Raw genomic sequence first — 288,358 nt, 5'->3', positions numbered from 1 at the left:
CAATTAATAATTTCCACAATGTTTTTATAATCAAGTAATCTATTGTTTCAGGAAAAATGTTCTTGAATCATTTTTATATTTTCTAACTTGCCTAATTACTAACTTGCCTAATTATGACTCAATCATCATGTCTTGAGTTGTCACTATTTACCTCAAAGAGTATCAAATACAATCAGCAAAATATATCTCATTAAGACTAATTTTCATTCATTATGGATTGCAACTAATGAGAAATCTTCATTGATGGGATATTTGGCTATTCTCAATGAAGTCTTGAATGACCACAGTCATGCTTGTGTAGAGAAAATAGATGCCAGGGAATAAACTTAACCACTATCTTATAAGCTATCTCTATGCTCCAATTATGTTTTGTCCATGACAATATGTACTCCTACAACTAAAATTTGAAAGGACAATACAAGATTAATTGACAAAATGGAATCTTGATGTCTTATAACTGAAATTTGAGTTGTGCTTCTCTTTTCACTTTATTTGACATCAAAACAACAATTATAGTTTTCTTTGTATATTTATATTTCAATTATTCTCAATGTGTTATGCTTTCTTTTCATTTTAAACCATCCAATTGAATTCCATTTATAGTTTGAACATTTATTGCATCATTGTCATATAAATGCTACTGTAATTCAAATAGATTTAAAGTTTTGAGAATAGAACCCTATATACAATTTTTTGTGAATGATAACCAAAATAGATTGATTTCATAACAAAAATGTGCATCCACACAGATGCCACAACTATAAATGATACACTGATATCAATATACACTGATATCAATTGGCACTTGTATGAAAAATGATTACAAATAGCCATTTACAAACATTTGTAAGATGTGTCAAATATCTACCCCTTGTATAATATTTCTTATATTTTTGAGCTTTGCATGTCTAACTTGGTCATGTAACCTCTAGGATCATTTCAAATGACTCCTCTCTCAAGATGATCTAAAGCTAAACACATATTATATTTTTAGAAATATCATCTATAATATGGTTATATAAAAAAAATTAGACTCCAATGTCCCATGGTATTTTGTACATAGAACATTTGCCCACCAAATTTACAGGTTGGTCATGTATCATTGATCTTCACTGCTGCAAAAAAGAACTAATAATCTTCTTAGAAGTAAAAGGACCTCATTGGACAAGCAACAAATTTTTTTTAATAATTTGGCTACCCATTGCAATTCTCACAAATTTTTCCAATGGATAGACATCACTCTCACAAAAAAACTATCACATATCCGTTGTACTTGTGATGACTTATTCTAATGGATAATCATCGCTCCTACAACATAGCTGTCACATACCTATTGCACTTATGATGGAAGACTAAAATCTTAAGCCGTCATAATTGAAATAGTGTACTATCACAATTGGGATGATGTAAAGATGAAGTCTTTCCCTTGCCTTCTTCCAAGTTATAAAAATTTTATCCATCACACTTGTGACAGATGCCCTTGCCTTCGCAATTTGTGATAGCAAAAGTCTGAGAGGAGCCAATTCATGGTACTGTCACTTGGGCGATGGGTAGCCGTCACAATTGTGATGGGTACCATCACAATTTGGGACCAAATGTAGTACTATGAGGTCTTGAGGCATGTGGTCCTTCCTGACTTGTAGTAGACATTTCTACATTAGTTTCCTTGACTGGTTCCTCTTTCTCTTGCTTCTCCCATTCTTGTTCCTTGACTTTTGAGGTCTTTTTCTGTTCAACAATGGGAGCATCAGGTGTGGTGGCATGGATGGGGGATATGTTGCCTTGTGGGATTGACACATCTAAACTTTCTTCATCAATTTAATCATCCTTAATAGTCAATGTTTCTACTTCTTTCTCTTGTTCAACTCCTTTTGTAGTTAACCCAAAAATACTCTTCCCTAACAACTCATTTTGTTGTACATCAGCCTCAATCTTATTTTTTATAATCATGAATGTTCTAAATTTAGGAATGAATTAGTTCCTATGCTTCTCCAAAAATGTTGTATTTTATTTATTTGATAAATCAAGCATGATCTTGGTGATTGTGCCTTCTCTTATCTGTTTCTCTACTTATGATGCATGTTTCCATCTTCTATCTAGTCTAATATAAAAATCACTTGGAATATTCTTTTTCAATTTAATAGGAGCTATTTTATTTTTAGCCATCATATTTATCATGGCCTCCTCTACCTTATCTTTTTCAACATTGCTCAACGTATTATATTTCACAAATTTGAAACTTGATAACCCTGCAGAGCTTCTGATGTTGATACATACCTCATCAATATTTATTGGCTTTGGAGGTACAATGACTTGATGATGTACATGTTCATTAGACTCAGTCCTATTTGCATCCTCCTCATTATGTATTTCATCTTTACTAGCCTTCTCCTCTTTGTCTGGCCTTTAGTGTCTAAAATTTTCCCTTTTTTTGCACTAGTACCGCTAGGTCTAGTGATTTTAACCATCCCTTTCTTCATTGGTGGCTTGAAACTTACCATTTCTACTGCCCTAGGTCTTAGTATTTTTAGTATAGGAGGAGAGAGGGGCTTAGGTGTTGTCTTCTTCATAACCTTTGTCACCTTTAGCTTTGTGATTTTCACTATTTTAGCCTTCTTTACTGGTGGGGTGACTAGTGCTAGGGATTTAGCCTTTTTCAATGTAATTTCTTCCTCTTCCTCATCATCATTTTCATTTCCTTCATCCTCTCCAAGACCTTGAGTAAACATCAAAGGTTCTTTTCCTTTGCCTTGTTTTCCTAGTTTATCTTCTAGGTCTTCAATCATATTATTTCTCTTCTTATCTAATAGAATCAATCTTGATATCAACTATGATTCTAGCCTTTGCTTCTTCATACTTCCAAAAGGGCTCTCCCTTAGCATCAATTCCTTCCTTAAGTAGGGAAGCAATTCTTGCACTCACATTATCACCTTCAATTTCATAATCAAAAGGTTTAATCCATGCTTTCCTAGACTTAACTGCATGTACAAATGTATTATCTGTGTCTACTAGAAAACATACATCATTGTAATGATTCATCACTAATGATGTTGGTGTAATACCCCTCATTTTCTATCATTTTAGATTTGGTTATTAAATTTCTATATGACTCTTCTATAGATGTGTTAGCCTTTATTTGATATTTTAAATGTAATACTTTGATATGTTGAGTAATTGATTATGTTAGGTTGTACAATTTCCTACTTGTAGTGATGATGTTTTAACCTCTCTTAGTTAGTTAATGAAATTACCTTTATAATGATGACATATGCAATGTCTTAGAAATATGTTTATTATGTCCTCACAATGATGAGATATTCATGTTATAATATGATGTTATTTATATTTACTATTTACTATTATACTTACCCCATACTTGTTAGAATTACAATAAGAAAGGTAAACTTCTAGGGGGGTGAATCAATGCTTGAAACTTTGACCCATACAATATTCACCACAATCCATCTCACATATTCAATAATTAAATTAAAATACCATGTAAAGCATGTACATCCAAAACATGTAAACAACTAAACATTCACACATATGACACAAGATATGATTTCCTAGAAACCCTCCAATGAGAAGGTAAAATTGAGGTGGGGATGAAACCCATAAATCTTCACTATTGAAGTAATAAAGTTTATCCAAAGGTTACAATATTTGATCATGAACCATGATATATCCTATGAAAGGTTTGCCCTGTTAAGGCTTACAAAGACTGTTAGGTCTTACCCTATTAAAGGATTTCAACACCCTTTTAGAAGCATGCCTTGTTAAAGGACTTCAACTCACAATTAAGTAAGAACCTTGTTAGAGGATTTCAATACAGCCTATTAGGACTACTATGTTAAGAGATTTAACTAATTCACCTGTTAGAATGTCTCGACATTGACCATGCAATTAGCACTTTGTTGCTTGATGACAGATCACCTCTAAATTGATGTATACTTGATCCTTCTTGATCAGATGTCTCTATGTTGTTCACTATTTCCTTCCTTTGTTCTCCTTTAACTGATTCTACAATGCAATTTTAGATCATAATACCTTGATCACCATGAATGTCCTGGTTTGCACATGCAAAACTCTCCTCGATCATTCATACATTCCCTTTCACTCTCATAAAAAGTTTAGGGTTTTGTCCTCCTTAAGAAGACCTAGGTGACTTAGGGTTAGGTGTGAATCAATGGCTATGATTCACCCATTTTACTACTTAAACCTTCCTTTCACTTAATTGAATGCATGTAATGCATAGAGATTCCAATTTAAGTTTTTTCCTTCACCAAAATATCATAAGTCAATCTGTAAGTTGGCTAAAAAATGGTTTACATAGTAGTTTGTGCCAATACAAACAACTATGACAAAAATGTGTTGCTTGATAATTGAAGTCCCTTATGCTCAGCATATACTAATTTCAATATTGATACTCAACATTTGAATGAGTCAGTATGCACTACTTGCTTGGCTCCTAAATCATTCGGCACATGAGTGACTCAACACTCACTATTAACTTGGCATGCTCTAACTTATGCATGTTGTGCTCAACATATGCTACTTATTCGACATGAACTAAGTAAATGACTTAATTTTAACGAAACTCACTTGTCAAGACCAATTTGAGATCAACAATCATCCCCTTTGACATGAATGTCAAAAACACTTGGTCATGCATTAATGCTTCTTATTCTTACAAGCATAACATTAACTCTGGTTCAACTTCTATACAAAATTTCAAAATATCAAAATTTTGCAACATCTTATACCTTAAAATATTATAACTCCCCCTAAGTTGTTTTATCTATTCTATTCTATATTCTACAACCAAAATGTTTCCTTTTGAGTAGATTCACCTCAACTGATACTCTTTCACTTATTTTTCAATTGATGTTCTTACTCCCCCTTTTCTCTTGCTCTCCCATGCTTTCTCCCACATGCTCTTATTCTCTCATGCTCACTCCCCCTTTTGATACTAATGTCAATGGGTTAGAATTTCCAACTCGGTAGCGAGGTGTACTAGGCCATCTAATGTAGAAAGATTGGGATCTTTCTTCATAAGAGTTTTTTCATAGCCTAACTCCTTGTGTAGAATCTCCATGTGAGTAGTCAATGTAGTCTAGATACTTATTAGTTTGGCCCTTATGTTGGCTTCATCTGCAGATAGTGTTGTTGACTCTGGGTTTACAACAGGGTCCTGAAGTGTTTCTCACTTTGAGTTGGAGTCATGGGAAATTTTTCACTTGATGAGCTCATTTGACTCACCAAGCTTAGGATGTGATTCCTTGTCTCTTGTGTGAAGAGTGTGGGATTACACAGTTTGGTCTACAAAGAGAAAATGTTCTCTAGTACCTTCTTCACACTTTCTATCTTAGTTGCCAATGCAACTTGTGTAAGTGCTATCTCACTAGATATCTTCTCATTCACTTTGTGTTGAAACTTCTTTTTAGACCATTCTAATAATTTTGCATTAGTTTCAAGGTATGCATCACTTACCTTTTCCACTATGTTAGTCAATTGTTCAAGAATTGGCTTGGTTTCATCTGGAGTAGGTAGATTGAATGCATCTAAGAAGATGTCTTTGATATCAAGAAAAGCTTTCTTCTGCCTATGCTCCCTTTTGAGTAGTTCTCGATGTTTCTTTCTTGCTAGGGCTTCTTGAAGTATACCCATCTAATCAATTATTATTGTTGCAATTTCTTCATCTAGGCTAATATCTCCATATGTTATTAACTCTTCTGCCTTTGATGAACTAGGACTCAACATTGAGAATTGCAAAGGTGTTGCATTTGTGCTTAGCCTTTGAAGAGTTTGAATGGAAGGAGTTCCAAATACTGGTAGTGTTACCAATGCTTGAATTTATTCTATCTCCTTTGGCTTGCTTATCATATGTGGCTCTTCAGGCTTATCCTTTTCTTCCTTGTTGACTTTAGTTATACTTGGATCTTGTGCTATAGGTGCAAGTACATCTACTTGACTTGTTTGACTCTGTGTCTCCACCTTATCTTCTCTAATTGTCTCAACCTTTTCTGGTGTAACTTTTGGTACATTTTTTTGAAGGTTTTAGACTAGTGACTTGAGGGGTGATTGTAGGTGGTTCTTGTGTTTTCACCTCCTCCCTTGTAGTTCTAGTCACTAATTTTTGAAGTTCATCTATACTCGCTAATATAGGGTTGTCACATAATTTGGCCTGTAGTGTAGATTGGTCAAGTATATTTTTCAAGTCTTCCTTTGTTAAGGGATTGATGTTATGAGTAGTAGAATCAGAAACATCCTTGACTGTAATAGTTTTAGTATTTACACTTATTATCTATGGAGGGTTGACACTCGATATTTGTGTAAATTCTATACTCTATTCTTGTTGCTTCTCTACCTCAACCGTTGCCTGATCATCTATGTGCATAGCAATGTCTTCCTCAATTGTGCCTTCTTCATTTTCATTGTCTCCATCATCTTTAACCTCAATGGGTTCTTGTTCACCTTCTTTCATTGTGGCTAGTCCATATGTGATCTTCCACATCTGTTTGGACTTTTATACAATATCCTCAATGTTGTTTTGCAGTATGCTAAATGCCCTATATTTAGGAACAAATATAACAACATATTTCTTTATGGCTTTAGCTATCTATGCCTTGCTAAGTTCTAGCATAACTTGAGCAAGGGATGTCTCCCTAATTTTCCTTTCTAAGTTAAAGCAATAATGCCATTTTTGCTCAATTCTTTCATATAAAATTTTAGGCATGGAGTTGGAAATCTCTAGAGGGGATTTCTTAAAATTGGCCATCATGGCATATATTGCCTCCTCCACTTGATTCTTTTCAACTTTTCCAAGATTTTCAAAATCAGTGTGAGAAAACTTGATAAATCTGCATTATTTCTAACATTCTCACATAAGTTGTCTAGATCTAAAGATGGATTATGACTCGCCACTTGGAATTGGCTATTGTCATTAGATTTAGTTCTTTCCTCATTAGTGTTAGACTGAGAAATATATTTTTTCCTTGGTCTTTTTTGTGCTCCACCTTCCTACTCTATAGGCTAGGCTTTCTCTTTAGCCTTTTGTGCAATGAAACATGTATTGGCCCTTGTGGTAGGTGCTGTTGGTTTGGGCTGGCTTGGTTTAGCAACCTTCTTAGGTCTTGTCATTGCCTATGCCTTAGGCTTTCTCTTCTTCTAATCAGTAGGAATAGGTGCTTCCTTGGCTTCTTCTTCCTCAACACCTTTTGAAGTTTCTATTTCTTCCTCTTGCTAATCCTTACCTTGTCCTTATGTCAATGCAAGTTAGATTTCTTCATCTTCTTGCTCGACACCTTTACCAAATTTTGCTTTTAGTTTCTTTACTAGTTTATCCTTCTTTTTGATGACAGAGGCAATCTTCAAATCCATAGTAATCTTTGATTTGGCCAACTCAGAGTTACCAAAAGCTTTGGCATCTTTGTCTACTTCTTCTACAAGTAATGTTGTTGCTGCGACAAAGGCTTCATCAACATTAATTTCATAACCTAATGGCCTTAGCCATCTCACTCTAGGAATTGGTTCCTAAAAAAATGTGTGATCAACATCAATTATGAAAAAAACTCTTTCCACTAATGATACTGGAATCTTTAATCTCTTCTTCATGGATTTTTTGAAATCCACAATGTAACTAGTCATTACTGACTCAAAATTTTCAACTAACTATCCAATGAACTCTCCTATTTGAATTGCAACAGATCTATTTGTCTTCCATGCAATAGTACCAAATGTAGGAAATATGTTCTGAATATAAAATAAGATACATATCAAAATAGATCTAAATTTACACTGAGCACTCTTTGTTTCCTTATTGCTCCTAGGTTTTCAATCAATTGTTGTAGTTGCAGCTTGGCAAGATCATATGTATGATCCTTCTTCACAATCTTGTAACCCATATCTACTGTAATGGAAGGTACATTTTTTAATTTACTTGATTGATAAAATTTATGTGCAATTACTCTTACTACAAAATCTATCAGAGGATCTATGATGGTGTCTATGGTCATTCCTCTCTTGTTCCACACAGCTCTCGTATTCTTTTCAATGACTTCTTTGGACTCACTCCTCATAGTCTTTGGCAGATCTAGGGTTGGATACCCTATCACCCTATGGGTTATTCTCTTTGTGAATTTGATTGGCCCATTATTTTACCACACTGAACTATCATGAATTCTACTCAAAACAATCCTAATCTATTCAATTTTGAAAATGTTAGAGAAATCTAGGGCACAAGTTAACTCTTTTTTTCTACAATCTTGAATTCTTCCCTTAAAACACCATTTTCACATAGTTTTCCATATGCTTCTCTGATTTCCATGTCACCAATACTACCAATCTTATAATTATAACACTTTCTGACATCTTGAATCATTAAAAATTTTGGTATTATCATAGATAATGCACCAGAGGGATCTTGTTTTTATGCTATGTCTGGAATAACCTTGAAAATAGGTTGTTTTACCTTGTTTCTAACCAACTAAACATTTAAAAATTCTTTTCCCTCTCCACCTTTTACTTTCAAAGAACTAAATGCCATTTTACAAATCTAGGGTTTACGAAATTTAAAACAACGTAGCTCAATAGATGATAAATACCTTGTAAATCCTGACAAAATGATGTCGAATAGATACTCAAATCTCCTGCAAACACTTCAGATGAAATTTCTAGATTACTTCTTGCTCTTCTTTCTCTCTCTCAAATTTGAATGATGTTAAATGAGTAGAAATCAATCAAATACTCCTTTAAAATGTTGCAATTAATGCTAAGTGCTTACACAACTGTTAGCTTAGCATCAACTAATTTTTGGCTCACTCGACATCCACTCATCTTTTCATTCATTTGGAAACTATTACGAGCTTGATATTAACTAGCCAATCTGTTAGCTTGACATTCACTAGAATTTCACTTGGTAACCATAGGAAACATTTCATGCTTAGCAGTAACATGAAAGTTTGACAAAAATTAAAGATTTTCTTTGATTCCTAATAACACTTTGCATCTTTATTCATTCTTATGTAATCCTTTTAGAACTAAATCCTTTTGGAACTGATGTCAGATATAAATTTTAAATATCAGTCCTACATACCTCTTGATTGCTTAGTTTGATGAATTGTGATCACCTAAACCATTGGGTGAAGTGATCCCTTCTCCAATATTCAATGTGTTGCAATCCTCCTTTCTCTTCCATGTATTGTTCATTTCATTTCTAACATTTTCAATAACTGCCTTGCCTTTGCCTTTATTGAACTCACAACTTGGTGCCTTTAACCTTATTGGACAATATCGACTAATGTGACCAATCTTCAAACAACTAAAACATGTGGTTTGACTCAACTACCTTTTGTAGTCACTTCTAAAGTGTGTTCTAATATAGTTCTCAAGAATATGTCCATAATCTTGACAGTAATGACAACTATACCTTGTATTGTAGTCCCAATTATAAAATTTGCCATTGTTCTTTGCCTTTGCTTATTTATTTGATGACCATATTGGGTTGGGTCTGCACTCAAAAGCTCTATGTCCATATTTCTAATAGTTGTAACAATATCCTTCAAATCTTTGAGTGTGCATGGACTTGGTTCTACATTCATGTGCCTGATGGCCTTGTTTGTTACATTAATGATAGTAAACCATGCTCTTCTACTTATTATTTTGATTTACAATCTTGCTCCTGCACAAATTAGCAATATGTCCTTTCTTACCACAGTTATGACAAGTAGGATTGGAATTTTTACCTTTTTTACTCTTTTCTTCAGCACTTTTAGATGATTCTCCTTCTTCAATACTTGTGTATCCCAATCCAGATGTATCATTGTTAGATCTAGGGGATCTCATCAATTGTTCAAAGTACTTAATAACTTCATTTGGTTTATTGAAACTTTCAAAAAATTCCTTTTTCCTTTTTAGGTCATTGCTCAACTGCTCATTTTGCAGCTTCAGTGTTGTTATCTCAATGTCCTTGGCATTCAATTCATGGGTTGCATTCATCATTTGACCCAAAGTTTCCAATTGAATGTTAGCAATCTTGGTTAGCTCTAATGATTTCTCTTCCATTCTAGTGGTCAAAACTCTTTTGTCATCTTCGATCATGAATTTTTCTTCGATAGTTTTTTTTTTTTTTTTTTTTCTGTTCAGTCACTTCACATAGTAATATGGCTTGAGATTCTTGTTCTCTCTTGAGATTTTTGATTTCTTCAACTTGGATTCTATTCTTTTCCATTAGATCTACAACTATTGCATCAAATTCATTAGAGTTTCCATTTGCAAATACCTTAGTAGTGTCTATCTCTTTATATTGTGTGTCATTCTCTTGAATAGCAATTTCCTTCCTTCTCTTTAAATATTTCTTTAAACCTTCTCTTGCTTCATTCAACTGATGTAGAATAAGATGTATTTCAATCAGCTTGTTCTCAATAAACTTTCCCAACTTGTAGACTTCCATTTTCAAGATCTTTTCTCAAAGTTGCAAATATTCTCTTTGAAAGAACTAGGCTATGATACCAATTGTTGGAATTACAATAGGAAAGGTAAACTTTAAAGAGGCGAGGGTGGTGTGGGGGTGAATCAGTGCTTCAAAATTTGACCCATAAAATATTCACCACACATCCACCTCACATATTCAATAAGTAAACCGAAATACCATGTAAATCATGTACATCCAAAACATGTAAACAACTAAGACTTCACACATATGCCACAAGATATGATTACCCATAGACCCTCCAATGAGAAGGTAAGAGTGGGGTGGGGATGACACCCACAAATCTTCACTACTACATTAATAAAGTGTATCCAATGAAGGTTACAATGTTTGATCATGAACCATGATCTACCTTATGAAAGTTTTGCCCTATTAAAGCCTTACAAAGACTGTTAGGTCTTACTCTGTTAAAGGATTTCAACACCCTATTAAAAGTGTGCCTTGTTAAAGGACTTCAACTCACAATTAAGTAAGCACCTTGTTAGAGGATTTCAATACAACCTATTAGGACTACTATGTTAAGAGATTTAACTGATTCACCTATTAGAATGTCTCAGCATTGATCTTGCCATTAGCACTTTGCTACTTGCTGACAAATCACCTCTAAAATGATGTATACTTGATCCTTCTTGATCAAATGTCTCTATGTTGTTTTCTATTTCCTTCCTCTATTCTTCTTTAACTAATTCTACAATGCAATTTCAGATCATAATACCTTGGTCACCATGAATGTCTTGGTTTGTGCATGCAAAAATCTCCTTGATCGTTCATACATTCATTTTCACTCTCATAGAAAGTTTAGGATTTTGTCCTCCTTAAGAAGACCTAGGTGACTTAGGGTGAGGTGTGAATTAATGGCTGTGATTCACCCATTTTGTCACTTAAACCTTCCTTTTACTTGATTGGATGCATGTACTACATAGAGATTCTAACTTAAGATTTTTCCTTATCATCAAAATATCATAATTCAATCTGTAAGTCAGCTCCAAAATGGTTTACATAGTAGTTTGTGCCAATACAAACAACTATGACAAAACTGTGTTGCTCAGAAATTGAAGTCCCTGATGCTCGACATATACTGATTTTAATACTGATACTCAACATGCACTACTTTCTCAACTCCTGAATCACTTGGCATATGAGTGACTCAGCACTCACTATTAACTCGACATGCTCTAACTTGTGCATGTTGTGCTTGACATATGCTACTTATTCGGCATGAACTAAGTAAATGAATTAAGTATATAGACACTCACTTGTCAAAACCAATCTGAGATCACAATACTTGCATGTGTATGGTGTGTGTGTGTGTGTGTCTATTTTACATTTATGTTTGATGTGTCTAATATGGTTGAGGGAGGGAGACCTAGTCACTTGCTAGTCAGGATCTATACGATGTACCACTCCCTGCCATTTTCTATTTAGCTTAGATATATATGCACATGTACATGCTCATATTTTATATAGATTTGTAGGTACCAGACATCGACTCCCCTAAATTTCCAGGATGAGCATGCCCTATCACAACAACTCAATGGTAAGAATAGGGAGATAATGTTCAGGTCCAATCCTAGCCATAGCCTAATTACTTGTCTTGAGAAGGACATGTAGTTGATTTTCCACCCTTTTTAAACCCATGACTTTATGTTTGTCTGTGTTGTTTACTTTTGAATTTTGGTCAAGTTTGGTAATGTTACTTTTATGTGGATTTGGCTATGTGATTTATTTGTTAAATAGTTTAATTATAATATTTGGGTTAATCATATATTATTGAGAATTAATAAATATAATTTGATTAAAAAGAAAATAGTAAAATTTGAGAATATTTAATTAATTAAAAAACTAACTAAATATGTGCTTTAATTTCAAAAAACTTAATTTGGAAGCCTAATTTTAAATTTTGGTTAAAGATAAATTAAAATATGATGCTTTAGTTTAAAAGTCTAATTTAAGAAGTTGCATTAAAAAGAGAATTAAAATATTAAAAAATTAAAGATTCATATTGCTTTATTATGACTATTTAATTAATAATAATTAAATTAGATTTGCTTTTAATAACGAGCTTTAATTATTATTATTAATTTAAATAATAAACTACACATTAAATAATGCTTGCACTCATTAATAAAGTGGAGGAAAAGAAAAGAAAATAATATTTTAATTAATAATTTCTTTAAAGTGTGCATGAAAAGATTAAATAATTGAACTAATTATTATTTATTAAAGTTAGTGGCTTTTTGGAGAACAAAAATCCTAGTTAGGGTTATGGTTCTTTATAAGGGGGTTGGTAGTTCATTTGAGAGACACATAGGTTTTGGGGAGCAAAATTTGGAATTGGATCAAAAGAATTATTGAAAGGTTTAGAGGGTTTGGATTTTCATGCATTTACAAATTGTCTCAGATTTTAGTTGTGATTTTGAGGTAGGCTTCAAAAATCTATTGTAGAATTTTATTGAAAGATTTGTCTACTTTGTGTATTTCTGGGTGCTTGCATAATACTTATTAATTTATTGTATTAATTTTTGGATAAAGAATTATGTCATAGATTTTGAAAAGAAAAATTTATTGATGGAATTAAATCATATGGCCGAAAACTATGTATTTTCTTATATTCTATTTATAGTCTTATGATGTTTATTTTTGTGATGATTTTCTTTGTGGGTTGTTTAGTTAGCCAAGTTAAGATGTGCACCAGAGGTGTTTTTGAGATTTCTTTTATGATTATTTGACTAGATGTCATGATGTATTTTATGATTCAAATTGAGATTTATCTTATAAGATTTATTTTGATGAGCATTTATGAGAACTTGAGTTTTGAGAACCAAGATTATTTTTAGGTAATCTGTTAAGGAACTGAATTCGATCAATATTACTTTTTTGGTATGATACACAATTGTGGCTTGTGTGTTTTGGGAAGGTAGTCTATGTGCATGTCTATGGGAGTGGCTTGTAATGTGGGCTAGGGTCCAAAGTGGCTGCTAGGGTAACTCATTGTAAGTTGTGTAATAAGTGATAACATAGTAATTTAAAATATTAAGACACACATTAAAAAGATAAGGTAGAGATTCTACCTCACCCATGCCTTGAGTGTTCGTATAGGCTAAGGATGAGAATGGGATGATACCTAATGAGAGTTATGACTAGTTTTCCTCATCTTCATGAAAGGGTATTTTGGTTCCACATGTGTCACATTGAGGGTCTGAGATCAAGAGTGACTAATCCAGGGTAACTCAATGCTTGAGGGTTCAAGGTCTAGTGAGGGACTAGTCCAGGGTAACTCAAGTAGTTTGACCATGTGATGACACTCCCTAGTATGTAGATTGAGTCTCCTTCATGGTTTTTTCTTTATATTTGCCTCTGGTGATGTATTTATTGGTGGTGTACTTGTTGGATATTACTTTTAATAGTGTATTTATTGTAAGTTATTACTTATTGATTGGATGCCATTTATTGTTGACAATTGACTTTTATTGCTGAGTGTCAACTTTTTATTATTGGATGTTCTTATTGTTGGCCATTAAATTTTATTGGTGATGGTTGTTATTAGTTGACTATTGTTCTTGGACATGTGGCCTTTGACTTAAGGTGGATACCTTTCATTGACTTTATCTTTATTTGATACTGTATTATATTTGGTATCTGGATCTTGACTTGGTGTGTAATGTTGGTATTAGATTGAGTGTCTTTTCAATTTTAATTATCTCTTCTTCTTTAGTAGTTTGTGTACCCTTGAGGTAGACTTGGCTATTAGGATTCCTTGTGTATGATTGTTTAATAATTCGATTATTTGTGTGTGGATCATACATTATCTCTCTTGCATGGTGGGAGTGGGAGCCTGATTAGGTGACCACACAATTGAGAGGTAGTGCCTTCTTACCATTTGGGTCCCTTAAATTTGTAGATGTTGGATGCTTGTTGGTGCAGCTGTATCCTTTATAATTCTTATTCTTATCTCATTAAATTCTATTTAGTTGATGTATATATGTTATTATGTATCATGTATCTATTCTCGCATACCCTACAACATGTACCAGTGGATGTTATTCATTTGATGTTTTATCATTGTATTAATTGCTTTTATGAATTTTCTTATGAGATGATGTATCTTTTATTTCCTTATAATTCATAAACATGTACTGAAGACTTAAACTAATTATTATAAAATTCTTAAATGTGACTCAACCTAAAGGAACCCTTGAGGAATGAGATCTGTATTGTAATTGCATTTGTGTAAATATTGTGTTCATGTATATTGCTCCCATATTGTTACTTTGATTTTTTTTAAACTTAAAAAAAAATAGTTTAGTAAACTTTGTAACATATTAGGTTTATTTCTTTTGGGTTCCCGAGCTGGGTGTTATAGATGGGATCCTCATTCTTTTTCTCATATTTTGTTTGAATTCCTTGAAGTACTTATCCATAAAACTTTCAAAATTTTCTCCCAACTACATTATGTACTCACTATGATGTTTTGTGACTAGTTTTCCTTGCCCCCGAACAATATTTCCAATAGCAAGAAAATAATTCTGAACATAGAAGAAAATGCACATAATGAATGATCCAAACTTACACATAGAATTCTTCATCTTCTTGATTCATGTCAAGTTCTCTACCAATTATGACCTCTATAACTTTTCAAGATCATATTCATGATCTTTCATCACAATATTCTACGCTTGGTCAACTACCATGTATAAGGCATGCTATTTAGTCTATGTGACTAATAAAATTGTTGAGAGATGACTCTCATTGCAAACTTAATCACTAGATTTGTGGTGATTGAAATAGACAATCCTCATCCTTTCCACTTGGCTTTTGTGTTAGCCTCAATTTATTCTCTACTTAGGAAACACATAGTCTTCTTCTTATCCATAATTGTATATCTAATTGCATTATGAATCACTAGATAATGTCTAGCATGTCTAGTATGTGTAGTGATTCATTATGAATCAACTAATGCTAAGTGTTGCAAGATGTCCTAGGTGATTTCATCAATTCTTAAAAGTATTTTAATGCTTCATTGGGATTGTTCATCCTTTCCACAAGTTTTTTCTTAGGTCTTAACTCATTTCTTAGTAGGTCAGTCTGTAATCTTAAATATTCTATCTCCATGTCTTTTCTATTCAATTCCTAATTTTCAAGCATTAGTTGATTCATCATGTCTAGCTGAGTGTTTGTAATAATTTTTACATCAAATGATCTTTCTTCAAGTCTAGTGACCATTTTTCTATTTTCTTCCACATCTAAAACTTTGTCTTCTTCAGCTTTCTTCTTCTATTCAATCACTTCACATAGCCTTATTGACTGGGTTTCATGTTCTCTCTTCAATCCTCTGACTTCTTCATTCAGGTTACTATTCTTCTCCACTAGATCTACAATGGCTACTTCATTCTCATTAGAATTTCCAATGTCGAACAACCCTTGGGTATAAAATTCTTCATAAAGTGTGTCATTTTTTTGAATGACCATATCATTTCTCTTTCTAAGAGATTTCCCCAATTCCTCTCTTGCTACTTCAAGTTGCTATAGTATGAGATGGATGTAAATCACTTGATTTTCAATAACCTTTCCCAACTTGGAAGCCTCCATCTCCAAGATCTGAACTCACAAGCTATTAGACTTCCTCTAAGAGAACTAATGCTCTAATACCAATTTTTGGAAATTTAATTGGGAAATTAAGATACTGCGGGGGGGGGGGTGGGTGGGTGAATTAGGATCTATAAAAAAATTATCCTTCAAAACAAATTTACTACATTCACCATATTTACCTTCTCTTATCTAGTTTATGCATAATATAATTTGTAAAATCAAATGGTGTAATAAATAGATCTATCTATTAATCACATCCATGAAATGTAAACACATGATACAAAAGATTTTGGTTATCAAGAAACCCCCCAAGATGAAGGTAAAATTGGGGTGGAGATGACACCCACAAATATTCACTACTGTACTAACAAAGTTAACCTAAATTAGCGTTACAAGCTTGATCACTTCTAATGATCTACTCTGTGAGGGTTCTACCTTGCTAAAGACATTTAAGACTGTTAGGTCTTACCCTATTAAAGGATTTTATACTTAAAATGAAGTAAGGAATTTGTTAGGATATTTAAAAAGGTATGTTAAAATGACTATGTTAAGATATTTTCCTTGATTCAATCTGTTAAAACTATCTTAGTACCAAATCATTTGGTTTGTACTTTAATTGCTAATTATAGATCTCCTTCTTTCAATCTTTGATCTGATCTCCAATATGATATAGCTTTTCTTAGTCCTTCACTATTTCATAAGGTCACTTAACTCTATTCTTCAAAAAAATTTCATGCATGCAACATCCAAAACTTAACTTCTTTATTTCCTTCACACACTTCACAGTCTCTTTTGTGACAGATCCTATTTAAAGACTTTTATGGAGTCTTCTAAACACTTCACTTTTTTCTTCTTCATTTTATCATTTTTTCTTTCCTCATAAGGATCAGTGATCCACATCAAAGTGCATAACAACCTCTATAAAAAACTCTATGATCATTAAATGTCATGTCCATGTCAGCTTGAAATGGTTTACCTCAAAGTTGGTAACATTCTAGAATTTTATGTTCTCTCTATGTTACTCGACACTCACTATTTTTGATGCTCCATCATAACTATTATTCATTCTATTGCTCAACCTTAATTATACTCAAAACTTTCTATATAACTTGATATCTATGTGCTCTGTCTACTTGACATTCACTAGACTCAGCTTGTACTGAAAATATTTGGTGACTGAAGACTTTCTTGGCTCCTATAGAGCTTGACATATACATGATTATTTATAAGTGCTTACATGACTCAATCTATGTAGATTAGCTTGGTCACAATGATGACTATTTGAATTTTCCTTATATATGACTAAGTTTTTGATGCTAATATACAACAAAACTTAGAGATTGTCATGTCCCCTTTTCAAATAATTAAAAATAATAATCTTTTCTAAGGCAGGCAGACCCAAAAAGGTGAAGTTTCAGAAAAAGGGGATAATATTTGGAACCTAATGGAATAATAAATGAAAATGATTATTAAAATATGTTTTATTAACCCCTCTTAGATGTGATTTAAGGTTATGCCCTCTTTTAAGGAGTTTGGAGGCATTTTGGGCTCATTCCAGAACTTGATTTTTGCTCATTTCTTTGTTGTTCTTCAGAGGCTGCCAAACCTGTGGAGAAGGAGACCCAAGAATGGGAGTTTGTAAGTTTTTAGGAAGGATAAGGATGGGAGTTTGAAGTCATTCCATGTGCATGCTCATACAGAGTTTTCCTTTGTGCTGAACATTGCAAATTTGTGAGTTTTCGAGTGTGTTTTTTGTATGAGTTTGGTGTTTTCAATTGAGTATTTCATATCAGTTTGGGTTGCTGCTGTATATCAAACTTTTGAATGTTAAAATAGAGCTGAATATATGTATTTGAATATGATTATACTTCTATGATAGATTATTAAGTTTTTGTGGTGATTCTGGGCTATTTTGTGCTATTTTCAGGAGCCCGATGAGCATTGTTTTTGTCCTCCGTTTGGGAGCTATTGTGTGCATGTTATATAGATTTAGAAATATAATTTTATAGGATATTATTCTGCTCAATTTTTTGTAAAAATTACCACTTCAGATTTATTAATAATAGGTGAAGCTATGAAGCTTTTGGCACTATTTTCGGCATACCCGATTTGGGGTTTCTTGAGAAATTTGGTGGATCTTTGTGATATTAGTTGTTTGATTTTGAAAATATGATTAGAGGTGTTAAATATCATTTAAAATAAGTAAAGGGAAATTTAAATTGTATCATAGCCATGATCTTACCAGCCTGAGGGTTTGTAGAAGTTTGCATGTCAGTTTTGACAACTACCCAGATCTTGCATGTCATAATTTATGGTTGCATGTTGCTTCTAATTAGCTGCATGTCAAAATTTATGGTGCATGCTACTTCTAATCATTCACATGTTAGTTCTTGGTGAATTTGGTGGTTGCATGTTGCTTCTAATCAGCTGCATGTCAAAATCTATGGTTGCATGCTACTTCTAATCATTTGCATGTTAGTTCTTGGTGTTTGAAGAAGTTATAACCTATTGGGGTTACATATACTTTATCTAGAATGGACAGGTATAGTACAGAGTCTCAGAGGACACGATCTTGGACAATTTATATCCAAAGTCAGAACAGTAGAAAGGATGGTTATTTAGACATTCGAGATAAACTTAGGAAAATAAGCCATGACATGTTTGAACAGTTGGTTGAGCACCACCGTATGATGAAAGACATGTTGTCTGACCTAGCTAAGGTGGATAAGTTGACCAGATTTCTATTTGGAAGATTTTCTCACAGGGCAGGTGATACAATTACCAAGAACTTGCATGAGGAGTTTGAGAAACTAGCTTATAGCCAAGCAGAGGTCTCAAATTCTACTCTGCCATAGGAGGTAGTGAGAAATGATATTACACAGATTGATAGTAATGGTCAACTTGATACTCAAATTGAGACAATTGTATACATGTCGTTAAAGGGTGATATCATAGGTATTCAGGATGGTATAGTTACAACAGGTAGTGACTATAGCGTAGTGGGTTCATATGATGATTATGACGATGTTGTTGTGCATGATGGTGAGATACCTAGTAGAGATGAGCAGACATTGAGCATTCATGAATTTGCTGAGAAAAATTACCAAGCACAGTTAGATGCTTCGTCACATGAGGTTGAGGCTGGTAGTACTTCACACGATTTGTCCAGCTAGCTGAAAGTGAACAAAGATAGTATTGTGACTTCATTATCTCATCATGATAGGTATGTGGAGTTAGTTGGTATTGGTCATATTACTCAAGTGAGGATTTTGCTTGAGTTACCAGCTGATTCTAGTTTATAGATATGGACTCGAGATTGTTATATTGGCATTTGGGATTCAGTTGACTGGATATCTTTAACACATTTTGGTAGCAGTGTTTGTTTGGGTGCTATCATGGATTTGATTAGCAGATTGCATGGTGTTGTCTTTTCTTGTGCTAGCAGCTTGTCTAATGTTGGTATTAGTTTTTATACACCGGTGTTGGGCTTTGTTCATATATCCAGTTGACCATACTTGCTGGAATGTGTTGATGATCTTTCATATTTGGTAGTGTGTACAGATGAGTCCTAGGCTCATATTGGCATTGATGACATCCAGGAGGATGCAGTGGGAAGTTTTGAAGACTTAGTTTCCTTGGGTACAAAGGAGTTGGACAGCAGTGCTATAGTTTTTGATACTCCATTTTTTGATATGAGCTTTAGAGTTGATTTACAGGATATGGATGGTAATAATATAGAGACTAGTAACTTTGAGGATACTACTTTAGATAGTGCATCAGAGGAGGTTTGTAGGAGACAGTCAAGCCAGTACCATCATGTGTCTAATCAATTGAGAGTTAGTGAGCAAGACATTGCTATCGCTTGCCAACATTTCGATGCTGCTCGTCAATTGTTAGAAGTTTATGGATGGGGTTCTCCTACTAGTGATGAGCAGGGAGGCAGTTATCTTTCCTTGATAGAGTTCCACTCTTTATGGGAGGCTATCCAAATTCTGAGACAGGATTATATGCAGTTGGTAGCCGACAGAGATTATCTTATGGATTGGGGCAGTACAACATATGATGCATTGTTGGCCAAGGAAGATGAGGTGAGTGAGCTTACTGAGCAGCTTGAGGTGACTTTTGAGATTCTTGAGAGCACACATTTGGCTTTCAAGGAGTCACAATTTCATTTGGCTAAGGTGACCATGGAGTTAGAGCAACTATAGTCTTTACTAGATTCTGTACAGTCACAAGCTGTGGTGTCTGATGATCCAAGGATGTCCATGGTCGAGATTGTCAAAGATAGTGGAGATGGGGATGCATCCATCCTTGATACTAACATTGGCATATCAGGTTCATCCCCACTAGAGTCACGTTCAATTGAGTTGGGTGCTATAGTAGATTGTTGTGGTACACCTGACATGGTGGTGACCTCTAGCACTAACGACATGAAGACTAGAGATGTTGTATCAAAGACCATGTGTGATGTTGGTGAGCTGATAGTTGGCATGGGTCCTGCTAGTAATACTACTCCCTTGGTGATTTCTTTAGAGGTAGTAGTCGATTCTGACTTGGTTAGTGATCAATTGCAGTTAGTTACATCTAGATTGCAGTTTGAGCCACTGACTGAGATTGGCGCATTCTATCAGCATTACATTGTGAGGTATGCTCATCAATTTACCTTTGATGACCATGTTGATGAGATGATGATACAGAGATGTACTTTGGTTCCTAGTGCTTATCATCAGTTATGAGATAGTTTAATGCCTCAGGATGAGAGTTGTGATGGGCATGACATGGTGATAGGTTCTATAGTTGACAACTTGATAATACATGACTTAGAGTAGGAGTTTCAGAGTGATGCTTCAACGGATGTTGTTATTGATTCTACTCCTTTGGCTATGATATCTCCTGACTTAGCTGGTGATCAGTCACAGTGGGTTGTATCACTTGTTCATGGTGAGCTATTGACTGAGGTTGGTTTTTTTTATCAACATTATATTTCAAGGTATGTACATTAGTTAGCATTTGATCCTTGTGTTGTGGAGTTGATGGCAGGAAAATTTGGCTTGGGTTCCAATTCTTGCTGTTTATCTTGTGATGGCTTTTCACCATTAGGGGTGCATGGTAATTATGGTTACGAGATAGTGGTCAGTGATCTATAGATTTGTGTTGGCTGTAAGAATTGTATAGTGTGTGGATTATCCATACTTGGTACAGTTTCATTCGGGAGCATTCACCATTGTTGCAGAGTTGGATTGTACATTCTGTATAGGCCAGTGGAATGCATTGATGGTATTTACTATGTTGGTAGTCCACTTTACTTGGGTTTTGATGTTCTAAGAGTTTGTGTCTCATGGGTTTCTGACTATGGAAGTTGTGACTTTGGAGTTTGGTTGAGCAGTAATTGTCAGTTTGATTATAGATTCCTCTTGGTTATATTGCAGAGGATATTGCAGGAGCCTGTGTTAATTGACAATAGTATAGTTCATGACTACATTTGGGATCCAGGTGGATTGATTGGTTTATTGTTCAGCCATTGCTTGAGGACAAGCAATATTTGGAAGGGGAGGACTTGTCATGTCCCCTTTTCAAATAATTAAAAATAATAATCTTTTCTAAGGCAGATAGGCCCAAAAAGGTGAAGTTTCAAAAAAATGGGATAATATTTGGAAGCTAATGGAATAATAAATGAAAATTATTATTAAAATATTTTATATTAACCCCTCTTGGATGTGAGTTAGGGTTATGCCCTCTTTTAAGGAGTTTGGAGGCATTTTGGACTCATTCCAGAACTTGATTTTTGCTCTTTTCTTTGTTGTTCTTCAGAGGCTACCAAATCTGTGGAGAAGGAGACCCAAGAATGGGAGTTTGCAAGTTTCTAGGAAGGTTAAGGATGGTATTTTGAATCCATTCCATGTGCATGCTCATACAGAGTTTGCCTTTGTGCTGAACAGTGCAGATTTGTGGGTTTTCGGGTGTGTTTTTTGTATGACTTTGGTGTTTTCAGTTGAGTATTTCATATCAGTTTGGGTTGCTGCTGTATATCAGACTTTTGAATGTTAAAATAGAGCTGAATATATGTATTTAAATATTATTATACTTCTATGATAGATTATTAAGTTTTTGTGGTGATTCTGAGCTATTTTGTGCTATTTTCAGGAGCTCGATGAGCATTATTTTTGTCCTCCGTTTGGGAGCTATTGTGTGCATGTTATACAGATCTAGAAATATAATTTTATAGGCTGTTATGCTGCTCAAATTTTTGTAAAAATTACCACTTCAGATTTATTAGTGAAGCTGTGAAGCTTTTGGCCCTATTTTCGGCATACCCGATTTGGAGTTTCTTGAGAAATTTGGTAGATCTTTGTGATATTAGTTGTTTTATTTTGAAAATCTGATTAGAGGCATGAAATATCATTTAAAATCAGTAAAGGGAAATTTTAGAGATATTCACACACACACACACACACACACACACACACACACACACACATATGTATACATATATATGGATCTATGTATATATACATATATATATATACACATATATATACATATACACACACACACATATACATATATATGTATATGTATGTATATATATGACTAAGTGTTTGATGCTAATAGACAACAAAAGTTAGAGATATTAACATGTATATGTATACATATATATGAACCTATGTATATATACATATATATACACACACACACACACACACACAAATACACACACACAAACACACACACACACACACACACACACACACACACACACACACACATATCTATACACACATATATATACACACATATGTATATATATATGTATATATATACCTTTTATGATCTCATGTATATATATATTTGTTGTGTAGGAGATGTATTTGCAGTGACTGTTGAGCTTAGAAATGTAGAAGCCATAAGTTACTATTTAGTGTGTTAATTACAGAGTTGATGAAGTTACTTGAGCCTAAAGCAAGTGATAAAATGTTGTTCCCCATATATTTGCACATGCTTTAGATAAATAGAAATTGTTCATTTTGTTGAATTTATACATATTAAATCTTTTAACAAAATTTTAATTTAGACATGTTTCATTTATTATATATTTTTAAAACTTGTGAACTATAGGTTCAATTGTTTTAGAGGGAACATATTTCGAGAAAATCAAAATAATTCAACATGGGATTTACTTTGTTGATTACCAACTAGACCATAAGGTGTTTCGATATAACCACCTAATATTTGCTAAGTAAGAGATATTTTCCACAAGTCAAATTGTGATCTTGCTATTAGGATTCAACTATGTAGTTTTTTTTTTAGTCAAACAAATTGACCCATGTTTGATTAGCATTATCTCTCATGAGAATGAATGGAGCACTTAGCACTCATTGGATCTAGTTGATTCTCACAGAGGTGAAGCACCAAGGCTTTTTGGGAGGTCATTTCCACCTTCCTTTGTCTCCATCTAGTTAAATATCAACATGGACATTGTAAGTGGAGACTAGATAGTGAGGATCACAAGAGAATATTACATGTTCTCCATGAGAGATCTGAACCACTTAAGTTGGTCTAAATATTATATTACATACATAGTTCATGTTTTAGGACCTAATTGATATCTCTATATTACATGGATTATATTTTGTTGATATAATTAAACATATTCAATGGAATATAATTTTTTTATTTATTAATAAGACCTAGATTATAATTTGATTATACTTTAATTAAACTAGAATGACTTTCATATTTGATATAGCATTGACTAGTTTGACAGTTTTAATATATAGTTATATGTATGCTTTGGTGTATTCTTTTATGTATGTTGTGATGTATTATTTGATGGTTCAATGGGGGGAGACAAATAGTGTTAAGAAGTGGGGAGCGATAGAGTTCTAAGGGGTGGGCATGTCTTAAGGGGTTTGGTGAGAGAGTCTTAATTTGTCTTAAATGTGTGTGTGTGTGTGTGTGTGAGAGAGAGAGAGAGAGAGAGAGAGAGAGAGAGAGAGAGAGAGAGAGAGAGAGAGAGAGAGAGAGAGAGAGAGAGAGAGAGAGAGAGTCTTTTGAAAAGGCTTGGCATCATGTCATATCAGCTCAACGCCAAAATAGTACTTCTTGAAATGTAGAGTTCTATTCACAAAAATGATACATCCTAAATAAATAAATAGTCATATTTTTATGTTTGATATTGTAGACTTTGAGCTACTTGTTATAAATAAATAGTCATAGAGAGAGAGAGAGAGAGAGAGAGAGAGAGAGAGAGAGAGAGAGAGAGAGAGAGAGAGAGAGAGAGAGAGAGAGAGAGGACAAGTCTTAAGGAGTTTGGTTCAAGAGAGTCTTAAGTAGTAGAGAGAGAATTAAATTTTTCTAAGGTTTAATTTTTTTAACATTTTCTAATAATTTTCAAAAAATTTCAAAGATTTTAAATTTTTCTAAATTTTCCTAAGGTTTAATTTTTTTGTAAGGATTTAACTTTTTGTGAATTCATCGAAGGTTTAAATTTTTTCTAGATAAACATAATTTAAAAATAAGAAATAACATTACTATCATTTCCTACTCATTTTCTAATAGTTTCTAGCATTTTCAAACACTTCCTAATATTTTCTAGCATTTTGTAACATTTACTAACATTTTTTTACCATTTTCTAATATTTATTAACATTTTCTAACTTTAATATAGTTTTGTAAAATTAAAAATAACTAGAAACAAAAAATAAATAACTAACTAGAAGCGAATAACTAACTAAAATAATTCATAAACATATAATATTTACAATCAAAAAAATGAAAAATGCATGTACCTGGAATATAGGATGGTCGAAGGAGGTTGAAAAATGGTCCAAAGACTCTGATGTTTCTCTATGTTGTCATGGGGTTCACTCCAACACGGGGGGTCTACAAGCACAATCACAGTGAAATGAGAAAATGACCTCTCTGGCATAAGTTTAAAGGAAATCTAGCACATGGGTCCTTCATGCGAATAAGATCTTCACAAGAAGGACCCTACATGGGGTACTTCATACAAAGGCCTCCCTTTACACAAAGTACCTTGCATGGGGAACTTCATGTAGAAGGGTTTACCCTCTTTGTACGAACACCTCAAAAAATAGATTTCAGTGCAAATATGAAATTTTTTCATCCCCCAAAGTGGGACACACTTTTGTGGGATCACTCATGACAATAATCTTGACTCCAAGATCTACAAAAGGGTATTTTTATTTTTTTAAAGAAAGTTGAGTTTTGATGGAGAAATTGGTTGTAGAAGTGAGAAGTTTAGCAATTCTACGAATTTTGTTTATTTGGTTGCTACATAGGATGCTACATAGGTAGGTTTAGTCGAAAGCTCTTGTATAAATATGCACCAATTCTTCATTGATATAACACATTTCACTTATTTACTCAATACGCTTGTTTGATTGAACCCATTTTGGCTGAAACCAATCTTCCACATTGAAGCCATGTAGAACCACGTGTGTGCCATGTAAGTTCAATCGAATAATGTATGACCAAAAGTACCTTCAGTCAGAACCCATCAATTGTGTGTGACATGTAAGTTCGATTGAACAATGTCTGACCAAAAGTACCTTTAGACTTAACCCATCAATTGCCCTCTACTATGACACAACTTTGTGCATTTAACCCACCAAATTCACAAATGTGGACTAACAAATAAACACAACTATGAAACCCCATGTCTTTAATATCACAAGGATTTGTCAACCACCAAAGCTAACTAGATACACTATTCCTTACCTAAGGCAATGTGGTATTTTCATCCAAGAATAACCCTACAATTGAAATTCAAATGGAGACAAAATAGTTCACAACCTAATAATAAGTAGAGAAATTTATCTAAATACAACTCAATATTTTAAATTGACACTACTATTACCGCCTAGTTGAATAAATCTTGATGAATGTCACATTTCAATCCAAACTTAATAGTACCATAGAAGCACTAAATTAAACATAAGAAAAACTAGAGAAATGACTACCTTGTATTTAACCACCCTTTATGATATACTAAATTCACTAGCCCCACCTATGATCCCATAAGAATGCAATCATGACTGAGTAGTTGATTAAACCAAATGAGCATGTTATAAAATTTATTGGTACTCTCAATTAACCATTTAACATCTTAACAATTACTACCCAATCTTAAACTAATAGCTAACAACCAAAAGAAAACAATATCATCAATTTTTATTCATAATTGTTTATAATACTAACACTCAATTATATGTATATTTTAACCACTATACAAAACTACATAACAAATAAAGGTTTATTAACAAGTGAAAGAGATTTAATTATCGCTATTATCATGTTGAATATATGTCTATAATCACTTCCTAAAAAAATATAGTCACTAAATACAACATGATTCTTGACTAGATGAATTTTATGTAAATATAAAACATATTATATTTCCTAGCTAACAAAAAGTAATTCCTAATATAAAATTTAAGTTAAACCTAAGCATACATTAACAATATATTAACCAAAATTTATCTCAATAAACTTAATATATTTAAAAAACTCAATAATAGTGATCGATACTTAACTAAATAAAATATGATTTTAGATTAATAATAAAAAATTATTTCCTATCACCAGATAATATTCTATCTACTACTATTAGGTTGGACTAAAATTTGTTTTTAAACCATATGCAATTACCTCTATACTATCAAGTAAAACAACCTAAATTTAAATTTCTATATTACTATTTCATAACCTACAAGCAAGGATAACAAAAATAATACTTATAAATAAATGAAAACTTAAATTCATACCATAGATAACATACTAGACAACATAGGAAAGAGCCTACAACACAACGGTAACATGTGAGCCTCTTATTTAGAAGATCTTAGATAGTTTAATGGTTGACTTCTATTCAAATAACAATGAAATTAGAGATTCTTATTAATTGGCATATGTTAGAGGAATTGACAAACACAAGTGTTTTCTTATCTCCCCCTTTGGCTATGGCTCCCCCCTGCCAAGTTTGTATTCCATCTCAGAGTCTTCCTTTCATTGAAAGTAAATGGTCAGCTCCCAAAAATATGGATTTGGTTCTCTTAGATGATCCATTGGATAAAGTCCTCAAGGAATCCAATGATATGTCAAACAACTCTAATTATAGGGTAGATTTTGGGGGAGAATTAGAAACAACTCTTTAAGGGTCTGTTCGAATCTCTAAGATTCTGAATGAGCATCCCACTTCCCCTATTCCTTTAGATGATCAAATTATGAATGTTATAGAGGATGACATGATTTGCAATAGGATTGTCAAAGAAATTGTAGTTGAAGCTAATGTCAATTAGTATGTTATTAAGGATTCTAGCCTTCTAAATGCTCTTAACAATCAATCTTTGTTGGGGATTTCCATGAACATTGAGGGCATATCCCAACCAATTTGTGGCAAGATTCCCAATAGAAAAGGAAGAAAATCATTAGTCAAACTCTGCCTATTAGATGTGGCTGCTGGGAATCAACATAAAATCATTGGATTACTAAATGTAGGGAAGGGGAAGTTCCTTCCCAAGGATTAATGAAACTTACCTTGTGGAATGTTAGGGGTCTAAATTCCCCTAACAAACTATACCTCTTAAAGTTTATTCTTTCAAACTTTGAATCAAAAAACATCTTTATCCCAAAGACTAAACTAGGTAAGGAAGATTGTGATAAGCTTAGGAAAAGGTTATATCTTTAAAAATTATAAATGTTTTCCTCATTAGGGGCTTTTGGGGGGTTAGTTGTGCTATGGGACTTGATAAGAATTGATTTCTCTTTAGTTTCCTCTTTGCCTAACTGGATGAGTGGCAAAGTTAGATTTCTTAAAAGTTTTCTTAATTTTTTTCTAATTAATGTGTATGGCTCAATACCCACACCATACAATAAGGTTGTGTGGGATAGTATTGGAGACCATCTTTAGAGTCATCCCTTAGATAAATTCTTTATTGATGGTAATCTTAATATAAGTTTATGCCCAAAAGAGAAGTTTGGGGCCAACAAGACCATCTCTCAACAAATGTTAGATTTTAGACAATGGTTCTCAGACAATGACTTAGTAGACATCCCCTCATCTAATGGTTTAATTACCTAGAATAATAAGAGATTGGGTTTTAATTATATAGAAACAAAACAAGATAGGTTTATTTGCAAAGGGGATATTTGAAGTCTTAACCACACGTTTTATTCTACTATTCTTCCTACAATAGGCTCAAACCATTTTCTAATAAAACTAGAAATTCAGGAGGCTATTAAACCATTTAGGAATCCTTTTAAAGTGGAAAAGATGTGGTTTTTAGATCCTACCTTTTTAGACAAGCTATAATCTTGGTGGAAAGAACAATTAGTTAAAGAATATAAAATGTTATACATTTTGTGTCTAAACTCAAAACCCTTAAAGATAAAATACATAAGTGGAGCAAATCACACTATAAATTTTTTTTTGACGAAAAAATTAACATCGAATAGGATATTGTTGAGTTCAATAATGAGGTTATCAAAGAGGGAATGAATAGTAAAATTTATCTTAAAGAAAAAGATCCAATGGCTAAACTTGAAGATATATTAGAAAAAAAGAACTCTTTTGGAAATAGAAGTCTAGAGAAACATGACTTTTAGAGGGTGACCAAACCATGAGTTTCTTCCACAAGATCTCTATAAATAGAAGAAATATAAACATAATTGTTGGTGTAAATAAGTGTTTACTATTTAGAATTTACTTACGTTTACTTAGGTTAATGCATTTTCATAATAGTTTTCATTAGACACCTAGGAGTTTGCATATTCATATGAGTTGTCATGTAGACAACACAATAGTTTGCACTTCAATTGAGCATGTTATCTCACACCTCTCTTTATGAGATACACCTTTATATTCTTATCCTCTCATTGTTACACATACATTCATGCACAATGGAGGATAATCCACTCTTTGTGGACATGTGCTTAGTTGTTTCTTATCTCTTTACATGACTCCTATTCATCTTGATTGCCTTTATATACAAGGCACTTCTATGATGTATTCATCCAATTATCTAATTAATCCATTTTCATTTGATCATATCTTGTCTCTCTTGTGCTATCTCTTGAGCTTTTGGATCTTGGCATTTCATTCTTTCCTTAGAGAATTCTTACATGGTATGAAAGATTGAGGCAGATTCTTAAATGGTATCAGAGCTATACCAAATTATTACATGGTATCAAAGCCAAAGGAGCCTTCATTGCATATCCATTGGATATATCTATATATATATATATATATATATATATATAGGTCAAGATTGGAGCTTGCTAGTGCAAATCAAATGTTGGCATCACATTCAAAATGTCAAAAAACCCCCAAAATTGACTTTTGTTTCATCAAAATTGAACATCTGAGCAAAAATTAAGAGTCATTTGATTTTTGGAGGTGTGACGATGGTGATTCAGGAAAAATAATTACATTTTCAAAAAATGTTATCTCTCTCATATGGACTCCTTTTTTTGAGAAATTATTTTTATTTTGGGGTATAATTTCATGATCTACACATTGCTGCAGGTTGTTTGTGATCTTTTTTCTTGATTTTTTTGAACATCACAAATCCCAATTTTTGCAACTTCAAAAGCTTCATTTGGGCTCATATGAACACATATTTAGGTGCTATTTTTTTTTTAAAGTGCATTTTTTTTTGTCTACTTTCCAGATTTGGTATCCGTTTGGAGTAATTTTGAGTGGACATAGTACTTTCAACATTTTATCATTTTTGGCCTATTTTGGTACTTATAATTAATTAGATCCTTGAGAGATATTGTGTCTTATCTTGTTGAGTCATATATAGCTTCATATTTTCTACTGTAACCATCAAAATTAGAAGTCCATTTTGGTTCATTTTGACAAGTGGCAATTGTCCACTCACTAAGTATAAAGTGCCGAAATCATCCATTTTGGGGGGTTCTTTGATTGAATTATTTGGGGGGGGGGGGGTGTGTTTTGAGTGTTTTTGCTTCTCTTTCTCTCGTGTTGTTTCATTTTTCTTCATGGGTTCTCCTAGATTTCTAGTTTAAACTCCACATAATTATGCTACATGGAAAATTAGAGCATGGAGTAAAATGAAAAAAAAAGGTTTAATTGATTACATTGATGGAACCATGGTTGCACCATATAATCTTGATAAACTAAATGAATGGAATCATAACAATAAGGTTTCTATTGATACTTTGAGGAAGTATGTACATGAAGATCTTATCTTTCATATCGATAATTTTAAAATAGTAGAGAAAGCATGAGATATGTTTGGTAGCTTGTATGCAAAAGTAGACAAAGCTAGGGGTTTTGAACTTAATAAAAATCCCATGTCATTAGATTCTAAAGAGTTTGACACAATTCAAGACTATATCACCAAGGCACTTGAGCTAAGGTCAATGGTTAAGGATTGAGAGGATGAAAAATTGATCCATAATTTGATGAGAAAAATTCCTCCAGAGTATGCATCATTTGTTTCAAGCTTCAACACTCATAATTTGACCTTAGGTTCTTCCTACACCATGCTTTCATTTGATTCCTTCACAGAGATGTTGATGGTAGAAGAATAAAACTTGATGAGAATGAGGATTCTCAAGTCTTTAAAGTCCAAAGAATTGGTGCCTAGTAAAGGGAATCAAGGAGAATGATCTAATAAGAAGCAAAAATCATGGCAAAAAAATTCACAACAAGAGAAAGAACACTCAACCTCCTAACCACAAGATAAATCCAACAATAAGGGAAAATCATCCAAGAAGGAGTTGCTTACTTGTGCATAGTGCAAGAAGAATGGACATGAAGAACATCATTGTTATAAGAAGGAGATAGATGAACTCAAGAATCTTCTTAACAAGAATCAAATTGGTCTACCATCAAGAATGAATACTTCATCCTCTTCTTCACATTCTGATTTCAATAAAGGAAAGGACCACATGGGAAAAGGTCAAGCCTTAGTAGCTACTTTGAGTCAAGATTTAGGGAGATGGTTTCTAGATTTAGGGGCTTCTCATCATATGGCATCTTCACAATCTATGTTTTCATCATTTGATCCTTGTCATACTCCACCTATGTTGATAGGAAATCATACTTACATGAATGTTATTGGGAAAGGCACTATTGAAAAAGGGGAGGGATACTTCAAAGATGGGTTGTGCATACCTCACCAAAGTCATAATCTTCTTTTCATCTATCAACTCACTCATGGAGATAGAAGAAGGACTATAGAATTCACACTTGATTTAGTTTTTATCAAAGACTTGGAGACTAGAAAAATCATTACTATAGGGGTGGTTGATCATACATCTCAGCTATACTACTTCTCATACTTTTCTCATGCCGATGACAATGATTTCTCAGTAGATTCTTGGATAGATTTTGATCACACTTCTAGTGTTGACTTAGACTTTGAGGACTTTGGCTACTTTAACTTGGGTGTTCTCACATATGATCAAGTTCTTAAGCCATCCATTGCTTCTACTCCCATTGGGATGACATATACTATTGTTTATGATGATTTTTGTGTTCATATAGCTATGGATTCAGGTGATTCAGTGCAACATGACATTCATTGTCTTTGAGACTCAGTTCCATGGGATGACTATTTGACATACATTTCTAGTTTGTTTGTGGAGTCCTACATTGCAGTTTTGGGAGACACTATTGATGACATTCATATTCTCTTTGGTGAGGATGATCCTCCTTCAGTTGTTGCGAGGGAACACTCTGACCCTCATCTTAATTCTCTATTTGATCATTCTTTCAAGGTTGAAATTATGGTGGATACTTTGATACAACAATTGGAGAAGGTCACTTTCTCTTTAGAGGAGACTCTTGAGTCTTTGATTCATGTTCTGCATTCATCCTCAATTGATCTCAATTTTTATTTTTTAGTAGAGTGGCATAGTACATATGATTTAGAGGAGACACTTTTTAGATTGACATGGGGACACTTGAGAAGGTTTTAGAGATTCCATACATTTTGAGATTTCTTCCTACAAGTGGGTGAGGCTTCATCGATACACCTTTAGTTTTGTTTCTTCCTAAGGGAAGGAAAGTTGTTCTATGCTCATGGTGCAATTTCTTCATTGATCCTAGAGCATCTACCATAGGTGTACATTCTACATTGAGGGGGGGCTGCTTGGTTTTTCTTCCACTTCTTCTCTCTTATGGGGGGGATCTTTTCCTCACATGAAGTCTTCTCTCTCATTTTCTCTTATTGTACTTATCTCTCTTTTTGGAGGGGGCTTTTTCCCATGTGGTTTCCCATCTTTCTCCACTTTATGAGAGATTTCATTGCATCTATATTTTGCACTTGTAATTTATACATGGGTACCTAATATGGCCTAGTATTCGGGACCCATGTTGCATTATTATCTAGCTTTTGTGAGCTTAAATACATTCTCCTGAGTTGCACTTAAGGGGGGGGGGGGTTTTGGTGTAAATACAAATTTACTAGTTACACTTTACTTAAGTTTAGTTAGGTTAATGAATTTTCATATTAGTTGTCATTAGACACTTAGGAGTTTGCATATTCATATGAGTTGTCATGTAGACAGCACAATAGTCTGCACTTTAATTGAGCACATGTTGTCTCACACTTCTCTTTATGACATACACCTTTATATTCTTATCCTCTCATTGTTGCACGTAGATTCATGCACAATGGAGGATAATCCACTCTTGGTGGACATGTGCTTAGTTGTTTCTCATCTCTTTGCATGATTGATAGTCATCTTGATTTCATTTATATACAAGGTACTTCTCTGATGTATTCATCCAATTATCTGATCATTCCATTCTCATTTGATCATATCTTGTCTCTCTTGTGTTATCTCTTATCATTTCATTATTGCCTTAGGAAAATTATTACATGGTATGCAAGCTTGAGGTAGATTCTTACATGGTATCAGAGCTATACCAAATAATTAAAATTAAAAATGAACTAGGTTCTCTTGTTAATAATCCCAAATATTTGGCAAGAGAGTTTATGTCCTTTTCAAACATCATAAATAATAATGAATCTTCTAATATGCTTATAACCCAACATCAAATGTTAAAAGAAATTCCAAAATTAATTTTTGATCAAGATACCTAAGCACTAAATGCCAAATTCATAATAAAAGAAATCAAATCAACACTTTTCCAATTTATACCAGACAAAGCTCCTAGACCTAATGGATTCCATGCCTTCTTCTTTCAAAAATATTGGAATTTCCTTGGTTACTATCTTTGGGAAGCAATATAATTCTCTAGGAACTTAGGTAATATTTTGATTGAGATCAATAATACATTTTTAGCTTTAATATTGAAAAAGACTAATTACGTTGAAATGGGTGACTTCAAACCTATAGCACTTTGTATCACTATTTATAAAATATTATCCAAATCACTGGCAAATAGAATGAAATTGTTATTGCCAAAAATTATCTCTGAAGAACAAACAAGTTTTCTTTGTAACATTCAATTTTTGATGTGATTATTATTATTCAAGAGCTAATTCATTCTGCCCAATCCAATAAAGATCCATGTATGCTAATGAAATTGTATATCTAAAAACCGTATGATAAACTTGACTAGAGATTTTTATGTAAATGTCTTGAAGCCTTTGGTTTCTCATGCCAATGGATAAATTTTATTTTTAATGTATTGTGACTCCCAAGATCTCTATTCTAATAAGCATGACCCTTGAAGGTTTCTTTAGAATATCTTAAGGTGTAAGACAAGGGGACCCTATTTCTCCTTTCCTTTTCATTACTATGGTAGAAGTGTTTGGGAGATCTATCCACACAACTCTCAATGATGGAGATATTATAGGAGTTGATTTTACAATTTTTTTCCCAATATATCTCATCAAAAATTTGTTGATAATACCTTCCTTCCTGAGACAAGTTTAGAAAAGGAAGCTCTAAAATTTAAAGCAATAATAGATTTATATCTCCAAACTTGTGGCTAGAAAGTAAACACCTCAAAATTGGAATTTTTTTTCTTGAATACTCCTCCCTTGCTAGAAGAAATTATTTATGATATTATGGGGTATCATAAAAGTTAATTTCCCTTGTAAATATTTGGGTATAAACCTAGATAAAGGCACTAGGACATGAACACTCTAGGACATTGTATTATCCAAATTCAATAAAAAATGGAATGTTGAAAAGGGAAACGGCTAACGAAAGAAGGTAGAACTACAATGATTAATTTTGTCATTTCTTCTATCCCAATATATCAAATGTCTTGTCTTCCTTTAACACTAGATATTCAAAATAAGTTACACGATAAATTAAGAAATTTCTTTTGGAATGGTGTATTAGATAAGAAAAAGCTTGCCTTGATTAAATGGGAAATATTTGCAAACCCAAGAAAGAAAGTGATCTAGGTATCAAAGATTTAGGGTAAAAAAAATATGGCCATAGGTGATAAATTAGTCTGGATAATGTTCCATAAATCCCATAGGAAATGGGGAAAAATACTCTTCAACAAATACTTTAGTGTAGTAGACTTCATTCTTCTTTTTAGAGTTAAATACCCTCCTAGACGTTCAAGATTCTAGAATTTTATGATGTATTATATATTTATAATTAGTGATAAGTTAACTGGGAACATAGGTAATGGGAAAAAAAGCCTCTATTTTGGGAAGACTCATGGAATGTGTTGTTGGTTCTAGATAATATTAAGACCCTAGCAAGAATCAAGGAAATAATAAAACAACATTTGGGGGGAAAAGATATGTGATTATAGTTAATTAGATTATGAAACTTTGGCACTAAATGTTCTTTGAAATCCTTGGAAGGTCTCCCCTTTTTGGATTCCAAGAAAGAGGTATTTGGACAAATTCTCTTGTTTCGTACTATAGAATTCAAGTAAAAACTAGATAAACATATTTGGGGAGGATCTAAAAATGGTCTTTTTAGTGTTAAGGAAGATTATAATGCTATAATTGAATCCAAACTATAGCATAAGTTAGACATTCCTCTTAAACTATGTTGGGACCAATCTTACCTACCTAAAGCATTTATATTTTTATGGGCTTCCCTTTAGAAGAGAATCTTGATGACATAATGATTTAAAAAGATTGGGCTTGAAGGTTGATCAAGATGTTCTCTCTATTAATACAATGAAGAAAAAGTGAATCACATCCTTCTAATTTGTCCTTATGCACCAAAGTGTTGGTCTTGGCTTTGCCAAAAACTAAGCTAGTCATCTCCCTTGCCTAATGATCTTCCCAAACATCTACCTTCTTTGCCTACCAATATTGGTTTTGATTGATATAAAATCCTATGGATAGTTTCTACCTCAATTATTTTTTGGGAAGTTTAGAAAGAAAGAAACAAGATAATATTCCAAAATGCTAAATTATTTAAAGCTCAACTATTTGGAACAAAATAGAAGATAACATTGTTGGAATTGTTAATAACAAACTCCTTAATTTTCACCATGACGAGGGAACCTTTTAATTTTGGTATGCTCAAATGAGAAAGAATTGGTCAAAGATCATTATTCATCATTTCTTTGGTAAAAGAAACATAGATAAAACCAACTTAAGACTAAACTATAGATGGGAGCCCCCTCTAATGGGTTGGTGTAAGCTAAACTTTGTGGAAGCCTTAAGAGGTAATCTAGATATTGCGGGGCTAGGATATAATTAGGTCAAATTTTGGAGACATTCTAGTAAAGTTGGCCAAACCACTTGATAAGATTTCCAATAATATGGCTAAATTAGAAGCTTTGATAGCTAGTCTTATATTGGGTATTTAATTAGAAATTGAAAACTTAACCATCGAAGGTGATTACCAATTAGTGATCAATGCATTAAGTGTAGTTTGTACTTCAAACTAAAAGTTGGAAGCCAAATTATAATTTTCATTAATAATTTTAATTAAAAAATTAAAAAAGGTTAAATTTGACCATATTTTTAGGGAGTGCAATTGAGAAGCCAAATCTTTAGCCAATTTAGGGGTTTATGGATTACATAACAAAAGTATTCCTCTAGCTTCTTAATCCTTCATGCTTGTGCACAATGTCCTATCTCTTTTAAGTCTAACTAGTCATAGAATCATGTTCCCTCTTAGCTTCAACATTATTATAAGTAAATTATTTTGGTGGCTTCCCATCTTTGGGCTCATTATTTCTTTTCCTAGGTAGCATTGGTTTTTAGGTGGCAAAGAAAGATTCAAAGAGATGTAGAGTCTGAGGGTAAGAATAAGGTTGCTAGTTAAGCTAGGTCTATATCAATTAATGAGCTATAAATATTAGTATGTGATGCTTTAGTAATTGCCTATATTTTTTTTCCCTTAATCTTACATTTTGTGACATACTTCCTACTTTATGATGTAATATAAAAGACATATGTTATCTACACATGTATCCCAAATCTTAGTAGGTGTTAATATAAACTCAACTTTACTAGTTTCTTTCACTAAAATGGTGTTTCATTTATCATGTATTTCAGATTTGGGTTAGTCATAATATTTTCTTATAATACAAAAATTACATGAAAAATCAAAGCTTAATTTGGTAGCAATGGTAGATTGAATTTCATTTCTCAAAAAAGAAGTAAATTAATATTTTTCTAGTCTTTATAGTTAAGGAAGAATGAGTCAATAGTGATATCCCATCAATGTTTATTGCAATGGAGAATCTTTCTGAGGTAGATAAATTTAGCATTGGAATCCTTTATAGGCAACTCTTCAAGCTAGATTACTTAGGGGACCTAGAAAAGATCATATCTAATATCAAAGATGATTTGACGATTCCTAGACCATGCCAGTATGATACTCCCTTGATTGGTGACCAACCTTCCCTAAGTTATTTGATTCTTAGGATGATGGACTCAAAGATGCTGATCAATTATCTTCCAACCATTAAATGAAACATGTATTTCTTATTTTACTTCCTGCATGTTAGATCCCAAGTCCTACTACACTAAATATATAGATTTATAATTGAAGATAAGGTTGGGGCATGGGAGACAAAATCAATGATTTGATGAATTAAACATTACATATTAAGGCTTCATTCTTAGGCTAAAAGTGTTAAATAGTCAAAGTTTACTTATCTTTTAAAGCTTAATTTCTTCCTTAGTGTGTGATGTTTAAGGGTGGCCATATGCCTTTGGATTCATGAAGTAGTGAGAAAACATCTAATTGTCAAATTGGATCAAGAAGCTCATATTTACATGTTATGCAGAGATCATTGCTACTTAAAAGCATTTAATAGAAATAGGATTAATTTAATTTCTCACCTTCACATTGTACACTTGTTAGGATTGTCTTTAATCATTTAAATCCTAGTTAGAATTGAAGTTGTAATTTGGGGATTTATAATTGGGATATGCTAAAAGAAGTTAACCAGGAAATGTTCACATTACAGAACCTTACCTTAGACTAATAGATACACAATTAGAAAACTAAGATTCTTTTTGTTAACAAGAGGCATGCAGGAATGCTTGAATCCATCTCTTACAATTCACTTCCCCTTAATAAAGTTGGTGGGATGTTTATAAATCAATCTTTTGAGGCTTTCAAAATAAGATTATTGCAAAACTACTATGATAACTAATTAAAGATATTTAGCAGACAAACGAAGGAATGCTATTAGCCTGGGTAAGTTATAATGTTATTAGCCTGGGAATGTTATATTGTTATTAGAAGAAATACAATGCAGATTCAAGATGGAACCTTAAAAAGTTATTTTGTGCTATGGTACAACATAAAGAAGTAGGTGAAATAAATCATGTATAGATACTTATAAGACACTAATTAGGCCAATAATAATTGCAAATAGCAGAGTAAAACTTTAAGTTTTTGCTAGCATTAAGTTAACTTTTAAGTAGTATTGTCCTACATGTTCTGGTTTAAATGAGACTTAGGAATTATCGATAATATAAATATAAATGATGAATTGGTAAAATTAAATATACTAACCTTGTATGTTAAAGATATTGAGAATTTATAAAGAACATAAATCTAAAGGTATATAACTAAATCTAAAACATGTAAACAATAAGTGCAAAAATCATAAGAAGATATTCATACACAACAACACCAAGTTTGTTAACTAGGAAATATCCTGGTGGGGATGGTACCCACAAAATGATGTACTAATAGATAAGTTCCTTGTAAGAGGATGGACCTTATTAGGAGTCAATGGACTACATTGAATACATATCAATCCATGTTAGGAGACTTTGAATCCCGGTGAGGAGATTCCAACTTTGTTAGCAGTTGTTGCAATCCCATTAGGAGTTGTAGAAGGTAGAAGGATGCACTACCCAAATAGCTTCAGGGGTAAGACCACTGAACTCACTATCCAAATAGTTTTCGTACTATCACTTTCAAAATAATACCAATATCCAATTATCCAATAACACTTACTACTAGATATAGTCAACTTTCTTGCTCATTGTGCCTCAACTACATCATACACCTCTTTGATTAAAATGTATTCAATAAGGTTCACTAGATCTTACATCCAAGTTCACATACTCACATTACAATCATAAACACATTTTTTACTTCCACATTTTACCACAAGAAAAATATCTTTCCTTTATACCAAGTCCTAGAAAAAATAATTGAGTCAGCCTTGAGCCTTTCCCAATTTACAATTATAACAAAGGACCATATTAAGATATTACTTTACACACTACATTACACTTTTTGTCAACTACATAATTACAACCAAATTTTCAGCTCATAGTCTTCTCAAATATTCACATGTGTCACCTCTGACTTGGCACACTTAACCATGTCATCTTGAACATGTATTCTTCCACTATCTAATTGTTGTTAACCTAATTCCATATGTACCAAGAGATATGCTCAATTTACCAGTAACTATTTCATATGATCTTTGTCTGCACACTATCTTCTATAAATATCAAATACTTGTCATATGTCTTTGAATTTTTACATGTGCACTAAACCACATCATCAAAACACTCTTTGAAACACATCCTTAACTGAGCAACATCACATCTATAATCCTTAAAATGCACGACCTCAATCTCTATCTTCCTCTCTATTACCTTCACATAATTACCAGTATGTTGACATCAATGAAAAATACTGCCATTAATGCATCACACAGTCATTCTAACAATCTCTCAAATGCTCCAAAAATGCTAGAATACTCCCCCATAGCAATATCATTAGAATTCATGCTAACAATCTCCCCATTTGGCATTGAGGGAAACATAGATGAAAAACATCTAAGTTCCATAATACCAAATACATCTCTCTTGCAATTTTTTTGTAGTCATCTTCTTTTTCAAATCCTCTTCATCAATCAAATCTTCTCCTGCATCAAACTTAATCAATGTTTTGCTCTTCATTCTCCTCATTGACATCAATTAATCTCTCCCTAGACATACATAAGATGTTTTTCATGTACTATTCTCTTCCCCATTGACATCAATGAAAAATATATCACTATGTCAATTCTATTGCATAATATCTTCAATAAGCTCAAGTATACAAAGAAATTGTTAAATATTAGATACCAAGAGTCCTCAATAACTCAACTCAAACAAAGATACTCCCCCATAGAGGAAGAATCTAGCATCTAGTCTAGATAATGAAATAATACTCTGCTACCACCAGACTGATGCAATCTCTACATCAACTACTTAGAAGTAGGTAGGGGCATAATCCCAAGCATACCTATCAAGTACTCAAAAGAATCCTTATCCAAAGGTTTTGTAAATATGGCTACCATTTGTTCCTTTGTGCTAACATACTCTAGTGTAATCTCCTTTTCTGCAACTTTTTCTCTCAAAACATGATACTTAATAGATATGTGCTTTGTCTTTGAATGTAACACATGACTCTTAGACATACTAACTGTACTTGTGTTATCACAACATATGATAATAGGTTCTATAAAATCAACTCTAATATCCTTCAACATTTCTTTCATCCACATAATTTGATTACAATTATTTGCTACTATGACATATTCTGCTTATTCTATACTCTAAGAAATACAATCCTATTTCTTGCTTAGACAAGAAACCAACCTTCCTCTTATGAAAAATCCTCCACCACTTGTACCTTTTTTTTCATCCATACTTGTTGTCCAATCTGTTGGAAATATAGATGGAGTAACTGAGAGGGGGTGGGGGTGGTGAATCAGTTACCACAATAAAAAATCCATAGATCCCTTAGATGTCTTATAAAACTAGTTACTGCTATCACTCGGTAGCCACACAAAAAAATGTTGTAACTTGGTAGATGTACTATAACTTATTACTGATCTTTAAGCATTCATAAAGATTTAACATACATGCATAAAAGAAATAACACGAACACAAGAGACATGAGATCTAACATGGAAACACAATATGGGAAAAACCACCAAGTAACTAGCTACTGATTTTCACTCTTCTAAAGTGAGCCTTGTTAGGAGCCAACCCTATTAAAGGTCACAAAACACATTATTAGGTTCAACCTTGTTAAAGGATTTAATCACCCTACTAGGAGTGGCCTTGCTAGAGAACTTTAAAACAATTCAATAGAACTATCCACCTTGTTAGAGGATTTACACAATGGTTGTAAAACCAACTCTGATAAGAGATTTGAAAATCACTGCTACAATGGTAAGAAAGTAATAATGAATTGACCTGAATGAGATGCAACTGACTTTTTTGATATAGATCATTGTTCTACTTCACTAGATCCTCTATGATTGAATAAATATTTACTGCTCCTCAAGGATATCTGATCCTTCTTCAAAATTTGCTCACACCTTCTTCTTCATAATCAGTATACTTGCATGCTTGCTCATTCACACTTTAGAATTCACAACTTGACCTTTTATTTATACCTTACAAATTTTCAAGTTGGCTAATTTACAAGTTACAATTTCCAATAATCATTACATCAGTAAACTACAATCATTACATAAAACAATTAAACTTTATATCCCAAAACAATGAAATCCTTCATTGGCTGACCCTGCTCAGTTAACACTGCTCCAGAAATGACTTCCATTGTTAACCAACTGAAGCTCGGTGAATAGTGCAAACTTTGCAAGAGACTAAGTGAACTCGATAAACACTAACTTTCCTTTATTGACCTTGTGAGCTCAGTAGAAACTGACTTCTACCATAGAAACCTTCGACACCTGAGTGAGCTCGATAGAAATTTTAGGAATGCTTGGTAGACTCTGTAATTTGCTTTGCTGACCAACTGAGCTCAGTAGACTTTGTCTGATAACTAATATGACATTTTTGTAACATCAAAGACAACACACAATTGAACAATTGTATCCAACACAATCCACATTAGTATATGTACATAATTTAAAGTTAGTTGATCTGTCATAATGTTGGTGTTTGAAAATGCTGGAGGGTTTTCAATTATCTCATTGAGAGAGTGACACATCTAGGGGCAGCTAACTCCCATTTTCAACATGCCATTTTTGACAACAGGCCAACTCTAAGGCATGACCCTTCTTCTACTTCAAGCTATGCTAAACCTAGGTGGGTAGACCTGAGATTCAATTGATACCGTACCAGTGCAAAACATATCCTTGAATCTATTAAGAAGATAAAACCCCTTATATCTCCTAGTAACTCATGAAATGACACAGATATGCAATAGCTAAATGCAAATCTAGAATATTCACAAGCTGAGTGAGGGTATAACATTTAGGTCCTTTAACATAAAATGTAAAGATGATTTTGATTTTGATTTTATGTGGATGGGGGAAAGCGGATGAAAACCATGCATGGACAACAACTTAATGACCCTGTATTTGATCAGTGCCTGATCCATTGGGAAAATTCATGAACCTCTCTCATGCATTTTGATATTTGATACTTATTCATATATTCAGATATATGATCTATCCATTAACCTTGCTAATAGACATCAATGTTCATTTTAAATCTCATTCTTACTTGATATCCTTCTTAATAAATCTGCAACCTTGTTGAATCTCTGAAGCATTTACACAATTCCTTGAATCATCAGCAACAATGAAACAACATACAGTCTTAAGGGACTCCAAAAATGACCTAGGCTCTTTGTTCAAAGATCATAAAACATCACAGATCAACTAAGAATGGAGACAAGATTTAAACTGAAACTAAACCCTTGCTATTCTTTATATTTATTTCTTTGAAATAATACATGAAAATGCATGAAATTAATTCACAAATCACCTAATAAACTAGACTGTACAATAACATATGCTATCATACAAGAGAGAAAATGGTGGGAATGAGAAGCTGATGGGATGGGAAGGGGGTATCACAGCCAAAGCATAGCTTCATGGTTTGGAACTAGCACATCCCAGATCTTCCATCCAGAATTCATCAATTCCAGGGCTAATTCTGCTAAGTGTTTCCATTCAGAGAAACTTTCCAAAATTTCAACCCCTATAATGGAAGAACAATAGAAAGATATAGACAAAGGTGAATTCTTGGATCTAATATGCAACTGACATCTTTCCACTTGAAATTCCCTCTCTTAGCAACTGAACAACCTCTTTCTTCCCTCCTCAACTGGTGAATCAAATCTTCAATCAGTTATGGCTCCAAAAGCATCAAATATCTGAAACTATGATTGAACAAACAACTGATTTGATTCTTGATTTTTACTCATGGTGAAAATGAAAATCAGTTTAAAATTTGACTTCTAAAAGCCAAGAAAATCTTCTACACCTGATTTTCTTCATATTTAGACCTCACTAGGCCTTCAAAACTGCCCTGCAACCACCTTTGATACTTTACGATCAAATCTGTTCACTGCATTGAGAATGCCCCAGATTTCACAAAACTGCTTACAGACTGAACCGACGAAGACCTGTGCATAATCTGACTCATATCTGGACAATTTGGATTCTCCCAGTTCCAACAGTATATTGCACTGCCCATTTTTGATAAAAATTGCCCCTGATATGGTCATTTGAAAAATAGGCCTCCAGACTGAACTTTGGCATTTAAAAAAATGAAAAATTTAAACTTTTACATAGTGATAACTATATAAAATTCGAAAATATTTCAAATTCTAATTCTATGCGTTTATATTCTCTGAATTTTCATTTCAAATTTATTTTTACTTTATCCTTCTTATCTCTCCAATTTGAGGATGCCACATGGCACAATCTGATTGGCTGAGACCTTTTAAAGCCCCTTTTTTAATTAATTAATTAATACATTAACTAATTCATTAAAATTCATTATTCATCTCCCGAAGCATCAGAGGCATGCAAATTTTCCTTTATGCTCTTACAGGATGAATCTCCTTTATGCCTTTACGACCTCAACATAAGCCCAAGACCCTTTCTCATCTCTATTTCTGCCTTTATGTTGCCTTTGAAGCATAACACCGAGAAGCTTTTCAAACTTGCCTTACATTCTCACGATCTAGACCTTTACACTCAAACAGTGAAGTTTCCTTATCATGTAGCCTCGGAGCCTCTTCACATTTTCATTTACATGCATATGCTCAAAGCTTCCTATTACATTCTTACGAGCTTGAACATAAGCCTAGAACCCCTTTTCATCTCTATTCCCACCTTTACGTTGCCTTTGAAATGTAAGAGCAGAGTCTTTTGAAATTTGCCTCATTGTCCTTTACATTCTTACGCCTGAGCATATCATCGTGAGCCTTTGAAATTTGATTTACGCTTATGCGGGCAGTTTCTTCCGTAGCATCAAAACCTCTAGAAATTCCTTCTCCACTCTTACATGTGAATGTAGGCCTGTAGACCCTCAGATTTTGCCTTCTGCTCATACACTTGGGCATGACATCGTAACCTTCATATATTTCCCTCCCGACCTCACACCGCTCATAGCACAATAGAGCTTTTCGAACCTCTCTGGTCATACGCTGGCCTCTTTGGATGTAAGAGCGGATAGTCACCTTTACCCTCCTTACGCTTATGTGCTTGGGTGAGTTTTCAACGGGTCAAAATGTGTTGACTCTGCTGGCCGGATGGGCCCCTCTACATGGCTCAGCTTTAAAAGCTATCTGTCTCTTTAGACACGATTAACACTGTGTGCAATGCTATTTAAAAGAATATAAATCCTCTCATCTCCCCAATTTCGGACAAACTATGTTTCAAATGCTCGGCTCTTGTTCATGGAAAGTAAATAATCCGTCTCGTACCACTGTATGGCTATCCAGGAGATGGGTGTTCTGTAGTCTAAGTTGCATCTTGAAACATGTATGTGATCTAAATATATTAGTGTTCAGGTAGCCTTCAAGTCCATTTCTAGCATCTCTACTTGTGATTGGAATGCATCAGATGGTTATCATTCCTGGAGGCTAGGTCCCTGTGATCACATCATAGACTACTAAATGTTTTGGACAGGATGGTCGACCTTGTAACCATGTTATTAAGCATTATTTGTCTTTGTGCTTTGTCTTCCAACACCGCCTCTTCTTTCGTAGCGTGAATTGCTCTATTTTATGGTAGTTTGGCATCTAGTGTTGACTCTCTTTTTATGCTGTAAATTCTCGAAATTGTGGCTTCAAGTGTCTATTGGCTTTGATGGCAAATTTCTCCTTTGTTTGCAAGCTACCTGTTAACTGCACCTGCTCATCACAATACTTTGCCAAATGGCTCAGAACAACAATTTATCATCATGGAAGACATTGATGCACTAAATGGAAGGTGTTAGAAGCATTAAACACCTCTTAGGTCTCATAGGTACAGTTGGGTACATTTGAATTTATAGGGCTTGATTTCTCAAATTTTAAATGGATGCTCAAAATGAGAAAGCAATTTTGAGCTCCAACACATACCATAACCCAAAATCAAGTGTACCCTTCAAATAATTGCAAATTAGTTTTACTGTCGTATAATGTGACTCTTTAGGATTAGCTTGAAATATTATAGCAATACAAATTGCATTAGCCAAAATAAGGTCTTGTGTGTATTTGGTATTGCAAACCTCCAATCAGAGACATGTACTTCTTTTGTTCAATAGTAGGTGTCTCATCTTTGCTAGATAACTTGTGACCAATTACCATGGGTGTGCCAACATGTTTACAACTTTCTAAACCAAATATTTTCAAAAAATCTTTCAAATACTTAGTTAGTGATAAGAAAATATTATCATTATTCTACACCATCTAAAATCCCAAGAAATACTTCATCTCACTAATCATGCTCATCTCAAATTCCTTCTTCATTTCACCAAAAAATTATTCTTCGCTTGCATCATCATTTCCTCCAAAGATTATGTCATCCAAAAATACTTCAAAAATTAGCAAACCATTCTCAATTTCCTTCAAATACAGATTGATGTCTGCAATGCCTTTAGAAAATACCAATTTTTTCAAATATCTATCTAATCTCACATACCAGGCTCTAGGTGATTGTTTCAGTTCATACAATGCTTTCTTCAACTTACAAACTATATCACCTTCTTTTGTCAAAGGAAAAGCTTTAGGTTGTTCAATGTATACTTTTTCTTCAAGTTCTCCATTCAGAAATGCTAACTTGACATCCATCTAATACACTTTGAATTTCTTGTTAGCTACATATGCCAACACCATTCTTACTACTTCTATTCTAGTAACACGTGCAAATATTTCTTCATAATCAATACCTTCTCTCTGCAAATATCCCTTACATACTAGTCTTTTTTTTTTTTTCACAACCTCACCTTGTTCACTCATCTTTTTTTTCAAAACCCACTTAGTTCCTATAACATTCTTGTCTTTAGGTCTAAGAACCAATTCCCATGTGTCATTTTTCTCAATATGATCTAATTCTTGCTTTAATCCAAAAGTCATATTTACTAGATTCATCAAGACTTTAAGGTTCCACTTGTGAAATAAAACATAATTATTCAAGTACCTTTTTCCTTGTCATCACTCCTTTGTCTTTGCTACCAATAATTTGATCAACAAGGTGATTTTTTATTAGGTTCTTATTAGGCACCACTATCTCAATTTTGACTTTAGCTCTAGGTTCACTCATTGGTTCTTCTCTTTGTTCCAAAAATTATATGTCATTATGCAAATCATTATCAATTCATAGAAAAAATCAACATTCTCTTGGTTAGCCTTTGGATTAGTCTCTTCATCAAAATTATAATCAAGCATTCTTTCCTGAACTCTAAATTTATCATCCACTCTAACATTTGCACTCTCGATAATAGTCTTATTTCTTCAATTAAAAAATCTATATGCTTTTCTTTTTAGTGAATAACCAAAAAAAATATCTTCATAACTCCTTGAATCAAACTTGCCATTATCATATTCTCTCTTAATGTAACACTTACTTCCAAATATTTTGCAATACTTAACTGCGGGTGCATGTCCAAACCAAAGTTCATGGGGTGTCTTACTAGTACCTTGTTTGATTTGTACTATGTTCATTGTGTATACTTCTATGTTCACTTCTTCTCTCCAAAATAGCTTCACAACAATATTCTCAAACATCATAGCTCTTGCTGCCTCTATCACATATTTTTTTCTCTTGTTTGCTATACCATTCCACTTAGGTGCCTTAGGAGCTGAAAGATGTCTTCTAATTCTATTTACTTCACAAAAATTATTAAACTCATTTGAAGTAAAATCTCCACCTCTATTCAATCTCAAACATTTAATATTCAATCCAATTTCATTTTTAAATCTATTCTTAAACACTTTAAACTTCACAAATGCTTCATATTTCTCTCTAAGAAATGCTACCCACATCATTCCAGTGAAATCATCAACAAGAATCATGTAATACCTTTCACCATAGAATTCTCTAGTCTTTGTAGGACCATTCAAATTTGTGTTTACTATCTCAAACTTCATATATGTAGTAAAATTATTGCTTGGAAAAAACCATTTTCATCTCCTTTTCCATAACACATTCCTTGCAAATCATGTTAGTAGGATTCACAATTTTTGACAAATCTCTAACAGCAAGTGTAGTACTCACTTTCACAATGTTATCAAAATTTATGTGACAAAACCTCTTATGTCATAACCAACTATCATCAACTTTAGCAACCAAGCATGTAATCTCAATAGGAATCAACTAAAATACATTACTTCTTGATCTTGTACCAATACTAATCAAGTTACCATCTTTATCCTTGATAATGCATGTTTTCTCTGTGAATTGTAATTGATATCCCTTATCCACTAGCTATCAAACACTCAAAAGATTATGTTTCAATCCATCAACAAAGTAAACATCATCAGTGTTAGTATTTCCATCTAGAGTAATAGATCCTATTCCTTTTATATAACAAGTTTCATTATTTCCAACTCTAACAATTCCTCCATCACAATTGTTTAATTCAACAAATTTGTTCATATCTCTTGTCATATGATGTGAACAACCATTGTTTATGATCCAATCAGATTTCTTCCTTTCAACTTGTGACACCAATGTCATTTCTTCTCTAACTTCTTCTTTTTTAGTACTTTCTTCCTTAATTGCAGCAAATCCTATTTCATCACTCTCATTATCACTTTCACTCAAAAATCTTTCCATATTAGCTTCTAACTCTTCATCATTTGCATAAAGACATTCTCTAGGCCTCCTAGGCTTAAAGTTATTTTTATGTTCCTTTACTCTCTTAGGGAACTTAGAAGCATAATGAACATATTCATTGAAAGTCCAAATTTTAAATATTTTATTACCTTTAGGTTCTCTTCTCACAAGTAGGGAAATTCCTTCATCAATCTTCTTTTAATTGACAAAGAGGATTTGAAAAAGAAGATGGCTACACCACAATTGTAACAAAGATGTATTTGGTATTATGGAACTTAGATTTTTTTCATCTATATTTCTATCAATGCCAAAGGGGGATATTGTTAGCATGAATGTTGATGTTATTCCTATGAGGGAGTATCCTAGCATTGATGGAGCATTTGGGAGATTGTTAGAATGACTGTGTGTTGCATTCATGCAAAAAATTACTCCAATATTGACACAATATATGTTGAAAACAATTATTCAATTGTATATTTTCATTGATGTTACACAAATGTTAAACTCTAACTGAGCACTGCTAGTAGTAACCGAGCTTAGAAGACTCTAGAATCAGCCAAGCAGAAGTTTTGAAGAAGCCAAGTTTAGTGATCAAGTGCAAACTGAGCTAGGTTGGTTATTGAAGGATTCAAGTGTTAATTGAGTTAGGTTACTTACCAAAGGGGTTCAGTATAAGCCAAGCTAGGTCAATTACCAAGGAAATCAGTGGTAATTGACTGACCTAGTTTCAGTATTAGTTGAGCTATAACAAAACAATTTTATTTATGTAAGTTGACTTAGTGGATGTTAATTGTTTATTTGTACAGGTATTCAAGCTGACTTGACATTGGGTTTCATATATATGAACGGTCAAGTTGTGGATTGAAATATGGAACTTATGGAAGAAGATAAGATGAGAACAAAGAAGGATATTTGATTAAGAGCAGAACATACAAAGAACTACAAAGAATATTTTGATCAGGGAGGATCCAAAGGATAAACTAGAACAATGATCTGAATCTAAAAATTAGTTTCTTCATTAATCAGGTCAATCATTGTTACTCTCTAAAAATTGTAGCAGTGAATAAATCTCTTAATAGAGTTGACTTAATAGTCATTTTTTAAATCCTCTAACAAGGTGGCATTTCTAGATTGAAGTGTCTTAAGACCTCTGCCCAAACCACTCCCAACAAGATGATTCAGATCCTTTAACAGGGTTACACCTAACAGTTTGTTTTGTAACCTTTAACAAGGTTCGCTCCTAATAGGGATCACTTTAGAAGAGTGAAAAGTTGTAACTAGTTGCATTGATGATTTTCCCAAATTGGGTTTCCATGTTAAATCTTGGTGTCTCATGTGTTCATGTTATTTTCTTAGTGCTTTATCTTTCTGTAACTAAGTTACAAAAGGTTAATACACATTAATATCTCAAGATTTCTTTGTTAATCGAGTTATAGTGGATATCTAGTTCTAATTGAGCTTTGCAAGGATTTTAGTTAATAATAAGTTTGTATTGACATCTAAGGGTTTTGGAATTATTTTAGTGGTAACTAATTCACCCCTCCCCTCTTAGTTACTCCTCTTATATTTACAACAATTGGTGTCAGAGTTGTTGGTGCTTGTAGAAAAGGTTTCAAGAACCTAAGTTAAAAATCAATATGTATTACAGAAGAGAGATTCCTAAGTTGAATAGAGACAACTTGAAAGAATGACAAGAACTCATGAAGCTGCATTTGGGAACCATTGGAGATACATACCTAAGCTTCTTGGAGAACCAATATGTGACACCTCCTGATACTTTGACTGTGGATCAGATGGTAGATAAAAAGAATCACAACACAATGATGATTGACATTTCTTCTTCTCTTAATTATTTTGAATTTGATGAAGTCTAAGATTTTCCTACTACTCATGAAATGTGGAACAAGTTGCAAAACATCTATGGAGGAGATGAAAATTTGATGACAGCCAAAATAGAAAGTCTAAGAGGCCAATTTGATCAGATGAGAATGAAATAAGATGAAAACATTTCCAAATACAGTGAAAGAATCGAAGCAAGTGTGAGTGCAATCAGAGCTGTAGGAGGAACAATCAATGATGTGACAATAGTTTAAAAGGCATTAAGAAGTCCTTTTCCTATTTATACAATTAGAGTTTTAGCTATTCAAGAGATGGGATGTGATCCCAAAAATGATATAACTTTGGATGCACTAGTGGGAAGGTTAACAACTTTTGAGTTGGATAACTTTAATAACTATCTTCCTAGATCTCATAACATAGAATCAACATTCAAAGCCAAACTAAATCTTGGTAGAAAGGGAGGAAACTCAAAAGGAAAATAGTTTGACAGTGAAAGAGAAAAATAATCAGATGATGACCTTGTAGCTATTGAAGCTCTACTTGCAAGAAGGTTACAAAAGGAAAAGGAAAAATTCCACTGATTTGTTTCTTTTGTGAACAAGTTGGTCACATTGTTGCAAGGTGTCCAAATAAGGAAAGTAAAGATGACATGAAATTCAACAAGTTAAAAGCAAAGAAAGATTTCAAAAGCTACAAAGACTACAAAGAAAAAGGTAAGAAATAGTGTTATATTGCTAAATATTCTAACAATGATGATGAAGATGAAATGATATATATTGCTATTAAAGATGAGTCAGATGATGATGACAATGAAAAGATGGCACTTATTTCTCATGTTAGCAAGAATGACACATGTATAATAGATAGTGGTTGTTCTCATCATATGATTGGTGATAAAACTGAGTTTGAACACTTAGAGCATTATGATGGTGGAAGTGTTAAATTTGGAAATAATGAACCATGCTATGTAAAGGGAAAAGGATGCATTGCATTGACTGATGGACTTAAATGTGATAATGCTTACTAGGTTGAAGGACTAAGGCACACTCTTCTAAGTGTGGCACAATTTAATAACATTAGATACAAGGTAGAATTCATAAATGAGAAGGCCAGGCTTTTGGATGGTAAAGGAAACCTAGTTGGAATTGGCAATCAGAAAAAGGTAATCTACTCTATCTAGATCTCGTTAAAAGTTCATATTTTTTGGTACAAGTAGAGGAAAGTTGGCTATGGCATAAAAGAATGTGTCATGTAAAATTTGACAATTTGGTTACTATAAGTAAGAATAAAATAGTAATAGGTATTCCCAATGCAAAGAAACCTGAAATGGCCATATGTAGACAATGTTAGATTGGAAAAATGAGTAAAACTAGCTTTGAAAGTAAGAATTACAATACTAAAGAAGTTTTGGAACTAGTTCATACAGATCTTTGTGGACCAATAGGCATAGAAAGCTATAGTGGAGATAAATATTTCATTTTTTTTGTTGATGATTATTCTAGGATGATGAAAATAATGTACATGAAGGACAAATCTAAAGATTTTCAATAGTTCAAGTGGTATCTAGCTAGAGTTGAAAAAGAAATAGGGAAGAATTTAAAATGTCTAAGGTCAGATAGAGGACGAGAATTCATCTCTAATGAATTCAATGAATTCTACAATGAAAGAGGAATCAAAAGACAAGTATATGTACCTGGTACACCTCAACAAAATGGATTAGTAGAAAGAAGGAATAGATCAATCATGGATCATGCAAGAACATTTATGACAAAAAAAAATGTTGCATCCAAATAATGGAAAGAAGAAATTAGTACAACAGTTCATACCTTGAACCGAGTTCAACTGAAGAAAGGTATAGATCATACACCTTATGAATTATGGTATGGCTATAAACCTGATGTATTTTATTTCAAAGTATTTGGAAGCAAATGTTATATCTTGAAAGAGACAAGGAAAGGAAAATTTGATGCAAAAAGTGATGAAGGCATATTTCTAGGCTATTCCAAAAAGAGAAAAGCATATAAATGTTTGAATCTTGCTACTCACAAAGTTGTAGAAAGTGTACATTTAAAAATTGATGAGTTTGCAGAAAAGAGTAAAGAACAAAGCAATAAGGAACCTGAAGAATACACAAATTTTGGTTACTTTGAGCTTGATACTTTACCAAAGGTGCAAAAAAATGTGATTGGGAAACAACATATAGCATCACTCTAGTAGTCAACACCACCCAAGTCACCTAAGTCTGTAGTTCAACCCGAGTTGTAACCAAAGAAACCTGAGTTGGAGATAGTTCAAATTGAGTCCCAAAAAGAGGAATATGAGTCACAGACTGTGGAAACTGAGTCTTAGAAAAGGGAAACATAGAAAATTTTAGAGTTTCACATAACCTTTGAGCATGGTGAACCAAGTGAAACAAGTCCAGAATCTAGAAGAAAGGAACTTGTACTTGCTAGATATGTTAGAAGGCATCATGCACCTGAACAAATAATTGGAGATAAAAAAAAAGGCACAATGACAAGGAACAAACTAAAAGGTACATGTCTTCTTACTAAATTTGAACCTAGAATTGTTAAAGATGCATTAAATAATGAAAGTTGGATAGAGGCAATGAATGAAGAGATTGAGAAAATAAAAAAGAACAATACCCAGTTTTTCCTAGACCCAAGCACAAAAATGTAATTGGACCAAAGTGGGTATTTAGAAACAAATTGAATGAAAATAGAAAAGTATCAAGGAATAAGGAAAGGTTAGTGTGCAAATGATATGCTCAAGAAGAAGGTATAGACTATGGAGAAATACTTTCTCCTATTGCTAGACTTGAATGGATCTGAACACTGCTTGCATATGCTGCATTCAAAGGATTCAAAGTGCATCAAATAGATGTAAAATCAGCTTTCTTGAATGTAATTCTAGAAGAAGAATTTTACATTGATCAGCTTGAAGGTTTCATTTATCCAAATAAAAGAGACATGGTTTGTAAGTTACAAAAAACTTTGTATGGTCTGAAACAAGCTCTTAGAGCATGGTATGAGAGGCTAGATGGATATCTGGTAAAGTTTGGTTTTTAGAGAACCAATGATAAAAATAGTCTATATATTAAAGAAGGACCGAAACATAAGATATTATTAGTAGAAATATTTGTGGATGATATATTACTCACAGGTCATGATGACTTATGTAAATCATTCTTTGAAGAAATGAGGAAATAATTTGAAATGTCAATGTTTGGAGAGATAGAATTCTTTGTTGGTTTATGAGCTCATCAAATGAATGATGCCATTTACTTTACTCAGTCAAAATATATCAAGGAGATATTGAAGACCTTTGGAATGGAAGATTCCAAACTAGTTGGAACACCTATATCTAATGGACACAAACTATCCAAGAATGATGATTCAAAAGAGGTAAATTAGACTACCTACAAATCTATGATTGGGAAAAATTTAGTATGTTGTTCACACAAGACCTAATATTGCATTGGTAGTTGGTATAGTTGTAAGGTTCTTTACAAATACTAGAGAAAGTCATATGATGGCAGTCAAAAGAATTAATGTGATATCTAAAAGATACTCAAGACTATGGTCTATGGTACAAGAAAGGAGGAAACCTTGAGTTTTATTGATGTAGATTGGGATGGAAGCATTGATGAGAGAAAAAAGAACTTGTGGAGGAGAATTATTTCTTGGAAAGAGGCTAGTGTCATGGACTAGTAAGAAGTAGAATTGCATCTCTCAGTCTACAATAGAGGTAGAATATGTTGTTACAATAGTTAATTGTTCCAACAAAGTCTAGATCAAGTAATTGTTGTCAGGAATAAAGGAAGAAATCAAGGACCCAGTGGTTATCTACTGTATTAACACAAGTGCAATCAACATATCCAAAAATCTAGTGATGCACTCTAAGACAAAACACATTGCAATCAAGTATCATTTTCTGAGAGAATTAGTTCAAGATGAAGAGGTTAGATTGGAATATGTGAACACAAAGGAGCAAGTTACTAATATATTTACGAAACCATTACCTAAGGATGCATTCTTGTATCTCAAAGGAAAGCTAGGGGTCATTCCCCTATCTAATGCTCACTAGAGTACAAATTAGTGATGCATCAACCAAATTACATTGAAGATCTATCAAGTTGATGCAAAGAAGGCAGAGCTCATTGCATATGAATCAGTACATAAGGTACATTATAGACTTATTCTATCAAGTATTTCACATTTGATGTCAAAGTGGGAGAGATTGAATATGTCATGTTCATATCAAAAGAATTGAGGGAGAACTTGATCAGATGGAGTTTGAAGTTAAGATGAAAAAGGGAGAATCTCAGAGGGAGTTCTCATGGATAGAGAATTAGAATGAAACAAGGGATATTATAAAATATTATAAATCATTTTGATTTCTCTAAGTTTCATTTTCTTATTACATTTTGGGTTGCCATCAATGCCAAAGAAGGAGATTGTTGAAAAAAATTATTCAATTGTATATTGCCATTGATGTTACAAAAATGTTAAGCTCTAACGGAGCACTGCTAGTAGTAACCAAGCTCAGAAGAATCTAGTATCAGCCGATCAGAAGTTCAAAAGAAGCCAAGTTTAGTGATCAAATGAAAACCAAACTAGGTCACTAATTGAATGATTTAGGTGTTAGTTGAGTCCGGTCGGTTACCAAAGGGGTTCAGTGTAAGTGGAGTCGGGTTAGTTACCAAGGAACTTAGTGGTAACCGAGTGACCTAGTTTCAATATTAGTCAACCTACAACAAAATAATTTTTATTATTATTCTGTTTATGTAAGATGACTTAGTGGATGTTAATTGTTTATTTGTAAAGGTATTCAAGATGAATTGACATTGGGTTTCATATATATGAAAGATCAAGTTGTGGATTGAAATATGAAAGTTATGGGAGAAGATAAGATGCGAATAAAGAAGGATATTTGATTAAGAGTAGAACATGCAAAGAGCTACAAAGAATATTTATATTAGGGAGGATCCATAGAATAAACCAGAACAACGATCTGAATTCTAAAAATTAGTTTCTTCATTAATCAGGTCAATCATTGTTATTCTCTAACAATTGTTGCAGTGAAGAAATCTCTTAATAGAGTTGACTTAACAATCATTTTGTAAATCCTCTAACAAGGTGGCATTTCTAGATTGAAGTGTCTTAAGACCTCTAACTAGGCTACTCCTAACAAGGTGATTCAAATCCTTCAATAGGGTTACACTAATAGTGTATTTTGTAACCTTTAATAGGGTTGGCTCCTAACAGGGATCACTTCAGAAGAGTGAAAAGTTGTAACTAGTTGCATTGATGGTTTTTTCAAATTGGTTTTTCATGTTAAATCTTGGTGTTTGATGTGTTCATGTTATTTTCTTACTACTTTATCTTTCTGCAACTAAGTTACTAAAGGTTAATATACATTAATATCTCAAGATTGCTTTGTTAACCGAGTTACAATGGATATCTAGTTCTAACCAAGCTTTGCAAGGATTTGAGTTAATAAGAAGTTTGTATTGAAATCTAAGGGTTTTGAAATTGTTTTAGTGGTAATTGATTCACCCCTCCCCTCTTAGTTACTTCTCTTATATTTCCAACATTACTCTAGTAACAAGATAAATGAAAATAGAAGTTGGATAATGAATTTCTTTGAGATAGTACATAAGAACAAGCAGTAAAAATAATCCTTCCATCTGGTGCGTCTAGAAGTGTGATAGTGTAATATTCCATCTAGAAGTGCAACAATGTTAGCCTTTAAACAATGATAGGCCTCTTTAAAAAAAATTCAACATGTTTTAGATTATAATGAATGGAACTATTTGAATAATTCAAATACCATAAGGGATTGCTATGAGTTCGTGTATATTAAAAATGGGTATGAGTATCTTGGGAAGTGCAACATTTTTTGGATATGTATTATTGATTTCTAATATCTTTTCTTCTTAGTCTTAGTTAGATAAAGAAAAAACATTCATATATCCTTCTAGCTATCATTCTTGATGTTTGGTCAGTATTTTGTATAAAAAAAATTTGTGCAGCTTCTCAAATCATTTCAGCAAAGAGGATGGATTTTCAAACCTAGATTGTCTCTAGGCAATGCAAGACTAATTTATTATCATGATACTCCAGATTGCAAGGATATGGATTTATCTGTAAATGTGTGAATCCACCACGCTATTTAGTGTTAAGATAAATGATAAGATTATATTAATTTTTGGGATAAATTGAGGGTTTCTTACTCCATTGTCCTCAATCGATGCCTGTATCAAATAATTGTACCTATTAAATTGTTTTATTTATTGAAGTTCATAAAGGCTTCAACCATTTATTGATAAAAAATAAAAAAATAATTAACCTTCTCTTTGACCCATTACCTATTGTGAGGTCCCACCTTGACCCATCATAACATTGATGATACATTTGTATTTTGATACTTTATGGTTCGAGTTTTTGATACACTTTGGATTGATTTGAGAGTGACTCCCATTACCAATGCTATGTGATGATTTACATTATGTTAATTTTACTTATGATGTAATTAGGACCTAGATTATATGATTTGATGATTATAGATATATTGATGGGGTCAAGCCAAATAACAGAATGGACACAACAAGAAAGGGAAAATATAGACTCCAAAACATGCCCTATGGGCTTACAATAGCATGAAACTGGAGATAATTTCTTCTCCTAGTACCTTCTCTCAAACTCCACTCTGAACTACTTTTTACAATGCCATAAATGTTCTTAAATAGACCCCAAAGGATTAAGGATTAGGAATACATTCTAGAAAGTGCTAGTTGGCATCCACTGACCAAATAGAAGGCTCCATAAGTCGCATTAGAAGTCAGCGTAAAATTAGAAGAATCTAGAACCGGTAACCAAACTTTTGGGAGGCATAACTTTTGAACCATAGCTCCGATCGACGAACTGTTTACATTTTCGAAAAGCTCTTGAAGTGCTCTATAGCCCTATGGACCAGCTTTGCTCATCCCCCATTTTTCATGCCATGAACCTAACTTTGAAACATTCTTAGGAGGTCTCTAGAAATTGAAAAATTGCGATAACTTTCAAACCGTGTAGCCTTTTGACCTGATTCTCTTTCTAGAATATTCTAAATTACAATTTTAATCATCCCTCCAATTTACACCTTCCAAATCACCATAATTATGGCTCAATTTCATAGTCCTATTTTTTTGGCATTTACATGTATCCCAAGGTGCTTAAAAACTCTAACCCAGAACACTAATAGTGGAACTATGAGAGTTGGAACTTTTATTTGACCCAAATGGGTATCCAGAAATGAAAACACATGAAACATAAACTAAGTCTAAGTACATTTTTTGGGTGACACAAGATTGCCTTTATACCTCTGGATGCTTTTGCATCATATATGTATTTAGATGTTTATTTTGATGATGATAGTTGAATCATGATTAAATTCAGAATTTTAAATGAATGTTGTTTTAAAGTTAAGAATAGATATTGATGAGTATATCATGATAGAATTTTGCAAGTACTATGTATGAACATTATTGTACAAATGGAAATGTTATTTGAATTCAAATTATGCATGTTAAATATTGTATTTAAACTTTGTAATGTTGAATTGCCATATGTATGTGATTTTTCCTTGGACTATTGATGCTTGAGTTTAGTGTGTAGGGAAGAAACCATGGTACCAATTAGAGAATAAGGGCCAAACTGATGTGCAAAATGTGAAAGCTAAGGTTTACTCTATTGAAGAGATTGAAACCTCAAGGTGAGATATTTTATTTGGAAACATAATTCAGATGTATGTTAATTAAATCATTTTGTGATTTAGACATGCCACTTGTAAATGTTAAATGTATTTTAAATAGTGTCACTTGACACTTGTAATGTCCATGTGGTAGTGACATGTCTTTTAGGCTTAGCAAGAGTTACCTAGCCTAAGGTAGACCTATTAGAGTACTTAAGTAACCCACTCACTTGGAAAGACCTAAATGTGGTCCTGTCATTATGAAAACCCTAGATAAAGTTTAGTTGGACTTTCAAGGGTTTAAAAGTGACCCTAGGGTTCCATTTAAGTCAAAATAAACTAATAATGCAGGGGTAGTAGAAGTTAAGGGTTAGATTTTTCTATGGGAAGGTCTAGATCACATTTATGGTCCTCCAAAAGGGCCAATTTTCAAAAGTGGCAAAAATGGAGAAGGCCACATTCACTTGACTTTTTCCACACTCATAGTTAAATTAACCTTAATGAGAGGGGAAAAGAAGGAAGGCCAAGGACTAGTAGTCAACTCACATTTATTGCTAGTGGGTGGGTAGGAATTGGGAGACCTTTTTAGTGGGCTTGGTGAGACTTAGTGGGTGTTCACCCATTCTCTAATTTAAGAGACACTTAGGGTTTTGGAGTTTGAAAAAGATAAGGAGAAATAAAGGAAAAAGGGCTCTTCTAAAACCTCATTTGTCATTAGTGTTGCAGCAAGGTTGGTGCTCTTTCCATGGAGGAAGAATTATTGAATTTTGTAGTTAGTTATTGTTATTGTAAAAGGAATATGTTGGATTGTATGCATCCTTGTTATGTACATTATTGTTAACGTTTTTTATGTGATGTGTATGAGGATTTTTGTATTGGATTTATTGCTATATTTTTTGATTTCATGTTGTTCATGGGTGTACAAGGCATTACTCACCCTTGGGAGGGAAGTAGTGGCCTTGGGTGAAGGGTTAGTTGGGCTTGCCATTGTGATTGAGAGCCTCTTCTCTTAGAGAAGAGAGGAATTTCATGGAGTATGGGCTCCATGAAGCCATTATTGTTATTCTTGCATTTGGAGGTGATAAGGAGAAAATTTTGTGGAGGAAAAATGTGTTATTGTAGTCTTGGAAAGACATAAAATTTCATGGTTGGTTAATGGTAAATGTGTTGGTAAATAGATTGTTCTTTTTGATTTAACTTTTAGATGCCCAAATTTATGAACAATATCTAGTTACAATAGTTGGAAAGTTGCTTCTGAAAGAACTAACTTTCCTCTAAATTATTAGGTATAGCTCCCTATTGCAGATTTGCAATGAATTATGTTTGTTCCTAAATCTAAAGCAGGGTATGTTCTTAACCTGAGAATAGAAGAGGTAAACTAAGCCAAACCTATACAAGATTTCAACTCAAGAAATAAATAATTATAGAAGATTAATTAAGTTTATGAACTCACACATCTTATGAACTCATAAGACTTAACAATTCAATAGTGCACACTAACTAATACTAAACCGATCTAGCAGAAAACTAATTATAGAGAAAGAAAGATTAACTTGAAGGAAAAAACCTAAGGGATCCCTCTTGAACCTACGATGACAATACTTATCATGTTCAGTTTGCTATCTCAAAATAGGGGAATGAAGCTCCATTTTTCCTTGTTTTAATTTAGATAAAAGAGAGAACTTACAATTAACATTCAATAGAGTGGAACAAAAAATAATTGACATAAAATACCATTCAATTGGCTCTGCAACATCAAGTATCTCACACCAAAAATTAGCTAACCTTTTATTCCAATACATATAGGATTCTAAGATGATCGTTACAAAGGAAGTTTAATCGATTCATCTCCTCAAAAATGACAAATGGCAAGGAGCCAATTTGTCCATTACAATGATTACATCAAAATATGAAAGAGGCAAAACATGAATCACTTCACTTTCTTTTCCTTTTTTGCTTTTTTCCTAGAAGCCTTAGCAACAACAATAATTGGAATTAATTCTTCATGCCTATGAACATGTACATAAGTATATCTTAAGAGCCATTTAGAATGTTCTCTTGCCAAATCCTTGATAACACTCAAATGGTCTGGTATTTCCTCCATGGCCATGTGTATGCATCCAACAAGTTTTTGGAGTTTGAAAACTCTGTTTTGATGACTTGAAGATATCTCTATTAGACTATTTATGAAGTTGGATAAATTTTTCGGCATGAAAGTTACTCCAATGATTCCCTTTCCTTTCCCACTAGTCTACGAGTCTATATGCAAACCTCTCAAGAGCTCATAATCTCTATCTTGATTCTTCTTCATTTTAGCTTTAGTTTCCTTAAGCCCTTTCTCTCTAGCCATGATCATTTCAGATTTGAATTGCATGCTCTAAAGCCACTCAAACAAAGGCTCATTTGGATAATCATCTTCAATAGAGAGATACAATCTTCACTCTTAGTTTTCTCCACAACTAAGGTGGCTCTATTTTTTGTAATGTTATCCTTCTCTATTTCCAGCCTCAATATAGCATTGCCAATTTGCCCTATAATGGAGAATCCCTCAAACTTGAGTTTCTCGTTCCACTCTCTATTGATCAACCCAAAGTGTTTTTCTTCTTGACGTTGAGAGATGAGTGCTTGAACATCTACAAAAATAGGATCACTAGTAATAGGCATTCCATAGATGATCACCAATGGGGTGACCAAATGCCTGATGAAACCATTTAGTTCTTGTATTTTTGCCTTCATCCTAATCTTTGACAATTTAAGGCTTTCTAATTGTCTTTCAATCACATCATTTGTTGACTTCCATAAGCCAACCTTGGTATCATGTCTGGCTTCCCCAAGATCCATCGAATGCAAAGTAAAATCATCAGTAGACATATCCTCAATTCTTCCCTCTTTGGTAGGATTTTCTATTTCTATTGTTAGATGCCCTACTTTAGGGTCTTGTCTAAGGATAGACAAGGTCTTCTGCTTCTTAATCTTACTCAATGGTGATCCAGAGCAGACAATAAGAGATAAGGTATCCTTGTTGGAGGCACCTTCATCTTTCCTTTTTCTCTTCCTCTCTAGAGTATCCTCCAACTAGGAATCTATGCTTATCACTTTGGAGGTTGTCCTGAGGGAGTCTATACTAAAAATCTTCCTTTTAACCAAAGTTATTGTTTTTGCGGTTGAAGAGAAAGGATTCTTTGGAGTTTATGAAACAAGCTTTGAAGAATCTTGGGCTTTCTCTACCTTTGAGGTCTTCTTTGTTGCCTCGTCTAACTTAGTAGACTCACTATCACTACTTCCTCCATCTCCTAAATCCACTACCTACACTTGAGGGATACTTGATAGGAGAAGTGCAACACTTATGAATGGAACTGGACTGTTATGAGGTGAGAGGGCTTAGATGACTACACCATATTTTGGTTCTTCTGCTTTCTTCTTCTCAGCTTTGGATGGAGTTCCAATCACTAGGAGGGAGCCGTCCTAACAATTCTTAGCCAAGGGGATACTTTTGTCATAAGGCTGGTCACCTGCATCTGATGGTTGGGTTGGTCCTTGAGTGATAGCCAGAGTTACACTTGATGTGCCACTTTGAGAGGAGGAAGTCACTATAGCTATTGGAGAAGCTTGAGCGTGTGTGCTTTTACTTTGACTACTTTTGGCTATGGTCCATTCGACCCATTTCTTATTCCTTTTCATAATTAGGGCCATCATGATATCTAATTCCTCTCCTACATCTTCATAAGGTTCATAGCTAATATGAGTGCTTCTTAGCTTTGTCAGATAGGTGTTACTATACATATTCTATCCATCATCCTCTACTCCCTCAACATCAATATTAACTTTATACATCTTCACTTGATCCATTATAAGCCTGGAAAAGGCATGGTCACGACTCTCAAACTCATCCTTGTAATCAGCCTAGTAGTCTTCAATGGTGGTGATGTGTTTGATCACACTTCCAATCTACAACACCTCCCTTTCATACCCATTCAGATCAAACATAGGCCTCAAGACTTCATACATCTCCAACTTATATTTCATTTCAAACACCTTTAGCATGTTCTTTGCATCAGAATAAGACTCACAACTAAAAGCTCCCACCTTCATAGGAAACTCATACCCTTTCTTCTTCAAACTCTCGCTTAGCACGTTCACTTGGATTGGTTGCCGCACGATCTCGATCAACACGATCATATCACTAGGATATCTCGATAGCTTCAAGGGGAAACCATCAAAAGCTAAAAGATGCAAATATGAAAAGGATGAAAACTGGATGAAATAACTCTCGAATTGACTAATGGCCACCATAGCTTCAGGATTGAATCTCCTCTTTGGACATCCTTGGAGTTCCCTACAAATTCTTATGGTGAATGCATCATTAACTCTTATATACTCTTCATAACTATTTTCCAATTGTAAACATGGGTAGAACTCATAAGACTTCACATTATCAGGAAAATTTTCCACCCTTGGGAGGCCAGGCCATAATTGTATAGAGGCTAACATGTAAATGAGAAAGGAAGACATATAGAACATGTTGTAGAATTTTGCAGTGCGAAGAGAATTTGAAAAAATGTCGCTTACCTCGTGAGCCCAATAAATATATTGGGTATCAAAGCAGATGACTTGCACCAAAAAGAAATATTGCTCAACAAAGTTTAAAGCTTCTACCTCACCTTTCAATCTGTGTAAGAGGACCAAGATGTCAACAATCTTAGGCTTCAGATTAGTATAAAAAAGAGTCTTAGGGACCTTACTCTTGGTGCTTAATGGTTTTTGGAACCATGATTACATGATCTCCTTTCTCCAAATCATCCTCTTCGTGGAGAACTCAAAAATGGCTCCTCCAAATGTCAAATCTAAAAATTTCTCCCATTTTGGAACTTGAAAGCAATTCACCATAGTTTTCCTATTAATGGAGATCAACACCGTGTCATCTGGAAATACAATTTTTCTGGTGTCCATCTTTCATAGATTAATTTTGGAGCATGGACTGCAACCGGAAAAGTAGCTACCTTGACTAGCCCACATCCTTGGAGCTTCTCAGTAATGGGATGGATCAGCTCTGAGATCACTCTCCTTTGAAAATCCTTCATGTCGTAAAAATAGAGAGAAGTATCTGTGAAATTTTTTAGTGAAGACTTAATTCCATTCAACCCTTCGAAACCCACAAATTTAGTTGCCATTCTGTTTGAAAATGAATTTTGAATCCAGAACAAGAAAAAGGATAGAAAATGCATAGATACTGGCTTTTTGAAAAAGTTATGCAAATTATCAAAATAATAGTTCAAGAAAGAGTGGTAGTTTGTGTAACTATTCATGTTTCCATCTATATAGTAGTTTCAATTCATCCATTGATCTTCAGAATTTTTGCCACATGAATGAATTGAAGGAGAGATTGTTGAAACAATAAATGCATGGTTTTAACAGATATCTCAATGTCTTTTCATTGTTTTGTTGGCCCAACTATAACTTCCTATCTATTCATTTTTACTTTCCCATTTTCCTTCAAGTTTCAGAAAGTTAACATTAGAGTAATCAAGGGAAAATATTCGCTGAGCTAAATTCTATTCATTAACTTTTTTCTGCAGTGGTCAAATTATTTCTATTATCATCTTGATATTTTTTGTGCACAAATTGTGGGTCCAATATGTTCGCTTTGTCACTAAGGCTAACTTCTACACATCTTTCCATAGCGACATAGTGTGAAGTGTTGATTTTTTAAGATCTAACGATGCTTGCAAAATTGACCCACCTCTGTCACTATCAGAGAATCTATCCAATCATAGTACGCCAATTTGGAACCCACTTACCTTGTGTGGCTCACAAGCTAAATTTGGCCCCATAGGACACGTGTTGATCCATCACCATGTTGCTATGAATAATGATTGAGCAACTCTACATAGCGAGATAGCGATGAATGTAGATTCATCTTGATCTGACGATGACTAATTTCCCTTTGCATCGTGGGTTTGCCTTTATGTTATGTACCTCATGGCATATATGTGGTAGTACTTTATTGTCTGATGTCAGACTATTTTGCCTAATGGCACCTCATGACTAGACTTTGTTGGTGCTTCGTGAGAAATGGTGGCCCACCAAACATGTGCCTTCATGTTGTTATGTCACATGAATTAACTATCAAGAATCTTTGCATAGTGACATAACGACCTCCATAGATCTTCTTTGATCTGACGGTCAACGAGATGCATTAAAATTTTGTTTGAATGAGGCCCAATATGACAGGTAAGCATCTAACTTTTCAACAAGCCAATAACATAGGTTCTCTCATTCAATTGACTTTTCAACTTGGTCTTTGATGTTCCTCTACTATATTTGCTTTGTATATGCTCATGATTTCTCCATTTTACCTTCATTATTTCTTTAATGGAACACTTGATCATAGAATTAGGTTTTCTCAGTGAGTTGTAAAAATATTTTCATGAGGGGTGACCACAAATCTTTGTCTTTCACATGATTTGAAAACCTGCCGAGGAGAAGACAGTTTGCATTTTTCTGCCAAATTCGATTATGGAAGCTGTGACAAATCTTTAACCATTTCAGAGGCAAGTAATTGTAAAGTGAACGTGAATTTTCCAAAGGGTACATCATTATTTCCTTACTTTGACCTGTATGATTCATTTGATGCTCTTTATGGGAAATCATCTTCATGGGTTGAAAACCCGCCGAGGAGAAGATGAATTCCAAAATTTTGCAAGCTTCTATTTTATTGAGAAAATGATAGACTGCAAGCAGATATAAGTTTATAACTGATCTTTGTATGAGCAATGCGAATCTCCATCAAATTAGGCACTAAGTTATCTGCAAAAATCCCTCCTTCAAAAGGAGAACCACCTGTCTATGAAATGTGGAGAAGGGGAAAATGAAAAATCCGATGAAGACTCTTTCCACCTAAGAGAGCTTAGACCTAGACTCAAACACAAGAAGGAAATCTCTAAGACACAAGTAATCACTTTTACTACTTGGGTAGAGGATGAAAAGTGGGGCAACAATATGTATGGAAATATCCTCTTTGAAAGGCCCACCTCCACCCTCTACTATGGGTCTATAGGTGACCCATTTGTAAAACCATGATTGAAGGAGTTCATTTTTTTTTTTTGAGATTGCATTGTGAGTATTGTTTGTGTGTATCCCATTTAGCCTTGGTTTTCCAAGCTCGGGGGTGGTCTCATAGAGACCTAGGTTGGGAGGTGAGAACTCCATGGTTATGCTTTATTTTGTAGCATATTTTGAAGACCAAATTCATGTTGGAAAAGATTTGGAAAGGATCTCCAAGTTGGTTTCATTGTGGAAGGAAAGGGATTGTGTTGTAGGTAGTTGTCATGTTGTATTGGAGTTTCCTTCATCTTCTTTGCATTACATTATTTTGTGATATTGTGAAGAAAGAAAGAATTTTAATTCATTGTGGAATGTATTATTGTTGTAAGAAAATGTATATTCAATCAAAGAAAAATTGTATTTTATTCATTATAAAACTAGAGTTGAATTGTATTGAATTCATGTTGAAATCCTTGTGAACGAATAACTTCATTTCTTGTTATACTTTCATTGTAATGGTTTCAAAGAATTGGGGAAAGATGAACATTTGAAGTGATTGTAAAGTTTGATTTAGAATGGTATGTAAATGTATTTTATGCATTCCTTAGAATATCAATAAGAATAGATGGCCTTTGCAAATCCATTCATTGTTACACTGAAAACTATAGAGTAGAAAGTTGATTTCTATTAAACTCAATACTATTTTCATTTTCTCTTATATAAAAAATGCTCATGAGATCCTATTGGGGTTATTAGGAAAATCAAGTAAATTAGACACCAAGTAGTTGAATGAATAAATCAACAAAAAAACACTATTACCCATTAGAAATACTTCATGATGAGCAAAGCAATCCAAAAAGAAGTCCAAAGAGAAAAAATTAAAAAAGAGACCTACATGTCTCTAGAAAATGCATGGAAGGAAATTTAATTCCCCCATATAAATGAGCATTGAATAAAACATTATTATTTTTCCTTTCCCTATATGCAATGCAATAAATAGATTAATTAACTAATTTTAGGGGACCCTTTAAGAAAACCCACTCCACTTGTGCATAGGACAAAACATCTTATTAAAAAAATGTATTTAAAATTTGGGTCCTTGCTCCCTAGAAATCTGCATGCCTGCAAAAGGACCAAGTGGTTGTCCTAGAAAAAATATATTTATAAAATAATTGCATAAAAAAATGTATTAAAGGAGGGGGTTGTAACCCTCCTATGAACCCCACCAAGTTCAAGACAGGCCTGCATACACAACCCTATACCAAATTGTGCAGAATGGGTTTGTGTAAGCAGACACGACCTGCCCTTGGGAGGCACTGCCCCCTTGCTCTCATTTATGTGAGTGGGGGGTAAAAAGATAAGTAGATTTTTCAATTTTTTTTTGTTTAATTAATTTTTAAATTAGTTTTAAATTAATATACATATATTATATAATGTGTATATATATATATATATATAATAATTAATATATGTATTATATAATATATATTGTGTAATAAATATATTATTAATTATATAATACTAGTATATATAATTAAAAGATATATGTTTATGTTAATAAAAGGGTATATTATTTAAAATGTTAAATCTCTTTTTTAATTTTTAATTTAAATTAATAAAAATATAATTTAGTATCATTGTATATTTAAAATATGAGTTTATTTTTTTAAAAATATAATTAGTTTTAAAATATTCATTTAGGGGTATTTAGACTAAAATTATTAAAATGTTTAATGGGGAAGCTACAACCTTACAGATATTGGTATATTAGAATAGAATAACATTAATGGCCAAATATTGAATCTATTAAATTATAGTCTTTGAAGCTATGTCATGTTAAATTTAACTATGGTTAGTTTGACAATGAAGAAAGAAATCAATAAATTATAAGTATAAGATTTAGTGATGGTCGTTGTTAATTGGAAATCTAGCTTCTTATCAGGGGAAACAATAAGACTCATTGCCTTGAAATTTTATTTAACAATGAATTATTATGGTAAAGTTGTTAAGAGTTAAAAATAGGTAAATTTAAGTAATATTTAATAAATGATCTTATAATGTTTTAAGCTAAATGTTTTAAACAATCTTGATGAGTTAATTGTCTGATTAAAGTATTAATATAAAGTAAGAATTAAATATCTTTTCATAAAGACCTTTCAAGTGAACGAGCAAGCATTGTAACACGAACTTGGTTATGAACTTAAACAAGTATTAACTAGACCAATAGGAGTAACCTATATGAGATTTTTTTATCTGAACAATAACACAAAATATTTTCTAAGTATGCAAGTTAGTGAGATCCAGATTTTGTCCAAATCAAGATTTGACTTCAAACCTGGTAAACTGTAATGTGAACTTAATATGAACAAGATAAACTCATACGTTCAACTTGTGCTACTGTAGACATTCAATGTGATTATTATCATAGTTGCAATGTAGTGCCTGCCCCTAGTTCGCATTTTGCTAACATTGTTGAACTCTTTTACGGCTAGTTTTATGTTGATGGTTAGCAGTATTGTCTTGAGATTACTAGATATTGTGCTATGGATTCAGTTTATTATGTGATGAGATCACTTAGACTTTATATTTCATGTAAACATGATGATCATTACATTTCTTTCAGTTATTGATGCTTATTAGCTAAATGGTTTAATATCATATGTGTTTTATTATGGATACTTACCCCATACTTGCATGTGTATGGTGTGCGTGTTTACTTTGCGTGTTTGCTTTTGTATGGCGTGTCTGATGTGGTTAAGGAAGGGAGTCGTAGTCACCTGCTAGTCGGGATCTACACGATGCACCACTTCCTGCCATTGCCTGTTTAGCTTAGTATATATTGTGCTTGTACATGCATGGTTTTTATGCAGGTTGCAAGTACCGGGTATCAACTTCCCTGAATTTGTCGGGATGAGCGTACCCTATCACACTATCTCAATGATAAGAGAGGGGAGATAAATTCTCAAGTCCAAATCCCAACCCTTTACGCCATTTGTTCTAATTGGAAAATTAGGACAAGTATCTGAGTTGAGTACCCTCCGAATACATTGGATAACGCAATTCATGATTTAAACCTTTGGTTTGATTTTGTATGTATTTTGGCTATGATGGATTTTCATATTTTTACCTTATGAGTCTTTGATGTATTTTCTATTAATTAAGCCTAATTAAAAGATTTAATTAATGGTTTAATTTAATGGAAAATTAATATGATATTTTAATATTTATTTTATTTAATTAATTGGGACATTAATTAAATAAAATAATTAAATGTGAAAATAAAAGTTAAAAGTTTAAATTTGGAATGTGGCAATATTTATTTTAATAATAATATATTTGGAGTTCATTTTTAAATAAATGACTAAATAATATTATTATTAAAGCTAATAAATATTTTAGCAATTAAGTTTTGGAAAATGAAATTTAAAAGTGGAAAATATATTTTAAATTAATAAAAGATTATAGATTTCATGTGATTAAAATATAAATATATTAAGATTGCAAAGTGGAATTATAAAAGTTAGTGCATGAGATTTAATAAATAAATTAATTAAATTGGGAAGAGTAAATTAAATATTATATTAATTAATTTGCATTATTTTATTATTTGCTCACATAGGAGTTGGCAAATTCTCGAGAGTTGTCATGTAGACAACACTGGAGTTTGCACTCTAAGAATGCACTAGTTGTCTACACTTAGAAGTTAGCATTTTTTATTTGAGCACATGGTGTCTACAACCTTAAGACTTATCTAGAAGGTTGGAGAAGGCTCATGCTTGGTTGTCATACTTATCTTCTAGTTGTCTCTAGAGACACTCTAGATGCATCTTAGAGGCCTTTAAATTGAGGCTCTCCTAGCGTGTTGGGACAAGTCTTATGGAAGCTACAAGCTACAAGCTCATATTCTTCTTCACGCTCATATATTTTCAATATGCTTCTATGCTCCTTCTAGCACATCTAGTCACTTGGAGGATTCGGTTGGCTCGGATCTTGGAGGATTTGCGAATGATGAAGAAGGAAGGGGATTTTCCATGGACTTCTGAGGCATGGCGGATTAGCATTAGTGTCTAGGTGCACTCGTGATAATCACATATTCTCTTTGCACCATTTCTCTTCTTGTCTTCAGCATGTTTGTTATATGTGTCCGATTATATTCCATGAATGAATTTGCAATTTGAATCGGAATCTAGATATGTATTTATTTAGAAGAAAACATTAGAAAACCCTAGATCCAGTTAAGGAGACATTAGATCTAACGGGTTTGGGTTCGAATTAGAATTAAATTGAGAATGATGATTTCAAATTTATAATTAGACTTATTGGATGGACTAATAGTCATGTTTAGGAAACAATTATTTAAAAAGAAAAATTCTCGTTTAGAAAAGCCTCTTAATTCTATATATATATATATATTCTCTTTTGTAAATCTGTATATATATATAAGTTTATATATATATATATATATATATATAAACTATATATAAGTTTATATATATATATATATATATAAAAGTTTATATATATATATATATATACATGCATATTCTTATATACATATATATATACATATATATATACATATATATATACATATATATATACATATATATATATATATATATATATACATATATATATATGTATATATTTGTGTAAGTCAAGATGAGAAACTTTATTTATCAAACCCGAATCGCATGTTTTATCGCATAGTAGAAAACGTTATTGCAAACGTTTCATTAAACAAAAATTATATATAAGTGGGAGGGACTCCAACGTACCCCCTGGCGGCGTACCTGCAGAGTTGCAGAGTACCCGCATGTTCGCAGGGTACCTGCGACCCGCAGGTCGCATGGCCTTTCCTTGAGTATGGTTGGGCAAGAGTTTTAAAAAGTGTGCAACCATTAACACTTCCACTGACGATATGTCAGGTCGCACGGATATTAATAACAAATCGTGCACGATGTTGCACACCACTGTGACATGACACGACACTTTTATAAAATGCCGACATGATTCATTGCGCAGTAATGAGGATTTCAGATTTTGAAATTCAATTTAATAATATTATATGTATATATATGTGTGTATGAAATATACATATGCATATATATGTATATATAATATTGTAATTCGACTTTGTAATTATTATGAAGTATTGGATATTAATCGTTATATATATATATATATATATATATATATATATATATATATATATATATATATATATATAATATTAGCAAGATTTTGTTTATGTTGATAATCGAGTTATTGAAATTTCAATAGAGCAATATAGTTAGAATTTATAACTACTTAATTAGTCTAAAAAGACTAATAAGAATGTTTTAAAAGAATTAATGGGGATTTTCATAGGAATGATTGTAGATAGAACTGATGGAAGAGATATATTAAATAATTATGAGATGGTAATTTATGTTATGATTGACAATAGTTGTGTAATGATGATGATTAAGAGACTTTAAAGGATAATGGATCTAATTGACAAAGGTAATAGACATTGTTATAACATTTAATAATCTTGCTATGATTGGAATTGTTATGGATATACCTTAATAGTGTTAAGAGTTAGTCAAATATAACTAAAGAAGTTATGTAAAGATTCTCTATATCGATTAATAATAGTTTTGACGAGTTTATTATTTATTAATGTTTGTTGGGTCTAACAAACTATTAATGAATAATAAATAGTTTAAATACATATCAAATAATTCGATTAGATTTAATCTAGTGGAGATTATTTAATGATTAAAGTTTTGAAGTATAATTGATTTTAATCAATTAATGAGTTGTCAATATAATTATATGCGATAGAGTTTTAACTTGAAATAATTATCATGACGAATGTAGTCATTATGGATAAGATTTCCAAAATAACTTGTTAATATTATTATTATTAAAATATTATTATTTGTGTATTGGATTGAAGTTGAATTTTTACGTACAAACTATTGTTAGTCAACTGATATTCTCTGGGTTGATAATTTGGTTGTGAAATTATTAATTAAATCAATTAACTAGAGCTAATTGAATTTAATTAATAATTAAGTTATGTAATGGAGATATAATTGATATAAATCTTGTAGCGAGATTGTAAATTATCCATATTGATGTTGATAAGTCTTATTCGAATGATTTGAATTGTGACTTTAGATATTATATGGTTGTCAACGATGATAACGATTAAATTAAAAGAAACAAACTTTAGTAGTACTTAATTAAGTTTCTAGGTCATGGATTGTGCACTTATGAGAATTGATTGATTTAATTGATCATTTTAAATTAAGTTATAATTCTTCTTATTCGAAGGATGATAATTGGTTCTCTTATAATTTAACGATTAATGATCCTTGATTTATGTGAAAAGCTGAAGTAACGATAAGAAGAGTTGATCAATTTGAATATGGATCTTAGTTAAATAAAGAGAACAATTTAATTAAAGGTCAATGACGAACAATTTAATGAGTAAATGTTTATCCTTAAGTTATTCTTAGGATAATGCTATCGGGAAACAATTGGGTTGACTTGTAGGTCAAATGATGAAACTTAGACATTTGAAGTATACTTGAAAATGGAAACTGAAACTTCTACACATGAAAATGGAAAATGAAACTCTACACATTATTCAAATATGAGATAATAGCAAAACCAAAACATGTGTCTGCATCGTGTATTCTATATGCTTCTTGTTTTGGGTTTTTGGGTTAACTAGTGTTGACCAGTCCTAGGTTGTTACCAGAGGCTCGAGGGTTATGAGATGTGATGGCATGTTGATATTTTTGGTCTCAATCTTTATAAGCCCAACCATGGTTATGTGATCGTATGCTCTATGAAATGTTTGTTATTGTTCATCAGTCTTCATGTGTGAAGCTGAGATGTATGTGTATGAGACACTTGAGCTAACCATATTTTTGGTCATCGATTAGTTATCCTTGGATTTTTTTCTAGTCGCCATGATGGGACTGAAATGTGGATTTATTTCTTGATGATGTCATGTTGTGACATGTTTGACTCAACCATTTTGGAGTCTTCGATCAGTATGATTTTGAGATATTATTGGTTGCTTGTTGAGAACCAATGGATGAGATGATATATTTTGGTTATTGAGGACCAATGGATACTTATGATTATCAGTGATGCCTTCAGTTGCCAATAGAGAACTGTTGTGGTCATGATTTTCTATGGATGTTGCTCATGGAGATTTGATGCTTTTATGCATATTTGATAATTTTATCATGGATATTTGATGATTCTTATTATGGATATTTGATGATTCTTATTGTGGATATTTGATGATTCTTTTTATGGATTATCTTTTGGATTTTCTTTACAGTCGCTTGTACAAGACTGTGGTGATTTATGATTCCATGAGCATTAGGGTAGGTAATCTACTTGTAGTGTCGGGAAGTGGCTTGCAATGGGGGCCAGGGCCCTAAGAGGCTGCCAGGATAACTCATTGTAAGTTTGGTTAATAAGTGATAACATTTACACACTAAATGGGGATTAAATGAACCTAAAAAGATAATTGTTTTGGTTCTCGCCCATGCCTTGAGCGCTTGTACAGGCTAGGATGGGAGTAGTGAGACGCATGGTTGCGACCATTGCATTCCATAGTATGCCTCATTAGTATGAGAGGATACTAGTGGCTGCATGAGATCTGTATGGACCCGTGGAGTTTAGCTAACTGCCAGGGTAACTTGTACAAGATAAATGCGATGACACTTTCCTGCTTGCAGAGTAGGTTTCCTACATGTCATTGTGTGCCTCTGGGAATTAGATGTCTGTTTTGTGATTGGAACCTTTGAGTTAGTATACTTTTAGGATTCCTGGACTTGTAGAGATTTATGCTTTGTGTTATTGATATCCTGTTTGGGACTTGAGATTATCTCCTCAGCACGGTGGGAGTGGACCACTTAGGTACCACGCGGTCGGGTGGTAGTATTTTTATCACTCTTATCATTTGAGATCCGTCTGAGACACCGTGGCTAGAGCATTCTTGGTTGGTATATATCTTCATTGTGTTCTTGGATCATTATGCTAGATGATATACCTTATGATGGATGTATTTACTGGTATGTTCTTATGTTGATGATTTACATATGTTAGTTGATGACATATTATGCTTTGCTTTGCATGCTAGTAGGATGTTTTAGGAGTGACATTCCTACTATGATAATACCGATGATCTCTTCGGTGCTTTGGAATGTTACGCACGGAGGGATGGCTAGGATCCACGATGGTCTAATGATGCTATTTACGGTTGGGAGGAACCATGCACTTAGTTAGTTATGTTTGCGATATATGGTTATCTTTTATGATGGATGTTTATATCTTTATGATGATGATGTATCATGTATGGTTATGGTCTCATTTGTGTTATTGCATCATGGAATAAAAATTGGATGATGATGTACTTTATTTACATGAATGTTTATTCTTTTAAGCTTTTCATATCTTGTAACATGTACAGTGGATGATTGAGCAATCTAAAATGTACACTTGTATATTGTTTAAGTACATTGGATGCATCATTGTTATTTCATTGTTAAGGATGTAATGTTAGATGAATAAGCTATGATTAGAAGTAATTCACCGTTAAGGGATCTTTAAAGAATGTAATCTGTTATGTTATTTTCAGATGAATTGTTACTATTGCTTCCGCAAGTGTTATGAATGGTTTATATTTCATGTTTAAAAAAAAAAAAAATTGTTTGGTAAACTTAGTGAAATTCTTTGGATCCCTTGGCGGGGCATTACATGCAACCTAATTAAGGTTATATGATTAGTTGACTTAGTTTTTGCCCAAGTGTTGGGCAAAAACCTTATATATATGTTGGTATATGTTGGTATGTTTTTGCCCAAGTGTTGGGCATGACACCTATAAAAAAAACATATCGAATAACATTAAACATAATTAACAAATATAAAAATATATACATGTGGCTATTTCTTATGTATGCACCATTTCACAAGCTTTGCCTAATAAATAAAATGATGCAATCATTTCCACCACTCAGCACAAGTAATGTACTCAATTCAAACTAAAGAAATAATGAAATATGTAACAACAAGAGAGTTACAAACCAATTATATTCAACTTACTCTTTCATATAAGTAATTTCTATAATTTTGTAATTCCCAATTCAAAACACCACTCAACTACATTCATACATAAAAATAAGAAACAAATGATATAGGAATATACTTTATAACTGAAACTTCCTATGCATGTACACATTTTAATGTAGAGATCATTGCTCATTAAGCTAAGAGGCTTTCTAAAGTGGTATCATTCTTCAATGTCAAAATAGCTTTTTTGAAAAAATTAGACAACCATTTGCATGACTTGTGTTGTGAAGTGGAAGATAGAATTAAAAAAGTTACAAATATGATGAAAAGTTAGTAGTGGATGAGTTACATAATGCCATATATGTTTCATTTTCTTTCTTGAGCAAGAAAATCAGTTATAAACCAAAAATCAATTTGTGAATACAATACAAAAAGTGGCTCATTGGGCGACACTTTTCTTGATCCATCGATGCAATGCTAGGGGTTTTTGATCTTTGAGAACAGCTTGCGAGTAGGTGAAGCGAACACTTTCCTTGATTATGCAGACGACAATTGCAATTGATTCTCTTTATGAAGGTATTGATTTCTATTCTACAATTAGTAGGGTGAGATTTGAAGAATTGAACATGGATGAATTTGAAGCCAAGGCTTCTTTCTTGATAGAGGCCTGATCCTTGGTACATTGAAGAAGTCAAATAATCTTCTTGCTCAATTTTTTTGTTTGTTCTTATTTCAGTGATCCGATCATGGCTAATTTTGTCAAGATGAAGCTTTGCTTCCCCAGTTGAGAGGAAAAAAAGTATAAATCTTCATTGCTCTCATGTTGAAATATATTTAGTAAGTATACGAGTAAAATTTTGTATCCTTCTTCTAGAAGAAGTTTTGGTAAAAATATATACAAAAGTTGTATGTTTTTTCTCTATACTTGATACTGTGCTATGTATTCAGTAGGTTTCTACAGTCTCTAAAAAGATTAAAATTCTTGAAATTTCTAGATATTTTTAAGAGCTTATGGTTCATTCTTTTGACTTGTAAAAATTAAACAACTTGGGTATCTAAATCAAACCCAGTTCAATTGATATCAATTTCAAAAAATTCATTTTAAATAAACACAAACATAATTTGAGACATCTGTTGCAAACACAAACAAACATAACTAGATTGAAAAGTAGTTCAATTTAATATACATTTTATCGTTGGTGTAAAACTAACACAACTAATTGAAGAACGAATCTCTAATTATATAAAGTTAAAGATGATCAATATAATTAAACTTTGATAAAGTAATTAAACAATGAAGCAAAGGTTATAACAATTTTTTTTTGAAATTAGAACAGATTTTAAAAATTAGACCAAAAAGTTAGATATTACATAAACAATAAGGTTGAATTTTATAAATTTGGACAAATCTTATAAATACAGTCAAAACCTAAAAACCTAAAATTTAAAGAAGGTTTAGAAGTAATGTCAAACTTATAAAGTCAAGAGAAAGCTCTGAAAAAAAGTTAGAGTTAAAAAATATAATCAAGTTTTATAAATAAATTCAAAACACATACACATAGTCGAATTTCAAAAGGAGTGAGTGAGTGAGTGAGTGAGTGTGTGTGTGTGTCTATGTGTGTGTGTGTGTGTGTGTGTGTGTGTGTGTGTGTGAGAGAGAGAGAGAGAGAGAGAGAGAGAGAGAGAGAGAGAGAGAGAGAGAGAGAGAGAGAGAGAGAGAGAGATAGAGAGAATCTTTTGAAAAGGCTTGGCATCATGTCATATCGGGTCAATGCCAAAATAATACTTCTTGAAATGTGGAGTTCTATTCACAAAAAATGAGACATCATAAATAAATAAATAAATAGTCATATTTTTATGTTTGATATTGCAGACTTTGAGCTACTTGTCACAACTTAGATTAGCATAGGATGCTCAACAAAGGAAATAGCTAGCAGATTTTGTGCTTCTCTATTTTCTACATTTGTGCATGTAAGGTGAAATCCACGTTAGATGCTTTGAGTTGCACATGTGTTTCATTCTTGTTATCGAAATCTCATAGGGAGTCATGAAAAGACTTTGAGCTTTTGTGAACTCCCAAGTTACTAGAAGTTGTTGGTATATTGAAGTTTTTTCTCACATCTAATCTTTTATTTATTGGGATTATTATTGCCCCAACTCATACTTTGTAAGTAAATTACATTGTGAATTTAGGATTGTGTTGTGAATGTGATGCAAAGCTCTCTGTGGTTACCTCCAAGGAATCCTAGTTCAACTCAAGGGCTTTAAAATAGGTTGGTACACCCTGAAGGAACTAAGAACATCTTAAAGGCTTCAACAAAGAGCCCTATCATTTTAGACAACAAGATCAGCACACTTTTGAACAAGTTCATTTCTTTTAACCTTCTACACAAGGTTCACATAACCCCAACTCTGATTTCAAAAATATTCACTGTTTACTAATTTTCACTATACAGTTAACAACCATACGTGTAAGGTAGTCACAAATTCTATTAACCCAAGTGTCCCTTCATCCTTGATGTTTTGAGACACCCTCACCTTCTTCATAAGACTCTATTCAACCTCTATTTACTCTATCCACACATACCATAGTCCCTTCATCCATCAAACACAACTTTGAAAATAAATAGACCAAAATTTCCCTGCTCGTTGCCCTCTTCTATAGACCCATACACAATAGTTCATAACTTTTGAACCATACATTATTTCCTCAATCCAACCATTTATTTGGGGAAAAATTTGTCCCCCGATAACATATCAAAAGATGAGCCAAATCCAACTGTGGAATGTTGAGATATTACCCCCATAACAACACTAAGAATTCTATGACAAAAAACTTTCTCTGTGACTATCACAAACCTCCTTTTCACACTTAATCCTTCTCCCAATGGTGTATGTTCCTTCTTGAAATGACCAAAATAGGTTTATATACAATGTCTACCATCATCCCTGTCAATGAGGAGATTTATTGTATGCTATAAGTAAAGAAACTACAATTTCAAGCCTTTGGATGCCCTACCCAAGGGTTTTGACAGTTTTACTTCAAACTTGAATATCTTTGTCGTTTCTCAACCAAATTAAATGACTCAAAAGCCAAAAAGAAGGTAAATCAATATAATAATATTCATTGATTAATAATATCTCCAATGAATTCAATTCTTATTAGAAACACATTTCTAACACACTGTAACAATGAAAAATGATACAAATTATAGAGAGAAACATTGTTTTATTGCTTCTTATTGTTCATACGCTATACCTCTTGTTTGTATTCGACCAATATGCCTTAAATAAACTCTCCAAGAGTTATAAACTAACCAAATCCCCTAATAACCAAATTCAACTCCCTTTGAACCCATTGATGACAATTTATTGTCATGTTTTAATTGTAATTTAAGTTGCCAAGTTGATAACTTGTTGTCAACTTTGGAAACATTACATTGTTTGCCCATTATTTGATCTAAACAACATCTAAAGGCCCAAATAAGACATTTTCCTCCCTAAATAGTCCTAGAAACCTTATAATCTTTTACATTCCCATGATTAGCCTTCTAGGCCATATTTTGTCTATAATGCAACTTTTACAAATTTTCTTCATTAATGCATTCTATCATATCTAAGGATACTAATGACCCATTTTACATCTTTTTATGACTTTTAGGTCTCTTAAAACCTCATGATATAAAAAATATCCTTTGTACTCCATCCTATGATTTTTATTCACCAGGATCTCCTTGCCATGTCATGGTGCTCCTGCACCATAAGGTAACATCTATTTTGAAATAAGAGAATATGGTGAATTAAAAAATTTATTTTAGCTTAATGTAAATAAAAGTAGTTAAGTATTTTGTTGATTGAAGTAACAATAATTTCTCCAAATTCCCACTCTGTTTGAGCTAAGCCAAATCCTTGAAATATGTCTAAAGATATTTCTTATAAAAAAATTCAATCAACCTATCCAAAAACTCCTGATGAGAGGTGATGCAATTATGCTATATCCCATGATACCATGATTCATGTGCTACACCCACCAAGTGTAAAATGGCATATTTTACTTCATCTTCCTCTACCATAGGTTGAAGATTAAGGAAAGTGTCTAGCTTGTGAATCCAAGATTGAGCTATAACCTTCACACTGTAATCAAACATGGGTGATGTGAGTTTGATGGTGGCATGCTCAAGGTCTTAATTTTGATCTCTTGGTGGTTGATATTGTCTTTTCCTATAATGATCTATCCTCCTTAAACACTATCATCTTCTAATTCATCCCTCAGAAAGGTAGGGTGTATAGGCCTGGGTGGGAGCCCTTTGTGCTATACTTTCATCTTCATTTGTACTTGGTTTTGTCTTTCCCGTGGGTTCATTTTTTGTATCATTTTAGTAAGTGTGTGCAGAGCCTTAAGAACCTATTTTTGTCCTTTTGTCATGTGTTTAAAATCTCTTGTGCTTCTCTTTCTTTATTGTTTCCCCCATTTCTTCCTTTGTTTCTTAGTGGTTCTCCTCCTCCCCTATCACCCATTCCTTCTAATGGCATGTCCTCAAACTTATTTTCCTCTCGATTTACTCTCCTATGAGTGTAGTAGATATGATGACCTTAGCATTGTGACTGCATATGAATCTTCAACCCTCTAAGATGGAAAGATCAAATATATGATACCACTATACTATCCCTTGCTAATTTTGATTTCAAATTTTTGATTTTTGGACTTGAGAATTATATTAAACACTTTGCACATAAAGGGATATCTCATCGATGTAATTTTTGATTCCTTCTAAAGTGCTAAACTTCAATCAGTATCAATATTTATGCTTGCAAATAATTTCAAAATATCTAAACAATGAAGTAGGATGAAGATGTAAATGTTTTTGTATTTTTCTAGTGCATATGTATTGAATAAACATGAGAAAATGTTCATTTACAACAGTATGTAATTAGGGCAAACACTTTTCATGCAAACTAATATGAAGGACAATATTAAAGCTGAATGCAATCGTGTTTCTCCTTACCACTAAACTCCAAATGATTGATTAGAAATAATGAGCAATGACCATGAAATATCCCAAACGAATATTTACTCTGTTGCTACTATGATGTTTAATTATATAAATTATATGTTCCTATAGATTTGTTTTGATTTTATAGAGCTAGAGAGAAGTTGCAAAAGAATGTTGTTTCTTTTTGTATTTTTCAGAATATAGGTATTACAATGAATAAATAACAATAACTAATAAAATAGAAGTGATAGAAATCATATGTATAAATACATACTAATCTGGAAATGATTCCAAAACCATACCAACAAAGTCTGATTTATTTTAGAATAGTCCCAATACAGATGTACTTCAAACAAGGTTGACGCCATCTGAAGATGGGAACTAGCTACAACCAAACAAGTTTGAATGATAAAGCCCAAGCTGCTACAATAAAACAACTTCAGTCTATTGCAATTAAACACCTCAAAATTCCTCATGTGAGCTATTGCAAGGAAATGCTAGGCTGAACCAAAGTGGTTGTCTTCCCTAAAAATCCATTGTTAGCAAAGTGTGACTACAATACTAGAAATCGATCCTCTTCCTTGATCAAACTATATGCATAAGAACCTTCGAATCTGATCTTGTTGAGGGCTATGTCCCAACAAATCTGCTCTTAGCATTAGGGTTTGCATCCTAGGTGAGGAATGCTCTTCCAAAGAAATGACATCCAAAATAGGTTGACAAAATGATAAAAGATAGTCACCTTTAGGGTGCCTTATCCTTATATCCCCTCTCCAAGGCAATTCGAACTCTAAAAGAACCCTAGAGTGGAATTCATTTGAACTTTATAATATAAAATTATTTTCCCCAATAAAGTCTTCCAAATAGAAAGAAATCATTACTTTATTAACAAAAAATAGCTCCAAGCATCAAATAGGTCCCGATAAGTGATAATCAAATAGTAGAGACTAAGCTCTTTCCAACGAGCTATCACACATAGGCAAATTGATCCAGATGGAGCCAAAAAACTCCTTATTACTCCAAAATGGCTAAACACTTAGCCTTATTTAAATTATTAAAATGCTAACTTAGGAGAATATTTAAATATATTAAAATATTTCCCAAGTAGCCTACGAACAACCTAAACACCTCCAAGACATGAAACTGAGTTTGTCACCTACATGTGATTGATGCCAGACAACCTAGGCCAACTGGCAATCTCACCCTCAAATCTAGGATACTCCTAAAAAATAGGGAACACACCCAAATCCCCTGAAATTGAGACCAGGGGGTGATCTCATAGAACCTTAACTCTGGAAAACATCACAACCTCCGAAAAGGTAGAAATCTCCTCCTACAATCAAGGAACTACCTCCTAAAAAGTAGGAGATAAAGTCTATCACTCTGAAACTAAGTACTAATGAATCTCCTCTACTGTGTGCATCTTTAGAGTGTGTGTGAGTGAAGTGGGAGTTCTTCCTAAAAATTAGGAGATGTGTCCAATGTCTCTGAAATGTCCCCAGTGGTCTCTGGAAGCCTCCTAGACAACTCCCAACTGGTCCCTTAAAATTAGGGATCCCTCCTAAATTTTAGGAACCTGTTGTTGACTACCCAAACCAGCCTTAAAAGCTCATGTCTGGGTCTATATGCCTATGGGAACTCCAGTAGTAGGCCAATCCATGAACAAATGTCTGTCATCCTAGAAAGGGGACATTACATGCCAAAGACTCTTGGCTCACAATGTAATGTACCTTGAGAAATTCTGGTTATTAATGGTAACTACTTTTATTAATGAAATGAACGAAAAACTAAAAAAGGAATTTGGAATTAAGCATTAAAAAAGGCGGTTGTGTTCTTTTACCTTTTTTGGAATTCTTTTGTCTCAAATGCATGAAATCAACCCTCCTCAAGTTGGTCACCCTTGCCCTATCTACAATATGAATTCCATAACTAATTATGGTTGTTAAACTCCAACTTGTGCTTGAAATGACAGAGAGATCAAAGAGAGCACTTAGCAACAATACCCAAAACTATAAAGTCAAGTCACTTCAACACAAAGACATGAGTAAAAATGTCTTGTTTTTGGTGCCCTAGTTGTTTACAAGACCTCCATGAAAACTAAAAACAATGAAACCAATGTGAAAGACTAAATATCTCTCACCCACATAGCTAAAACCCTTCAAATGATCTTCAACCACCTCATTTGCGCAATTCAATGGGAGTAATCATTCCCATTGACCAATGGAATCATATGCAAAAACCCTTTGCTCCACAAATGAACATTTCAAAGCAATTTCCAAATTTTGGATGGATCCAATGCTTGGCTCCCCACCTCACACTTAATATACCTTTTCACTTAGATAGGTCAAACTCTTCTAGAAGTTTCTAGTAACAAAACAATATTATTTTAGCACTTTATGATAAAATATTTTATTTAGTATTAAATATAAAGTCACCTTTTAATTTTTATTGTTCCTTTATTTGATAACTTTATAAATTATTAATTTATTTCTCCCTTATTTCTCTACTTAGCCTTTAGGAGCATAAAGGGTAAGAGATCACTGAGATGGTTACAAGGAAGGGGACATTACCTTCCATTAACAGTACTTTCCTCTTACAAAAATACTTTATATGTCCCTTCAATATCTCCCATCCAATTTCATGAAATTTATCCATTTCAATAAAGTATAGCTAACTGCAACTCTTTAGCCTTTGAAACTAACACTTGCATAGTATTTAAAACTCAACCCAAATCTAACACCTTCTATGAAGTCAAGACTCATCCAAAGGATTTGAAACTTTTGTACAAAGAACCTTGATATACACAAAATATAATAGCAGATGACTATAGGAGAAATGGATCAATTACCGCTCAAGGTTCAATAATTGCTCACTTCTCACAAACTAAAATTACTAGTAATGGATAATTTATATACCAATAGTTGATCATTTTTAGCTTTTTAAATCTTTTTTGATTTATGATTGGCCCATTTGTGCACCACTACTAGAGATTTGTAAACAACTATTGGGACATTTATCCACGAGTATTGATGATTTGAGTGAGCAGTTATTGGTGCAATGAGGGTCTATAGATCACTTGACACTTTTTACACTTTTTTGGACCACTTTTTGACCCTTTCACATATAATGTTTGCTATAGAGTGCATTGTTATTGTCCAAAAGATGAAACCTTAGCTTGAAGCAATTAGATTGCATACAAAGACAACTAAAAAAATCGTTTCAATTAAGAAGATGAAGTTAGCTATAGCCACTACTAGTCCCTTTCCCCTAAAATCTGAGATATTCACATAAAGCAATAGAAAGAAGCCTTGGAAATGCAACAAGACTACAATATTCACAATTAAAAGAAAGAAAACACCAAACTTAATCAACCAAAATCCTAAATCTCCCTCTACGACCACAACACAATTAGATTGGCAGCATGGGCAATTCAAACACCCCAAATCTCTCAAGATTTAGACAAGCTTAAAATAAACAATAATGGATTTCATTTTGCATCTAAATTGATGGAACAAATTTGTGTGATTTGAACTTGATAACTACAAACTGAGAAGGATGAATAAGCTTATTGCACATAATTTGTTGTGCAAAACCTCACGAATTTGTGGCATTTTTGGGGGGATGTTTTGGTACACTAGCAAGTTTTAGGGTAGTTTTTAATCGGTGCTTCATCTATTAGAACTGACTACATTGAAAACTTTTTGGAATTAGATTAACTCCCAATGGTTAGCTACTTTGGGTATCTATTCTCTTGCTTCAATTTGTGTAAAAAAAAAAATGGGGTGACTCAATAAATGAATAGATCTAAACGATGGATGTATATTTTGGGATAATCTTAAGAATTAGATAGCTTAGGTAGTGAGAAAGATCATGTTCCTAGCTTTGTGAGGGTTAAAAGCATGTAGGATTAATAGAAAAATATTTTGCTAATGATCACATTTTCAAAAGAAAGTAAAATTTATTTTCGTTGTTGTCAATTTTCAAGTTGATTTTTTAAAACCATAAGAAAAATTAACTCATTTATTGAGTAAGGTTTCTATACATACATACATACATACATACGTACATATATAATTTCCAAAAACAAAGCATTAAAAAATGATAATTTCCCAATAAAGTCCATTGTGATGCAGATCAATCAAGAATGCAAGTTCTTGTTCTGATTCAAGATGCTTCTTGCAAATCTAAGTGCTTAAATCACAAAGCGTGTTGTAGTAACATAAAGATTTGACAAAGGATGATGTAAATAGAGTCGCATGTCTAGACACTTAGAATAGTTTTCAATTATGCACTTGTAATTTATTTTTGTCAAATTATATGTAAAATGAAAAGATGTAATTGCATATGATCTTATCACTTGCAAAGTTGTAATTACATGCAAAAAAATTGCAAATAAAGCTACATTAGGACTCCAATTTGGAATAAGTCATAGTTAGTTGGACTTCCCACCTTTTTAACCCAACCCCTCACTAATAAATATGAGAGGGTGCTCATTGTAATTTTTACCTTTTGGCAATGCAACAAAACTTTGTCAATTTGCATTTGCATTCTAAGAAGTTGAGCTTAGATGTAAATCATATTGCTTTGAATAAAAGAGGCAAGTTGTTTTGAGACTTTGTGCCCAATTTGAGTTGTCATACGATAACATATTCTATAATTTCTTTGAGTTTCATGTTTTCTCTCAAAAGGGATTTAATCTTTATTTTGTAGACTTTGAGCATCAAATTGTGTTCAGAGTTATAATTAGATTTTTAAGTTTGATCTTGTAGACTTTGAGCTGCTTGTCACATGAGACTAGCATAGGAGAATCAAGCAAAGAAACATCTTGCAAATTTTGTGCTGCTCCATTTTTTGTGGTTGTGCATGAAAGATAAATTGCATGTTGGAGACTTTGAGTTGCATGTATGTTTCATTCTTTTTATCAAAATCTTGTGGGGAGTTATACAAAGACTTTGAGCTTCTATGAACTCCCAGAATACTAAAAGTTGTTGGTACACTATAGGTTATTCTTACATGTAATCTTTTGTAAATTGGGTTTTTTGCTCTACCTAATACTTTGTAAGTAAATCACACCATCATTGAGAATTGTGTTGTGAAGGTAACATCTATTATGAAATAGGAGAATAAGTGAATGTAATGCCCTGTTTTAGCTTAGTGTAAATAAATGTAGTTTAAGTGTTTTGTTGATTCAAGTAGCAATAATAAGGGGGAGCCTTCCATTAGAAATAAGAGAGATTGTTTCTCAGATGCTATGATTGGAACCAATATTTTGCAATTGATTCTCAAAACCGTCATTTGCAAAATATCCATCCAACAAATTCTTGAGTTGCACGCTTGTAAACTTTGTTGACTTAAGATTAGTCCTTTCACATATCACCATCTCTCCCTTGTATTCTTTCTAGCTTTCAATACAAGTCAATAAATACATCTTTTGGGTTGGCGATGATATTTTTAGAATTTCTTCCAATTAAATGATAAATAATGCTATTACTATATTTGCTGATAATAAAATTATAATAAAGGATGAGATTACAGCTATAATTGATATAGTGAGGAATTATCAGCTATTATACCATGACAGTGGATAAATGCATTTCAATCCTACACCAAACATGGTGTTTACTTTTTCCTGACTCCATGTATTTAATTAGTGTAGATATCTCAAATACATCTATCTAAGACAATAGAGAGATGGATTTTGAGCCATTTTATTTATTGAAAATTTATTTAACTATTAAAAGTCAATAGTTTGACATTTAAAAGCTGTCAAATTTAAGGTAAAATATAAGAATTTTTGTCAACCCACTCACACCATTATACGCTACTTTTTCCTTCCATTACATAATGACTCTTGGCATTACTAATTATGTCCAAATAGATTTTAGTTGTAAACCATGATTTCAGAATTATAATGCTATAATGCTATTGTTTAGTAGAAATGCATAAGCTCTTTAAAAAAAGTTCTACATTATTGAGGCCACAGAGAGATTTTATGACATCCATGGTGGCAGGGGTGTCCATTCGGCAGTGCTTGTCGTTATCAGTTGGAAGTTCCTTGCGCGCTTCTCTTATAGCTTCTCTTATTGCACAGTGAACAGATGCTGCTAGAAGCAAAGGGGTTTCACCAGAAGCTGTAACATAATTGTTCATTTACAAAATACCATGTTAAATAAATATCACCATATATGCAAACAGATTCTATGTTGTAATCTTAAAAAAAAATGTTATTATGGTACTTCAGGAGACTTGAAAGCAAACCTTTTGAAGAGAGAACACGTTTTTGGTGAAAAGGGCCATTAAGTATCTCAACGTTGAACTTTCGAGGTATGGTGTCAATCGTAGGAACTTTGTGTGTCCATGTTCCATCAGATACAAGCTTTCCATTCTTGTCAACATGATGTTCCTCTGTCATGAAGAACTCAACTCCTTGCACAAAAGAACCTTCAATCTGCATCATGGACTCTCTTTCAATATTAGACTATTAGTTGATCATATGAACAAATTTGTCATCTAAATCTTTTAAACAATGAGAATACTGTGTGGGAATGGAGAAGCTATCAATAATTATGAATGAGACACTTACTAGAAGGCATTCTAGTATGGTCATACTTAAGAAAGGGAAAACAATTCTTTTACATTCCAACATTGCATCCTATGCATTCATGAAGTGTTGATTTTACCTTGTAGGTATCTTCCTTATTTTCCTGAGCTGCAATGTATGCATAATATCGTGGAATTGTGATTCAAGAATCACTGCAAACTTTGTATATGAGGTCTTTGTAACCAAGTTCAATTAAGATAGACTTATGACTCTTAAGACTGAATGTTTGAGGAACCAATGGGACAATTCAACGGAAGTCAAGAAGGTACAGGTGTTTAAGAGACAACAACAAATCATCTCAAATTTGCAAGTAATCTGGAACGTAAATTGGATTACCAATACATATGGTTCTGATTTGCTTCTCGATCGGTAAACAGAAATAGTTGTTTTAATATACCAGAAGTGCATAGGCCAGACCAAACATATTGGGGCTAAAAGATAAAATAGTAGATATGAAACTAAATTTGACTGTTGTAACACATGCGGCTAGATCTAGGAGTAATATAGATTAAAAAAAGTTACACAGAGTAGCAGCAACTCTACTTTAGAAAATACAATGCATCCATCCATACAAACAGTTAAAAAATTGAAGAGAAAACTGCAATAAAATCAAACCATCTCTGTCAGAAGCTGCAACCATGTTTTAACCCGGAGATTTGGTGTGGGAGGAACAGCCTTTTAGATTTTGAAGAAGGGTAAGTTAGAAGGACACTAGTATCTGAGCACCATGCAAAATTTAAATAAATCTCTCCTCTTCCCAAATAGAATTTAGTTAAATAAGACTCTAAATCATATAACTGAAGAGATGGATCTAGATGCCATTCCCTTGTATTATTCACACTATAATGTCCAAGGCAACAGGATTTATGAAATTGATTATACAGAATATTCTTGACAAACCTGAAATCTTTTATGGAGAGGTGGATGAGATGGATGATATAATTTCTCATATTTTAATATCTTTTTTCTTTGGTCCCCTCCATTATTTCCTGCATTTGAATTTGGTTTTAAATTTCAGATTTTGTGGATGAGTGGTAACTGTTATATTTTGTTCAGTCTCTTCATCGTCCATAATTTGAAATGAGAAACTTGCTAGTGTTGTTTGGAGTTCTTTGGTTTAGATTTGAAACCTATGTTCTCTAACTTTGAAGTTTGTTTCACTGTATGAATGGATATAGTAGAAGAGCATAGTGCAAGACCTTTCCTTTCAGCTGATAATCACCCTCTTTTCATCTACAAGGCCATTGTATCTTTCAAGGTAATTGTAGCTTTAATCTCTCTCTCTTTTTTATCTCTTTGCCTCCTGTATATCATGGGTCACTGCTAATTGAGTTGTGTGATACCTTTGTTGTCCTGTTTGATGCCCGTTAAAACTGTCTTGTTTTCAAAAAGAGGGATGCAACATTAAAGAATGCAATCATAAACTATCCTCTTGAACATATAAGAAAAACCACCACTATGTAGAATCCACCCTGTAATATGCTGCCCTGTTTTTGCCTCGAGTTTTTTAAATTTTGAATGATGTTTTGCAATTCTTTTGGAATGATAAATAAAGTGCAGAATATAGAAATAGCTGAATTTAGGAATAATTGCAGCTAATTAATAACTCGAGATTTTCTACAATAATCCGGGTTTTATTTCTAACCTGAAAACACAATTTAGGTTAACAATAAATAAATAAATGATACAATATAATTAACAATATATAAATAATAATTATATTATTCATGAATTATATAATACATTATTAATGACTTATATAATATATTATTTATTAATATAATAAAAAACAATAATACATGATTATAATCTATTATTGACAACAGATAATAATAATCTATTTTAGGGGACATTACAACCAGAGGGTACTGTAACAGCAAGGGAGAACCGAAATAGAGAGTCGGCAATAGCTCAAGCCAACATCTAGATTGCAGTTCAAGTAATATTTCTAAGTATTGTTGATAAAGCATTATACATAGTACATAAATTGCTGTTTGGATAATATACAATATGAAGATCCAAAGGTCTTGTGATATCTTAAGATGGTACCAACTATATAGGAAATGACAAAACCATGAACATAGCTTATATCAGCAATCCGTGTAAGAGGACCACGGTTAGAAGGCTGATCAATTACATAAGGGAAGGATGCGTTGACAAATAGACACATAGTAGCAATTACAATTATCTCCATCCCCATGTAAATGCTAATCCACTAGAGCTTTGGAAGTTATCATATTGACCGATAAACAATCAAAACAATATTCAATTGTACTATCAAGGCAGGAGTTCCATGGGAAGGGCTTAAGTTCTATTTTTAAGGAGCTAGGGTCCCACGAGAATTCATTTTTTAGGCTACAAGATTAATTGGAATCTCTTTCTAGAAAATAGGAGTCCGTACTTTTTAGATCTCAGAATTTAGAATTTCAGAAGGTGAAAATGGGGTGGAGCTGAAAATTGCCTCACTAGCTTAGGTATATTTTCTGCCACATGGCACATTTTGAAGTGAAACTAATTATTAACATAATAGTTTATTAGTGCATACATTTTAGAAGACAAAAGCTTCCTAAAATTTAGGGGCTAAACATTCAAGCTTTAAACTAAAATAAAATTCATGGGACCACCAACTTTAAACTATTCCTAAAAATACTCAAGCAGCTCTAGGAAGCCCCTTCCCATAGGACCCTAGCCTAACTATTAATTATCATTCTCCAATTCTAGCATGATACGGGATGACGACAATTACTAGATCGATAATCTAGCAAGTAAGAACTATTAGTAATTCCTAAAGAAGCAATTAATTAGTGAAGGGTTACAATTTGGTTAAGAGAAACTACTAATGCTTACAAGGAGTGGTCAAAGGAATAATGACCAAGGAAAGAGTCGACGTATGTGTCATGTCCCCTATTTTCCTACAATAAAAATTATTAAATATATAATGCTAGTAAAAATAAAATTAATTATAATGTTGAGTTAATACATTATAATTAAAATATAGAGAAATATATTAAATCTATTACTATTATAATATAATTAATGTAATGAAAATTAAATATAATAATACAAATATTTTATATACTATAAAATTTAAATATAAATATATATTAATCAAATAATTTTAGTATAACTAAACCAACAAAATGAAAGGTCACAACCTTTTAGCCATGTTCATATTCATATATAAGAAGAATATGGAATGAAATACGGGGGATATTTTTTTTAAGCTGGAGGAGGGCACATCGTCACAGAAATAGAAAGGAATCAAGCAATATCAAGCAAGCCGCTACAGGAGAAAGGAAGATGGATGCACAGGAAAAAATACCTTAGAAGCGTCAAGTACACCACATTGAGCAAATAGGCACTAAAAGCATCTGCAACCAGAATAGCTACCATCGATACAAGAAAGAAGGCATCGATTAAGAAATCAAAGCATATGTACGAGTCAAAGAGCAAGTATTCAGAATAATATAAAACAAAATACAATCCAACAACACCATAGCGGACGGGAATAGAAAAGGAGTCAGCTGTGGCGAGACAAATAAGGGAAAGAAGTCTCATAAATCAATAAAGTCTCTCACATCAGGCGTATCAAATAGGAATGGAATACATCCACGGAGACTCCAGGCCGGCATACAAATGGCACACCATGCATACAACGCAACAGAAGACAGACTAGTGGGTCAGTTGAATCCAAATTCCGTGAACGCCCAAAAACATCATCTAACACAGTAAGGAATGGTATCTTTAAAATGGAAGGAGAAATTCACTGTAGTCCGTAGTTCCAGCTGAAGCCAACATTTTGGGATAAAGGCAATTACACCCATTGTCAGCATCTTTATCAGAACTACATTGATCATGTTATGCATCTATGCATTTGAGGAGAATAAGAGTTCTTCAGTAGATTAATATTGAGGGAAGACAAATAGAATCGGGTCTTCTCAGTAGTTCAAGAGGAAGACATTAATCCATCGTAGAATGCATGTATGAGCAAAGAACAGTAATCTATAGAGTAACAAGATTCAGACAAACACATAATAAGAAATACATCTGAGGCATTAAAGAGAAGAATCAATTAGAGGAAGATGTAAGACAATTGGAAAATGAAGAATAATTGATAAGGGGATACACAGCTATGAATGTCATAAATATTGTATACAAATTATAGTTCATGGAGAGAGAAGATACATAGAATCAACAACATAATAGGTTATAGAGTAGAATATGGGAAGGATATATAGTTATAATATTTGCAAGTTATACTTATCCGGACATTCCTAGGATTCACAAGACATATATATTTGGAGAGAAGATACCAATAACATTGTATATGCCTAGAACAATTAAAACACAAATTGAAGTTACATAAAGGAAAACCCAAGGATAGCAACATTATTTATATATGATCAAAAAGATGTAAGTGTTAATTTCCCATACTGAAAAAACTGCAACAATCAAAGTACATCAAAAAACCATAAGTAAGTCAGAAAACAAGAGTATTTATATTACCAGCAAACTGTTGACAAAATTTCTCTCAGTAGAACAAAACAGAAATAATTTGAGAACAGAGTATCAAAGTATAACATTACCGATTGAAGTGTAGTGACATCAAAATATCAAACTTAGTAATTATACTCTACATTATCGACAAGGGACATTACAGTATGATAGCAATAATAAATATCACTTATTATCAGTGATAATATGAAGCAGTATTTTTTGTAAACCAATAGATATGAAGGAGTTCAATTATGAAGAGTGGTGTCTTATCAGTTGCCAAAGAATATTATGTTGGAGTTTGTAGCCGCAATAGAGATCTTTACCTTTGGGCGTTATTACCATTATGGTTACCTTCAGCTGAAAAGGACACTTATGTTTAAATTGTAATATTAAATATAAAAACATGTGTCATTCAACATGCGTTGAGGCATGGAAATACAAAGAGTTGTATTAAAATAAAGAGTTATTGAAGAGACATTTAGTTGGAATGTGAATAGTCTCTCTTTATGTTATATATATCACATCAAGCAAAAGGCATTGTAACACTTGAATTTTATTATCAATAAAATGATCTTTTGTTGTGTGGCTAGGTTTTTCCCTTCATTCTCGAAGGGTTTTCGTAGGGTAATTTTGGTGATTACTGTATCTATTTTAATTCTTCTTTATTGCTGTTTATCATCTTTATTTTAATTCTTGTTTATTGTTGTTTATAAAGTAAATCATTGGACTCATAAATGGCTTTCTACTGCTGCCCAGGTTACTCTTCTTCAAGCTGTTATCCAAGCTCTTCCTACTTATAGAAGCATGGTTCAGGCTGCTCCTATTTACTTTCTGTTGATGCGAGTTTTGTATCACTACATAACATATTAGTAATTGGATGCTTGATACAGAATATCAAATACACAATTCCTCTCTTGAAAAGTTATCTCTCATGGGACATGAGTATAACTCCAATGTTCCTTACACTGTTGGATACTCGCTCAGTTTTATCAATGTGATTTGCTGGTAATCACGTAGGCGGCCTTACATTTTCTTGTTTGAGAAAAATTTGGATCTTGGTGAGAAAATGGAGATGGTGGTTCGGTGTGAATGCTAGATGATGTTGATGGCGCGATGATGGCAATGTAGGGTGAATGGCGATGGAAGGTGAGAATGCCGATGTTTTGGTTTACTTCTCTAACTAACCTCTTCTAAGCATGAAATTTGGCTACTCAACTACTCCTACTCCTAAGAATGGAAGGTTAGCAGATGGACGGGGATCGAATCTAATGAAGGCTAACCAGCGGCCCTACCTCCATAGATGCAACGCTTCAAAGGAAAGTAAACTAGATCACCACACAAAGCCTCCCAACCAGCCACTAGGATGCTAGTGGCCTAGTGTTGACCCCTATCAAACATCTACCAAAGCTACCATGCAACTATCCATTTTATTTTACTCTTACTCTAACAACTTGAAATGAAATTGCTTCAACTTGAAAAGAAAATTTAACTATGTGGAAGTAGAAAACATGCAATAACACCCAATGTTCTTAGTCAACATGCAATGAAAAAGAGAGCACTTTGGTATTATTTTCGCAACAATTTCTCCAACCCCTCTCTTTACAAATGAGAGCCAATGGCCTTATATAGAGGTCCAAAATACAATGGACGGTAGAGATCAAAACAAGATCGACGATCCAGATTGGATCCAAAATCCTAATTAGGGTTGCCACCCCATCGGCCAATGAGAAGATGCCACCTCATCAATGGACCAATGAAAAAAGTGCAAAAGTGGCAACCAATGAGAAGGCACCAAAATGGTGGCCAATCAGAAACAAACACTTGTCCTATTCTAGAAGAAAGAGAAAGTTGCCACTTGGGCTTACATAAGATGATCTTCTAATATAATTCTTCCTTTTTCTTTTGTTCTTTTAGCTAAGGCAATGAACTTAGCTAGCCTTTCGTTAACTTCTTCCATAGGAGGACAAGGTGTGTGCTTCGCTCGGAGTTCTGCTGACTTTGCCACACTGTTTGCTGCTTGTAGTATCCTTTTGTGATCCTTCTCATATTCCTTTGCAAACCCAATAAAAGCATTGAGTGAGGAAAGGGTGTTCAGATGTTTCCTTTTGACGGCAGCCTTTCCTAACTCATCCAATCTCGATCCAAATCCTGTCTCACTGACATCCTCCTCTCTAATACCCTCAAAATCAAGCGCCACCCCAACGTCGCTCATCATGGTCGAAATGGAAGTGTCGACGCTTGGGCCGTGTTGTGCAATCTCATCATGAATTTTTTCAAGTGTTCTGAATCTGGTAGTCAATGCGACATACCAAGATTCAACTATGCTCAATCCTCTCTCATCAACCAACCGGGCTCTTTCCAAATATGCCTCCGGTAGTCTAATGAACGCCTGCAGCCTAGGAATAACCAAATCCTTGATGGGAAGAAAATTCTTCCATTCCTCTTCAAATAATCTGAATTTGTTTCTAACAGTCACCAATGACTGGAATGTTGAGATGAAGGAGGGCAAGAAATTTCGCCCATCTTGGATTGTATCATAGATCCAACCCCTTACTTCATGTAACTGAGCTGATACCTCTTCTGAATTGCTCCCGCTGTCTTGAGGAAGGGCTGCCTGATGCAGCTGTTGGATTGGCTGGCAATCTCTCCAATATTTGTTTTCGGCCTCCAGCTTTACTATCCTTTCGTTTGCCTTCCTCAATCTTTCTCTGATTGATGCTATGCCTTCCTGAACCTCCTCACATTCCATATCATCTGTATTTCTTCCCAAATTATGTTCTACTATTTCGTACTCCCGGGCTGCAATCTCATCCACTGCCTTATTGACTGTTGGTATAGCAATCTGAACCCTTCGGTGACCATCACTTTCGCTTCTGATTACCCTTGCCACCGTATTTGCCATCTGTTTTTGGTTATCGCTATCATCCTTTTCTATTAGTCCTTGGATATCATCAACTACGGGAGCCATTACCACCTCGCCTCTCGGCATAAGCATTTGCCTTAACCATAGTGGTGCAGTGCATCTCCCCAAATCCGAATTCGGTTCGACCAACAAAGCATCACCAACGGCCTTAGACGCCTGACTTATCTCTTCAATATCAATCGGCCCATCTTCTTCTCTACTAGTTTCTGCCATATTTCCTTGCTGGTTCTCCGAGAGAGGGGAGTACTCCGTACTTTCACTGTAGCCACTTGATTCTGAATCAGAGCTCACCTCCACTGCGACCCCTTTATCACTCGAATTGACCTCTTGGCTTCTAGCCTTAGTTATACTCTCCCTTGACGGCGCTGCCCGCTGTCTCTTGGCTGGAGGTTCCGAACGTTCTTGGCTTTTCTCTACCTCCAAAGCCCTCTTCTTGCTATTTCTAACTGTCTCCGATTGCCGGCCACTTCCTTCACCCTTCTGTCCGATTGATTCTACTAGACCTTCCTTCGGTTTCATCATCTCATAAGTAAGGAGAACCTTTTGTCTTTGTAGCTTTCTCAACTTGGTATTATACCACGACTCGGTATGCAAATCTACTGTCCTTGTGACTGCCTCCAAGGAAGGATCCTGATGATCGTCCCAATCCACTGGATTCAACTCTGTTCCAACTACTGTCTCATAGTCTTCTCTCAACACACTACGATCATCCTCCAATTGATCGGGAATATCAAGGCCTCTCCATCTGATATCTCTCATCATGTTCACCGACAATCTCGAGAAAGCTAGCTTTCTCACGTGAAAATCATCCTTTGCATTGGCCCAAAAGTCCTCTATAGTGGGAACATGCTTAAATTCGCTTCCATGAGATGCCTTGATAAGACCAACAGGGTCGAATCCTTGCCTTGCTCTGTACCATCCTAGATGATACCACTCCAATTCCTTTTTCGCAGCCTCAAAGGTGGCCCGATTTGGGCAACTATCATTGCCAATTATAATTGAGAAGGAAACGCCTGTTTTCCCCTCATTCCTCATTACTCTATCATAGTGCTCAAGCTGCCTAGCCAATTCCATCAAAACTACCTTGTCGGGCGGGTATCTTGGAAGCCTCTTGGGACAAACTGTACTTCCTGCCACTCTAATGTATGTGAATTGCGGGAATTGGATGAACCAACTCCCAAACTTCTTAATCCTTGCTTCTGCTTCCAATGAAAGTCTCTTAGCAGGCGCCCCTTGTAATACCCTTACTGTCTTCATGGCAAATGCATCACAAAACATCTTGTAATCCTTGTTATTGTGCAAATGAAGCTGCGGATAGCATTCATGCACCAAATATTGCCCCGACCCATTACCAATCTCTCCTAAGGCCCTAAGTCCCGGACTCTCATACAATCTAGCAATTAAGTAAAACAGATAGGATCCCATGTAGAATTGCCTTTGGTTTTGAACTGTTCTAAGTTGCAACTCTAAATTTTCACTTATGATCCTAGCCCAATCAAATTTTCCTTTTCCCTTTTCAATTTCATCAATGAAGAAGTACATCCAGTTTTCGAATTGCATAGCTTGAGCTAGGCCCATGATCCGGCTGAGAAGAACAATGAGATCGCCATATTCCGGCTTGAAATCTGCCACTGTAAGCCTTGTTGATTTGTTAACTCCTTTCCTCCCTTCGTGTATCCAATTCCGCTTTAGATGTGAGAAGTAGGCCTCTTGGTTACCTTGAAATGATTTGGCCGCCTGATCCACCATTACAACTGTCATGCCCTTGCTCTGGGGAATATTAAATGTCTCTTCAATTGCTTGTTCGCCAATGTTGGCCAACACTCTCTTCCCTTCACCAAAAATGATGGATTTACTGTCTAGATCAAATCTGGATGCACACTCCATAATCAATTCCGGACAAGGCAAAGTAGGAGGAAAAGCTGCTGCATGTACAATTCCGCTCTTGTATATCCTCTTTGCCAAGGGGGATTGTCCTTCCTTTAGTCTGTCCCTCATCCGTATCATGTCCACTGTAGCGATATTAGTATCGGTTATTTTCTTCATTTTCGAGAAGAAGGAAGTTTTGGGCGTCATATCCTCTTTGTCTTTCTTAGCGTTTGCCCACTTGGGATTCTTACTTGCACTATCATCCTCTATGCTCGTCGCCCTATTACGGGATGGTAGAGTGGTGGACCAAAAGGCAAGAAGAACCAAGTAGTGCAATTCTTAGAAAAGAGCGAAAGAATGGATGTCAGCTTAAGCACTCCTTGCAACTCTAGATGATGACTTTCACCTTAACTAATAATCTTACAGCAACTTTTCGGAACCCGGGATATGACATCAAAGAATTACAAATCCCTTTGCAAATTAGAAAACAAAGCCTCTAAGCTAATCCAACACTTGCCTTCTATGCAAAAATCAAACTTTCATATGTATCTCTTCTCCCAACAAAATTGCCCAAATCTGATATAAAAAATTGCAGCCCCTCTAGAAAATCAGAATTTTGTCTTCCACAAATTTCGGCCCCCACAAAATTCGGCTAAGCATGAAAAAAAAAATCTGCCCTTCCACAAAATTCGCCCAAGCAAAGAAGGAGCAAAATCTGTAAAATCTGCCACCTAGGGCACAAATCGCAGCCCACAAAGTGGAGCAAAAATCCCCAAAAACGCAAAAATCTGGCCCTTAGACAAATCGCCCAACAATGGCAATGGAGAAATTGCCCAAAAATCGCCAAAAAACTGCCTTCCACCAATTTCGCCCAAGTCTGGAAATCTGCCCTTGCTTCAAATTCGCCCAAGCATGAGGAGCAAATGAATTGATGAAAATGAAATGGGAGGGGACTCCCTTTATAGCAGCTTTCACCTTCCTCCCAGGCTGGCCGACTTGGTCCTATAGAGGGAAAAAAACCAAAATTAAAGCTAAGTTAGTGGCCCACTTTAAATACTTTGCCAAAATTTTAATTTTCTAAAATGAAAATTGCACTTTTAATTTACTAATTAACCACAAATTGCAAAACGAAATTAAATGGTGCCTTGGGGATGCTAAAAATTTCTATTTAATAAGGGTTTGCTAATTAATACATCCTTGAAGTTGAATTTTGGCTAACCAAAAGCCATTTCTTAATATTAATTTACCAATTTCATTAAATACCAAAAGCTTTCAAGGCAAATTTAATCTATTAAAGCCAATTTTTGCAATTTTCCTCTAAATCGATTTTGCTAAATAATTAAAATTTTATGACAAAAAATAAAATTGCCTCTAGAGTAAAAATCGATTTTGCAATTTAACTTCATCTTACAAAATTAAATTCTATTTCACCAAAAAAAAAAAAAAAAAAAAAAGATTTTCCAAGAACCTAAGTCTAACGAAAAATTTCCTTATTTGAAAATCATTCAAATTTACAATTAAATCCAAATTTTCAAAAGAAATCGTCTAAGTACAAAATTCACAATCTTATCCTGCCAAGTTGAAATCAATTTTGAACTTATTCGGCCTAAGGATAGAACTGATAGCTCTGGAAAATCAAGTTGAAACCGGGCGAAAAATACATCTAACCTTCTCCACTGGCCCTAAAGGCGATTAAAAAGGGGGTCCCCAAGATTTTGGGGCGATGTGTGAAAACCTCACAACACTTTCTCAAGGAGTTTGATGCTCTTTCCCGACAATTCCTTTGGAGTGGTAATTTGTGTAGTACTAAATGGAGCTTGGTTAATTGGGCAATTGTTTGTAGGCCTAAAAAGGATGGCGGTCTTGGTCTTCGATCTGCTCTCTTGAGTAGTCAAGCTTTGGGTGCTAAACTTTATTGGCGATGGTGCTCTGGACAACATCAACTTTGGGCTCGTATTATCACTCATAAATATTTTCATGGTGTTGATCCTTGCTCTGTTTCTGCACTTCCTCTTGAAGGTCGTGGCTCAATGGTTTGGCATACTTTGATGACAGGTGTGATGTTGGTGAAGAGGGGTATGTTTTGGATATGTAAAGGAGGTTCTCAGGCTTTGTTTTGGTCTGATGCTTGGGATGGATTCCCTTCCATTTTATCTGTGCACCCTCATCTTTAGTCTCTTTGTGACTCTTTTCTTGCCGCTGGATGGGATAAAGTGGCTCATTACAAGACTCCTTATCAATTGGGACCTGTTGTTGGTTACAGATGGAAGCATTCTTCTGATTGGCCTCCTGGAGGTGCAGACAGGGATCGTCAGGAGCTTTCTCAAATTCTGGCCTCTAGAGAGTGTTCCTCTTTGCTTGGTCCAGATGTTTTGGCTTGGGGCGGTACCTTGTCTGGTAAATATCATGTCTCTGTTGGGTATCAAGAGATAACTAGGCAATTATTTGGGGATGCTGAGGTCCCTTGGTGGAAGCAAGTTTGGAATAAAGTTTCTTGGTCCAAGTGCAATTTTTTCATGTGTCTGGTGGCTCACAACCGTTGTCTTACCTGGGATAATCTTTGTAAACGGGGATTTCAGGGCCCCTCTTATTGTGTTTTGTGTGGTAATGGAGAGGAGTCTGTCTCCCATCTGTTTTTCCATTGCTCCTATTCTACTCAGATATGGCACCTTTGGTGGAGTGCTTGGGGTTGCTCTTGTAGGCATGCTTCCTCTTTGCCTGAGTTCTGGGCCCGCTTGGGCAGTGCTCCCTCCAAGTCTTCTTCTCTCCATGCTGCTTGGATTGCTGGCCCATCTTTCATGCTTTGGCATATCTGGTTGGAGAGGAATCGTCGCATATTCCAAAATGTTCGGCTTGGTCTTTTGCATCTTTGGTGGAAGATATCACATTCTCTTCAGGAAACTATTCATGTGAAGTGTGAGCTTGATGGGGGTATGGATCCGGTTGATCTGGCTATCTGTAATCGCCTCAATTTTTATCTTCAGGATGGGGCTGCAGCTCAAAGGTTTCCTTTTGTGTCCAGGTAGCTTCACCATCAGAGGAAGGGTCGGGTTAACCAGGATGGGCATTGGACTCCTCCTCCCTGTGGAGTTCTGAAAATTAACACTGATGGTTCTTCCTGTGGGAATCCTGGCCTTGCTGGTATTGGGGGAGTGGCTCGTTGTAGTTCTGGGGATCTTAAATTTTTCTTCTCAGTTCATAAGGGTGATTACACTAACAATCTCATGGAAGCTCAAGCTATTTTATATGCTGTGGAACAGTGTTGCTTGCGGGGATGGAGTAAGATTATCTGTGAGTCTGATTCCCAGGTGGTGGTGAATATGCTTTCTTCGAAGGAGCTTGAGGATGTTAGTTGGCAGCTGGCCACTATTGTTAAGCAGATTATTCTCTTCTCTACCTCTTTTCAGTTCATTAGGTTCACATATATTCCTCGTGAATGGAACAGAGCTGCTGATTGTTTAGCCAAATGGGCTTCTAGTCATGATCCCGGTTGGAATATTAGGGATAGGAGGCAACTGTCCTTTGAGATGGTGCAAGAATTTGATGATCTTGTTGCTCAGGATCGAGCTCCTTGTTGAGCTCTCCTTGTTGTATTCCTTTCTGTCTTAATAAATTTTTACCCCTCTTTTCTCATATCTTAAGTTTTTGGGCATATATCCAACATGGTATCAGAGTTAAGTTAATAACAACTCATGAAAGAATGTTAGAAGATGTAGCTTCAGTAGATTTCTTTAGATCTATTTGCAATAATGGTCTAGTTATATATATATATTTTTTTTATCAAGAGTTCTTTTTCCATTCTCTTTCTACCGTTTTTGCATTATTGTTGTGTCAATGTTCCTTCATTGCTTTTGCATTTTTCGTCTGCTAGTCTGATATTGTGTTTGTATCTTTTTACATCGAACCTATGTTGCATCATGTTGCTGCCGATTGGCTTCATTAAATCATATTTTTAATCCCAGGCATGTTCCTTCTATTGTTTCTTATTCTCTATTGTCTCTTGAAGAATATTTTTGGAGTGTTTCTGTTCAACCATGTTTTATGCGAGTCAGCATTTTTTCTTCTAAAGTATTCATATGCAGCTTTTGAACTGGCTTATTTTGTCTTTTGTCCCTTGATAAATATCGGCTATTATATACTTCAAGAACATTTTGATTCCAACCTAAACAAAGCGATGTTTATTAAGTCTCTATCGAGCTGTTAGTAACTACATGGACACAATTTTTCAAATTTTAGATCTGTGTTTTCGAACCCTTTTGAACATTAGTTCAAAGTAGTTCAAAGTGGTTCAGAGTAGTTTGGAGTGTTTCGATAGTTTGAAGTGGTTCAATTTGCAGATTTGCAAACTCAGAAGTTCATTGATTCAATTCAGAGGTGCAGAGATCATTATATTCTGGCTCAAAATTCATAGGGAGTTCATTAGATTTATCAAGTTCCTGTTTGATATAGACATGGTCTCAAATTGAAAATTCCAAATATCTTAACAAATGACACACGATTGTGCATCCTAATTATTATCACAGCCCATTGTATTAATGAACGTTTGGAACATCATAAGATTCAAGACAATGATTTGAATGACCACAGGTTTTGATGTTTCAAATATGATATGGCTGCAAAGAAAAGATGTAGAAGAGGTAAATCCTAAATGAAGGCCATATGTGACAGGAACGAAGCATCACAAGCTGAGTTTAATTATTTGACAAATTGGACTCAAGGCTTATAACGATAAAGAAGTGAAGAATGCGCCTTCCTCCCTCATATAGCATGAAAATTCAATTGAATTCACTCAGAAAATCCTTATTTGTGATGGAAAAACACCACGTCATAAGTCATTACTGGCCCAGAATTCAATGTAAAGGATGTTTGCAAGCATGGAATTAAGAAACTATTCTTTCTCATAAAACTGCCGATTGTCATTAGGCGAGGAAAAAGGCTTAGTTTGAATGTGATTAAAAGGCTTAATCACATAGCAATGATTCAGTAAGAGACCGATTAGAGTTAGGCCCACAGAACACAAGGAATAGACATAATGGCAAAGGAAATCGAGCGTATTAATGCCCGAGTTTGGTTGACCCACACTCCCATGAAGACCAGCTGAAGCCAAGAATTGTGTTATGCATGCCAAGTTGGTGATGAACACCATATGCTCAAATCCCATCCTTTGTTAACAAGGAGGTTTAAAAAAAAGGAAAACCCGCAAGACATAGAGCAATGTCATATTGATCTAGCTTGGTGTGCTGATCGGGGATGTTCATATGCTAGTATACATGTTCCTCAAAACTCCCTTCATGCTGCTAACCTATGTACAGAGAGCATATTAAATGCACGAAGATATTGATGTATATCAAGTAATAATCTCTTATAATCCTGAAGACGTGGAGGCAGGTTTCAAGATACAAGTATATCAAATTTCAATGAGGAAATGAGGAGTTTCTTATAGAAAATATAACACAGAGTTCGAAGGCACAAATCAAACCCAAACACAGCCGAAACGGATGCGATTGCACGTATTTTGTTTTCCTTTGAGCCGCAGACTAACACAAGACAAAAACATGGGTCTCAAGCATCAATGCTTAGTACTCGCGGTAGATAACTCAGAAAGTGATAATTAAAGGATTCATATCCCTACGCGATAAAACTGCCATCTCTCAACAAACTTAAGTGTCAAAGATCATCAATGCGATAATATGATCGCCGGAATCATAGGAGGCAACTTTGAAGAACGCAGCCCGGGAAGATATTGAGGAAGAGAAAGCATGGACAGTGCAGGTGAGTTGTTTAGCAAAATACCGAGAGTAGGGATAAGGGGGCAATATCAAAACAAGTTAATCAATCATGTCCAATCCCGTCCCTCCATTCGATTTGCTCTCATGCGGCTCAAGAGCCCGAATGTAATTGGTGACTCGACCCCAGCCTATGATGATGATCTCTATGAGGACTCAAAGACCCGATATGTTCCCGAGATACCTTCAAATCACAAACAACTTTTTCTGTCTTCTTCATCATATAATTAATGCAGATATATTTCAAGCATATACCGCATAATTGTTTGAATAATTGGATTAATTTTTTAAAAAGTTAGAAAAAGCAATGTAAAGGAAGTGCATTTTCGTGGCTGTATAGCCACGGGCTAGGATTGAAGCTTCGGTGGACACAAAGATATCAAGGCAAAGTGAAGATCGGCAGCGGTGGTAATTGAAGAGGCAAATATTGATTTCATTTTAACCCAAATGTAGCTCAGGTACATTTCAGATGGAAGGTCGTGGATGCCAAATGCCCACTCACGATGCTGGTTTAGTGAGAATTGCTGAAGAGATGAAACGTTATTGCAGATTATAAAAATTAAGGATGTAAGCGAATTTGAATGGTCAAGTTTGCATAAATATCATACCCTTTTCCTCTCCAAAAAGATCAAGGACAAGTGTAGAGCCAGGTGTCAATAATCTCCTAAAGATTACTTGATTGATGTTCCCTGTGCAGTGTCATTAATTAAAGGTGACCAAATATTAAAAATATGGGCAGACTATGTAGGTGAATCTCATATCATGATAATATTAAAAGGCTATCGGGTATGGGAAGATTTCCGGGAAAAAGAAAAGTGAAGTACTAATAATCAACCTTTCCAAGAATTAGTTAATCAAATTGAACTGAAATCGATAGAGAAAACGATAAATATGCCATTGGAAAATTTTCTCTCCGAGACTGCAGACTGTGTGCTACAGCAAGGAGGAGAAAGTTTTCCAAAATCTGTTCCATTTTTCTTGTGAAGTTGTGGGAAGTAGAGCCAGTGTTTATTTCTCTTTTCTGAACCGTGTGTTAGAAAATATGAGAGTTTTGATTTGTTTATGTAATACAGAGAAGGAGCTTCAGCTTTCTTTAATGGTGACTATAATTGCAAATGTGTAATAAGGTCCTTGTATCTTTTGTGCTTTAGGGAAGGGAGACTTGGAAGTTGATTGCATATCAAAACCTAGAGTTTGAGCAATCCTCTTTCCGCTAATTGTGATCTTTGTGTCACTTTAGTTTTCTCTAAAATGTGCTTTTACTATCGTTGTTTCTTGTATACGTTTTGATTGCAAGATATCTTCATTTAACTTTATTTCTGCACTTTTTCAAGAAGATGAAAAATATGTTTCTTGATTTTGTCCTTTGTAATATGTCAAGGTAAATGGACTTTGTGTCATTTGCTGTTTATTTTCTTGTAATCATTTAGCTTTTTGCATCTACTTTGTGTTTATAGGTAGATGTTTGTAATCCTTTTGTTCTTTCTGGTTAAAAGCATCCATTTAAATTCATTGTAAATAATATACAAGGAGCTGTACACGGATAAATTCAGAGGGCACTTACACTCCTTTAATAGTGAAGTGACCCAACTGTTAGTACAGATTAGTCTTCTTATTTGAGCATTTAGAATTAATTTGCATGTATTTTCTTGGAGGATAATTTGTTCACTAACACGAGCATATCCTTTTAGTTGGACGATGCAGTGTCTATCCGTTACCTTATTTGGTCCACTCATCTCCACTATGGTTGCCACCTGTGCAAGAGTTTTGTCTTCTAACGACAAGCAAGTGTGTTGATTGAGTGCTTTTACTTACTCAACTCTGAAACGACAATTAACAGGTGTAACCCGCATTCAAGTAATTGCTCAGCTTAGCATATTTTGATTTTTTTTCTTCTTCGATTCTTGCCTTTGTGAGAACTTGTGTATTGGTGTTGGCTATGCTTGGGATAATATTGTCAGTTTTGGACATGAATGCATTGTATTTTTATTTTTCCCTTTATGCTTCCATGAGCTCTCCTTAAGTATTAAGGGTTTGCATTCAAGTTGTCTTCTACTATTCATTGAAAAGTATTATGTCTTGGCATCGGTTTCTTATGACATGGCACCCTTATTATTATTATTTGGCTTTTTCTAATTTTAATGGCACTCTCATTTTCTTGAAGGAGTCAAACATATGTGAAGGCTTTGTATCTGTAGAAAATAAAGAGTTCTCTATATGATTCCTTATTATGGAGTTGTGTGCTGAGAAGAGTTTAAACCTATGATTATAACCGTTTTGTACATCAACTTATATAAGTTCTATAACTGTGTCAACTCTATTTTTGTATTATACTTTTGTGATGTGATTATTTGAATGTATGTGCAAGAGAACAGTTGTATGTGTGAGGTGAGTCTATGTTATCTTGTGGTGAGGGTGTGTGACGATCACTTTTGTTGATAGAGGTCTTCAATTTTATTCTTCTAGTAATAAATTTATCAGAGTCATCTGTGATTATGTAACTCTGTGTATTATGATGCTGATTGGGAGCAATTAATCAATCTCCAAATATGAGTAGTGCTCTAGACTGGCTAGGATACTTGTTACCATTTGCAAATTTCAATATATGCTCTGATGAGACAAAACTGGCTTGAAATGTGAAAAAAGATTTTGATCAACAATCAAGCATTGATAACTAGTTAGATAAGTTTTATTGTGCTTTGTTTGTGAGCATTATTGTTGAAAGGAATATGTATTCTATACATTATTCCACGAGTATAGATCATATATTTATGTTATATAACTCGAAATAATATACCTTTAGCATTGATATTTATGATAAGTTTATCTAATCTCTCTTAGTTGCAAGATGCAATAAAAAGTAGTGAGATGAGGATGCTGCTTTAATTAAGAGGGAGATGTTTTGGCTTTAGAGGGAGGATTCATCAACTATCTTCTTGTGATGATCATAGTTAAGAGGGAGTATTTATGGAATCCTTGTTAATCTTATACATTCTTGGTATTATAGATTTTGAGACTTGTGTTGGAAAATGTTTTCAGCTATGATTTAATTTATAGTAGGTTTTGAGACTCTTGATGGAAATGAGTCTTAGCTGTGATTGCATTTCTTGCTGATTATGAGTTCTTATTCATAACAGTTATAAGGTCAACCTGACAACTCTTTCACTTTGGGAGTGAACATCATGTTGAGAGAATCCATGATGACATCATGTTGAAAGATTATGTGATGGGAGTTGGAAGTCATGTTGAGAGAGTCTATGAATGTATCATGTTGAGAGAATCCATGATAAAAATGTTGGTTGTAAACCTTACTAACATGTCATGTTGGGAAATTCCATGTCAACATCATGTTGAGTGAGCCTGTGATGAAAGTTGTTTGTAATTTTTCATGTTGAGTGATTCCATGATTATTAACAAATTGTTCTCTTAGTGTCACATTGAGAGAGTCTATGATGAAAGTTGGTTGTGTTTCTTGCAGGTTTTCCATGTTGAGTGATTCCATGAACTTTTGTGGTTAGATTTTATCACTGACATTTTAATTGCAGCCTTGTGTTATTGTTTAGCTAAAGATCTCTCTCTCGCTAAGAGGGAGTGTTGGAGTTTGTAGCTGGGATAGAGATCCTTATCTCTGAGCGTTTTACCATTATGGTTACCTTCAACTAAAAATGACACTTATGTTTAAATTGTAATATTAAATATAAAGACATGTATCATTCAACATGCATTGAGGCATGACAATTCGAAGAGTTGTATTAAAAATAAAGAGTTATTGAAGAGACCTTCGATTGGAATGTGAAGAGTATCTCTTTTTGTTATTTATATCGCATCAAGCGAAAAGCATTGTACCACTTGAATTTTATTATCAATAAAATGATCTTTTGTTGTCTGGCTAGGTTTTTCCCTTCATTCTTGAAGGGTTTTCCTAGGGTAATTTGGTGGTTATCGTATCTATTTTAACTCTTCCTAATTGTTGTTTATTATCTTAATTTTCAAGGCATATATCCAACATATTATATTTCTCATTTTGAAGAATAGATTTGGGGGATAGAAAGATGTTAATCTCAAATGGTTCCTTGAGGATATAGATTATGACAACATCTTTATAGGGATCAAGATGCACCGTTAATCAAAATTCTCAATAAATTAAAAGTTTAAAATAACTGATTTTTTATTTTTAACACTTTTGTTTGTGGATGGTAAGAGTTATTGATTAATTTGAAAAATAAAAATATAATTTTCAATTTTTAATTAATTAAATATTTTATTCAATAGTGCATCTTTAATTTTTGATGAATAAGGGGCTGGAGCCAAAAGCTTTGTATTAAAAAATGATAAAAATAACCAGTGTTACACTAGTATTGGGTTACATCGGGATGAGTTTCTGGGACATAGGTAAAATGTGCTACATTTTCGGGATGACCAAGGGAGGATGGCAAGCGGAGGATGGGGCAGGGAGGGGTGTTGTCTATCATACATATAGAACTTGAAATGCTAGTTATGAAGTGATGTTTTAGTAGAACATGCCAAATTAAAATACTTGAACATAGCAAAATTGAAACATGAACTAGAATTATTGAACATTCAACATAGTAACATATTAAATACCCAATAGCAACATTCAAAAATCAATATTCAAATAGAAATTCAAGTAGCCATCTCAGTGGTGGCATGGTTGCAGAATGACGGAGGTGTGGGGGTACTTGGGTACTCAAGTACTTGATGCGGGGATGTCTCGAGGACGGGTAATTCGAGGTTTGGGAGGGGGTGTGAGTCCTCGTGTTACACTAAAAATAACATAGCTTAAAGCCACAAAGTTGTTGGAAGAAAACTAAGAAAAAATATGAGGAAAACATACTCTAACTAAAGATGAGCCTCCTAAGAAATGGGGTGATTGCTAACCTAGAACTTGTTCCACTGAAAGATCATACAATAGAAGCTAGAAGATCATTTTTACAAAAAACTAGACCTAATAGAGTATGGAGATTTTATCTGTTACTCCTTAGTCTAAGGAAGTTGACGATCCTGTTTCTGACTCAAATTGTTGAGGGTTTAGTCCCTAGGAGTCATGCTACTCTGCCTCTACTTCCTCAACATCCTTTGACTCGACCTCTGTATCCATCATGGGATCTGCTATTTCCTTCTTCGTATCTACCCATTCTGCTTATGCTCATTGTTTTCCACTATCTCTACACCTTCCACCACTATTTCATCTTCTTCCTCATTCTTCTCTAACGAGATATTAATAAACCCCGCCCGAATTCTCTTGAATTTCTATTGACTAAACCATTTTTTAGCAATAGAGTACAATGAGGTAGTGTGTTCTATCAATCATCATGATCTTGTTGAACTTTAAAACTCTAACCTTCCTTCCTTTATGTGTCTGTCTGAGACGATTGTCATCTGCTCCCATCTTGGCTAAACCATCGGCTAAACTATTCTTTTCTCTATAGATGTGGTTAATTGTAAGCTACTCAAATTTGTTAATAAAAGAAAACACCACTTCCAACAAAGAGTGCAATCTCCAATTTGGGGTAGCTTTGGACCTTACTGCATTTATCACAATCATTGAGTCCCCTCCAATTTCTATTTTTGGTAACTTCAATTCTAAGCATAGGGATATTCCTGCTAGTAAGGCTTTGAAATCCGCCATATTATTGGTATCCTTAGGTAGAGGTAGTGCTAACCTTGCTATAATCTCTCTCTTTCTAGAGAGGATGATGCATCTAGCGCCAATGGACTGGGGTTTCCTCTAGAGGCCCCATCAAAGTATAACATGTACCAACCACTTGTTGGCGGAGACCAACAACAACTTTCTCTTTCCCTAGAGCTTACTTGCCCTCCTTTATTTATGACTTGAGGGACAATGAGTCCGAACTAATTTTTAAACATAAGATTATCCCATCTAGTGTAAAAATTTGGGGAAGAATGTTGAACTGAGATTCATGAATTCATTGTTTGAACTATTGCATATTCTATTTTATTTAACAATGGAACTATGCCCATGTCTTTGTCTTGGAAGATTCTCCTGTTTCTTTCCTTCCATAATTCCTAGATAAGGATTGAGGGTGAAATAATCCACAAATTCCCACAAAGATTATCTTGGTTTATTAGTGGCCATGATTGAAAAAGAAACAAAATATTATTTGATAATGTAGAAAGCCACCCTAGTTTCGTACACAACCACTGCCAGCATTAATATGCAAAAGGACAAAACAATAGTAGATGATTGGGATCCTCATTCATTTGGCATAAAGGGCATATTGGAGACCCTTCAAACCCTAACCTTTAAACTTGTTTGCAGTTAGGATTTCCCTTGTAATGTTATCCAAGAAAAAAATCCCACTTTTGGTAGACACACTTCGCTCCAACATAAATGAATTGGAAGTTGAAATTTAGCCTAATTTTATTGATTAGAGATTATCTTGTACCCTTCCTTCACATTGTATTTCCTTGACTTAGCACTATTCTAAATGATTTCATCACTACTCAGTTTAAGAATGAAAAACCTATCTTTTATGATTTCATTTAGGTTATCTATGTCTTCTTGGTGCAAGCTTAGAATTTCCAACTATTTCCATTTCCACAAACCCTCAAGGTTGGGCTCTGGAATTGTGATGTAATCCTTGACATATTTTCACCATCTTTCAAAGCATATTTTTTTTATCCTATCCGAATTCATTTTATGATTAATAATGGGGTATCCTCCCCATGAATCATCCCCAAATAGAGATTTGCTTCCCTCCTTTATGTTCCATGTGATGCGATCTTGTATTATTTCATTGGAGTGAGATATGAAGTTCCATATCCAGGATCCTCTGGGAAATTGTGTACTCTCAAGGCCTCCTCCCATTTATGTTTGCAAGATATTTTCCTCTTAATATTTTAACCCATTTGAGATGATGTTCACAATAAATTTTCGAAACAAGTTTTGCCACTAATACTTGGTTTTGATGTAACTGATTTTTTTTACACGTTCATCCATATTCCAAAGATTTGTAAATTTTGTCCCAAGCTATTAGCACAAATTTCTTCTTAGTATCTGTTCCTTGCCAAAATAATTTTCTCATTTTCTTTACAATATCCATATAGCTACCCACTGGTAACAAGATGCATGACATCAAGTATATCAAGATTGCTGCCAATGTGGCTTTTAGCATAATTATTCTTCCTGCCTAGGATAACCATTTAGAATTCCAAGACTCCATCCTCCTATCCAAATTTTCTCCAATAGGTTTCCATGCTTGTGTAGATCTCAAAGTTTTGTCAACTAGAACCCCAAGTAAATCCATGGTAGCTTACCCTCCTTGAATCCCACATTGTCCAGTATTCTTTGTTGTGCCCTTTGTTTGACAAAAAAGAAGAAGATTTGTGACTTCTTTGTGTTCACCTCTTGACTCGAGGCCTTTGCATAGTTTGATAGTAGTTTCTTCATCTGCATTGCTTCGGCTATAGTCCCTTTACCAAACAACATTGTATCATCTGCGAATTGTTGGTGTGTTAATGGTCTTAGTGAGGATGTGACTTCCACACCATTTAGTATGCATCGATTTTAGAGACTACTCAACCTCCTATTGAGAGATTCTTCCATTGTGATGAGAGGAAGGGGGAAATTGGGTTGCATTGTCTAATTCCTCTAGAACACTCAAAGTAGCCATGAGGTGAACCATTGATCAAAATTGAGAACATTGGTGTTGATATCCAATATAATATTGTTATAGTTTCAAAATTAGATTTATATTTAATACTTATGTATATAAGAATTCTTGCTATGTATATTCTTTATATAAGGAATCTTGAAGCAATTAATAATTTGTATTAATGTGACCGCTGCATACTTTAACATAACAGACCTTATAAATTCTTTTGTTGATTTTCAGTAATTGAAAGGAACACGCATGATCTCCATTATATAACAAGAGACGCGATGCATCACAGTTCCTGCCATATGCTCTAAAGCTAATGGATTAAGAGGTATAGGTAATGAACTAGTTAGTGAGGAACAATAGTGAAAATAACTTTATGAAGAAATAGATATCAAAGATCTTTGGAATCACCAATACCTTGAAAGACTTTGAAACAAGAAAAAGGTGTAGAGATAGAAATGTTGTGAAAGAAATTTAAACACTTAAGATTCATGTAAGGCATTAAACACTTATTATAACTATACAAAACACATACGAAAGAAATTCTAATTTGGATTAGCACCCAAATAGTAAAAATACTATGCTAATTTTGATATTCTAATTTTGTTGTGGAATAATTTAATTTGGTACTTAAATTATTTTATTAGATTAGGGTAAGAAATGTTAACTTTACATGTATGGCATCAAACATAATTGAAAGAAAGAAAATTTTCATTGTAAATGTAATGTAAAAAAATCAATTCCCTCGAGAATTAGATTGAAATGTGTAAATTGAATTAAATTGATTTGAGAAAATTTTTATTTTTATTTTCAAAATAGGAAAAAAATGTAATGAAAACAAAAAATAAAAAATATTAGGAAGTAAATTAAAAATTTTAATATTATTAATTTTTTTATAAATTTAATATAGAGAAACATAATTTTAAAATCTATTGTAATAAATAATAATTTAAATTCAAATTCAAAAAAAAATAGGATTACTTACCCTGACAACATAATAAAAATCTAAACAAGCAAATCTGAACCAATTAAACAAACAAAAATGTTTTTACATGCATGAATATGCTTTTCATTAGGTTATGTTAAAATATTGTTATTCAAATTCGTTTATTTATTTAAAGAAAATAAATAAGATAGAAATTTAAGAAAGTAAGAATAAGATTACTAAATATAATTTACATTAATTTATAATTAGATATCAAAAATATTTTATTAAATATTTTTATCAATGTAATTTTAAGATAAAATATATTATAAAAAATTTTAAAATTCAATATATATTTATTGTATTGTATTGCACTTCGTTACGAAGGAGAGGACTTGAATTTTTTTTGAAAAGTTAGAAAAAGCAATGTAAAAAAAAGTGCATTTTCGTGGCTGTATAGCCACGGGCTAAAATTATGTACTTAAAGCTTACACATAATTTCATACTGAAAACTTATTTTATAAAAATATACAAATCAAAATCAATATATAAGTTCACAATAACAGTAGTGCCAGTAATGTATATATTAAAATATATTGAAAATTTGCAAAATATTCATATTAACAAAAATATTATAATAATTTTTTTTAAAAACTACAACTTTTTCAAACATCCACTCCTTTCTTGGAATCATTTCTCATCATAATTTAAAACTTGAATAATTATTGAGCATTAATCGAGTTCTTTATTTTTTACTATCCACTGTCAGATGCATTAAAAACATGCCCATCTACAGTTGACGTTCGATTTGGGACTAGGGACTGGATATCTCGAGAGTCAGATAAAATTGAACGAGGCATTTTGTGTACAACCTCTACGAAATTCAAAATTGCAGGAGGAGCGTGAGAGCAATGTATAGTGTGCAATAGATATTAAAGCCCAATAATATTTTTTTCAATTGAGAGCTGAGTGTGAAGCTAGGGTTTTTGGGCTTGCTCATTTATAGAAGCATAGCGAAAATATTTTAGTAATAGCATTGTAGAAAAATTGAGTTATCTTTGTCCTCCAATCCAACATCATTAAGGGAAAATATGTCAGAAATGGCAAAGATCGCGGTGGAACAAAGCCTTTAGATTCAAAAGAAGCAAGTGGCAGTTTGCGTTGTAGTGCTGCAGAATAGTGTGGATGAATGACTGTTTTCATTAGCGTTCGCCAAAATTGGAGTCACGACATGAACAATCTAAACTAAGGGCTTGGCGTGGTGTTCAGGATTTTGATAGCTCTTCATTAGAATCTGGGTTCATATGCCTACCCTTGATGCTGCTCCTGTTGCTGCCCCGTGTTCATGGCCGCCATGGCATTTGCCCCTGTCCACTAGGGCATCATTCATGCCCTGACGGTTTCTTCTTGGCCACTCATAGCGAAACGCAGGATGCCATAATAATTAACATATAAGGAAAAATTATATAACATATATAATTCAATTTTTGTAGAATTTCTAAACATTTAAAATTATACTATAAGAATGATATAGAGCGTAATTCTAAAAAACAAAAAATTACAAAGTTCAAGAATCCTAGAAAAATACCTGTATGTGTAGCCGCTCGCACTAAAGGAAACAACAGATAAGTAACAACAACAACCACATAAGAAAAGCTTACTCTTGCACAAAAAGAAACAACGGATAAGTAGCAACAACAACCGTAGAAGAAAAGTTTACTATCACAAGGTTAATATAGCACATGGCACCGACAACAGACATTAATGAATTGCTTATCATTTCGGGCAACCATCCATAAGGCTCCAATCTCCACCACCGACCCAACTGACCCAATATAGCTGGAAAAAATTTGACTCTCCAGCACAACGCAAAGAGGAAACAATAGATAAGTAACAGCAACAAAACATTAATGAGCCTCATTTATTACACAAATAAATTTGGAATTTTATTTTTGAAACCTCTTCCTAACTTCAGCCTATTTTTGATTGAAGAAAAATATTTTCCCCCTTGCCAAAAATCCTAAGAACCAATGACATTGGAGGAAAAGTGTAATTTATTATGTTTTAAATATAATCTAATTGCAAAAGTTTTAGTACAACCTTATGTTAGAGAAAAATAAACAAAATCTATTGGTTCAAAAAACCAAACTAATAGCATTGAATTAATGCATAAGTTTTCTTGCCTTTAGGCAGGAACTAATAATAGGGAGAGTAATGGATTAGGAGATGTGACCTCGAAGATGACTCAACACCCAACCATCACATTGAGTCTAACAACAGAAATGATAGACAAACAAAGAAAGTCATTGGGAATGACTGATGGTGTAATCGACACGAGGTAAGACAGATGTACATTCCATCATCGAGATTTGGACCGGCCTTTATTAAAATGACCAAATGCATATACTAGGTCGCCTCTGTCATGTCATACACGAGCCATACCAAAACATGTAGAAGTCATTCAATGACAGTTATAAGAATGTAAAAGGAAAACTTGCAATTATAATGTTATCATATGATTATAATTATATGTTAGAGAAACTTAGATATGAGGTATTATGAGATTATACATGAATTAATATATATGTTTATACAATTTTATCTATATCTATATGTGTGTGTGTGTGTGTGTGTGTGTGTACATTAATATTGACCTTTATGAATACATCTTATGCTTTATCCGACTATATATATAAGTATGAGGAAAATACATAAATTCTCAATAAGAATTTTCCTAATTGACTATAAAAACCTTAACTCTCCCTCTTAGTGAAGAAGGATAAATAAAATTTGATAATCATAGATATTGGACTATCAATATTTTTAATCAACCCAAAAACATTCAACTTAATGATGTCTAAGATCTTAGTTGATAAAATACCTAGTATGCAATTATGCAAACAACTCAAAGACATTAACTTTAATTTCTAAGCTCCTAGTTGTAAGCCTCACAAAAAAAGCATACTTACCAACATATCTAATATGTAACTTATGCAAACAACACAAAGATAGTCAATTTAACAATATCTAAGCACATAGTTGTAAGTCTCACAAAAATACATATTCTCATGATTTAAAGTACAACACTTACAAAAAAAAAAAGTATATCACAATTTCATATTTTAAGAATATCACCTTAAAATAATTTACACAATAATCATTTGAAAGTCATTACTTTCATAAGAGGTACACACATCTCAAATAAAGTTAACAATCATGTAATGATCAATTTTTCTGAGACTCATCTTCAGATTTTTCAATCATACCAAGTTCTCTTCTAAAGAGTTCTACTTTTGATTTAGAAAGTGGTTTAGTAAAAATATCTGCAATGTGATTCTCTGTACTAATGTATCTTAGTTCAATCACATCTTTCTCAACCATATTGCATATATAGTGGTATGGTATTTCAATGTGTTTTGATCTATTATGGAAAATTGGATTTAGAGAGAGTTTAATATAACTCTGATTATCACAATATATAGTAGTAGGTTCAAATGGTTTCCCAAATAGATCAAAGATGAGCTTCCTTAGCCATACTACCTCTTTGGCTCCCATTGAAGCCACAATGTATTATGCTTTAGTAGAGCTTTGGGTTATAGAGGATTGCTTTTTACTAAACCATGATATCATGGAAGGTCCCAAGGAAAAACATCTTGAAGTACTCTTTCGATCGATAGAGTTTCTTGCCCAGTCAGAATTAGTATAACCTTTTAGGGTTAGATCTATATTTTTATATTTTAGGTCATATCCAATAGTTCCATGAAGATATCTTAGAATTTCCTTTGCCACTACTAAATGAATTGGCTTGGGGTCACTCATGAACTGACTTAAAGCGTTTATAGCATAACAGATATTAGGTCTAATATTTACCAAATACATTAATGATCCAATGATTTGACAATAAAGAGTAGGATCAGCATGATCACAATCTTTAGATGCTTCTCTTAATTTTAATAAGTTTGACTCCATGGGGATTTTCATAGATTTACATTTTATCATTCCAAATTGTTTTAGTATATCCAATGTATACTTCCCTTGATTTAGAAATATCTCATAAGTAAGATACCATACTTCTAATCCCAAGAAATAGTGTAGTAGACCTAGATTCTTCATGTCAAATTCAAAGGCCAAGTTCTAGTTACACTTTGCTATAAGATATTCTTCCCCTATAATCAGCAAGTCATCAACATAAAGTACCAAGATCACCATATTCTCATTTTGAAATTTAAAATATAAATTTGGATCTGCACAATTCTTGGAGAAACCAACTTTGGATAGTTGAAGATCTATCCGTTCAGACCAGGCTCTAGGTGCTTGCTTTAGAGCATACATGACTCTTTAATTTGCATACATGTGTTTGTTTATCATGTACCACAAATCCTTTAGGTTGCTCGAGGTAAAATTCTTCTATTAGCCCATTTAGAAAAGCAATTTTAACATTCATTTGATGTATTTTCCATCCTTTTGAAGCAGCGATAGCTATTACGGTTCTGATAGATGTGTATCTAGCAACTAGGGCAAAAGTTTCTTCATATTCAATTCCTTCCTTTTGAGAAAAACTTCTTGCAACAAATCTAGCTTTGAATTTGTCAATGCTCGCATTTGAAGCATGTTTAATTTTAAACAATCATTTTGAAGTTACAACTGATTTATTTTTGGGTCTAGGAACAATGTCCCAAACTTCATTCTTTAGGATGGAATTGTATTCTCTATCATAGTATCTTTCCAATTTTGAAGTTTCATAGCTTCTTCTATGTTCACAAGTTCAAAATTTGACAGTTCACTCATAAGAGCAACATAGTTAGATAATATATTTGGCCTTTTCCTATCTCTAATAGATCCAGAAGGGGCAGAGATGGTTTCAGCTTCCTCCATTAACTTCTGAGCCCATAAAGGTCTTTTATTACATTCTTTAGATGCTTCAGATGTATCCATAGGTTCTAAGAAGATATTTCTTCTATTTGATTCTCCCTCTGAATCTTAGGGGACGAGTCTTTGATAGGTTCTTCAGAATTTGTCTTGTCTTCTAGTTTGGACCTTTTGAAGGTAGTATCTTCATCAAATATTATATTTTGACTTAACTCAACATTTCTTTGACTAGGAATGCATATTCGATATGCTTTGGATGTTTCACTATATCCCACAAAGATTACTCTTTTTCCATAAGGTTCTAATTTACATCTCTTCTCTTTAGGAATGTGAATGTACACAAGACACCCAAGTATTCTTAGATGACTAAGGTTTGGTTTCTTTCTGAAGAAGGATTCTTCAGGAGTCTTATGTTCAAGATGAGAATGTGGACATCTATTTTGAATGTATACAACAATGTTGGAGGCTTCTCCCCAAAGAAAGGTTCCCAGATTTTGATCATGTAACATAGCTTTTGCAGATTCAGTTATGGATCTATTTCTCCTTTCAGCTACCTCATTCTATTGGGGGTTGTATGGTACTGTTAGCTCCCTCTTAATTCCAACACTTTACAAAATTTATGAAAGGTTTCAGATATATATTCTTTTCCATTGTCAGTTCTTAAGATTTTGATTTTCTTTCCTAATTGGTTTTCTACAAGAGCTTTTAATTCTTTAAATTTTGACAAAATTTCTTCAGACTCTTTACACTTAATAAAGTAGATCCATGTTTTCCTAGAAAAATCATCAACAAAGATAATGAAGTATAGAGATCCTCCTAAGGAAGAAACAAACATTGGCCCACATAAGTCTGAATGGACAAGCTCTAAGATATCTTTAGTTTTGCTTACACTAGTTTGGAAGATGGTCCTAATATTCTTCCCTAATGCACAACCTTTGCAAGTGATGCAAGAGCATCCAGAGGTATAAGGGCAATCCTGTGTCACCCAAAAAAAAATGTACTTAGACTTAGTTTTTGTTTTATGTCTTTACATTTTTGGATACCCATTTGGCTCAAATAAAGGTTCCAACTCTCATAGTTCAACTATTAGTGCATTTGAAAATCCCGAAAAAATAGGAGCATGCAATTTGGCCATCATTTTGGTGACCTAGAAGGTGTGACTTGGCCAGATGAATGTAATTGAGATTTAGAGCATTCCAAAAAAAGAATCAGGTCAAAAGGCCCCATGGTTTGAAAGTTATTGCAGTTTTTCGGGTTTTGGAGACCTCCTAAGAATGCTTCAAAGTCAGGTTTGGGGCATTAAATGACCTCAAAAAGGGTCAAAAAATGGGAGACGAGCGAAGCTGGTCCATAGGGCTATAGAGCACTTTGAGAGCTTTCCAAAAATGTAAACGGTTTGTCAATCGGAGCTACGGTTCAAAAGTTATGCCTCCCGGAAGTTCGGCTACCGTTTCTGGATTCTTCTAGATTTGCACCGACTTCTAACGCGGCTTCTGGAACCTTCTATTTTGTTGGTGGATGCCTACTAGCACTTTCTAGAATGTACTCCTAGTCCTTAACCCTCCAGGGTCTATTTAAGGAGATTTTTGGCATTGTAAAAGGCAGTTTGGATTGGAGCTTGAGAGGAGGTGCTAAAAGGAGAAATATTCTCCAGATTTATGCTATTGTAAGCCCGTAGGGCATGTTTTGAAGTTTATTTTCTCTGCACTGTTTGTACTAGCTTATTTTCTCAGTTAATACAATTTCCCTTTTCTATTGTGTCCATCTATTGTTGGGTCATGTTCCCATCAAGTGGTATCAGAGCGGGTTTTCCTGAGTGTGTAGACAGAGCGCCAACTGTGAGGCAGTTTGCACCAGGACTGTGTGGTTGTGGGTTCGAGTTAGAAGATGCCTCCACGAAGAGAGCATGGCGGAAGGGCCAAAGCTATTGATCCTGAGGAGGTTAGAGCCCTCCAGAGACAGGTACAAGCATTGCAAGAGGAGCTTCGTAGAGGAGCAAATATTGCCGCAGATGACAATAGTGAGGATGACAATGAAGAGGAAGTAATGGAAGTTGATGGGGAAGTTTTGAATCCTGTAGAGGAAAGGCTTTTTAGGGCCATTAGTAAGTTTGGGAAAAGACCTAGAATTGAAGTGGGTATATTTTCAGGAAATTTGAAACTAGATGAGTTGATCGATTGGATCAATGAACTGGAATAATACTTTGAGTATGAGGATATAAGGGACCCAGATAGGGTTAAGTTTGCAAAGGCCAAACTGAAAGGCCATGCCAAAATTTGGTGGCAAGAGATTCAACTGGAAAGACTTAGAAGAGGAAAGGAGAAGATCACAAGATGGGATCGCATGGTGGACAAATTGAAGAAGCAGTTCATTCCTGTGGACTACGAGCTTGATCTGTTTAAGAAGATGCATGGGTTAAAGCAAGCAGGAAGATCGGTCCAAGAATATACAGAGGAGTTTTACCGACTCCTGATTAGAGTGGGGCATGCAGAAGAAAATAAGGAGAAGGTGGCTTGTTATATCAGTGGGTTGCGACCTAGCATCCAGGAGGAATTAAGTCTGGTAAGAATGACCAGCGTTGAAGAAGCATACCAGTTTGCCCTATGAGTTGAAGAGAAGTTGAGTAAAAGGTTTGAAGGAAGACAAAGAGGGCGCGGTCAAGGAGGAAGGGGAAGCGGTAGATCATTTGGAGGCCGCAATGAAACTCAAAAGAAAAATGAAGATGTGGGTACTAGCAGAAACCAGAGGAATGAGGGTTTCAACCGCTCCCATGATCAAGACTTTGGAAATCAAAGAGGAAGAGGTAGAGGACGTGGACAAGGAAGAGGAGGCTTCCGTGCTACCTGTTTCCATTGCAATGAAGAAGGTCATCGTGCCTTTGAATGCCCTCAACGAAAAGGAAGGACAGATAGGAGAGCTGAGGGCCAGGCTAGGGTTGCTCATGTGGATGAGGATGCACAATCATCATATTCAGAGGATGCAGAAAGAGGAGAGACCTTGGTAAATGAAAGAGTCCTACTAAGTGGTGAGAATGAACCAGGACAACAGAGGAGTTTGTTCCATACCAGATGCAAATGTGAGGATAAATGTTGTGATGTGATCATTGATGGTGGTAGCACTGATAACTTGGTATCAGAAGAGATGGTCTCTAAGCTGAAGCTCAAGAGGGAGAAACATCCCCAGCCCTATCAGATTTCTTGGGTAAAAGATGATCATAAGGTCCTGGTAAGTGAACAATGTTTAGTAAAATTCAAAATTGGGAGTTACCATGATGAAGTTCTCTGTGATGTTATTTCGATGGATGTTTGCCATCTATTGTTGGGTAGACCATGGCAGTTTGATAGACATGCAATACATGATGGACATGCAAACACATACTCTCTGACAAAGGATGGAGTTCGCCACAAATTGAAGCCCATGAAAAAGGAAGGTGAAAAGGTATGTAGCAGTGCTAGGATTTGTCTTGTTGATGGAAGGAAGTTTTTAGATGGCATGAAACATCAGCGTATGTGCTATGCTTTGATTCCTAGGAAAGATAAAGAAGGTAGTAGTGAAATACCATTTGAAGTTTCAGATTTACTAGGGGAATTTGGAGATATTATCTCTGATAATGTTCCAGATGGATTGCCACCAGTAAGGCAAATTAGTCATCAGATAGATCTGATTCCAGGAGCTAGTTTTCCTAACAAGGCTGCTCACAGGATGACTCCTACTGAAACAGAGGAGCTAAATAGATAGGTTCAGGAGCTGTTGAGGAAGGGCTTGATTCGAGAGAGCCTGAGTCCATGTGCAATACTTGTAGTACTTGCACCAAAGAAGGATGGAGAGTGGAGGATGTGTATAGATTCTCGAGCTATAAATAGGATAACCATCAAGTACCGATTTCCTTTACCAAGGATGGATGATCTTATGGACTCCTTGAGTGGAGCTCAGTACTTCACAAAGATAGATATGAAGAGTGGCTATCATCAGATACGGATTCGAGAAGGAGATGAGTGGAAAACAGCCTTCAAGACCAAGGAGGGTCATTATGAGTGGTTAGTCATGCCCTTTGGATTGACGAACGCCCCAAGCACCTTCATGCGGCTCATGAATGAGGTACTTAAGAAGTTCTTGGGAAAATTTTTTATTGTCTATTTGGATGATATTTTAATTTTCAGCAAGACTTTGGAAGAACATTTACTGCATATTCATAGTGTCCTTGAAAGGCTAAGGGAAGAGAAACTGTTAATTAATCTAAAGAAGTGTGTCTTTGCAAAAAGGGAGTTAGTCTATTTGGGATTTGTTATATCACCTGAAGGTCTCAAAATGGATCCAGAGAAGGTAAAAGCCATCTTGGAATGGCCTACTCCAAGGTCTGCTACTGAGGTAAGATCATTTCATGGTCTGGTTAGTTTTTATAGGAAGTTTATTAAGAATTTCAGTGGCATATGTGCACCTCTAACTGATACAATAAGAAGGGATAGAAAAGAGTTCAAATGGACTGTAGCAGCTGCAAGAAGTTTTGAATTGCTGAAGAAGAAGGTGACTGAATAGCCTGTGTTGGCACTTCCAGATTTTAGAAAAGTATTCCAGGTGGACTGTGATGCTAGTGGTAGCGCTATTGGGGCTGTATTAAGCCAACAAGGTAAGCCTATTGCATATTTTAGTGAAAAATTGAATGATGCAAAGAAGAAGTATTCTGTTTATGATCAAGAGTTCTATGCAATAGTTCAGGCCTTAAAGAAATGGAGGCATTATTTATTACCAAAGGAATTTGTTTTGTATACTGATCATCAGGCATTACAGTACCTAAATAGCCAAGGTAAATTGAATCAGAGGCATATGAAGTGGGTAGAATTCTTGTAGAGTTATACATTTGTGTTGAAGCATAGAAGTGGAAAATCTAACAGGGTTGCAGATGCATTAAGTAGGAGACAGCTGTTGCTTACAACAATGCAGGTTGAAGTAGTTGTGTTTGATGAACTCAAGAATTTGTACCCCGAGGATCCTGATTTTGCTGAAGCATGGAAAGCTTGTAAAGAACCTGTTGCTGTAGATAGAACCAAGTGGTTAGACTATTTGATTCAGGATGGCATGTTGTTCAAAGGTAGTCAATTGTGCATTCCAAGGAGTTCCATGAGGGAGAATCTGATTAAGGAGAAACACAGTGGAGGGATGGCAGGACATTTTGGTCAGGATAAGACCATTGCCATTCTTAGAGAACATTATTTTTGGCCTCAAATTACACAGGATGTGAAGAAGTTTGTACAGAGTTGCCAGGTTTGTCAAGTTGCCAAGGGGTTTAGTCAAAATACTGGCCTATATCAGCCATTGCCTATTCCATCAAGGCCATGGGAGGACATAAGTATGGATTTTGTTCTTGGATTGCCAAGGACACAAAGGGGTAATGACTCAGTATTCGTAGTGGTTGATAGGTTCTCCAAAATGGCACATTTCATTCCATGCCACAAAACTCATGATGTTGTCCATATTTCAGACTTGTTTTTCAAAGAGGTGGTAAGACTACATGGTCTTCCAAGGAGTATAGTTTCTGACCGAGATACTAAATTTGTGGGGTATTTCTAGAGGACATTGTGGAAGAAGTTGAGAACAGACTTGAAATTCAGTTCCACGCATCACCCACAGATTGATGGCCAAACAGAAGTGGTAAATAGAAGTCTGGGCAATTTGCTGAGATGTTTAGTCGGAGATAAGCCCAAGGGATGGGATTTGATTCTACCATAGGCAGAGTTTGCTTATAATAACTCTGTAAATAGGAGTACTGGAAAATCACCATTTCAAATTGTATATGGAAATAGCCCAAGGACTGCACCAGAATTGAGGAAGATAGAACAAGGGGAGAGAACAAGTGCTGAAGCTGAGGAATTTGCTGAACACATCAAGCGTCTACATGAGGAGGTTCAAGCACACATTATCAAGATGAATCAAGAGTATAAAGCTAGGGTTGATGCAAGGAGAAGACATAAGGAATTCCAAGTAGGGGATCTAGTCATGGTGCACTTACGAAAAGAAAGATTTCCAGTTGGTACTTACAACAAGTTGAAAATGAAGAAATTTGGCCCCTGCAAAATTTTGAAGAAACATAACTCAGGAAATGCATATGAGGTGGAGCTGCCAGATGGTATTCACATTTCTCCCATTTTCAACATTGCAGATTTAACAGAGTATCATGATGATGGTGTAGATGAGGAGCTGGTTTTAGAGCCATGTCCAATTCCTGCTTCTAAGAAGGAGGAGATAGAAGACATTCTAGATCATCGTGTGGGCAGGAGTACCAGAAATAGGAAGTATGAAGAGTATTTGGTCAAATGGAAAGGACGACTGATCAAGGACTCAACTTGGATTTCAACAGTTGAGGTTTCCCATTTGGGATTTCCTCTACCATCCATAAAGTGACAGGGTCACTTTTCAATCTACCCTGGGTGTTTGATGCAGGAGCATCCAGAGGTATAAGGGCAATCCTGTGTCACCCAAAAAAAAATGTACTTAGACTTAGTTTCTGTTTTATGTCTTTACATTTTTGGATACCCATTTGGCTCAAATAAAGGTTCCAACTCTCATAGTTCAACTATCAGTGCATTTGAAAATCCCAAAAAAATAGGAGCATGCAATTTGGCCATCATTTTGGTGACCTAGAAGGTGTGACTTGGCCAGATGAATGTAATTGAGATTTAGAGCATTCCAAAAAAATAATCAGGTCAAAAGGCCCCACGGTTTGAAAGTTATTACAGTTTTTCGGGTTTTGGAGACCTCCTAAGAATGCTTCAAAGTCAGGTTTGGGGCATTAAATGACCTCGAAAAGGGTCAAAAAATGGGGGACGAGCAAAGCTGGTCCATAGGGCTATAGAGCGCTTCGAGAGCTTTCCGAAAATGTAAACGGTTCGTCAATCGGAGCTACGGTTCAAAAGTTATGCCTCCCGGAAGTTCGGCTACCATTTCTGGATTCTTCTAGATTTGCACCGACTTCTAACGCGGCTTCTGGAACCTTCTATTTTGTCGGTGGATGCGTACTAGCACTTTCTAGAATGTACTCCTAGTCCTTAACCCTCTGGGGTCTATTTAAGGAGATTTTTGGCATTGTAAAAGGCAGTTCGGATTGGACCTTGAGAGGAGGTGCTAAAAGGAGAAATATTTTCCAGATTTATGCTATTGTAAGCCCGTAGGGCATGTTTTGAAGTTTATTTTCTCTGTACTGTTTGTACTAGCTTATTTTCTCAGTTAATACAATTTCCCTTTTCTATTGTGTCCATCTATTGTTGGGTCGTGTTCCCATCAGCAAGTTCCTTCATGCTTGAACTCTAACTCAGATAAACCTGTTACTATCTTCCCTAAAGATGGTAATCCCCAAAAATGAAGATGACCTAATCTTCTATGCCAGATTTCATTTTCTATAGTAGAATCATGTATTAGTGTTGAAGGAGAACATAAGTTTAGTTTGTAAAGACATCAATGTCTTGCACCCATTTTATATGCACTTTTAATGTTGGAGTTATTAGGCCAGCCTAAGACTTTTCCTTCCAAAAATTTTACCCTCTAACCTTCATCTTCAATTGCAGATATTGGAACCAAATTTCTTTTTATGCCAGGAGCATATAGTACTTTGGTGAGTACGAGTGTGATTTTGGATTTAAGATTGGTAGTACATGTACCAATCCCTCTCATAGGGTATTTGGAGTCATCTCCAATTGTTACATCATCAACATAATCTTCATTTATTATGTCTAATTTCTCTTTGAACTCAGTAATATGTCTCGATGCTCCACTATCTACTACCCAAGTGTTTGATCTATTTGACACTTCACTAGATGGTGTTGAATATAAAGCATTTTTTTGTGACTGTAGAGTGGAACTACTTGCCTTGGCTAAAGATGCATGTTGCTTGAGTTTGTTAGGACATTGGTATGCAGGGTGACCATACTTATCACATCTATAGCATTGCCTTTAGGAGTAGTCTCGTGGTTTCCTTTTGAATTTTGGTTTCCTTCTCTTGTCTACTTGAGTTGCAAGGATTTGAATGTCCTCTTTTGTGGAAGAAGTATGATCGTTCCCAACTTTTAACATACATTCTTCTTGTAAACAATTGGCTTTGATTTTTCTAAGCTTGGGAACTTTATATTGAGAACATAATCCTTGTTTGAAGGCTTCCCACGATTTTGGTAGTCCTTTTAAAACCATTATGGCAAGTTCTTTGTCTGCAAATATGTGTCTAGTTGTAGATAGTTGATTCCTTAGTTCGGTTATTCTCATGAAATATGAAGAGATGGTTTCTCCTTTGTTCATTTTGATATTGGAGAGATTATCCCTTAGAGTGATTATCGTGGTGGTATTGTTGATTTGAAACATTTCTTCTAGAGCTTAGATAATTTCATGTGTTGTTTCTAGTTCTGAAATGTTTGGAAGTAAATGAGTCTTAACACCATCCACAATCAGTTTCATGGCTCTAGTGTTAACTATCTCCCATTTCTCTAGTTCGTCACCTCCCTTAGGTGTAGGATTGGAGTCTTAAATAATTTTTTTTAGACCATTCTCTTTTAGAGTTACTTTCATTGATAGTTTCCATGCAACAAAGTTTGAGTGTCCTTCAAGTCTATCCTCTAGTCTCATACCATTAGTCATTTTGAAGATTATAGCTGGATTTATTTCAAGGTACTATATGTTTAAATAAGATTGTTTTCTCAAACAAGCTCTGATACCATGTTATAATTTCAACATTAGATTTATATTTAACACTTATGTATATAAGTATTCTTGCAATGTATATTCTTTATATAAGGAATCTTGAAGCAATTAATAATTTGTATTAATGTGATTGTTGCGTCCTTTAACATAACGAACCTTATAAACTCTTTTGTTGATTTTCGATAATTGAAAGAAACATGCATGATCTCCATTATATAGTAATAGGGAGAGTCATGGATTAGGAGACGTGACCTCGAAGATGACTCTACACCCAACCATCACAGTGAGTCTAATGACATAAACAATAGACAAACAAAGAAAGCCATTGGGAAGGACTGATGACACCATCGACATGAGGTAAGACAGATGTACATTCCATCATCGAAATTTGGACTGGCCTTTATTAAAATGCCCAATGCATATACCAGGTTGCCTTTGTCATGTCATACACATGTCATACCAGAACATACAAAAGTCATTCAATGACAATGATAAGAATGTAAAAGGAAAAATTGCAACTATAATGTTTATCATATGATTATAATTATATGTTAGAGAACATTAGATATAAGATATTATGAGATTATACATGAATACACACACAGACACACACAGACACACACACACACACACACACACACACATTAATATTGACCTTTATGAATAGATCTTGTGCTTTATCCAATAGAAGTTGTTAACATGAGATGAATATATATATATATATATATATATATATATATATATATATATATATATATGTATGTATGAGGAAAATACATATATTTTCAATAAGAATTTTCCTAATTGACTATAAAAACCTTAACAAATATCAAGGTTATCCATGATATAGAGAAGCCAAATTTTTCCATGCACTTAGCTAAAAATCTCCAATCCACCTTGTCATACACTTCTTTAATGTCTAATTTTATCATCATACTAGGTTCTTTATTCTTCTGGATTGAATGAATTGTCTCTTGAGCTATGATAACTCCATCAAATATTGATCTACCTGGGACAAAACCTGTTTGCTCTTCACCTCTAATTTTCCCTAGGATCTTTTTGAGTCAGTTAGCAAGAGTTTTTGTGAGAAGTTTGTAAATACTGTTGCATACAGAAATGGGCCTAAATTCATCTAGACTTGTAGCATTTGACATCTTTGGGATTAGGTTAATGAATGTGTTATTGATTTCTCTCAAAAATATTCTTGAAGATCTTGTAGAATCCAATGCTTCCGTCAATTTTGCTCTGGGGTACAACAACAATTTTGAAAGAAACTGGATGGGAATCCATCCAATCTTGGGGCTTTATCCGAGGGCATTTGACCAAGTGCATTGTGTACTTCCTCTAAGAGTTTTTCCATGATCATCTAATTTTCCTTAGCAGAAATAATCCCAAACCCTTGGAAACGAAAAGAAAATAATCCCACGAAAATCCCCTTTGGACTCCAAAAAATTTTGAACTTTAGTTTAGGAGCCATATATTGGCATTTTCAAACCTAAGTTCATTTCATTGTTCAATATTGGAAAAATTTGGAGAGTTTGAAAAATAACAAGAGCTACTACTGCTAGGGTTTGAGCAACCTTATAGCTTTCTCATTCAGCTTTCATGACATTTTCCTTGCATTTTTCTACGTCTTCCTCCACTGCACAATCATGCAAAAGTAAAAAACTTCCCCAAAACAAGGCCATACACAGTTTCTAGGCATTTTTCCTTACAATTTTTTGCAATGTTTACTTATTCATGTCATTTCCTTGCCAATCTATGGCAACTCATTGTCTCTTTGTGGTCCTTTTGGTCTCCAACACTAGCTGGAAGTTACTAAACTTGGATAGATAAATTGCCATTGCCAAGGTTTAGGGTTTCTGGAACACTTTGTTAATTTGGCCGCCATTGCTGGAGTTTGATGTCTTGCCATGACTCCTCTGGAACCTCTTCGATTATTTATCACAATTCCTTACAGATCTTAGTAAGTATTTCACAAATACTTACGGTGCTGCTTATTTTGGCAGACCCAACTTCAAATCTGAATTTCTAATTTCCTTTATTGTTATACAGAACACCTATTTTGTGAGCTAGAAGTTGTGGCCGAAATATAGGTATACAGTTTCTAAAGAAACAAACTGAATATTCTAACGGCTTCCTTTCCTTGGAAAATTTTGGGTTCCCAATATCTACTCTGTTGTACTATCTTTTCCACTAGATGTAAGGAAACTTGCAACAAAAAATATCACTATTTCCACATAACCTATAATAGATCTGAAATAAATATGAAATTAAAATCCACATGCAAGAGAATAGACAACATACCCACAAACATATGACACAAGATATACCCTAGGAAACCCTCATTGAGTATAAAAACCCAGCCTCCAAAAGCATCCATCACCATGTAATATTCAACAAAAAACCATTGCAATACAACCATGGAAACCTTCAAAGCCATAGGCACAACCAAGCAATCCATATGAATAAGCATGAATCCACACATCCCATGCCATTATTCCAACCTTCACTAGTGCTCCCTTGGCTAACCTGTCTTGTGGATGTTGTTTGATTTTCCTTTTTTCCTTTTTTATCTTTTTGTCTTATCTCTACAACTACCTTTGTCGCTGCTTATATAGTAGCAAGTCCCACAAAACCACCTAGTGGTATTACATAAACCATTTGTTACCTAACCCATTGACCCCACATTTAATATTGGACATTATATTCTTTTTTCCTAATATTATATAATTGTAACATCAAATATTAGCACAATGTTACAATACAACTCATCAAGTATATCCCATGGGAATATCTCCATGTTGCATATTCATATAGGTGCTTCTAGGTGCAAAATTACATAATAAAATAAAATAATACAATATAAACAATATTATGCAATGTGTGCAATACATATTCTCAACAATCTCCCACTTGTTGTATACATTGCATAGGATAAATCCATAGCGACATAAATGAATCAAGGAAACAATCCCTCATAACACATCCACCATCATGGATCAAAGTACACAATGTGCTCCATCTTGATACTTGCAACAAAATCAAAGTATCTAGCTTCTCAAACATGAATGATCTCACCTATTATGCCACTGCCATTGGACATACATAGAAGCCATCCAAAGAGAAAGCCACCCAACCTGTAACATAAGAAGATCATAAAATCTTGTATCAACTAAAATGCCAAGCACAAACACCTGATCCAAAGGTAATCACATGTATTCATAGCTATCAAAACATCCATAGCTAAAATAACACCCATAACAAGTGCTAACCCATCCAACTATCCATACCTCCAAAGGTATATCGAGTGAATCTCATATCATCAACATATCTAATATGTAACCTACAATCACAAGTCTCAAAATAAATACCTACCACATATACACCAAGAAGCTCCCACTGCAAAAGATAATGTCTAATCTATAACCGATCCACTCACAACATCTCGTAGAAGTGAATCCATGTAGTATTAAGGATATCTATAATACATAAACTAATAACTCGCAAGAACAACTCCCATAACAAGTCTCCAACACTCTCCCAAGCTCTCCAAAACCATGGAAAGAGATAAAGGAACAAACATGCCATCTCTCACATGACATACATGAACACAAAAATAGTGATCACAATCTCCAACCAATCTCAAATCCAATGTAATTGAAATTGAACATCCAAGAAGATAACCAGGACCAAAGAGAAACCATGCAAATCATAACCTATATCATGTCCTTCTACACACACCTCTAGATGTAAACTATGCTAAGTAAGATCTCCTCCATAAAGCTCCAACCAAGAAGACACAACAACACCCAAACCATAGTATATAACTAATTGTGGATATAAGCCTCTCACAAGAAGATCAAACTCATAAGTCATTCCTAAATCAAGGAATAGCCATTCTTAATCCAAGGAATATGCCCAATATAAAATAATCTCCTAACTCAACCAACATAACAACATATGCATAAGCAGATAACCAATGCTAAACCATTTCTCAAATGAACCCTCCAGAACTAACTCATGTACCATAGCTCAAGATCCATATCAATGAAAGACAAGCATTAACATAATGCACCTAAGAGAAACAATGGGTTACACCTCTCATGTAGTAAACTGCTAAGTAGACCAAAAGTGGGGAATGGGAATGCTCATCAAGATATCAAAGTCTCCAATTAAGACTCATCTGAGAACAATCTCCTCTCAAGTCTATATCAGGTGAATGCCCTTCAAACTTGTTGCTAAAACTATCAACCATCCCAACAAATACATCTCTAATCACAAGAGAAATTAGCATCACCGCCATCTCTAAGTATCCATAAGCACCTGTAACCAATCAATCCATGCCAACTTCAAATGCAACATACCAATATTACCAATACCATGAAGTATCCAATAAATGACCAATATACTCAGTACCAAGAAACTAAACCAAGATCAATGTCAAAGTTTCAACCATGAGCTTAAGAATATAAACATGACAACATGATCTAACCATCTCAACTAAAGAGACAACATGCTCCATATGAACATACCATAACATGTCAAAAATCTAAATGCGTATCAAGAGTTTACTATGACATAACAATAAAACCATCCTAACACCAAGGATAACATGTCAAATGAAAGCATAAACCACACCTTTACCAAGAACCCCATAAATCCTCAAGATGCAACCATCGTAACAAACCATGAAGATAACAAGTGCACCATGCAAATGTCCAAGACGCTTCTACAACAATAGGATCTAAGACATCCTCTAACATCTGAAAACACTCAATAAATATATAAATGCCAATAACTCCCACTCAACCATGGTACCAAGTCACCCATGGCATCATAAATTCCATCTCTTATATGAAGATCCTCCAGATCTCTACACACAACCAAAGTGTCAGTATCAAGTGAAACCAAGCTCTCCAAACCAAAAACTGATCCTGCATTGTCACCTTATCACTATCACAAGCTCCTACTAAAATGTGTATCCAAGCTATCCATGACATCACGATGAAAAACATCCTCTAACCATGAGAATCAACCAAGACATGAAACCATCAAAGAACTCATAGTGCACATCATGAGCTCCTTTAAAGAAACCAAATAACCATGATCCTTAACCAAGAAGATATACCGCCATAACCAAATCAGTAATCCAAACCAATGAATACCAATTAATTACCCATATATCCAATCATGTCATGCCAAAATCCATGGCACCATGATTACATCCATGAACCAAACATCTAACTCTCAAAGTGTCCAACTTGTCAGTATAAAATAGTCAACCAAAATCTTCCACCATGACTGTACCTGGTAACAACATCTCTTCCCTTCTACATGAAGAAAAATCAACAAATCATGTGACTAAGGGCATAGACAACTCAAATCCAAGCCACCAATCTAAATATGGATCAATAATGAAAGATCAATGGGCAAAGACAACCCATATCCAAGCCATAAATACAACCTATAAGCATAGACTACTTACAACACTGCACAATTTGTAGACCCAAAAAGTCATCATACATATCCAAACTAAACATTGATAACCATATGATCATGAGACCAAATCTGAAATATAAACTGAGTATACAATTACATCTAACTCCAAATCTCTAAAACATACAATGTCATTAACTCACAATGTTACCATAGTCAATATATATCATAAGTCATTCAAATTAATATATCATCAAATAAACCATGCCAAACCTACACCTAATCTAAACCAATGTGTTGAGCTCTCCAAGAGCTTTCCTTTGACTATTTAAAGTCCAAAATCCGACTCTGTATGCCCAAGTTACACCCAAATCTGTGCTCAAAATAAACATCTAACTTTTGGGTTTTTTAAACTTGAAAAAATGTCAAAATCATAGAGTAAAACTTACACTCAGTTGTAGTGCTTTGAATTAGCTTTCCAACGACTACAGGAAGTTCAAAATCTGATATCCTGAGTGAAAGTTATGACCTTTTTACCAAAACAATTTTTTTACCATTTTCACTATGATTTTTTTAATAAAAAAATTGTGATGAAAATTCTACCGAGATTAAATTTGATAGCCATTATGGGCTGAAACTAAAATTCTTTTTCATTTTCTCTTTTATATGGCCAGGCTAGGCCATATTATATATCAAAATTTATGGAAAAGTCAACACAGATCCAAAGGTGAGGTTTTTTTTGCCCATAAGGTCATTTCTGCATACTCCCCCCTTAAAAACCTCATTTAGATGAAACATCCAAAAAACCTTTTCGACCAACAATTTCACATGCCCAAAATCTACCAACATTCCATAATAACAAATCCAAAACCCTCATATCTGCAATAAACAACCTATAGAACTCATATATATTGCCCTTTTCTTTCATTCTTTCATTCATTCTTATGGATTCAATCTAGGGTTACAACAACAAAACCATAGCTTTGATACCACTTGTAAGGAAACTTACAAAAAAAAATATTACCATTTCCACATAACCCATAATAAATTTTGAAATAAATATGAAATTAAAATCTAGGTGCAAGAGAATAGATTACATACCCACAAAAATGTGACACAAAATATACCTTGGGAAACCCTCACTGAGAAACAAAACCAAACCTCCAAAAGCATCCATCACCATGTATTATTCAGCCAAAAAGTATTGCAATACAACCATGGAAGTCTTCAAAGCCATAGCCACAACCAAACAATCAATGTGAATAAGCATGAATCCACACATCACATGATGCTTCCAACCTTCACAAATGCTCCCTTAGCTAACTTGTCTCACGAATCTTGCTCGACTGAATTCTTTTATTTTTTATTTTTTTTCTTATCTCTACAACTACCCTTGTGGTTGCTTATATAGTAGCAAGTCACACAAAATCACTAAGTGGTATTACATAAACTATGTGCTACCTAACCCATTGACCCCTCATTTAGTATTGGATATTTAATTCTTTTTTTTGAATATTAAATAAGTACATCAAATATTATCACAATGTTACAATACAACTCATCAAGTATATCCTATGGGAATATTTCCATGTTGCACATCCATCTAGGTGCTTCTAGGTGCAACATTACATAATAAAATAAAATAATACAATACTAACAATATTATGCAATGTGTGCAACACACATATTCTCAACACCAGATAAATTTGCATTTTTTCCTTTGAAGGGAAATTATTATGAATATTGTAAGCTATTTGCATGCTCTGGTCATTTGAGCTTGAATTTTGCAAGGTTCTTGTTGTGAGTTTTCCTGCTTAAACTTACACATTTTGTAGTTAATTCATGTTTTGCTATAGATCACAAATTTGGAAGTTTATTTCCGCTTATGGGCACAATCTCATCTATATTTGATGGTTGAAATTTTCTTGAAGCTTTCAACTTGGGTATTTAACATTATTGAAAGATGGTTTTCAATGAAATGCTCATGTTTTCTAACAAAATACTGAACACTATTGTTATTGCACATTCCTTTACATATTACAATGCCTCTCTTTGTCTTCTGACTTCATTAAGATATTAATGCAATCATATTTCCACAATCCATGATTTATAATGCTAAGTTTCTGGAATAGATTGTGTAGAGATTTTTCATCAACATTTCGAATCACACTACGTGATCCATCATTAGGAAGAGAGAGCAAGAAGTGTCAAACAATGTAAGATGCAGATTTGGCACAGGGTCACTAATTAAAGGAGACCTGGAAGAGAGGGACTACACACGCCCCAACGCAAGTCAAAAGAAGTAAAATAAAATAAAGACAAAAAATAAACAAACACGGGGTAGAGACTAAACCCACCAAGACACAAAGTGAAAACACCAAGAGAGATAACAAAGAAAATAAATAGGACAAGACAATAAACTACAAAAAGGAAGCAAATGGTAAGAGTTAGTATATGTAAAAATATAAATATATAGTAGAAAAATATATTACCTATATAAGAACAAAACTAAAACCTATACATAGTGTCAACATATGAATATGCCACATAAATGTAAGAAAATATACAATATAATACTACCAATTAATAATAAAAAATAAAATTTAAATAGGTGCAAAAATAAATAAATAAATAAATCAATCAAAAAAAAAAAATAAAAAGATAAAATTAAAAATAAAAATAAAAATAAAAACATAAAAAACACAAACAAACATGCATATATATATATATAGAATGTGCCCATATACACAACTAGATGAATATATATGCAAAAAATAATAAACAACTCCCATACGCAAGCAACGTATGGAAGTAGATACATATGACACAAAAAGCAAGAGAATGCTAAACACACACACACACACACACACACACACACACACACATGAAATATACTATCATATATGTAACAAGAGAAAATCAAAATACACTCATACATATATACAATTTTCTCTTGTTACATATATGATAGTATATTTCATATGTGTGTGTGTGTGTGTGTGTAGCATTCTCTTGCTTTTTGTGTCATATGTATCTATTTTCATACGTTGGTTGCGTATGGGGGTTGTTTATTATTTTTTACATATATATTCATCTAGTTGTGTATATGGGCACATTCTATATATATATGCATGTTTGTTTGTGTTTTTTATGTTTTTATTTTTATTTTTAATTTTAATTTTATCTTTTTATTTTTATTTTTATTTTTATATTTCGATTTATTTATTTATTTTTGCACCTATTTAATTTTATATTTAATTATTAATTGGTAGTATTATATTGTATATTTTCTTACATTTATGTGGCATATTCATATGTTGACACTATGTATAGGTTTTAGTTTTGTTCTTATAGAGGTAATATATTTTTCTACTATATATTTATATTTTTACATATACTAACTCTTATCATTTGCTTCCTTTTTGTAGTTTATTGTCTTGTCCTATTTATTTTCTTTGTTATCTCTCTTGGTGCTTTCACTTTGTGTCTTGGTGGGTTTAGTCTCTCCCCTGGGTTTTTTCTTTTTTTTTTTGTCTTTATTTTATTTTACTTCTTTTGACTTGCATTGGGGTGTGTGCAGTCCCTCTCTTCCAGGTCTCCTTTAATTAGTGACCCTGTGCCAAATCTGCATCTTACATTGTTTGACACCTCTTGCTCTCTCTTCCTGATGATGGATCACGTAGTGTGATTTGAAACGTTGATGAAAAATCTCTATACAATTCATTGAGATATGTCCAGATTGCAGCTGTGTGCATTGATCTCTCTCCTTGTGTAATGTCCCATTTTCTAGTTCTTTACTGTTGTCATGTTCTTAGCCCTTTCTGCTATGCTATTGTGGGCTAACCAGGAAACCTTTGAGGTATCAGAGTGGGTTTAGGTCTAGGTGCTTGCAAGTTCAGGCTAGGTTGAGTGTTTTAGTGTAAAATTACAGGTTGAGTGTAAAATCCTGGAATATTGAGCTAATTTATCAGTTGAATCATGAATACAAAATGTACGCTATACCAAGAGATATATTATAATTCAAAATATGCGCTTGGGATTTATTGATAGGAAATAATGATAATACTACCCCAGTATCTTTGCATGAAAGCTCTCTGGTCTATGTTAACAACTGAATGGCCATCCCCTATTTCGGACTGGACTCTATAATATCTCCTCACCAAACTTGTAGAAATTTTCTGTCCACTAAGGATTGACAACAACAAACTGTGTTTGACCAACTATGAAGTGCCGACAAGAGGCTTTGTTAGATATTCCACGTTGACACCATATCCACGCCCGATAACCATCTATGCAAGAACAATTATAACGGCTACTAAGTAAATAGTTTAATTTATTATCTTTCACTGATGTATTGCAACAATTTCAATCTTCTGACATCCACGATGATTCAATATTTCTCCTTCATTTATTGGGTCTTAGTGCCTATACTGCTATTAAAGAGAATCACCCAATATGTAAAAAAAAAAACCTTCTTGTTTCTTCTTAGAATCACCAACCGTTGAACAAGATTAAGATACTATTTGTCTTCTTGCTAGGTGCGAAGATTATCTAAATTAAACTAGGAACTTCTCCCCAAGAACTTAGAACATATTGAATCCACCGTTATATCTCTACACCAGGTTTGTTTATTCGCCAATGTCCATGATACGCAATCCTCTTCTGACTCAAGTAAACTAGCCTGGAGATTAATTTCACTAGGTCAGGTGTTTCCTGATGAAAGAAATTTTAATATTTGTCTTCCTCGACAACTTATGAAGTCATTTCCGAATCAAAAAACTCCGCTCTCAAAATTCCCATGGCCATTATTTAACTTGGAGAAATCGGGTGGAAGTCTGGTGAACTTCCAAAACCAACCAACTGAAATGATTAATTAATCTAAGATAATTACAATTTGACTTCATAATGAAATCTTATTATCCCTTCATTTTATTAATTAATTTATATTAGTTCAAAAATTGGAAATGTGAAGCTATTATAAAATAATTAAAATATTTTATTTTATTTATTTATCTTCATAAAGATAATTGTGGAGGGACATCACAAATCTCCCCTCCCTCTTGTTGCTTGCCCACAAGCAACTATAAGTTTGGATGCTGTAGTATCTTTTCTCCTTCCCATGTTCATCCACCAACAAATTCTTCCATTGGATCAAATATTCCTTGATGTCTTGATTACGCAAATGCCTTTCGCGTACATCCAAAATTTTGTCGGGAATGGTTTCCAATTTACCCTCTGAATCCAAGGATGGTAATTCTTCTGAAATTGTTACCTGTTTGCCCAAAGCCTTCTTGAGACATGAAATGTGAAAAACATTATGTATATGATGGCCTTTTGGTAAATCCAATTTATAAGCAACAACACCATTTTTTCTGACAATCTAATAAGGCTTGTAGAAATGAGGCTTCAATTTTTCAGCTCTAATACATTTGAGTGAGGATTATTGATATGGTTGTAACCTAAGGTACACCAACTCATCCTCACCAAACCTGTGTTCTATACATTTCTGATCTGCATAAGTTTTTTGTTGATTTTGTGCATATTGTAAGTTTCCCTTGAGTCCTTTTAAAATATCTTGACTTTCTTGAAGCCAGTTCTGAGCTTTGGGTACATTACTATTGTCAAAAGATATAACAAGATATCCATACAAAGCCTTGAATGGAGTCATACCAATAGACATATGATATGTCATGTTATAACAATATTACCCCAAATACAACCACCTGATCCAAGCCCTTTGATGTCTTGCTACATAATTCCGAAGGTAATCTTCAATCCATTTGTTCACAATTTTCATTTGCCTATCTGTTTGTGGATAGTAGCTAGTGTTGTGGTTCAACTCTATACCTGTTAATCGAAATAATTCTTCCCAAAAGATACTTAGAAATTTTTTGTCTCTTTCATGATGATGTGCTTTGGCAAACCATGTAAGCAAAACACCTTGAAAAATAGTTTGGCGACCTGAACCACTGTGAACATGGTAGTGATAGCAAAGACATGTGCAAATTTCAGTTATCTATCAACCACAACAAAAATACAATCTTTACATTATACTTGGGGCAAACCGGTAATAAAATCCATAGAAACACTTTCCTATTTTTGTTTCAGAAGGGGTAAAGGCTGAAGTACTCCTTCTGGATAGGAATGCTTAACTGTATTTTGTTGGCATGTGATGCATTCCTTCACATACCGTAATACATCATTTTTGAGCCCCTTCTAGGTAAACCGTTCACGGATGTGCCTGTAAGTTTTGAAATAACCAGGATGTCCTGCCAAAGGTAGATCATGAATTACCTGCATAATTCCTAATTTTAATTTAGAACTAGGTAAAAGAAAAATTCTATTCTTGTAGTAAATAATATCATTCATAATCTTATATCTGTCATCCTATACATTCCCATCCATTAAATCACATGCAAATACATTCTTAGAATATTCTACTAATAAAAGAGATTTCTAATCAGTTGTCACTCCTAATATAGCATTTATTTCAGGTTTCCTGAATAAAGCATCAGCAACGACATTGTTCTTACCTTTAACATATTCAATTTCAAAATCATAAGCTTGGATCTTACTGATCCACTTCTGTTGCCTATCATTCAAATCTTTCTGGCTCAAGAAATATTTTAAACTGTTATGATCAATTCTAACCACAAACCTACCACTCACTCAATATTGTCAAAATTTAGCTAATGCATGCATGATTGCTAACATTTTCTTATCATATATTGAATACAACCTTTCAACACTATTGATCTTCCTGCTTTCATAAGTTATAGGTTGTTTGTTTTGCATTAAAATTGCTCCTATTTCTTCATTAGAAGCATCACATTCTAATATGAAACGTTGATTGAAATCTGGAAGTGCAAGAACTGGACAAGAATGCATTACCTCTTTGAGTTTATCAAATACCTATTGTGCTTCTTTAGTCCACTCGAATGCCCCTTTTCTAGTAAGATCTGTCAATGGTGCTCCAAGTTGTGAAAATCCTCTAACAAATCTCCTGTGATAACTATATAGACCAAAGAAACCTCTTAAATTTGAAATATTTCATGGAGGTGGCCAATCCAAGATGACTCTAATCTTTTCCTGGTGTACTAGCACACCTTTAGCATTGCTCATGTGGCCTAGATATAAAAATTATGTCATTCCAAATTCACATTTAGAAGATTTTTCATAGAGGGATTGTGATTCCATTGTACCCAAAATCTCATCAATATGTATTTAGTGCTCCTCCCAAATCTTGTTGTAAATTAGTATATCATAAATGAAAACTAGCAAAAATTTCCTCAATTGTTTGTTAAAAATATGATTCATACAAGATTGAAATGTTGCTGGAGTATTTGTTAGTCCAAAAGGCATGACTAAAAATTCATAGTGACCATAATGACAACAGAAAATAGTTTTATGAATATCCTGTTCCCTTAATTTAATCTAATGATACCCTGACCTCAGCTCAACTTTAGAAAAATACACAACACCATGTAATTCATCTAATAGCTCATCAATTCAAGGAATTAGATACCTATTTTTTATGGTCTATTTATTGAAGGCACGATAATCGATACACATGCGTAGAGTCCCATCGTTCTTTATAACCAACACTATCGAAGAAGTAAATGGACTTGAATTGGGCTTGATATGTTCCATATCCAACAAATCCTTAATAAACTTTTCTACTTCAACACTAAATGCCTTAGGATGTCTCTATAGAGTAGTGATAACTAGTTTTGCCACTTCTTCCAATTCAATTGTATGTTCAAAACCTCTATTTGGAGGTACTCCTAGAGGGTATGTCACTAAAAACCACACTATGTGAATCTAAAATCTACAACAACTCATCTTGATAATGTTTAGATTCAAAACCTATTACCTTAGTGGAGATAATGCATTGTGTTGACCCAGCAACATCACCATGATGAAAAATGGCCTCCATTTTGTTAGTAGACACGACTTTGGGTCTACCATTTGACATTCCCCTGAGAATCACCTTTTTCCCATCAATTTTGAATGAGAACTCCATGTGCTTGAAACTCTATGAGTACTTATCCAAAGTCTCCAACCATTGAATTCCCAACATAATATTAGAGTTAGCCAAATCAACCACATAAAAATCATCTATTATTGTATAATTACCAAGAGCAATACTTAACTGAGGAACCTTATGTCACCTGCAACTCTAACATCAAATCCTTCATGCTTTTCTATATGTAAACCATGTTTTTTAACAATAGCAGTATCAATGAAATTGTGGGTAGTGATGGAGCCCAATTTTTGAGCCTCCATTTGTGCAAATTTTCACTATGAACCAGTATGTATATTACATCTAGTCTCCAATCTATTACAAGGTAAGGGCTGGCCACCAATGACAACATGAAGATATGCAGACTTGTTGATCACAATTGTTGAGTTTGTCTCATTCAGGATAAAAGATGATTTTTAAATTCATTAAATAGTGCTTTCATTATTGGATAATTACTGTGATATTACAAAAAGGATCTGTTTCAGTATACAAAAGGAAATCCTAAGAATCTTTACTACAAGGTCCCCTATTTGATGTCAACCATCTTTGCTTCCTAATAAAAACTATTCCCAGCATATATTCTGTAACAGCTTGATCATTCTTTAATGTCACATATCTATTTCCTAGTAGTAGCTAAAATAACCATAGTTCCTATATGGCAAAATAATGGCTATAAACAGTTTTTCAAAGTTATCAAATGGAGTATATGTGTATCAACAACAAGGACAATGGTGTACAAGAAAATTACACAACATAAAATAGATGGAATCTCACCGTATCCTACAAAGAAGGTACTAGCAAGTTGTTGACTAAAGAATTGGATGTTCGTGCTACATATTCCTCTGAAGTCGATGATAGAATATTCATGGTGTCATATGGAATAAGGAGCTTTGCCAGTCTTCAAAGCAATCAAGCTGTAAGTATAGACAAATAAGCAGCCATCAAAGAATAAAAACAAAGTCATTGCCAACACCATACAGAGATTCATCGAGTATAGAAGTGTGAAGATCAAATAATGTTTGCAATAGATAGTTCGCAGGAAATAGGGACCATCGTGCAAGATGAATGAGTCAAGACAATAGTCATCCATGTTGACAGTGAGTCAGATGTTCTAGAGTGTTAGTGCGATGGAGTCAAAGGTGACAAAATGCAAAAATTGCACCCATCGAATATCAATAAATCTTCCTATGGCATTAGGAGCAGCTTTGAACAAAGGTTTAGTGTAACGTTAGAAGATATTTGAGAAGCTAAATCCATCAATGAATCCAAAGTGTATACATATCACAGTTGCAACAAAGTAATGAAGGAACACACAAAACTAACAGAAGCAGCATCCACGTCACATAAAATAGAACAAAGATGTCATTGGGGGTCATTATACTTTGTAAAAATAAAAATGATGAACAAATTGAAGTCACTGTTGATTCCCAATGAAGAGGCAACAATAGTTTTTTATCAAACAAGCCCGAAAAGCCAAAAATGATTAACGACAAACTAATATTCAACCATAGTTTGTGAAGACCTCATAAATAATTAAAAGCTCCGATGATTATTCTCAAAGGGTGCTTCCGTAAAGAATTAATATTATTAAGAATTGTGTTTGAGAAGATATAATTTGAAGATTTGTGACTTTTTATTTGATAAGTCATGTCTTACAATATTCAAGATATAAACTGAAAGACAAAGTCAATTAAAAAAGGGAGATAAGACATATTCGATATTCGATATTCACATATTCTCAACAAGAAGCATTTTATATTTATTTGTATGGAGGAATAAGGGCTATAATATGACTTTGTAATATAAATTCTATTATTTTATTTTAATGATAAAATAAAGTATTTTGTTTATTTTTAAATGGCATGGAGATTTAAATTGTAGATGAATTGTCCTTTGTAATTATTTTTTGGAATTTTGTATACAATTTAAATGTCAGATAAGTGGACTTGGTCACTTAGCATTTTAAATTCGATCATCATAGATATTGTGAAATATCAAATTTTTTCTGTATCTGTGTCCAATTTGTCTCCCTACCAAAGGAGTTAAAGCTCAATCTAGACTAATGTAAGATTGCATAATATTTGGTCTGTCGCATCTTGATTATTTAATTTGCTGGCAGTTCAAGCGCATAAGAACTTTATAAAGTTGTACATGAAAATTCATTGAAGTTGACTCTATTGCTCGAATGAGCAGAGGCATTGGTCTTTCTATTATTGAAGTTAGAAAATTTGTATATTCCTCCCTACAGACACCAAATTCATTATTAACAAACCTTATACAAAACATTCAATTCAAACACTCAGCATTCAGTTTTAGTTTCATCGAGTTCAAGGACCTTGCCAGCCAAAGAACTCCAAAGCTTAAATTCACTTTAGAAAAGCTCTGAACCAAGTGATCAGGTTCAAGGAAAAGGTTTATCTACCTAGGTGTAGTAGAGCCTAAAGTGCAGGGGAATAAAGGTGATTCTCGTTTGTAGGCTAGAACTAATTGCAGAATCCTATCAGAGAACTGGAAGGCTCTTGGATTTCCAATATGTGGTTTTGGGAACCAACAGATTGGTGACTCTACTAGGGAGAGTTGCTCATAATAAGTATTGTGCAGTTACCCAGAGTTTTAGATTTCGTAAGACCAGAATCAATAAGTAGTTGTATCAGTTTTAATTGGAAGCATACTCTGCTAGAAACAAGAACCTGGAAGATCAATATAATCCTCAAAAGAGGTGGCAACTCTATTCAATAAAGTTTTAGTTGGTAACTCTGTTGAGGGAAAAGACTCAGAAGGAAGTGATTTGATCATTTACTATGGAAAATATGTACTATGATCAGGAGGCGGATCTATGTTACACCATGGAGGAGGAATACATACACCCTTTAGATGAATTTTTCAATTTGGAAAGATATGAAGGCGAAAAATTGACACATGTGTTCATAAGGATGGTGAATATTTTTCAGGAAGTACCTTTAGACATCATGCCTCCACATAAGGAATTGATAAGAAAATTTTCTGAGTTGGGAATCTCACCAGATGACCAAGATTTGAAGCTTCTCTTTCAAATATTGGATGAAAGTTCAAGTTATATATCGCCTTTGGATGCATTTATTAATTTAGAAAAGCAAGAAGATGAATATGCAACACCTTTCTTTATAAGGATGTTTAATGCCTATCAAGAAGTACCTTCAAAATATAGACGTCCATCATCTAATCTTCTCTACAGGATGCTGGAATTAGGTCTCTTATATGATCATCAGTTTCTTAATTTTCTCAAACTTATGGATAATGAACTAGTTGCAAAGGAAAATGAATGTGAGACTGAAGTAATATATGAGTCAAGTGAAGTTTCAAATTTAAATGGCAATGAAAAATTTGAACATTTTGAAGGAGAATCAGCCCATGATGATACTTATATGCCTACAGGTGACAGTGAATTTGAAAATGAGGAAGATGATTCTCTTAGTGTGGTGGAGATTTCAGCCTTCTTAGATCTAGAATATCAGAAGCATGTTGAGAAAAATGGCTCAAAATTTTTCTCGAATCATCATGTTGAGCAAGTTGATAGATTAGAGCATTCTCAAAAGGTATTGGATGAAGGAGAGAGTAATTCACAGGAATCATATAGTGAGGATGAAGTAGAACATCATATGGTGTATGAACAAGAGGAAATTTCAGAAGATAATGTTGATGAAGACATTATTCTTGTTGATGACACACTTGATGATCCAAATGAAAGCTCTCATGATAGTATGGCCGAATTCTCTATATTCTTGAACCCATTGTTCAAAGAAGAAGTAATAGAAGACCGGTCTGAATTTTCTATGTTCTTGAATCCTTTATTTGAGGAGGATTGTCCATTCAATCAAGTTCATTAGCACCATGATGAAGATAGTAGGCCTAATAATGATGTAAAAGTTGATGAAACTTGTAATAAGCATTCAGAAAATGAGACATGCACTACTTCTTATGAGTAGGATTTGCATCAATGTGAAGGAAAGATAGAATCAGACATGCACAAGAAGGAGAATGTGTTGAAGAATAGTTCTCAAAATTGTTCAAATATCATTAAGTGTGAGTTTTCTTTGAAGCTTTGTTGTGAAGAGAAACAATGTTTGATGTATGGGGAAGATTGTGTAGAGAAGGGCGTTCAAGAAGATGATGTCAAATTGATCAAATACATGACTATGGGGATCTTCTATTCAGAAAAGACCACATTACACCTCATGATCTCTCAAAGGAAAGTATGAAAGATACCAAAGACTTCATTGATGAAATGGAGCCAATGAATATTCTTCATGAGGATGGCACACCTACTACAAGTTTGATGTTTGGGCAACATACTGAAATGATGAAAGAAAGGCATATGCCAAATGATGGTTGTTTTCTAATAGTCACTAATGGATCAGATTCTACTAAGGAATAGTATGATATCATGATTAGGAGATTCAAAGTGTTACATAATCAGAATCGGGTGTTCGATAGAGGGAAGAATTAAGTTTCACTTTTTGGGGGGCCTGGGGCCACTCAATCTCACCTTGCATCATGTTAAAGCATGGATGCTTGATTTTCTCATCCAGAGATAGCTGGAATCTCATTATTCTTGCAAGGCGTATATGTCCCCAACAAAAGCCACTGATGGAGCCCAATTTTTGAGCCTCCATTTGTGCACATTTTCACTATGGACCAGTATATATATTTCATCTAGTCTTCAATCTATTACAAGGTAAGGGCTGGCCACCAATTACAACATGAAGATATGCAAACCTATTGATCAAAATTGTTGAGTTTGTCTCATTCAGGATAAAAGACCATTTTAATACCATCATAACTAGCCTTGAGCACTCATTAAACAGTGCTTTCATTATTGAATAATTGTTGTGATATTACAAAAAGGATCTATTTCAGTATACAAAAGGAAATCCTAAGAATCTTTACTACAAGGTCTCCTATTTGATGTCAATCATCTTTGCTTCCTAATGAAAACTATTCCCAGCATATATTCTGTAACAGCTTGATCATTCTTCAATGTCACATATCTATTTCCCAGTAGTAGCTAAAATCACCATAGTTCCTATATGGCAAAATAATGGCTATAAACAGTTTTTCAAAGTTATCAAATGGAGTATATGTGTATCGACAGCAAGGATAGTGGTGTAAAAGACAATTACACAACACACAATAGATGGAATCTCACCATATCCTAAAGAAGGTGCTAGTGAGTTGTTGACTACAGAATTGGATGTCTGTACTACATATTCCTCTAAAGCCAAGGATAGAATATTCATGGTGTTATATGAAATAAGGATCTCTTCTAGTTTTCAAAGCAATCAAGCGACAAATATACACAAATAAGCAACCATCAACAAATAAAAACAAATTCATTGCTGACACCATTCAGAGAGTCATCGAGTAAAGAAGTGTGAAGATCAAATAATGTTTGAAATAGATAGTTTGCAGAAAACAGTGACCATCTTGCAAGATGCATGAGTAAAGATGATAGGCATCCAAGTTGACAATGAGTCAGATGTTCCAAAGTGTTCATGTGATGGAGTCAAAGGCAGAAGAATGCAAAAATTGCACCCATCAAATATCAATAAATCTTCCTATGGCATCGGGAGGAGCTTTGTACAAAGGTTCCCTGTAACGTTAGAAGATATCTGAGAAGTTAAATCCATCAATAAATCCAAAGTGTATACATATCGTAGTTGCAACAAAGTAATGAAGGAACAAAACACTACTAGAAGCGGCATCCACGTCACATAAAATAGAGTGAACAAGTCATTGGGGGTCATTATAGTTTGTAAAAAGAAAACTGATGAACAAATTGAAGTCACTGTTGATTCCCAATGAAGAGGCAACAATAGTTTTTTTATCAAACAAGCCCAGAAAGCCAAAAATGATTAACATCAAATTAATATTGAACCATAGTTTGTGAAGATGTCATAAATAATTAATAGACCCGATGATTATTCTCAAATGGTGCTTTTGTAAAGAATTAATATTATTAAGATTTGTGTTTGAGAAGATATAATCTGAAGATTCATGACTTTTTATTTGATATGTCACGTCTTACAATATTCAAGATATAAAATGAAAGACAAAGTCAATTCAAAAAGGGAGATAAGACATATTCGAAATTTGACATTCACATATTCTCAACAAGAAGCATTTTATATTTATTTGTATGGAGGAATAAGGGCTATAATATGACTTTGTAATATAAATTCTATTATTTTATTTTAATGATAAAATAAAGTCTTTTGTTTATTTTTAAATGGCATGGAGATTTAAACTGCAGATGAATTGTCCTTTGTAATTATTTTTTGGAATTTTGTATATAATTTAAATGTCGGATAAGTGGACATGGTCATTTAGAATTTTAAATTTGATCATCATAGATATTGTGAAATATTAAATTGTTTCCATACTTGTGTCTAGTTTGTCTCCCTACCAGAGGAGTTAAAGCTCAATCTGGACTAATTTTAGATTGCATAATATTTGGTCTGTCGCATCTTGATTATTTAATTTGTTGGTAGTTCAAGCGCATAAGAAATTTATAAAGTTGTACATGAAAATTCACTAAAGTTGACTATATTGCCCAGATGGGCAGAGGCACTAGTCTTTTTATTATTGAAGTTAGAAAATTTGTATATTCCTCCCTACAGGCATCAAATTCATTGTTAACAAACCTTATACAAAACATTCAATTCAAACACTCCATATTTAGTTTTAGTTTCATCGAGTTCAAGGACCTTGCCAGCTAGAGAACTCCAAAGCTTAAATTCACTTTAGAAAAGCTTTGAACCAAGTGATTAGGTTCGATAAGAAGGTCTACCCGCCTAGGTGTAGCAGAGCCTAAAGTGCAGGGGAATCAAGGTGATTCTCGTTTGTTGGCCAAAATTGATTATGGAATCCTATCGGAGAAGTGGCAGGCTCTTGGATTTCCAATCTGCAGTTTTGGGAACCAACAGGTAGCACCACTGTCAATCATAACAATAACTTGTTGTCCTTGTAATACTCCTCTTACTCTAAAAATATTGTAGTGTGGAGTACCTACCATTGTTGCTATTTCACTTTTCCTTGGTGAATTTTCTTGAGCCTATTTTGTAGTTTTATGATCTTGTTCTTGATTTGGATCTACGTTTTCCTCATCTTCACTATCTAATACTACCTCAATATAGTGAATTTTCCCTTTTACCAAACATCAATGAGCTAGTGCCCATGCTTCTTTAAAATTGAAACACAACATTTTCCTTCTGAGTTCATCATGTTCTTCTATATCTAACCTAGCTCTAGGAGGCATCTCTCTATAAAAGGGTTTCTTGAGCCTGTTTTGTAGTTTTATGATCTTGTTCTTGATTTGGATCTACATTTTCCTCATCTTCACTATCTGATACTACCTCAATATAGTGAATTTTCCCTTTTCCCAAACATCAATGAGCTAGTGCCCATGCTTCTTTAAAATTGAAACACAACATTTTCCTTCTGAGTTCATCACGTTCTTCTATATCTAACCTAGCTCTAGGAGGCATCTCTCTATAAAAGGGTTTCTTTTCATTATCATGTTTTGGTGTTGGATCTTTAAAGGTTTTCCCCTTTGAAGAGGGTTCCAATTTCCTTGCCTTTTTAATGATTGACTATAAAGGAGGGTTTAGGGATTTGACCCAACCTCTGAGAGCATCAAATAACCCATTTATGAATATCACAGTTTTTTGTCTCTATGTAATCTTAGTTACTAAAACTACTAATTTTTTGAATTCAAAAATATATTGTTCCACTATCCCTTTTGGTTTAAGTTGGGTTAAATCCTTCATATGAAGTTTAGGATCTTTAGAATCAAGCTTGTCTATGAGTCTCTTGGTGAAGGTAGCATATGTGCTGATCTAATCATGACCCAATGTTATTTGCCCATGGAGTTACCACTCATATGCCACCCCTTCTAAATGTAAGGCTACATATTTGATTGCTTCATCTTCCATCATAGGATTCAATTGGAATTATGTGTCAAGTTTTTGCACCCAAGCCCTTATAGTTGTTTTTCTTGAGCCATCAAAATAAGGGATAGACATCTTACTAGTTTTTCTCTGTAATTCATTGTTGTGACCTCACTATCCCTTTGGCCTATATTTCATCTTGACATCCAAATATTATCTAAAATTCATTGATGTTCTTAATTCATCCCCTGATTGTAACCAATCCTAATAAATTTCTTGTTGTAATTCTATAATGGAAGGCTTTGTTTCAGGTTGAGGATTCCTAGGGGTGAATGTAGTCATGAAAGGCCTTGAGGTTGTAGAACCCTTAGGTTGGTTATTTATTGAATGATCTTCCCATCCACCATTTATCCCTACATTATTCTACTTTTGATAAAGGTTGGCAGTCATGAACTGGGTCATCAGATTAGTCATACGATTAACATTGTTCTGCATATCTTTTTGGCTCCTTAGTAAGGCTACAATAAGATTCCTAGTATCATCTGCTTCCCCAATGGTATTGTGTTGTTCACAGATTATTTCTTCATCTATCTTAGTATGACTATCTTCAATATCCCATGGTAAGGATGAACTAGATGACTCTATGGAGGTGTTGGGCTCTTTGTTTTGTCTAACTCAGGTATTTTGGAAATTATAATTTCCCTTTTGCACATGTTTGGATTATGTGTTTGTACCCATAGGCTGGTAAGACTGAATGCTCTGATACAAATGTCAAATCCTAGGCTTCCTAACAGTATTTTAGAGTGTAAAATCTCAGAATTATTCTAGAAATACTTATAACTTTTGAATGTGAAACTCAACAATCATTCCAAACACACATTAAGATTTTGAATACTAATATAATTTATTAGTTGTATCATGAGTACAAAATGTATGCTATACCAAGAGATATATATTATAATTCAAAATATGCATTTGGAATTTATTGACAGGAAAAAATGATAGTACTCCCCTAGTATCTTTATATGAAAGTTCTCTGGTCTATGTCAACAACTAAATGGTCATCCCCTATTTTAGACTGGACTCTGTAATATCTCCTCACCAAATCTGTAGACATTTTCTATCCACTAAGGATTGATAACAGAAAATTGTGTTTGACCAACTATGAAGTGACGATAAGAGGCTTTGTTAGATATTCCACATTGACACCATATCCACACTTGATAACCATCTATACAAGAACAATTATAATGGCTACTTAGTAAATGGTTTAATCTTTATCTTTAATCATTCTATCGCAACAATTTCAATCTTTTGACATCCATGATGATTTAATATTTCTCCTTCATTTATTGGGTCTTAGTGTCAATACTGCTATTAAAGAGAATCACCTGATATGTAAAGACAAACCTTCTCGTGTCTTCTCAAAATCACCGACTATTGAATAGGACAAAGAGACTATTTGTCTTCATGCTAGGTGTGGAGATTATCTGAATTAAGCTAGGAACTTCTCTTTGTGAACTTGGAGCATATTGAATCCTCTACTATATCTCTACACTGGGTTTGTTTATTCGCCAGTGTCCATGATACACGATCCTCCTCTTCTAACTCAAGTAAACTAGCCTAGAGATTAATTTCACTAGGTTAGGTGTTTCTTAATGAAAGAAATTTTAATATTTGTCTTTCTCGACAACTTATGAAGTCATTTCCAAATCAAAAACCTCCACTCTCAAAATGCCCATGGCCATTATTTAACTTGGAGAAATCTGTCATATCCCCATTTTAAGATAGAATTTTAATAATAATTAGATAATACAATGTTATTAAATAAATAATGATAATAAAGTTATATTAAAACTAATACTAAAATATAAAAATAAGAAATAATAATTATTTAGTCTATATTATCAATGAAATAATATTTAGTATGATATTTTAAATAGTTAAAAATAAGAATAAAATTTCAATGAGTAAATAAAGAAATAAAATTAAATACAAGAGACAATGTTGTAGAAAGTATGTTAACTTTCTAAATAGAATTTAATAACAAATAATAATAAACATAAATAAGTAAGTAAATAACTAATATAACATGGAATAATATAAATTAACTAAATCTAATGAAAAGTCAAGAGATGTTTAACAAATAGACATGACTCCTTAAAATTAAGATATAAAAGGGAGGAGAGTTTATTTTAGAGAGGGGGAAAAAGAAGAGGAGAAGATAGGAGTTCAAAAAGGAAAAATGGAAGAGGAATGTAACATGAAAACCAATAGCTTTATCATTCCATTGGGCTAGGAGTCAAGTCAGGTATGCAAGAATGGGTGATGGTTGCTTTCAGCTCAGTGTGATCTACATGATTTATAATGATGAGGTAGGCTTCCCTTTTTCACTATGAGTTGTGTACATGACATTGGGCTGAAAGGAATGATGGTGTATTCTCACATATTTGAAACACACTGACATCATTGATAAGAAAAACATAGTAGATTTGGATATGCGCAAATATCATAGCCAGCCAGCCATTTTTGTATGTAAGTCTCATTAGGACAGCAATTTGCTATCCACATGTTTCTTAGTGAGCCATATGTATGAACGTGTTATGCAAGACTATTCACTCTCTCTCTCTCGCTCTTAGTTCTTCAGAAAAACTTTGAAATTCTTTATTGAAAGAAGGAAACACTAGGAAAACCTAGAAAACTATGCATAGCAACACTTAGGGAAAAAAACAACACAAAACATGGTGCATTAGCTCATTATTGAAAACTGAAAGAAACTTTACAAAAAGATCAAACCTTCCATTGAATGTAATAGGCATAACACCACCCTCCATGGTAGATAATTGGAGCACATTATGCTCTTTAAATTGAGTAATCACAAAAGGGCCACTCGAAAAGTTTTCAATTTTCATATGCTTGCCTAACCTTCTTTTCAACATGTCCCATTTTAGCACAACACCTCCCTCGTTGAAATCCTTAGGAGTAGCTTTTTTGTCAAATATCCTTTTAGTTTGAATTTGATGATACTCCAATGTTTCCATAGCTCTCCTCCTAAATTCTTCTAGCTCCATTAATTCAACATACCTGACTACCATAGGATCCTCTTCTTCAAAAATTTGCAACTAATGGATAATATCTAGAGTTGGAAGCTCAACTAATAATGGTAAACTTGCCTCCTTGTAAACTAGCATATAGGAAGAGTTTCCTATTGACCTTTTAGGAGTTATGCGGTCTGCCCATAATGCAGCCTTTAGGCGAGAATGCCAAATCCTCTTATTTTCCTCCATTATCCTTTTGATAATTCTTATCGAGTTCTTATTAGTGCTCTCAGCCAAACTGCTACCTTGAGGATAGTAGTTTGAAGATGTACTCAAATAGATACCATACTTAATATCCCATTCAGTTACCTTCAAACCAAAATGTGCAAGAGTGTTATCAGATATTATAGACTTTGAGACATCAAATATGGTTACTATATCTTCATAGAAACCTAGGATAGAAAAATCATTTGAATCTTTTATCTACCAACATTCCTCTATACCTCCTTATCTTGCATACTTGAACTAGGCTTTGCCTCTCTCTGCATCTCACAGATTGTGGTCGCTATATGCCAATATAGAAGTTTATGCTCTTCATCTTGCTCTACAATCCATCCAAAACCTTTGTAGTTGTTTTCTCCCAAAATTAGATTATGATAAGACATCAATCTATTGCTACAGATTTCCACATCTTCATTTCATGTTGGACATCTCTACGTAAGTTGTCCAACAAAATATGTTTTTAGATCAACTCCGACAAAGACTGGGTGGGTGTAGCAAGCCGTAACAAATCTAGTGAGATGGATAAATCTAGCGAGTTTCCAAACCCAAGGAGAGGTATGTGAGGTATGGATTAAAGAGTATTGTGATATCAGATTCTTCCAATATTTACCTCGATAGTGCATGTGGAACCAGTTGGATGTCTGAATAGCAAACTGCATTAGCTGCAGAAGGAACAAATTGTTATTGTAATCTTCAAGAAAATAGATTGGTGTCCTCATTGCACATGTTAGTATCAATTGATCTGGTGGTGACATTGGGATACACAAGAAAACATATAGAGTTGAAGATGACTCTAAGACTAGAAGAGGATAAATAAAATAGAAGATATTAAGCAGCTTGTGGATAAATGCATCTTATCGGCATCCACAAAGCTTCCAAATGCATCCCGCATTTGTCTGCATCTGCCTCCAAGCTCTAGGAGGCCAACATCAGTAACTTAGTCTTTTTATGGTTGGGTAGCAATAGCTCAAGAATAGCCTATACCCTCTCAGGATCAATAAAAATCTTGACTTTTTATAGAATGTGTCCAAGAAGTTCACCTTCATGCACTATGAATACACTCTTCTTTGGATTGAGTGAAATACCAAACTCCTTACATCTTTCAAGCACTTGTCTCAAATGCAAAAAATGTTCTATTGTAGTTTTTGAATAAACTATCACATCATCAACTAGCAAAAATTTATAAATCAAACCCCAAAATGCATGCTCCATAGCCTTCTGAAATAGAGCACTAGCATTGGAAAGCCCAAAAGGCATCCTCTTGTAAGCCATGGTTCCCCATTTTGTTGTCAAGGCTATCTTGAACTGATCCACCTCATTGACACTTACCTAATTGTAACTTGAATAACCATCAAGGATGGAAAACCTCTCAAAACTAGTAACTAGTTGCAAAATCTGCTCCATAGAAGGCAACAGGTGATGATCCTTTAATGATGCCCTATTAAGATCTTTAAAATCTGCAAATAATCTGATCTTACCATTCTTTTTCCTTACCAACACTAGATTGGACACCCATGTCGTATGATTGATAGGAAAGATAAGACCCCCTTCAATAGCTTTGTCAACTCTTTAACTCATAGTTCAAAATCATGCAGGTATAGCACCGATAAATCAACTTCCTGTGAGAAGTTGGAGCTCATAAGAAAACACATAGTTTTTGAGTGATATTTTAGAGAAGCAAATTTACAAACTTCTTGGTGTTTTCTCATCATTTCTTGGCGATAATTAAACAACTTCTCGCAAGCTCTACCAGTAAAACTAGGACGCCTAGTAAGATGCAAAAACATAAATCATTTGTACCATTCAACATTTTGGAGAGTGGAGAAGGGTTTAGGAGGAAAATAGTGTTTCATATTGTTCTTGACATTTGTATTTTCTTATCTTTTTACAAACACAATTTGGTATTTGTAGTTTGCTTTAGAGTTCAAAGTCTCTGACTAAATCGACATTCCACATGAGGATGCAATTTTGTTAATTATTGTGTTTATATATATATCTAGATCAGCTTTTTTGGTATGTTTACTCATTTACTGACTCATTAGATGCATCTACTTATTGAATTTTGCAAAAAGATTGCATTTTTAATTTAATTTAAGTCATTTTTAAAATTCTTGATATTTTTTGGAGAAGTTACCGATTTATCTCCGATATTTTCCAAGAAAACCTTTTTTTGCCTCGTTGATAAGTGGCAGAGAACAAGATTTTCAACTATGCTTTGACCATTAAGGGTTCTAATCTCGAGTTTGGGGGCCTCTGTTTCTACCTAATAGGCTTTGCATTTTGGTTTAGATCAATTGTATGTTCAGCAATGCTTGGATCAAACCCTTTGAGATCAGAATACTGCCAAGCAAATACTTCAGGAAATTCTGGACGTAAGTCTTTAAGTTGTTATTTTTATTCCTTTGAACAAACTTTTCCAACTTTAAGGAATTTTCCTTCAGCTACTTCCAACTCCTCGTAATGATATTCCTTAACTTGTATTCTAGTCTTACCCTTCTTGAGCTGGTCATCACTATTAATAGTGAACTCTAATGCAACTAAACCCTTAGGAAATTTGTTGGTCTTTAGCTAAATAATTTGGTCTTCATATTGTTGTTTTATGTTATTCTGGTTTGTAACAACAAATTGTTCTTCCAACAGAAAGGTTAAGATCTATTCATCACTATCAAAAACTTGCTAGTTGACATCATTATTTGGAAGAGAAGGTTGAATGACTAGTTTAACATGTTGCTAAACCTTTTCCCTCTTAAGGTCATCCACTGGATCAAACTGAGCACCAATGGTAGCTAGTCGGTTTGCATGTTTATTTTGACTTGGATTTGAGACAATGTCTGAAGGCATTGAAATCCTCAATTAAGTCCCATACTTTTTTACTGTAGCACTTCAAAGCATTATTTTTAGCAACATCCAGGACTCTAACTAGATACTCCCTTTCCATACACCTTCACATAGCCGATCCCTCGCTTTCTTATCCATTCAAGACCTACTATCAAGCCTTTGTATTTTGCAATATTATTCATGCAAGAGAAATCAAAATGAAAAGATGAGAAATATTGCTCTCCTTGAGCTAAGACAAGAAGGGCCCATCCACTAGCACCATTCTTACTACAAGATCCATCAAAAAACAATTCCCATAGTTCATTTTGCTGACAAACCAACTCCTCTTGGCTATTCTCTAAGTTTGGGATCACTGCATTAGCCTCATGAATGACATAATTTCCCATGGTTGTCTCAATAACTAGATCATTCAAGCTATCCACTATATTTTCCTTGGCCCATTCTCGTAACAAAAAATCTAGGACATCTACATCTTTTTGGATGTGATTTATAAAACAGCTTGACTTGACTCGATTGACTCTGATAACATGTCCACCACACTAGGATGATATGGCTCTATGTGGTCCTTGGCTAACCTTTCAGATTTAATGGTGACTCTTGTGCCATGGTCCTAAACAACATGGGACCAATCAATAGATAGATAACCACCTATCTTAGCTATGAAGTCCCTTCAAAGGCACATGGCAAAGTATGGAGGCAAGTGAATGACACAAAAGGTTTCAAGAACCTAAGCTAAAACCCATTTTTTAATAGTGAGAGAACTTTTTCCAAAAGACCATCGTCCTCCACAAAGAACTAGATCCATGTCTTCCTTGCAGTTGAAAATAAATGAGAAAAAACCATTCGACATGGGGGCAATATCTACATCTCCACAAATAACCCATTTTCGTTTGACCATTTTCCTAAGAGATTCTAAATCTGGTCTAGCCCCTAAAAATTTAACCACTAGAGTAAAATCCATGGAAGACATAGAGAAATCAACTAAAGGATTTGGGATAAAGATAAGAAACTCACCTTTCTCCCAACAAGACTTTGTAGTCATCGGTGGAAAATAAGATTTACCATTAGGTTTCTTGCCAAAGAGGGAAGACCATGTCCTTTGCTCTGAAAACCCACCCTTAGTCCCTTCAAAGGGCTTATCCTTATTGGTCTCAACATCAACCAAAGGGTTTTTCTCCTTCTTGAAAACCTACCCCAATGTGTGAGATGCAAAGGAGGAATCCAAAGGAGGATCACAGACCCCACATCTAGTGTCTGATTCACACCTAGACTTTCCATTATCCACATTGACACTACTTTTTGTCCCATCATGCTTTAACAAATTCTTCTTGGATCCCTCTACAGTCCCTCCAGGATCAGTACCGCTTGCTAGGTTCTCCCCAATTAGTTTCCTACCTTCCTACGAACTAGCTAATTCAAAAATAGTGAGAGTGCCCATCCCTTCTATCCTGCCTTGTTTGTATGGTATATGTGTTATTAGTGTATGTGGATTCCAATAAATAGTTCAAAATTTGATAAATAACATAACACTTTATATGAACAATAAGGTTCATCGTAGCTATAAAGTTCAATGCATATAAGTTACTCAATCTATAAATCTTGCATTGTTTAAGTGTGCCAAAGGGAATTAACTTATTCTATTTTCTTGTATGCCAATTCACAAGTCTCTAATTTTAGCTATTAAATAAGTGTTTTTTGTGTTTAGTTCACTTGACATCTTGTCTAGTTGCAATCACTTAGACAAACTTGTTCTAATTCCTAAGATAAAAAGGTAAGGCATTAGTCATTCAATAATTTCACTTGTACAAGTCCCTTTAGAGAAATGTTGTAAAGTTTTGATTAAGTGTACTTTGTTCATAGCTTAGAATCTAGGGTTATCTTAGGTTTTTGAAGGATTTTTCTCTAGATTTTGAAGAGAGATTTATCCATAGATACTATTGCATTTGGTATTGTCTTATAAGTGAAAAAATAAAATGCTTACAAAGCTAAGTAATGATTCTCATTTAAAAAAAAAAAAAATTAAATAAATATTTATTTTCTTTGTTCCATAGTTTTAGATTTGTGTTTGTCTTGATGTGTTTGATCATTTCATTAAAAAAAATTGTTCATCCAAAATATTGAGCTCTTATTTCAAGCTCTATTATTTTTAGTTGGACAAGCTTGGAAGAAAAAAAATGATAAAAGTGGAGAGGTGTTCTCTTGTTGAAAAGTAATTACCCTTGAGTTACTTTCAAGCTCCTAAATATTGCTTACAAAAGGCACATTCTAAAAAGTATCTTATGATTTTCAATGTTTAAGGATAACAAGAATATTTTTTGGCATAGTTTAAATCACAAAAATGAATTGCTAATACATTATGAAATCAATTAATGAACTTGATAATCTTTTAGTATAGTTGTGTCATAATGTTTATGAAAAAATGATTATTAAACTCAACTACATGCCTAGTGGTTTATGTTGCTTAATTTTCACTGGTTGACATGAAAAAATGGCTAAAGGTTTTCACCATATTAATTGAATGGATTGTGGTGAGATTTTTTCTCTTGTTGCTATGTTTAGTTTCAATGAATAATTGTTATGCATAAATATGACATATAATTGAGTGTGAAAGCGAATATATGTTGAGGATTTTGAATAGGCTGAATAATTGAGGGAGGGGGAGGTGAATCAGTTATTTACACACAAATTATAAACTTTATTTATTTCTCTTAACTTATAAAAAGTTTCAATTATAGATTTTGATTTATCAACTAAGCACATTAAACACCCACAAAAGATAAAAACATGATAAACACAGGATCATCGACACAGAGAATGTTGAAATTTATGTGGAAACCCAAACTAGGAAAAATCATAGAGAAGCTAATTCTAATGAATGAAACACCTATTGTAGTGAAACCAAGGTGATTTTTACAATTTCTCACTAATGGTTTTGTTCACTGTCAGTCAGCTCATTAGTTGTTAGGATAACTACCCTTATATGAAAGATAGGATCACTGTCAACAAATATGGAAAGAGAGAATCCACACCACTGAGATCAACACAATAGTACTACAAACACATATCTCCTGCACATAGACTCATAATCACTTCACATATAGTCAAAATACAAGCCACAAGAATAACTAAACTCCTTTCTCCACTTGTATAGCTAGATAAAATCAATCATGTCATACAAACCATTTGAAATAGGCTGCAAAAAGACATTCTTTTGGTTGTAAGGAATGAAATGAGGACCACCTTAAAAAATACAACATGCCTCACATATGCCAACACACAAAACCTTCTCCAAAGCACTTGGATCTAATAGATATATTCAACACATAACACACACATAGATGAGACCAAAAACATAAGAGATACACAACTAGATAGGATAAATCCAAAACACACAATCTACCACATGTTGCATGTAATGTAGAAGACACATTGAAACCTGTTGGTGAATACCCAACTCGATACACATAGGCTATCGATGCACATCAACTAGTACACAACCAATATGCCAAATGATGAAGGGCACTCCCCTTATTAACACAAACATGCACAACAAAATAGAGAAATAACAACAATTTACAAGAACATAAAATGGGCTTCTTATTATCTACAATAAAATGGAATTACAATATAGAACATGCAAAGCCAAATGTGCATTTCCTTACAATATTCTAAAGGCTAGAGCAACCATATCATATCCATAACTATCCTAGACAACCCTAGATGCCTTCTTTATATAGGAAATTTTCCACTGCCCAAGAATATTCTAGAAATTTTAGCCCTAAACTTTGAGGTTGTCCAACCCTAAGATATTATTACTCATATTTTATTACTTTAGAGTAGGCCCCAACAAATTTTGAAACTCAAAATAAATTTTGAAGGAATTTCATTTCTTTGATTTCAAGTAGCATAACTTTCAGAGACCATAACTCATCACTGGTTGTTCTCATTGGCTATTATGACCCCATTTCATAAATTTCATGAATTGTTCTACAACACCTAAGTGTACAAGCTTCAATTAGCCAAGGTTTGACCCTTTTTTGGAGCTTCTAAATCCTTCAAAATTGAGTTCAAAGTTTTTATACCTTGCTACCAATACTAAATTTTTTCAATACCTTCACAAATAGACTTGACCTTGCAATGAAACTTTACTAGCAAGATGATGTATCTAAAATGAACCTCTAGGGAAGAAATCGTTCTAAGCTTGAATGATCAATTTACTAAAAATTGCAAGCTTCCAAAAATAATAAACCTGTACTATGATAACTCTTATTCAAAAAAGATAAAACATATATATTGTTTGGGTGATGCAAGATTTCCCTTACACCTAGGATGCTCCTACATTAGAAACTTGAGGTAATTTGAGAAGTGAGCCTATCATGTCTCAGGTGTTTAAAGGAAAACAAGGATTATTAACCTCCTCCCTTGTCGGTCATGATGAATTTTCAACATGTCTTCCTTTCTATTTGACCATTTATTATTCATATGTCTTTTTTCTTGTGCTTCTTCCAATACGATTGTCCAAAATTCCTTTAATCTCTTTTGTAGATGAAATAGCTATTGGAATACTCCACTGCGCTTCTATGACCTCATCTTCAACACCTCCTTTGTGATACTCTGTTAGATCTGAAATGTTAAACACTAGTGAAATATTTAGTTCACTAGGCAATTCTATGTCATAAGTATTTCTTGAATCATGCTTCTTTACTATTTTGCATGGTTCAAACGTCTTCATCTTTAACTTATAATATGTACCTACTTGAAATTTCTCCTTTCTCAAATCAACCATGACTTCATTTCCTATTTGAGACTCCTTCTACCTCATTTTCTCATATGCCTTAGCCTTGTACCATGTATTCATTTTTGTAATGTGCTTCCTCACTTCATCATGCAAGTTCTTCAAGTATTATGTAAAGTCTTCAGCTTTGGCACTACTTCTCTCTCCTTTGTCCAACTTACTTATTAATTCAAGATCATTTATGAGACTACTTCCATATACTATATGGAATGGTGATTTACCAGTGCTCTTATTGACAAAATTATTGTATGCAAACTCTACCTTGTTGTGATGTGGAGCTTAATCAGACTTAGAGGTTTATTCAATGCGGTTTCCCCCTAGATTATTTCTACGGGGGTTTGGGGATAGTGTCTAGAAGATGAGGTCAAGGGTTAGTTCCCCTTGCGAGGTCCTGTGGCAGCACCGCAAGGTTCGAGGGGCAATGCCCCCATGAGAGTTTTTAGGGATAATGCCCCTGAAGCCAAAAATGACTCATTATTGTAAAAGGTGTCAACTATTATTTTTCTATTAGGCAACTTATTCTAGCCTAAATTTTGTAAGCGACAAAATCTTGTATCAAATGGGCTTAGGGTTGGGATTTCATAATGAATGATGATATTGTAGCTTCTTGTAGTGATATTGAGTTGTAAGGGATTGCGGATTGCAATCAGTGGATAAAAATACTATTGGACTTGTTGTTGGTGGACGTAGCTTAGGGATTGGTTGAACCATGATAAATCCTTGTGTCTTGTGATCTCTTCAGTGAATATTGGATATATTTGTATTTATCTATTATTTTTGTTTGTGTTTAATCCTAACAAGTGGTATCAAAGCCAAACTATCATCATTTTTTTTTATAGCTATCCTCTAAAAGAAGATCTCATGATTGAGTGAGAGTCTCATGGTTGAGTGGGAGCAATGGAAGATGAGGGAAAGATGAAGGTTGATAAATTTAATGGGCAAAACTTTTAGTTATGAAAAATGAAAATAGAGGACTATCTTTATCAGAAGGATTTATGGAAGCCATTGGAAGGAAAAGCCAAGAAATGGGTAACTATGACAAATGAGAACTGGGAGATTCTAGATAGAAAGGCACTTGGAAGTATTTGATTATTCCTAACACCATCAATGAAATTTAACATTACAAAAGCAAAGATGATGAAAGATTTGATGCAAACCCTAGCAAGGTTGTATGAAAAGCCCTCCACTTCATATAATGTATTTCTCATGAAGCATTTATTTAATATGAAGATGATAGAAGGTGGATATGTTGAATATTATTTAAATGAGTTTAATATGGTTACTAATTAGTTATATTCTATGAAAGTCAATTTTAATAAAGAAATTAGAGCTCTCTTGATTTTGTGTTCTTTGTCAGAAAGTTGGAATGTCTTGGTAATGACTATGAGTAATTATGTTTCAGGATCTAATACCCAAAAAATTGATGATGTGATTGGTGTTATTCTAATTGAGGAAACTCGTAGGAAAACCTCAGGTGGATCTACATTAGGAAGTTCTTTCAACGCACAAAGAAGAGGAAAATTGATTGAGAGAGGAAGTAATTATGGAAATTGTGGGAAATCAAGAGGAAAATCAAAGGGGAAGAGGTCTCAATCCAAAGGACCAAGAGATTGTTGGTACTGTGGGAATCTAGGGCATAAGAAGAAAGAATGATGGACTCAAAAGAACAATGAAGGAGATAAACCATAAGGGAGCAAGGAGGCAAATGTGGAGAGTAACAAATTTGAAGAGGATGTTTTTCTTCTTTCTTTAGAAAGTGTTGATGGTTCTTGGGATTTAGATTCTGGGGCTTCATTTCATGCTACACCCCATAGAGGTTATTTTATTGATTACGTCCAATGAGATTTTGGGCTTATTTATTTGGGGGATAATGAACTCTATTAGATTGTTGGAAAGGGAAAATTTAAGATTAAGTTGCAAAATGGGAAACATTGGCTACTACATGAGATAAGATGTGTTCTGAGACTGAGTAGGAATTTAATTTCAATAGGGCAGCTCAGTGATGATGGTTGTGTAGTTATTTTTAATGATAAAAATTGGAAGGTTTCAAAAGGTTCCCTTGTAGTAGAAAAATGTGTGAAAGTAGACACATTATATCTTTGTACAAGTCATACTGTTCCTTCTACTTTAATTATTTTGGAGAAAAATGAATGTTCAGGAACATTTTTTGTAGTTGAGCAGGGAAAACAAATATTTGTTGTAAATTTTGATACAGTGCTATGGCATAATAGACTTGGGCACATGAGTGAGAAAGGTATGAAATTACTTCATTCAAAGAAACTTTTACTAGGTCTGAAATGTGTCAATATGGATTTCGATGAAAGTTGTGTGTATGGAAAACAAAAGAGAGTGAGTTTTGTGAAGAGTGGAAAGGAAAAGAAAAATGATAAATTAGAGCTTGTGCATACAGATTTATGGGGACCAACTTAGGTATATTTCCTTGGTGGCTCTCATTATTATGTTACATTTATTGATGATGCAACTAGAAAAGTATGGGTTTATTTCATTAGATAGAAATATGATGTATTTCAAACTTTTAAGAAATGGAAATGCTTGATTAAAAATGAGCCTGAAAAAATATTAAAATGTCTCAAATCTGATAGTGGTGGTGAGTATTGCAGTTATGAATTTGAAGATTATTTCTCCATTAATGGTATTCATAGACATAAAATTGTTCCAAGGACTCCATAGGAAAATGGAGTGGCTAAACGCATGAATAGGACAATAATGGAGCATACAAGAAGCATGAGGTTACATGTTGGGCTGCCCTTAAATATGTGGGCAAAGGCTATCAATATTGTTATATATTTGATTAGTAGAGGTCTCTCTACTGCTTTGGGCTAAGGTATTCTAGAGGAAGTATGGATTGGTAAGAAGGTGAGTTATTATTTTCTCAAAACCTTTGGTTGTGAAGCATTTTCACATATAGATTCTAAAAATAGAACAAAGTTGGAAGCTAAGTCAAAGAAATGTGTATTTGTTAGATATGGCATTGATGAATTTGGTTATATGCTTTGGGATTTTGAAAACCATAAAATTGTAAGAAGCAGGGATGTCATATTCAATGAGAAAGCATTGTACAAAGATCTGTTGCAGCAACATGAGAAGAAAGAAAATGATTATGTAGTGATGGATGGTACTCAAAAGGAAGATGTTCCAGTAGTCCCTCTTGCTTTGTAAAAATTACAACTACAAATACCACACATCCTAGTGAATGATAGATAGTCAAAAAGGCTAAGTAGACCTCCAAAAAGATTTTATCCCTCTTTGTACTCTATTTTACTAACTGATGCTGGTGAAACTAAATGTTATGATGAAGTAGTGAAGGTGAATACTAAGATTTAGTGGGAGTCTGTAATGAAAAAATAAATGGACTCCTTGCTAAAAAATTAGACTTGGGATTTATGCAAGTTTCTTGTAGGTAAAAGGGCTTTACAGAATAAATGGGTTTATAGGTTGAAAGAAGAGGATGGAGGTAAGAAAAGATTTAATGTCATGTTATTTTTAAAATGATTTCCTAGAAAAAGGGCATTGATTTTGATGAGATATTTTCTCCTGTTGTTAAAATGACTTCTATTTGTATTGTTTCAAGTATTGTGGCTACTGAGGATTTGCATTTGGAGTGGCTTGTTGTTAAAACAACCTTTCTTCATAGTGATTTGGATGAAGATATATATATGGCACAACCATAGGGATTTGAGGTCAAACATAAAGAGAACTTAGTGTGCAAATTGAAGAAAAGTTTACATGGCTTGAAGAAAGCACCTCGACAATGGTATCTTAAATTTTACAGTTTTATGCACAAGCATTGTTATACTCGATGTCATTCTGACCATTGTGTTTATTTTAAGAGGTTAGATAATGACAACTACATTTTTTTATGTTTATATGTTGATGATATGCTTTTACTTGGGTCTAACATGGATCACATTAAGGGGTTAAAAAAATAGTTAGCACATTCATTTTCTATGAAGGATTTGGGGGCAAAAAAGAAAATCCTTGGTATGAAAATTTTTAGATAAAAAGAATAGAAAATTGACCTTATCTTAGGTTGATTATATTGAGAAGGTATTGCAACATTTCTCTATGGAGAATGCTAAAGCTATCAGCACACCTTTACCTGGTCATTTGAAATTGACTAAGGAGATGTGTCCAAAGACTCAAGAAGAGGAGGATAAGATGTTCAAGGTACCTTATGCTTTAGTTGTAGGAAGCTTAATGTATGCTATGGTATGTACTAGGCCGAATATTGCACATGTAGTGGGAGTTATTAGTAGGTATACAAGTCATCCAAAGATTGAGCATTGGAATGCAGTCAAAAGGATTCTCATATATTTGAGAACAACATCCTAGTGTTTACATTTTTGGGGCTCTACTATTGATTTATAGGGCTATGTTGACTCAGATTTGGTAGGGGATATTGCTACTAGACAGAGTACTATAGGTTATGTATTTACGGTTGGTGAGATAATAGTGAGTTGGATTTCTCAGTTGCAAAAGGTTAATGCTTTATCCATTATAGAGGCAAAGTATGTTGTTGCTATAGAGGCAACCAAGGAGATGATATGGCTTCAGTTCTTCATGGAAGAATTGGGACACCCATAGAGGTATAATTATTTGTTTACAAATAGCTAGAATGAAATTCATCTTGCAAATAATTATGTTCTACATTTAAAGAAAAAATACATACAGTTGTGGTACCATTTCATTTAGTCAATTTTGGAAGATGGATAGTTAAAGCTGGAGAAGATAAATACAGATGATAATCCAACATATTTATTTATCAAGGTAGTAACAAGGGAGAAGCTAAACTCCTCTTCAACTTCAGTTGGTCTTCTAGACTGAATAGAATAAAATAACAATAGATTCTAGGGTGGTTTGATATTCCAGTGGGAGCTACAAGTTTAGTGGTGCTATGATCGGTCTCCAAGTGGGAGGTTAATGTTGTGGAGTCTGGCCAGTCTCCAAGTGGGAGATTGTTATGATGTGGAGCCTAATCGGACTTGGAGGTTTCTTTGGTGTGGTTTCCCCCCAGATTATTTTAATAGGGGGTTTGGGGGTAGCACCCCCAAGATAGGGTCAAGGGGTAGCATCCCTTGCAGGGTCCTAGGGAAGCACCCCAAGTGCATTCCCTGTCGTAGTACAGGGTGGGGTCATGGGGAAATTCCCTCGCAAGGGTTTTTGGGGCTAGCTCCCCTGAAGCCAAAATTACTCACTATTATAAAAGGTGTTGACTGTTATTTTTCTATTGGACGACTTATTCTAGCCCTAATTTTGTAAGTGAAAAAAGCTTGTATAAAATGCCTTAGGGTTAGGGATTTCATAATGAATGATGATACTGTAGCTTCTTGCAGTGATATTGAGCCATAAGGGATTGCAGATTGTAATCACTAGATAATAATAATATTGGACTTATTATTGGTGGACGTAGCCTAGGGATTGAGTGAACCACGTTAAATCCTTATATCTTGTGTTCTTTTTTATGCGATTTATTATTTTATGATATTGGTTATATTTGCATGTAACTATATTTATGTCTATGGTTAATCCTAACATACCTGTGGTATAATAAAATATCATGCATTTGGTTTTATCTCCAACCAAACACCTCAATAGGTTTTCCAAACTCCTATTTACGACTCATGTTTGTCCATCAATTTGTGGATGATGTGTTGATCTAAATTTTGAATTTGTCTTTAACTTCTTCCATAATGTTCTCCAAAAGTACCCAACAAAATTGGTGCCTTGATAGGAAATTATGCTCTTTGGTAGACCACGTAGTCTCACGACTTCTCTAAAAAACAATTATGCCACATGAACAACAACATTAGTCTTCTTACAAGGAATTAAATGTGTCATCTTTGAAAACCTATCAACCACCACGAAAATTGAATCATGCCCTCTTTGAGTCCTTGGTAAACCAGGAACAAAGTTCATACTGATATCCTCCCATGGTTTCTTAGTACATGTAATGGATGATATGACCATGTATTCTTCTTTGCTCCTTTTTCCATCTGATATACTCTGCAAATCTATACAAATATATTGAGATCTTGTTGCTACTATGGTCAGTAATAATTCTCACTAACCAAAGTAATGGTTTTATTATGACTAAAATGTTCATCCAATCCTCCACTATGTTTTTCTTTGATGATATTATCCCTAATAGAAGTCCTTGGAATTTGCAATTGATTTCCTTTGAACAATATACCATCTTGGATGATGAAATCCAAACACCTAGTTTTGTTTAGAGTAACAGATTTTGTACAAGATTTCTAAGCTTCACCAAAATCAAGATCCTTTGGATACAAAATCTTCAATTTCTTGAACCCAATAACCTCAACCTAAATCTCCATTATAATTTTTTTTCTCTTGCTAAGAGCATTTGCAACCCTATTAGACTTGTCACTCGTGTTTAAAAACAAATGTGTAACTCTACAAAAATTAGACCCATTTCAAATGCCTTTGATTTAATTTTTCTTGACTATAGTAATATTATAAATCTTGATGATCAGTATATAAAACAAACTCTTTAGGAAAAGAATAATATCTCCACTTCTTCAATGCTCGAACTATAGCATAAAAATCTTGATTATAAACATAACATTTTCTCTTGGTATCATTTAACTTCGTATTGAAATAAGAAAAAAGTTTACCTTCTTGGCTAAAAAAAAATCCAATTACATTATCACTAGCATGAAAATCTACCTAAAACACCTTATTAAAATCTGGGAGTGCTTAACTAGGTCATTCTATAACTTTCTATTTCAACAATTCAAAACTCCTATTTGCTTTGGTAGTCCACTTAAACTCTTTCCTATCCCCTCTCATTGTTTTAATCAATGGTCCACAAACACTTCTAAAACTCCTAATATTTTTTTTGTAGAATCTAGCCAAATCATGAAAATATCATACCTCGCTCACACTTCTTGGAGTAGGCCATTCAAGAACAACCTTCACCTTCTCTAGGTCCATTTTTATACCTTCTGTTGAAATTGTGAATCCTCGATATACTAACTCCTTAACAAAAATATACTTCTTTAGATTAGTCAAAAATTTATCTTCCCTTAACTTCCCAAACACCCCCCAAATATGCAATATATCCTCCTCCATTGTGTTATTGAATATCAAAATATCATCTAAATAAACAATGAAAAATTTACCCATAAATTCTTTTAGTGCCTCATTCATGAGTTGCATAATATGCTTGGTGCATTGGTTAGTCCAAACGACATGACTAACCACTCATACAAGCTCTCCTTTGTCTTGAAGGTTGTCTTCCATCCATCTCCTTCTCTAATATGAATTTGGTGATATCACCTCTTTAGATCTATCTTTGTAAAATATATAGATCCATTCAAATAGTCCATAATATCATACATCCTTGGCAAGGGTAATATGTACTTGATAGTGATTTTTTTGGTAGCTCAAGAATCCATACACATTCTTCATTCTCCATTTTTCTTTGGTTCTAATATTGTTGGTACAACACATGGACTCAAACTCTCTTCAGTCAACCCATTTTGCAATAATTCATGTACCTATTTGTTCAATTCTTCACTTTCTACTAGAGTCATTCTATAAGCTGCCTTATTTGGAAAATTGGCCCCTAAAATCAAATCCATCTGATGATTGATCTTTCTCATAGGTGGAAACCCATCAAGCATATTATCAGTTACAATATCCTTAAACTCATCCAACAAATCTATAAATTTTGCAGGTACATATTCTACTTCCTCTTGACCAAATTTTGGAATTAAAGAAAAAATCTTATGCTCATGCCTCATACCTTGTAGAAACTTTATTCTATCAACTAAACATATTTTGGCATTGCTACTTACCTTCTCTTCAATTTCCTTTGATGTCTTCAACTTGTGTCAAACTCAATCCTTTGTCAAAGAGTAGGTATTTGTATACCCATTATGACTGCACAATGATCAAATTGTCAAGGTTTCCCTAATAGAAAATGACAAACATCCATAGGCAAAATATCACACGACATCCTATCATGGTAGTTTCTAGTCTCGAAGCTTACCAAACATTGGTCATTGACCAAAGCCTTATGATCCTTCTACAACTAAGCAATCTGGTAGGGATAACCAAGCCTTATCCTCTTTCAACATCTTCAAAATGTAATGATTTGGCACCTTCATCTACATGTGCAACTCGTGCATTTCCCTCAAGTCTTCTTGTTGATTTTCCCTCAATGTGAGGACATTCATAAGCTATATGTCCTCCCTAATGGAAATATGTTCCACGAAAACCTCTTCTTGGGCCTTTCCCTCTTCATCTTCCTCTCTAATCCCTATTATTCTAATCTCGAGATTGATTGATTAAATTATTTCCCCTCTAATTTTGACTACTTCTTCCCTCATCATTTTTGTAATCTTCATTTTAGTCTCCATAAGATCGCCTGTTGGATCTGCCACCATGACCCCTTCCACCTTGCTTTCTTTCAAACTTCTTGGTCAATTTTTCTTCCATCCTTAGGGAAAACTGATATGCCTCTTTAATAATGGTCATTCTAACTAGACTTAACTCCTCCTAAATACTTTTTCATGACCTATTATGATGAGAGTTTGATAAAATTCTTCTTGATACTCCTGAAAAGATATTCCCACTTACTTCAACCATTGCACTCTCTTCAAAAAATCAAGCTCATAATCAACATGAATGAATTGCCTCTTCAATTTATCAACTAGTAGATGCCATCTTTTCATTCTCCCCTTTCATCTTCTATTTCACTCCAATTGAATCTCTTGCCACAAAATATTTGCATGACCCTTTAGTTTGGTCTTCACAAATTTGACCCTCTCGAGATATTTGATTTCTTTATACTCAAAATATCCTTCTAGATCATTGATCTAGTTGATCAGTTCCTCTAGGTTAAGATTTCTAAAAATGTGGGGACTTCAATCTTAGGTCTCTTTCCAATCTTGGAAATGGCCCTCAAAATCCTAGCCTCGTCTAGGCTTACTTATGGTGCTTATTGTTCTATATCCCCTTCTTTAAATTCCTCCTCACTTTCAAATATTTTCATGATATTAATTCTTTTATGAATCTCCTCTTGCAATGCCTTGAATTTTCTATGGAGGGCTCTAAAACCCTCTTTTGTCACATCTTTGGCTCTTCTGCCATGATTTCTTTATGAAGGAATTTTCACAATGATCACTCAAACCCACAACCACTATCCTGGTGCAAAATTTCCCACACTCGATGATATGTCTACACACTCAAGAAATTCTTCTTTGCTACTATTTGATTAAGGGTACTCCCCTTATTAACACAAATACACGCAATAAAATAAAGAAATAACAATAATTTACAAGAATAGAAAGTGGGCTTCTTATTATCTCTAATAAAATGGAATTACAATATTCAGAAATAAAACATGCAAAGCCACATGGGAATTTCAATACAATATTCTATAGGCCAGAGCCACCATATCATATCTATAACTATCCTAGACAACCCTACGAGCCTTCTATATATAAATAAATTTGCATCACCCAAGAAAGTTCTAAAAATTTTAGCCCTAAACTTTGATGCCAACCAAACCTTAGATACTATTATTCATATTTTATTACATTAGAGTAGGCCTCAAAAACTTTTGAAACTCAAAATAAATTTTGAAGGAATTTAATTTTCTTTGATTTTAAGTAGCACAACTTCTAGAGACCACAACTCATCACTAGTTGTTCTCATTGGTTATTATGACTCTATTTCGGAAATGCCACAAACTATTGTACAATGTGAAAGTGTGTAAAATCCATTTAGCCAAGGTTTGACCTCTTTTTGGAGCCTCTAAATCCTTTAAATTTGAGTTCATAGTTTTTATACATTGTTGCCAATACTGAAACATTTCAATAAATTCACAAATATACTTGATCTTGTAATGAAACTTTACTAGCAAGCTGATATATCTAAAATGAACCTCTAGGAAAGAAATCGAAACATTTTGAACTCAAATGATCAACTTACTAAAAATAGTAAGCTTCCATATATAACAACTCTACACTGAGATAACCCTTATTGAAAAAAGATAAACCAACAATAATTTTTGGGTGATACAAGATTGCTCTTATACCCAGGATGCTCTTGCATCACCAAACTAGTCATTACGCTATAAATGATACAAAAAGAGGACATAATGTGAATATATTGACATAAATGACAACCATTAATGACAAAACTATAGATGACATCAACTTGATCACATTCTAAAAATCTCCCCCTTTTTCATTGAAAGAAACTGTTAGAGTTTTAGGTGACTCTACAACACCCCCAGGATACCAAGATAACTTCCACAAGAGATTGGCAAGACATTTGCATGAAGATGCAAGAATGCTATTATTGATGATGGATTTGATTGACATCTAATTGATTGATTTAAAATGTACATAATAGGCCTTCTTATATAGGAGAGGTGATAAGAGATAATGATAAGGAGAAGATAAGCTATCACCCACACAAGGTGGAATCACATGTCCACCAAAGGTGGATCATCCTCCATTATCCAATGAAGTATGTGCAATGATGTGATAAGTACACTAAAGGTGGAATGAGATAACAAATATGACCACCTAGAGTGGAATTCTCCTACACCATGTGTTTAATTGAGGTGCAAGCTCCTAAGTGTCTCAATCAAAAACTATTATGAAATTAATTATCCTAAGTAAGCTTAAGTGTAATTAGTGAATATTTGTTTACACCAATAAACCCCCACTGCCCCGCCGACCCCCCCCAATGTGCAACTTAGGGGAATTCACTTAAACTCACCATGCAAGATGGGTCCTGACTACTAGGCCATTTTAGGTACCCACGTACAATATGCAATGTAATACATGAAATGTAATCTCTCATAAAGTGGAGAAAGAGAGAAAACCTCATGGGAAAAATCCTCCTCCAAAAAGAGAGATGAAAACAAGACGCATGGATAGATGGAGTAATCAAAACCCCCCAAAAATTGTATACATCATGCATATACAAAGAATGATCCCCCCATAGGCAGGAAATAAGGAGACATGATATCCTCCCCATAATGAAGAAGCTCCAATATAGATGAAGAGTACTTGAAAACAAGAGATAATCCAATGCCTGCAAGAAACATGTCTCTCCTTAGGAAGAGATAAATACATCAAATGATGAAGAAGCCACTCCATGTAAAAAGCGAGGAAGGAGGAAGAAGGTCTCCATGTATGCATCTCTAAAGACTGAATAGGTGTCTCCAAGCTCAAAGATTTTGTCACATCATCAAGCTAACCTATGAGATGTGAAAAAATAAGAGAACATGAAGAGTTGGGAAATCCAATCCCCAAAGAAGGTGAAGAAGTATCTCGAAGAGAAACCTCCTCAGATGTATTAACCAAATTTGAATTATGAGACTCATTTGAAAGAGCATCTAGGAATTCATCCCACACTACAAGATCTGGAGCATATAAATCATCCTGCTAAATAGTAGAGCTCATGTCTAAAGAAGCAAGAGGTGGAGGAGTAGGAAGTTCAACACTTGTCTCAAGAACAAAATGATTCAAGTGTCCAATGTTCTCCTCACATGAATTATTCACCCTTGATAAAGGGGTAGGTACATCATGAATATCATAATCATTATCAAAAAAATGTGCAAAAGAATACAAGAATGATGTATGATCAAAAAATCCCATAGCTATGACATCTCTAGTCTCCATGTCCCTAATATAGACATAATCAGGAGTGAACTCAATAATTTTACCTTGTACCCCATGAATAATTTGGTAAATGAAAAAGAGATTAGTGGTCAAGTATCATACACAAAGAATATCATTAAATGTTCCCTCTCCCATAGGAATAGAACCTTTCCCACAAACCGTCATGCATATATTATTGTCCATCAATATAGGTGGAGAAGTACAAGGCTCAATAGAAGAAAACATATCCATAGAAGATGCCATATGATGTGATGCACCTGAATCAAGAAGCCATTTACCTCGCTTAGGATGTGTGGAAGCAATGAGTGCTTGTCCTTTACCTTTGGATGATGATGTTGATGTAGATGTAGAAGTTTCTTGATGTGTAGAAGAAGGAGCAGACAATAATGAGGGCAATTGGATATTGTTCTTTTGAAGAATATGAGTGAGCTCATCAATCTTCTTATGGAAACATTTATGCTCATCATGTCTTAATTTTTTGCAATAAGCACATTTATCTGTCTTTCTTCTAGATGTTTCCTCTCTTGAAGATAATTTAGATTCAATATTATGTTGTGAAGGAGAGTCATCACCTTTCTCATGTTGCTTAGGATCCTTGTGTTGTTTGTTTCCCTTTCCTTTGGGAGCCTTTGGAGAGGAGTCATTTACAACCAACACTTGATATTTGGAAGGCTTTAATTGACCCATGTGTGCTAACTTTGTTTGTTCCCTTGTGAGCTAAGCTAAAAAATCATCAAGAGAAGGCATTTTGTATACACTACCAAGAGCATCCATAATATCATAGAATGTGGAAACAAAGATTGAAAATTCAGGACCTAGCTTGGAAATAATAGATAATATCAATTGTTCATCATCTTTAGTAATTACACAATTAGAAAGCTCCAATCTAATAAAATTAGACTTAGAGAAAAAGTCTTGAATATTGTCAAAATCACACGGACTTAGACCTATAAGCTCATTCTCCAATTTGAATTTTCTTATTCTATAAGGTTTACCAAAGATTCCTTCCAATGTAGTCAAGGCATCATGATGATGTGTGTAGGATGCAATATGATATAAAAAATCATGAGAGATGGCAGATCTAAGAGAGACAAGTGCTTTATCCCTTCTATCAAATGATTTCCTTCTTTTTGCAACACCCGTAGCTGGTTCCAGATCATGTCCAAGAATCAATCTAAGAAATCCAATACTTATCAATTGATTAGAAACTATTTGTTTCCATTCATGATAATTATATGGAGTGAGTAACAAAACTTTTGAAAAATCCATAACGAACCCAAAGAATGACTGAAATCAATTGATAACTCCTTCAAATAATTTATTCAATTAAGAAAATTGAAATCCAAGTATTCACCAAGTGCAAATATAGCCAAAAAAGACCTATTTCTAAAAGTGATATATCCACTCCAAATCATTGAAATCTAATTATAGATCTGGAAAGTAGAGGAAAAATCATGCACTTTCAAGAAAAATTGCACCTAAAAATGTTACTGGATGTGCCCAAACAAAGCCTTGAAAGTTGCAAAAAATGGGATTTGCAATTTTTAGAAAAATTCAGAAACAGAGATCCAAAATCACCAGCACCATTATGTAGATTGTGAAATTCTACCCCAAAACAAAAAAAAAATTGCTTGGAAAAAGGAGTCTGTATGAGGGAGAATTGTTATTTGAAAATCACCTCTGAAATTTTTTTTTTTGAATCGCTATTGTTGCACCTTCAAAAATCAAATGGCTATAGATTTGGCCACAAATGTCTGATTTGGATGAAACAAAATCTGATTTATGGGTTTTTGGACCTCCTCTATATGATGCCAACCTCTAATTTTCACCAGCAAGCTCTAATTTTCACTTGTAATAGAAGGTCACAAAATATGAATCCCGAAATCTCCTCCAAATTGTGATGTCCAAATTGCCAAATGCTGCACCAACAATGAGTCAAGCCAAGATTACACTTCTTAAGAAGAGGCCTTCACACCTTAAGAGCTCTAATACCATGTTAGAGTTTTAGGTGACTCTACAATACCCCAGGATCAAATGAAAGACCAAGATAATTTCCACAAGAGATTGGAAAGAGAATTGCATGAAGATGCAAGAATGCTATTATTGATTTAAAATGTACATAATAGGCCTTCTTATATAGGAGAGGTGATAAGAGACAATGATAAGGAGAAGATAAGCTATCACTGACACAAGGTTGAATCACATGTCCACCAAAGGTGGATCATCCTCCATTATGCAATGAAGTATGTGCGATGATGTGATAAGTACACTAAAGGTGGAATGAGATAACAACTATGACCACCTAGAGTGGAAATCTCCTATACCATGTGTTTAATTGAGGTGCAAACTCCTAAGTGTCTCAATCACAAACTATTATGCAATGCATTATCCTAAGTAAGCTTAAGTAAATGTAATTAGTGAATATTTAATTACACCAACAGAAACATTCATCAATAATAAAGCATGGGAAAAAATTTCATGCAAATTCAAAATTCTTCCCCTTTGACAACAATTTTAAAGGGTGAAGAACGATCCTCCTTATTAATATACTCTACTCTCACTAAGAGGAAACCATTAAGGACTTATCCAAAAAAATAATAGACATGCAAAATATTGGACCAATTCACACACCAATGCATTTAGTGAACACTAGGAAGGAGTGGAATGCTCAACTTTCCCCTAAGATACTCAAAGGTAGCCTTACATAAAGGTTTAGTAAATATGTTTGCAATATGCTCCTTTGTTGTAACATACTCAAGATTAACTTCACCTTCCTCAACCTTCTCTTTGATAAAGTGATATTTGATGTCAATATATTTTGTTCTACAATGAAATACTGGATTCATTGACATATTTATAACACTAGTAATATCACACATGATAGGAACTAATCCATCACAACTAATTCATATATTCTTCATGGTTTATTTCATCCATAATACCTGATTAAACATGATAATGTTGAAATAGATTTTGATTCAATAGTTGATAACATTCCAAATTCTTTCTTTTTGCTCGTCCAAGCAACTAACTGGGAGCCAAGAAAATAGGCTTTGCCATTGGTACTCCTTATTTTATCAAAATAACCTACACAATATCTATTTTCATATTTCATTAGCGTAAAATCATATTCTCTTGGATAGTATAATTGCATTCCTTTTGTTCCTTTCAAGTATTTGAAAATACTCCTTACTACCATAATATGTGATTCTTTCAATTCTTGTTGAGATTTAGGTACAAAGCATATTGTATACATGATACTTAGTATAGTAGTAGTTAGATAAAATAATCCTCTATTCATTGAGTTTTTCTTACTTACATATTCTTTTGGTAAATCATCCTCTTTAGTCAACTTAAAGTCGATAACAATAGGAGTGCATACACATGTTGAATTTTCTAAACCAAACTTTTTAATTAATTATTTCATGTACTTGGATTTAGAAATGAAAATGCCTTTACTATTGTGATTTCATTGCAATCCAAGAAAGAAATTTAATTCAACTATCATTGACATCTCAAATTCCTTCTGCATTCTACAACAAATTTCTTACACAAGTCATTTTTTCCTCCATACACAATTTCATGAACATATATTACAAGAATAAATGTCGTATCTAAATATATCTTGAAGTGTAGACTATTATATTCCCATCCTTTCTTGAATCCTTGACTAATGAGATATTTATTTAATTTTCCATACCAAGCTCTAGATGTATGCTTTAATATAGTGTCTTTTTCCAATCTTCATGTAGTATCAGGGTCCTCTTGTGATCTAAATCCTTCCAATTGCTCAATGTTCTCTTCTTCCTCTAGTTCTCCATTTAGGAATGCAAATTTTATACCCATCTAATAAAATTTGAACCTATTGAATGCTACAAACTCCATAAACTCATCAAATTCAATTCCTTCAATAGGAGATCAACCCTTGCATAATAATATTGCCTTGTTTCTTGCAACCTTTCCATTTTCATATATATTTTTATGGTATACCCTCTTTGTACATATCACATTTTTGTCTATCATTTTGGGCACAAGTTTCCAGATCTGATTCTTTTTTACCTGATTATGTTCTTTCTTCATTTTATGAATCCAACTTTGATCATTATAGGATTTTGTTATAGATTTAGGTTCAATCTCTAAAAGTAACATATTTTTAGAATGATTCTTTTGTACATACCTTGGTTTATTTGTTGTAGATGTTGGTGTTGGTTGAGTACCTTCTTCTTCTTTCTTATCGTCTTTTCTTTTATCCTTTATATCAAATTTATACTCAATATGTCTCTTGGGAACCTTTTGAAAGTCTTCATAAACCTTCACATTCACACTTTCCACAATTTCTTTTAGTCCTTTTTTTAATAATTGATGCGCTTTGCTTCTTGTAGAGTAACCCAAAAATATTCCTTCATCAACTCTTCTATCAAACTTGCCAAGATTAACTTCATATTTCTAAATATAATATTTTCTACCAAATATTTTGAAATACTTAATTGTGGGTACTCTTCGATGAAATAATTCATATAAAGTTTTTCCATATTTCTTTCAGTATAGAACTATGTTAAGCATATATGCAACAGTATGTTTTCATCTCTGTAATAAATTTTGGTAGACTTTCTTCATTCAACATAGTTCTTGTTGCTTCTTGTATCATTAGATTTATCCTTTACACTGCACCATTCTATTATGATGTTCTTGTTGTCGAAAGTTTCTCTTAATTCCATGCTTTTAAAAATAAAATCAAATGTATCATAGGTAAACTCTCATCCTTTGTTAGATCTTAAACACTTAATCCTTCTATGACATTCATCTCAACTCTAGCCTTAAATGTCTTGAGTTTCTCAAATGCCTCAGATTTATCTCTAAGAATTGTAACACATGTCAACCTTGAATAGTCATCAATAAAAATTATATAGTACCTTTCACCTTGAAAACTTCTTGTCTTGGTAGGACCACAAAGTTGGTGTGCACAATCTCCAGCGAATTGATGGATGAATAGTCTTTTGTCTTGAATGATTCTCTTATCTTCTTTCCTTCTTGCAATCCTTATAATTCATATTATCTAGTTTGCATAGCTTGGGAAAGTCTATTACTACACATGATGAGCTGATTATCACTAGATTATCAAAGTTTATGTGACATGTCCTTTAGCACTAAAGCCATATGTCATCAATATGAGATAGTAAACACCATCCTCTTGAGGTTCCTTTGAGTTGACACATGTTTCTTCTTGTCCTTTTTCCAATTTCAATAACATCTCCAGATATCTTCCTATTTCAAATCCCTCATTTTTGAAAACAATATCATATCCATTTTCACACATTTGTCCAACACTCAATAGATTGTGACATATACCTTTCACATAATAGACATTTTCAATGTTATTTTTTTCATCAAATATAATAGAACATGTAGAGGAGAAAATAATGCATCCCCTAAAGATCGATTAAAGTCTCAAAGGGATACATGATTCCATTCTAAGTAGCTCACTTAGCTGACTAGGAGTCTTAGGAAGATACAATTAAGATTTTTTAATGTGATCCAATGTTTAGCTTTTCAACAAGATAATTAGGAGTGCACATGTGTGAGGTTAATTAACTGAATATGAGATTAAATTAATTCACTTAGACCAATTGTCTGAAGATTGATTAATTAATGATTAAAATGTGTATGTGGATGTGGATATGGTTTCAGTATGCTTAAGGTATATATATGCAAATAACATGCACTACTATATATATACGAATGTTTTGGTCAGAGAGGCCAAACAGATAAGTGTAAGAGATCAATTTCTAAAATTGGCTAGCTCTCTGTCATAGATAGAAGCACAAGTCCCAAGGAATATAGTGTGTATGGAGGATGCTATCATGACACATAGGTTTCCTCTAAGGATAGAGTTCCAAAATCATGGTCTTGCACAATAAAATGATGGGACTATGCCCAAAATGCTAAAATAACCAAAAGAGAACTATATGATGAAAGGAAACTAATATAACAACTTATAAGTGAATAAAATGATGATACTATAGACTTTTTAAGATGTAATGAGAAGTGAAATGGAGAGAGGGGGGGAATGAAATCAAATTTGACAGTTGAAGATGAGATCCACACAATCCAAAAAGCCATGAGAACTCATTGCATACAAATAAGAAAGGAAAACTGTTGGGGTTGTTTGAGAGGCTTATCTTGGTTAAACCCCAATTTTGGTGTTTCCACCTCCATTGATGACCAAAGAGATAATGGATATGATATTCAATAAGAGATGAACAGATTGAAAATGATTAAGACACTAAATGTAAATGCTTTAATGTAAAGAGAAGTGAGATAAGACAATATGATATGCTCAAAGACAAATGATAACAAGAAAAGGGAATGATACAACTCCCCAAAATGTGGAGGAGAGTATGGATGCAAAGTGTGAAGTTGAGAAAAGAGCTTTAATGTGCAAAAATGGAGATGAACCTACAATAAAATGGGTGTATGGAGTGCAAATGACTATGAAATAAAAGATTGAAGAGCATATAGTAAGTGTGAGAGATTGAGAAGAGTATGGACTTGGAGATTAAAAATGCATAAGAGAGATTGAGATGATTGAATTAGAGATCCAAAATTACCTCCATTAAGGGTTTTTATCAAACCTAGATGGAATCCACACAAAAGAGATCATTTGGGCATTACAAAATGACAGGGTGGAAGGTTTTGTAATGCTTGAATAACTCTTTGCACATCTACAGATTCATAGATGTGAGTGTCTCACAAAAAATTCTCTATGGCATGCATGTGTCTATGGTCATCAAGACTTGATAACATGGATTTTTGGCTAAGGTTCAAGTTGTCTAATGACATAAATGGGTAAGTTTTACAAACTTAGGTCTTAGCTAGGCTAAAGAGGAACACAATGTGCAAATAGCCCACCCACGGGGTTGTAAATTTTATATCATTATAGATGAGATAGTTTTAGGTTAAGGATGGTGACCAATGAAGTTTTAACATATAGGTCAACAAAGAATGAGTTCTTGAGTAATGATCAGGAATCAGTGAAATGTGTCATAATTGCAATGACTTGTAATAAGTCAATTCTAAATGTATGATGTGGATAGACATGTGTAGGTGTTGTCACTTATCACAGTGATTCAGATCAAGTATGGAGAATATTCTAGAGAAATCTCATGAAACATCAAAACATGTTTGACTTCTGGCACAAAATACTATGAATTAGTTGTGTGGTCATGAGAAGTGACTTATGAAAAAAGATAACATCTTATGTTGGTTGGATCTAAGGGGGATATTTGATTTTCCAATGGTAATATGTTTAGGGTTTTTGTTAAGTCAGTGGAAGCATAAAAAACTAGTATAATAGGTGAAAGAAGGAAATGTTTTGTTATTGTTGATCATGATCTAGTGGTGTGTGAAGAAGTGGAAATTGAAGTCTAACTAGAGAAGAGAGAAGAGTGTTGAGAAGGGGAAAAGAGTTGAAAAAAATCTAAATAGGCAGAGGACATGTTATTTCATAGATCATTGTTTCTGTTATTCCCTAACAATTACAATAGGTGAAATACCTTAACTAGGTAGATTTGAATAGGTCCTCATTGTAAATCCTTTAATAAGATTACACTTTAATTCAAATTTAAAGTCCTCTAACAAGCCTACCTATAATAGGATAAAGATCTTAACCGAGCTAGAGGTAAATCCACTAACACAATGGCACTTAACCATGTCTTTGTAAACTCCTAACATGCATACTTCAAAAGAGTGCAAATAATTTGTGTGTACTAATCACCACCACAATTTTGATCCATGTTGGGTTTTAGTGTAACCAAAATATATGTGCCAAATGTGTGGATGATTTTTTGTTGTATGTTTCATTTTATGCTTTAAGTTTGATAAGTGATTAGTTGTTTCAAAGGTGAAAAATTTAGTTGAATTGCATATTACTGATTCATCCCCCCCCATGTCTTATCAATCCCATTACTTAGGACCAAAAACACCTTCTCCAAAGAACTTAGTTCCTATGGATATATTCAACACATTGCACACACATAGTGGGACTGGAACATAATCTAAGATACACATCCAAATAGGATTGATCTAAAATACATGGTCTACCATATATCACATGCAATGTAGAACACACACTGAAATCTATCGGTAAATACCTTAGTCAATACATAACTGATATGCCAAAGTCAATGTGCAAAAACCAATACACTAAGAGGCTGAAATGTGATTATATTGATATCAATGAAAACCATTAATGGCAATAGCATGGATAGCACCAACCTCACTTTCTAACAAAGTCCACATTCTCCCATGGTGATTTAGAGGAAATTTACATACGATAACAAAAATTAATTTGAGGTACTATGTAAAGAGAATTTGGTCTAGAAATTAAATAGGTCTAAGTTGTATGGATTAACAGAATCGACACATATCTAGACTCAAAATTTGATGTACAAATGCTAGAGATTGGATGACCATTTTTTATGGTGTTCATTTTAAAGACTACTCTACTTCGACATAAAAGAAAGTAACTTGTGCTTTATGTAGATCAAAATTTCTTTTTACATTAGTATATAGTTTTTCATTGCTTCCATAAATAGATTATGGCACACCACCTTGTCATAAATGAGAGATCCCAGCTACCATGGTGAAAATTTGTTGTGGGAAGAAAATGGGTGGCCACTATGCATTATAAATACTCTAAATGCATATTAAGAGAGATTATTTTCTATGTTTAAATTCTTTATAAAGGTATGACATAAGACAAAGTTTGGATACTAATACATTTTTATGTTATTCAATATAGCAAGTGATTTATTTATTTATCATATTTGGTGATCTTATTTAGTAGCTAGGTAACTAAGAGAAACCTAGAACTATAAAAATCTTATAAATTTTTGTTAATCTAGAGAAATTGAGGAGCTCTATGACATTAGACAGTGTGGGACACTCTTAGATCATAATATTTTTGTTTGAGTCCACCTCTACTCTCGTTCTTTGAAAATTTATCTTAGACACTATATATCCTTCATAAAAACTAAATATTTTTCCAAATTAACATAAATATTTTGTCATTGTCTTGAGTAAGTACTTATTAGATGTGAGTTTTTTTTTAAAATATAGTTGTTGAAGAAAAAAAAGTTATCAATGTAAACAACAATATTTTGGTGAAATGTCAACATATATTATTCATCATTGACATAAATGATTACATCACATTTGCTAAGATGGAGAGAAAAAACTAACTATAATAATATCTCATCCCTGGATTTAAAGCTTGTGTCATCCTTATTTGGTATTAGCACAATTGTGATGACACAATGAGAAGAAATGAGCCAAATGTGTATTTTAACTAAGAATTCTTAGATCTATCACCCAACTTTATCAGGTAAAATAAATGCTTTAGGTAAAAATATTTATTTAGTAAAGATATTCTTTATACCAAATCAATAATATGATTTACCACTCAATGTTAATGTACTTTATGTGGTGATTGATAAGATCATCCTAGTACTCCATTATGTTCAGTATAGTTGAGGAGAATAATTAAATTTATTATATGATTCAAGAGATATTAGTTTCCTATAGTATGCATTGGTTGTTGGTTGACTTGGACATTAGAGTGGAATAACCTCTCTACTTACTTTGAATTAGCTTTGGAGGAAAAGTCAATTTTTTTGATAGTAATAATTGTATGTCAGGAATAAGTGTTATAGAAAGTACTTCTAGAAATATTTCAATATTTTAGGTTATTATTTTTGGTCCCTCATGGAATGTAGCTCCACCATTAGAGAAATATTTCCAAGTTTCTTGTGTGATGAATCCCACTTATTTGATTTCATGGTGATATGTGTAAGGACACTTTTATGCCATGTGAGATCTATAAGAATTATTTAGGGGGAAAATGGACACACTCAATAAGAAATGTATTAAATAAGACTTTCACTTTCACGCTAACATACAATGCAAGAGAAAGAGGGTTTTCCAAACATAAGATTAAAAAAACCCAAATGGATGTAGGGACACCAATAATAAATTCAAATTGTATGAAGGAAGTGTTGGATACAATTGTTCAATTGTGTGTTGTCTTTGATGTCACACAAATGTCATATCAGTCATCAGATAGAGTCTACCAAGCTCAGATGGTCAACAACGCAAAAGATAGATTCTACCAAGCTCAGATGGTCAGCAAGGCAAAAGACAATGCTTACCGATCCCAGAAGGTTAAGTAAAGAAAATTTGTAGTGTCTACCGAGTAGATAGTTGTTACCGAGCTTTCAAGGTTAAACAAAGAAATTTAGTTGTTACCAAGCTCACTCGATCATTAAAAGGAATTATGGTAGAAATAGTTCTTACCTAGTTCTCATGGGCAGAGAAGGAATTTAGTTCTTACCAAGTAAACTCGGTAGCTAAAGGATTTTGCAAAAGTTGTAATGTTAACTGAGTTAAGATGGTTAACTTAGGAAATTTCTAGAAGCAGTATTTACCAAGCAGGGTCGGCCAGTGAAGGATTTCATTGATTTTTGAAATAATGCCTATTTCTTTAAAGTAATATTTGTAGTCGATTGATGTATGGTTTATTGGTAAATGTAACATGAGAATGAGCCGACTTGATAATCTAAATGGTATAAATAAGAGGTCAAGTTGCAAATTCTAAGTGTGGAAGTGGAATTGATGTGATATGAAAATTGATTATTGTGGAAGTGAATTTGAAGGATGATCAAAGATCATTGAGGAGCAGCAAAGCCATATTCGATCAAGGAGGATCTAATGATGTAGAATAGAGACCTATAATCAACAAATTTAGTTGCATCTTGTTCAAGTCAATTCATTGTTGTTTTCTAACAATTGTAGCAGTGATTTCAAATATCTTAACAGAGTTGGTGTAACAACCATTTTGTAAATCCTCTAAGAAGGTGATAGTTCAGTTGAATTGTTCTAAAGACCTCTAGCAAGGCCACTCCTAACAGGGTGATCAAAATCCTCTAACAGGGTCACACCTAACAGTGTGTATTGTAACCTTTAATAGGGTTGGCTCCTAACAAGGTCACTTCAGAAGAGTGAAAATTGGTAACTAGTTACTTGGTGATTTTTCCCATATTGGGTTTCCACATTAAATCTGGTTTCTCCTGTGTTCATTTTATTTTCAATTACATGCATGATTTCTTGAAGATAAGTAATAGTTTAATTTATCGAGTTACAACATTTTAGTTATGTTTACTGAGTATCAGCAATAACTAGATCTTTAAGACATCTAATGGATCTGTGATTAAAGTTTTTGTTAGTAACTGATTCACCCCTCCCCCCCTTCTCAGTTACTCTACCTTTAATCCCAATAGGAAGTACAAAAGAAAGTCATCTTTCATGCAATGTAAATTGATTTAAGATGTGCAATGTAAATGTGAAATTCAACTAATTGATATAGTGACAAGTATTAGATAGATCTAGGTGCTAAATATATGCAATTAACCCAATTAAAACATGAAAATATGTCTATGATAAAATGAGAAATAAATGATGAAGAGTTACCTTGAAATGTGTAAGGGAATATACATTTTTATTCTAAAAATTATGGATTTGAAATTATGATTGAACTTTAGATTGCATATCCATGATCATGACATAAAACCCATACAACTCTATATTTCTCAAACCTCCAAGAACAGGTCAACTTGGTGGTAAAGTGTCTAGACACTTTATAGGAAGATTGACATGTTCCCAGGATACAACAACAAAGTTGAGCCAACTTCTTAATAAATATCTTTCTCCTGTACATAATAAAACTTAGTTTTTGTTTTGGTTTGATGAGGGATTTCCTTGGTCAAGCCATAGATTGAGGAATCAACCTTGAAATATAGATGTAAAACATGAAAGGAAGAAAGAAAATGTAAATATTCACCTTGCTTGAAGAAACCCTTGTCAATAAGAATTTTGCAATGCTTGTGTGTTGTCAATGTTGAATTTGCAATGAAGAATATAGGAAATCTCCACAAATGCAATGGCTATACAAAAACCACATCATAGAGACATGGATGTAAATGGTCCTCAATGAAGAAGAATATAGAATCCACAATGTATACCTCCTCCCTTGATGGCCAAAAAAATACTAGTTCTTGAAGAGAAAATTCTCACAAGGGATCCTTGAATATTGAATTCTTGATATGCCTTAGGGAATACACTAGCTTGAGTGTCCTTGTGTATGTAATGATACCCTGTGATGCTTTTATTTCTTGTGGATGTGAAAATTAGGTTCCTAGAATTACTTTTATACTACTTTTCACGCTCAAAAGCAAAGTAAGCCGATAGGATCACCCAATTTTGAAAATTAACTCCTCAAGACAAAACTAGCCTAGGGACCCAAAATCCTTGGGAACTAGTCAATTTCTAGGAGAATAGGTTGATTTATAGGGAATATTTTGACTTGGTTCAACCTACTCTAGAGTTATCCTGAAGATGGAGGGCCTGGGAGTCTCAAAAACTGCACTAACATAACTAGAAAATAGGAAATTGAGTTGATTGAGCACCAATCCATCCATGGTCCATAAGGTCACTAAAGGAAGGGAAATAAAAGGTCTTAAATATGGGTTATTCCATTTTAATATGGTGCATTTATCCCCCACTTTAGTGGGAGTATGAGATACCTCATACTCGCAGTACGGTAGATCAAATTAAGTAAGAGTTGATCTTATTATTACTAAGGAGACAAAGAAACTACCAAGTCCCTAATAGACTTAAGTCTTCATAAATTCCAAAATCATAACAAGAGTTATGCCACTGATGAGAGAGACAGATAGAGAGAGATCAACCTGCCTAATAAGGTTTATGTCCTTATTGTGAACCACACGAAAGGGGTATTGATTAAATAGACTCTAGTGGGTTTGTGTGCCCCATAGTCAATACCACAAAAAATGTGTAGAATCAAATGGTCTAGTGAGTTTGTGTGCCTGGTAGTTAATCATACAAATTTTGCACCTTTCGATGGATTTACACCCCCATGATATAGTACTCCTGTACCATGAGAATGGTTTGTGTATGAGCTAGGATATTTCAAAAGGTCTAGAAATTGTGTGTTGTATGCTAGTCAACCAATCCAAGACATGTAAAAAGAGGAAGAGTAATTGGCCCTAGCAAGTTGTGTTATGCGAGTTCATTTTATATGTTGTACTTGAAATTTAAAAAAATCATTTTAAAATAAGGGGACCATGTGTGCCCCCCACCAAGATGGAAAACTAATTTCTTATTTTATTATATTAAGGAAGTGATGAACAAGGATAAAAAAAAACAACATCAAGATAGTATCCACAAGCAACACCCAGGCCAAGCCAAAGAGGTCACAATTCCTATGATGTAATGAAAGGGAAGAATGCAATGATATACCATACACAAAGTGAAAAAGGAAATCCTTGTGAAGGATAATACACTATTACGAGGCTTCAAGGTAAGTGATTTATCTACCATGAGGACCTGATTGCAAGTGATGTAAGATTAGATGTCACATGATAAACACATAACCAAGGGAAAAGTGGATCCTTGGGAGAATGAGAAAGATGAATATGGTTCCCTTTCCCCCCAAGTGTAGAAACAAGGGAAAAGAGGACCTATTATTGTACTCACAAAGATGACCATGTATGACAATGAGCCCCCCAAGAGGTAGGCTAATAATGTTACATGGCATAGAGAAATATAATAGGGACTTATATGTTATTTAAAGAAAATTAACACTATTATATAGATCATCATAAGGATATATGTGAATAACCTCAATATCAATGAGTTGTTGAATGTTGTAATTTAAATCTTGAAAATCATTAGTAGAGTGATCATGATAGTGGTGATACATGCAAAATGGAAGATTCATAAGTTGTTGAGTATGTTTCTTTTTATTCTTAGGTTTAGAAATTACCTTAGCACAAAGAAGTTTAGGAAAAAAACATTTCTTGATTAATAGGAGAAGATATGTTAGATGATGAAGGAGATGATGTGGAAAAATAATGAGATTCAACACTTTGTTGCACACATCCTAAATTATGATCTATAGTACTATTGACAAATTGTGGCTTATAAGAATGCTTATGTCCCCCATTGCCAAATGGTATTTAATTTCCTTGTTATTGTTTACCACATACATTCTTGGGGAATACACAATAATCAAGACCATAACAAGAAGTCATATCACAAGGTTTGAGAAATTCATCATGAGTAGAAGTAGCGACAAAGTTATTAGAAAGAGGTGTTTTTTAAGATTTCACAAATGAAAGATCAGAAACTCTATACTCTTGAATAAAGGTTGGTGTGAAATTTAAGGGTTCTAGATCATCTTCTGAAAAAAAACTTGTAGGAGGAGGATCATCTTGATCTTGTTTTTCCTCAATGTCCAAACATTATTGTAGATAAACTTGACTTTTTGATGAAGAGTTAAAGGAATAGCATGTATACTATGTAACCAAGGTCTACCCAAAAGAAGATTATAGTTAAGAGGTCTAGACATGAAATGAATGAGAGTATTCAAAATAATGGGACTTACTTTGTTAGGTAAAGTGACGATGCCTAAAGTTTTCTTAGAAATATTATCAAAGCCACGCATATGAAAATTGTCAAGTTTGATATTTGAAAGATCAACTTTAATCTCTTTGAGCATGGCCATAGTACAAACATTAATCCTAGATCCATCATCAATTAAGGTTATACGAATGACATTACAATTGATGAGGACAACTACCATAAGAGCATCATAGCAATCTTGAATTTCTTTAGGTGGTAAATTATCTTGAGTAAAAACAATTTTAGGTGGGAGCAAGGTAGAATCCTTGCATTGAAAAATGCATTGGTAATATATTGATTAGGAGGTGTAGTTGGAAGAGTGGTTAAAGATTTTTTCAAGTCTTCATGATATGTAAGAGATGTTTGGAGAAGTTCTTAAAGAGAAATCTTGTTAGGGATGTTACATAATTGTGCTACAAAATCATATTCCATTCCAATATTTTGAGGAAGACAAGATGGAAGAGGAAGAATGGGTTGAGAGGGTGAGAGAGAAGTAGTAGGTTGAGGATTATTCCTTATATGATAGCTGTGAGACACCACATGATAATCTAAAGGATTACGAGGCTCCATTTAAGAGTTATGGAAGGACAACCTTTAAGGGTGATGAGAGGTTTATTTGATGGAGGGTAACCTTTTAGAGTGAGATTGGGTTGAGAAAAATTAACTTTATTAGGACCTTTCCTCTTCATAGGCTCATGACTAGAAGGGAGAGCATTAAGGATATTTATATTATCCTCTTTTCCCAAGGAATCCTTAGAATAGGGATTCTAGACTTCCATTAATGCATGATCTCTAATAGGAGCATCAAATGAAGGGAAAGCCACATTGATAAAAGAATTTATAACATCTTCCTATTTATATAGAATATCCTTAAGAGGATGTTTTAGGAGAAGGAGAAATGTTAAGTATGTTACGTTGAAATGATATAGAATAGGTATCAATCATGATACCATCCTTTAGAACTAAGGTTCTCTAATGAGCAAAAGAGTAACTCATGTCATCATCCAAGGGTTCATCAAAAATAGGAGAATAATCAAAGATAAGAATATTTTTATCAAGAAAGTACACCACAAAATAAAAAGGAGACAAATTAATGTTAACTCTTCTCATTGAGTAGTTTTTGAATCTGCAAACGCAACTTGGATATCCTATCGCTGCACATTGTAAAACTTGGTTTGGTTAGGGATTTCCTTGTTCAAGCACTAGATTGAGGAATAAACATTGATATTGAAATGTAAAATATGAAAGGAAGCAAGACAAATCTAAGTTTTTTCCTTGCTTGAAGAAACCCTTGTCAATAAGGATTTTGCAATGCTTGTGCTTTGTCAATGTTGAATTTGTAATGAATGATGTAGGAAATCTCCACAAATACAATGGATATACAAAAACCATGTCGTGGAATCATGGATGTAAATGTACATCAATGAAGAAGAAGATGAAAGCCACAATTTAGATCTCCTCCCTTGATGGCCAACAAAACACTAGACCTTGAAGAGGAAATACGTACAAAGGATCCTTGAATCTTGAATGCTTGAAATGCCTTAGGAAATTTGTTAGCTTGAGTGTTCTCACATGTTTAATTATGGCTTCTAATGCTTGGATGTCTTGTGGATGTGAAAATGAGGTGCCTAGGCTTCCTTCTATACTATTTTTTAGGCTAAAAATCAAAACAAGTCAACAAGGTCACTCAATTTTAAAAGTTAACTCCTTGAGAAAAAACATGCCTTGAGGCCCAAAATCCTTGGGGAATAGGTCAACTTCTGGGGAATAGGTCGACTTGGGTCAGCCTATTCTAGAATATTTCAACTTCTAGGGAATAGGTCAACTTGGGTTGACCTATTCTAGAGTTATCTCAAAGAAGGAGGGCTTAGGGGTCTCAGAAACTATGCTAACAAAATTGGAAAATAGGAAACTAAGTGGGGGAAAGAGTTAATTGAGCACAAATCTATCCATTGTCCATAAGGTCACTAAAGTAAGGGAAATGAAAGGTCTTAAATGATGGGTTCTTCCATTTAAGATGGTACAAGAATATCTATCATATTTTAAGGTGTGTAAATGATTGCATGATGTATGTGAGGACATTCAAGATATCTTCTAAAGGGAGGTACAAAGGAGGTTGAGGATAAGTGTAAAACATTGAGTCAAATTTTATTGAAACAATCACAAGGGAGAATGTATCAAGAGTGGGGTAATCCGACCATAATAAGTCTCTTTATTCAAAGATTGAAAACCTTTAAACAAAGGCAACTTCAACACATGGAGAAAAGGGACCTTCATTGGATGGTTCCTTTTTATTATTTTTATAGAAACTTCCAACATGGAAAAAACTAAGCCTTAACTCAAAAATTCCTTTTTTCCATTTCTTCAAATTACCTTTGTTAGATTTTTTTTAAATGTTTGCCATGAGATACCTTCCATTAAGACCCATAATACCTTCAAATGGAAGGCACAAGTTACTCCAAATAAAGGTTCTTGTTTGGCCACTTTCAATTTGTCTAATTTTCCTTTGAAAATTTTGTTTAAACCTTAGGTTGGACCTCTAAATGGAATGATCTTGACAAGATAATTTGCAAGATTGTAGCCCTTGAAATGAGCTTTCTGATGAGTAAAAGTTCTAATATAGTTTGAATTCATTATATATATATATATATATTGAATTCATTATACATATACACACATATATATATGCATATACATATATATACATACATACATATATATACATATATATACATACATACATATATATACATATACATACATATATATATATATATATATATACATATACATACATATATATATACATATACATATATATATACATACATATATGTATACACATATATATATATACACACACATATATATATACACACACAAACACACACAGTGTGTGTATATATATATATATATATATATAGTGCAAAGGCTCATGCACCATTTATTTTATTAGTTTTAACAATGCTACAACTAATAAAATAAAGCTAAATATATACAAACTATCTCCTAATATGGTGCTAAGTAGGCCTGCACACTTGATTTTATCAATTAAATGGTGCATGGGCCTTTACATGACTTAAAACTGTAAATAGAAGAAGAAGAAAGAAGATAGACATCTCCAAGTAGAAGCTAAAGCTTAGGAGCCTTCCAAAAATAGAAACTCATCCTTCTCCATGATTAAGTATCATTTAACTACCACAACACTTCAAAAAACACACCTCTAGTGCATGAAAATGCTTAAAAATAACAAGTAGTATTTAATTGTCAGCGCAACCACAAGTCTTCAAAAATCATCACACTCGTGGAGTTGCGCACCTTCAGAGACAAAATTTATGCCTTCACCAAAATCTTCAAAATTGTGGAGTTGTGGAGTTACACACCTTCAGAGATTTGAGGATTAAAATTGGCATAATTTTTCTAAGTCTAAAATCTCAATTTCCAACATCTAGGACTTATTGATTTTTGACCAAAATGATGTCTAGATGTGCTGCCTTAAAATTTTGTATTGCCATAGTGATTTCTTGAGGATCTAGTAATCTAAATCTTGTTACTTTACCCTTAATTCCCCATGAAATTCACAGACCTCTTCCCATACTTCAACAAGATCATCCATTTTGGAATCTAACTTTTTCAATGTCTCCTCAGCCTTGAAAATGCATCAAACATCATCCTCAAAGGACACTATTTTGAAAGATGCTCCAAATTTCTGTAAAATTATTTCCATCAAGCATAAATGTTCTCTAGAGTCATCATCAAAAATCTCTAATCTATTCACACCATAGTAATTATCTTCTTCCAATATACGAGCACAAGCCCTTCCTTGCTTATCCTAGGTGGTTAGTTTCTGGATCAACATGAGGCGGAGGAATGGCTATATGTGCCACCATGTCATCTTTCTTATTCCTCATTATAAAATCCATTTGATGTGGATCCTCTAGAGGGGGCATGGTTGGTTGCACAACCTCTATAAAAATTGCTAGTCCTTCTTTTGAATTTTGTATATACCTCCTTTGTTAGGTCTCTATTGCCTATTTTAGCCATGTTGGATTAGTGCCCATTGGTGACATAAATTGACTAGGTGACATAGTCATCACTAATGCTAGTCCTTTTCCTTTCTCTACCTCCTTTTTGGAGTCTTTTCCACTCTTGGTTGTTCCACCACTGGGGTTGTACTATCAGAGCAACTTGTTCTTCAGTTGTAGCTACCTATTGGCTTTCTCCCAGAGCTTCCCCTATCTGAGCCACACATGTATCTCCCTTATTTTTATCTTGAATTTTCTATTTTGACATGAGAGGAGGCATTGACATGGTATATTGTTCCAATGGAGGTGGAGTCTCTGATGTTGCTGAAAGAGGGGGAGATATCCCTATTGGACCTTGTGGAAGTGGAGGGAGCGTATTCCAATATTCACCTAACATCTCTTAGTGCACTGTGTTCCTTATTTTTCCTTCTTATAGGTGTGTCCCTGTGGGAAACCAATCAAAGTTAGAGATATCAAAGATATATGACCCAATCCCTAGTGTAGACTCGATCCATCCATCCTATTCTTGATCTGTGGTCTCCTCAATCTAGATGGGTTGATCCTGTGTGGTTAGGGGTATTTGCGATGTTCTTTTCCTCCTCTCTTCCTCATCTACCTTAGTTGAACATGTCCTCTTATTCAAGGGGAGATAATCTATCTTATCTTCTTCCCCTTTTTTTGGATCTTCTAGTATAGTCTTAGGGATAGAGATGAGCCAATGTTCTTCTTCTTCAACTATCTCGTTTTCACCCCAATAACCACCATTTATGTTCTACTCTTCTTTGGAATTATTGCAGTAGCTTCATCTTGATCCTAAGGCTCCTACAGTTGTATCTCTTCTTTGACTACTACCTTTCTTTTCTTCTTACCCTTACCCTTTTCTTCTCTCTCAAAGTATGCCACATCATGATCATGTTTGTGTATTGTCTTGGGTCTCACCAAGACTTCTCTTTATATATGGGGATGGTGACCTTAGTTCCTTTTCCCTTATTAGGCTTGGCTAGCGGCTTTAAAGTGGGTATGTTGGGTAAAGGGTCAAGAGGAAAAGGATTTCATACCCAAAATTTATTCATCTCAATGACATGTCGAGCTCGATACTAGATATCATTATTCTCTTTTCTGTCCACCTCAATATTCATTATTAGGCACTCAAATATCTTATCTTTTTTATAGATGGGATCTAGGACTTTTGGTGTATCCTTATTCCACACCTTGAGAGGTATCTGCAGGTTGAGTACTTTCTCTCCCAATGTCAACTCCATCCAACAATAGTCCTTAATTCAAACTTCATAATCATCAACACAATTAAGACAATGATCCTCGATGGCTGAGTCTGTGTTAGTTCAAGACTTTTCAGAGTCACCATTTCCCTTCTCGGTTTACTCTTTCTTTCATTATTTACTTTTGAACCATTGGTTTTGCCTTCCCCTTCATCTTGTCTTCTAAATCATCAATCGTCGATGAACCTCATGCTATTTATATTATTTTCCTTCAAGCCTACCATCGACCAAGTCTTCCCCTTAGAAAGCCTTGATTAGGAATGTTTATCCCAAAACCATCTTACAAAAAGTTTGGAAGTTTCTTGGTAAAAAATGTAAGCTTCTTGTACTCCTTTAACCTTTTGTACTCTTTGTACCAAGTTCAGATAGCACGAAGCTACCTTGAACTCTTTGTACCAATTGAATTAGTTCACAAGTTCAATGCTTCATCTGGTTCTCAAGGACAATGTTTCTTGGTCAGCCCAATCTACATGTCATGGATACACGTGTGAAGGACATGCAATAGTTGGATGCCTTGTCAAATTTGACATGATCGTGGGTGACAACATGATTTAGGGTAAGTGCAAGTAATTAATGGTTGAAGTAAGGTCATCATAAATTATCATGCTAGAACCTTGATTTGGGAGTACATAAAGAAGGATTTGGCACATGCAAAGGGCAGTAATCATTTGAATTATTTGTTTCCTATTTAATGTTAGTCACTAATTTTTCCTATTACCCTATCCTTGTGACATGTCAAAATTAATTTTTTATTTTCGAGATGTATATGAAGAAGGCTTTACCTTTTAAAAAGCATAAAATTTCCTCTCTTGTCCAAAATAATCAGTTGCAGGAAAATTGGAGAGAGAAAGCCTTCTTCCATATCTATAACGGTCATTGTTTTTTAGGTAACCCTTCTACTCTCTAGTTATTTTTCTTCCACTTGTTAAGTGAAGCATAATTGTGGTTGTTTCTTTGTTTTCAAATATGAGTAAAGTTCCTAAATCATGAAGTCTACACTACACTTATTCAGGAATACTCATAGTTTGGAATGTAAATCACATGTAGTGTCCAACACAGACCTATTAAAAGTTGATTTGGGGGGTGTTGCAGAGAGATTGTGTGAAAGACTTGAAAAACCTTTTTCCACTAAAGTGTTGGATATTAATCTCCTCATGGCCTCCACTTTCCCACTAGCCTACTCTTGTCTGGAGCTAATTAAAGAGTGCATTAATATGTATAATATGTTTGGGGGGAATATATTGAAGAAGGAACCGTGTTACTAAGTGTCAATAAAGAAACTGTATCTAGATTATTTCTCTTGGAGGAGAAACAATTTTCTGACCTAACCCCTGCATTGTGCACGGCTAGATTTTCAAAGCAATAAAATGTCTATAGGAACACCATAGCAAAGAGTTGGACTAGTCTTTCTACAAAGATGATTCTAGGTTACCCAAAACCTTGAAGAAAAACCAAATTACCATTTTGATTTAGGACATAATGGTTCTACTACATAGAATTTGTGGGTCTCCTGATGTCTCCGTCTTTGAAGAGTGGATGTATTTTTAAATTAAAATTGTGTTAAAAAGGCTCACAATTTCTAGACTAGGTGCAATTAATAGCTAGCTCTCTAAGAAATCAACTGAAGGATGCTCTAAATTTGAAAAAAAAAAATTATGTCATCTTATTTGATGTATATGCTAGCTAACACTCATGATTTACAACATTTACCTCATTAAACCTAGACTGAGAATGTTACTATATATAATTATTGCCCCATGTTGCATAAGGATAAAGCTTTAGAAGATTTTAGAAGGGTCCATGATTTATTTTCTGGAAAGTTTTGTTTTGAATTGAAAACCCCCTTGCACCATAGATTGTCCCTTGAGTCTCAAAAACTCATTCAATCTTTTGGTAGCCTATACATTCAATTCCCTAAATTCACTTATTTAAGGGTAGGGGGTTTTGATGAAGAGTCTATACACCTTCCCAGGTTTGTTCTTGATTGCTTTGTCCTGGCAGAAGTAGCTTGGCAATTAATTGTCGTGATAAACAAATTCTTAGCTTAAGAAGCTTGTGAAATTATTTGCCCACTTAAATTAGGCAAATTGACATGCAAGAGCATGGAAGATGCAACATGTATAAATTCTAACTTGGTTAAGCTTAGTTTTGGCTTCTACTAGGCTAGACCAAACTTTGATAGCAAAAGAATTATTCATAGTCTATTTGATACTGATGCAAAGATTGTACATGTCCCTAATGTGGAATATTTTTGGGAGGATTGTGCAAATGAGTTGGAGGTGAGAAGATGTGAGTCATCAAGGTTCACTGTTGCACAAGTCCACCTATTTCAATTGAAACTGGATATAGATATCACAAACATAGAAGAAGACAGAGCTGATACCCCAATCCCCCAAGAAATTGAACCCGTAATTTCTAACACAATTGCTATCAACTGGAACTCTAAAGAAGAAGGTAATATTCTTGAAAGAACAACAAATGTGATTGAAAAGATGAAGTCTTGGTTGAGAATGAAAAAGGAAACACATACTAGTGACCAGATTGACCCTATTTCTAATGTTGATCCTACAAATTGTAGGTAGCAGAAGGTTGGTAAGATTTCTAAGAAGAAGATCCATAATCTACCTCTTATACAGAAATTTTGTTCTAAAAAGAAAGTCAAGATGTTAGTACTTGTAGGACTTCACCAGGTAATCCAAGTAGACAATGAACTAGATAAGGACCAAGGTGGTGAATTTATTGACAAAAACCAAAGAGTCCAGATGACAGTGGATTCATCTCCTCCAAGGATACAAGTCGTAAACACCTCTGAAAAAGGTACTGAATCATAAAAGGATGCTACTACTCCTAACTAGCTCATAACTTCAGCAAATAGGAAGAGGAGTTTAGTTCCTATTTCTTTTCTTGTTGACGGCATTGTGAGAAAGTATACCAACAAGGCCCCAAAACCCAAAAGGACTAAAAGAACAATCAAAATAACTTTTGATAGTGCAATAGGGAGGAGTATAGCTGAAGTGGCCACCTATAATCAAAAAGAGGGAACTGATGAATTGGATCTAAACAATTTTGAAATCACACACACATAGATTTGGGGGTGGTGAACCGTAAAACAAAGGAACACTGGGTGGAAGCATCCACCCAACAAATTGTGATACATTCACAAAAAGATGGGATTGAAAAGAAGAAATTGAAAGCTGAGATAAATGCAATGGCCGAATACATAAATTCACTAACAGGTCAGAGTTCAATTCTTGGTGATTGATCGTGGCTTACCTTTGACTCTAGTGCCCCTAAAAACCAATAATTGCTAGGTGACTTAAAAAAGGGAAAGATGATGATGGTAGTTGTGTTCACTTGGATTGGCCTAGTAACAAATCAAGTTGCTAAACTCATGCAAAATCTGCATGAAATAGTTTCTTTGGTCGAAGCCACACTTGATGAATCTCGCATTCAATCAACAGTTTGGAAGCTGAAGTTGAAATATTCTCAGCTATGGTAACTTAATTGGTAGAGATAGAAGATTATGGGCCAGAAAAGTTTCTAAAGGAAAACCCGCTGTAGCATGTGGATGTGGGGTTGATTCAAGTTTTAAGAAAGAACATAGCTTGGAGGTTACATGTAATTATAGTTCTTTTATTTCTAGGATGCACTCATGTGAAAAAAAATTCAAAACATTGCTTGAAAATGTAAACAGGGACTTCTAGTCCATTGGCTCAGCCTTTTCCACTCCTCTTAAAGAAGGAGGTTTCGATGTGGAGATCATGATCAAACAATATGAAGAGCGCATGAATTTTGTGAAACATAAAATTGATCTTACATCGTTTGACTTCTCTAAGGTGGCTAAGAGTGAGACAATGTTAGGCATGTGCACTCTGTGACTTCCTAGTTATTTGGATATCGTAAATAAGATGAGACTAGATAGAGATGTCTAGAAAAATTAACTGTAGAGCATCAAGAGCATGAATAGAATTTCCATGACCGAGTTCATGAACGTGTTCAAGACATGGAAGCTTACACATGGATAGGGTGATGCTAAAGATAAGGAGGAAGAAGAACTGCTTAACCAATCAATAGATGATTAGTTTTATTTTTCAAATGCTTTTAAGACATTTGGTTTCTATTTCTAAAGTTAATTTTTAGTTCTACGTACCCTTAAGTTGGTTTTCATAACTACTTTTAACTATTTAAGAATTGACTTTTAAGGGAGATTCTTAGATAGCTTTCTATTTAAGTTTGAAACTCAGTAGTGTTAAGGGTTGGCAATTTTTGATGGATATCATACTGTGAACTTAAATCTAAGTTTTAGTTACATAGATGTTTTAAAGTTTTCTAGCATTGTACTTAAACATGATTGTTCTTTTTGGAATGGGAAATATCTAATTATTCAAAGATTGTATGCTTTGTATTGGTTTGTTGTTGATTTAGTATTAAATTGATGTCGAACTGTTGAAATCTCTTTCTGATGTCGGATGATATATGGTAGATATGTTAAATAAGTTTATGTTCTATATGTCTTTCTAGGAAGCGATTGATAGAGAAACTATGCGTTCTCTCTGTTTTGTTCTTTCTTGCTTGTTTATTTGTTGTTTTCTGATCATTGCTTTATCCAAGAGTAGATGGGAAGCCTTACTACTTTCTGGTTAAAAGTAACTCTCATTTAGAAGGAAGTTTTTAATTGAACATCTAATAAGGAAGCTGAACCTTACCAAAATTCAAAGAGGAATCAAAGAAGTTAAAATTCCTCAACTGTTGGAAAGTTGTATTTGTCTTGCAAATTTGGGCATAGAAATTTTTAGTTATTTCATTCTATTAAAGGACAAATCTATATACCAATAGATTTTTGGCAACTCTACTGGGGAGTCGATTAGAGAAGATCTAGTATTTCACTATTTAAAAAGTTGATATTATGCTCCAATATGGTACTCCCGCATTATGATATCTTTCTTGTTCTTCAACCCAATCTTGGATTTAATGACACCCGAGAAGATATCATATCTAATTTGGATGTAGTGACTTGGAGAGAAAGGACAAGCAATCAACAATACTTACAAGTTTCCAGAACCCTACAAATAGAGGAGGAAATTGGCGAACAATTGAGAGGAGTCCCTATGATTCAAGAAGTTATTGTAGTGAATAGATTGGCTCAAGGGTTGGTGAGAAACTGAATAAGAAAGCCAAGAAAGCTGGCTGAAAAGAGATTTACAAGAGCAGATAAAGAGAGAGGTTTTACTGACGATGACTTTGAAGCTTTAAGGTTGATTGATTTTAAGCTCAATCACACTCATAAAAAAAAAAAAAAGTTTGGTTGGTTAGTAGGCCTGCATCACCACTACCAACACAACCTTCTTAGGTTCCAAAAGCCCTTGATATCCCCGGTACTGTTACCTCCTCTATTTTAAATATCCAACCTTTGAATATCGTCCTTCTAGTTATGGATTTTTGGGGTCAACAAAATGGACCTCTCCAACTTAGAATGAACCTTGGGGCCATGCCCAAGGGTGCTAAAGATTTCTTGCCCAAATTTAGTGGAGATGGTAAAGTTCTAGCCAAAGATCATTTAAGCTCTTTCAAGGCAGCCTGTAGAACTGTAGATGCCCCTACTAAAGATGTCAATGTCCGACTCTTCAATCAAATGTTTATTGATGTTGTTGTTGATTGGTTTAACCACCTCCCTCATGCCTCTATAACCAGTTGGGATAACATGACCCATGCATTTGAAGCATGTTTCAAAAGCCCTAGTGATGGAAATTCTCTTCTTATCCAATTTTCTCAACTGAAGAAAGAAATGCATGAGCCTATGAGAGAATTCATGGCTAAATATAACAAACTTTTAGAAAGAATTCCTGCAACTTCAAGACCCAACGCTGAAAATTGGAAAGGATTCTTCATGGGAGAAATACCCCTAATATCTCTTTCCATATAAGAAGGAATATGCCAGTTGATTTGGCTGTTACCCAAAGATTAGCCATTAAATTATAGGACGACTTGATAATCACAGGAAAATGGAGAGGGGATGTTCAAACTCTGAATCCTTAGGCCTCTACAAGTACAGATCCTATAGTCCAAAGGTTAGTTAATAATGTTATCACCCAGAAGAGAAAATAGGGTAGACCTAGTATTTATCTAAACCAATATTAGAATCAACCTGGATAGAATAGTTTCCCGACACAACAAAGAAGAGGTGCTTATCAGCTACTTGGTCCGCACAATAAATTGCAGATTGAAGCCTCTCCTGATAAGGAGGTAATGTGTTCTTTTCATCTTACTATAGATCATGATGGTGAAACATGTATAGATTGGTTGAGGCATTTGCAGAAGAAAGAGACCGAAGGTCAACATGGAATTGTTACTAAAGTAGAATCAGACTCACTTGAAATGAGTACCTCACATGCATTCTTTCTAGAGTACGAGTCTGATTCAGATCAAAGTGGAGAAGTTTTGTTAGCTACAAATGATCCTTCATGCTCTATATTAACAAGAGGTCAAAGGGAATCCAAATTTACTATTGGGACAAGCTCAAGTTCACAAGGTAAAAAAATAAAAGATTCATCTTAGCCTATCAAAGATCCTCCCAAAGGCACTAGAAATGTTTCCCCTAGGAAAAGTATTGTAAATTCAAGTTCTTCTACTTCCTTTGATATAGTTCTATTTTGTAAATCTTCTACTGTTACTATATCTACTACTAATTATTTAAAATTGAATCCTAAGGAATTAGATAGACTAGTGGAGTTTATAAAAGGTGAACCATGTAATAATTCACAACTCATTGGAAAAAATTCTAATTTTTCCCAAGCACCTGTCCCAACCAATGAACATATCCTAGAAAAAACTATAGATCTTGAGAGTCCGATGATCCTTGAGATAGACAATCAAGACATCAAACCTAATCCTTTTTATATCTATATGTTACTCAATGGAAGGAAACTCAGTAATTGCATCATTGACTCTGATGCATCTAATAATATAATGTCTTCTTTTGTTGCCAAAGCCTTAGGACTCACTCTTACCAAGAATTATGAGAAATGATATTCTATGGATGGTAAATAGGTACCTTTAATAGGTCAAGTGAAAGATGCACAAGTAATGCTAGTGACATACCCTAATAAAAGGCTGAAACTAACCATCTTAGTGGTTGAGATACTGGCAAGTTAGGGGATGTTACTCAGTCAAACTTTTTACAAAGATATGGGCTATGAGATAAAGATGGATTGGTCCAAAGCTGTTATCCCCGTTAGTAACAAGAAGGTCTAGTTAACCCCTGAGGAGAAAAATAAATACGCAATGTTTCATTTTGATGATCTAAAATCTAACATTTTGTATTAGGAATGCCAATTTGGTAAATACTTTATTTAGTTTGAAGAAGAGATAGGTCACTTGGAGGAGGAAGAAATCTGGGACATGGAGTTTAATGGAAGTTGCTCTAGTTCCAAATCAAGAGTCGGGGTTGTCCTAATCTCCCCTAAAGGAGACATGTTGACACATTCTTTCAAATTCAATTTTCCTAACACCAATAATACTTTAGAATATGAAGCCCTTCTTTTAGGATTGCATGAAGCAAAGTTGAAAGGAATAAAATCACTCACTGTGAAAGGAGATGTTGAATTAATTACAAAACAAGTTTGAGGTTTTTATGTTGTGAAAAATAACCCATTGAAGCAATATCAAAATTTAGAGTGGTACAATATTGATTTTTTTGATGCATTCAACATCAAAGAAATCCCTCAAAGTGAGAACTCCAGAGCAGATTCTCTAGCAGTATCGGCTTCATTACTTCTTCCATATCCAAAATTTGATAAAAAACAATACAAGATTGAGATGGTTTATCATCCTAGTGTACCTAATAATTTAAATCAATGGCAGGTCTTTGACAATGATAAACAAATTGAACAGTTTATGGCTTGTGCATGATGTTTTGCTAATTCCTATTTTGAAGGCTCTTTGAAAGTACTAAGCGAAGATCACCCAAGTCCCTCTAATGAATAGGAGATAGTTCAATTAAAAGGAAACAAAATCCCTTGTGGGTTAGTCTCTTTGGAAAATATGGTTTCATGAAAGAGTGAAGGTTTTATACCAAAAAAGGGGCTAGATCCTGAAGTAATAAGAGAATATGATAAGATCAACGTTGGACGTAGTGAAGATCAAAAATGGATTACTATTGGGAGAACATGTTCCTCAGAGGAAAAAGATAAAATTAGATCATTATTAATTGATTTTAAGGATTTGTTTGCTTGGATTTATGATGTTTTAAATTTTTTTAGGAATGGAGAGTATAGACATGTTATCCCGTTGAAACCAGAAGTTGTTCCCTTTAGACAAAAATTGAGAAGTTACAACCCTAAAGTTTCTGAAGCTATTTTTAAGGAGGTAGAAAAGATGCTCAAAGTGTGAATCATTTATCCCATCCACAACTCTACTTGGGTAGCAAACATTGTTCCAGTATGGAAGAAAAATGGAGAAATAAGGATCTGTGTGGATTTTTGCAACTTGAATCAAGCTGGCCTCAAAGATAACTATGCACTTCCCATAATGGAGCATTTTCTTCAAAACATTGTAGGAGCATAAATGATGCCAATGCTTGATGGTTTTTCAGGTTATAACCAAATTAGTGTAGCAGAGATAGATTAACATAAAAAACTTTCATAACTCCTTGGGGCACATTTGCTTATAATAGAATGCCTTTCGGTCTCATCAACACTGGTACCACATTTTAGCAAGCCATGAATTCCTCTTTTAAAGAATTGAGAGACAAAATAATTGTGACCTATCTTGATGATCTAATTGTTTTCAAGAAAGCCCCAACTAGCCACACTGCCTCTTAGACCATTGGTCATTGATGAACCTTTTAAACAATGGGGTACTGATTTTATTGGTCCTATAAACCTAGATTCTAGTGTAGGACACATATATATCCTCATTGCAACTGATTATTTCACTAAGTGGGTAGAGGTTATTCCAACCAAGAAGGAAAACAATCAAGTGACATGTGAATTACTCATGAATCATATTTTGCTAAGGTTTGGGGTACTTGTGAAAATCATTGCTAACAATGCTTCTTATTTCTCATCTAATGAAATCACTATGTTTTGTTATGACAATGGAATCACTCTAGCACATGCATCAGATTATTTTCCATAGGGGAATGACCAAGCCAAGTCGAGCAACAAAAACTTGATTTCAATCATGAAGAAATTGGTAAGTGACAATGGCAGAGACTGGCAAAAGAAGCTATATGAGGCACTCTGGGTTGATAAGACTTCTCCAAAAAGAGCTATAGGTATGTTTCTATTTGAGTTGGTTTATGAAATTGATGCTCAAGTTTCATTACCTCTTAATCTTGCGGCTACCAGGTTACAAATAGTCATAGAAGATTCCTATTTTTAGTCATCCCTAGAGAAGAGAATCATGTACTTAAAAAAGTTGGAAGAGGAGAGAAATAAGATGGTGGATAGAATCATGAAACATCAGATGAGGGTGAAAGAAATTTTTGATCGAAATACAAGACCGAGGAAGTTCATGTCTAGAGATGAAGTCTTGTTATGGGATAAATGAAATGAGAAGAAAGGGAGTCATGACAAGTTTGAATCCTTATGGAAGGGTCCTTTCAAAGTGCTTGAAGTAATTGGACCAAATGTTGTGAGATTATCCTATGTGGATGGTGAAATCCTTCCATATATCTATAATGGACAAGATCTAAAATTGTTCAAATTTTGATGGTTAATAGTGCTTTTTGTATATAATTAGCCTAGGTTCTAGCTTTGTTTTTGTTCTTCATTTCTGTTCCTTACTTTAGGTCTGCCAACCAAAGTTTTTGAGTTCTCTATTTTTCAAGTGAAAACCAGTCCCCAAGAAGAGCCAATGTTAGTTCGAGATTTTCAGAGTCATCATTTTCCTTCTTCTCAGTTCACTCTTTCTTTCATTGTTTACTTTTGAATCATTAGTTCTACCTTCCCCTTGGTCTTGTCTTGTAAATCATCAATTTTTGGTGAACCTCATGCTATTTATATTATTTTCCTTCAAGCCTATTGTTGACCAAGCCTTCCCCTTAGAAAGCCTTGATCAAGAATGTTTATCCCAAAACCATCTTACAAAAAGTTTGAAAGTTTCTTGGTATAAAATGTAAGCTTCTTGTACCCCTTGAACCTTTTGTACTCTTTGTACCAAGTTCAGATAGCACAAAGCTTCCTTAAACTCTTTGTACGAATTGAACTAGTTCACAAGCTCAACGCTTCGTCCAGTTCTTAAAGACAATGTTTCTTGGTGGGCCCAATCTACAAGTCATGGATACACATGTGTGAAGGACATGCAACAACTGGATGTCTTGATTTAGGTTAAGTGCAAGTAATTAATGGTTGAAGTAAGGCCATCATATATGATCAAGTCAAAATCTTGATTTGGGAGTACACAAATAAGGATTTGGCACATGCAAAGGGCAGTAATCATTTGAATTATTTGTTTCCTGTTTAATGTTAGTCGCTAATTTGTCCCATCAGCCTATCCTCATGGCATGCCAAAATTAATTTTTTCCTCCACATAATTAATGACTAGTCCCTATTTTCGAGATGTATATGAAGAAGGCTTTACCTTTTAAAAAGCATAAAATTTCCTCTCTTGTTCGAAATAATCAATTGTAGGAAAATTGGAGAGAGAAAACCTTCTTCCATATCTATAATGGTCATTGTTTTTCAGGTAACCCTTCTTCTCTTTGGTTATTTTTCTCCCACCTATTAAGCGAAGCATAATTGTGGTTGTTTCTTTGTTTTCAAATACGAGTAAAGTTCCTAAATCATGAAGTCTACATTGTACTTATTTGGGAATACTCATAGTTTGTAGTGTAAATCACCTATATTGTTCAACACTGACTTATTAGGAGTTGATTTGGGGGGTGTTGCAGAGAGATTGTGTGAAAGACTTGCGAAACCTTTTTCCACCAAAGTGTTGGATACTAATCTCCTCATGGCCTCCACTTTCCCACTAGCCAACCCTTGTCCGAAGCTAATTAAAGAGTGCATTCATATGTATAATGTGTCTAGGGGGTATATATTGAAGAAATATGGAAGTGTGTTGATGAGTGTCAATAGAGAAATCATATTCAGATTATTTCACCTGGAGGAGCAGTAATTTTTTGACCTGACCCCTACATTGTCTGCGACTAGATTTTTAGAGCAAGCAAATGTCTATAGGAACACCATAGCAATGAGCTGGACTGAGTCTTTCTACAAAGGTGGTTATAGGTTAACCAAAACCTTGAAGAAAAACCAAATGACCATTTAGGTTCAAGACATAATGGTTCTACTACATAGAATTTTTGGGTCTCCCGACATCTTTGTTTGTGAAGAGTGGATGTATTTTTATATTCAAATTGTGTTAAAAGGCTCACAATTTCTAGATTGGATGGAATTAATAGCTAGCTCTCTAAGAAATCAATTGAAGGGTGCTCTAAATTTGAAAAAGAATTTTTTTATGTCATCTTATTTGATGTATATGCTAGCTAACACTTAGGATTTACAATATTTACCTCATGAACCTTGGACTGAGAACATTACTATAAATAATTATTGCCCCATGTTGCATAAGGATAGTGCTTTGGAAGATTTTAGAAGGGTCAATGATGTCTTTTCTGGGAAGTTGTGTTTTGAATTGAAAAAGACCCTTGCACCATAGATTGTCCCCTGAGTTTCAAAAGCTCATTCAATCTTTTGGTAGCCTATACATTCAATTCCCTAAATTCACTTATTTGAGGGTAGGGGGTTTTTATGAAGAGCCCACATGCCTTCCTAGGTTTGCTCTTAATTTCTTTGTGGTGGTAGAAGTAGCTCGGCAATTAATTGTTGTGATAAACAAATTCTTAGCTGAAGAATCTTGTGACATTATTTTCCCACTTAAATTAGGCAAATTGACATGTGGGAGCATGGAAGATGCAACATGTATAAGTTCTGACTTGGTTAAGCTTGGTTTTGGCTTCTACCAGGCTAGACTAGACTTTGACAACAAAAGAATTATTCATAGTCTATTCTATAGTCATGCAAAGATTGTACATGTCCCTAATGTGGAAGATTTTTGGGAGGATTGTGCAGATGAGTTGGAGGTGAGAAGAAGAGATTCATCAAGGTTTACTGTTGCACAAGTCCACCTATTTCAATTGAAACTAGATATAGATATCACAGACATAGAAGAAGATAGAGTTGATACCCCAGTCCCCGAAGAAATTGAACCTATAATTTCCAACACGATTTCTATAGATTAGAACTCTAAAGAAGAAGATAATATTCTTTAAAGAACAACAAATGTGATTGAAAAGACAAAGTCTTGGTTGAAAATGAAAAAGGACACACATACTAGTGACCAAATTGACCCCATTTCTAATGTTGTTCTTACAATTGCAGTTAAAAGAAGGTCACTAAGGATTTTTAAGAAGAAGATCCATAATTTTCCTCTTATATAGAAAGCCCATTCTAAAAAGGAAGTCAAGATGTTAGCACCTATAGGACTTCACTATGTAATCTAGCTAGATGACGAACTAGATAAGGACCAAGGTGGTGAACTTATTGACAATAGCCAAAGAGTCTAGATGAGAGTGGATTCATCTCCTCTAGGGATACAAGTCCTAAACACCCCTAAAAGAGGTACTAAATCGCAAAAGGATGCTACTAGTCCTAACTAGCTCATAGCTTCAATAAATAGAAAGAGGAGTTTAGTTCCTATTTCTTTTCCTGTTACGACATTGTGAGCAAGTATACCAGCAAGGCCCCAAAACCTAAAAGGACTAAAAGCATAGGAAAAATAACTTTTGATAGTGTAGCGGGGAGGAGTATAGCTAAAGTGGCCACCTACAATAAAAAGGAGGGAACTGATGAATTGGATCTAAACAATTTTGAAATCACATGCATAGATTTGGGGGTGGTGAACCATGAAACAATGGAACACTAGGTGGAAGCATCCACCAAACAAATTGTGCTATAGTCATTGAAAAGAAGAAACTAAAAGCTGAGATAAATGCAATGGTCGAATACATAAATTCATTAAAAGGTCAAAGTTTGATTCCTGGTGACCAATCGCGGCTTACCTTTGACTCTAGTGCTCTTAAAAACCAATAATTACTAGGCGACTTAAAGAAGCAATTGGCTTAGTAACAAATAGGGTGCTAAACTCATGCAAAATTTGCATGAAATAGTTTCTCTAGCTTGAGACCAACAGTCTGGTATAAACTCCCTTCCTGCTATATACTTGAACATTCCTATATTATTGAAGTAGGGTTAGGCTAGTAGGTACTCATCTAAAGGGCACTCATCCCATTTTGACTCAAGGGTACACATGTCTTGCTTCTATTTTACCTTATAGGGCCTAGTGGTGATTGGCCACACCCATGTCTTTCTATGCTTGGTGCGGATTCTGTCATATGTCAAATTTAATTGTCAGGAAATATCTAATAGGATCAATCTATCCAAGTGATAATGTGGAAATTTCTTTGGGATGTCCAAAGTGCCTACCACCTAAATATACGTAAAAGTGTGGAACTGGATGAAATACCCTCTGATCTGAGTGACTTAGGTTGATGCTTCTACTAAAAACCTTATTTCTTATTCCCCTTCTATGAACTATACAATGAAGATAAAGACATCATTAACTATTATGTACTCTAGGCTATCATCTCAAAGCTTCTTCTTTACCAATTAAGGGTGCATGATGTAGGTCCATGCATTGGTATCTTCTATATTTCCTTTCCTTGTAAGCCCCTGATACACAATAGCTCTTGTAGCTAACAAATACACTACATATGAAATCATGTAGAAACATAGATTGTTCTTAACCGAGACTAGTTTCTCATGCCACAAGTCACCGATGATGGTTCCCCAATATATCATGTTGTCCCTTGTTTTGATCTTCTTGATGAAATAGACCATCCAAGCTTCCAAATGAATATTCATGAGAAGACCCATTACCCTTCTCAAGACTACTATGCAATAGATGCTATCAATGATCATGTAGCCCCTAGTCATATCTAACTTTCCAAGCTTCTTGTGTGGGGCATGAGTAATTAGATATCTTTTTTGAACTATATGATAGGCTTCCCCTTAGTGTTCCCTATACCATCTATCCACACTCTCATAAGAGATGCCATAATATATTTCTAAAATGGGAAAGTGGAATACCCTCTCTATATTGTATGGCCGGATGTCTAGGACAATCTCTTGTGACACTTTTTATGACTCTTTCATCTAGGATGTTGTAGACACCAAAAATTGTCCACTTAAATACAATTACTCTTATCCTAGCCAACGAAATATATATTTAACATTTAGCCTTATCTTTCCTTTAATTAAATAAATACACATTTATTTAATTATAATCCACTTTATCTCATATCCTTGATTTTAATAGATTTACATTTATTTAAATCTTAGGCTATTTCACTTTATCCCACTTGCATCTTAATCCTTCCCTTTAATTAATTAAATTATCTTAATTAATCCTCTTTTATCCCACTTGGAATTAAATATTACATTTAATTCTATTTGAGCACATGGCTTCTAACTTTAACCCTCCACTTACCCACTAATTAATCATAATCCACACCGATTAAGCCTAATAATGCACTCACACATGTGCCAAATAAGAGACCATTCTTATGAATTTCTCCTTTTGGCTAGGGAAGTCTCTTACACCTCTTACACTTACCCAATCTATTCCTTTTTACACATTTTTCCCCCTTCACATGTGAACCAAAGTTTGTCACACATGTGTGAGAAACCTTGAGCTTCCAAACCTCTTACACATGTCATTGATCCATCACTTTCAAAGGTGGCTCACAACATGTTTGATCAACCTTGAGCCTCCAACCCTCTTACACATGTCATTGACCCATCACATCAAATGTTTCTCATACATGTGTGAGTATCTTTCCCCTTTGAATGGTCAAAATCCTAATCCACATGGAGCCCACTTGGCCTCTACCTCCTGGTTGACACCTCATCAATCTTGAGGAATCTTAGCCGTTCATCTCATATCAAATCTCAACCATCCATTTCCTCCAATTTCCTATGAAATAAGAACCCTCTCCTCATTTCCATTAGCAATCTTCAACACATTTTTATGTTGTAGGAAGGTGAGCAACCACATCCCACAACAAAAAAATCATCAACACTAGGTGATTTTAGAAGGTTTGCATTAGTGTTGTTTTGAATAGTTTAAATTCTTTTTTTTTTCATTTCTTCACTATTTACATGTTTACTTCCATTTTTTGAGGTTTGCATGAATATGTAGGAATAAGCTTTAGTTGTTTATTGTTTATTCCTTTGTTACATTTTATTCAATACAGACGTAGTATTGAGCAACAGTTATGATCAATTCAGATGATTGCACTAAGACTGGGTGTGAAGAAACATTCACTAATCCATTATGTATAAGAGAGGTAATCATATCTGACCTCTCTTGGGGTTTGTTGCAAAGTACAAGGTATTTGTTCTAGTCTATATGCATGAGCATTGTATCTTTGATTTCTAAGTGCAAATCTATGAAGTATGACTTCTTGGGCACTCCATAGAACTTAAAAGTCATGGGTTTGGGTGTGATCTTAGCTTTTGCAAAAGATGATGAAGCCATGGCAGCTTGCATAAAATGACAAACATTAGTAAACTCTTATGCTCAAAACGTAAAAAAGAAGCTCAAAGACTCAAAAAAATAGGCGAAAAACTAAATGATTAGGCAAAAAATCAAAATAGATAGAAAAATGCACACTTGCGCAACTTCGCAAGTGCATAGGGTGCACTACATGTACAAAACTGGGCAAGTGAGAAATAGGGTAGGCATACATGCACAGTTGTGCACCTGCTTAAGTGTGCAAGGTGCACAACTGTGCACTTGGACTTGGAGTTAATGCATGGAGTGTTTTTTTATGAGGGTAATAGAATGGGGAGCTACTAAGGTTGCACACATGTACACCTACGTAGGTGCATAGGGTGCACACTAGGCATTATACCTTGGTGTTGGTTGTTGCAAGGAATGTGGACTTCACAGATGTCTAATGGTCCAAAGATGTGCACTCTAGAGGCTCGTAGATCACAATGAGAGGACCAAGGGGGTCCACTTATATTTATAGGCATTGGGGTTGGTTTGTGCACAATGGGAAGTTGCACACTTGCGCAAGGTGCACAGGTGTGCACCTCCACCTTGCTTAAGTGTTGGGGACCTTGGGAAGTTACACACCTTGCGCAAGTGTGCAAGTTGCACACTTTTCCTTGGTTGCATAATTTTTTTCATTCTCTCATCTGTCATATTCTAATGACACACATTGTTCCTAACTCCTAGATCTAGGTCACAATGCCCCTGCTCCCCAAGGTACCTCAAAAGACACCCTATTATGATGAGAAGGTTCTCATGACTCAAAAGAAAAAAAGGGGGTCCCCATTGTTGAAGTTGAAAATGGGATGTGTGTTGTGAAACCACAACAATACTAAAGGTTTCAAAAAGTGAAATTTTTTTTAACAATATTGATTTCATGTCCTACTTTGGCAAAAAATTTAGGATTTGTTATTATGGGATCACCTAGTAATAAGTCTATGTTTTGTATAAAATGAATGCCTACTTTGGAACACAAGATTGAGCCTAAATGTCTAGCTATACAAATGAGTGCCCATTTAGGTTCAAGATTCCATTCTTTTATGAGTACATATTATTAACATGTTACCCTTTAGGATTATGGAATTGTGACAAATAGGTGATAATTTTCACCCCTACAAACCCATTGATAGAAGGGCCAAAAACAACTATAACGAAAATAGGTCTGTGTTTATATAACGAGTATGAATTTTGTAAAATTTAAATGTGAAACTCACACTTTTGCTTTCATTTTAAGCTTCAAATACACTTGCAAACACAACCTCAAGTCTTGGACATGCAAGTACAAGGTTATGGTAATTTCAAAAGTGAAGATTAATGCTATTAGATTTTTAGAATTCATACTATTTTTTAAATTTAAACTTCTAGGTTATAATGTGTAAAAGTTTTTAATATCAACTATTTTAATCACACTCTGTGATTCATCATCATGATGAAAATGTTCAAAGTTCAAAGGAGATGTAAATAATATCTTTGGAAATACCACTAACAATCTTTTTATTTTTAATTTTTTGATGAAATCATATTTCATTACAGATGGAAATGTCTAGTTTTCAAATATATAATTGTTTAGTGTTGAACATATATTTTAGATGACTAGTCAGTTTAGAAACAAAAAGCCTTCTAAACATAAAATGACATATTATTACTGTTCAAGAACTTTTGATTTTGATTGTTTTTTGAAATTGTGTTTGACCAATATGGACATCATTCTCCAAAAAGTAAAAATAAAACTACATTAAAGAATCATTTTAGGTCAAATTATGTTCACCATCTGAGAGGGATTTCAAAAAATTGTCAGGGTTTGAAAAATAGACATCTAACAATCACATGCAAAAATTTAACTAATAAATTAGATGAATAAAACACACAGAAAAGAAAAAGAAAACACAAAGATTAACACGGTTCACCCAATCTCAAGCTATATACACCAAATAGAGAGTCCAACATTATTGTCTGGTAAATCAACCTAATTATAATTTGTAATGTCCTGCAACTCAATATCATCACAAGAAGCTATAACATTCACATGTGAAATCCCTAACCCTAAGACATTTTAACAAGACTTATATCAATTACAAGAATAAGGTTAGAATATTTCGACCAATAGAAAATATAATTCGATGCATAAAAGTCATTTTTGGCTTCATAGGGAACTACTCCTTGACCCCAGGGAGCACGCAAGGGGTGCTGCCTCTTGACCCCTTTAGAGGTATTACCTCTTGACTCTATCTTGGGGGTGTTGTCCCCAAACCCCTGTTGAACATTTTGGAGCGGAACTTTGCCAATAAAAGTAGGGAAAAATAACTTCTGAGTCTAATTAGGCTCCATATAGTAACAAAAATACTCTAGTCTTAACTAAAAAATAATAATTAAAATGTTTACTAAAAAATCACAAAAAAATATCATAACCAAACTTTCGAATCATATGCATTTTTTCTAGAAAATAATTTCTTTAACTACTTATTTGGTTGGCCATTGGCCATACACATGGATCTTTAAGCCTCCAACATGCTTTTTTTAAAGGGCAAACATTATTACATTTCATATTCTTACAACTTGTGGATATCCTTGTGTAAGTACTTCAAATTTTTATCTAATTATAATAAACTTTGATTTCCAAAAAAGAAAGGTTCAAATTTTTGGCCAAAAGTAGAAACATCAACTTGCATAATGCTCAAGTGGATAATCTTTGACCAACTAAATAGAGTCTCATAAAAGAGGGGCATAAGAATAATTAGTTCTTCAATGTCAAATGCTTTGTATTTGATATGATTCCATTGCTTATAGGAGCTTAAGATGCCCATGAATAGTTACTATGCTACAAGGTCTCACATATGGAGAGGAGCATATTGGTGGCTCATGGTTTGAGGCCATGGTTTTGGAGACCATTTGTAGCTTTAAAGTTCTAATGATCAAACCTCATGTAAGTGAGTACAAAAAATAGAGAGAATGGTTTAAATGAGAAAATGTAATACAATAAGGATGTGATATGAAGTATGATATTTGTTATTCACTTCAATTTGTTGCATACTTATATGTCATTGATTGGGTCCCTAGGTTTTTTAAGTAGACAACAAAACCACACACACACACACACACACACACACACACACACACACAATAACATACATTTTTGGAATGTGAATACACATTATCTGAGTTATAATAAAAATATTGATTCAATTGGCTTGTGAATGGGCTTAGTAAGGTTAATCTTACCTCTTCTATTGGTCTAAAGGAGGTTGTAGTTTGGGGAAAACCTTTTAGGCAATGGTGGAAATGTAACTTTGATGGGGCCTTGAAAGGTAACCCAAGACCCTCAAGAGTAGGTTTTATCATTAGAGATGCAATGAGGGATTTAATTGCACTATGAGGTAAAAGGTTACATGATGGAACAAATAATGTGGCTGAAGCAGAAGTAACCCTTTTAGCCGTTAGAGCTCCCAAGAAACTGGGGGTGTCCAAGCTCCATGTGGAAGGTGATTCCCTCATTATCATCAATGCAACAATTAAAGGTTCAATGGATGCATTGTAAACATCAGACATGAACTTTATGCTCTAGAGGATTTCAAAATTTCACACATTAGAAAACTGGGAAATCAGGAAGTAGACTGAATGTACAACTGGGCTTTAACTCTAAACATCAATGAAATGGTGGTGTAATATTTCATAGGGTTTATATTATCCATGGGGGATGGTTTAACATATTTATTTAAAGAGTTTACTCGTTGCATTACAAAAAAATTTAAGCATAAGATTGGTCTTTAGAAAGCCTTTGAAGGTCAAAGCTCACACATACCGAAAACATAAAAGATCAAGTTTTTTAAAATGCAAGTCATTAAGTTTGTTGTGGAGGACGATCAATACATTTGGTTATGTGTGCCTCATTAATTGAGGAGAGATGAGCACATCATTACACCATTAAAGAGTGCTTGGTAACCTGGACTGCCATTCATAACCACTTAAGCATTCTATTTCTCAAGGAAGTGGTGGGTATCACACAACAAGATAATATGGAGGCTTCCTTCTCTGACTGACATTAATCAACAAAATCCCTTCTATGGCACAACTAAAAACCAATGACTAGATAAAGCAACATCTCCCAGTTTTTGTGTAGTTTTGGGGATCATGTGGGTGGTTGTGGTTTGGGAGTTGAATGGTGAAGATGATTAGTTTGCCATGGTCCCATCAATGATGGATGAATTTTGTTTTTGTTTTGAGGAAAGGAGAAAATTTGGACTAATAAGTTTTGATCCTTGCTACATTCCCTTCGCTCACATGTGGGGTTAGATGCCGCTTTGATTTTGGAAATGGGCAACTACAGACTGTGTCGGTTGATTTGTTGTTTGGGCTTCCACTTACAAATATTTTGACATGCTTAAATTCTTCCACATCATTCTTTGGAAGTTTTGGTTTTTTGGTACTTTTCTTGTTTTACACTCTTAGAGTTTTTGAACATATATTAAGAAGAGTCAGAGCTTTATGATATAATCACAAATCCTTTTACCCAACAGGTCCATTTGGTTCGTGGAATTTAAAAAACTCAAATTTCTACAAACTTTGGTTTAGCCAAATCAAGGTTTTGCATATCTTCATTCTAATTTTTGGAATTTTACTGAAACTATTTGTTTCACTTAGAAGATGCGTGTGAAGTGCGTAAGCTTGGAGTTGAAGACAAATTTCAAAAAGTAGTCCAATCTATTGTTTTAACACTCCTTAAAAAATTAAACTAGGTTTTGATTTTCAATTCCTACTTGATAGTAGGAAGTTGGAAAACCTGGTTTTGAGGCAAAATTGGAAGTCTCGTATGCTAATTCCATTTTGCAAATTTTGAAACAAACGCACAAATTTTCAAATCTGGGTTTTGAAAAAGCCAATTCCTGTCATCTTCCAGGAACCAAACGGGCCCTTAAATTTTTCATTAACACATTAGTCCTTAAAGTTTTCATTAACATCATAGTGAATAAAGTATTGTTATCAAAGTGACATACGCAAATGAATTGGTCAAGTAACGATTTTTGTCACAATTTGATGTGAGTTGTGGCCAAACCAACATAAATTATTAAATTAAAAGTAGTAATTAATTACAAATCCTCAGTGAAAAATATTTTATCTTATCTTTATTCTAGAAGTCTAAAGATTTGTCATGGTTTAGTCCTTGAGAAAGGTGCATTAGATTTTTTAAGAGCTTCAAGGTGGTGCAATTTTAGATAATGAGATACTAATTGAGAATGAATTTTCATACATGGAAACATATTTTAGTGAGAAAGTTATTTTTCCAACATAAAATATTGCAATCCTTGAGGAGATTACTCTTGATTCTCTAATGGCATTGAAAGCCACCCATATAAGATAATACTTGGAGGATCTGCTTATTTTCAAATCATAGAAATATAAATAAAAAAGAAAGCAAAAATATTAACAACTCAAATAATAATTAGTTCATAATAACTTAGATGAGAAATCTAAAGATGAAAGACACCTAAAGAATACGAAAGTAAAAGATATTACTGTTGTACTCAAGAAGTGGTGGATAAAAAGTGGCATTCCATCATGGAGTGTTTAGCTTACATGGATGTTCAAATTAATTACATTGGGACACCTTAAGTGATCTATTTGAAGAATAAACGATAACAAAGGTTGTAGATTTCCTAATTAGGATATATAGTAGTAGATCAAAGGTATCGAAAGAAAAAATGATTTAATTGATGTACTCTTTGAGACTTTTCTATTTCAGACTTGGCATGCTTATTGATTTGTTGGTTCTCAGTAGGTCCCTTAGGTTGTTCAACCTCTTGAAATTTGTTAAATACATTCATTAATTCTTCTTCAATATGTATGGATTTCAAATTAGACATTTCAAAAGCACATGACAAAGTTAAATTGACTATTGCAAGAGGTGGTGTCATTAGAGACCATAGTGGTGCCATTGTGATTTCTTATGGTGGAAACCTAGGTGCCTCAACTAGAAATCAAGCAAAAGGAATGACCCTTCTTTAAGGTCTAAAATGTTCCCATTCAATAGGCTTGAAAATGTTGAAAATTGAGGGGTATTCAAAATTAATTATTGAAGCCACTAAAGGTACAATGAAGTTGGGTAGGAAAGTGGAAGAAATTCTTAAGGATATTAGACCGTTATTGACAAGCCTTGATGACTTTTCTCTATAGCATATTTATGGAGAGGGGAATGTTGCTATTGATTCCATAGTGGTCATCTAAGTCACAAGGTTCAAATTTGAATTCGAGTTCATCGATCATAAAATTCGGATGAAATTTGACAAGGGTACAAATTCAAAAAAAAAAAGTGACATTAAATTAAATTAATATATATTTATCTATTTTTAAATATAAGTAATATATCCACAAAATTGTCATAATAGTTTGACATTGCTAAATAATTAAACTAAATGACTTAATATTATTTTAAAATAAAATAATCTTATTATAAATAACAATATTACATTAAATATCATAAAATTTAGGTGAAGTTCGGAAGGGTAAAAATTCACCGAAATTTTGAACTTCATGGATGAAATTCGCCAAATCCTGTGACTTAGAGCAAGGCCTCATGCAATTGCTAGGCTTAATTTGCCTAGTAGCCACCGCTTAGTATATTTAGGAGTATTTTGGGAAGCTTAAGGTCATAGTAAGCTACTAATATTGTTGCTAATCATTTTAATATTAATATTTTAAAAAAAAAGATAGAAAATTTAGTGATTTAAAAACTAAAATAAAATTTTGAAACAAAAAAAGTGAGGGAAGTAAATTTATGATGACAAATGGAGTTTTTCCAATAAGCAACCACTATTTATTTTGAGCCCCTCCTTTTCTTCATAGCTTATTTTCATTCCCTAAATAATAGCAGATCCATAAAAATAGGAAAAGATTCAATATTATCCCTTTTCCACAATTGTGATTCTCCATATGAACACTCTGTTGCTTAAATTTAAGCATAAAATGAAGTTAAGCAGTCGTATGGAAACATGATGTTAGGTGGCCATAGGATTTGAAAAAGAAGGGCTCCATTGGTAGAGACAATACACTTCTTACCATAGGTTAGTAGATCCCTTACGAGGAAGGAACAAGTTCAAACAATTCGTAATGTATATTAACACGATAATAAAATGTACAAGTGTAATGACTTTCATGGGGCACTTTTGATTAGGCGGGCTATAGTTCAAATCCTTATTTGAATTCAAATTTTAAAAATATCTGCCCGTGGTAGGTGCACCTTTTGCCAAGTAGATGGTTCTTAAAGACTACACGTCAACATATGCCTATTAATAATGATATTTGGCAAAAATTACAAGTAATGAGAGCTCGAAAAGGTTGACTTATTAAAAGTTGTGATTTCTATTTAAAATGGCCTAAAAGGATCCATCTCGATTTATTTTTGACCCCTCGTCATTTTTTATAACTCTTAAATTGGAAGAAATGACTATTAACATAGATTTGTTGCTCATGAGGTATTGGCCCTGGGAAGACACATTTATTTCAATTATTAAACCCCTTTAAAACATTTTATCAACTTAACTTCATCTGTTTGTATTGTTAACCTAATTAAGCATTCTCAGCTCTAATATTCTCTTTCCTCTACGCCTTTGTGTATCTTTGCAACATGTCTCCATGTCGCTACTAGGCTTATTTTGGCCAGCAGTGGTTGCTTAACTTTTTTAACAACAATTGTGGAAAAGGTGTCTCCATGGATGCTAAAATTTGTTGCTTGTTTTTTAGCTATGCTTGTAAACAATATTTTTATATAAAAAGTTAAATTTTAGAGGAAAATTTTAAACAAATAAAATGAAAGAATCAAAATGGTGATGCCACATGTTATTTTCCCTAAATTTTTCTCAATAGCAGTTTGCTTATTTCTAGCCCCTCCATTTCTTCCAAAGCTTAATTTTAAGTGATAAGTAGCAACTGCTTGGAAAGATTCCAATTTATCCTTTTCCCTAAAGTAAAAGTTTACATGGGAACACTCTTACTGCTTAAAATTAAGCATAAATTTTATATAAGTAGTTGCATGTGGACATGAGGTTTGTTTAGAGATTTCCACAATGGACAGGGACAAAGTTCACATAGAGCCCAAAAAAATGAAGATGTAATTCACAACAACACTGCAGTGTGGCATATTATCTCTGAGGGAGGAATTGTTCTGTTTATGCAAGCCGTGACTAGGTTTGATGAAAGTCTCTCACACTAGTTTGTTGCATCTTGGGAGGAGTGAAAAATAACCATGAGCTATATCACATTTGAAGTCAATGAAGATGCGATAGCTCAAACTACTGGTCTCTCTATCGAAGGATGTAAAAAAACCTAGTTGCATTCCTGATGAAACTAGTTTGAATTGATTTTTTTTCTTGGGTGAAGATCTAGTAAAGCTCTGCAATGGGTTTAACAAGGAGAAACTTCTCCCCTTAGGACCAAGTGTATTGTAATAATGAAATATTTTACTCTGAAAGGGTGTTTTAGGATTTATTATTATTATTATTATCATCATCATATGCCTCTTCTTAACCACTTTCACAACCATGTTTTGATTTCTTTTATTTTCTACTTGTTGCACACTTTGGAGTTCATTGCTAAAGATGTTCATGAGTGTAAAAAAATGAGAAATAACTATACAATTTTACATTAAGGGATCATTTTGAGACTTTTTAATTTTCATCTTGGTTTATGTGTTAGAGTAATAAAGTTTTTTCTTATTAATTAAATCACATAGATTTAATTATTAAGTCACTTATTAGCTCTAGTTTACTTAAGCTAAGCTTTGAGCATATAATAATTAATTCTTTTATTAATTATTATCATGCAACCTAGGTTAGTTACCTGTTAGGGTTTTGATCTCCTTTATAAGGACAATCTCTCTTTGTAATATTCATTCACTTTTGATAATAACAATTTCTCTTTTTGCTCATCAAGAATGTCTCATCTGTGGATCTTAGAATTCCAGCCTCCATAGCTTTTGCGTCTTTCTTCCTATGACAGGTGTTTGTAGGTAGGTGATTCCTAGGAGCTATGGGGTTGAGCTTTCATCAGCTTCAACATGGTATCACAACTCTAGATCTTCATGCCCCTATGTTGTTTATGAGAGGTTTGGCTTGACTTTCAAATTTGTACTTTTTCTTTCAGAGGGTTTCATTTTTTAGAGGTTTTTTGTATTGGATCTAGGGGTCACCTTTTTCAGTGCACTTTGAGCCCAAACGAACCTCACCGTTGAGCTCAGAGCACCCAAAAACTCCTAATTTTTTTGTAAAATTTGTTCAATTTGGACACAGTTAGAATTTGAGGCAAAAAATATTGCTCCCATATTAGGCACATTTCTCGAGGTAACAATTTTATGACTTTTGGGCACAAAATTTGAGATTTTTGGCATAAAAATCAAGGTTTTTTGGCACAAATGTTGAAAATTTGTATACAAAAATTGAGGTTTTTTGGTACAAAAACTAAGATTTTTTGCACAAAAATTGAGTCAGTTGTACGAAACTAACACACTTCTCGAGGTGATTTTAGTACAAAATCAACAAGCTTCCTGAGGCAATTTTGTACAAACTTGCATGCTCCCCAAGACAGTTTGGTACAGAATTGACATATTTCCTGAGGTAATTTCTCTACTAGAGGGTACACTTTTCGAGGCATTTTGGCATGGATCTTGAGGCGGTAATTTTTTTTAGTTTGCCCTTCAACCTCTTTTTTGACATACACGTGGTTTTTTGGCCGTAACTTTCTCATCTGGACTCTATTTTTCGAAAACAAGATATGGCTGAAAAGCTGGTTCTAATCCCGTTCTAGTGGTGTAGGTTATTTTTAGTTTTGATGCTTTCTTGATGGTTGTTTATGTTGTCAAAATTAGGAGTTCTATTTTGCACTTCAGGAGACATATCTTGAGCATCCGCTCTCCAATTTGGGATTTCTTTATATCACTAGAAAGGTCTTTGAGATCTTTTTCCAGTGATGATGGTTTTTTTTTAAGATTCTACTCCAAGCATATTCTATTCAGTCTTTTGCATTTTTGCATTCTCATGGATATCTTGGTTGTTTCAAGTCTAGGGATTGATTTCATTGCTTCAGATGATTCGTCGCAGGTTGTACTATATGTTGCATCAGTCTTATGTCTCTTATGGTCTATTTAGACATCTTTTGTAGCATTTATGCAAACACACTTAGATAAAGTGCCACTCTATTGCATTCTCATGGATATCTTGGTTGTTTCAAGTCTAGGGATTGATTTCATTGCTTCAGATGATTCGTCGCAGGTTGTACTATATGTTGCATCAGTCTTATGTCTCTTATGGTCTATTTAGACATCTTTTGTAGCATTTATGCAAACACACTTAGATAAAGTGCCACTCTATTGCATTTCAGGATCTTGCACATCTTTGTGTTTTATTGTATTCACACTACATTATAAAGTGCCTTGGGGGGTTTCATATTGGCCATATTCGCTATCTCCCTTTGTCAAGTGAGTGGTTCTTCCACGATATTAGCCTCATGATGTGTCGATGACACGTGTCATTATAGGTGTTTGTACTTCTTTTGCACTCTCGATGTTCCTAGTTCTTATTTTTGTAGGAGATATTGCATTCAATTTCAATGTTCATGTCTTACCTCTCAATATTATAAGGGGGCTTATGTTGGTTCTATTGCTTTTTTGGTTTGATGGAGTGAGCTATGTATTCAGTATTTGATCCTATGTACTAGGCAATTGTAGTGGCTGGATACCTATGCATTTTGGTGAGATGGATCGTTTACCATATAGACATTAATTCATTCCTATGTTTGGAGGCCATGAAGATACCTTCCATCTTTGATTGATCAGCTCTTCAGACTTAGTCTTCTCTATCTGGTCATGTTCTATAAAGTAGAGGTTCTTTAGATTAGCGGTTTGACAATGTTTGCAACTTCACGCTTCAGTGGTGTTCTTCATGATCATCTTTTGTTCCTATCATCTGGGACATTTCCTAGTTTGGAGGCTTCTTTAGTCCTTCACTAGTTCTTTTTACCATTATTTCCATCTCCTTTTGGAGTAAGGTTTTTCCCATGTGGTTTTATCAAATTTTCCTCTTTTTCAGAGATTTGGTTGTGCTTGGGTACCTCATCAGGCCTTGTTTCTGGGACCCATATTTATTTTCAGTAGTAGTTTCTACAATTTTAGCTACTCCCTAAGTTTATCTTATGGGGGGGTGGTGTGTTAGAGTAATAAAGTTTTTTTCTTATTAATTAAATCATATTGATTTAATTATTAAGTCACTTATTATCTCTAGTTTACTTAAGCTAAACTTTGGGCATATAATAATTAATTCTTTTATTAATTATTATAATGCAACCTAGGTTAGTTACCTATTAGGGTTTTGATCTCTTTTATAAGGACGATCTCTCTTTGTAATATTCATTCACTTTTGACAATAACAATTTCTCTTTTTGTTCATCAAGAATGTCTCATCCGTGGATTTGAGAATTTCAGCCTCCATAGCTTTTGCTTCTCTTTTTTTGTGACAAGTGTTTGCATGCAGGTGATTCTTGGGAGCTGTGGGGTTGAGCTTTCATCAATTTCAACATTATGCCCTTTGTGTGTATGTTCTGTCCAAAGGGTTCCATCCTCCCCATACCCACCCCACATTTGCATCATTGATACCCCTCACACCTTTCCTTAGATTTTACCCTCCCCTAAGTCCCCTATGAAGATTTGTGATAAAAAGAAAAATGACCCACCTAGCCCATCTAAGTCTAAAACTGCTAAAAATGCCATGTCCCACTAAATCGACTCGGATGTCCAAATTATGGAGGAAACCAACACTCCCCACTATTCCACATGAATTTTTGCTAAACTTGGGGTAAGGGTAAAACTATAAAAGAGGAGTTGGTTGAGGAGAAGGCCTTTAGGCCCCGTTTGTTTGCTGGAATTAACCTGGAATAGGAAAACGGGAATAGGAAAATTGGAATAAATCTATTCCAATTTTGGCCCAAAATGAGAATAAATCAAATTCCAAAAAAAAATTAGAATTTGATTTATTCTCATTTTGGGCCAAAATTGGAATAGATTTATTCCAATTTTCCTATTCCCGTTTCTCTATTCCAGGTTAATTCCAGCAAACAAATGGGGCCTTAGTGATTCTAAAATGGCTTTAAAAAAAAGGGTCTAGGAAGGAGACTTCACAAAACAACAACAATTTGTCTCTACGAATTTTAAAACAAAATCCTTGGACATTACTGAAAAAATTGAGGTGGGAAGCAAAGGTAATTCCCCTTTTGACACCAGTTCCCCTTACTATTGTGGGTGGTGAATGTGGTTCCTGTGCTGCTATATGGGGGCAAATTTACAAAATAAAAAAGGATTTCAAAAATCTAGAAGATAGTTTTGTGGCACTTTCCAAATTTGCTCTCAAGGTTATGCATTCTTCGGCTACTACTTTGTCTTTTGCAAGAGGACAAATTAGGTGCGAAGGAAATTGATAACGCAACCTCCAAAGGATCTAATAAAATTTCTCACTAATGACTAGACTTGAATGATGCTCTCCAAGGTCAGTGAACAAAAAAAGATTTTTTTTCTATTATGATTGGTTCCAGTTTTTCAGTGAACCAAAAAAGATTTTTTTTTCTATTATGATTGGTTCCAATTTTGATGTTTTCTTTGGTTTTGGTAGCCTTGCTCCTTTCTGGGCTTCTTTTATGTTGGTTTCTAGGCTTATAGGCACTTACTGGTTTAGCCCTAGTACATGACACTTTAGACTTATAGTTATTTACTGGTTTAGCCATGCATGACAGATAAAAAAAAACTCTTATGAATATTTTATCATGTTTAAAACTATTATGGTGAATGCTCATAGATTAGGCTTTAGTCATATGATTATGGGAATTATTGAAATGGTGGTGTTACCTATGGATACATTTTTGTGGCTAACATAGTTTTTGGATCTACTATTTAGGTATTAAGTAGTTGCATGTCAGTCTAAAGTTGCTATCGTCTGCTGACAATGGTTCTTCACTCTTCGTCTACCTTTAAGCATTGTATATAAGGATTAGCCCCTTAATTTTTGGCTGCTTTGATTAAAAATAAATAAATTGAAACTACATTAAAGAAAATAATTATTTGGCAGTTGACAATTTAAAATGGAAAAAGAAAGGGGATTACCTGATGCTTGAAGCTCTGCAGCAACTTTTTTAGAAGGCTGGCCTATTGGACTATACTCATGATGAAATACCATTGTTTGCTTGCCATCTATAATGCTTTTCGGTTTGAAGGATCATTTCTCATGATTGAAAGAACTACCACTCTGATTGTTGTGAACTTCCAGAGAATCAGTGATGGAAGGGGGAACTATATCTTTAACAAGAGGACTGATGAAGTCAAAAAGAAAACCAACAACCACACTTTACCTGTATGCAAATTTCAAGGTACCTTCCACTAGAACAATATGTAGTTTAAGAATTTCTATTGCTTCCAGAAAAACACCTGGTGATATAACTTTATTGACTAAGAACTCTTCTACACTTGTAGCCCTTCCAACATGGCTCAACCCAAATGCACCAAAAGCATGTCGAAGACTCTTTGCAACCAGATTTTCTTGAGGGCCATTGAGAGAAATTTGAGCGAGGAAGGCAACATTAATATAAGACACTACATTACCAAGAGGTCTAATGGTTGCCCTGAATGTTTTGAACAACAAATTTTCGTTAATTTCAGCAGAGTGATCATCTCCAACAAGATTACCGGCTTGATTCCAGTTTGGAATAAATAATGAAAGCAATAGTACCCTTGAATCAAGACAAGGTTTATCAAAGAATTCCTCCATGGTTAACACAGATTCTCTTCTCTCAGTTGTGATCATTTTGACTGATACATTAACTCCAAGGAGAATGGTTGCAACATCAGAATCAAATGACAAATTCTTGGCCATAATTATGTTGCCACCAATGCTAGCTGTATTTCTAATAAATCCAGATGCTACCTTTCTCAGGTGATTGGCAAGGCCCTCAAAAACTAAACTTCTTGTAGGGTTTTCTTTCCCATGATCTTGAATATCACCTACAATGGTGTTTGTATCCTCCAATGCTTTTATAAGCTTGGCAATGGTTACAGCTGCTCCAACTTCAATCCCTGAACCATGCCTTGTAATATTCTGTAGCTCTGAGATGTTACTGATGTCAACAAAAACTTTAGGCTCCATGGTTTTGTAGATCCCAGCAATTGTATTACCTATAACTAGCATAAGTTCAACATTTTCCTCACCAGCTTTTTCTTGAGTCTTCAAAATATCATCCACGGTGGATTGTCTGATCCAAGCACGTTTCTCTCCACTGAACTCATCTTTATAAGAAAAATTCAATGTGGAGGATGTTCTAGAATCTCCATATCTTTGCTTCAAGAATTTGGAATCCAGAGAAACTCCAATTGGATTATATTTAGGCAGCTTATTTGGGTCAGGATTTTCATTTTTTTTCCAAAAGGTACTGAAACCCAAGTTGTCTAAATCAACATCCCCTGTAAAACTCTTACAAACATCAGCAATGGGTCTGTAGCCAGTACACCTGCATATATTCCTTGCAATGGCTTTCTCAGCTTCCAGTACCAAAATCTTTGAAAACCCTTGTCTATGATCATGGCTTCCTTTGGCTTCAGCCTGACGAAGAGCACCATAAAGAGACATAGACCATCCTAGAGTACAGTAGCCACACTATGATGCATGAAAACCAGCAACTCTTCTATGGATTGCATGATGTCCATCCCTGCAATTTCCAAGCCCTTCAGTAGTTGTGATAGAACAACCATTTATAGATCCCAATAGTGTCAAGCATGAACTTATTGAGAATTCCTCTGTTTCTTTTGTATCAGTGTTGTATTTTGATAAATGCACAACAGAAGCCCCACACCCCCCTACAACCAACCAGACGATTTCCGGACAAGTTGTTCAAGAGAATCTGGCAAAGATGTTCTAGAGTCGCTACATACTAATTTTGATGATTCTTCATATCTTTTTCTAGTCGTGAAATAAATTCATACAAACGTATTTGATTGTCTACGAGTCTCTGGCCGTCTCTAAGACTGTTTAGATCTCAGATAAAATAAATCTGCCAGAACTTGTTGAGTTTTAGCCAATTACAAACTATGGAATTTTCATGAATTTTGATTTTAACTGTCCTACCTATGCTTTCACTTATTCCAATCTTGTCAATGTAAATTAACTAAGAATGCGAAAGAAAGTACAGAACAGAAAAAATGCATAAACACAGAGTTTATCGTGGTTCACCACAAATCGTGGCTACGTCCACACTGAGAGAAGAGGAATTATATTAATGAGAAAACCAATTGAGTTTACAATACATGCCATCAGCATTTATAGATCACAAATGATCAGCTGAAGAGACAAAATAATATGGAGGGAAAAAAACATGTGTTTGTTGGCCTTCACAATTCAACAATCTCCCACTTGAAGACAACAAATACACTAGCTGATCATCCATTCCCCTACTCTACATGCTGAATTACTTCTTTTTAACAAGGCCAAGAGAAGTCCTGGCACATTCGAACTTCTCCTTGGCAACAACCTTCGTCAACATGTCCGCCGGATTGATCTTGGTATCAATTTTGGCAACATTTAGTTTTCCTTCTGCTACCACATAATGAACATAGTGAGCATGCTTATCAATATGTTTGGAGCGTCACTGAGAGGAATGATTATGAACCATAAAAATTGCACTCTGACTATCTGAAAATAAAACATAATCATCTTGTTGCCAATGTAAATTTTTGAATAAGCGTTGCAACCAAATTATCTCTCTAGCCCCTTCGGAAAGAGCCAAGTATTCAGCTTCAGCAGAAGAAAGTGCAACACAGTGTTGCAGTCTTGAGGCCCAACTAATAGCAGCCCCAACAAATGTGAAAGCATAACCAGTAGTAGACTTGTACTTTTCTCGATTTGCAGCAAGATCTGAGTCACTGAATCCTTGCAATTGAGTATGATTTCTACCAAAACATAAGTGCATAATCAAAAGTACCCTTGAGATACCGCAATATCCATTTCACTGCTTCTCAATGAGGTTTCTCGAGATTTCTCATGTATCTACTAACTACTCCCACCGTGTGAGCAATGTCAGGACGTGTAGAAACCATAGCATACATTAAGCTACCAACTGCTGATTTATAAGGAACATTATTCATAAAATATTTGTCATCTTGTGTTTTGGGACACAAATTAGAACTTAGGGGGAAATGAGGAGCAAGAGGAATAGGAACATGTTTAACTTCAGCCATGCCAAACCATTCTACAACTTTGTCAATGTATGATTTTTGTGACAAAGTCAACATCTTTTTCTGTCTATCTCTTGTAATAGTCATCCCAAGAATCTTTTTGGCCGCCCCTAAATCTTTCATGGAAAACTAAGAAGCTAACTCTTTCTTTAGCTTGCTGATTATTTGAGGAGAAGTACCAGCAACTAGCATGTCATCAACATAAAGTAAAAGAATAACAAACTCGCCACTAGGAAGTCTTTTATAGTAGATGCAAGGATCTGATTCGCATCGGGTGAAGTTATGTTCAGCCATGAACCGATCAAACTTAATGTACCATTGTCTTGGAGCTTGCTTGAGTCCATACAAACTCTGCTTCAGCCGACAATAGAGATGTTCTTTCCCTTTTTGAACAAAGCCTTTAGGCTATTCCATGTACAATTCTTCATTTATATCACCATGTAGAAAAGCTGTCTTAACATCAAGCTGTTCGAGCTCAAGATCCCAAATGGCTACCAATCCCAAAACTGCCCAAATTGTAGTCATTCAAACAACAGGTGAGAAAATCTCTTCAAAATCTAAGCCCTTTTTCTAAGCATATCCTTTGACAACTAATCGAGCATGGTACCTTTTTCTTCCGCCATCTTCTTCTTTCACCTTATACACCCAATGATTTTTCAGAGGTTTCCGATTGGGTGGAAGTGGAACTAAGTCCCATGTTTTATTTGTTTTAAGAGAGTTCATCTCTTCTTCCATTGCAATCATCCATTGATTTTTATCAGTACTTTCACAGGCATCTCTGAAATTATTCGGCTCTACTTGATTAGAGATTAAAATATCAAGCTCTACCTCCTTGGAGTAAAGTAACTCATAATTTGAATAATTCGTAGGCATCTTCCTCTACCTTATAGATCGCCTTAAGTTTGGATTGTGTTGCTCATTCTGAGCATTACTTCTTATCAGTTCATAGTCATTGCCCCTTGAAGATGTACAGATTGGCTGAGAGACATCCAAGTCTCGTTCCCTATGACCATGATGTGTTTGAGCATTCGAAAAATCATGCATATGAATTCTTAAAGTTTCTAGTGACTATTGTATAATAGGGTGGACTATTGTAGAAGGAATACCCAAATCCATGCAATCCAATGCAACTTCTTTTATTCTCTCCGTAGAAGACCAAGGCACGGCAGGAATGGAGTCACGTTGAGTAGTGAGATTCCTGTTATTGTCCTGCAAATGATGACTATGCACGCAAGCTCCATCATAAACATAGGTTTCATCGGGCATGAACAAAGGGGACCACCTAGAAGGGAGCAGACACTGATGATCTCCAGCACCATATTCAAAGAGATCTGTTGCACGAGTGGATGCTCCACATATGTGAGAGGTGTGTGTAGGAGTCTTATTGACCAAGGATGACTCTGTATCACCGTGGGTAGATGCATAAACTTTTTGTGTGGAGCAGAGTGTAGGATCTCCCTGCGTAACATAACAATGACCTGGCAATTGACCATCTGCCCAATTGCTGTGAAGCTCTGTTGTTGTTTGGTGAAGACCAAAACCTTAAACTAGTGAAGGAGTAAGCCCAATTTTTATGTTGGCCATTGAACCCAATGCTACATTCCCTACATGAATGAGAGGGTCCACTGACAGCTCCTTGTTTTTCCCCTACAAGATAAAAGACTTGTCTCATTTGCTATGTGGGTGAGATACCCCCAAACTCGCAGACACCCTGCTCATTACTATGGCTTATCTCCAACATAGGAGGTGGATGCTCTCCCTCACTATGAGCAGTAGGAGCTTTGCCAAATAATTCTCCTATGCTTTCACCATTGTGACTACTATCCAATGCCCCACATCTCTTGCGAATTGACTGATTTGAATTGTTGTTAATTCTTTGACCATATCCCTATAGATTGTCTAGTTCATCGAATTGCTCATCCTTAAAAGTATGCTCTGACCGTTGTAGTGATGGAAGAATATGAGAAGAGGAAGGCTCTGAATCACTGCTAAGACTAGGAAAAGGAGCTAAAATAGAGGTAGGAGTGGAAATGATAGGCTGAGACTGTGACTGTGAGTTCAATGAAGAATTATTCTCATTAAATAAAGGCATAGGGATAAAATCTTCAACAACTCTTTCTTGTGGTGCTAATTAAAGAGCCGAAAACTTCATCTCATTAAATACCATATCTCTACTCTATACAATCTTCTTTGCAACAGGATCCCATAATCAAAATCCATACTGATCTTCACCATAACCCATGAAGATACGCTCCTGTGATTTTGAATCCAGCTTGCTCCTTTTTTCTTTAGGAACATGAACAAATGCTTCACACCCGTACACTCGAAGATGTGAGTAGAAAATCCTTCTACCCAGCCATTCCTCCTCCAGAATTCCAAAGTCCAAATGAGATAAAGGACTTCGATTAATCAAGTATACTACTATATTACAGGCTTTCACCCAGAATTCTTTGCCTAAACCAACATTAGATTGCATACATCAAACTTTCTCAAGTATAGTTCGATTTAGTCTTTCCACTGCCCCATTTTCTTGAGGGGTGAATGGCACAACTTTCACCCGTCAAATACCATGATCTGTACAAAAGTTATCAAACTCCAAGGAACAAAATTCACCTCCATTATCTGATTTTAAACATTTAATTTTGTGCCCGCTCTGATTTTCAACAAGAGCTTTAAAAATTTTAAATTTGGAGAAAACTTCAGACTTTCTAGACATCATATAAACCCAAACCTTTCTAGTACAATCATCAAGAAAGGAAACAAAGAAATTTGCGCCTCCATGGGAGGTTACCTTTGTTGGACCGAAGACATTCGAGTGCACCAACTCCAATGGTGTCGTCTTCTTGTCATGACCATGCTTCAAAAAAATGACACATTTTTGTTTCCCATGAAGACAATGTTCGCAGAATTCTAAATCTGCTGATTGGAGACCCGAAAGTTGCTCTCTATTAAGCATAACCTCTAACCCCTTCTTGCTCATGTGGCCTAATCTTTGATGCCAAAGTGCGGCATCACTGTCCGCAATAGTCATCACAGCTCCCACCTCATCATTAGTTTCTACAACATACAGATTGCCAACTTTATCTCCTTTGGCAATAATCATGGAACCCTTGGTAATTTTCCATGTGTCCGTGAGGAGTGTAAGAAAACCTTGAGCATATAACTAACTGACGGAAATCAATTTTTTTTAAAAATTTGGGAACATGCCTAACATCTTGAAGCAATAATTGAGCACCTCCTTTAATTGATAACAAAATATCACCCTTTCCTACGATTTCACAAGGCTTGTTATCACCCAAAAAAAATTCCCAAATTTACCTTCCTTGTAGTTTGTGAAGGCTTCGCTGCAAGAAGATGCATGAAATGAAGCCCCGAAGTCAATTACCCATGAATTCGAAGTTGTTTCACTTGACGCAAGAACCAAAACACTATGACCAGGATCATGAATGATGTTTGCTCCGCTGACCAAAACTTTTTCTTGAGTTCTTTTATATTTTCTGCAGTCCTTTTTGACATGACCAGCCTTTTCACAAAACCAACAACCATTTTGTCTACCTCGGGACTGCGACCTTCTAGCTGATTGTGATCTTCGATTGTTATTATTTCTGCCTCTATGCTGAGTTCTTCCTCTATTTTCCGTACTAACCATTGTTAGTGCATCGCCGGATGAAGACTCTTTATTAGTTCTCCTCATGTCTTCACTAAGCAACGTAGAGGCTACCTCATCGTAGACCAGCTTGTTTTTGCCGATTACGAAAGTACTAATTGTTGTTACCACACCATCCTAGCTATCCGGTAAGGAACATAACAAGATGACCACCTTATTTTCGTCATCCTTAGGCATACCAATGGAGTGTACTTTACATAAAAGAGTATTTAACTCATTTATGTGATTCAACATTGCTGTTCCTTCCTTCATCTTCAATTTGTAAAGCTTCTTCATGATGAAAATTTTGTTTGCAGCAGATTTCGTTTGATACATACTATGAAGTTTGTCCCGTACGTCCTTTGTTGACGTTTCATTGTTCACATTGAACAACACATTCAGAGATAGTGAAAGAATAATCTCTGCCATTGCCTTCTCATCAGTTTTAGTCCAATCTTCATTTGACATGGTGGTAGGCTTCTTTGCTTTACCTTCAATTGCTATTGCAAGATCATGCTTGACCAAAAGTGATCGCATCTGTACCTTCCACAAGCTAAAATTCTTCCTTGAGAATTTCTGCACTCTTGTTTCCTCCATGACTTTGGAATTTGGTCACCGAAATCGATTATGGCTCTGATACCAATTGTAAATTAACTAAGAATGCGAAAGAAAGTACAGAACAACAAAAATGCATAAACACAGAGTTTATCGTGGTTCACCACAAATCGTGGCTACGTCCACACTGAGAGCAGAGGAATTATATTAATGAGAAAACCAATTGAGTTTACAATACATGCCATCAGCATTTATAGATCACAAATGATCAGCTGAAGAGACAAAATAATATGGAGGGAAAAAAACATGTCTGTTGGTCTTCACAATTCAACAGTCAAAAAAGAAGAAGAAGAAATGTTCTTGTCAAAAAAAAAGAAAAGAAATGTTTTTAAACGTCATGCTTCGTTAACAATGTATTGGTGCAAAATTAATTTTGTGTTCCATGCTATAGATTTTGGGTGTGTATGTCTATAAATATAAAAAAAACAAGTGCCGCCTAGTTGTACTTACCGTCATAATTTACATAATAATTAGAAAATAGAATTTAAATAATAATAAATTTAATACTTGTATCTTATTTTTATTAATATTGTATTAAAAAAAAAATTAAATTGATGAAGAATATATAAGAATTATAATACATTGAATAGATATTAGTTAACTTTAAAATAAGTTCAAATCAATCAATTAAACATAAGGGATAGAATATATAAAATGTATAAATTAATATCAATTGATCAAAAAATAGTTAAATGTAATTGGTGAAATTAATTCACTAACTCATAAATAGTATATTGCTACCTATATTAATAATATTAAACAATGTTGTAAAACATAATATTTTTTTAACATTTATTTATTTATGTTAGCAATTTTCTAATGAAAGAAAATATTTTTCAATTATAACAATGATCATATCAAAATCTATATTAATGATCATGTTGAAAAATTAATATAACTTAATAACACGCAAAATCCTAGCAAAAATTAATATAATTTAAATTTATATGATATATATATATATATATATATATATATATATATATATATATATATATATATATATATGAGCTGTACTATAATAAAATAATAAAAAAATTTTGTATTTGGTATTTTTAACATACTTTTTGGCCTAATGGGTTGTCGTTCATGAGGTCCTTGAGGGTTCCGACATGATCCTTAGTGGTTCTCGTAGGTCCATTGTAGGTTTGAGCAAGGTCCACGCCATGGACAAGGTCTTGCAGACCCTACCTGAACCTGACACTAATCTGATTATTGACAAGACCTGACTAGCAGGATCCAATCCCTACAACCTAACTATGAATACGTTGTATAAATGTTTGCACAAAGAAAAACAGAGTATACCATTAGAATTAGATTTACCTTCTCCACAGCCAAGTTTGGCTCCTTTGTACTGAGTATGATATCGAAGATATGAAAGCAGAGTAGTTTCTGGGTGGATTTGAGATAAATCTACTTCAGTGCTTTGCCCATTCAGCACAAAAACCAGACAATTTGCATTTTCTGATGCCATGATATCTCAACAACTTGTGAAATCTCACTCCAGTGTTAAAAGTTTTCAGTACAATTAGTTTTGATGGTGCTTGTTAAATTGGAAATTAGATTCAAAGTCCATAATTATTGAGTTTGGGGAGATGTTCTTGTAAACCCTTCCTATTCTAATTGAAAAGAGATTCAGCCGCCCATGAAAGCTGGTTTTATGTTTGTTTAAGCAAAAATCATACACAGTTGAAAGCAAAAGTAATAATCTATGGCAGATCATCATCATCAATTTATTTGTTTATTTTATGATTATTATAAGTATAAATGAAAATATCTCCCAACGTCCACTCATTAAGAATCATTACTTTTGTCCAAAATGAGTCGGTCTAAGTTGCCTACTACATTCCCACCCCAAACAAATTATAGTCAAAGTTGGAGTAGTTATTAATGGTAGAAATTATTTTTAGAACATTATTTTTTTAAGCGGGGTGTCAAGAGTTGGAATGGTAGACAGAAAAAAATGGCTTATAGGAGTTGGTGTTAAACATGACTGGTACTTTGGTTGTGGCAGGTTCACAAGTTTATATATTTCAATAGAATGTTGTTATTACTATTGATGTTGTTAAATATGATTACAAATTCTTCATGTGTGCTCTTGGCAAGAAAATTGTCTACACTTTTGGTCAGATGCTTCTCCTTGATTTATTTCAGATGCTGGTTCAGCTTGTGGACCTGGATAAAGCTCTGCAGTTCTCTTTGTTTCTTGTGTTGTTCTACTCTCTTTGCTAATATTTGAAATTGTTGGTTAAAAGTTTCCATAAATGACACCCAAGCGTACTAAATTAAATTATATACACTTGCTATTGTAAATGTATAACAAAAAAGAGAAAAAAACAAAAACAAGAACCAAGTTAGCCTCGGACGTGGCTATCCTCCTACAAATTGCACCATTGACTAAATTTCAAAAAAGCAAAAATACAGTAAATTTTTTTGAAAATTTCAGCTTTTGATTGAATTTTTTATTATCTTTGGTGCATCTTGTTTTTAGCTAGGGCCATTAGGCTCTTTGAAAGTTGAAGTCATTAATTATTTATTCAAAATTCATTAGCTTTCCCATCCATTTTGCCACTCAAAAGTATGCACATCAAAAGTTTAATGATAAATTTATCCAAATAGATATACATGTTTTTTATATAAGATATTTAAGTTGTCATATATTTTTTAAGGGTATATAAAATTTTGCTTTTAACTAAAATTATATTTTTAAAACATTAAAATACATTATGATGATATCTTTTAAAATCTCAATTATATAAAAATAATATATAGATTTAAATTTATACTTAAATTTTCATTTATAAATCAATTTAAATAATAAAATTCTTTATATTGATTAAGTAATATTTTATTAGTTAAAAAATATAAGATTTATAAAATGTAAACTATTTATACGGTAATAGTGAAATTATAACATAACATTGACGTTTATGCTTTCAATTAATATCTTTTACTATACTCAACTCTTATAATAATAATAATAATATTATTATTATTAAAAAAATGCAGCGTAATTGAATTTTTCTAATGTCACTTTAGGTCTAAAACAATTTTTTTTCAATAATAACAAAAATTAAAAAGATCATTGAAAATATCCACTAGTTTTCTGTTGCATATGATTGAGATGACTGAGATGACATCAATTGATGACATCAACATTTTCTAGTGGGATTGCATCAGTAGTTCATATAATGCTTCGAAATATCCTTGTTGTCAAGGTTCACTTAAAAAAAAAGTTTCACATTTGTCTTTTTATTAATTGAGTTAATGACACCGCAAAGATAAGATATCCACATATATAACAAGAGATGTAATGCGTCATAGTTCTTGCCAATGCATAATGGTTGTAGAGGTGTAGATGAGTGAGAATAAGGTTCAATAGTTCTAAATTAACATTGTGAATGCATTAATTTTCACCTAGAAATGCACTTGTGATCTAATAAGATGGCTCATATTTTGTTGTTAAATTCTTGTGTTATATTATTATATATTTGGGCATTTAAGCCCAAGAATAAGAGACCAAAGTCCCCAGTATGGCACTAAGTACCTAATATCATACTATGATCAATACATATGCTTTAGATAAATCTGCACCTTCTACATTGACAACTTAAAATATGTGCAATGAGGAAAGTTATCCATACCAATATTTGAATTATAGAACTTGAAGAAGTGATGAAGCATTTGGAGTATCACATTATATGTTTAAGCATGTTATGCATGCTACTAGAGAACCATAAGTAGTTGGAAAAACCCCCCAACGATCAATACATATAAATTTGATGTTGATGAATAAATATGATGTAATAAATAAGAAATAGAATATAACTATTTAATTTTAATACATAGTTTGTAAAAACTTAATAATAATTTACATATCTTTTAGAATTGAATTTTTTTTTGTGGGTATTTCCTTTAGTATTTTTTTAATGTAAAATATAATTATTAATTTAATATTAAAATATATATTTAAGTTTTAAATATATTTAAACTAAACGATAAGTTGTTTAAATATAAAATATTAATAATAATAAATGATATAATTTACAGATTGTAACACTTATGAATTTTACATATTACAAACACTATTATAAAATATAATTTAAAAAAATATTGTTTAATTTATTTGTACAAAAGTAAAATAATAGTAATAATTTAACAACTTTTATTAAAAAATCGAAGTTTAAAAAAAATTAGAAATTCAAAGAAAGATATAACATATTGAAATTATATTTTTATTGAGAATTAATATTGATTAGACGTGTGGGGTGGAAGATAAAATGATTGAAAAAAATAAATCTTATCAACTTGTCAGTGAAAAGGATAAAGTTGTAATTAATGCATTCATTAATGCAAATTGTTAGAAAATATTTGTATTTTTGTTGAGGAAAATTAATTTTCTCCCCTGCCAAAAATAGTATGGACCAATAGAATGAATGAAAAATGTGATTTATGGGTAAGTGCACTAAGTTGTGGTGCCAAAGGGGGGTATAAGTGGACACCTTTTTCTTGGAATCTGCAAATTTTGAACTTCAACAAGAATTTGAAGATAGTTACGCTCAAAATTTTAAGATATGACAAAAACAAAAGTCGTAGTCCTTTGAATCTAGTTTCTAAACTACTAATTTTTTTTCAAAATGGTTTAGTTTTAGGTCCTCAAAAAAGGGAGGTACTAAAAGTGGTACTGTTTATTCCAAAAAAACATAACACAGTACAAAGTGTGGCCCCCCTAAAATTTTAACTTTTTTTTTGAAATTCTTTAATCGCTATGGTCAAAAGTTACTTAACACTATGTAGTTTATCCTAGATTTTTCAGGTAATTTTATAATGTGTATTTCTTTTTAATGTATTTTTTAACTAGACACATCCCAAAAACGTGAAATATCTGTGTGCTCCCCCTAGAAATAATTGAAAACTAATTTAAAATCAAAACTTTTTTTTTTCAAAGTGTGTAGAATGGAGTCTAGTTTCTAAAAAACTAAGTTGTTGCAAAATTTGATGAATGAACTAAAATCTATAGCCCAATTAGTACATGGTGGTTTTTGACAATAAATGAACATACATTCAAAATAAATTATAGATGAAAGGCTTGAAATAGTTCAAATTGAAAATAAATTATATGGTTAGATAGCTAACACAAAGACCTTTAATGCTATGTAACCTGATCTTATCAATACCCAACCACGAGGAATCTTGAATGGGAGCACACAAGAAAAATCAATCATTTTTGGTATGTTTGCTAGAAAACACGTCTCAGACTTGTTTATAAACTCCAAACCTTTGGGTTGGATCTCCAAGGAAAAACCAAGCCTTAGGCTTGGTTTTAATACAAAGCTTTCAATAGCGTGTGCACCCTATAGCGCACAGGCACTATTAGAAGCATTTAAATTCTCAATAGCGCGTGCACGCTATAGTGCGCACACACTATTGAGACTTAAATTGCAACCCAAGAGCAAGAGAGAGCTTGGTGGGGGGGTGGGGTGGCAGGGGGCGAGGGAATGGCTATGTGTGTGTGTGTGAGAGAGAGAAAGAGATAGAGAGAAAGTAGGGGATGGGAGAGTAGGGGTGGCAGAGAGAGTACAAGATGCAAGAGAGAGGAAGTGTGCGAGAGAGTAGGGGTGGAAAAGAGAGAGTACTGGATGGGGGAGAGAGATTGAAAGTAAGGGATGGGAGAGAGAGGAAGTGTGAGAGGGAGTACAGGTTGGGAGAGAGAGATTGAGAGTAGGGGATGGGGGAGAGAGAGAGTAGGCGGTGGGAGACAGAGTGGGAGAGGAAGAGTGAGAGAGAGGAGGATGGGAGTGCATGTGTATGAAAGAGAGAGAGTAGGGAATGGGAGAGGGGGAAGACAGAGTAGCTTGAGAGAGAGTAGGAGATGGAAGATAGAGTAGGTGACGGGAGAGGGAGAGAGAGGGGGGATGGAAATGTGTGTAAGAGAGAAAGAGAGAGAGAGAGTAGGGGATAGGAGAGAGTGTGCAAATGTGAGAGAGAGTAGGGCTAGCAGAGAGAGTAAAGAAGGAGAGAGTGAGAGTGAGAGAGTGTGAGAGTGAGAGTGAAAGTAGGCAGTGGGAGAGGGAGAGAGAGTGAGAGATAGTAGGGGATGGGAGAGGAGAGAGGGGGGATGGGTGTGTGTGTGAAAGAGAGAGAGTAGGGAATGAGAGAGGGGAGAGAGAGATAGAGAGAGTAGGGGATGGGAGAGAAAGAGAGTAGGCAATGGCAAAGGGAGTGGGAGAGGGAGAGAGGGGGGGATGGGAGTGTGTGTAAGAGAGAAAGTAGGGGATGGGAGAGAGTGTGAGAGTGTGAGAGAGATTAAGGGTGGCAGAGAGAGAGTGAGAGTAGGGGATGTGAGAGAGAGGGAGAGAGTGAGAGAGAGAGAGAGAGATAGTAGGTGGTGGGAGAGGGAGTGGGAGGGAGAGAGAGGGGGAATGGAAGTGTGTAAGAGAGATAGAGTAGGGGATGCGAGTAGGGGATGGGAGAGAGTAGGCAGTGGAAGAGGGAGTGCGAGAGAGAGAGGGGGGGGGGGGGGGAAATGGGAATGTGTATAAGAGAGATAGAGTAGGGGATGGGAGAGAGTGTGAGAGTTTGAGAGAGAGTAGGGGGTGGCAGAGAGAGCTCGTATGGGATGGGGGTGCGCGAGAGAGAGAGAGAGAGAGGGAGAGAGAGAAGGGGATGGGAGAGAGTGTGAAAGAGAGTAGGGGATGGAAGAGAGAGTGAGATTAGGGGATGGGAGAGAGAAAATAGAGAGGGAGAGAGAGTACTTGAGAGAGAGAGAGATAGTAGGCGGTGCAAGAGGGAGTGGGGGAGGGAGAGAGAGGGGGGATGGGAGTGTGTGTGACAAATATAGAGAGTAGGGGATGGGAGAGGAGAGAGGGAGGGGGGATGGGAGTGTGTGTTTCTATGAAAGAGAGAGAGAGAGTAGGGGATGTGAGAGGGGAGAGAGAGAGTAGGTGATGGGGGAGAGAGAGTAGGTGGTGGGAGAGGGAGTGGGAGAGGGAGAGAGAGAGGGGGGAATGGGAATGTGTGTAAGAGAGACAGAGTAGGGGATGGGAGAGAGTGTTAGAGTGTGAGAGAGAGTATGTGGTGGTAGAGAGAGCTCATACGAGATGGGAGAGAGAGTGAGATTAGGGGATGGGAGAGTGTGAGAGAGAGTAGGGGATGGGAGAGAGAGAGTGAGAGTAAGGGATGGGAGAGAGAGAGAGAGAAAGAGTAGAGAGGGAGAGAGAGATATAGTAGGTAGTAGGAGAGGGAGTGGGAGATGGAGAGGGAGAGGGAGAGAGATAGGGGGGATGGGAGTGTGTGTGACAGATCTAGAGAATAGGGGATGGGAGAGAAGAGAGTCGGGGGATAAGAGTGTGTGTGTCTGTGAAAGAGAGAGAGTAGGGGATGGAGGATAGAGAGTAGGCGGTGGGAGAGGGAGAGAGTGAGAGTAAAGGATGGGAGAGTGTGTGAGAGAGAGTATGGGATGGGAGAGAGTGTGAGAGAGAGTAGGGAGAGGGAGATAAAGAGAGGGGGATGGGAGTGTGTGTGACAAATCTAGAGAGTAGGGGATGGGAGAGAAGAGAGAGAGGGGGGATGGGAGTGTGTGTGTGTGTGTGTCTGTGAAAGGGAGAGAGTGTGTGACAATGTGAGAGAGAGTAGGGGTGGCAGAGAGAGAGTATGGAATGAGAGAGACAGAGTGAAAGGATGGGAGAGAGTGAGAGACAGAGAGTAGGGGGTGGCAGAGAGAGAGTACGAGATGGGAGAGACAAAGTGAAAGGATGGGAGAGAGATTATGAGAGAGAGTAGGGGATGGGAGAGAGTGTGAGAGAGAGTTGGGAATGGGAGAGAGAGAGTAAGAGTAGGAGATGGGAGAGAGAGAGAGAGAGTAGAGAGGGAAAGAGAGAACTTGAGAGAGACAGATAGTAGGCAGTAGGAGAGGGAGTGGGAGAGGAGGAGAGAGAGGTAGTGCATGTGAGAGATCTAGAGAGTAAGGGATGGGAGAGGGGAGAGAGAGGGGGATGGAAGTGTGTATCTAAAAAAGAGAGAGTTTAGGGGATGGGAGAGGGGAGAGAGAGTAGCCCGAGAGACAGAGAGAGAGTAGCAGATGGGAGAGAGAGAGAGAGACTAGGTGGTGGGAGAGGGAGAGAAGGGTGGATGAGAGTGTGTGTAAGAGAGAGTAGGGGATGGGAGAGAGTGTGAGAAAGAGTAGGGAGAGGGAGATAGAGAGAGGGGGATGGGAGTGTGTGTGACAAATCTAGAGAGTAGGGGATGGGAAAGAAGAGAGAGGGGGGATGGGAGTGTGTGTGTGTGTTTGTGAAAGAGAGAGAGTAGAGGATGGGAGAGAGTGTGAGAGTGTGAGAGAGAGTAGGGGGTGGCAGAGAGAGAGTATGGGATGGGAGAGATAGAGTAAATAGATGGGAAAGAGTGAGAGAGAGAGAGTATGGGATGAGAGAGATAGAGTGAAAGGATGAGAGAGAGTGTGAGAGAGATTAGGGGATGGAAGAGAGTGTGAGAGAAAGTTGGGGATTGGAGAGAGAGAGTAAGAGTAGGGGATGGGGGAGAGAGAGAGAGTAGAGAGGGAGAGAGATAACTTGAGAGGGAGATAGTAGGTGATGGGAGAGGGAGTGGGAGAGGGGGAGACAGAGGGGGGATGGGAGTGTGTATCCATAAAAGAGAGATTTTAGGGGATGGGAGAGGGGGGGGATAGAGAGAGAGAGAGAGAGAGAGAGAGAGAGAGAGAGAGAGAGAGAGAGAGAGAGTAGTAGATGTGAGAGAATATGAGAGAGAGTAGGGGATGGGAGAGAGTAGGGGGATGGGGGAGAGAGAGAGAGATAGTAGGAAGTGGGAGAGGGAGGATGTAAGTGTGTGTGAGATATCTAAAGAGTAATGGATGGGAGAGGAGAGACAATGAGAGAGGTAGATAGAGTAGGTAGTGGGAGAGGGGGGAGAGAGAGTGTAGGAGATGGGAGAGAGAGAGAGTAGGGGATAAGAGAGGAGAGAGAGAGAGAGCGAGTAGGGAGGATAGAGAGTAGGGAGGATGGGGAGTGATGTGTTTTCATATAGTGCGTACACGCTTTATAGTGCATATGCGCTATAGTGCATATGCACTATATGAAATCACCTAAAAATAATCAAAAAGAAACTTTGGGGCCCATTTCATCCATTCTCTGCTGTTGGTCTATTGTGCACTCTGTTATTCCAATAGAAATCATGGGTTTCAACATAGAAAACACCACATTCAATCATTGGATACGCAATTTGAAGACTTTTTGAATATTCTTTGTATAGAAAAGGTTAGTGCAATCCATTTTAAATATTGTTTGTCAATGTATAGATACAAATTTGATTAATTTGACATGTTGTTTAATATATAGTGAATTCATTGAAAATTGTATGTTTGAATGAAATGTTATTTCGAAATGGTTAGAAATTTGACAAGTCGTTTGATATATATTATGTATCATTCAAATAATTATAATTTTTATATGTATTTGAATAATTTGTAATTTACACATTTTAGGTAATTCAGATGTTTGAATAATTTGACATATAGAAATCATCATCATGCCAAGGAAGAAACCAAAAACTCAAACAAATGAAGATAGGGAGAGAGATTTGGCAATTAAAAGAGATAAAATGAAATTACTACGTGAACAAAGAAAATTGCAAAGAAATAATGAAGAATTGACTTTCAAAGAGGATCAAGAACCACCAGTACAAAAAAACAAAGAGGAAGAATTAGAAAGACAAAGAGAACGAATGAGATTGTTACACTCAAGAAGACAATTGAATTGTGAAGCTACACCATCTTTCAATGTTGGAATCATATCATCCACTACACCATCTTCCAATGTTGAAGTCATATCGTCCTCTCATGTTGAAGAGACACTGATTTGTAGATCTGACGATATACACACTCCATTATGTCATGTTGAAAGCACAACATCAACACATCAAGTAGGTGATATTACATCTTTTACATCTTATTGCCAAGGCACATCATCTTCGATTCAAGGTACGCAATACACTCAAACTTATATTGATGTTGAAAATGTTGAGAGAATTGAAGAAATTAGAACAACTTCTAGAATTTATTTTAGAAGACCAAAATATTTGATTGATATTGATACTAACATTTTGAAATCAATGTCTGACAAGATTAGCAAGCGTCCTTGTCAAAGAAAAGTTAATCATATGTGGAGATTATTTTTTGAAGAATTAAATATTACAGGTCAATGCCAATTATTTGTTGAAATGATGAGGAATTTGAAATTTAGGCCTATCATGAAGATTCTTGGACTAAGAATGATGGATGATTCAAATGAAACAAGCATTGTAAAGAATCTAATGAGTGCTTATGACAAAGTGGGTTCTAAATCATGCACCAAAGATAGTAATATCACAAGATGAGTACTTATATCGAAAATAGTAAGTAGCCAAATGAAGAAAGCTCAACTCATGAGAAAGACAAGCAAAACATTAAAAATTGGTAGAGGTACTCTAAGGAGAGCTATGCTAAGGCGTGAGAGATTAGAAGATCAAACAAAAAATGAGTTATGGACATTTCGTGGTAGACTAACATGGAAGGATAAAAAAATTGTTGGAGTTGATGAAATCCAACTCCAAAGATGCCTAAGATCACCTACATGCATTAATCTATCAAAGGGAAGCCAAGGAAGGAAAAGCGTGGAGCTAGGGAAAACCCCTAAATAGACATGAGAGAGAAAAAGATATTGCAACACAAGAAAATATGTATTTACAATATGCAAGAATGTGATATGAAATACAATAAGGGAGTTCGAATATAAAGAGCTCAAAGAATCTCCTAGAACTAGCTAGAAGATGCTAGGAGATAAGTGTGACAACTAAGCATGCATCCACATGAGGTGGAAAGTCCTCGAACAAGGTGAGAGGATAAGTATGACTTAGGAGAGAACAAACTCTCGTATTGTCAACAACTTATAACTAACTCTTAGACTACAACTAATAAATGAAATGCATATACCTAAGTAAGCTTAAGTAAATAGAATAAATAATAAATAATTAATTATTTACTCTAACACCCCCCCTTAAAGGCAACTTAGGGAAATGGCTTAAGCTCACAAAACTAAGAAATGCAGAAATGCAAAATGGGTCCTGACAACAAGGCCATGTTAGGTACCCATGTACAATGCAAAGAGATGCAATCTCTGAAAATGGGGAAAGAGAGAAAACCACGTGGGAAAAACCCTCCCCCAAAAAGAGGTAAGAACCTAGTGAAGAACTAAAGAAGCCTCCAACTAGGAGAATGTCCCCTAAAATAGGAACAAGGAGTGATCATGAAGAGCATCACTGAAGCATGAAGAAGTCACAAAATCTACCATCTGAAAGAAAATTGCTGATCTGAAGAATCTCATGGGAAGAATAAGGTACGAACCGAGCATGTCTATATGGTAGATGATCCATCTCACCGAAATGCATAGGTAGCCAGCCACTCCAATCACCTCATATATAGGATCAACCATTGAATACATAGTTCACACTATCAAACCATCGAACCTCAAAAAATTAGAACAACAACATAAACCCCCCTTAATGCAGATAGGGTGAGATGACAAGCAACTGAGAAGGTGGGCCAAAAATCTCCTGTAGATGAACCAAGAATGACGAGAGAGGAAGAGGTACAAACACCTATAAAGACATGGTCACAACGATGCTGCATGGGGCTAATGTAGTGGAAGGGACACTTACTTGACAAAGGGAGAATGCCTAAAATAACAAACAACTATCCCCACCATGGTGTTTTATAAAAATAGTGCATGTACAACTGACTCAAAAACAACGTTCATGAACCCAAAATGTAAAAGTGATACTTTATCTCAGTGCACATACAAAAGTGCTTACAAATGATGTCTACAATGATCAGAACAAGAAAAAAGCTAACACAAAAGAAAGTACAGCCTAAAAAAAAAGAAACCATGCTAGGAAAATGATCCTCAGACCTAAAACACCCAAGATATCCACCATATAGAAAAAATGCCAAAAATATGATAGAAAGAGCATGGGCCAAAATCTAAGGAAAAGAACTACATTTTTGAAAAGATGACAAAACCAACTTTCCAAAAATATAAAATTTTCAAAAAACTGACATGGAATGCAAAAGATATGCATGTCAGAGTCAAAAATAGAACTTTAGACTTCAACTAAAAAAATGGAAAATATAAATATATCAAAACTTGAAAACACCTACACCAATGTCTCCGTCTCGAAACCAGCTTTTCAACACTTCTTTCAGATTGGAAAAATACCTCCATATGCTCAAATAATGGCCAAAAAATTGAAGGTAGGTTGAAATGACCCTAGAGAGGTGCAAGAGGATGATGCAGATGATGTCATGTTGATGTCAGCAAATGATGAGCTTAAAATTGATGACCCAGCAGCTGTCACAGCAAAAAATTGCCATATGGATGCCACGTGGTAGAGTAGATGACGTGGTAGGGTTCACATGGCAAAGCGCCACGTGACAGCCCTGCCACGTGTCAGGTGCTAACTAGGCAAGCTATACCGCTGTGGCTACTGACTGTACCAAGGACCCTCAACTAGCGCTGACTATACTGAAAAGGGGTGATTGTGCACATTGACAGAGCAAGAAATACATGTCAATCTGACTCTGTGTAGGATCTGTCAAATACACCACACATCAGTCATAGATTGGTTGCAGGCTTGCCAACTATACATGGTGGAGGATGAGTTGTCGGAGGAGTGCAGAGGAGTTAACCACCGGTAGAGGTGGATAGTGGGCAGGGCTCTGAAGGCAGGAAGGCTCTGATACCATATTGGAGTTGATGAAATCCAATTCCGAAGATGCCCAAGATCACTTGCATGCAAAAACTTGTTAAAGGGAAGCTAAGGAGAGAAGAGTGTAGAGCTAGGGAAAAAGCCTAAACGGACATGAGAGAGAAAATATGAAAAATAATGAAATTGTATTTACAATGAGAATGAGATATGAAATACAATGAAGGAGCTCGAATATAAAGAGCTCAAGGAATCTCCTAGAACAAGCTAGAAGATGCTAGGAGATAAGTGTGACAACTAAGCATACATCCACATGAGGTGGAAAGTCCTCAAACAAGGTGAGAGGATAAGTATGACTTAGGAGAGAACAAACTCCCATATTGTCAACAACTTATAACGAACTCCTAGACTACAACTAATAAATGAAATTCATTTACCTAAGTAAGCTTAAGTAAATATAATAAATAATTAATAATTAATTATTTACTCTAATAGAAATTAGTGAAGCCTTGATATCATTGATCGAAGATTTTTAGAAAAATAAAACACATGTTTCCCCTAATCAAAGAGATGTTGTAAGAAGAAGGATTGGTAGCCAAAATTGCGACCCACATGCGAAACATTTTTTGGACTCAACTCAGACACAATTTTTTGCAAAATTTATTGGTATGTATCCTCAAATTCGAATAAGTCAAAGATTTTTTGAAATAGGTAAATGTTTTTATGTGAAGATAAATCACACATGCACAACTTGTTGTTGTAGGATACATATTGAATTTTCTAACCATTTTGATGTTTTTAGGCATATATGCATAGTTTTGCATTCTCAGTTTGTTTTGTAGGATTGTGACATGAATGAGCCACCAAGATCTTCAAGGGAATTCATATCCAACATTTTATGTGAAATAGGGGACGACTAAAATTTTTATAAGACATCATGTTTGGATGGTACGTGCTTATTTTGTGGTTCTTTGCAACTTTTATCAACTTGTCAACATATGGATAGTACACATGCAATTGGAAATGAAATAGTAGATTACAAAAAATTTAAGACAGTGACATATGCTCTAAAAGATGGGAAACATGATAAAATATGTGATTTAGTTATTGAAAAGATTCCAGTATATGAGTTCATGAAGATTTTTTGTGAAAAGATTATTTACGAGTATGCAAGGCATACCCATAGAGCTCGATGGTTAGATTTGCAATTCAATTTGTGCAAGGATACGTTTCCACTGGATACCATTGTTTCGGTTGTAGATTTTGCAAAGAACTACACACTACAACCACAAAATGAGGTGCAAGCAAAGTATTATACTTCTCAACAGGTTTCCATATTTGTTCACATAACATTCATGCATTCACCTACAAGTATAGAGGATGATAGGAAGATTTTGAGGGAGTACCATTTTTACATCAGCGATGATCGATCACATTCTATGGAGTTTGTACATGGTTGTTTTCAACTATTTTATGGAGATTTGGCTAACAAGGGCATAATGTATCGTCAGCACATTATTTGGTCTGACAATTGCATATCTCAATTCAAGAATGCACATATGTTCTATTGGTTGAGCAGGATGCACAGGTTGTGTAGAATTCAATATATGTGGAATTTCACAGAGGCTAGTCATGGTAAGGGAGAGCACGATGGTGTAGGTGCATGCATTAAAAGATCCTTGGCTCATGAAGAACTAAAGTACAAAGGTGGAGCAATATTGATAGATGCAAAATCCATCGTCCAATGGTGTAACACTACAATGGGTCCAGGTAAAGTAGGTGAGTCTACGGTTTGTAGATTTTTTGGATTGATAGATAATACTAACATTGCACCATATCAGGATTGTTGCACACTAACAGGATCTAGTGCATTACACTCTTTTAGAAGCTCTAATGTAGGTTCATGGAGTAGCCACACATGAAAAATGGCATGTTATTGTCCATCATGTGTAGAGAAAAATTTGGGTGACTGTGAGTCAACTGAATGGGTGGACAAATGGGATATACGAGTTTTGGACCTAATTGACACCTATCATCCCCCACAAGCACTGGAAATGGTAGAGATGGATTCGTCTATTGACTTTGACCTCTTGTCAGATCTAGTGCAACTTGGTAAAATATATATTTATATATCTTTGTAATTTCAATGTGTAACTTTATAACTTTTACCCAAGTATTTTTTGAATTAATGACCGAATTTTGTACATTTGTCACTACAGGCCATGTTTTTGTTGTTATTGCACCTGAAGACAATGAAAAAGGGATAGATTATTATGTGTCGTTGTGTTAAAGCCAAACAAAAATTGGATCACTTGGTTATAGATGGTGAAGGTTTAGAGTACCATGTCGGTGCGGTGGTTGTAACCAGCACATGGCTTAGACAATATTCTATGAAGAACCCTAAATTGTGGTTATTTGAGGATTGGCAAACATAAATTAAGATTCTTCACTATTCAAACCTTGTTGACGCATCAAATATCCACTTGATAAAATATGGTGGAAAACCACATAATAAGATTCTTTGGAAAGTTCACGAGTCAGACCATGAGGCAATACTTGAGACATTAAAATGTCGAGTAGATATAGTTGGCTCATTAGATTGAATAGGGAGAGAGGGAGAGAGAGAAAGAGTGGTCAATTGGATCCAAATACAATGTTGCAACCTCTTCCCCAAGACTATCCACATGAATAAGGTGGACCGTATTGTTATGATGTGTAAGTGATGAGATTTATTTTAAATCATAGATTTTATGTTTTGATTTGATTAGAATTTAGATACATTATTTGAATTTATATTATATTCTTTAATAGGACCCATTTTTAGATTAGTCATTTGAATAAGTGAAAGTTTAAAATTTGTTGTTTAAATCAAAATGTAATGAAAGAATATGAAAATTGTTAGAATGTGAATGCTTTGTGATGTAAAGTCATGATTGTGTGCATGTAACCAGAAACTTCAAACTAGCAAAAGAAAGGATACAATGGGAGAAGTTTTCAGTACTCATCAAGCAAGGATTACCATATAACTCAGAAAGCAAGGATTTCTAGAAATGGATAATTCTTAATGACAAGCCAAATTCAATTTTTTTTATTCTCTAATTTTAGTGGATTAATCTTATCTTAGATTTTTTACTGTGCTAAGTCTTCATTTGTAGGTCACCAAAGAAGAGGGCTAATAAAGTCAAAGCACTAGTGATAAAGGGTGAGATGCCAAAACCATCTACGAAATGGTATTATCAATTCACATCCTCAATATTTATTAGTGTTCTTTGTTCAAGTACCATTGTGTGTTAATCATCTTATGCCTGGAATTGGAGAGGATCACAATCATCAAAAAGTAAGAAGGAAAATAGGTCTCGATCTGATGATAATGGGACAGTTACAGATATAGTTCTCTCTAAGGATAATTTTGATCAGTCGATGTATAGGTTAAGAGAACCAAAAGACTATTTAGGTCTACTAAAAAGAAATCAAACTTTTGATATTTTAGGATACAAAATGTATATTGATGGATTTGACAAGAATTAAAAGTATACAGACAATGTAGTGCCTCTCGTGTTTTGCAGTCTATACCTTGTTTATTTTTGATTCAAGAGATACTTGATACTCTTATTTTGTACCTTATGATGACCCAAGGGTCAAATGTTATACTTGGATTCAGTACCATAGATGCTTTCCTTCTATACCATTCAGTTTATCATTTTCGCATGTTGATGCTAGTTTGAGATGATAGTAGATCTATGATGATACCTAGTTATATGGTTTATTGGACATATTCATTGATCATGTTATGAGATGAATTTTATGCTATGGATATTTACTTCAGTCTTGTATCTTTATGCTTTTTGTGAATGTGAGTGATGTAAATGAATTAAATAGATATTTTAATACATGTTTCTTCGGCTATGATATTATATGCAATTGCAATTGATCATGTATTTTAGTGTGCAAGAATTATATCCCTGGCATTGGCACATGAAGTTAGTGATTCAACTATTCATAATTGCCAATGTCATTTTTGTATGGTCAACGTATCCTTATTTTAGTTTTCTTAAATTAAAACATTTTGGTTATTAGTAAATTTGAACTCATCTGCATTATGTGATTAGACCAGTGAGTGTGTTTGTGCATTTAGAGGTTCGCTCTGTCGTGAAAGTGTTATGTGTTTTTATGTGATTTTGGGTTTTGAGGTTTTAAATATTTTTTGATTTAATTTTTGGCAACTTTGCCTTTGGTGAATTTCCATTTTGGATAATAACCTATTTTTGTTTGGATCGATTCGGAGTTTAGCTACTATAGTTGGTTATTTTTCCTAATCGGGTATTCACTCAAAAAATGAATAAGTGTTGAAAAAGTGAATTCATTATTCACTTCTCACTTTTCAGAAATAGAATTTTGAGAGCAAAGTTGGAAATTCTCTTCTGAAGGATTATTGTTTTGTTTGTTCTGGGAGGTATGAGCATGGGATCTTCACGAGGTTGGTCTTGTTGGATTCAGCTCGAGGAGTTTGTGCTTTGCCACCAGTTTCGACAGTTTCAGCAATTTATTTATTTTATTCTGTGGGTTTCACTTTTGGCCCCTTTTGCTGTCAGGTAGGGCCTTCCCATTTTAATGTTTTTGCTTCATTTTTGCTTCTGATTCTTGTAGCAGTATGTTAGGAGGCTGAGAACTAGTGTTCCCGTCTATTTTTGTTTGCTGGTTCTGTCTGGTTGGTCAAGTATGAACGTTTTCCCTGTTTTCAGGATGGGGGTTTGAGATTTTGAGCCGTTATGCTGGCTATTTTTGCATACAGTGTCTAATTTTATTTATTTTTGGATTTTTGGGGTTTTTGAACCCAAAGGGCAAATGGGTTTTAATTTCAAAATTTTTCCAAATTTGGGGTTTTTATCTCATTTTGTGTGCTGCCCTATTTTCTCAAGTTTTCTCAGCACAATGTGGTTCGTGGACTTGGATGATCCATTTGGATATCAGTCAGACCACTTTTGCATCTTTTTTTGCATTGGGATGCGTGTTGCATCCGTCCTCTCGAGTCTATTTCGGTTGAGTGACTTTATGGTTCTGTTCTCATCCAATCCTTGTGTTGATCTTCGTAATGGTGGTGTGCCACACATGAGTATGTGTGTGTATGATTTTCAGAGGACTTGTGGGTCTCGACCTTCTATGACTTTTCCAAAAGATTTGATCATTGGGGTTGGGTAGGGAATTTGCATGCCTACAGGCACTCATTGTTGGATGAGCATGGGTAGGGTAGGGTGGCATATGGATGGGGCTTCTATCTCATAGCTCGGTGCTTATGGCACTAGAGGTTGATGAAGGATAGGAAGTTTTAAGTAAGTGATAACTAAACTTAAATGTGTGAGTGTTAATAAAATTTAAGAAAATGAAAAGATCCACGTTCGTGTGATGGTTCCAAGGGAGTCACTTGAGAGTGTTTCCACATGTGATCCAAGCTTGGGCTTTTGGATGCCAAGCAACTCTCCATGATGTCAACCCCTACATAGTAGCCCACTAAGATGTTTGACCAGGACCTATAGTTTATGCATTGCCTTGTCTTGGGTTCAGTCATTATACTGCTTGGCGTGTGTGTTAGCCATGCGTGTTGTTTTGTGTGTCTGTGGTTGGATCATTATCTCCATTAGCATGGTGGGTGTGGACCTATGGGTGCCACGTGGTTGGGAGGCATAGCTATCTTCACCACTACTAGGGATTGGTGTATAGAGATGGTCTTGTATCCTAGTGTGATCGTGGCTGGATGTGTCACTTGGTACTTTGGTTTGTGAAGTATGCTTTCTTGTGATTTATGCTTTCATTTGGATGTTGTTTACCATGTTTAGATGATGTTGGTTTTTACACATTCCATATTATGATGATTAGCATGTGGTAAGTGAGGTTATCTACTTGGTAGGTTTATCTTATGCTTTCCTACTAGCATGTTAGATTTCCTTTCCTTTTGTTGCATGTTTTAGTAGTGACATCCCTATTACAATAGTACAAACTATCTGATTGGTGGCTTGGGATGTTATGGCAGGGGGATGGCTAGGGCCCATGATGGTCTTATGACACCATTGATGGTTGGGAGGAATCGTGTACCTAGTTTTGTTGTTTTGTGCTTAATGTGATGTTGCTTTTAGTTCACTATGATGTTTCCTTTCTGTTCTTCCCTTGCTATTGTTTAGATGGTTAGACTTTGCTTCCAATTTTTTGTCTTTTAGCTTTGATTCGAGTGTTCTTGCCTTGAGATGTGGATCCGGTACTCCCTGGTGTGGAGGAACTTTGTTTCGTAGTTTCCTTAGCTTTTTATAACTTTTTTTGTGTGCGTGCTAATTTGAGTTCTCGCGCGAGATTGCAAGTCTTCGCGTGAGGATGCAAGTCTTCGTGCAAGGTTGTGCACTTCTTCGCATGAGGCTATACACTTCTTTGTGCGAGAATGCACTTCTTCGTGCAAGGCTGTGCACTTCTTCTTGCAAAATTCTATAGTTTTGTATTTTTGTGCGAAAAACAGGGGCTATTTAGGCTTGTTGGAAAAAAGTTTGAAAGTTGGTTTTGGATACCCTTTTGGGTTTTTCACCTTCCTAGTTGAAAACAGATTTCCTAAGGGGTTTAAAATACATTGTTTAAGTATAAGTTTAAATATACGTCAACTTATACTTAAGATATATTTTAATATATGTAATGATTCATTTGAGATAGGTTCCAGACCTCTACGAGCTAAGATAAAGATTCTAGGAAATTTTAGGGCTTCAAAAATTTAGACTTAGCCAAATTTTAGGGCTTTAGGATTTTAGACTTAGCCAATTTTCAGGAGTCAGCTTTTGTCTTCAGCTTGGTTGATCTCGTATGTTTTCTTTTATGTTTTGTTGGGTAGTGGCATTTGGAGATCTGTTGGTGTGAGGTTGTTTATTGTCTTCCGTTGTGATCTTTTGATCCGTGTAAGTTGTTATCATGTGCACTTACACTTGGTTTAAAATAAAAATAAAAATTTATCTTGCTTGTATTTCATCCTTGTTTCCAAGGATCTCCGGGTGGGGCATTACAAACAATAAATTTAGTCTTCCATAAAATGGTTCTTATATTAACAACTTTTACTATATTTATTGATTTTGTTCTAGCATTTAATGTGATTTAAGTGATGTGGGTATATATTGTGTAGGTTCAGGGTATGCTTTGAATGATTTATCCATGTTCATCACGAGATGACCATCTCAAAAAGTGTTTATTGAGCTCGTTTTCCTAGCTACAAGACTAATACTCTTAATTTTCTTCCAAACCATGGTTGCTTGTAATAGATACCCAAGAATACTTGCAATCATTACATTCCAATTTGTTGGACTTTGACTCATTATTATCATAAAGTTGGAATGTTGGAAAGGGTTAATACTTGATTATACATATTCATCCCATGTGTGTTCCATGAGGTTTTTACTATTTTAACATTTTAAGATTTAATTTTGTGGATTTTTCCTCATTTTGTACATGATAGGTTTGTTCAAGTGACATATGATGAGGTTGTCTATACAACGTAATGATTGAGTTGAAGTGATTTATGAAGTAAAGGGCTATTTAATGTAGCTATTTAAATCATGCATATTTGATGGCCAGTTCCCTCTATTTTGTAGTCCTTTTTCACAACACTATTTCTAACGCGGTGTTAGTTGTTCAAGTTCATGAATGATCACAATATCTGTGACTATACAACAAGTGTGTGTGTTTAATGCAACACCCTCCTATATTCCCCTAGGAACCACAACTCAACTCCAGAATTCTCTTGTATTCTTGGAATCTACCCAAGGAATTAGACTCTAATAGGGTTCAAGAGGAGGTCTCTGACTTGGTAACATCTTCCTACAACCATGTCTAAGAGGTTATAACCCAAATCTTCAGTTTGTCTTCTAAACACTCACATTGTTCACCATGCACCTAGTGTACCTTGGTGCCTCCAACATACCAAACTCATCCGTGGCTTCATACCATGACCCCAAAAACTTGGATCATATCAAAAAATCCCATCTAACATGTTCCAACTCGTTGCACACTCTCAACAACTCATCTCTTACACTTTCTCAATTTTGCCTCTTGTAGGCTTGTTCCAACTAGCCCTTGCTAGTCACTAATTTGTTGTTTTCTCCAAACTTTCCCATAGAACTTCCTAAAATATTGGGTGATTAAAATAGAATTTTCTTCACTCTAAAATATACTCCAAAACCAACTACACTTGTTTTGTAAAATATCACTCAAAATTGGCTATTTCAGTCTGCCAACTAGGCCTAGTTTGAGGTCATTTACAAAGCAACTCACAATCTCTTGACTCTTGGAACTCCCATGACCCAAAATAGTCTTAAGAAATGACTCAAATGCAAGTATTATTCTATTTTTTTGGTCTCATGATCAACTTTACAATGGTTTTTACAAAACCCTCCTTTCTAGCCCCTTTACCCTAGGGCTTTCTAGAAATTTTACTTTGCAACATCTCTAGAACCCCAAAATGGTTCAAACACCTTCAATTTGGTTATATTAGATGAATTACAACATAAAATGCAACTCTTGTTTGGAGAAAACACTAAATCCACCTTTGGAGTAATCACATACCCCTTTTTATGCACTCTTTCTCACTCAACCTCATACCCTTGGGCATCAAAAAATCAACTCTAGGTTCTTCCCTGAACATGAATGATTAAAGAACATATTTTATAATATTCTTGACCCATTCCACAATCCCCAGTAACCACATAAAGTAGAATGGATCAGATTCACAAAATGACTCTCAAACCCCTCTTAAATTGTCACCTACAGTAGATTTTAGGACAGCCAATATGAAAAATAAAAAATGATTGACTAAACCTTCATACCAATGCTAAATGAAAGTTAAAAAATTTCCCTATCACCTCCAAAAATAATTAGATCAAAAGGTACTGTGAAAATGAAATTACAGCAGTTACAAGTTTAGATTTTTGTTCAAAATTTTAGGGAAAACTATGCATTCATTGCTCAAACTTCAAAAATCTTACATTACCAATAAATTTCGACCATCCAAACTTGTCTCCCACATGTGGGAATGAGGTTTTAAACTCATTTAGACTCTCAAAACAAAATGAAACCTCCCTAACTACCCCTCTAACCACCTTTGTGCATTAATCACCTTATTTTGTTGTCAAATTGACACTTTTAGTTGTCAATTGACAAGTTTTTGATATTGCTTGATACATGACTATCCCATTACATTAATATGGTCATTTGAGACCTTATTAAACACAAAAAATTAAACAAAAATCATATCTACCCGTTGGACCCCTTACATGACTCGATTAAGCCCATTTTGGCTTTTACAAAATATTGCACTTTTAGTGCCTTTTACATCTTTTAGAGGCTTTGATAGCCTCATTACATTATTGAAGACCTTTATAGGTCTTTTCATACCACCCATAACCTAGGATCAATCCAAATCCATTCCTAGTGACCCCAAGGTACCTTGTAGGCTCAATAATGCCATTAAGGCTTACATTAAAGCTTAGATTACAATATGATCAATCTATGATCAAAAGAAGATCACATGTCCATGATTAAACTCATTAAAAGTTTTAATGATCTTAGAAGGCAATTTGTCTTCCAATCCACCTAAGGATTTCTCATCTTGCCTCCTACTTGTGACCTTGGTGCTCCTGCACCAGTGTTGGCCAACAATTGGAAAATTTGTGTTATCGATTGAGCTACTAGATCTTGTCATTTTCATTTTCATTTAAGACACCAAGGACTAAGGATTCAATGGACTTCTAATACAAGGAGACTCTACCCTGCAAGTGGACTCCACTTCACAAGCCCAACCCTCAAACTTAGGGTACTCAAACAACTTGGATCAACACCTAGGAACTCCCTGCCACCAATAGGCCTACAAAGGAAAATACTTCTTAAATGGTTTCAACACTCAACTTTTCAAATGGAAATGGTTATTATAGACTCAAACCAATAAGAAAAATCCCAAACTTGAGGTTTCTCAACACTCAACAATCAAATTTCAAAAATGTTACCAGTACTTCCTACTAGGAAAATTTCTAGTTTTAACAGTCAAACTCCAAAACCATACAAAGGACCCCCCATTTTTTTTCAATTTTTAAACACTCTTCAACATCCACTAAGAGATTCCAAAAGATTAACCACTAACTCGGCTCTGGCATCAAGTTATGCCCACTTTGTGTCACAATCCTAAATGGCCAGTTTAGGCTAGGTTACAAGGAAAACATAAAAAAATGGGTTTAAAGACTTGGTTCAACCCCTTGGATCTTTGCTATACATCAAACTTGTCCTTCTACACCTTTCACTTGGGTCAGATTAATCAGTTTGGGAGCCTGATCCTTCTTTTTCCTTCAAATCTAGACTAGACATAAGATTATGTTTAGTCTAGGGTTTGCTGGTAAAAATAGATGCCATGCTCCTATAGCCCTAAATCTTTTCCATCTCAAAGAACCCTCTTCTAACTTGTATTCCACAAAGTGGCATTGAAATCCCATGGTGGGTTTGCAAGTTGGGATTCCATCTTGTTGAAACTCTCAAATTTGGAGTAAATCTGACCTATCTACGCTAAAACTGATATAACTTTTGTTGTATACAAGATAAAGACCTAAAAAAAATTGCAATGGAATTTTGACTCAACCCTCTATCCAAACATATAAGACTTGTACCACCACCAATCCATACAGGCCATACAAAATTGAAAAAATAGTAAAAAAGGCATAAAATTTGAGTTTTTTATTCACCAATGTTGTCCACCATCTGTACAATGACCTTTCCCACGTCTAAGGATTTTAAATACATGCCTTCAAATATTTATAACTTCCATTTGGATGGTTGGAACACCATACAATCTCATTTTCTGTTGGACAACTATTATTTGTAAAAATTGCTCTTCAACAACTTTTTGCATTTTGCAATTTTTTACACTTTTTAAGGTTGTTTTAGTGGTTTTGAGTCCTATAATAATCATTTAGAATGATTAGGATTCATTTCAGTTGGTGGTTAGTTGAAATTCCAAAAAGTGCAAAAATTGCAAAGTTGTATTAGCTACTTTTGCAACAATTTAGTAACTTTTAGGAAATAACCATAAAACTATCTTTGGATGGTTGAAACTATTTGTAAATGCCTTTATAGGCCCTTTGCACTTGAATGAGAGGCATAGACAGAGTTTGATATGTTTTGCTTCCAAGAATCTAATAAAAAACCCATCGTTCTAGCATTTAATGACTATTTTAAGCCGTATAGTACAATTTTTTTAGATTGAAAGGGTGATGTTTTGCATTGATCAGTTAGTGTATCTAATTTGAATAATTTTGGAGGTGGTTTGAAGGAGAGATCAGTTTCTGTTTGCAAGTTATACATTTTTCCTTCCTCACTGCCCGTGAAACCCTTGAACCTAGGGTTTGGCCAAAGAAATGGCCCTAGTTTGAGTTCCCACTGTTGGAATTTATTCGAAACTTGTATGGGGTAGGCTAGGGCTATGTATTTTCATATTTTGATGGTTTTGGAACATGGGGTTGAAATGGGAATAAATAGGAGCAAGCCCTAGGTCTAATAAGACCCATGTATTAGACCTAGATTTGATGTTTTGGTTAAGTAATGAAAAGAATAGGAGTTGAGGACTTGTCAAATCAGAAAAACACCCTCATCTAACCTAGAAGAATGCTCTAGATTTGAAGAATGAAGTCCATGCACCCATTTCTTGGTCTTTTCTTTGTAAACCATGCCTAAACTTGCTAATTAGGCCTGTGTGCAAGGTAGGGTTAGTGTATGCTGGAGTGGAGTGGAGTTTTGAAATTGTGGTGTCTGTGGTGCCAATTTTCATTAGATGCTTCATACTGAGGTTCCAACCATTGATTCACCTTGTTTTGGTCATTTTAAAGTTTCTTTAAACCATCTTTAAGTGTGTGGGGAATCTTGAAGTTCCAAAGTCTAATTCTTGTCACTTTGTGTGAAGAACAATGCCAATTGCTGCATTACTAGTCTATGAATAATAACAGTAAATCTGACCATTGTTTTATAGTTTGGATTGTGTTGGATGGTTTTAGGTCTCTATTGATGTAGGGGAGGTTGCAGTTGCTAATGTCACATTGTGTTAAGGTTGAGCGAATGAGATTTTGGTTGGTATAAGGGGGAAGTAGTTGGTATTCAGTCTTGAATGAAAATATTTATACCAAAAAAAGTACCCCATATCTATAGTCAGATCTTACTTAGTACATGTGTATCACTTGGAATATGAAAATATATCAAACTTCCAAATATATTGAAGTGACTAAGATGCTTTTTCACTTCTTAGAGATTCTAAAAGATCAAACTCCAACTCTGTTCCAGCACAAAGTTGGCAACTGCCAAATCTCTCTCACCTTTCGTCATGGGATCAAACTGTCTACTCTATTAGCTCTAGGTGGCCAGGTGAACCTTATCCCCAACCTCATCTTGTCCCCTTTAGTGCTCAAATGTTCTCAGGCACGCCGAACTAGAATGTCCCTAAGGGTCACTAAATGCTATAGGGCTGCGATCTTTGATGGGGCATATCTCAGAGCTCGTGTGAGGTATGGATGCAATTCTAGTTCCTACAGGACTATTTTGTAGAGGCCTACAATAATCGCTCTTTCTTTTTGGAGAGCAAACTCCCTTTTCATTTTACGATGCCATCTCGGGTGATGTTGAAACTTGCAGTGTTGGCAAGTACAAAGTTGCCAACTGCCAAATCTCTCTCACCTTTCGTCATGGGATCAAACTATCTACTCTGTTAGCTTTGGGTGGCTGAGTAAACCCTATCACCAATCTCATCATGTCCCCTTCAGTGCTCGAACGTTCTCAGGCATGCCAAATCAGAACGTCCCTAAGGGTCACTAAATGCTATAGGGCTGCAATCTTTGATGGGGCATATCTTGGAGCTTGTGTGAGGTATGGATGTGATTTTAGTTCCTACAGGACCATGTTGCAAAGGCATACAATAACCTCTCTCTCTTTTTGGAGATCACACTCCGTTTTCATTTTATGATGCCATCTCGAGTGATGTTGAAACTTGCAGTGTTGGCCAGTAGAAAGTTGCCAACTACCAAATCTCTCTCACCTTTCATCTTGGGATCTAACTGTCTACTCTATTAGCTCCAGGTGGCAAGGTAAACCATATCCCTAACCTTTTCCTATCCCCTTCAACGCTCGAACGTTCTTGGGCACACTGAATCAAAATGTCCCTAAGGGTCACTAAATGCCATAGGGTTGCGATCTTTGATGGGGCATATCTCAGAGCTTGTGTGAGGTATGGATGCGATTCTAATTCCTACAGGACCATGTTGCAGAGGCCTACAATAACCTCTCTCATTTTTTGGAAATCACACTTCGTTTTCATTTTATGATGTCGTCTCGGGTGATGCTAAAACTTGTAGTGTTGGCCAGTACAAAGTTGCCAACTGCCAAATCTCTCTCACCTTTTGTCGTGGGATCAAACTCTTTGCTCTGTTAGCTTCGAGTGACCAGGTGCTATCCTCTTCAGTGCTCAAACATTCTTGGGCACGCTGAACCGGAATGTCCCTAAGGGTCACTAAATGCTATGGAGCTGCGATCTTTGACGAGGCATATCTCAGAGCTCATGTGAGGTATGGATGTGATTCTAGTTCCTGTGGGACGATGCTGCAGAGGCCTATAATAATCTCTCTCACTTTTTGGAGATCACACTCCATTTTCATTTTATGATGCCATCTTGGGTGATGTTGAAACTTGCAGTGTTGGCCAGTACAAAGTTGCCAACTGCCAAATCTCTCTCACCTTTCATCATGGGATCGAACTGTCTGCTCCATTAGCTCTGAGTGGCTGGGTAAACCCTATCCCCAACCTCATCTCATCTCCTTCAGCACTCAAACATTCTTGGGCACGTTGAACTGGAACGTCCCTAAGAGTCACTAAAAGCTATAGAACTGCGATCTTTGATGGGGCATATCTCGAAGCTCGTGTGAGGTATGGATGTGATTCTAGTTCCTATAGGACCATGTTGCAGAGGCCTACAATAAGCTCTCTCACTTTTTGGAGATCACACTCCGCTTTCATTTTACGATGCCATCTCGGGTGATGCTGAAACTTGCAGTGTTGGCCAGTATAAAGTTGCCAACTTCCAAATCTCTCTCACCTTTCATCGTGGGATCGAATTGTCTACTCTGTTAGCTGTGGGTGGCCAGGTGAACCCTATCCCCAACCTCATCCTATCTTCTTCAGCACTCGAACATTCTCGAGCACGCCAAACCAGAACGTCCCTAAGGGTCACTAAATGTTATAGAGCTGCAATCTTTGACGGGGCATATCTTAGAGCTCGTGTGAGGTATGGATGTGATTCTAGTTCCTATAGGACTATTTTGTGGAGGCCTACAATAACCTCTCTCACTTTTTGAAGATCACACTCCATTTTCATTTTACGATGCCATCTCGGGTGATGTTGAAACTTGTAGTGTTGGCCAGTACAAAGTTGCCAATTGCCAAATCTCTCTCACCTTTCGTCATGGGATTGAACTGTCTGCTTCGTTAGCTCTGGGTGGTAGGGTAAACCCTATCCCCAACCTTGTCCTATCCCCTTCAGTGCTCGAACATTCTTGGGCACGCCAAATTGGAATGTTCCTAAGGGTCACTAAATGCCATAGGGCTGCGATGTTTGACGGGGCATATCTTAGAGCTCATGTGAGGTATGAATGTGATTCTAATTCCTACAGGACCGTGTTGTAGAGGCCTACAATAACCTCTCTCACTTTTTGGAGATCACACTCCATTTTCATTTTACGATGCCATCTCGGGTGATGCTAAAACTTGCAGTGTTGGTTAGTACAAAGTTGCCAACTTCCAAATCTCTCTCACCTTTCGTCGTGGGATTGAACTATCTACTCCGTTGGCTTTAGGTGGCATGGTAAATTCCAAAAGGGTGTTTGAATCTACCCATAGAATAGTTAGATTTCAACCTAAGAGGAATTTAAGTCCAGAAAATCAGAGTAGGAGACTTACAAGGAATTCTATGATAGTCAACATTTTGTACTATATGACAATTGGAGGGTTAAACCAAGAGTTGATTCTCAATTAGTTCAACATAAGGAAGGTGTCCCAATAGAAACTTGGGGTTGGTGAAGCCATTGGTGAAGAGTTACAATTATTGGCTTGGAATAGGGCTAGTGTCCCTAAAACAAAAAGGTGCAAGATCTTGATTAGAGAAGTACTCACCTTGGAGGAGTTCACAAATGACCCTATCACTTTGGATAGGCCAAAAAAATGATATCCTAAAGGAGTAAGATATTAGGAAGGCCACAAGTTTAGTTTGGTAGATTAGGAAGAAGAAAGTGCTCAAACCTCACTTCTTGCTCAACATCTCTACATTAGTGGGGGGAGATAAAGAGGATAGATGACTACATAGATATGGAAAAAAAATAGATATGGAAAAAATAGAAATATAAAGAGGGGGGGAATGAGAGAGAGTGAGATACAAGGATAGAGTGAGATATTTAGAGCAAAGTTGTATCCATTAAAATATTTAATAATAAATTAAATCAAAATCAATACAATTTATTACTTAAAGATATTTATAGTTCCATCTAACCACCTCCCAAATCAAAACATCATGGAGCCAAGATTGCAATCAAGGGACAAAAATAGACTTATTCAAAATAGCATCTGCATATGGATTGTCATATAGCATAAGACTACAATGAGCTCTACCTTGGACAACCTCCATGCAAATGTGTTAATCATTAGGATCATCATAATAAAATGCCCACTTATCAACCATTAAATCATCCTCAGCTTCCAACTTACAGTACGCCCTATTTTTCACCTTCTCACCTCTCTTTGCAACATAAGCATGTTTCTTAACACTATCCCTATAACTCCAACACTTGTTGAACATGGAGAAGATGCATAGAGATAGTGGGAAACAAAAGAAGGTGTAGGTAGACATGAAGATTAAAGGAAATAAAAACATAGTGATAAATGAATAGAGATATAAGAAGAGGATGAATGTGAGATAAAATAGAGAGAGTTAGGGAGACGCAAAGAGACATCTAGATGGTGATATAGATTCATAGAAATCATTAGATTAATACTTAGTTTTCTCTAATTCAAAAAATATTGAAGATATCATGCTAGAACTCTCTTATTGATTTTGTATCGACTTCATACTTAATTTATCTTCTTTAGGTCATCCTTTTTAGGTTTAAGTGTATGTGCATACATTAATGATTATTAGCAATTGTAAAACTTGATCTTCTTCTTATGTAAAAATATTTCTATGCTTAGATGAGTACACTATTTATTTGATTATATATCTATAAAATTGGTCTGTACAATGAAGGCCAGTCATCTACAATCCTAGGTTTTAATTCAGCTAACAAATGGAGAGCTTCTCAAGCTACTAATTTCTTTCATGGAGTTCCTAATAAATCTCAAGGTTCTCATTTAGGTGACCAATTGCCAGGAGGTCCACGAATATTGCTTGATAAAGTTTATTGCAAGGGGTTCCTAATTGATCTTGACTGATAAAGTTTATTGCCAATCAATATTGTATCAAAAATTCAAACTAATTAGGTATTGAATTAAACTTGATAAATAAATGATAGAGAAGGAAAACTTTAAACGTGAACAAGATCATAAATCATATGACGATGACATATTGCAAATGATTAACTTATGCTTAAACAGTGATAAAGTTTATTGTTAATCAATATTCTATCAAAGTTTCGAACATATTAGGTATTGAATTTAATGTCATACATAAACATATCTAATTTAATTTCATACATGCACATATCTAATTTAATGTCATACATGAACATATCTAATTTAATGTCATACATGAACAAACATATAATATAAAATGATAACCAATAATGTCATGTACATTAACAAACACATAATATATTATGATAACCAATAATGTCGTATATGAACAAACATATCATATATTAATCAATAATATCATAAGTCGAATAATGTCATACATCAAATAAATGTCATGCATCAAATATAAAATGTCATATACATCAAATGTGTGTCGAATATGTCCACTGATGCCTATATATATACATGTCTAGATAAACTATATCTTTTCCTTCCCACGAGGGGAAGGAAACAAATCTCTTGACGTCTTCTATCCTCGTGTGGAGGGAGACGGTGGAGATGACAGGGTCCTCTTGATACGCTTGCTCATCCTCTTGTTGAGGTTCTTCTCAAACTTGAGCTTATACAAACAAAGTAGATATGAATCAATATTTATTATACGTTGAAATCAAATATATGTACACACAAAATCAATTATTTTCTTACCGCCATCAAATAGTCACTTTGTAAGTCCACCTCGAAAGCTCATGGACGATCAGGCGTGACGAGACCCTACAACAATTCAATAAATATAATCACTTATAAATAACATTAGAAAATTTGAAACTAACTATTATAAACAACTAAAATGAAGAAAATTCTTTCATACCTCAGTTAATGGTTGTGAGCTAGCCATAGTTGCGGCCACTCCATGATCAACAGACTATCGGAGATGAGGAGGGGTGTCAGACGTCATGAGCTGCATGTCATACAATACACGTTACATGTAACATGAAACATGAAACAAATATAATCAAATGAATTAAATTAACATGAAACAAATGTACTTGTACATAGCTTGTATGATGTCTATGCTTTGAGTCCGTAGTAAAGGTTGACGGTCTAGTAGAGAACTGAAGCACATGCATAATTTTTTTTGTCAATTCTTAATATGATTACATAATAAATATATGTATTAATTTAAATGTTTAAATCAATACATACCTCTGGACTCGTGGAGGGGACAAAAAATGGGGCCGGAGGATCGTTGCTAGGCCCGGCAACACTCTGACCCTGAATTTTGAACAATGTCAATAGATGCTAATTAATTAATCATTCACTATACATATGAAATGTGATCAAATTAGTAAATTATAATTGTAATTTACCTGTGTGTCAATGGAAAATGTTTCGTTCAGGAACTGATCAATGACAAGCCCATCATCCGCACCATCTCCAACATAAGTGCCAAATGTGCATAGGGATCCGCATGAAGTGCACTGTGACCATGACACACAGAAGGCTCCCCCTCAACTAATGTCTCTTGTGGAGTGGATGAGGGTTTTTATCAAAGCATTAATGGTCCCTAGAGCGTTGGCCTCTACATGTTCCTTCACAAGTGAAGGAATAGTCACATGCTCGCACTGTGGCTTGACCACTAGTGCCCTAACTACATTAGGGTCACGACATGCTCCCGGCCTCTCAACTGATGACCCCCCACCTCTACCCTAGGAGTCTAATATATCAAAATAATTGGGGATCTCCCCAAGGACAAACTCACAATATAATTTCTTCAAAAAATACATGGGTACCTCATGATTGTTGTAAGGAGGGGCATCAAAAACCATCCACTATCTATCCCAAAAAATATTTCTAATAGCATCGTGTATGCACCAATGGATGGGAAACCATTTAGTACCCTCTCTAACAGTATTTTTCTCACCGGGTTTTCTAAATAATGCACATATTCTACCTTTTGGTATTTCTTTTTTTTTAACATCTTCATATGACAATTTATTTGCATAAAATCTTTTTTGTTCATCCCTCTTAACCTGCCAAATATCTAACTGACTACTAACTAAGGCTATCTGGGTTTTAATGGATTGAAGGGATGATGCCAATTGAGCCCTCATTGGATTGGTTTGTCCAGATTCTTTCAACTGATCAATGAGTCCTTCTAATTCAGTTTTGCCTCTCTCTATTTCATTTATTATATTTTCTTGTGTGCCTGGTGGAGGTTTTGCAATTGGTTCGGGTTGTGGAATTTGTTGTTGTTCTTGGGGAGGGTTTTCATTTTGAGGGTTTTGAGGTTCTCGTGGATTTTCCGGTTGATTATGGACATTTCCTAATAAAAAATCAATTGAAATCCAAATAAATAAACAAATTTAAATAAAAATTGTAAAAACTCTACAAAACAATATAAAAAACCTACAAAACAATATGAAAAACATATCAAACAATGCAAAATGAAGTTAAGATCACATATGGTGTTGGCATCGGTGTGCTTGTGATCTCGGATTTTGTCGGCGAGGAGGCATATTGGTAATTGGGATGATGAAACCCTTTGTTTCTTGAACCTGCGTACGCGCTGCTGGTATAGGAATGCGAAAAAATAGAGATGAAAATGATGGGCTGTGGGTATGCAGCCCATCTATAAAAATTCACTTTTTTTTAAAGCGCGCACATGCTATTGAAAATAGAAAAAAAAAAAAAGAGTTATCACCTTTTTGGCACCACAACTCGGTGCATATACCCTTATAAAATAATGAAAAATTAGAAAAAGATATAAACATTTGGAATTTCATATAATGTTTTAAATTCTTTGATTTGATTGGTCAGTGTTAATGTCATATTAGCATTGACATGAATGTATAAGTATTCCTACCTATGGCAGGAACTAATAAGCTTATATGATAATGATATAGATATGATACTTACATATATAAATATAATACTTACATATATAAATTTAATAGCTTATATCATGATATATATGTGATATAGATGCGATTGTTCATATTCTGTAATTTTGTTTTTTTTATAGCAAATTTCAAGTTATTAATAGGTTGTGGAAGAAAATTATATGGTATTAGACGAATTGAGTATGGTGATTGGTTAATCAATTGAACAATTATTACAATTTGTAAAATTGTATAGGTTGAGGACAATTTTCATAAACTAAGTTATATGGATTGCAAAGCTACAACACAATGGTCTTGTGAGCCTCTCATGTGGGAGGTCTTGGGTTTGAGTCTACTCAAACATTACTATGAACACTAAAAACTATATTAGAGTAAAGTATTAAATATGCACTTTTTTCTTTTGAAACATAAGAATTCACAGACTATAAAGACCTAAAGACAACAAGAGTCAAGGTCAATATACACATTGATTAGTCAACATTAACTTTTAATTACCATAACCAATTACTAGGATACCAACATGATCTAAACCTATCTTCTAAGCTGATAGAGTCTCCATAACCTGCCCAAGAACACAAGGGCGAGAATATTGTAAGAGTGCTTTAGCACCCTACAATGAAGTTGTTAAGCTTCCCCAAAATCTTTCTTGACACATGAAAGATACCTAGCTTGGCAATGAGGGAGTCTAACCAAGAAAAACTAAAGGAGTAATGGAATTGTGTAGCAAAATAGTGTCAAGAGTACACAAGTGTTAGTTAATCATAGCTTGACAAGATAACATGAACAACCTTTGGTTATCATTTCAGTATCATAGTCCCATCTCAAGCACTTTTAAAACATAACATCGTTTATCCAAACATGTAGTTACATAATATCCTTCATGCATACCCTATCTCTACATAGATTAAAAAAAACTCGAGATCCATTAACATGCATCAAGCATTCACACCATTTGCAATTCTACCATTCCTTATTGTTCCACACTCAATACCCCACTTTTCTTAAGGATCATGCAAATACACCTAGTTAATAATATGTTCTTAATAATTTTAAGGGATGTGATATAATTAATTAATTCTACATATGATTAATTATAAGTGAGTATTAATAACCAATTTAACCAAGTTTGATCAGTATTCATGAAAGTAAATTGAAATGACTAATTCTTAATTAGCTAGTTAAGTCTAACAACTATCATTAATTATTTTAAAATCCAACCAAGTTTTAACACCTAATCCTTTAAGTATCTTTGCAACAATGAAATTTATAAAATATAATTCTCATTCAAATTCTATCTTAAATTAATTCTTAAGAAATGAAGTCATTCCTTAATCTAAATTTTAAAATTTAAACTCTAACAATTATGCCTTTTACTCCCTTATAAACTCGCGTAGGAGAGGGAGCTTCTCATTTTCTTCTTCCTTGGCCATGGCATTTGGGTGTGGAGAGATTATTGTAGCGACATCACTTGACAAAAGAGGTTTGGCATATTTTATATTGAATGCTCTTCATTGGGTGTTTTACTATGTTCTTGTAACTCGCTAAGTTGTGGGGTAAGTGTAGTTGTACTACATGAGGTGGCCATAATGGATAAACTGGGAATCTTCCTAGGACCTTTGTTTGATAGAATTGTGTTTAATTTTCTTCATTTAGGTTTTTGATTCAAGGAATATAGCAATGAGGTAATTAAAAAACAAGGGGATTTGATGAGTAACTTTTTCTGGAGTGCAAAAATGCTTCTAAGATGAATTGGTGAAATCCATGTCAGCCACAAGGAGGAATTTCTATATAGGAAATGGAATTTGGTAGGCGAAGCAAGGAAGTCTGGACTTTTTAAAGAAGTGTGTCACTTTTAGAATAAAAAATTATTCAGGCTACACTAAAAGAAGGGGAAAATGTGTCTGCAGTGATGAGATTTTTTTCTCTCACTCCCACCTTTATAGTAAAAAAATTAATGCTGGTGAAGAAGCAATCTTATTGTCAGGGTTTTCAACCACAAATCTAGATTTGGATACATAAACATGCGCCCTAAGAGATGATATTGATTTCTAACCATATTAGAAACTTCAAATAAAGGGATTAAAGTTTTGAATGTCATTATTTGCTCCCACACACTACACATGGGCACCAAAGGTGGAGGTAATTTGGAAATAAGGAAATGACATGGGTGTTGAAACTCCAGCGGTGTTGCTAATCCTTGGCGTCATGGATGCCCTTCCCCTATTTTGGCAACCTTACAAACCTTGGAGAATTCATGGCGGCCACCCCTGCAACGAAATTACTATGGCAAAAATCCCTCTCTTCAAAATTTGAATGCAATGGCATTGGAACTTAACAAAATCACTTACAAATGAAATAGGTGAAATCTATAAATTAAATCACAATATAGATTGCATTCATATAACTCTACCCACCCCAAACTTCTAAAAGAGAGATTCCTTCTCAATATTAACATACACAAAATTATGTAGATTTTAATCACCTCCTATCCTTATCACTTTAAACATCTCATAAAAGCCAAATCTATATAATTACAAACAACCTTATCAACCACCCAAAATTTTGAGAGTATGGTGACATAATAGAATCACAACAATTAGAATAGAGATCCCTTAAAGATAATTAATAATAATCTTGTGTTCCTTAGAGATCAAGTCCATTTCCTTTGACTATATCCCAAATTTGATTTTATGTGGGTAAGAAATGAGTCAAAGTGCCACATACTATTCTAAATAAAGAATGGCTAACACATACAAGAAATTCATAGAGTTTTATATACAACAAAATATGAATTAAATCTTCTTGCTAGAGAGCAAGGATAGACTTAGAAAGAAATTCAAATACACACAACAATGTCTACCAAATACACTAATGTAATTTCATGTTTAAGTGATTGCTAAGAAAAACATGGTATGACAGGGCTTGCACAAAACAAAATGGTTTAATTCTGAAGGAGATTGTTTTGCAAGACAATTTTACTGGTCTTGGGTCACAACAAAAGCTCTGCCCAAAAGAAAACATAATGAAAAATATCTCTCTTGATGATAAAATCTTCAAAATGTATAGTGACGTGAGGCAATGTAAATTCTACAGTTTCTAATTACGATAGACTCATTGAATAGTTGTTACCAAATTAACAAGCAAACATCAAAATTGAAATAGAAGGTAAGTGTTAAAAAAATAGCAAGATAATGTCTTGAAATAGAAAAAAGATAGTGGTTAATATGAAATTCTAATTTCAAAATGATGAGTTGATTTAGGAAGATTTAATTACTTTATTTACTCAGCAATGTTTATAAAAAGAGAAAATGGATTTAATTAAAAATCTAGTTGGCAACCTGACCGAGGCACAAGCTTTGTTATAGCAGCACCAAACATTGCTGAAAATTCCATTTGACCTTGTAGAGTAATAGGTTTAAATCCTATGTACTTTGATGCCACTGCAAATGATAACCTTTAATTAACATTAGATAGAAAGGTAGTCATTGATGGTGTTGCATTCAGCTAAAGGGCTAGCACATATGTTTGATCATAGCCTATATTTTTAGGAGGTTCCACCTGCTTTTGAATAGAGAGATATGACACTACTGGAAGATTAGGAACTGACACTGAAGATGACATCTTTGAAATCTCTTCTAAAATATATGTGGATTGGGAAGGGGTTGCAAGCTGCTGACAACACTTTTTATTTATTCTCTCAGACCCATTCTTCTCTAGTGTAGAAAAATATGATGGTGCTACAACATCTGGAACTGGAGCTAGTACCATTGTATTGCATCTCTATTGCCAATGAGTCATAGCTTTTGTAGCACACAGTGCTCCAGAAAAGGAACATTCTTCTCACTATTTGTTAATTTAACATTTGCTACAATGCCATTCACTTCTAAAATTGGAACACATAAATTTGGTTCAAATACAACACCTACATTGTTGTATCTATAACTCCCACTTGGGTGTGGTTTTTGTAATGCAATCCCATGTTTTTTTTTGTGAAGTGATTAGAACCAGTCCATAGAATGTCAGAAACGATCCAACACAAAGTTCTACATTTAATATTTTCTTTTTGGTTTGGAGTTGTAAAAAGTTCACAAATTGCTGAAGTAGCCGAGTTGCTCGGCAAGGTAAAGAGTTGAGTCACTACAGTGCCAAGTTGCTTGGCACCTATAGGGACCGAGTTTCTCAATCACCAAAGGGAGCTCAACAGACAAAGGACTCAACAGAGGAGACCGAGTTCCTCGGTCAATGTAAGCCGAGTTACTCAGCTCAAACACGAGTGTTGCGAAGGCAAACAACAACGTTCTAGAAAATGCGTAAACAAGGTTATTGATTTCTCCTTCATTTTGCCAAAAGTTACTAACATGCACAGAGAAATGTATCAATGGAGACAAGATCTAAATACAATAAATTGGATATGACAAGTATGCTTGCTTGCTTTCTATTAACTAAATCAAACTTATACAAATCTGGAGAATAAACTATAAATCCTGGAAGAACAAAATATCTAAATACTTTAGACTAACTTACAGCAACATATGGCTGCATAAAATAAGCCTGGAACAATCACTGCTCATACAGGACAAAACTTTACTTTCACAAAACTCAGAAAGTTATCCACCCTTTTGCTGCTGCACTCTGATAAACTTTTTCTATTGTTGCTACTCTATTGAACTCGTCTCACTGTTCAGAATGTTTGTGATCTGACTTATAGAATGAAGAACATTCCTCCTTTATGTCTCTTGCTGTCTACATGAGATCTCCCTCTCATTTTTGAATTCAAAATGACCTACCATATTTAATGTTTATGACTGTTGTAGTTTGCAGGGTCTTCTGACAGGTAGGTGTACTGGAGGCTCACAAGACAACAAAAAAGATTTAGTATTCCAATAGGAGTAAGTAAGAGTTGATTTAATAATTTCTGAGTTGCATGTATCGGCATTTGGAGGAATCTATTGGTTTAATGGAAAAATTTCCATTTTGTTTATAAATAAAACCAATCCATCTTATTTGTATTACATGGAAGCAACAAGTCTTACTAATAACAGCCTATAGGCTGATTCAAGAATCAGTAGAAATTATAATGGGCGGTGGATAAAATTATCAGTTGTATTAACCAATTCATGGTGTCAAGAACCAGCCCATTAATTTTATTAATGCATTGTCTCGGCATGTTGAATATGAGAAAAAAACCAATTAATATTTGGTTGGATCAGATTTCTCGCATTTTGTTTTGAAGTTGATTGATTTCTCTATTATAATGAAAAAGACTTCTTCTTGAGATTCCTATGTTATGCCATCGGTTTGAATGAGAAATTTTAGAGCAGATTTTGCTTGAAAAGATCAGATTTTTCGAGTTTTTTAATGGGATTTTGATTGAAAAAATCAGGTTTTAATGGAATCGGTTTATGGATGGGAATAAGGACTGTAGGACAAGAGGAAGACCAAGACAAGAATCTTTTCTTTATTCCCAAGTTCCTTATTGAATTCAGATTTCAATTTTACTAATAGATCAACGTGGTTTTGGCTTTATGTTTAGCAGATTTTCTCAAGGAAAACTGATTCATGGTATTCCAAATCTACTCATTTTCACATTATTGGATTGGAACCATAAAACAACTTTTATGTTTGGGAAAATCTGATTTTTAATTCGTATGTGGCGTGAGTAGCATATACTAAGTGAGCTGGAATGGTAAAGGTTTGTTTTGACAAACCAAAGAAGAGATTTTTGTCTTATTTCAAGAATCCGTTATGATTTGAATGTTCTAATTCTAATATTGCTTTTGGGACCGAGGGAGAGTAAATTTTTTGTTTTGAAATTTAATGTTTGGCCTTTGGATGCCTGATGCATATAATTTGCATGCACTAAAATTTAAAAGGTATCAATTTATGATTTGCATTCACAATCGGTAAAATTGATCTGCATTCACAATCATTGTTGGGAAAATGTTTGGTTTTGAGGTTTGATGTAAACTGTTAATGATATAATGAAGTCGATAATAAAGTTCTATTTGGGTATGTAAGATGTTCGGTATGGAGTTGCTGGGTATAATGAAGTTTTCTTCGGGAACATTAATTCCATGTGAAAGAATATATGTTTATTTTTATATTTCCTCTATCTTGTGAAGTATGTGACAACAAATGTAGTTGAAAGTTGTTGATTTAGAGTTGTTCTTTGATGCTTTGCATCAGTCTTAACTGTGATTAAGTGACCAACATCAAATGAACCATCCACCTCACCATTAATTATCTTTCTATGAAAAGAAGTGTTAGTTGAGGACCTTTTTTTCTTGGTTTTGGGTTTCCTCTTGCTATCTAGTCTGCTTGGCACAACTGGGCTCTTGACTAGTAATGGAAGAGACTCAACCTTTGGTATCAGAAGTTTGGAATACAAACCTGCCTCTTTCTTTTCTTCTTTCAACATTTCTTTGAATAGGAGTGATTGGAGTTTAATTCTTAAATGACAAAGTCAAGAAACTTGAATAGAAAATAGCAAAATGAGTCAATGCCCACTCATTCTAGTTAGCATCTGAATGAAAACTATCAATATCCTTATCCACTCTTAAGATAAATGGTATCTTTATACAAGTTTAGGAAAATTATTTGCATCTTACCTATGTATGACATGAAGATCCTAAGATGTTATAATCCAAGTTATTTGCAACGACATAAAAATATATTCTAGACATGCATTTTTTTTATTTGTAACACAATATAATTAAATACATTACCTACAATGATTGCTATACATAATATGTTACTAAGTTGATAGTTGTCCTTAATAAATGGAAATTCATTTGATCTCTTCAACTTTGGGATGAAGCAGGTGTAATGTCCCCTTTTACAACATTTACGGAATTTCTCTAATTTGCATATTTTTATCTAATCTTGTAATGTCTCATTTTATTGCCCTTTCAAGTTGCTCTTAGTTTTCTAATTTAAGATCTTATAAATCTTTAAGTTTGTCTCTCTCCACTTGCAAACTAGTATTTATTCCCAAGAATTTCCAAGTTACACATTTGATACTTCCTTTGATCTCTTCAAAGAAAACATTGATGTCTTTTATTAAAGCCGATGTGGAACCTTTCCTGAATATTCATATCACCATCTACCTGATTCAGCGTACGTGCTATGATCCACGTAAAACCTGTTGACAACCTTTGTACCTTGTTCCACATTTGTATTAAAGATTATAGACAAATACGTAGGCGTGGGATGAAACAACACTTGGAAATCATCACTGCAGGAAGATGGTAGTGAAGAGGCCAATAGGCACGTTAGAGAAGCTAGAGGTGCTCTACAAATATTGTTTAAGGGGTTTGACAAGCCCGTCTAACTACATAGCATACCGCAGGTATTGGGGATGTTGATACAGGTCACCGAAAGTCTGGAGTAGCAGGAGACTCAACTTTAACCTGGTTATGATGCGAGTGAAGTTATAGACCATTCATGACCACCAAAACCCGACTACACCTTCCACCCTTGGAGGAGAAATCATTAATCTACTATTACATGACCACATTTGATATGACAAAGCCTTAAGCATTTTCTCATCCAGATTCCAACACTTAAACTCCAAATAAGCACACACAGAGACCTTTGCACTATGACAACAAGCTTTAGCACACCATCTCACCTTTTATTACACCTAAGATAACTAACTTAACTTTAACAACTAATGCCTAACAACAAACACACATATTTCAAGCACAAACATAATAAAAATTTCCATGATCAATATCTTTCATGTCATGTGTATGCATTCTTTGACACTCCCGCTTGCACAAAGATGCTCCGCATGCTTCTAATCTATGAATGATAGCGTCACACAACACTAACTCAAACACACTTCAACTTTGGCTTTCTTCTTTTCATAGCTTCTTTGTTTCTCATAGCAATCTCTTGACTTGTTCTTCTCTTTATTCTTGCAGAAGATAACTTCAAATGCCATTGCCTGTTGGGCTACGACGCCACAACACTCTTCATCGATTTTAAATTTCTTGAGCTCTCCACGATCTCTAGGATCATATTCCATTAGCTCTGATACCACTTGAAGGAGGTGGATAGAGTGGATCAAAGACAAACATGAAAACATCAAGTTGTGCTACAACACTTTATACTCATTAACATATCTGAACTCTATTATAAATCCATAGAATGCTACAGCATTCCATGCACTCATGATCCACAATGAGAAACCCAAAATGGGCTCTACTGATCCACCATGATCAGATAAACATCTGATGCTCAAATCCTTACATAATGCCTCTATTTATAGAGGTTTGAGAACTCTCTCTAGAATACACCAAACATTTTACACATGCTATACTATTAAATATTGACTGTTATTTTGTGGGCTGAGATGGCTCATTATCTACAATTTATTGTGGACGATGGATGGACGGCTGAGTTGGGCTGGACGTGGGCTGGCGTATGGCTATGGACGGTGGGAGAAATTACTCCTGTCAATAGCTTTATGGTTGGTTAACTGTCCACTGTCCAGACCACACTCCAGCATCATCCAAAGTAATTGCACAAAAGACAAATAGCCGTCCACAGCTGCAGAGAAACAAAGCACACATTTTCCACATGCAGCCATCCAAACACCAACCAACTCAGCCATCCATCTCAACTAATCTCATTAATATTGTAGCTATTTCTATGCTATAGTCAAGATAGCATTTACTATGCATTTTCTTATAAATAGCATAAGCTAGGCTTGTAATCAGCAAAGCCCATTTTGGGTTTCTCATTGTGGATCATGAGTGGATGGAATGTTGTAGCATTCTAAGGACTTGTAGCATTCTATGGATTTGTAATGGAGTTTAGTTATGTTAATGAGTATGAAGTGCTGTAGCACAACTTGATGTTTTCGTGTTTGTCTTCGATCCACTCTATCCACCTCCTTCAAGTGGTATCAGAGCTAATGGAATATGATTCTAGAGATCGTGGAGAGCTCAAGAAGTTTAAAATTGGTGAAGAGTGTTGTGGCAACGTAGCCCAACAAGCAATGGCATTTGAAGTTATCTTCTGCAAGAATAAAGAGAAGAACAAGTCAAGAGATTGCTATGAGAAACAAAGAAGCTGTGAAAAGAAAGAAGCCAAAGTTGAAGTGTGCGTTAGAAACATGTGGAGCATCTTTGTGCAAGCGGGAGTGCCAAAGAATGCATACACATGACATGGAAGATATTGATCATGGAAATTTTTATTATGTTTGTGTTTGAAATATCTGTGTTAGTTGTTATGCATTAGTTGTTAAAGTTAAGTTAGTTATCTTAGGTGTAATAAAAAGTGAGATGGTGTGCTAAAGCTTGTTGTCATAGTGCAAAGGTCTCTGTGTGTGCTGATTTGGATTTTAAGTGTTGGAATCTAGATGAGAAAATGTTTAAGGCTTTGTCATATCAAATGTGGTAATGTAATAGTAGATTGCTGAATTCATATCCCCCAATCAAGTGATGAAGATTGAATGAGAATTGCTTGTTAAGAATCTATTGTAAAGGGTGCATTATCGGTTGTGCCCGACACCCTAAAGGTTTTTGGTTTGACATATTGATGAACCATGTATGTGAAAAGGATTCCTATAGAACTAGCAAGTATAGCAGTTGGGCACCCATGTATATCGGTAGATGGATTTCTTTTTATATGGACTCAATAATTAGTTTGGTGCAGGTACAAAAGAGAAAGGCTCAAAGTGATGATAGTTTCCCTGTAGTGATGATTCATGGTCAATAGAACCAATGAATGCTTGGTTTGTAAACCATTGGAGTGCAAAGTTTATGGTGATCTTGAAACCATTTGTGTAATGTTTGAGAAGTTTGTGGTGAGCTTGAAACCACTTCAAAATTGCATTGGTTAGGGGTAAGCCGTAAAAATTGAAGTAATTATAATGAGGGAAAACAATATAAATGCAGTAGCATTAGTGATAGAAATTAAGGGGGAGTGTTGGCAGGAGTAATTTCTCCCACCGTCCATAGCCGTACGCCAGCCCACGTCCAACCCAACTCAGCCGTCCATCCATCGTCCGCAATAAATTGCAGACAATGAGCCATCTCAGCCCACAAAATAACAGTCAATATTTAATAGTATAGCATGTGTAAAATGTTTGGTGTATTCTAGAGAGAGTTCTCAAACCTCTATAAATAGAGGCATTATGTAAGGATTTGAGCATCAGATGTTTATCTGATCATGGTGGATCAGTAAAGCCCATTTTGGGTTTCTCATTGTGGATCATGAGTGGATGGAATGCTGTAGCATTCTAAGGACTTGTAGCATTCTATGGATTTGTAATGGAGTTTAGTTATGTTAATGAGTATGAAGTGCTATAGCACAACTTGATGTTTTCGTGTTTGTCTTCGATCCACTCTATCCACCTCCTTCAAGTCTCAGGCTGCCAAGAGTATAAGTTGCTCAAATAGATGTTCTTTTGATTCAGTGGTTAATGGATTACGATGGAAGATTTAGATCTTACTCGATGTAATGTTGTGAATATGTATTTCTCTGTCCACCATTTGACCACTGATCAAATGTATAAGCCGTCCTTTGTATCTTCAATGTTGATGTCGACACTTCCTCTACTCCACATATTTAATACTCCACATATTTAATACAATTCTGGTGTCTTTTCTTAATTTGCTTTTCTGCTATTTTGTTTTTCCCCTTATAAAGGTTCGGTGTCTTTCAATATCTTCTACCTTCCGTGCCTTGTTCTATATTTATTCTTCCCAGTGTGTATGATATCTGTAGGGCGGACTTAACTGTTGATGGCTCTCATAGATTCTATTCTCTCTATGACTGCAGAACGTTGCAGAACATTGATTCCACTTTCCCATTCGATGATGTTGTTTTCAATGATTGTGAATACCTTCTTATATCTTTTTTTTTTTTTTTTTGGAATGATAAGTCATGTTGTTATAACATGATTCATGTCTTTTTATAATCACCCTTGTTCCTTATACTTAATCACATCATTCCATAACAATTTTGAACCACTGCATAAGTAATCTATGATCCCATCTATTAGTCTTCTTAATTGTTATTGAGGTGAGGTAATAGATCATTATATTAATGGTCTTCATATTAATGTTTTTTTTTTTTTGATTCAACGTAATCATCGTTTAGAGAATAACATGCCTCTTTAGAAGATATTGATTAGTTTAAAGTTGATGATCACTATTGGCTTAATGTATTATTATAATGTCAATTAGTTTATCCATCAATTAAAGGTGTCTTATTATGAATAATTGGCAAACTGATTATCATGCAGATTGATATTGTTGTTGTGTCTTAGTTACTCTTTCCATTTTTTTACAAAGGACTTAGTCTTTTCCTTTCTTGAGTCAATGTTTCTCGTTGACTATATTTATTCCACTGCTTGATTATGATCTCATTTATATATTGTTTTATATTGTCAAATATATTATTATTATAATGGATTATAATATTATTATTCTTAAATTTGGGCTCATGACAGCAGGGTAGTCTAAAATGTTAAAGAATACAAATGATGCAAGATAGGCACAATGGATGGCAATAGACTAACAAATTTTTAGAAAAAGTAATTCTAAGACTACTGAACGAGTCTCATAGAGATAGAAGATTGATGGAAAGAGAAATTTCCAAAGATGTGTATTTAGAACAATATAATCTTGCATATGAACAAGAGAAACTTAAAGTCTAACTTTCAAAGTTACTTTCAAAGTTAGTCATTTCATGCTTCATACTTGTCATACATTGCTGGGGTGAAAGCAACTAACAAACTATCAAAGTGATAAACAAATAGATGCTTAGGGTCACAACACTAGTACATTTGCACTTGTTTTTCTACCAATTTTTTTGACCAAAGCTATGAAACCTTTTTTTTTTGTTTTCATTTCTGTGTTGGTCAAAAATTAAAAATTATATGCCCACTTTGGTTGAAATTTTGACCAACTTAAGCTTTCCCAATTTGAAAATATCCTAAGTTTTCCCAAGTTGGTCAAAATTGGATTCTTAATCATTGCTAGTACTGCAGAGTCTGTATGCACCCCTTATTTAAGGTCTTATTGTTATTGAATGCTGGTCTTTTTGAAGAGTGACAAGTCTCAGAGTTGCAGTGATGGCATGAAGTGTTGATTGCATTTTCATTTTAGCATTCAAATATGAATGTGTGTGACTCTGGAACCTAAGCAAATATCTGGTAAGCTCTGAATGGTAGATTCTATTGCATTAGTAAAATCTTTATTTAGTTCTGATAGTTATAGGAACTCTATTGAGTTAATGGTAACACCATTTTCTGAATTTTGTGAAACCATCCTACTGATCAGGTATACAATGAAACCAATTTTTAGGTTAACTTTTTTGTCCATTTCTCATCCTTTTTATAAATGTCTTTAATCTCCAACTTAATGGTTTTGTAGTGTAAAATTATCCCTGCCATTTGATTTTTATGTTTATGTTTAAATTGCTTCAACCTTGAACTTAATGCTTTTGTAATGCAAAACTATGGCTTGGACTTTGATTTTTATGTTTCCACGTAAATGGCTTCTACCATTAACTTAATGCTTTCTAATGTAAAACTGTTGCGCATAGTTGTTTCTCAAAATGATTGTGTGTTCTTTTTTTGCATCAATGTTTCGAATCACACTTTCTCCTTCTACTCTTTCATCTTGATGATGGGTCACATAGTGTGATCCAAAACATTGATGTGAAGAAAAGAACACAATCATATCCAAAAACAACTATGCACAATACTATGGATTGTAGTAACTTCCAACTTCTAACTTTACATTTCACTGTTTAAGTGGTTTTGACCTCCCATTTAATGTTTTTAATGTAAATTAACCCCCTATTTAATATTTTTGTAATGTAAAATTATCTCTTGGGCTTCAATTCTTTACGTTTCTGTTTTCTTGCTTTGTTGTTGGCTATAACCAAGGACACATTATGCACCAGTTGTTAGTTTATATTCTAATATGTAGACATACATTTTAGAGTAATAGGAGTTTATCTGCCAAGTACAAGATCTAGCACCAAGAATAAGAATGAATTGAGTTTAGTTTTTTGGTGTTTTTTTGAGATCCAAGTTGTTCATGAAAAGAAAGGCTTCAATATAGAATAAAAAGAATAGTTGTTTATATTTTGAGATACAAGGGAGTTTACACTTAAGCTCACTCACGATTGTCCACACATAATGTCTTGGAACATGTATACTAAAATGCAATTGGAAATTGCCTCAAGCTTCAAATCACTGAAGAGTTACCATTTTGATGCAAAATTGCTTTGGCATGTAGCCAACACAATCATTTGACAACTATAATTTAATATGTGACCAAAATGGCAGACAAACAAGGTAGTCCTTGGTAGGTTTTGTGTTGGAATAGTAGGTGGAATTGTCTAAGGTGCTTTTTTTAAAGTCCCAAAAAAAATTTCAACCTCCTCTTCCAGCTTTTTATTTTATTTCATATAGATGTAGGCTTCTGGAAAACAATTTAGTGAAACATTTTAGTTGTAGAACATGCATTTGACGGATAGCCCAATAGTGTATATGAGCACAAATCTGCACTGTACCAAGTACATTATGGTATAGCTTGCAAAACTCTGCAAACAAAAACAACGAATGGAAAATATAATATTCTAGAAATGGAAAACAAAACATCATCACTTCATTATTATGGCATGTCTGACATGGAGTGCATTAGTGGAAGCCTATTTTTCAAATTATTTAATTAGTGGAATGTTCTAATTTTAATATTGCTTTGGGACTGAGGGAGAGTAAATTTTTGATTTTAAAATTTAATGTTTGGCCTTTGGATGCCTGATGCATATAATTTGCATGCACTAAAATTTATCAGTTTATGGTTTGCATTCATAATCAGTGTTGGGAAAATGTTTGGTTTTCAGGTTTGATGTAAACAGTTGATGATATAATGAAGTCGATAATAAAGTTTTATTTGGGCATGTAAGATGTTTGGTATGGAGTTGCTGGGTATAATGAAGTTTTCTTCGAGGACATTAATTCCATGTGATAGAATATATTTTTATTTTTATATTTCCTCTATCTTGTGAAGTACATGACAACAAATGTAGTTGAAAGTTGTCAATTTAAAGCATCACACTCTTAACTATGATTAAGTGACCAACATCAAATGAACCATCCACCACACTATTAATTATCTTTCCATGAAAAGAAGTGTTAGTTGAGGACCTTTTTTTCTTGCCTTTGGGTTTCCTCTTGCTATCTAGTCTGCTTGGCATAATTGGCCTCTTGACTAGTAATGGGAGAGACTCAACCTTTGGTATCAGAAGCTTGGAATGCAAACCCGCCTCTTTCTTTTCTTCTTTCACCATTTCCTTGAATAAGAGTGATTGGATTTAATCCTTAAATGGCAAAGTCAAGAAACTTGAATAGCAAATAGCAGAATGAGTCAATGCCCACTCATTCTAGTTAGCATCTGAATGAAAACTATCAATATCCTTATCCACTCTTAAGATAAATGGTATCTTTATACAAGTTTAGGAAAATTATTTACATCTTACCTATGTATGGCATGAAGATCCTAAGATGTTATAACCCAAGTTATTTGCAACGACATAAATATATATTCTAGAGATGCATTTGTTTTATTTGTAACACAATATAATTAAATACATTACCTATGATGATTGCTATACATAATATATTACTAAGTTGATAGTTGTCCTTAATAAATGGAAATTCATTTGATCTCTTCAACTTCGGGATGAACCAGGGTAGTCTAAAATGTTAAAAGAATATAAATGATGTAAGATAGGCATAATGGATGGCAATAGACTAACAAATTTTTAGAAAAAGTAATTCTAAGACTACTGAAGGAATCTCACAGAGATAGCAGATTGATGGAAAGAGAAATTTCCAAAGATGCGTATTTAGAACAATATAATCTTGCATATGAACAAGAGAAACTTAAATTATAACTTTCAAAGTTAGTCATTTCATGCTTCATACTTGTCATACATTGTTGGGGGTGAAAGCAACTAATAAATAGTCAAAGTGATAAACAAATAGATGCTTAGCATCACAACACTAGTACATTTGCATTTGTTTTTCTACCAATTTTTTTGACCAAAGCTATGATTCCTTTTTCTTTTTTTTTTTTCATTCCCACATTGGTCAAAAATTAAAAATTATATGCTTGCTTTGGTTGAAATTTTGACCTACTTAAGTTGTCTCAAGTTGAAAATATCCTAAGTTTTTCGAAGTTGGTTGAAATTGGATTCTTAATCATTGCCAATACTATAGAGTCTGTATGCACCCCTTATTTAAGGTCTTATTGTTATTGAATGCTAGTCTTTCTAAAGAGTGACAAGTCTCAGAGTTGTAGTGATGGCGTGAAGTGTTGATTGCATTTTCATTTTAGCATTCAAATATGAACGTGTGTGACTCTGGAACCTAAGCAGATATCCAGTAAGATCGGAATGGTAGATTCTATTGCATTAGTAAAATCTTTATTTAGTTTTGATAGTTATAGGAACTCTATTGAGTTAATGGTAACGCCATTTTCTAAATTTTGCAGAAGCATCCTACTAATCAGGTATACAATAAAACCAATTTTTAGGTTAACTCTTTTGTCCATTTCTCATCCTTTTTATAAATGTCTTTAAGCTCCAACTTAATGTTTTTGTAGTGTAAAATTATCCCTGCCATTTGATTATTATGTTTCTATTTAAATTGCTTCAACCTTGAACTTAATGCTTTTTTAATGCAAAACTATCACTTGGACTTTGATTTTTATGTTTCCACATAAATGACTTCTATCATTAACTTAATGCTTTGTAATGTAAAACTATTGTGCATAGTTGTTTCTGGAAATGATTGTGTGTTTTTTTTTGCATCAATGTTTTGAATCACACTTTCTCCCTCTACTCTTTCATCCTGGTGATGGGTCACATAGTGTGATCCAAAATGTTAATGTGCAAAAAAGAAGATTAGAGAGTAGAATTGAAAGTGCGAATTTGCAGTTGGATCTTTGAATGTGAATGTAACCCAGAAGGCCTTACAGCTGGGCATGTATGAAGAGGTTTTTATGAATCAATGAAAGTATTTCACTCTTCTTCCTCCTTTGTTTGATGTTCTTTGTGTTTGCTTCCATTGTGTTAACTCTTGCAGGGTGGTTTGGATAGCTAGGTGAGCCTTTGGCCCTAGTTATTCATCTTTTTTCTTGCACCAGTTGGTATTAGAGCTTGAGGTTTGTCCTTGTGGAGATTGGATTATGTAGAACCTTGATTTGGATTTGGTTGTAAGGTGGTAGATCTGTGGATTTGACCTATAACTTGCAGAGGGTTATGATCTTCCAGAAACCTGATTTGTAAAGATGGTTTGTGGTAGAGGAAATAATGTTGATAATGCTATATTGGATCGGTTGAGACAAATTGCAACTAGATTAGATGCTGTGGAGATAGCCTAGAGGAGAGGAGCACATCTTGATGATGTCAATGATGATGAAGCAATAGCACCAAACCATAATCTAGAACTTGAAGAAGATCAAGATGAGGAAAGATTGTTGCAAATATTGTCTAGGAAAAATTCAAAGCTTGCTGTAGAAGTTGTTCCTTATGATGGAAAACTAGATACCAATGCTGTGTTGGATTGGATCTTTGATATGGAGAAGTTCTTTGAGTATGAAAACACTCCTGATAATAGAAAGGTGAAGATCACAGTCATTAGATTGAAAGTTCATGCATCACTATGGTGGGAGCACTTGCAAACTGATAGACAAAGGAGAGGAAATGAGAAGATCAAAACTTGGCCAAAGATGGTGAACAAGGTAAAGAACAAATTCCTTCCAGCTGATTACCAAGTTAGCTAGTTGAAAAAGATAAAAAATTTGAAACAAAAGGACATGACTGTGAAAGAATATATTGATGAATTTTATAGATTGGACATTAGATTTGGACATGTGGATGATGATGTTGAGAAAATTGCAAGGTATATTAATGGATTGAGATTTGGAATTCAGGATGAAATAAGTTTTGTGAAGTTGGAAAGTGTAGAAGAAGAATATCAATATGCCTTGAAAGCTGAGGAGATCTTGACAAAGAAGCATGAACAAAGACAAAGAGGTAGAGGTGGTAGATTCCAGAGAGGCAAAGGTAGATCTTATGGAGAAAGTGGCAAATTTGACAGTTCTATGCAGGATAAAGGAAAATCTAAATGGAAGAATGATGAAAAAGGCAAGAATGAATGGAAATGTGGTAATTCTTATTGAGGAGGCACTAATTCTTATTGAGGAAGAAGTAATTCCTATTCTAGAGGTGGATTTCATAGTAATTGTTTTAGATGTGGTAAAGAGGGACATAGATCTTTTGAATGTAGATCCTTTGAAAGTAGGCAAGGTAACATAAATATTGTGATTCAAGAAGATGATGGGGGTTCACCAAGTGGACCTGAGGCTGGAGAAAATCTAATGGTGAGAAGAATATTATGTAATAAGGGAAGTGATGATGAACCTATTTTAAAGAGAAGTCTTTTCAAGACTAGATGTAAGATGGCTAGAAAATGCTGCAAGGTGATTATTGATAGTGGAAGTTCTACAAATTTAGTATCAGAAGAGTTGGTTACCAAGTTGCAGTTGTAGAGGCTGAAACATCCCAAACCTTATCATGTTTCATGGATCAAAGATGAGCATAAGATATTGGTAAGTGAGCAATGCCTTGTGAAGTTCAAAATTGGACATTACTTTGATGAAGTTTTGTGTGATATTATGCCCATGGATTGTTGTCATATTTTGTTGGTTAGACCTTGGCAATGTGATAGATATGTTGTACATGATGGAAGATTGAATCAATATACTCTTTGGGTAAATGGGAAGAAACAAACATTGCTGCCTTTGATTAAAAGTCCACATGAGGTCAATTGTATTGCTGTAAAAATTTGCATGGTTAATGGAAAACAATTTGAAAAGGAAATGAAAAAGAATCAAGTCTATTTTTCCATAGTTCCTAGAGGACCAAGTGTTGGTAGTAATGACCGAGAAACAAAAGCTAGTAATGATAGAGTGACAACAGATAGTGATAGCTGAGTGCCAGTAGAAATTACTAAATTGCTGGATGAGTTTAAAGAAATTATTGCTAATGATATTCCTGATTGTTTACCTCTAGTAGGAAGTATAAGTCATTGCATGGATTTGATCCCTGGAGCTAGTTTTCCAAACAAAGTACCATATAGATTGACACCTGCAGAGAATGAAGAACTTACCAGAATATAAATGATGCAAGATAGGCACAATGGATGGCAATAGACTAACAAATTTTTAGAAAAAGTAATTCTAAGACTATTGAAGGAATCTCACAGAGATAGAAGATTGATGGAAAGAGAAATTTCCAAAGATGTGTATTTAGAACAATATAATCTTGCATATGAACAAGAGAAACTTAAAGTCTAACTTTCAAAGTTACTTTCAAAGTTAGTCATTTCATGCTTCATACTTGTCATACATTGCTGGGGTGAAAGCAACTAACAAACAATCAAAGTGATAAATGAATAGATGCTTAGGGTCACAACACTAGTACATTTGCACCTATTTTTCTACCAAATTTTTTGACCAAAGCTATGAATCCTTTGTTTTTTCATTTCAGCGTTGGTCAAAAATTAAAAATTATATGCCCGCTTCGGTTGAAATTTTGACCAACTTAAGTTTTCCCAATTTGAAAATATCCTAAGTTTTCCCAAGTTGGTCAAAATTGGATTCTTAACCACTGCTAGTACTATAGAGTCTATATGCACCCCTTATTTAAGGTCTTATTATTATTGAATGCCGGTCTTTTTGAAGAGTGACAAATCTTAGAGTTGCAGTGATGGCATGAAGTGTTGATTGCATTTTCATTTTAGCATTCAAATATGAATGTGTGTGACTTTGGAACCTAAGCAGATATCCGATAAGATCTGAATGGTAGATTCTATTGCATTAGTAAAATCTTTATTTAGTTCTGATAGTTATAAGAACTCTATTGAGTTAATGGTAACACCATTTTCTGAATTTTGTAGAACCATCCTACTGATTAGGTATACAATGAAATCAATTTTATTGCTAACTTTTTTGTCTATTTCTCATCCTTTTTATAAATGTCTTTAAGCTCCAACTTAATGTTTTTGTAGTGTAAAATTATCCCTGCCATTTGATTTTTATGTTTCCATGAAAATGGCTTCTACCATTAACTTAATGCTCTGTAATGTAAAACTATTGTGCATAGTTGTTTCTCGAAATGATTGTGTGTTCTTTTTTTGCATCAATGTTTCGAATCACACTTTCTCCTTCTACTCTTTCATCTTGATGATGGGTCACATAGTGTGATCCAAAATATTGATGTGAAAAAAAGAACACAGTCATATCTAGAAACAACTATGCACAATACTATGGATTGTAGTAACTACTAACTATAATTAAAAACCATCATTGAACATTAGCTTTACATTTCACTATTTAATTGGTTTTAACCTCCCATTTAATATTTTTAAATGTAAATTAACCCCCCATTTAATTTTTTTGTAATGTAAAATTATCTCTTGGGCTTCAATTCTTTACGTTTCTATTTTCTTGCTTTGTTATTGGCTATAACCAAGGACACATTATGCACCGGTTGTTAGTTTATATTCTAATATGTAGAAATACATTTTAGAGTAATAGGAGTCTATCTACTAAGTACAAGATCTAGCACCAAGAATAAGAACGAATTGAGTTTAGTTTTTTGGTGTTTTTTTGTGATCCAAGTTGTTCATGATAACAAAGGTTTCAATATAGAATAAAAATAATAGTTGTTTGTATTTTGAGATACAAGGGAGTTTACACTTAAGCTCACTCATGATTTTCCACCTATAATGTATTGGAACATGTATACTAAAATGCAATTGGAAAATGCCTCAAGCTTCAAATCATTGAAGAGTTACCATTTTGATGCAAAATCACTTTGGAATGTAGCCGACACAATCATTTGACAACTATAATTTAATATGTGACCGAATTGGCAAACAAACCAGACAGTCCTTGGTAGGTTTTGTGTTGGAATAGTAGGTGGAATTGTCTAAGTTGCCTTTTTTAAGGTCCCAAAAATAATTTCAACCTCCTCTTCCAACTTTTTATTTTATTTCAAATAGATGTAGGCTTTTGGAAAACAATTTAATGAAACATTTTAGTTGTAGAACATGCATTTGCCAGATAGCCCAATAGTGTATATGAGCACAAATAAGCACTGTACCAAGTACACTATGGTCTAGCTTGCAAAATACTACAAACAAAAACAACGAATGGAAAATATAATATTCTAGAAATAGAAAACAAAACATCATCACTTCATTATTATGGCATGTCTGACATGGAGTGCATTAGTGGAAGCCTATTTTTCAGATTATTTAATTTACCATTACCAATAATCTCTGCAAGAACATTGTCCCTATTTAAAATGATGGAAACGGTTAACATTAAAGGATTTGAGAAAATATGCAAATCAAATCCAAGAAGCCTTCGAATACCTGCATGCTGAAAACCTATCACGGAGAAGTAAAAAACAAGAAGAGGAAAAAGTTTGCTCTGAAAACATGAAAACTATATATTCAGATGAAGAAAAGATTATAAAATACAAAGAGATCAATCCTTATAAAAGGAGACCAAAACCCGAAAAGGGTAATCTAATAAGTTACTAAAGGTAACCTAAAGGTGAAAGCTATTTAATAATAATTAATTAATTATTAAATAGAAAAAGCTAAAAAATGCATAAAGTGAAATCTTAAGAAGGGAGAAAAAGTAATTTAATAAATTAAATTAAATTAACCTTTTACTCTAGCAACCCCCTTTAAGATGAGCAATAATGAAATTACAAACAATGCAAAAAGTGCAAGGAAACTACAATGCTGAAAGCAAACTTTAGGTCCCAGCAACAAGGCCTAATGAGGTACCCAATCACAAAAAAATCTTTGTGAGACAACAAAATAGAGAAAATACAGTGGGAAAAACTCTACTCCAAAAAGAGATAGCAGAAAGCCTAGTGAAGGACTGAAGAAGCCTCCAACTAGAGGAATATCCCAGAAAATAAGAACAAAGAGTGATCATAAAAAAAATCATTGAAGCATGTAGAAGCTACAAAGCTCTGTCAAAAGATAACTACAGATCTGAAGAACCTTCATTGAAATAGAACCTAACCACGTAGTGAAGACTGTAATCTGCATCGAATCAGGAGACAAACTATTGAACTCAAAAATATAGATGGCATAAAACACCAAAGCCTGAAGAGTTGATCAATCGAACCAAGGAAGCATGAGAAACAACAGTAGAATCCCCCCCTAATGCAGAGAGGGTGAGGTGATAAGCAACTGAGAAAGTGGGCGAAAAAAAACTGCAAGTCAAGGAACCACAATCAAGATGCACGAAAGAGTACATAAGTGTGTACTAAGGTGATCAATCTCAAACACGTCATGAGGCTAATGTCATGGAAGGGACACTCACTAGACAAAGGAAGATGGCAAACAAAGGCAAACATCAACCCCCACACCCCCCCCATGGCACTTTATCAAGAGTAGTGCATGTACAATAAGGCACAAAACATAGTGAATCCCAAGAATACATTAATCTATATGAGTGTTCTTAGATGATACTACTCGAATCAGAAGGCAAAACAAGGCAAACAACTAAAACAAAAAATATAGATTTAGTATGACACTTTATCTCAGTGTGTTTGCAAGAATACATACAAATGATGTCTAAATAGACTAGAAGAGACATAAGACTGATACAAAAGATAGTACAAGTCATGATGAGTCATTTGAAGCAACAAAATTGATCCCGAGACTTGAAACAACCAAGATATCTACTAGAATGCAAAAATGCAGAAGACTGAATAGAATGTGCCTAGAGTAGAATCTGAAAAAAACCAGCATCACTGAAAGAGCTTGGAAAGAGCTTTCCAACAATATAAAGAATTCCCAAATTGGAGATCAGATGCTCAAGATATGTCTCACACAGTGCAAAATTGAACATCTGGCTTTGACTGCCAAGATAGGCAACCAAACTATAGCAAAACCCAAAAACACTTGCACTGATGTCTTCATCTTGGAACTAGCCTTTCGGTGCATTCTTCGGATTAAAAAAATACGTCTGTATGCTCAAGTTACAGAGAAAAAACCAACAAGGCCCCTGGAGATGCACATAAATTATTTTTTTAATAAAAAATAAAAAATTATTTTTTTAATAAAAAATAATAATTTTTTTTTAAAAAAAAAAATTGCCATCCTTGCATCGCCGGCAGAGCAACAGCTGGGTAGTGAGTGGGTAGAGGGCTGCCACCGAGCGATGTTGCAACAAAGCTACTGGCTAGACTGCCAGCGGTGACCATGTAACACCGCTAGTGGTTAACTAAACGCTGTAGCATTTAATCACTGTTTAAAAAAAAATTATGATTTTTGATATTTTTTGTCTTGGAGTGCGTGTAGAGGTCGTACGACCCTGCCGGGCAATTTTTTTTGCCTCTCAAATCAACATTTTCCAAAATGGACAAACTTTATATGGAAATGGGGGTTTTAACGCCTTTTGGATCCATACATAAACTCCATTTGGCCTCAAGTAGCTTTGAAAATCAATAACCCCCCTATTTTTCCAAAAAATACTAAAAAACATCAAATCTGATCCACCAAACCCTTGTTATCCCTTTTCTCCAAAAGCCAAACAAGCTACAATAGATTTGGCTCTGATACCATGAAGGATTTGAGAAAATATGCAAATCAAATCCATGAAGCCCTTGAATACTTGCATGCAAAAAACCTGTCATGGAGAAGAAAAAGACAAGAAGAAGCAAGAGTTTTCTTTGAAAACACAAAAACTGTATATTTAGATGAAGAAAAGATTATAAAATACAAAGAGATCAATCCTTATAAAAAGAGATCGAAACTTGAAAAGGGTAACCTAATAAGTTACTAAAGGTAACCTAAAGGTGAAAGCTATTTAATAATTATTAATTATTAAATAGAGAAGGCTAAAAAACACATAAAGAAAAATCTTAAGAAGGGAGAAAAGGTAATTTAATAAATGAAATGAAATTAATCTTTTTCTCTAACAAACATCTCTCAGAACAATTTCTCTTCCAACTATCTTGGAGATAAATTTTGTTGCAATGTGGCAATCTGTACACACTCAAAGATTCTTAACAACTCTAATAGTTGTTCCAAGGGGTTTGTTTAACAAACCAAATGCAATTGCCAACTTTTCACTATGGTAGCCAACAAATGATTCTTTTTCCTCCTCTTCTACATCATTAAGTACATGTCTTGGATCTAGGGAATACCCTGCTACCTTTATCTCACAAGCCAATTTCTCCAACTTTGCATAGATCTCTTGTGTTTGTGGGTGTGATCTATCTCCTATACAAAAAACATGTACCATGTTGTGGCCTTCAATCCAACTACATCCAAGGATATTTTTTATTCCTTTATCTTCCATTAGTCTTCTTACTATTTGAAAGTCATCCCATTTGCCCACTTCTCCATAGAGGTTTGAGATAATAACATAGGTTGCAACATTCTTCAGATCCAAATCAAGAATCATCATCATAGTAAACACTCCTAAGCCTATATTCATATGTGATCTACAAGCACCAAGAAAACAAATCCATAGAACAACCATAGGTTTGATTGACATATTAATAATAAAGTTTAGGGTGTCCTCCAGATAGCCAACGTGAGCAAGAAGGTCAACCATGCACACATAATTATCAACAATAAGTTTGATGCAATAAGGGTCACTCATATAGTTGTAGTATGTGCAGCCCTCGTCCACTAGTCCTGCATGGATACATGCACATAAAACACAAGAAAATCTGATTATGTTAGGATGTTTTCCAGACTGCCTCATTAATTCAAAGGTTTGGAGATCATCTTTACAAAATTCATTTTGAGCATGTCCTACAATAATTGCATTCCATGAGATGACATCTCTTTGAGGCATCCTATCAAATAGTTCACATGCCCTCTATATGCTTCCATGGTATGGTTAGTAGACTCATTAAGAGGGTTATGGAGTTTTGCAAGGGCTTTGTGAGCTATTTTTGGACTTTTAGATGGCAATTTCTACATTTTAGGGAGATGTCCTATTTTTAGGAAGGGCCAGCAGTTGACTGGTTGACCACCCAGAGGTCCATATAGTAGAGCGATTTAACATGTTGGAATAACAGGTGGAATTGTCTAAGGTTCCTTGTTCATGTGTTGGAATAGTGGGTGGAATACTCTAAGGTGCCTTTTTTAAGGTTAAAATTATGAATTAAAAAATTTGAGGCAATATTTGCAATATAACATCTGCAAGTGCCCCATGAAAGGAAAACTAGTTTCCTAAAACTAAAGGTTGTAATAGTATGTACAAGCATATGAAATATAGCGAACAACCTAGCGGAGCTGGCAGACGTGGTGATTCTATGGGGGTATATACACAAGCTTAGATGAAAAGGTTTGATTAGTATAATTTTCCAGTAGGGTTTCAACAATAGAAGAAAATTATCATACTGCCATACAATGAAAAGTATAAATTGTTAGGTACAAAACTTTATCCTTTATTTTTGAGAAAATCCTTTTGTATTATTCTGTCATTGTTGTATTTTCTCAATAAGCTAGTAACATGGTCATATTTCTAGGTGGTTGTTACTCTTACAAGAATTCACATTCTGTTGTTGTATTTGGGAATTGTTAAGTCCATGTAATAACCAATTAGCTGTTAAGAGTAAAAGACAAGTGAACTGATGAAATTAGTTGGAGCTAATTATCTAATTTCAAGATTACTTCAAACTGAGACACTAACTAAATAGTATGACCATGTAGGGTATATGTATATATATTCATATTTCCCTCGTTATCATTGAATAAGTGAAATGAAATCATAATAAAGTGTATCATTTATGCTGAATGGATTGCATTATATTGGGAGATCAAGTCTAAAAAGATGTTGCCCATAAGAAGTAGAGGGTCTGTGAAGATAATCCATCAAGATGAAGCATGATTGCATGCTTATCATGAGACCACAACTAGGGAATTTATGTTTGTTGGTTTAAGTGGAATAGCAATCCACCAAGATAATTTTGAATTCGCAAAAGTTTGTAATTCTTTTGACAAAAGGTAGAATGGGAAGAATTAATTTGTAGATGTTGCAATTACAAGAGCTTTTATGTTCAAATAAGTTTTTACATCACTTAAACTAATACCATCCTCTTATTTCTTCCCACTATGAATCTTCAAAAGTTGCAAGTTACTACAGGACCTCTAGATGTTTCCAACCACTATCATGGGTCATTCACCATTTGGAAGTTGCTTCATAGTTTTCTTTTCTTGTATAATTTATGTCCTAATCCTTCAAAATGGTTTTGATTTGTCGAGGATGGTGATGTTTGGACTTCCAGTGTACAGTCTTTGGATGGGCCTCTTCCACCCAAGACAATCCATGCCAATTATGAGGGTTTTGTAGAAGGTTAGCATTTCTTCCTTTGGTATATTTTAGTTGGTAGGTGGAATTCTAGGAAATTCTATTAGATGGTTGTCATCCTATTTGCTTAATGCATGACTAGAAAAATGAGGCCTTAAGGAAAAACTCTCGATTCTAAATTAAAATATGAGAATTATTTTTTGGAATACATGTCTCATACTAGAAGATGCATTTATAAGTATCATGAATAATTCTTAACTTAAAAAGTTAAATATGGTATAGAATACATGTTTCTTACTTAAAAGTAAGCTTATAAATATTATGTAAAGTACTTTTCTTATGTTACATCTATGTAATCTACTTATTTATAGTTCTACCTTTTTCTCTTTTAAAATCTTCAAATGACCTATGGTTTGATGACTTATCAGATGTCAAAGTTGGGGATGAGCTAGTTGTAGATGGTGGTATGGTGAGGTTTGAAGTAATAGGAAAATAAGGTTCGGACGTGAAATGTCAATGCATAGATCCTGGATTGTTATTACCACGTGCGAATCTAACATTTTGGAGGTAGGGAAAAGTGGTTCGTAAAAGGAATACCATGCTTCCCACAATATCTCTAAAGTTGATTTCTCATTCACTTATATGTCACATGTGTTTGTGTTGAGATTAAGTTCTTGCAGAACCTAATGTTCATTTCTTCTTGTAGGATTGGCTTGACATAGATTTTGGGATTTTTGAAGATGTTGATTTTATTTTGATATCTTTTGTGAAGTCAACAGATGTAATCAAACATTTGAAAAGCTATATTGCTGCCATCTTCTGATAGGTAAAGAAAAGATTTCTAAATGGACCTCACTAATTCTCAAGAAAACAAAAATACTTGTTTGTTAGTATGGTTTTGTTATGATTTTATTGACAGATGCACTGTAGCTTTTGATGGTAGTTTAATATGTATATTTCTTACATTTAATCCACACACAATTAAATTTGCAGTTTGACATGAGTGTACTTTGGATCCTCATTCTCTGCAGTGATATTGATGTCATTGCTAAAATTGAAAGTGTCGACTCTTTGAAGAATCTTAAAGATATAATTTGATCGCCTGATGGTGCTATGGTAGAAAGAGGAGATCTTGGTGCACATATTCCTTTGGAACAAGTTCCATCTATCCAACAACAAATTGTCCAGCTATGTTGGCAACTGAACAAGCTAGTTATTGTTGCATCTTAGCTACTTGAGTCAATGATAGAGTACCCTATACCAACAAGGGTAGAGGTAATTTCATATTAAGGATTGGACCTTATTAGGTAAAATTTAATAGTAATTCAACCATATCTTTTATTTTTATGGTGGTGGGAGCTAAAAATATACAACCATTGTTGAGCTTAGAGTCTTTAGATAGTGTTCAAAAGTAGTAGCCTTTCCCTACACGATGCCTCTTTCATCTAGTAGGATTTCACCTACACATCACTTTGCAAGATTTCTCTATGTATAGTAGCATTCCATTCACATGATTTTCTAGTGGAATTAAGGATATAAGGCATAGCAAATTAAAGTTCCTTGATTCAAAAGTTTCTATACTTATTTTGGAAAGGTTTTTTATTTCATTTAAAATACAAATGGTAGATATTGCTGACCTATTTATATGTATTGAAGTCTACTTGCTATCAGTTTGAATTTGATTTGAAGAAAAAATAGACTTTGTTTGGAAATCAATTCAAATTTGTGGGTGAAGAACAATGGTAAGAACTATAATAGCTGACTCAAGAGGGTTTATCATGCCATAAAATTGGGCATTGATTTTTGTATAAATTGTATAAAAGATGACTATATTGATTTTAATAAATCAATTATGTACTTCAAAGATTCAAAAGAATGTGAACCGACAATATGTATTCACTTTTTTTGGTATTGGTTGTCATATCTTTGACTAAAATTGTATTTGATGGTGTCAGATGTATTAATTATAATCTGCAATTTATATTCCTTGGTCCTAGGTATGTGATCCAAGACATGAGTTAATTCTAGAATATCAATTTTGGTCATTTATTGACTTAGGTTAGTGGGAACCTATTGAGTGTGTTTGAAATAAATTCATCTAGGAAGGAATCAAGCTTGCTCTTTGAAATATCAAACAGTGTTGGGGGAGAATATTCCTACAACATTTTATAATTGGACTCATGATATTTGAATTAAGTAATTGGATGTTTTCCTCTTGTTAGTAACAATTCTGTAGTGCTTGGAATATGGAGATTTGTTTTATTCTCTGAGATTTGTAGTTGTATTTTTGGTCTCAGTGTTACTTGCATCAAATACTTGATTACATATTAGAGAAGGTACTGGTCTCCCCATCTCCTAATTTAGAGCTAAATTTACTACACTGAATTCAATTCCAATTTTCACAGTATAAATAATCAGATTTTGAATACATGTATGATTCACATGTATGAAATAATCAAATTTTGAAAAAGGGGTCTACTATAAATTTTAGTTCAATTCCAATTTTCTATGAGGATCTTAATTTGTTCTTTATTATGTACACTATTATTATTGAATCCTTGTTATATTTTATTTGTTAGAGTAAGCAGCAAATTTAAGATGATTGAATTTTTTGATTGATCTATAACATGAATATGTTTGTGTGCATAGGCAAGACCCGAAGAGGTTGAGTATAGACTTAGTACTACCAAGCATCCAATGGTTGGCAGTAAATCAGTACCCTTGGCACCATCCATGCATAGGAAGTTTGACAATATTGACAAGATACAAGATACAAGCACATTAACACAGAGAAATTTGTACACTTATGCTTTGCCAGTTCCAGTTGGTGGTGGAATTGGGAATACAACTAGTAGAGGAAGTAAATTTTCAATGGGATCAAGGACAAATCTCCAAGGCAAGTGTAGTATCCAGAGGGAGGAGAAGGGTCCATTCCAGGATAGTATGTTCCCCAACTACTTTCTATTGAATTTGATGCTATAGTGACATATATGTTTGTTCCCTCTGGTAGTAAACCTTCAACAATGCTTCCACTTTCACATGCTTCGATATAAATTACTTGAATGATGAAATTCCTTCCATTAATTTTTGAAAAAGACAATAGAGCTCAAAAAGTTCTCTAAAATTGAACTCTAAAGGGCAATAGATTGTAGCAAAGCAAATAGAAGATAAGGAACATTTTTAGGGGCAAAGCATATGTATCCTATCTTAAACTCTATTATTGAGGGAAAGTAGCCAAAAATTAATTGTTAGCTAGAATCACACACCATTTTTTGTAGGAGTTAGTGGCATTCTTCTTCTTCAAGACATCTACAAAATCTACTACAAAAAGATAAGGACCTAAAGGCATTCTTGCAAGTCGTCGTACCATTCATATAAATAGGTCTCCAAGGGCATTAACTTAATATGGAACACTGATAATATAGTATCCAAAGTTGCATGTATAGTTTAAGTCATGAATAATTGTATTGTGAAGGTTTGTATCAAGCATACTTTTTCATTTTATGAAAACAAAAATTCAGACTATTTAGCAGAGAAAAGAGTAGGAAAGAAATCACTGTAGATGAACTCTGTTTTAGACTCCAAACAATAGTTACAATTCTATCTATGTTCAATGAACTTATAAAATTATTTGAATACTCATTTTATAAAAATTATAAAGATTTGTCTGGTTATCAGTTATTGTTGTTTTCCAAGTTTAAGACCATACAGGTCATCCTATTTTCTGTTTAAGTTGTAATTCATCTTATAAGAATTTGTATAACAATTGATTTGAAATTAAACACACTCTAAAATGCCCTCATCAAGGTTGTTTTTGTTATTCTTGTGAGAGGTGGTCTTTCTTGTTTAGAGAGCACAACTCATTCTGTAATCACATTAAAACATGGCAAAGGTTCGCTACATATCACTCTTTTCATGTGTTTGGTGTCTTAGAAATTTAGATCTAATTGTGTAAGTAGCCCCCACATATAGACAACTGGAAAATTTCTCTTTTTCTAAAGGTGAAGAGCTCAAGAATGATCACTTCACTATCTTATACTACACAATATGTTTTCCTAGTGCACCCTTTCCCCTTTTCATGGAGTTGTACTAATGAGGTTTTTCTTTTTTTAGTTTCTTTGTGACCAAGCTCTTGGAAGCCTCATAACGTTTGCATGTTTTGATTCAAAAGACTAAGAAATAACACAAGAACAAAGTTGTAAACATAGCATGATTTGATTTAGCAATTTAGTAAGTAGTAAACTCACCAAGAACCCCTGGTCCTCCATTGTCACTGTAGAAAATGAAGATATGGTCATTAGGGCTACTATTAATGACCTTCCCACTCCCACCTTTTACAAAGTCCTTATCTCCAAGGATAACAACAAAAAAGTTCTCTATGTTCACATCCCTTCCTGTGTAGTCCTGAATGAAGTGAAAATAAACAATTAGAGAAAGTGTTCTTGGATAGTAAGTCACATGGGTGAACCTTGGAAGATAGTCTCATTAGGAACAAATCAATTATATTATGAAGTCATGTGGGTAGACTTATGAGATAGTCTTAAGAAATTAAATAATAAAGTAAATTTGTAAAAGTAGATCACCTTAGGTATGCCTGCATAAACATCTTGACCTTCAGGATGGTTGATGATAATCCCCAACTGAGGATTAGTGATACTATTTTCTATGTCATCGTACATGAACACAACAATATTCTCCTCCTTTAGTCCCCCCTTTGTAAGAACTTGATATTCATGGCAAGCATCAACCTGCAAAAACCAATCATTCAATTCTCAACATAATGATTATGGTAGGTCCATAGTATAGTTTTTGGAAAACTTAAAAATAAAAATTACTATAACCCTTATTATTGAGTATATTAGGCATATACCGATCTGCTATTTCTAATGTGATGTAAATTATAATTTCCTAAGATGTATGATTGGATTTATAAATCAAATCCTAAAAATGTATTTAAAGCCTGAGGACCAAGGAAGTATCTACCTTTATAGCCATTGACTAAAGTGTATTCGGTAACAAATATACTATCATAGAAAGTGAGATAGGAAATCTAGATCTATATGCATGATTCTGAAATGCCCATATTGCTACATCTCTTTAATTTTTGTGCTATTTTGTTACCTATGATTAAGTCTATGCTTGTCATTAATTGACCAGCAGATTCATGTGAAACAAGAAAAAATATGCAATAGTACTATTATTTCACCTAGATGTATCTCTTCTTTACCAATAAATATACGACAAAATCTATAAATCTATTGGATATTATCTAGTTCTATCTCACTTTATATTATACTACCCCCTAAAGGCCAACTAGACTGCAAGATATTCAATAAAAAGAAGATAAGATAAGGAGTCCAAGCTCTATTTCCAACCAAAATAGAGAAAGAACCATCTTAGCCTAAAGTTGGAAACTAGTTTAATTTTGAGTCAAAATGGCATATAAAGAGGTCAAACACTTTCAAAAGAACCAAATACAGGCATTCGAGCAAAAACATTGCTTGTGCCAACTTCAGTTGAAAGGATACCTATGGTAAGGTTTGACATTCCATATGCTACTGATTCTAAGAGAATCAAGCGACATGTTGTTTCAAGTCCATTTAAAGGTAAGTTGTGGTCTAATTGGTCAAGTATACCTAGTAGTGGCCCATTGACATCTAAGCATGTAGAGTCTTCATTCAAATCCAACCCTATCCTTCATTCCTCAATATCCTGTCGTGGTGGTCCATCAAAATTCTCTCCCAATGTCTCACCTCCTAATCTATCTCCACCCCACAAAACCACACTATATGAGCTTCTCAAGCCACCTTTTGATTTAGTGAAGCCCTTAAAGTCTTCTATCATATCTAATATAACTCATTTCACACCTTTTATGGGTAAGAAGAGTCAAGAGAAACATAATTTCTGAATTCTATACAAATTCAAGCAAGCTTGTATTCTTAGTTTACCACTATTTTATATTAGAAAAGACTAAAAATTGTTGGTTCAAATCTGTAACACTAAATTTTCCATGTTTTGGACTATGCTATAGAATTTGTATGTGAAAAATAGAGCAGAGAAAGAAGAGCCACTGAAAGGCTTTATTATTGGCACTGAACTTACCCCACCTCTTCCTATTCTTGAGAAGGCATTGCCTACTTGCTTGTTTCTTATTCATAATGTTTTAATTTTCATGGCCTTTTTTTTCTCCTACTTAAATGCCTTTTATCCAAAGTTGTATTCAAGGACTGATGATTAGGTGTTTTGTAGGACATTTTGATTATGTGAAAAGAACATGACCAGATCTTTCTAGTGGCTAAGGCCTTTGAATTAAAAAAGTGAGTACTTAATACTTTCATTTATGATTGAACATTTTATTTTGTAAGTTTTATAGTGTGAATAACATGGGAAGCTTCCACAGTCCATAGTACTGAAAAGAAACTCTCAGAAACAAGTAAGGTCATAGACATTGTAACACTCTATATATACATTGTGACACTCTATAAATGGATTCAGGATGAAAGATAATGTGGTTATTGTTGAATGTGAAGTCCAACAGTCATCTAAACATTCCTCCCTAGTAATGATTACCTCCTTGTGATCTGCCCACTTTTTTGTTTATGAAAGTGTCTCCCAATGAAGTATCATGATTCTTCCTCTTCTTGTCCTTAGTAAGAATAATTTCAACATCATCAAATATTAATACACTTTCTTACTTGCCAACTTGTTGTAGCCATAACTATGCATCCTTGTAATTATTTTATACTTTATGCAGACAGGCAGGTAGGTAAAACAATTGAAGAATTTTAGAAATTGTCCTATATCCTCACTTGTCATAATATGACCAATTTTTTTTAGAGGTAATGTGTTGCAGTCTAGTTTATTCATTATTTTATTATTTGTTGAAATTAATTATTATTATGAGTTAAGTTTGAAGAGACTTGAACCCAAGACTCCCATATGAGAGGCTAACTATTTACCATTGGTGGATGTTATCTAGATCAAACAAATATTAGCTATATAAACCTTATAAACATTTCATATAACTTCTTGTGCATAGTTGCCGAGTTTACCTTTCATATTACTTGCCATGCATAGTTGCCAAGTTTGCTTACACTATTTAATATTTGTTTCTCATCCCACAGTTTCTATATTTATGGTTCATGTGCTATTGAATTGCTCTAAGGGTGAAGCTTGTCTGAGGTAAGTCAACTGTATGCTTGTACTCATTTTCATCTCCAATTTTACCTTGAGATGTTTTATGTGTTGCTGCCATGTTACTATTGATATAATAAATACTGTGGGACCCATCTTTATTTAGATTGATTTTTGTAAAGGAATATCTTCCTAATGGTGGGTGTTTCAAAATTCCATCACATATATTATACTCTTCAATGGATTCATAATTGATTATTTAATAATCATTTTTTTTAGAAGTAAAATCTTTTACTGATTGGAAATAGTTTGATTTGTCTTTATTCCTAACAGTTAGAATTTACTATTTGGCAGGTATGAGAATGCTTTGTATTAAACAATGGAGAGTCATGTATAAAGGATGTATTTGAGACAACATTGACCTTGTCTAGGCTTCTATGTTGAATATTTCTTATTTTTAGAATGGGTTGTGATAAAGTTTAATGAAGGAAAAAAACATGTGTATTGGTGGGAATATACACTGCTATAAATTCCAGAAATATTACTCTTTATTTTTGCTATCATGGGCCATGGACTATTTAGTCAAGGGTGAATGTGTCATTATTTTATAAAGAGATTTATATCAGTTCTTGGAGCATGCACGAGGAGCTCGATATTTGGCTAACTATGAGTCTTCTTATCAAGTGTGTATTGAGTGAGTATCCATTTGGGTATAAGTCTTCTATATATCTAGCTCTTGGAGAATATAGCTACTATTTTATTCCTGTGAATGAGTCGAGTCAAGCATATGATGTAGTAAGAGCAGATATATAGAAATAAGAAGTTTATTGTAGACTGGGAGGTGAAAATATACATTAAAGGAGAAATGAATGAGCTGTGTGGTAGATATTATTTGATGTTGTGTATTTCATTGCAGTTGAGATGTTGTCATTGAAGATGATATTTGTAGTGCAACATTCATTTTTCTATTATTGATGATAAAAAATGGGTATTATCTAAAATGCTAAGAATGTAAAAGTGGTATTAAGTTCTACATTTGGGTTGGTGCTCGCATTTGTATTCTGGGTTGTTGGTGCCCATTTTTCATTTTGGTTAATAAAAAGCTCTTGTATGCTATGGTTTTTTAGCCATAAGTGTTTTACGTGAATAAATTAATGTATGCATATTTATGCTTACTCTCTTCAGTCTTTAATACTTTATGTTGTTTAATGTGCATTCAAAAGTTCTAATAGTTTTGAAATACTGATTCATGCCCATAACAAAGATGAAGACTCATATAGGGGATAGGAGCCCACAAAAAAGATGAAGACCATTTAATTTTTTGACAATTTAATTTTTTGACTCACATAGGGGATAGGAGCACACAACAAAGATGAAGATCGTCGGTCGGTGGTACAAGTTAATTAGTGATGAAGCAGACAATGAAGAAGTGCCCTCTCCATAGCCCTTACAACCATAATGTTGACCTCGTGGAGATTAGAAACCTTATATTAATTGGTGGCTTTGACCCCAAAAAATTTGACTGCATCACTCACATAATTGATGGTGCCCTATGC

The 288,358-nt window shown here is 34.3% G+C and overlaps 1 protein-coding gene and 1 pseudogene across 1 annotated transcript; both read right to left on the bottom strand.

Annotated features, from left to right (window-relative positions):
- Window positions 1-83,908: 83,908 nt before the first annotated feature.
- LOC149553980 (putative aldehyde oxidase 4) lies at window positions 83,909-223,496 on the bottom strand (annotated as a pseudogene).
- A 59,020-nt stretch (window positions 223,497-282,516) lies between these two features.
- LOC149553979 (asparaginyl endopeptidase Rep2-like) lies at window positions 282,517-284,663 on the bottom strand. The gene is made up of 5 exons (XM_089790399.1): window positions 284,652-284,663; window positions 284,252-284,416; window positions 283,912-284,072; window positions 282,933-283,018; window positions 282,517-282,725 (listed from the first exon to the last, which is right to left on the bottom strand). Exons 1-5 carry the CDS (start codon window positions 284,661-284,663, stop codon window positions 282,517-282,519), a joined length of 633 nt encoding a protein of 210 aa, XP_089646525.1.
- Between the last annotated feature and the right edge of the window lie 3,695 nt (window positions 284,664-288,358).

This window comes from Cupressus sempervirens, chromosome 6 (genome assembly GCF_028749045.1).
Source record: "Cupressus sempervirens isolate cs-2001-9-10 chromosome 6, ASM2874904v1, whole genome shotgun sequence".
In the NCBI taxonomy this organism is placed as follows: domain Eukaryota; kingdom Viridiplantae; phylum Streptophyta; class Pinopsida; order Cupressales; family Cupressaceae; genus Cupressus; species Cupressus sempervirens.
This window is presented reverse-complemented; position numbering and strand designations above follow the sequence as displayed.

Coding starts and splice junctions, on each gene's coding strand:
- LOC149553979 (XM_089790399.1), bottom strand. Junction 283,019..283,911: donor GGACCAGGGGTTCTTGGTGA/GTTTACTACTTA, acceptor ACGACTTGCAAG/AATGCCTTTAGGTCCTTATC. Junction 282,726..282,932: donor TAACTCCTACAAAAAATGGT/GTGTGATTCTAG, acceptor TCATCATTCAAG/TAATTTATATCGAAGCATGT.